The sequence below is a fragment of the Coturnix japonica genome, chromosome 5, assembly GCF_001577835.2.
Source record: "Coturnix japonica isolate 7356 chromosome 5, Coturnix japonica 2.1, whole genome shotgun sequence".
In the NCBI taxonomy this organism is placed as follows: Eukaryota; Metazoa; Chordata; class Aves; order Galliformes; family Phasianidae; genus Coturnix; species Coturnix japonica.
The window spans coordinates 12,928,112-13,183,663 of NC_029520.1; the positions used below are offsets into that span (position 1 = coordinate 12,928,112).

Genomic DNA, 255,552 nt, shown 5'->3' on the forward strand with positions numbered 1-255,552 from the left:
GACAGCTTTATAAGACCACCATTATAGGCAGGTATTTTCTTTTCTGTTCCCACTGGTTAGATCCAGCAGCGCAGTAGTTAATACAACTTGCAGACGGTGCTCAAAACCATCACTTTGCTCCTTCATTAAAAATCCCTCTCTGTTAATGGAATCTCAGTCAAAATGTGGGAGGGATAAAATCTCTGTAAGTTCATGATTGGGAAAGGGGATAAAAAAAAGCAGTACTGGGAAGTCAGAGCTGGCATTTGTGGTGCCAATGAAAGGAAAGCTCACTAAATGTTTCTTTCATGTTTTTAGTTTAATTCTTTTCCTAGTTGAGATCATTTATGTATTTTCTTTCCTAGTTACGCCACGAGTAAAAAGTGACTTTTTTAAACCAAAAAGAGAGGCCTTTTCATGCTACATTTATCTCTGTAGCTCTTTTCTCCCTGATTAGACTTCTTTAAAAAGAGGGAGGAAAATAATGACTGTTTTGAACCACAAATTCAATTCTCAAAACATATCTTCTGCCTTTGTCTTACAGCAAAAAAGAAAACTTTAATAGTTCATTTTACATTCAAGCTTCTTTCCTTTATTTTTAGCAATTCTGTTGCTCAAGTTCAGCCAGACTTGTCCTTATGCTTCTTCCAGCATGACTAGCTGCCATGGCTCTTACTGATATCCAATTGATAAAATTGTTTGTATGTCAGATCAGCATCAAATGCCTCCACCCTGCAGATGTTTTTTGTTGTTTTTCTTTTTTCAGACAATATCTCCCTATTTTAAACTGCACTTAAGTTTGGGTGGATTTCAAATAACCAGTCAGCTTTGCCTACATCCCTTTTCTAACTTATGATATGTCTTGCTTAAGAAAAATGTTTTGTTATTTCATAGCGGAAAGAAAGAAAATCTTTAAAAATACACATTAATGTCGATAAAGTTCACTACACTATAGTAAATCTTAAATTAGACAGCATAAACCACAGTTTTGATCAGGCAATTCTGTAGATCCATGGAAAATGTTATTCTATTCATTTTTCACCAGGGTTGGTTTCAACCTACTACTGAAATTGTGAAAGTGAAATAATTATTCTTGAATCAAGAAGCATAATAATGCTGATTACGAGATCACAGAATGATGTTGGAAAGGACCTCTGGAGGTCTCCTTGTCCAAACTCCTTGGCTCAAGTAGGATCACTTAGGGCTGGTTGCCCTACACAGCTTTCAGATGGCTTTTGAGCATCTCCAAGAAGGGAGACTACAACCTGTCTGTGCAACCTGTGCCAGCGCTCCATCACCCTCATGGAGAAGGAGATCTTCATGTTCTAACTGAACTTCCTGCATTTCCATTTCTAACCATTGTCCAGTCACCGGATGTGAAAATACTATGCAAATGACCTGCAATTATTTAACAGAATGGATGTCAAACTTTTTTAAGCCCTTTAAAGAAACTGAGCTTTAGCGGTGTCACTGCTTCAGCATACAGATTATTTATGACACTTCAGAATATCTGAAGACACATCTATATTTGAAAACATGCTTCTCCATGGCATTTTCAGTTGAAGCCAGACTGCAACATTTTGTTTAGCAGAACAAGGATATATGAGTTTAAATAAGGATTTGAATACATTTTTTTTGAGAAACAGAAGACTGAGGTTCCATTAAGTGTCTTATACACATACTAGTTCATCTGATTGTAATTATTTGCACACTATTCATTTGACAGACCTTACATAAATTAATGTTAAAGCTCTGATTTTATGCTTTTATGGAGCAACATGCAGTTGGTAAAGCATCACACAGCAAAGAACTTTTGAAACAGAAAGCAAAGGATGACACTAGATAAGCTGTCCATTCTTCAATGCTCACCTGGTGTGAGTTTGCAAGACACTTCTGAAGAACTACTTGGATCAAAACTAGGGTTGGCTGCTCTGTTACCTGTTTGTGTTTCAGTTTCTTAAGAAGTAAAAATAAATAAGTCAGTGTTCTCACAGCTTATATTTCCACTGATGTCTTTCAATATGTGTAAGATGGACACAAATATTAACAATCAGGTACTTCTTACTTTCTCTGCTTCCTTAAGTACTCTGCTCCCCAAACAGAATAACCCTTAATTATACTTGTAACCTTGCTAATTAAGTCAAACCACTCATTCACAGCTATGAACACGTTATCAAGAAGAGAGGACTAAGCTCTAATCAAAGCAGAAGTACATGTCAACAGTTGCAGTCTTAAATGAGAGAGACACTGCCTAGATATGTGAAACTTTCTCACCACAGGTACAGTCAACTCACACAGGCATCAGAACTATTTGCCAGAACTGCATCCTTCATCCCTAGAGGTTCTTAACCCTGACTGGATGAAAATGTGAGCAACCTGGTCTGACCAGCTTTCAGCAGGAAGTTGGACTAGAGACCTCCAGAGGTTCCCTCAAACATAAATTATTAAGTGGTCTACTGTAAGCTTTGTTACATTGCATTTGCTGAGTGTGACAGTGATACTCAAGCCTAAAATTCACTAATTTTATTTTGTTGGGTGCTGTGGCTGCTGTCTTGCTTTCTTTTTCCTTTATCTTGTTAAAAAACAGACTGTTTTTATTACTTTATTTTCTAAGTGCCTATTTCCATATACAAACTATACATTCTGAAATTCTTTCACCCTTGCTGCATCTGTGACACAAATAAACTGAATGACAAATCATGGTGAATTGTATTACTATACAAAGGTCTGATTTATATACTTTTTCTCTTTTAATTGTTATGATATCAAAAATATGAATACATGTCTCATGGAAGTTTCCTAAGCATCTAGAAACCCTACCTCACCAAATTCAAATCAAATCTAGACTCAAGAAAATTAACAGGTTGACACAACATCTGTGTTGGAAGAGTCAGACTAAGTTACTGCTACTCCCTAACTACTTGATGAACCAAATCCAAAACAGCCTCATCTGGCATCACACTGTGGCATAATGCAGCACAAATTGGACACACAGTCATGTGATTTGTTTCCATATTTATAGCTTTCCAGTATCCTCCACAGAAATTAGCAACCACTAATCTGATTCCTGGATAAAATGACTAGGCCGGAAAGCAATAGGTGCTTTGACACAATATAGTCTATTCTTGCATTCCTATCGTGTCTGGCATAGAGTCCTATCAGCTGCAAAATCATCATGTAGGGCCCTTTAATTGATGGATGAGACCTTCACATGGAAATGGAATTATACCATTTCCTACAGCTCTTTACCCCTTCCTCTCTCATATGTAAATGTCATACTTCACTCTACATTATCAAGACTCTTGATTTGAAAACTAAAAATTATGTGCAAGAAATAAAAAAAAAATTTAAAAAAGCAGCAACTTGTTGCAGAATTTAAAAAAAAAAAAAAAATTAAAAAAAAAGAAGAAGAAAAGAAACCCACAGTAAAAACTAAAGCTAGAAATTCCAAATCTAAACGAATTGCCAAATGGCCACAAACAATCTGATATACATAGTTTTTTATTCTCTGTATCCATCTATGCATTTTTCCAGATTAGCAAACAATTTATGACCTATATTAGGAAAAAAACTTTAGGAAAAAAAAAAAAAAGAAGATGAATTTGTCTCTTGCAAGAGCATATTGTCAGTACGTTTTTCCTTCTGAAAACTTGTGTTGCATTTAAAATTTCATTAACCATAGCTGTGAGTATGAAAAAATGCAATAATAGGTTACCCAGAAGGAATTTGACTGAAATGTCCAAGCTTGTTTTAATCAATGTATTTATTAAACTTCCGTGCGTGGTATCATCCTATATTGCAAAAGGAGAAAATTCTCATTACTTTGTCAAGGCTATTTACCTGAGTTTGATTTTATGAGGAAACTAAGAATGCTTGGTCTTGAGCTTGAGGCCATCTCAAATAAATTGTACTATGTGGATGTGAAATGCACTGTTACATTTTAATCATTAATGTATTTGTTAAAAATAAAATAAATAAATAAACAAATAAATAAATAAATAGTATTGTAGTGCTTTTGATTATTTTAGCAGAGTTAGTAATTATTGTTTGATATAACCAAATCTACTGTGCTCAATACAATTTGAAAGGAAACTATTACTCCACTGAATAATTATTCTTCTCATTTCAGATCAGGTATGTAGACTACATTGTTACTTGGGAAAAAAAAAAAAAGAGAGAGAGATTATTTCTATTCAAGTTAAATTGAAATGGCAGAATCATGATTTCCTTCAACTTTGAAGACAGTATGATGAAATTCAGACATAAATCATGCAGTTTGTATACCAGAAATGCAAGAATAAATTACAGTTTTCATTTCACTTTTAACAGACACATGCAAACCAAAATACAGTTACCCCACCTCCTGCTCCCCCCTATAGAAAAGCTAAAGCTGTCCTGATAAAAATTCCTCTTCACAACTTTGTAACCCACTGCATCCTTCACAGCCCTCCTTGTGCCTCTCCCTTTCCAAAAAGCAGCATGCGGTTTATGCCTCTTAAAGAAGCAACGGTGGGTTCTTGGTATTTCAGAGCAGGGCTGGTATTTGGATTCAGAAGAGCAGATGACTCCTATAGAGCTCTTCTACACTGCGTAGGGACTGCTTATGAAAATGTCAGAATGCATTTTTAGCATTTCAGCTTCCAGCTTTGTGGTTTTTTTTCTCTCCACATTTCACGTGTATTTGCCAAAAGTACTCTTAAAAGGAAAGATATAAAACAGAAACACGTCAAGCAAATTCATTACTTTCAACATAGGTTCATTCTCCAATTGTTGCCAGTGACAGGGAAAAAAAAAGAAAGAAAAAAAAAAAATAAATCCCAAAACATTATTGAGAGAGTTCTTTGCACAACTGTATAATTCTTGTGCTGTATGTTTGTTAGCTTTTACACATAGTTTTATCTTACAGTTCAATTACAATACTACATACAAGATAGTAAAAAACCTTTTTACTTGTAGGGGTGAATTTCTCCCTTAAGATAAAGCAATCCTTTAAGTGTAGGGAAGGGAGGGTATAATATCACCACTTTTGTTTTTAGTGGTCCTCTTCAGGTTGATCTAAAATGGAGTCATGTAATCCCCTCCCTCTCCCAATAACTAAATCAATTTTGTAACCAAGCTTGTCAAGTGCCAACCTCACCTTGTATTTGCTTCTAATTAAATCTCACATACAGGTACTTTCTGTCAGGAATGGTCTAGATTCATACATGAAGTAGTTGGCACACTAATTTACAGAAAGACATTCTCATGTCTATCACTAAATTGTTACTTCCTATATCAACATTAATACTTCTGATCAGACAAATCCCTATAACTGTGTGAGCTTGCTAACATTGTGCTTTTGTTCTGTAGCTTTAAACCCATCATCAAGATACCTGGTTTACATACCATCACTAGTAAGTCTCACCTACTTTGTATTTTTTCTGCCCAAATATTACTTGCACTTACTACGTCTTGTTTTATAAAAGGAGCAGTCATCACACAGCCAGATCTGTGCTGCTCTTCTTTTTCTAAGCTGCTACCCACTGATTGCCATCACCAAAAGTAGATTTAAAACTCTTTCTATATGGACCTGCTTACAGAACCAAAGCCAATAATTAGAGTGAACAGAAACTAATCTGTGCAATCACACTGAGCTCCCTGAAATCATGCACTGCTTGGATAATCAGGATGGTAATGAAAGTAAATGACCTAGCTAAACTAAGAAACAAAACAAAAACAAAACAAAAAAGAACCACACGAAAAAATGCTTCCTACAAAACAGAAAAATTAAAATAGGTTTTGCTGCATACACACGAGAATTAGCTTACACACTTACATCAGATATAGATTAGTTATTCAAGGCCCTAATTTTGTCAGTTCTCCACAGTGAGAGGCTAATTGCATCAGAAGTTCTCAACCAGAACTTCAACTGGCTCCAGAATGATCAAGTTAAATGGTACACAATAAATATGTACAACATACAACAAGTACAGTAGGTAAAAGGACACTAATTGTTGTTGTCCAAATCAAAAGTTCAGGACTGTTTTTTGCCTTCAAATAACATTTAAGAAATTTTCCAAATACCTACGCAATCTGCATCAAATGATATGACTTGAGAAGGGAAAGACTTGCTAGTACCAATTTAATAAAACCAAGTCTTCTGAATATTCCTGACGCACCCCCTGTATGACAAGGTTACTGCTTAGTCTGTCAAGGCCTTGTGTCAACAGTGGTTTTTAAAAAAGGCAGCCCAGACAGGCCCAAAGCACTCGATAAGCTCCAAGAGCTCAAACAGACCTCAAATACCATAATAAGTTTTCCAACCCAGGATCAGTTACTGTGCACATTTCCCCATTTCACAAAACCTTACTGCAAATCATTTCTTTTTTTCTAAGAAGAAAATTTGCAATTAGCATTTCTTCTAATAGACAAAGTACCTTCCAAAGTCAGAAGGTAATATTCTGCCTCACTCCATCCTCATCAAGCATTCAGTGAAAAGTAAATCAAGTTAATTTGGAAAAAACAATAATTTTTAAAAAGAAAGAAAATATCAGCTTCACCTCTTATTGAGTTTAGTGAGCACTGCCCAGCCCAGATGCTATTTTATATTGCCCTTAACAGTATTTTCTGACAGTCCTAAAGCTATTCTTTTTTCCACAACTATCCTCAAGATAACAGTACAGGGAATGGATCCATGCTCACCCCAGACCCCCACGCTTTTCATCATTCTGTTCAAGGCCCACAGTCCATAACAGCTTTCCACTTGAAAACATAAATAGATAACTAATATTGGTAAGAACTAAACTTAGCACAGTGGGTAAGCATCACCAGGTTCACATAACAGTGTTCAGCATCTATCAAAAGGTTACCGGTATGGATGTGTGTTTATCTTTAACCCTCCTTTAATGAGGATTTCTGAGCTCATTACTAAGTCAGTAACCCTGTGCTTTTTTGTGGAACATAGGACCCAAGTACATTTGTCAAGCTAGATAAAAATACTGTGATTCCATTGTTCTTATCAACTTAAATGGTTCTTCTTCTATGCCACAGCGATGCAAAATCAGCAACTTAGTTCAGAAGTAGTTAACCAGTGCTTTCAGAAATAACAGATTTAAAGCGGGATATAGAACCCATTTCCAATATTTGTAAGGTAAGCAAATAAGAGATTTTTTCTGGGAAGGCCACTGCTTTACAATAAAATGTCACCAAACATAATTTAGCAGAGAATTCTACATTAAGGTATACGTTTGCAAAATTAACCCCCACTCATTCCTTTCCATATATACAAGTACATAGAGACCTCTTTAATGAAATTTAAATGAATCTTCATTCATTTCTTCATTTTATCTTCATTTACATTTATTTTAATTTTGTTTTAGTTTGTTTAATGAAAGAAATGAAGGCATCTTTCGTCTATTCTGTATCTTAGCGTGGGTTCACAAAGAAACAGGACAGAGTTCAGAAAGATAAATACCTGAGCCTTCAAGGAGAAGTGTCAAAGACATCCCACAGGTATATCTCATACAAATAGTATTGAGATCAGAGGGTTTTTTCTGACTCTCCTATTGCCTGAATAATGTCTAATATTATGGCCCTCATATTAAGAATAGAAGACTAAGGGGAAAAAAATCTTGAAAACCTCACAATACAGGAACAGTAACTGGAGCCTCTGGACTCAAAGCGCATCAAGAATTTACCATAGCAATAACCCAGAAGATTAAATTCCTCCTTTGAAGACATTTAATCATGTTTTCAGATATGCCAGGGGAAGCTTTCATAATATAAGAGATGCTATGATTTTTTATTTAAAAAATAATATGTTTCAGCCTTTGTGGCCCAAAGCAAAAATACAAAACTACATACAATGACTATGATTTCCACAATGCTATATAGCATTTTACCATTTAATACACTAACGCTAATGAAACTGGTTTCAAGGATTTGTATTGGCTACAGAAAATATATCTATTTTCCCTCTTGTCAGCTTAACTTTAATAATTAGAAAACAGCAACTGAAAAAGTGCTTGGCATCCGTAGCTCCTACCGGTGTTATCAGAAGTTACAGATGTCCTTCAATCTCAAATTAATTCAAATTAGAAGTTTAGAATATGCTTATTACAGTTTATATATTCACTTCATAGGCGAGAGCTATAATATGTGCAGTGAGTTATGAAATGAGGTATTTTATGCATTAACTAATCTTACATCATTACTACTGATCTTCTGTGGTACACATGCCGGTACCATTCGCACATAAGACAGACCTTTGTCATGTAAGAACAGCCAATACACTTGTGTATCTTAGTCCACTGAAGTAACTTTAATAAGTTTTTCTTAAAGTAACATCTTAACGCACAAGAGAGATCCTCACTTCACACCCGTAAGATTGCTTATTCTCAGTAATAGTCATATGAGCTGACAGAAGATACTATCTTGTAAAGAAACCAAAACCTTGCCCTCAGAAAACTAGCTTCCTCTCGTGTCATAGGCTACCACAGTATGACAAGGTAATTTACTACAGCAAGATACACATTTGGCAGAATGCCACAGCTGTTCTCTACCTTCCTGCTCCTGCCTTCAGCAAAGAGCAAGCTGTGAGATGCTGGGGAGGGAAGGTCAGAAGGTTGTCTCTCAAAGCGAGGTGTAAGAAGAGAAAACAGACCATGTCAGGAGAAAGGGTGGATTATTTTCATCAATTCTAAGGAGGAACACGCATAATTGCTTCTTTCCAAAGTAAATGGGCTTGTTCTGACTAAAGAAACCCATTGTGCTAGTTCTATCAACCTTAAATACTTTTACAAATCTGTGTTCATTCACACTCAGCATAACAAAACATCAACATCAAGCTGTTTCACATTGATCTCATCATGTAACAGTATCAACAGCTAAAGTTTCCTGTATACTGGCTGCATAGCTCCTACATGTCATACTGCATGATACATAGCAAAAATTCTCATTTATACTTTTGTGAAGAGGAAAATGGTTTTGTTCACTGCAGTTAGGAAGTACAAATGAGAGCAAGAGGCTTAAGAAGATAAGTTACAATGTGGAGAATGTATAAAAACTCTTACTCCGCAATGTAACTTGCACAAAATGCCATCTGAAAAGAAGCATTCAGAATTTAGAATACCTAACTTAACTATGCAAACACTTGCAGGAAACAGAAATGAAAACCTTTTTAATGTATTACTGTTTTAAAAGATCCTGGTATGTGACCAGGAGAATCTACACGCCTCTGCTTTATTTGTTTGATAACTGCCTACCTCAAGGGAATTTGAAGGCACTTCACTGTGCCAAGAGCTGAAAAATACTGTAAACTTCACAATCTGTTGACAAAAATGACCTTCATGCAAAATACTAACAGTAATATACAAGCTAAACAACCTGTATATAGTCTGGCCCCAAGTAAAATCATTACATTTTTGCCCAAGGAGCAAGCAGAAAAATTGCAATCTGAAATTATCCTCTTTTTCCTCAGAGGAAAAATACAGTCTATCACGCTTCTTTATTTTGTGCATGTCATCTGACCAGCTGCTGTAACTATGGTGTGAAGTACACAGGCAGCATGGGCTGCCATCAGAATTCTTTCTGTTCTCTACCGTCTTTGTTCCTTTCCTGGATACCTGAGGTGGTGTTAGAGACAGCAGGATAGGAAAATCTCAGGAAAAAAGCAATGATTCTAAAACAAAAAGGCATTTTTATTGTGAAGTAGCACATCCATGATGCACATTTTTCTATCTGCCTCAAGAGAACTTTATAGCCCTACAAGTTATATTACTTTGAACAGTAGTAAAAAAAAAAAAAAAAAAAAAAAAGCCAAGCTAGTTTGCTTTCCCTATTAGTGCTATAATTGCTGGTGATGTTCATGATGTGTGCATAGAGGATCATGTTACCTTCAAACTAATTATAAACAAACTCATTAAAACATACAGTGTAACTCACAACTCACCTACAAGGTGTTTTAGGAATAAGCATCTTACTGGCTCTTGTGCAGTTGAAACGACTACAACCAAATACACCCATTTTCTCCACAAAATGACTTGGACTGCAAACATACAATCATAATGCTCCTTAAGCTTTTCATTTTTTAAGCTAGAGAGAACTTAATATCCTATTATTCTATTAATCTTGAATAAACAAGGTTGATATTATCTGGTACTTATCTAGCATTTCTTTCCATCTTCCCGGGTTTTTTGTTTTGTTTTCTTATTCCTCTTTCCCTTCAGCTTGGTGAGTTTTTCATTTTAGACATTTTCGTTATTTTAACTGTAATGGTTATGAACAGCAGGTAAATGAATGACACACTTCCTTCTAAAATTATAAATAAAGTTCCATGCTAAAATTAGTTGGGTTTCTGGCCACAAAAGTTTTTCAGATTACCACATCTGAAGTTCAAATCCCTAGCCACCTGTTTTCTATTATTATTTCTCACAACAACAACAGCAAAGACTTCTGATGGTTTGAAGTAATTTTAGTTGGAGCTTTCATACAAAAATAAAGAGAATTTAAATCAAGTTTAAGCACAGTAATATTTAATGACCAAATTTGTGACTCAAGCCACATTTTTCTTCCTACATCACACTATAATCTGAAAAAAAAACAACAAAAAAAAAAAAACTAGTTCTCTCATTTTACATATCTTAACATACACTCCAGCTGAACTCATACTATAGAACCTTCAACAACAAAAACTGAATGTTAATCCAAACTCCGTCAGTAGTTTGGAGTTGTCTGTGTTTCTTCATTTGGTAGATCTAAGAAATGGACGTAGGTGGTCAAGCACTCACCAAAAATAAATAAAGAAAAAGAAAAAAGGCTACTTACAGCTCTTATTTAACTTCTACAGCTGTAGATATAAATACTAGCTTTTATATGCATAGATCCATTGAACATACACAAGCAGCAAGCACTGAGGCATTTCGGTCTTTAGAAATGAGATATGCAACCTCCTTTTTAGTAGATTACTTTTACTATCTAAACTTTTAAATTTCCCTTGAAAACTATAGGAGATAGGAACAGAGTATAATTATTTGATTTCAGAGGCCTTTAAATGCTTTCTTTTCACCACAACTTGTGTTGAAATGAAAATATGATTGTCTATAACAAATGTATGAATAGAAAATGTTCACACACAAAGGGGAGCAAAGGGAATCTTGTAGTGAGCAATAAATTCTTGATGTTCCCAAGGGTATTTGTGCAAAAGTGCAGCAGGTAGTAGCAGACCACGATGTTTTCCTGAGATGGCATAGCAACTCCATTAAAACAAACAAACAGGAAAAAAACAGGGCAGCAAATTATGAATTCTTTATTTTGGGCAGAAGAGCATGAGACAGAACTTGCATGAGGAGCACAGGGTTTGATCTCACTTTTCATATTTTTTTTAATTATTATTATTTATAATTGATGCCTTCCTGCCTCAGTGGTGCTAATGTGACAAGACCTACAAGAAGTTCTACCTGCCTGAAGCATTTTCTTTCAAATTTTGTCAGCACTACCACTGAGATCAGAATAAACACAAAAGGAATGACTAAGTTTTCAGAATCATTATAGAGTGAGAGGAAGGACTGATATCAGAATTAGGGTGAACTGACAGCCCACTCACATTTTCAATTAGTTTTCCTAGGAAGGCAGACCTTCATTCTAAAAATCAAAGTAAGAACTGACAATACAAGGAAATATGAAACTTTTTTGAATGAGCCTACTGTCTGACTTTCCCATTGCTTTTATCCTTTATTATTATTTTCCAGAACAGTGCAGAGCCTACTTACCATTTACTGTAACTTCCTGTGACACTCAAGATTATAATTTGAGAACAGATCCAAAGGTCACAGCTGTGCACAAAGTTTCCACATTAATAAATGCAAACAAAAAATCCCATTATGATGACAGAACTACAGGTACTGAACACAGAGACAGTAAATGACGTGAGTGCTGGTTCTTAAATGTTTGCTAAGATTTAGAAGAAGACTGTTCTTACATGAAAGGAGATGATAAAAATAAAAACCACCAAATCCATTTATGAAAATAATCAAATGATGCAGCTGTCTGTAACAACTAAGAAATGTACCTTGTGTCAGAAGACACAAGACTTACAATTTAAAGTACCTCTGTGTGCAGAGGTACCTCTGTGTTTGATACTAGTTTGTAATACAGAAGTACTTGTTTTCTTCACATTACATTCTTAGGAACTGCACTGGTCTTAGAAGGAGAGGGGAGTACAGGAGGGGAAGCTGTGTTTAAAATTTCTGAGATGTTTTAATTCTAAATATCTACCAACTCAAGGAAGTATCTTAAAATGTTGCCTCCTGTCAAGGATTTTTATTTTATCATGTTGTTCCTATTGGCTTTTCATGTCTTCTTGATTCAAGTATGTCTGCATGTGAAACAACTACAGTCAGTTTGAAAGACCAAGCTCAGAGTCACCATGCTATCTGAAAGCTTATCAAACCTCAGTACATTCTATGCACTCTTTGATTCAAGATTATGAGCTGTGATATATTTATCTGAATTCCATTTGGTACTAATGAAATAATAATGACGTAGTGAAAGCCATTCCACACAGTAAAAACAGTTTCAGAGAGGGAAGCTAAAACAGACTAGCATTCCTCTACCTGAGGAACTCATCAGAAGTAAAAAGCTATTACTGATGTGGAGAAAATAAAGCCATAGCAATGCAATTTTGCAAACTCTAATGGTCCAAAATTTAGATGCGAGTACGAAGATCTTTGAAAGATGTCTTTTACAGGGAAGTTTTCTCTGGGAAAACACAGCCTGGATGCTAACAAGTACTTAAGAACTTGCAGCAGTCTTTCCACAGATTTTGTAAGATGAAAGGGTAGGGACAAAACTTTCAGTATTTTTACAGCGTTTGTATGACATCCCTAGCCATGCTGAAGGCCCAGAAAAACTCACATATCAACTGTCTCAAATCTACATGCTTGACTTGAAATTCAGTGTTTCCCAAGGACTGGGTTGATTTCCCTTAAGTGTATACCCAGATAGTTGCAGCAACAAAGTATTAAGGATAAGAATAAATTTCAACTAGAATTATGCAAGTTAAAAAAAAAAAAAAAAAAAGAAGAAGAAAAAAAACCCACAAAATTTCTAGGAACTGCATAGTAATTCTCTATGTCTGGCTATGTGTGCTTCAGGAAAGTCAGGATTTTCACTTTGTGGGCCTATAGAATAATTTGGGTTGTAAGGGGTCTCCAGAGGTTGCATGGGCCTCCATGCAGGTCACAGAAGGGTCAGCTCTGAGACAGACCACAACCTTCAGGTTTTCGCCAATTAGTTTTTGAGAAACTCCAGTGGTACAGACTGCTTTGATTCTATTTGCAGTTTAATCCAGTGCGTGGTTTTCTTCACAAGCAGCCAGAACTGCTCTTATTTCAAATTTATGCCCATTCAATCTCTTCCTTCCATCCTCCATCCTAAATATAAAGCCATAAAGAATTTACATCAGTCTAAAGTCTATCTTGTATTTTAAAGCATGATACACAGTGCACAAACGTGTACACTGAAACATAAGCCTTAAATACAAAATCATTTTCCCTTTTCACATCTGACACTGATCATAGGCCTTGTCATGCAGCTGGTAGACTGTCTGAACTGCTGCTAGAGAGTTACAGTTGTTGCTTAAGTCACCTATTTCATTTCCCCAATAAACCTGGATGATAATGCCAAGAGATGAGTTAGTGTCACATACAAAGCACTTCAAGGGCACCTTACATCATTTAGTGGCTTTCATGATAATAGAAAAAGAGCAGGGTGATATTTTTCATTCAAAGCTTGTGTCATGGAGAAGTGATTATCTAATTTTATTAATAACCCCATGCACATGGTAGTGTTTTTTCCTGGATATCCTGCTTCTGTATGTTTAATAAGGTGATAAATGACCATCCTCCTTGAATTCTGATACATTTGACACTAATGCAAGTTAAGCATCTCAATGAGATCACATTCCCAAAATTGAGATAACTGATATAAAAATGTTTTGTTCCCTCCTTCTTGGCTAATTAAAATTCCAGGTTTTGAGTAGCTGTTACCATGCCCAGAGAGATAAATGGATGATTACACAGAAAACTCTGTATAACACATGCAGGGAATAACTTCAGCAGACAAGAGGGAGGCAGAATTTATAGTTACATTCAAACTGATAACAGTCCTAAAATGAGAGCATTGCTCTGCCTCTGCCCCCAACATACCTTTCTATTTATCCAACTGCAGTCTATAAAAGAAAAGCTAATTTTAAAATCTAATCAAGGAGAAAAAAAGAACAACGTTTCTACAAGAGAGATTTTGGAGAATTATGCACAGAGATTCTATTTGAAGGATGCGTTGTTTATTTATCTTCATTATTGATGTATTTATTTTCAAGAGTACACCATACCTCAGTGAAATATGCTGATAGATATCTCAGGTCCAGAGACCATTCATGTACAAATAGTACCAGTATATAAATATTGGTAAGCAGTACAGGTAGGGATCCAATAACTGGGACTTTAGAGAGAGGCATTTGATAACTATCATCTGCTTTTCAAGAATTCAATCTACATTCAGATGCTAGATTAGATTTTTTTTCAATGTTTTTGTCTAAATAATAAACTGATTATTTGTCATGAAATTCCTTCTTTGGTAGAAGTAGCACAAAAATAGAAGGGAAAGAATCGTTTTCACTTTCAAAACCTTCCATGAGCTAAAAGACACTTCCCAAAATATTCACGGGTTGATTCCAGTCATATTCTTATTCCCCTGAAGATTTCAAAATTTACACTTGCTCACAAATCTTTTTGTGTTCCACCTCTGCACCAACAGCAGAATTTAAGTGGAGACTACATGTTAATTTAATTTAAAAGTCAAAGCATAATTAAAACAAACTCTTTTCCATTTAACATTTGAACAGATAATATGTAAAATAAAGGTGATATTTCTTGTAAAATTCCCAGAAGTTTTGTGGGTTATTTTTTTAATTCTTAAGAAGTCATTCTCTTGCATCATATCACATAGGCCCAGGATTGAAGCCACCCATGTAATCTTTGCCTGAACACAAGATCCTCCAAGGGGGATAAACAAAACAAAAAATAAAACCCAAACAAGACTATTTCAAATGAAGTAGCTGAGAACAAAATAAGTAAATTAGTTTGGGGATTTACCTGTCACCAGTGGAGAATGTTCTTAGAAAAAACAAATCAGAGAAATGAAATGTTATGAAAGCAGACATTCCCTTTCAATAAGCTGTTTTATCAGTCACAGTTTTCAGGATGTTTTGTTAGGCTTACTTGAACTTAATGTATAGGATGGAAACCACTGGAATAACCATCATGGAACACAAAGGTGTGGTGGGGAAGTGTTATTACCAGATAAGAGAGACACCCTAAGAAACATTTGTTGTGGAAGCAAATCTGTTCCTTGAATAGCATTACGGCTCACTGTACACTGTGCCAGAGGTCCTAATGTTTTTCTACACAGGTAGTCACAGAGAAATAGCATCCTATTTTTAGGCAGTTTAAAAAAGGAGCACAGGGGTCATATTGCTCCTACAAAACAGAAATAAAAGACAAATCTCCTCATTGTGATGTTTAGGTTGAAAATGATGACAAGCAATACCATCAGGGAGCAGGCCTGGAAAGTACAAGCAATGAATAAATGGCTCAGAGGCTGGTGTCAAACCAGAAACTTTGTGTTCTTTGACCATGGGCAGTTTACTCAGCCCCTGGCCAGCTGTTCATCCATGAAACCCACCTATCTCAAAGGTGAAATTTCTGAAAAGCAGGAATTCACAACTGATTATTACTATGGAATACTCTGTACACAAACATTTCCACTCTTCAGGTCAGTTGCTATCAAACATTTTGTTCAAGTATTCTGATAGTACTGACTACAAATTAAGCAGATGCTACAGCTCCCTAGGTAGTACTATTTACTGTTTAAATATAACTGAGTATACATTTGAAATCATTACGCCATGGAGTACGGACAGTTGAGAGTGGATTACTCGAGATAAAAATCTAAGACATGATTGAATTAGTGATGCTTATTTTTTGAAATTAAAATTATTTTCAGAGATGCTGAAGGTCACAAATATTCCCCACCCAACACTCCCCCTCCAAAACAAACACACACACACAAGAAACACAAACACTAATGGAGATATCATCCTATATTCTCCTTCCTAACAGCCAACATGGTTCTTAGGAAGAACAGAAATTCAAGAGGATTTCTGGTCATTTTTTTCTCTGCTGCCTTGACTCTGCTGTCTGAATTTCCAGGACACCTGTCAAGTACCCTCTACTACAGTAGACAGTTCTACATTATCCAGTTGTATTTTATTATGTCCTACCACCTGCAATGTATTTGTCATATTCTGGATGTTTCCCAGAAGTGACAGGCCTAGGATGTTCCTTTTTTTTTTTTTTTTTTTTTTTTTTTTTTTTTTTTTTACAGACTGGCTTTATCATTTACTTTGGACTGCTAAAATCATTGAGGCTGCTATTGAATCCTATTTGTTCACTATGTTAGTGCAAAGCTCTGCATTAGAGCATTATCACACAGATGTTTGCATCTCTCAGTAACAACACCATTCAAGAAATGGGTTCCTAGTTAATGAGAAAGTTCAAATTAAGCTTTTCATGTGAGTTGCATTGTTATTAGTAGTGCTTATAAAGTCATTTATGGCAAAGTTCCACAGTAATGAATTTCCAAATGATCTATTATTACAAAGAGAGAAAAATAGAAGTCAGATTACTAGTTCATGGACCCCAAAGCACATAGACATCCAGAACACCCAGCAGGAATATTATACATTATAGTTTGAACTACCACTTCTCCTGAAGCTCAGAATAACACCTTGAGAAAGCCAATCTGAGGACAGTGCCCAGAGTCCTTCCAGGAATACACAGCAACAATCCAAGCAGACTTCTCGCATGAAGCCTCCTAAAATCCAGTATAGCATGGTTGTTTGTGGTTGCTTTCCTCTATCAATTCTGAAGGCAGACTTTTATGCTCTGTTCCTTCTAGGATGACAGTATCACAAACAAAGATGATCTCAAGTTGTAACCCCATAATTCCCAATTCTCCTTTTTCTTATACAGAAACTTGAAAACAAAGGAAGGGGGGAAAAAAAAAAGAAAAAAAAGTGGCAGAACTACAGCTTTTCAGGTTAAGAAAGCATTTTGGCAGGCCAAGAGCTTGCATGCAGAATTACAGCCAAGTCTATATCTAGATGCCGGTTATTAATCTATGCATGCCAATACACTACCCATCACAGTGAGAGAAAAAGCAGGAGAACAAGCTCATAAATTTTTTGCTCAAGTAGGAGCTATAAAATCACCATATTCTCAACTCCCCCCTTCTTCCTGCTTCAATCACCCTGAGCTCCAATGTGGCAAGATTCTGTTTATTCTAAGAACTGTTACCATGTCCTTAATACAACTCCTTAGCATTTACAAGAAAGGCTTCCACATGTCTTTGAAGATATCCCACAAAGTTATTATATATAGGCAGTTAATTGCTCCTTCTGCAAAATGTATATCATTATAACCTTGAAAGCTATAAGAAATAAAACATCCTCAGCAACCCTCATTAGAGCATATCTGTAAGGTTTTTTAAACCCCTCATGGCTACTGAAAATGCATTTCTGTGGATGTTTTCCAGTGAAGCACCCAGTCCGTCCAATATTTTGCACAGATGCCAACTAAGAGCATCCCTCTTTATCAGGCTCTGAACTCTTCTTCTGAAGTTTTTTTGATCTCTCCGTCTCCACTAGAATCACAACTTGATATCTGCTCCAAAACATTTTATCCAGTTAATTCTTGCTTTAAAATATAGTAATAAATTTTAGAGAAAAGAGTGAAAACCAGGTCTACACTCTTCCATGTAAATGCTTTCATCGCTGGGATATGTGTTCAGGCATCCTTCTCTCTCTTGCCTGTGAAATCCCAATCTTCCTTTCTGCACAGAGGTACAGATCTAACGGGATCGTTGAGTCATGTCTTATTTCTGAATAGCAACATGCAAGAACTGCATCTGAAGAAGTACCTTTCTATAAGTTGCAAACCCATCTCTCTGTCACTTAGACAAAAGTTTGGCAGCATTCTCAAAACAAGTTGTGCTGTCCCAGATGGTAAACACAATATTTCTCTTAAATAACTGACTTGAATCATGACACTAAGTTAATTTCTTATTTTATATTGCAACTTGCATCAAACCATTCCAGGAAACAGGAAAAACAATTGATCTATTTGAAAGACTACAAGGACACTATGGAAACATTTCCAATAAATTCTCAGAAATAAATATTTTACATTATGTGAGGAGATCTGTGAGTCAATTCCGCCCCATAGTTAGGGTCTGTGACACTACAAGCATCTCTGAAAAACCCAAGTAAAGGAAATTTTCAAATTAATGAAGCAGCGATAGACTTCTGTTGACTACTATTTGTAGCCCAATCCATCAGTTGTTTCAAGTAATCCTGAAGATACAGTCAAGGCAATGCTGATGAACAAGGTAGAAACAGTTTTTCAATCAGATTTTCCCAGCCACTGAATATAGTGGCAATTTGTGCTGTGAGTGTATTTCTTTTTTCTTAGTAGTCTCTTGATATTACTTCTAACAAGGAAAACATGCTACAGTTGCCATGGATTAAGATCAGAAAAAACATCAGCCCACATAATAAAGGCCTGGAAAAGTAAGTCTTAATGTCAGTGTTGGATTATGACTGTATTAAGAAACACAAACATGTTTAGTTTGGACCAGACCTTGAGAGCAGCATTGGACTCTGTCCCAAACTTACTTTACGTATGCCATAAAAACAAACTGAAAATTCACTTATAAGAACATGTCTATTCAAATCCATAATGTTACTTCTATGCTGTGACACCACTCAACTGGTACCCAAACTGCAAGAAGTAATTTTTGAACTAATTAATACCTTAATACTATTTTTAAATTATGAAAATAATAATGTCACTCCTTTCATGTATGGTTAGAAACAGCTTCCATTGATTCCATTATAGTTTTGCCCAAGAAGAAAACCCTTGTAAAAGTCAGTTTAATGAAGATCCCATCCTGCTCCCTCTGAAGTTATCAGGAAAAGTATTGTCTAAGTAAAACTAGTACAGTGATTTTAAATATTCACCTTCTATTCTTATGAATATTAATATGCCTTTGTGCTATCTAGATCATCAGCGTTATTATCAGCAACAGATCTGTTGCCTACTGTTTTCAAAGACCTCTTTTGATCTTAATGAATACCCAGAAGAATCATTATGTTCACCTATGAAACTTCTGTAACATGGATCCTATATTTTAACAAGTACCCACATCTCTGTAGAAGTGACAGCACGACTTTTGAAACAGGAATCCCATGAGCTACAATACCTTTAAGACATTCCTTAAAATAAATTGCAGTACTGAAGCAGCTCTCAGCCTGGTTTAACCATCTGTGGAAGATTTATTGCCATTAAACATTTAAATTATGCATTTACAGCTCTCATTTGGAGGACAATACAGATCCACTGACATTAACAAAAGGCAAATATATTTTAATTGTTTAAAATATGGACTGTTTAGGTCTGGCATTATAAACTCGATATCAGCTTAAAAGAACTGATTTTCAGAGGCGCTCAGAAATCATTTATTTAGGACAAGCAAGAACAGAAATGCAAAGCAGCAATACAGAGTTACTCATATGATGTGCCCATAAAATGGTTCAAAGAATGGACTGTTATATCTACACCAAAAGAGTTCCTGTATAACAGATCAAACTGGACATTTGCAAAGCATTTCATTGCTCAGTGGCATGCCATAACAGTTTTATTTCACTTCTCCAGGTTGTTGGACAAACATAAAGCGTGTCATAGACTCTTGCACGATCAAAGTCTGTGTTCTTTCTCTGAGAAACCCTGCTGCCTGGAAAGAGGAATTGGCAGAAACACAGTCTACACATATATCTCCACAAGGGCTGTAGACAAATGACTATGCTCTGGGAAGTGTTTAAGCCAACTGTAGAGGATAAGGAATATTACTCAGTATGGCATACAAAATTGCCAGAAGGTGACACAAGAAAGTGAGATGCCGGCAAAAGTTGCCGATAGCACAATGAGGAATGACTGCATTTCACAGGTGGCAATGGCAAAATTATTAAAAAAAAAAAAAAGTCAAACTTCAGTAATTGAAGGATAGTACAGCAGGCTTTCTGAAGAAGAGAGCAAAGCCAGGTCAATAGCACATATGCAGGACTGCCAGTAGTGCCTACGTAATGGTATCAGAAATCTCAAAAGTAGCAAAATTGGATCCAGTGGGGGAAAAAAGTAATACAAGATGGAGGATTTTTCCAGTGAGGACACTGAGGTGGAGAAAAGGAAGTATGTGGACAGCAAAAAGAAGGGCTAAGAAACTGGAAAAGGAATAATTAAGCATAAAAGTAATGCTGCCTTCAGGTGGATGCCTGCACAGAAGCCTTGTTCATGTCAGCCTAAATTAAGACAACAAAACAAACTCTTCTCTTCTGACCTAAACCAGCTTCCATGGCTAGGAAATACAGTAGAAATGGGGATAGTTTCCCTTGCAATGACAGATCCAGCATGCTGGTATCACCATGGCAGTGCTCTTTCCACAACTGGTGTTACCTACCTCTTCATAACACTATCGCCTCTTTAAGAGACTACAGAGAGACTTGTGAATCCTGTCTGATATACTCAGTGGACTGAACACTGCTGTAGTGATTATACTAATGCATAACCCAACTACAGTACAAAAATTTGCTAGAACATGCTGCTTTGATCTAGTACCTGAGTGATCATTCAGATTGAGAGAGGTCTATTGAGCCTATTACCCTGAATGAAACAAATGAGCAAAAACAGTAAGGGCAACAAAATACTTTTACCAAACAAATTTCTATCTTAGAATTCTGTTCAGAAATGTTGGGGTTTATTTGGTGGGGAGGTTTTTTGGTTGTTGTTGGTTTTGTACTGTTTTGTCTGAAATGCAAACCAGAACTTGCAGGCATATACTCATATGAAGAAAAAAAAATGTTCTGCCACAGAGTACAAGTTTCATTACAACCATGATTCAAAGTTTAAAATTTCCTGCACTGTAACTAGAAGAGTTTTGAAGTAAGGAGTTAGAGGATGCAGGACTTAGAAGATTAATAGCATTGCTTAGTTCAGCTTTTGCAAGCTCAAGAAAATGCTCACTTAGTTTAGTTTTTGGAAGCACTTGCTTGGCTTAACTTTTGTTGGCCCAAGGAAGCACTTGATTAGCTTAACTATTAACCATTATCACTTCCCAAAAGGGAACCAGCAGAGAAGGGACCAATGAGAGAACAATGGAAAGGGGAACAAACAAGATAAGGAATTGCAGAGGCATGCAAGGTAAGGGGAATGCTCTAAACTGGGACAAAGGTTGGAAGGACACAGTGATGAAGACTACTGACTTCATCCAGGAATGACCACCAGATGGGGAGGAAGACATTGAGCCTTCATCCAACAACCACCAGAGGAGGCTACAACACATGCGCCAGGAGGAGGGACATTATGTAAATGATTTCTTGGAAAAGGACAGAATATGCAAATGAGTTCTTGGAAATCTGCTGATTATGTATGAGCTTGGCTTTTAAAAATGTAATGCTTCTGTTTGCGGGTGTGCAAGTTAGGAGGAGTGATCCCCCTTGCACCCGGTGTTATGCACAGCACTGGAATAAACATACCTGCTCTATATCTCTTGGGCTATAGAGTTTGATTTCCACAAATCAGTTACACCATCACTTCATAGCCTGAGAATTAAGACCATTAACTGAAGTGTTTGTAACCAGGATGGGGGACTAAGCCAGATCTTTGTAGCTTGATCTGCCAACGGCATAAAGCTGTATTTGAGATGCTCACAATTAATTCAGATTAAAGATTAATATTTTGCCTCATTGGACAAAACACATGACTAAGTACATTCAATATATTCTATGCATCACAGCACTCAGTTGTACTAATGGCTCAGGTTAGAGATCTAACATCCAGTTACACCTAGTATATAAGGCTGCTGGCAGAGGAAAAATGTCAATTTTAACACACTTCAATTTGGATTTTCAGTAAGAGCACCTTCTGCTTCTCACTCTTAGAGGCAGTAACAATCACCAGTGGCTATTTGTGAACATTCATAGTCATTATTTTACATTTCCCTCTGCATTTGAGTGTCCTGTTTTATGGAGCTTGTAAAAATACATGTGTGAACACCTGCATCACAAGCCATGTAACTGCAGAAATGTTAGATACTAACAGGGAAAATACCTCTCATTGACAAAAAAAAACCACCACTCTCACATTGCAGTTCATAAAAGATCATTCTCCATAATGTAGACTGTTATTAGCCAGTAGCCTGCTTTTCAAACAATACGCAATGCAACAATACGGGCAATAGAGATCTGTACTGCAGGCAGTGAAGCACAGTGAAGAAGATTTCTTATATTATTTTTTTCCAAAGGAGAATGCAAACCACTGAGTATGTGAAGAGCTTGTGTGCACTCAACTAATTTAGCCTACCTAAGCAGTGATGTCCAGATGTGCTTTGACATACAGACAGTATTTAAAGGACCACTAGAATAAAAGACACAAAAGCAGCTGTTCCTTCTCTAATCAGTGAATGCAGCCAAATGCAATTGCAGCCTCTACCAAGTATTCTTCAAACAGCTCCAAGATCGGGTGGACCAGAGCTGATCAGGAAGACACAAAAATAGAATTCTACTTCAGTTTCCTACTTTAGTTTCAAGGCTGGCAGGCCAAGCAGGCTTAAGGGACAAGAGGTGGCATTTGGGAAGACTTGGGAAGAAGGAGAACAAAGTTAAGCACGCCCTTAGTTTAACAGAGGAATATACAGAATAACTCATGAAAAAGTTACATACTAAGAGAATGCAAGAATAATAATTGTAGATTTTCTGCAGTCTCTTTTCTTATCACATGTGATTTTCATTTTTTCTCCTTTTTCAAATAACTCAGTACATATAAGCACAGACCAAAGTGATAAAGGCAGAGTATTATTTACTGGTTTTAAATAGGATTTTTTCTGTCCATGTTTAGTTGAAGTGAAATGGTCACAGTACTAGAAGCCTGCCAGCTGCCCTCCAGTTACAAAAAGACAAGTTTCTCACACTCAATGTATTTTCCTGAACCAAACAAAACCACATAAACTGATCAATGAGACAGTCTGCAAGTTTAATCTTTCCAGACAGTACAGCATCAGCTATATCAACTTAAACGCAGTTTTTATAAGAACACTGAAACAGAAAAGCACTAAGATATACCATCCCCATTGCATTTGAGGGGCAGGACTTATTATAAAAACACCATAAGGCAGTGACTGGAGCACTAGCAACAAACACTGGAAACTATCTTCTCACATAGTAAGAAAGAATCGAGATTTGTCCTAGGATATGCTGTAGCATTTTGAACCACCTACTGGGAAATGGCGCATACAGACTGCTTGACGTAAGCTGGCAGTGCTGTAACCCCACTCAGCCTTTTCTAAAATGCTTCACGCAACACTTGCTGTTAAAGCCTGTTTTCCTCATCCTTGATCTCCTACCTCCCAAACACTTATCTCAGGTCCAGGAAATGCAAATAAGCCCAGAGATTTTGAGATCACTTTTGCTCAGTGAAAATGTTGCAGACACTCAGTTTAGTCATCAAGAAGTTCTCTAAGGCAATCTTCATAGAGCTTCCTGTGTTATTTTTAAAGAGAAGCATACTAATGACAGAGGAAGCTGCTATGTATCAGTTTCCCAGAATATGTTATTAAGAAATAAGAAGGATTACTGCAACACGAAGCCACTCTCTTGAAACAAATTGTAACTGGAAGAGAATTTAAGTCCCATTAGAACACAATGGAAGTAAGTTTCGAAGAGATTTCAAAGCAATTTTCTTTCAAATTACTCCATAATTTAGTGTCTTCTTACATTTAAATTCAAAGAACACATTTTATAAATTACAGAATTTACTTTGAAGTAGCTTCAAAATCAAATCTCATTGAGTTCAGGAATGGTCAATTCAGATTAAATTACCACATCAGTAAAGAACCAAACTTAAAAGTATATATTTGCATACATGTAGTACTTTCCTATATTTGGTACCACTCTCTTCATTTTTTGGCAACACCTACACGACCTGGGTGAATGAGAAATGCGCTACTACAAGCTGGAGGTACAGTCTTCAATCTCCAGTGAGGCCAGTGTGATAAAAACTGGAATAGAGACCCTGTGTGAACCTTTGACAATAGATTAAAGAATGACAAGATTGTGTATAAAAGTATCAGAAAAATAACTGAATTCTACGTTCATTCTTTCAAATACAACTAGTGCCTTAGTTGATACCAAGAACTACTGGTTCCCAAAAAAGTATTTCAAGTCATTGTAGGAGTTATGTTCACATAAAAATATATAACAGTAGTATGAGAATTTACCATGTAACTCACCATAGAAATAATAGCCTAACAATTCCCAATTCTGCATTCTACAAACCAGTAGGAGGCAAGGATCATTTAATAACTCTCTGGATCTGTGCACAAAAGGATCTCTTAATAAAGTGATCTGAGCAGAGTCATTACTGTCAGTAGCACCACAAAGACCACTGCTGAAATTCATGAATCTTACAATTTAAATAAGTTATTTCTAAGGGCCTGGCCGTGCTCTCACTCTACTACCTGAAGAAACTCCACTGAGACTGAAGCTAGTTTGCTTAGTGCAGAACTTCAGATTGCCTGCCAGCCTTTCTGAGACTGCTCAGGATAAAGGCCACTTCTGCCTGCAGTTTCAGCCATTGTGGCCCACATAATTCCTCAGTTTTCAGAAACAGTTTTATCAATATCTAAAAACACACAAATACAACACAAGTCAGATGTTCTAGCTACCTGTGTTAATATTAATTGGCTTGGGACCTTCTATACTGGAACCATCTGAAACAGACCAAGTATTACAGTTCAGTTTTGTTCTGATTCTACAATAACTTCAAAACCTAGAACTCAAATAGGAAATAAGCTCTGAATGTCTTATTACATTCATTTGGTTTAACAGCCTAGTTATGATTCACTTTCTTTCTAGTTTGCCTGACTTGATCTGCAGTTTGAGCAGCATCACAGTTGTTTAATTAATATGATGCAAGGAAAATGCAAATACTGTCAAATTTTAACTAGAAATTAAGTTTGCAACACTACTGTCAGCAGACAGGCTTGGATAACATCCTTCAGTTCAATACACTAGGAGAAGTTGACTCATAATTGTGTTTCTTGTAATTATACAGATGTGCATCACTGCGCATGAGAATATCCACAAAAACTTCACAATAGTAAGATCCACTGGAAACTATTTGCAGACCATTTAGGCTATTTAATAATCCTACTCATGCAAAAAACAATACAACTTCAGTAATAAAATCCAATCCTGTAGAGTGTTCTTAACAATTCCAGTTTTACATTTTCATTAGAGCAAGCATAAGCTCTGCCTAGCAAATGAAGGCCACTTCTCGCTTCCTTCAGAGGAGGGCTACTACATCTTAGACATTCTATTAAGTCCTGTTCACTCCTCAGATACCTTGTTGCATCAGGAAAATCTACTTGTTCTGTGTTTTATTATGTGAGATACAGTTTTTGGCAGAACAGTACTACTTGTGTATAAGAAAAAAAATCTTTACTGTAAGTATGCGAGAACACAGGCTGAGGCCTCTTCCTCTGCTAATTAAAAAGCTCCTTTCTGCATCAGTCATTGACCCATGCTCGTTTCCACTTTTTCTCTGTTGATATAATTGCTTGGAAAGTCACTTAACAAACCAGACAATTCAAATACTTCAGTGGAGGGTGTAAAAGGAACTCAACAATTAAATCCTCTCTCTTGAAAGTAAGAGAAATCATGAATAGCATTTACGTGCAATCATTCTCTACATGCATCGTACACCAAGCAATAACTGTTGTTTAAATTCAGAATCTCCAATTTCAGATAATCTGCAAAGAAAAAAAATGCAATATCTACATAATGAACAAAACACGGAAAAGAAAACAAAGAAATCTTGGAGGGAAAACAAAAACAAAAATAAACAAGAAAGGTAGATAGGCTACCACTATCAGTGAAAAGATTTTATGCTGTATGCAAGTTGTTTTTCTAATTAATAAAATCCTCTTTACATGAAGAATGGGATGAATGACAATGAGACTTTTGGATCCATTTGCATAAGAATAATGGCTAATTCTTTTTATGTGATGGGTCAGCTAGAAAAATACTGCAATTTTGTGTAGACTATAACAATAACAACAAAAGCAGATTAAAACTTAAAGATCATCCTCTAGAACACTAAGTAAATAACATTGTAAGAAAATTGATGGGAGAGTTGCAGATTGATAGGAGACAACTGCAAAAAGTTCAATATCTAAGCTGTAAAAAGGTAGCTGGAAATATCAAAATTGACAACTTCCCCAAAAACCGATTCTAGAACTTATGAATCTATGTCTCTTGGTACTTTTGTACGTCTATAAGAATAAAACCATAAGAATACAAACCTAGACCCTAATTCATAGGAACATAGAATGATTTGGGTTGGAAGGGACATTTAAGATCATTTGGTTCCAACCCTGCTGCTACAGGCAAGGAAACCTCCCACTAAACCAGGCTGCTCACAGCCCCATCCAGCCTGGCCTTGAATACCTCCAAGAAAGGGGCATCCACAGCCCCTCTGACAGCCTGTTCCAGTGTCTCCCCACCAGGCTAATTTCCACCAGGCTGCTTTGATAATTTGTGTTTAATGAAAAAAGCCAGAGAAAAAAAGACATAGGTACACAACACAAATAGCATGACACAGATGACATAATAAAGTAACAACAGCAGTGCTAAACATTTCTCCTGAAGAAAATAGAAGAAACACAGCAGATGAAAAAATTGAACTCATTTTACAAAGTTTTGTTCAGTAGCCTCCCTTCAGATACTTTCTTACCAGACTATTCATTTAATTCAACATGCATTACAGGCCTAAGGGGAAAACATCTGTATCTCAGGAAAGATAATAACATTGATACAGTATGGCCATTAGTTTTCACTCTACAGTTCAATTTAAGATAGTGGGGCAGTTGCCTCTTCTCCTCTGCCAACTCCCCTAAGTCATCAACTATTCCTATAAAGATAACTTACAGATAAAAATTCTCAAGGCTTTCAGTGAGATGCTGAACATACCTTAGGAGGTGAAGAAAAGAAGCAAAAATGTCAAAATCAATACTTAAGGGTAAGATCTCTGTCTTAGAAACGCTCTAAAATTCAGTCAGTTGTAACTCCCAAATACAGTTAGCTGTTTTTGTGTTGGTTGTTTTTTTTTGTTTGTTTTGTGTTTTTAAAATAAACTTGGGAAATAGAAGAATTGGTTAAAAGAGAAAAATACATAAGCAAGAACCCATTGCTTTTGGAATTTTATAAAAAGTTATTTAAAACCATAAAAGGGAGAACAAGACTAAACTACAGATGCAAGAACAAAGGAAATGATGACATTTATTGTCAGTTCTAAGCCTGATGTGGCACACTCTTTCTAAAGTACTTAAGATAGAGTGGACTGGCTAATGTGCATCATACACAAAGAAAAAGGCATCATGGTCCCATTATTAATGCAATTTTTAAGGCATCTCTTCATATCTTAGAGGACCTCTAAGCAGAATTAGAAGTGTGATTTGATATTATATTCACTTTGCTGTCTTTTCCTCCTCAGTTGTCCAATGGCCCTTTTTTTCTTTCCAAAACACTGGTGCTTGATTTCTTATCTATACTTAACATTTTACATGGTTGTGATGAAACCACAAATGCAGTTATTTCTATTGCTGTGTTCCCTGCTTTAATTCCAAAAAAAAAAAAAAAAATTCTAATTTTATTCCCATTAACTGCACTAGATTTGAGAGATGAATTAGAGAGGCTAATTCCTTTTCTGCATACAACAAACATGTGTAGAAAGCTGCAATTCAATTTAACCCACACATCTTAATCTTGACCCAGGGAGAGCATTTCTGAATTGACATTTATACCCAGCTTAATTTTAATAGCCTAATCTTTGAAGCTGTTTTAGAAGTGAGAATGCTAACCATACTAGGATTAAAGACACATTTCCACAAATAAATAGGTTTCAAAGATGAGTGTCAAGAACTTTTCTTACTCCCTGTTGCTTCACATTTCCTAGAGACACCACTGTCAGTATCATAAACTGAGTGTAACTATTAACCTCTTCCTACACATAATTCAGGAATTGATCTGCTACTCTAGGTGCCACTGAGTCAGCCTTATTTGAAAAGCACTGATGCAGTTAGCAATGCTGAGCTGCATTTTCTTATGTGAGTTTCCTATTCTGAAAAATAATTTCACGCTGTTATGTTTCATTCTTAAAACGATTCCCACAATGAACTGGAACAGTATGCTAGATCAATATCCTCCAATCTGACTCTTAGCAACAAATTCCCATAGTAGCAGAGAGATACACTGTGCAAGGCTAAGTCCATCTGCTTGGATCAGTACCTGTGGGAGGAAAACTTGTTTGTCAACGAGTAAGAAAATCTAAATGCCACACCAGTATTTGCATACGGATTCTGTGATATGGAGGGGAGAAAAAAAAATCTTGTTTCCATTGCTGTTCAGGGACACTCTTGCTTTTAATTTCTAGAGTAAGAGATAAGATGTAATCTTTATTTATATTGCTTTCCCCCACTTAAGCCCATCTATTTATGAACTTCATTAAGCCCATATTTTAAGCTCTTTTCCTTCCAGGCCTCTGTTGATTTGGTTATCTCAGGTGAAGCAGACATTCCAGAAGCTGTATTAGATAAATATTAATAAGGGTATTTTTCTTCAATACCTAGACGTACTCCACTGTTGCTACTGCTACAGCTAAGTTCCTTCAAGACATACTCCCAAATACAAGAAAATAGCGTAACTTCTTCCAGTTTAAAAACAAATAAACCATACTCTAGGATAAATACCAAATAGCCTTTCTTATTACTGAAGCATAATCCAGGTTAACAAATGAGCAGTAATTAGAGGAACAACTGATCACGTTGGAAAGCACTGCTATAAATGTGCCTAAACTCCAGACCTCTAGCTTCTGAAATTCTCTCAGGCAAGATTCAGACCACATTTAAGGGATGCTATTTCAGCACAGAAGTAAATACCAAGCATCATCTGCGACAACCTCCTCAAAACAACACTATTTTTCTTAATTGTCAGTTCTGCACAACTTTGCCTTAAATATTAGAAATATAAATAAAGGAGGTTTTTATCAAAGGTCTGCTGAATGAACACATGGATGAATGCAGCAAATACAGTGAAAGCAACAAAAACAGCCCCTTAAGAGCATCCCTTCATAAAAATTCATGGAAAGCTCTTCTGTATAGCTGCAATATGCCATTCACATCTCTCCTTCTTCAAGGGGAAAGTACAAAAAGGGAGGAAGATCATGCTTACAGACACCTGCCTTTTGAAAGAAAAATCATGGTGACAGCTATTACAAATTACTATACGATCAAACCCATTAGAAGTTCACATTTCATGGCCTAATACAAATACATAATGGGGATAAGATGGAATAACCACACATCCTGGAAAATAAACAATTGTGGAAACAGATGTAATAATAGAACTAAAATAGGCTTTTAGCTTTACTATAATATACATTAAATGATTCGTGAAAATAGCTCAGGGAATTTCTTCAATTGCACATAAGTGTCTAAATATTCAAAATCTTCACATAGGTGAAAGCCTGCTTCAATCAGACCACATTTCAGCTCCTCAGTGACTGATCCAAATGTAACTTCTAAACATAATTCTAAAAGTTTAAGCTGCTCGGAATACATGAACAATGTAAAAAATATAATTTAAATTTTAAAATATCAGCAGGATTTAAAACTACCTTATAAATAATCTGTTGCTATATCATGTTCTATGCTAAGAATTCAAGCTAGTATGAGGCTCAGTGACTGGAATTCAATTTAGAAGTCAAAGTTTTTCTAAGAAAGCAGAGCATGTAAACTTGCTCTGTGGGAGCTAAAGCAGAACTTCCAAACTCAGTCCTTGTGCTTTACTTTCACACCACACATGAGGACTGTTCCACAAATAATGTCTCCTGTTCTATTGAGCCACTCCACAATATCAGAGGTGGTTGTTGGCAGTATGGTAGTGAATGCTGAACGTTTCCATCAATATCCCATTATGCGTTGTTGCTGTGTGACGGATGGCAGCAGAGGGGCACTCTGACAAAATGGCATCTGACATGAAAGTGCAAATTAAGCAAAGATGTTTCAATGAACTCCTCCATGTGGAAAAAAGAAAAACAACACCCTTTGAGGTTCATCAGCACCTGCAGGACGCTTATGGACGCCAAACAGAAGATGTGAGCACAGTGAGGGAGTTAAAAGTACGCATCACCACAGCAGCAACAGTGGATCATCTCTCTCAGCACACAAATATTTACAAGGGTGGCATGCAGTCCTTTGCTCTTCATTGATGAAAATGCACAGCTAATGGCAGTGACTATGTTGAATAAGAGTGTTTTGTAGCAGAGAATTTGCTCTAACCAGTAGTGTTATTGTGCTCTTTGTAGGTGCTGTAGTTTCTATGGAAATAAATAGGGAGCAGTACTTAAAGAGCTATTTACATGTTTATTATAATTTGGGGTCATAGGGAAAGGGAAGGAAGTTCCTGCATACGGATAATTTTTTGTCCCCTCTGTTCTGACTTTGAGTCCAAGCAATTTGACTTTTAGCTAGCAAAGGCATGAAGATCACAAATCACCTTGGAATGTTAATTTCAAAGCTCGTTTGTGGTCAAGCCAAAGAACTAACAATTTGAGCTGCGTCATTGAAATGTAATTAGAAAAGGACAGCTGCATGCAGTTCTGCTGTGACCCTACGGACCAGTGCAAAATAAAAATCAACAAAACCAGAAGCATCCTTTGACAACTTAATGGAACACAGACAGACAAAACCTGTGTGATATATTTTTGATTACTCCTTCTAATAGAGCATCACATAACAAACTGCACATTAATCGAAGCAATCGCACTTGCATTACCTGAAACTACTTACAGGGAAATATTTACTAGGGTCAAACTTATTCTCTTGTATATTAAATGCATTCAACAGCCTGAAGAAGACGATAAGTGATGGTAAATAGTTCTGAGCATGCTAAGCCAGCCACTTTTGTCTTGGGATAGTAGAACACCTGTGTCTCTCTCATCAGATCATGCAGGAGGATGGAATGCTTTATTTATGTATACTTCACAAGAAAAATAAACAAAACAAAAACCAAATTCATACCTACGTGTGTAGAGGCACTACAGAGTATTAAGAGATGCCAACACTGTGTTGGCATCTTCAGTTCCACATCACAATTCAGAAAGCTCCTACTACTCCAAGCAGCTCTCAAAAAAGAAAAAGAGTATCAGTATCCCAGCATAATCCTTTAGACTATGGAAACATCTCTCCATTGGGTCCATAAAGTAACCCGCCCTGAAGCCACAGGAAGCTATTCTCCTGATTAGAAACTAAAGTGCCACCATGTCAGGGATTAATGAACAGCAATACTGTATGGCAGGCTATGACATTTTTCCTCTAGACAGCAGAAAGAAAACTATCCTTGGATATCCAGTTAACCTCTGAACTTCTTGCTTCTATTTTCTGGGAGGGAGGGGGGGGGGGGGGGGGGGGGGGGGGGGGAGTAGTAATTTTCAGCCATACTGGAATTTTTCTTCTGAAAAGCAGAGCTGACTAAAGTAATATTTTTCCTCTTATTAAATATTACTTTATTCATTATTGAAAATAGAATATGAATAAATGCTAATGAATACAGAATCTAGTCTCTCTCTCTCGTGGATAGAAGCATAGAATTTATGAGAAGAAAATCTGAGTTTTTAAAGCTTTACAGCAAAATTGTTTCCCATCAGTATCCACAGCTGTATATCTAAGCAATGATGTTTTATCAGACTTTTCAGTGAAACTAGTGAGTAATAAAGATTCAGACAATCAAATTTTAAGCAAACACTAAAGAAGAAAATACTAAAGAAGAAAAGGTTAAGTATGTGAGAACACTGCTGAATGTCAGGCCTACCATGCACAGGGGAATTGTTAACAACATATTCATATTAATACATTTTCTTAATACCAAAGGACCTTATCCAATCAGTCCCTATTTAATTATGTTTCATTTAACAAATTCGTCTCCTTATCAGAAATATACAATTAAAAAACTAATTCCACAGATAATTAACATTTTGGTACTATCTTTTCTTAAAAATAAGAACAGACAAAATTCTTAAAGTTATGAGGTTAAACAAATCACTTAGACAATGCGTTAGCATTGAGATAGCACAGATCTAGGCTAAGAGCGACATCCAGTGGACAGACCTATAATGTAACACATTTTGTATTGATATTTGGAAAGATACATCTGTCTCACATTATACATGTCACAGCAAAGGCCCAGGTGTGTGACAATGACAGTTAGCCTTGGATTTTCATGGAGTTGAAAGCTGTGCCACACCTTCATTCACCTTCAGAAACAGAACTACTATCACTGCTTCACCACATTAACTGCTCTAGACTTAAGAATTAAACCTGGCAGCAAGTGGAAGTTTTACACAAATAGAGTAACACACCTCTGGCAGTACATTCATGAAAGTATTCATTGTCACAGGTAACTAATTATCTATGGTTACCCAGCTTCCTAATATCATTTATTTTTACAAGGCAACAGGAACTATAAACATCGAAGCTGCTATGTTTTGATCAAAGAAGCTGAACTGGAAAGACAAAGTGAAAGTGATGAGCTGAAATGTATATGTACAAGACAGAAACAGATGCCTTATATGTGAACAAAGCTGTTTCCTTGATTCATCTCCTTGCATAAACACACTTCTCCCCAGCTGCAAGAACAACAAGAGAGTAGAACCTCAAATCTCAGATGCATTTGCACCAGCAATGCAAACAATTAAAGGGAGACAAACTCCATTATTATATTATTATTATATTATTACTGGTGATAACTCAATTATCACCAGCGTCTTTTCTCCTCCTTTCATTTCTATGCATGAAACAAGAAAGTCACCTGTGACACTATTCTCCCCTCCTCTCTTTAACTCCCAATGGTGCCCACTACAATTGGTCTTACTCCCTCACTCCACTGTCATCTGACTGGACTGGTATGTAAGCTTCCTGCTATTCCAGCTCCACTTTCACTCTTTCTGCTGCCTGCCTTGCTTGATCTTATATTCACCTGAGAAACCTGTGAGAAAGGATTAGGGAGAATTGTATGCTTGCTTTCCAGCAGTTCTTTTAGCTACTGGCTCTTATCAGATATAATCTCTACAAGCTGATAATTAAAGCAATCAAAATCTTTATTAGAAACTCACACAGCATTCGCTACAAACACTGGTAAACGTGGGAGTTTATCCTAGACCCCATTAATTAAGTTATTAATGGGCAGAACTGAAGGGGCTGGTTATAAACAAATCAACTACATAATGGTTGGAACAAGCTTCTTGAAAGACTGTTGTGTGCCTGAAAGAAGTTTCAAGTTCAGACTTCTAATCCCAGTTAGGAACTAAACCCTTATTCAATATAATTAGACCCTGTTCCACAGCTAGTCAAATTTAAATCTAAAATCATGAGCTCTTAAATCATCACTTGCTTCCATCTGTAAGCATATAAAGTGACTGCAGAGGTCCATACCATTTGTTGAAAAAGACAGCCTAGGAGGCTTTTGTTGATTAGAAAAAAGGAGGGGGGCTTTTGTGATAAAAAACAATTACATAACATTCCATCATAAGAAAAAGTGTGCATTTCCCTGAAGCAGGCAGCAAAGTAATTGGTGTTTTAAATGGAAAATGACCTCAGCAAAACTAAGTTTAGTCATAAGTAAGGATTAAAATCAGCACTCCAGACACCAGAAATGTTGAGCAATCTCACATTATAGAGTCTATTTTAAAAATACAGGATAAATCAAGCAAAGTGGAACAATAAAATATCCCCATGTTACAAATAAAAAGCATATAGCTCTTCTAATTGCTGCATTGTTGAAGACAGAGCTAGTTAGCCCACGAACACGACTTGAAATGTGACATATCAGAAAGATCTTCTGAGACAGAAATAGCTATACTAACTGAAAATAATTATAACATCTACAAGGATATTTTGGAAGGGAATCATGGAAGACAACTGAAAAAAAAAACAGAAAGGCATGCCATGATGCAGTGGGTGTGCTATAATTACATGCAGAATTTTACTCAATAGAGGCAAAAAGCAATTATTGATTACTGAATCCTTTGAAAGCAAGTTGCATCTGCGTGGGGTTTTTGTTCAGCCATTAACGACTCGGTGTTGCAGATGGAGCTGCATAGAGAAGCATTTATTCCTTTTGTACTATACCTTTGTTTAATGGGAGACTTCAGCAGAAAACAAATATATCAGTATCAGAATCTAACACGCTTGTGTAGCAGCTCAAGAAATAACTTAAGATCAGAAGCACAAGTCTGCTTTTTTGATTGAATTTGTCAAAAACTCTACTGCTGTCTTATCCAGAAAAGTGGGGAACGAATAGTCCTGCTGCTCACAAACAGAAGCTGTCACAGAAAAGTAAAAGGAGATTAGGAACCAAGCACTGAAAACACTGAGCAGATGACAAACTGCAGACTTCACAAATGCCTGAACTATTTGTGTGTGGCTAAAGTTGCCACAACACAGCAATTACAGTTTAAGTTCCACAAAAGCTCATTAAAAACAGAGTATAGCCATTGGTTTAAAGCAACATGATTGCTTTAAAACCAATACAGACACAAACTCTGCAAAATAAAGAGAGCAAGATGGAACAGCTTGCATTGGCATCATAACGCACAGGACTATAAGCTTCTTTGAGAGCAACAGAATGAGATCAGAAAGGCTAAGGTGTAAAGAGGATCTTCCTGGTCCTTGAATCTACCTGATATAGTAACAAGAGGCAGCTTCTCTCTGGTCCAAATTCTGCAATAAGCCGAGCAAAGAAGATCCACATCGGTACCTTTTTTTCCCCTTTTATAGAGGCAGTGATTTGTCAACACAAACTGACAAAATATGAAGAATAATTACATGTGACTGAAGGCAACTACCTAAAAGCAAATCTTGCTACACAACTTAGAATAAATTGAGATTTAAAAAAAAAAAATACAGAAAATTAAATTTCATACTGCAAAGAACACCACCTAGGGACTAACTAAACAGAAAGACTATGCTATATACTGAATAAGAAAACTGTACTGCAGAGTTGGTAGGAAGAACAAGTGAGGCTCACTAAAGGCAATTCCATTATGTTACCAGCTCACACTGACCATACTGCAAGGAAAAAAACGTGTACAGATTCACTGATCTGAAAAACAGATAAAATGTGCTAAATGCGATGCAACTTTCAAGGCAGGTTTCCCCTACTGTTGAGACAAATTCTTAGTATTAAACTTCTATTGCATTTGTGAATCCTTATTCAAACTTAGCTTCTGTATCTTTGAGAAATAGGCGGTCTAAGTCCAGAGCTCCAAGTTTACACAGATAGGAAAAAGGACCTTGTTAGTACTCACCAGAAATATAGGAGGAAGTGTACCTTGAGCACAGAACCACAGAATGACCCGGGTTGGAAGGGACCTCAAGGATCACGTAGTTCTAACCCCCCTGCCTGGCAGGGCCACCAAACATACACCTTTACTAGATCAGGTTGCCCAGGGCCCCGTCCAACCTGGCCTTGAACACCTCCAAGGACGGGGCATCCACAACCTCCCTGGGCAGCCTGTTCCAGGGCCTAACCACTCTCTTTAGTAAAGAACTTCCCCCTAACATCCAACCTAAATCTTCCCTCTTTCAACTTAAAACCATTTCCCCTAGTCCTGCTATTGTCAGCCCTTTCGAAAGCACCAATCACTTATTTTCCCTGTGAGTCAGGAATGCAGTTTGAAACACTGAATAGCACTATATATAGAAAACTATTGTGTCACAACAGCTTCCAAGGAGATGCAAATCAGAGTTACTTTTTCACAGCAAGAATTCTACTGGAACAATAATTAATACAGAAGCTGCAGCAAGGTGAATCCACCAGAAAAACCTCAATCCATCAATACCAAACAACAAAAAATAAGAGAGGACACAAGCCTTCCAACAATGGAACAGTCTTTCAAATTGAGTGGGAAATATGCTCAATTTGCTGTAAATCGTAGCTTAAACAGAATGCTTCCCATCAAGTAACAACACTGAGTGGCTGCTGTAACAGGCATAAATGGTCTGGAAGTGCCTAGTAATCTAGGAATGTCAATCAATGCATTGTCTCTGAGGCTCTGGAAAACTCCATCTTAGGAGCAGTCATTACAGATTGCTTTTACTGAAGCAAAACTAAAGGAATTCAAACAGCAGTAGCAGCCTTGACCAACTGTGTTTACTTTACAATTAACACAGCATCTTAATGTACACTGTGAGGATCCCATGGGGTTCAAGATGTTTAGGCAGTGGTTTTTTCATTGTTTTTATTAAATGTATCTCAGCAACATTTAGAAGCATCATTAGAGTTCCATTAAAAAAGCAGAGGAAAACATACAAAAATAAATTGTCATGTGCAGAGTTGTTTTAAACAGGGATAAAGGGAGGTAACTCCTGCGAAAAATGTTGTAAAAGCAGCCCTAAATACAGTTAATCTCCAAAAACCTCCTGACCTTCATTTTAAAATGACAGGTATCATTTCTGGCCTAAACATTTGACAGAGCAGAGCTTTCCTTGAAATATTTCAATTCAGCTTAAAATATTCCCAAGCTCTGTGCTTAAAAGCAAATTCATCACCTCACTCAACACAAAATATAATTGGAGAAAGGAATGAGCGCTAAGGGGAAGCAAAGAAACTGATAGCGTAACAATTCAAAGTACCTAAATTGGTACTTAATCACAAGCTAGCAATTCATAGGCTCTAAAAGACAGATTGTTTCTAACCTGAAAGCCAACTCCTAAACCTTTTACATTAGCTAACAATTCACATAGACCAGTGCTTGTGAATTTGTATGACTGCATAAAACTTGTTAGAAAAAAAAAAAAGCTGAACTTCTGATCTAGATCCAAGCATGTATTTGGATCTAAATATCACAGAGAAAGCAACAAGAAGTCTCCAATTTAATCACCATCATCTTAAAAGCTTTTAAGAATCCTACACGTTGAGGAATTAGAATACCTTGTATTACATAAAGCCTTTAAAACAAGAGTACATAAATGCTTTAAGGCTTTGTTTTGCTATTAAAGAAAGCCAGTACTGCAATCCAAAATTTTATGATTCAAACAACTTGAGGCTGACAACTGTAGCAAAACTAAGATATGCTTAAATTTATCCATTGGTTGTATTGACACCACTCTGCATAATAGTGTAAAAATTTGTACTTAAGAATATTGAAAGAGAGTCATTCTCTACATTTAAGCCAACCCAGCCATTGACCACAAGAGATGATATACATTATCTTGCATCTGAAAAAGTACATTTATTAACATGTATGCTGTAATCATGTTTTTATGTTAGAGAGAACCTCATCTGTTTTTACTTAGTTCTAATAGTGCTACACAAAAGCATGTTTAATGACATGCAATCATAAGCTGTCATTAATCCAAATACCATTAAACTGTACTCAATAAGAAACCTTAATTTTTTTATTTTTTGAAACAGACCCTAAACATGCAAAAAACAGTTTCTGAATTGTGAAACACAGTGAGCATGGACCAAGTCTGCAGAAAAGTAAAAGCAGTTGCCACTCTGAGGCAGTACTCTCCCCGTCATTCAACCACCGTGATCATTCTGAAAGGGTATATAATTATTAATATCACTGATTTCCTGTTGATTTCTTTTTTTCCTAAAAACAGCAAATTGAGAAATACAGCCACCCTGGAGGATGCAGAGATCATACTGTCTGCAGGACTGTGACAGGGAGAAATGAGGAACTTAGGTCAGCTTTTTTCCCAAAGAACACAAGCGTATTTCCCAGAGATGAAAGGGCTCAAATGTTGATGATCAAAACATCACACTACTCTGCTGTGAAAGTAGGGGGGGGGGGGGGGGGGGGGGGGGGGGGAAGGGAGGGTGGGGGGGGGGGGGGGGGGGGGGGGGGAGGAGAGGGAAAACTTGAAACATCAGGAGCTTCTAAGAAATAGAAAAATATTCATGTGAAGTGTCAATTTGCATAAGCACCTTACTACAAATGAAACATCATTGTGAGGAAGGAGGTAAGCAAACCACACTCGTCAAATTCTTTCACTTTGTTATATATTGTTATATTTCTTTAGCCCTTCATTGAATCCAAACACTTTCAGTGTGAACAGTGAAGCAAGTCAGTGTGGTGCTTTTTTTGTTGTTGTTGCTTGTGTTTTTAAAATGACAAAGCAGTGCTGCTTTCATGACTCTTCATCCAGTCCCTGAAAATTCTGGGGTATAAAGACTGGGGTAAAAGAAAACTACTAATAAAAAATACAGAGGACATAGAACTCACAGAACATTTTATCCTCAAAAATATTCTTTAGAACTACTAAAAATTTTCTGGTGGTCTTATCAGAATTTTTAATAGATATTATAGCATAAGCATGGACAAGGAGTACATGTACAAATCAGTTTAAACTTGAATGTTTATGTCTTCCAGTACAGACTCAAATGAACCTCACTTATTTCCATTTCAGCTGTTAAACTACAGTAACTACTGTAAAACTTCAAGTTAATTAAATGAGGCTTCATGAAGTTGCCTTTGGATGAGATACACATCACCTAACTCCCACAGCAATCCTAGAAAAAAATACTTAAAGGAAGTACAGAGGAAGAGTAAGAATTAGGACTCTCTTATGTTACATAATACCTGATACCTCAGGTGATCACATACAAATACTAGAAGACCCGAAATTTACTTTGAATATTTATGAGTAAGGTACATTTTCTGCCCCATTTGTTTCCTGCAAGACTCAATAAAGGCTTTTACATGTGAAAATGAACTAGTATAAATCTTTAAGTCACACTTCAGAGCATGAGTAAATGAACAGCCACGTTGCTTCATTTTTGGGAATATTGACTGCACGACTAAGAAATATTTACAGAGTTATTTACAGAGTTTCAGAGGGTAACTATATACCATTTCACAACACTAAATTTGGAAATTCAGGGTTGAACATACTTCCAGAACAGAAAACTGCTCTCAGAAAAAGATCATTCTGCTTTGCCATTGTGACAGACGTTGCCTCCCTTATATTTTGCAAGGAGAAGTTGCAGCAAGCCATGGTCAGTCACCTCCCTACCTGTTTAAAGCTCCTTTGTTGAAATTACTTACAAAAGTGTTTCAGGGCATGCAGGGGAATTTTATGTTTTAGTTAACAAGAGAGCTATCTTGAGCCAGAAATACTACCACAAATTCTAAGGTATGTCACACTCCACGAAAGCTGCAGGCCAAGTTCCATGATCCATCAGGTTATACTCCTCATGGGATACAGCCTGTTCTCCACTGTTAACTCTCTTGCCACAACAGAGTATCATAAAAACAACGAAATAAAAATCAGTCCCTCAAGACAGACTGGGAAAATGAGGACACAATATGGCTTTCATGAGTTAGTACACCGGAAGAGCAAAATACAAGATCTTCAAGTCTGACAGAAATAATACCATCCCCTATAAATTCTACCAGGTCTTTTTCCCCTTTAAGAAAAAAAAAAAAAAAAAAAAAAAAAAGAAAAAAACAGCTCCGTTCTGTATGGAAACTTCCCAAACAGTAATTTCCACTAAACTGAGCTTTGAGTTAAGATTTCTTCTCCTCAGAAATAAATAAATTGAAAATCTGTAGAGGAAATTAAAATATTCATATTAAAACATTAAAAGTATTCAGTTTTGGCTTGCTAACACAACTAAAGACATTCCAGCAATTTCAGTATGCCAGCTTCAACTCACTGCAGCATATTTGTTCTATATTCATTAGTACTATGTTTGACAAACCAGAACAGGAAAATGTTATACTCAGAGGTGCCCAGCCTTTCAACTACCTGTGCCCAGATAACTCCCTCATAAAGAAAGGAAGCTCAGTTTTCAATTAAAAGGAGTCTGAATTCTTCCCTTTTCCTTGACTGAAGAAAAAAAGATATACTTGAAATATTCATAATGTTTTTTTCCCAAACAATAATTCCACCCTTTATCGCTAGAAAAAAATCTTAAGGAAAATTCTATGTTCCACAATGTTTACAAAATGGGGGTTTCTCTCATACATGTAGGTAGATTTAAAAAAAGAAAAAAAATAATCAAAAGCAACTTTAACAGTCAACCTAAGTATGTTCTTTATAGTAAATGTTGGAAGCTCTCATCCAAGTAGTACATGCCACTGTAATGCTCTGTCACACTTCTCAGACTTCAAAGACAACTTTTCAAAGAGAACTTTACCCTCAGAAGTTAACTGGAGAAATGCGTTCAGAATTCACTTTTTTCTTTTGTCCTTTTCCAATATTTAAGAGACTGTTAAACATTCTTGCCCTTCCCTGACAAGTCTGTGCTGTACTTTTCTCATGTAGCAGAACAGCTTCAGAGAACTGACAAAAGCTGTCAGGAGGTTTGTAATATAAATCATGATCGTAGGGGATTTTGCCAAATAAATATAGAAACTCATGCCAAGAGCAAAGAGCGATGCATTTGTTGTTCAGGCACATCACAACCCTCCTGCAGAGGATGTTGAACAACACAGAACAATATGGCATGCCTAATTGGTAAAACATCAGCTCCTCACTGAAGGAGTATACACTTACTGTCACCTTGGTAAGCTGCAATCACTTCATATTGCTATAATAAAAGGAAGTAAAAAATTGCTATGGCATAAATGGAAAAGACATCCACGTACATTATGTGTTTACAAGACAATGGTGAGGCTTCTCCTGGAGTACTGCATCCAGACATGGAGCCCTCAGTGTAGGAGGAACAAGAACCCATTGGAGCACATCCAGAGAAGGGCCACACAAATGAACCAAGGGATGGAATATCTCTCTTACAAGGACAGGCTGATAGCTGGGGCTGTTCAACCTGGAGAAGAGAAGGCTTCAGGGAGACCTGAGAGCAGCCTTTCAATATAGCTAGAGGGACTATAAGAAAGAAGGGAATTACTTAGAGTCTGTAGTGATAGGATAAGAGAAAATGGTTTCAGTCTTAAAAAGAGGAATTTATATTGGATATAAGGAAAGAATCTTTTACAGTGAGAATGGTGAGACACTGTCACAAGTGGAGAAAGATGGTGGATGCCCTGTCCATGGAGACATTCAAGGACAGTATGGAAGGGGCTTTGGGCACCTGACCGAGATGTGGGTGCCCCTGTTCATTGCAAGGGAGTTCTTGTGTTGGAGGAGGCGACCTTTAAAGAGTCCCTTTTAACTCTAAGGACACTAGGATTCTGTTTTGAAATTCCTTTATCAAAATGGAAAGCACAGTTGTGCATTCTTGACCACTCAGAGTCCTGCATTTAACCAATTTACCAACTTGCACACAATATTTGCCATCACTTGAGTCAGCACTGCATAGCACTGCCCTCCCCATGCCCTGCTTTCAGTCAACACAGCATTAATAGCACACTGACAGTTTGGCTGTTGCTGAGCAATAAGCATGTGCTCAGGGCCACCCAGTGGGGAAAAGCCACAGCCTTTAAATCAGTGTGCAGAGGGGACTGCATCACAAGCCCATGCTGGGCCATACATGGTCCACAGGTTGGACATGCCTGGCATAGAGGTAAACCAGAAAAATAGCAATGAAATTTCTCAGAACCTACAGCAAAGCTGATGTTTTTACAGTTTTACTAGCTTACACGGACTAACTGGGTTTCCACTCAAAGCATTTTTGTGCTTGTACCAAATGATCAACTACATAATATAACATGGTCTCTGAATAAAAAGTTATCTGCTGCAGGAAAACTGTTCCACAGAATCTGCTTAATCCTCAAGTACCACTCAAGTTGTGACACATCATGTTTCATGCATTATCAAAATAAAAATGCATATTTTTCTTCAGCATGAAAACAATTGCTTACCATCAGCCATCTGATACCCAACCAGTCTCCAAGCAACAACAGCCACTCAGCTTTCTTCAGTTCTACTGTTAAACACTGTTTTGCTGACAAAGAAGTAAAATTGCTTCTGGCAGGTTTTTGGTGATGCCAGGTAAAGTATTCACAGGTAGGCCAATAGTTACATACAGAAAGAAGAATGGAACTCACCCAACTGGTGAAGAGGATCTCTGGCTATGCAGCACTCCTCAGGAAGCAGCCTACATCCAGAAGATACCCTCCCATCAATGACTGACCCTTATATGAGCCCAGGGGGCCCCATCCCTTCTGCTCATGTGGAATACAGGTGCACACAATCTTCCTATGCTCACTAGGCCAGCACAGTCCTTCAACAGGTACTCAATCACCAGTTCAAGCTGTAACATAATGTAACATAACAGCTCCTCTACAAAAAAAAAAAAAAATACCTATCAATAAGAAATGCTCCTATGGCCATTTAGAGTCAGCTGTACTGGTCATGTCTCATTTCAGCTTCCTGTGTATCACCAGCCTCCTTCCCAGTAGGTACCCTGAGAAACAGAGAAGTCCTTGATCCTTTGTAAGCACTACTCGGCCATTAAACACTGGCATATGTTTAATGCTATCAGCACTAGTTTCATCACAAATCAAAAACATGGCACCATAGTAGCTACTGTGAAGGAAGTTAAGTCTAACTCAAAGGACAGCAATCTAAGTAGAGCTAAAGTTTCTTTCACTAAGCCAGAATTATTGTGTATAAATAGTTCAGTTTATGACAATAGAAATACTACAAAGTAACTGACAAAATTCTGCAGTCTGAAAGCAACTGAGAAATAATATTACTAGCCAGGCTTGGGATTTCACCAGTCACATTCTTTCATCTTAAATTTAGAATGTATAACACAAAGACAAGATTGTAAACACACAGAACAAAAGAATATGAAGTAAACTGATTCTCATTCAAGATTTCATAGAATCATCAAGATTGGACTAGATGATCAAGGTTCCAAATTTCTTCCTAGTTCCCAAAGTTTACAGTTCAGCAGAATTACTCATATTATCCTACCCTTTTAGCATTACCCTCACTTACTATAGATTTTATGTTACAGACATTTCTCTTTTTATAAATACAGTCCTTTTTATAGTCACGTCCTTGTTCTGCTCACAGAGAAGTTGCTTCCAACAGGTTCTTGGCAATACCAGATAAAGCATTCACAGAAAGACGACTAGTCATATACAGAAAGAAGAGTCAAACTCACCCAAATGGTGAAGCAGTTCTCTGGCAATACAGCACTCCTTCCCAGGAAGCAGTCTAGGGACAAGAGAAGTCCTCTCAGCTGTGGCTGGCCCTTATATGAGCCCAGGTGGACTCCATTCTGGGTCCACCACTTCTGCTCATGTGGAGACCACAGGTGCACACAATGTGCCTGTTCTCCCTGGGCTAGTCACACCCCTTCACCAGGTGCTCCATCACCAGCTCAAGCTGTGACCTAACAGTCCCCTTGCAGTTCTCCATTACATTTATATGTATATATATTTAAATGTGTATATATACATGCTTCATATATACATAGCTTTGTACAATCATAACATGCAGAAAATTTAAAATGAACTTTCATGTGGAACACTTGCAGTGAGAGGAAAACAGCTCAACCTATGCGAACCCAGGATCTCACTTGGAATGGAAATAGGTTCTGAGCTGCCGATATCTCTTGATATCAGTCCTGCTGCAGACTTAAGATTATGAGGCTGCAACATTTAGGATGTTTTTATTTTGTTGGTTGGGTTTTGGGAGGGACTTTTCTGAAATAAAGCTGATCACCAGATTTGTGTTCTCAGCAGACTATGCATTTTAATGAAAACATCAAAGGAAACAGCTGATCAGATTTCCCACTTTGCTTTTCAGTAAAGAGCAAACTGCAAGGTTGAATGATATGAAGATGTTAACAAAAATGACAGCAAATATTTCAAAAGGTTATTTGTAAAGGAAAACTCACCAATATGGATGCCTTTGCTGGAAAAAGCTGGGGCAATTTCCACCAGGGAGCAATCTCCAAGAGATGCTGCCTCAGAGGTGGGTCAGATCTTAAATGAGGTCTTGGAGGTGGAGTCAAGCTCCACCCCTTCTGGGAGCACAGCTAAATTACTCTCACCTGTGCTCCCACAGCTGACCCAACACTTGCCTCAGCTGATTAATCAGAGGTTCAGGCTGATTACCAATTTCCCATACAGAAAACCTAAACTTCTTTTTTTTTCCACATACGGTTTTTATGATGAAAGGATGTAGTTTGACCTGAAAATTAAAAGCTAAATAATCATATTTTTATTACACCTTTGAACATTTGGACCAACATTTGCATAGCTGTAGCACTGCACCACAATACACCTTACCACAGAATCACTGTGAAGTGAATAGCAGCAAATAGAGCTATTAATACCACATCCACTTTTACACTTAATTCATGAAATTTTCATTTCAGTCTCCTTTACATCAGTGGGTTAGAAATGCAGGATTAATTGTGATTGTTTTTTCTCCTCCAAATTAAATAAAGCATGCCTCTGGTAAGTGGATCTGATAAGCATGTGAAATATTTACAACACTAACTTCTTATAACTTCTCACAATTGCAGTGAATCAGTATGTGAGAAAGCACCTCTGAAAAGCACAACACAGCAAAAGTAAAAGCAATTCAACAGTAACTGCAGGAGATTCCAAACTAAGAATAATTAAAGCATAAATTAAAAAAGCATATATAAGGATATATTCTATTTAGGTGCTTGGTCTTGAATCAGAGAACAGCACTTAGAAGAGCTGACTCATGACTTAGGGCGCAAGAATGGATTGAACAGCCTTAAGTCACCAGGAAGAGGAAAGCACTGTGTAAGATACACTGAATAAAAAATTTATAGACAGCAGCATCTCTCTAAATGCCTTTCTCAGGTTTGATGGAAGCACTCACTTGAGATCCACAGCCCTGATACTTGCACTAGGAAAGGCACTGGTTCTTTCAGGAGCTGAGTGGCATTTGCTCTACTCTACTGTAGAATGTGCCTTACCAAAAAAGTAAGCTATTGTTCACATAAGACTCTAGCAGTCACCTAAGAAATAAAAAGCTTATGACTGATTTCTTTCTCAGAACAAGGGAGCTCCAATTCCTGTCTACCATTTTCCCACAGAATATACTAACAAACAAGCTGGAAACTATTCTTCCCTATTCAGCTAAAGCTGCATAACCATAAGGAAAATAATTCAAGACATCTTAAGCTACATAAAAGGATCACACGGGAAAGTACAACATCTTGTCTGTGATTTTTTTTTTTTTTATTACTAATAGAAACTTCCTCAAGCCAGAAGAAAAACAAGGCAGTCCTCAGATGGAAGCTTTACATAGAGTACAAAAATATCAGACATTTCTTTGTTATGACCACAGTTATATATGCCTTGATATCAGCTTGTCACATATTTACACAAGGTAGCTAAACCTTCACTAGTCTGTAATGCTCAGCTGATCAAATCTAAGAACATTTCAGTCATATGGGGGAAATTTCAATCATGAAAACAACAATAAACTCCATGTGCCACATAAAAGCATATTCAGAACTATAATTGAAACATACTAACAAGACCAATCCAACCCGCACGAAACTATGAAACTATGAAGACCAAAAGAAAAAACCAAAAACATAGGTATTAAAATGCTTATGCTTCTAGAAGCAAGAACGAGATTCTGGCTTTTACTGTAAAGCATTGAAAAGCCAAGGAAAGACCAAGAGAGATGGGGGGGGAAAGGAGAACAATATTTCTCACACTGTTAAACTTCTGACAGGGATTTTCTGCATGAAGTGCTTAAAGGCCAAATAAGGCCTATAGCATTTAAAAGGAGCATAGACAGGCAGAAAAAAAAACAAGGTACAGTTTTTCCTTACCTTCACTTTTTGCATACAGTGCCACAAGGAAATAGGCATGGTATTTTTCCACAGTTACAGATTAAATGTAATAGTCTAACATACATTTATCAGGGGAAAAAAATGCAGTACTAAACTGACAACCTCAGGTACTAAAACATCTCATTTCTGTTACTACAGCTCCAGATATTAAACCATGGCAGAATACATGGCATAATACATGGCATCATCCACTACGTAACATCACTTTCTATCAGCTACAATGATAAACAGTACTGCAAGTTTAGAGTATAACTTTCTGCAGTATACAAAATAACACTCCATCTGACAATTACGATAATAGGTCTGCATTGAGTCTAGTCAGTTTCCTCACTTATGATGAACCTACCAAGCTACAAATCAGAGAACTTAATGCCTAATAAATATAAAGATACGTAGCCTTTGATATTACACTGGGTACAGACTGCCAAGAGGTAACGTGGCAGGAAGTTGCTATAAAAATCTTCTCTAATTAAGTGTTCTCACATCAGGTCGTTAAATGACTGCCCAAGAAGTAGTAATAATATCTAAGAGAATAAGCAAACAAACTAATGAGACAAATGCTGTAATTGCTTATTGAAAGTTATTTTTAAGCCAGATGTTATTTCAGAAAATCTGTACAAAAAAAGGGTGCGCTGATACTATGAAATTAATGTGAAATATTTAAAATTAAACATGCTTAAACCATTCAAATTGCTTGTCACAATAACATCCTTGATAAATAACCAAATATATTTGAGTCAAGCTCAGTCTTCTGCCTCTGAGGAACAAAAGGCTCATTACCAGTATCATTATCTAAAACTAATTAGTAGTTGGTGATTATAGCCTGCTGGCATTGGGAAGCTGATTAGCATTCCTCAGAAACAAATAGGACTGGGCTGGGGGAGGAGGGTGATATTTGTCTTTTGCTTTAGCCTCAAATAGCATAAAGGGAATAAAATAATTAACTATTTATACCTGTGCATGAGGTAGGTCAGTTTATTTCATTAGTCTATAAAACAGCGATGACGGATGTGCTTCAGGCAGCTTCATTGCTTGACATATCTAGAGTTCCAAGGGTCTGTTTGTTTTGTCTAGTAGGAAGATTAGAGTAGAAATCTTAAAGTGCAATTAAATATATTATTTCAATTATTTAATTAAATAAAGACTGGATTTACTTTTCAAAACAGATTTCAGTGGCATGCTAGAACAACATTTTCATTTTTCTTTGTGAATGTAATTTGTGGCTAAATGCTGTGATGATTAGTATAATTACCTTAAATAGCACTGAGTGAATTTAGGCAAGAGGGATAAACCAGTTGAGGAGTATTCTATGGGAAACAGTTCTTTTTATTTTCCTAATAATAATCACGTAATTTTCATCTTTTTTAACTAGTAATGGATTTATTTAAAAATTCCAAATTGAAGTTTGATCTAAACTTTGGTTCCAGATGAGTTTGCAGTGTGACAGGTGGTGTGAGCCCTTACTTCATAGACCCAGTAATTGTCAGATTTGCAGGTAATCTTTCAAAAAATTAGATACTTGTATCAGAATTTTTCCTTTTCCTATTATTCACCACTGTGTAAAGCGTGCACTGTTATAAAGAGTTTGTTCCCAATGCAAATCTCAACCATAAGAGATTAGATGAACAGGAAGGTGTTAAGCTTTGTTTGTCATCTCCACTGTTTCCTAAATGATGAGAAATATACATTTAAATATATATATTCACATGCATAGATACACATAGGTAAAACCTGCAGAGAAAACAAATCTTCCAACTCTACTGCAAATGAAGTGATTTTTCAAACCTTTTTGTTGCATTGAATATTTGAAAGTACTGAAATTTAATCCCTGCAACAGCTGGGAGAATTGAAGGCTCAATGGCAGGCTGCAGGAAGCGCCCTACTGGCCTCTAGTGGATGCCAGCCTTCAGCACTATCACCAGCGTTCATCCTAACACCGAGATTCTTCAGTTTTTAAATAAACATTTTCCTTTATTTGTAATAAGAAAACATGATACGAATCCCCTGTTTTTATGAACCAGAGAAATAGGATTCATGGAGCCCTACATACTCGTAAGTATGATGTTATCATTACCAAGTGTGCTGTTTCTTGCTTAAAGGCAAAGCACAAGTGGTAAGCCACACTTAAATCTGAAGATGGTTTTTGAAAATTGAGTGCACGCATTCTGATTCTGATCTAGATTAGGAGGACATCATGTGGCAAAATAAAGTATGAACAGACTCTTTGACTTTCCCACACACACAGAAAAAGTAACTCCCAGATGCTGTACCTTACAACCAAAAGTATTAAATACTCTGAACAGACTCAGTATGTAGAAGCAATATCCGATATCTGCTATTAGGACAAAAGAAGATTGATTGAGTAAGATGATTCCAAAACTGTGACAAAGATACAGATAATCATTGCATCCATAGGGAATAGAAACAGAATACCTCCTATGTGGCCACTCTACAATTTTGCAGAGTTAAATTTATAGGGTTAAATCTCAAGCACTCAGATCAAACTTGGTTTGCTGAAGCCCAATCAAAAGCATGACATAAAAGCATCAGTAAGCAACTCAAAAGAAAATGGAAAGGAAGTTCCACCCTATCCCAATAGTTAATATTTTTTTTAACGACTGCTTGATAACTATTCTTAAAACTGCATATTATTTCCCTCTTCAGGGGCAGCTATTAAATCTTTGGAACATCAGCTGAAGACTAAACCTACCCATAGGACTCCAATTAAACCTTAATTTTAAAAATAGAAAAGAATACGCTTCAGTTATAATCCTAGTCATACACCTCAGAATCAACTCAGACTGTTCTGGTATCAGTTCAGGAATTCATCCAGAAATGAAAGAACAGAACAATTTAATAGTGTGGCTAAGAATGGACAAATCCCTACATGTTTAGAATTTATTTACAGATAATCACTGAGGAATATGGAAGTTCGGATTCACAAAAATAAAAAGCTGGAAAATGGAATTCTAAGAATATTGTTCTCTTCCCTGTTTCTGGCCAAAAACCATAGGCTATTTCTTTTTAAGTATTTTCACTGAAAATATATTAATAAATATAAAGATATTAATACCACTTTTCAGTTCATTTTAAAAATAAATTCTCCCCATGAACAGAGAAAAATGTCTAATGTTGACTTTAAACACACAGCTGAGATGTTCTAGAATATTTTTATTTACAAGGCTTCTGTATTCAGTCTCAGCCCTGTAATACTCAGGGAATCCAAGCAACCATGGATCTCCCACATCACTCATTCCATTCTACGTGGAATATGTAATGACAAAACAATAGTGTGTTTACTCCCTTAACTCACCACTGTGAACAAACATATCTTAAAGAAAGGTATATATATTGTAACTAACCAAGAAACTGCACTATCAAGTTTGCAAGCTGGGTAACTACCTACCAAGTAGAGGTTTTATATAGCTGTGAAGACTGGAAAACGAAGGGAATTTGAGTCCTAGAATAGCATTCTAACAAGGGTAACTGGAAATAAACAAAGATCTAAATACTATATTTTCATATGCATATCCCTGCATTTTATCAGCTACAAAAGAAAGCTTACTCGGAGGGATTGCTATTAACAGAGGCCTTCTCTTCTAGCAGTGAGTAGAGCTGGGGCCCTACAAGTCCAGAAACACTGGTTGTAAAGCAATGAGGAATATATCACCCATCACCTTATCTGTACTGAAAAAAAATAGTTTCAAAATCAAGCTTGGATGGTTTTATGAGATATGATGCCTGCAGCAGCAGATTCTACAGTCTAGATAGTTACTTCCACTCTGATTCCTATTCTGCAGGCCAAGACTGGGAAAGCACAGAAAAATTATTGAGAAAGTAACAAGAGGAACTTATACCAAGGCCACACTTGTTCAGTGCCTTAGTTAGAATATAAGTGAAATACAGAATAAAAGGAAAAAAACATAGGTTAGCAAGCTGCTCATGTTAGGAAACTGTGTTTCCTAAAATCATATGAATTTGAAGGGCTGTAGGGTCACTAAGTCCCCCAGTGGCTGTATTCAATAGAAGTCATAACTGAGCCCAAAAAAGTTCTGTCCTGGCCAACAGAATGAATTTGCCCATCTTTCATGCTCACTTAATCTCTCCTAATTAATTTGGTTTTGCTTTATGCTAGGCAAATACACCAACAGACAAAAAAGAAACAAGAAATTGGGGCCCAATAAGAGTACACCAGTGTTGCACAGCAGTTTTCTAATTGATCAACAGATGCTTTCAGATCTATCCATGTGAAGTCACAGGAGTACAGAAACTGTTCCAACAAAGGGGTTAATTAATCTCAGTCAGCAGGACTGAGTGTATTTACCAAAGAATATACTGTTTTTAGAACACTGAAGGAACACTTCCAATGTCTATCTACCAAATGGTCCAGGGAGGTGGTAGAGTCACCGACCATGGGAGCGTTCAAGAAATGTTTGGATGTTATGTTGAGGGATATGATTTAACTAGGAAGTATTGGTGATGGTTGGACTGGATGATCTTCTAGGTCTTTTCCAACCTTGATAATTCTGTGCTTCTGTCCCTGTGAGGGAAAGGGAAATCTCTGCTATGCCAGGCAAGAAGGGAGCTTACACAATAGGATTTCAGTCCCACCTGCTCACATCAATCCCATCTGTAAATTCAGTAGGATAAAATGGAAAAAGGATGCAAATTTCTTCAGCCACTATAATCTAAGAGCAAGGAAAAGGTTTCTATCAGCCAGTATCCAAAATAACCCAAGGTCAGATTTCCTGGAATGCAACCGTAGAGCATACAGCCCTCTGCCATTCTCATATCTCCTGATTCTCTCCAAGCTACTGATTTACATCTCCCACCTGCTGGGTAATCATATGTTATCAGTAAGATGTTTGCACTTTCTCAAGGATTACTGGTTTTAATCTTGGGATTTTTGGTGTCCACAGTCTCAGGTAACTACTACTCTACTACAAAGGCAATCCAAAGGAGTTTCTGCTTGCCTGTGACAGGATACTACTGTCCTCTGCTTGACAAATGCTTTGAAAGGATTCTTTATCTCACCTTGTTGCCTTTCAGCAGTTAGACGAGAAATTTCTTGAGCATCTGGGTTGACTTACATTTGAGGTTTTACACTCAGTCAAAAAGATATTTACCCAACAGATGGAAACATGATACACTAGTCTCTAAATAAGCACGCCTTTGGAAAAATCTTACGCCTGAGTCAACACCAGTAGTTAGCAATTGGTTGCAATGATTCCAAAAGTGTCATCACACATGACTGAGAAAATATCACAATCAGTCTTGCTGTTTTCATAGAAGAAATGTTATATCTGTAACTTAAAAGACATACAATCATCTGAGTAACTGAGAAAAATCAAGTATCTTAGTGGAGTTATTGATACAGGGGATGAGTCAAAATTTGCTTTACATAGTGAAATAATTGAATCCATTTTGTTCAAAAGTTCTCAGGAATACCTGTCAGAGATTTAAAAGTTATTGCCATCCTAACCCAGCTGGATAGAAGAATTACCAAGTTTAAATATGACACAGCAATTTACACTTCATAATGACATAACCATATTTGACAGAAAAGAATGGCTTTTGACTTTAAGCTGTAAAAGCAAAAGAAGTTTAAGCCATTTCTGTGCAAGAGGTAATTGCCAGATAAAATGCAGAACAGCTATAAATTATCAGAAAAAACAAACAAGCCAAGCAGTTTAACATTGGTAACCATTGATAATCTGTTCCAGATCTGGACTTTACAGACAATTTTTATATAAGTAAGAGGTGGTACAGCTCGATTTATACTAACAGGCACAATTATTACCTCAATTTCCTTTATTTCAATCACATACCAGAGCCTCAGATTTACTTATGAGAACTGGAAAGTATTCTGGTCATGTAGATTCAATGTACTATTTCCTAAGGGAAAAAATAGGTCAGCCTAACATTTTGCTTGCACAATTTACCACAAGCCACTGGAAAACAAAGATGTGATATTTTATTCTGAAGAACCCATTGTCAATATTGTTCATAAAGATCTCAGTGATAAGAAGTATTAATATCATAAATTAGATTGTAAAGGGTATATTTAAAGTTATATTTCAAGACAGTTTCACAGAATTGCAAGGGTTGGAAGGGATCTCTGGAGATCAAGACCACTCCCCTGCTAACATAGGTCCCCTACAGCAGATAACGCACATAGGCATCCAGGCCCCAGAAGAATCCACAACCTCTCTGGGCAACCTGTCCCAGCACTCTGTCACACTCACAATAAAAGAATTTATCTTCCTGATGTTCAGATAGAGCATCCCATGTTCCAGATTGTGCCCATTGTCCCTTGTTCTGCCACTATGCTCTGCTGAAAAGAGACTGGCTCCATCACTTGACCCCTACCCTTTAGATATTTATAAGTATAATAAGTCCAGTCTCCTCTAGGCTGAATGGCACCAGGTCTCTCAGCTTTTGCTCTTCAGGGAGATGTTCCAGGCCTCTAATTATCTTCACTGTTTACAGATTATCTGCGCATTATGCATTAACACCATCAGTAAGTAGTTCATACATGTTACCAGAACATTTTGGCTTTCATTATTCAGACTATGTTTCCACAAAACCAGAGGACCACAGAATGTTTCGGGTTGGAAGGGACCTTTAAGGTCATCTAGTTCTAACTCCCTGCTACAGGCAGGGACACCTCCCACTAGACCAGGTTGCTCACAGCCCATCCAGCCTGGCACTAAATGCCTCCAGGGAAACCCTCTCTATCCACAGCCTCTCTGGGAAACCTGTTCCAGTGCCTCACCACCCCCACAGTAAAGATTTTCTATTGTTTAATTTAAATCTACCCTCTACCAGTTTAAAACTATTTTCCCTTGTCCTGTCGCTACATGCATTTATAAGAAGTACAACCCCAGCTTTCCTGTAGACCCCCTTCAGGTGCTAGAAAAACCTATGAGGTCTTCCCAGAGCCATCTCTTCTCCAAGCTGAAAATCCCCAGCTCTCTCAATCTGTTGGCATAGAAGAAATACTCCAGCCCTCTTATCACCTTTGCTTTTACATTGTAAAGCTACATACATAGAAAATAAGTTTCTGCCTACATACCCTCTGCTTTGATTTTGAAACAGTGTTATCACTCATTAGGTTAGTCGTTCATTTTAAACCCAACTGCAAGTGGTTTCCATTATATATATCATGTAAGGTTGAATGATATGAAGATGACAACAAAGATGATAGCAAATATTCAAAAGATTATTCATAAAGAAAAACTCACCAATATGAATGTCTTTGCTAGGAAAAGTCAGGGAAATCTCCACCAGAGAGCAAACTCCAAGAGATGCTGCCTTAGTGGTGGTCTGCCCTTAAATGAGGTCTTAGAGGAGATGGAGTCAAGCTCCACCCCTTCTGGGAGCATGGCCAAATTACTCTCACCTGTGCTCCCACAGCTGACCCAACAATTGGAAACAACTTTATATAATAGGATGCTATTTCCTTTTTCAGGCACAACCTTCCACTTAATAAGAATCCCTCAATTATTTTATTCAAAAAATAAATATTTTGGCTTGTACTGGAGGAATGCATGCAAATCAGTTCTACTGATGTCAGCGAGTTCAAGGTAGAAACTCCAGGTTCCAATGATCCAAATATGACATGTTATATGTAGCAAAAAGGCTGGGTCATGACCAGACCAAATGATTAAGCACCTGCTTAAAAGGAAGGGCCAACCCAAGGTACCTCAGGTGCATGCAATGCCCTTGAGGGACAGTAAGGGGTGAAGCCAGGATCCACTCCTTCCCAGACGTCCTTTAAAGGTTGGTGGTGAAGGTGAGGATATCTTGTTGGAGATTCCTGTATACCTGAGGCCTTCTCAAAGTAAGTAGCTACTTTTCTTTATTTCTGTGTCTGTGATTGTTGCATTTGAGCAAATTCTCATTTGCTGTAGTCTGGGATTTTGCTGCTTTGCTGTTATGTTTTCTGCTGTGTTATAGTGTGCATGCACGGGTGTATGTTGTTTGCGTGTGTGAAGAGGTACATGCTAAATACGTGGCTTACTCTGTTTTTTCTGTTATGTTTAGAATCTGCTTATGTATTTATCCTGAAATTCCAACATATTTTACCTGAAGTTTTATAATTTATGTACTTCTTTCAGAATGTTTTTCTGGCAAGCAGCATCGTGACTTAATAGAAATATTGTATCAAAAATGCAAGTTTTGTAGTTAATCACAAATAAATCATTGAGAGAACTAAGAAATCTAATGATTCAGTAAAATACCCTTCTTTAGTCTAGGTATGGATTCATGACTTAAATTACTTTTGCTATTTTTTGATGTATTGTTAAGGAAAGGAAGGTGGATGAATTACCTCCATTAGAAGGCTTTACTTTCTTTTTTAACGAACCGTAGCTTTTTGTCAAAGTGAAAAATCAATGTTCTTATTCTTTAGTCCTTTATAGGACCTCAGTCCATGTAAAAAGTAGGTAGAAGTGTAGGAGTATAATAACGTAAATTAATTAAAAAACTGTTTTATATGACATCAAAACCAACAGGTTTTTTTAGTTAAGCTAATTTAAAGGACTTTGTATGGCATAAAATTAAATTAAAACAACAAAAAAAAACCAACACAATTAATATGGAAGATGTTATTTTTCCTTATTTGGTAACTTATGTGTTTTCATCTATATCCTCTCAGAAATAGTTACTCTGCAGCAGCTGTCTCGTGTATTAAGAAAAAAAAGCCTGGCTAAATAATTTTTTTAAAAGTAATACAGTAATAGAATATAATACGATGAATTTTATTTACAGTAGATATAGCTTATTAATATGCAGCACCCTGGGATTTAAACTGAACTATTTCTTAAGGAGTATGAGATGTAATAACCTCATTTTGTAGTTACTGAACATCCTAGTGGATTCCTAATGGAAGGACACAAGCCTCTCTTTAAACTGAGAGCTAATAACTGCCTTATGTGTAATATACCTGTGCTATTAGTTTTTTTACATGTCTAAAACAATCCGTCACCATAGCTGGTGTTATCTGTCACCTACTTCTGCAGATCAAGGAGAGGCTAATTGCCTGCCTCTATAAAAGTGGTACACTTGATAGCGCCATTAAAACGCCTGCTAGAGTGCAGTCCTGTAGCCTTACTCTATTTCCTTGACTTTACTTGCTAGATTGCCTCAGTTACTAAATATGGCAAGTGACAGTGAGAGCTGAGAAAAGTAGTAGTTCTGTGTGGGAAACACAAATAATATCAGTGCTGTGACAAGAAAGCGAGAAAAGCGTCTAAAGCCTACTTCCACCTGAAGTACCCTTCCATGGGATCACCCTACACATGTGATCATTTCTATTTTTAAATGTTATATTTTCTAACATGAGTCAGTTACCAATCTATTTCTGATCTGAACAGGAAGGACAGCAGAACAACTTTAATCACATCTGAACCAAAATTAGAACTGCAAATGGATCAGATCAGTTCCTCTATTTATACTAACCACCTTTAAATGTACTATATGAGCCCATCAGAATAAAAAAAAGGTATCCATTAAGCTCCCTGTGAAGCTACTGAGGATCAGAATTAAGTCAAAAGTGTCATTCAGAACACAGCTTAAAGTGAGTATTGGAAGGTGCTTGTGCTGTCCAAAGCATGTATTTAAAAAATTAGCTACATAAGTCAGTCAGTTAACTTAGGTGATTGTCTAATGGGCGATTATAGTAACATGCCTAGTCCAAGTAGGTAAGATTCAGCCTTCTGTTAAGGCTGAACAGGACTATGGGCAGGAGGGCTGAGTATGAGTCAGCAGCGAACTCTTGGAAGGACTGAAGGCCAACCACATGCCAGACTGCATCTGCATGAGCAAAGCCAGCATACTAGAGAAAGCTGCAGTTCCCCTCTGCTCAGCACTTGTGAGGCCACTACAGCCAGTGTTGGTGCTCAGCAGGATAGAGATGCAGACAAATTGGAAGGAGTCCAGAGGCAGGCCATTAGGATGGCTAGGGGACTGGAGCACATTACATGACCTGAAGCTGAGAGAACTGAGGCTTGTTTTAGTTATGAGGAACCCAAACACATCTTTTTTCTTTTTTTTTTTTTTTCTTTTACCACCTACAGAGTAGTTATAGATAACACAAAAATAGCCACTTTCCAAAGGTGCACAGTGAAAGAGTGAAAGACAGCTCTCACTGTGCACAGGGACAAACGTTCTTCACCATGGAGGAGACTAAGCACTGCAGTAAGGCCTTTGAGAGGCTGTGGGAACTCCGTTCATGGAGATTTTTCAGAATTAAACAGTACAAGGTTCTGAATGTCTGAGATTAGCCAAGCCTTTATCGGGGCTATGAAAGAGGTGACCTTCAAACAACCCCTCCAACCTAAATTCTTCTATGATTCTAAGACAGATTCATACATCGTGCATACAGAAATATAATAAACTGCTTAACATGAGATGATTACAAACCAATATAAGCTTTTTTTTAATGGTCATGACAATGAGTGATATCAGAAGCCCTTCTTCAATTTCAGAAGAGATGTTTAGCTGCAGAGATGAAATAGATAGAAAAAAAGAATAAATGCTTAGTAATAACATTCTGATGTTATTGAGGATGTCTCATTATTAGAAGATTGCCAAAAGATTTTGGAAATGCAGCCAAGCACTAAGAAGGCAGATGTGAATTTATAGAAATGTTTGAGCTGTGCTGAAACTATGGAATGAGTGTTTTCTTTACTGTCTGCTGAAGCCCTGCTGCTGGTTTTTCAAATAACTGATCTGCCTTGTGATTCCTTTGGAAAACTTGCAGATAGATGACTATAGTAGTCAATATCTTCATAAAAGTACTGAAGGATCCTGATTTTAAAAAATATGGATTGAGGTGGATAATATACAAATTTGTATGTATTTATATTTATACACATTTGAAGAGCTCAAAAGACTGATGTAATTTTAAGCATCAAAGTTGTCCTTAAAGCTGGTTTCATGTAAGGAAAATACTTCTGTCAAGTGGGGAGGGAACAGTGTCTTTTTCCCAAGTTCCTGTGACTACTAATGACCCAGTTTCCATATCAGTTCAGTACCTATAACATAGGCAGGAGGTCTACCTGTGAAGCTTTTACTTGCACTTAGATAAATTTATAGATATACATGTAAATATGTAATGGAGACAGCCAGAGATACAGCAAAATGCTTAATGTGATGTCTTGTTTAGTTGCCTAGCAATAAAATCTGACTCTAGGAAGCTAACAAATACTGATTAGGGAATAGAACTATTTAAGGTATCTAATCTATCATGCAAAAAGAAACACAAGGTTATTTAAGAAAGGAGAGTGGTAGGTGAGGGGGGGGAGAAAATCAGTTCTATCCAGTGAAATCTATTTAGAAAATGTGTGATGCCAAGAAGCTACAATATCTAAATTATGAAGAAAGCATCAGTCTGTTCACTCCATCGATATTTTTCATTGTCCTCCTTCTTTTAGCACAGTCTATTTTTATCTTGTCTAAAGGATTTGGCTTTTGAATTGCTTTTTAACTTTGTCAAACCCTTCAACAGTAATTAGAAACCAATGGGAGAATTAGATTTATTTTTTTTTAAATGTAGCTGGAGGAACATTATAGCATTTCTCTTCCTGGAAAACACAATATGATAGCACCAGAAAGTCTGGTGGCATATGCTGGTGAAGAGGCAGAAGTCCATGCTTGTACTTTATTTGGTGTGAAGGGCTTTAATATTGCACTGATGCCTTTTAATATGAAGAAGTAGAGCAGGAACATCACAAGCCAAAGACAGGAAGCTTACTTTAAATCCAGCACAGACTGGAAGTACTTCCTTCCAGAGTAGTACTTACACTGATCTTTTGCCCCAGATCCTTGTCATGTTAAACATACAGATCTCCAGAGACTTCCTGTGTGACATACTTGGGGTTTATCTACACAAGGAAATAAAAATAAAGGAAAAAAAAGTAGTCTCAAATCAGAGCAGAGTACCAACTCTGACGTAACTCCTGGTATAAACATTCTTACCATCAAGAAATCAAAAGCAGCTTTTCCCTCTCAAAATAGGGGTTAAGCTGAACAAAACATTCCTAGTAAAATCTGGAGGTTTATTTATGCTCCACAATGCAGTTCTATGCAAGGGAAAAAAACAAAGCAAACTTCAGCATCATAAGTTGCACATGACTTCCACCTAGTCACGTATTTCCTGGTTAAACATTCCCACATTCCCAAGTTTCATGTAGGAGTAATTTTAGATACTATACACAGATGCTTTTCATTTTGGCTTGAAACTATCCTCAGTGTCAACAACGTTTGTACAGAATAGGTCATTACCTCACAATTAACACTATTTTTCCTATAATAAATTCCTTAATTTCTTAGTCTTCCTTCGTTATACAGAATGCATGTAGACTGACTACATACTGATTTGGTTTTGTACTCTAGTTCCCTTAAGTGTAAAATACCCTTAAACAAGATGTGAATTGTTTTATTATATGAAAGGTCTCAAAGCAACAGGATTTTACGTGACTGGCTTTTGTGTGGTCAGTTTTATCACTGCAGTGATAAAAGCTACACAGTTACCTAGAAAGCAAGAGCAGATCAAAATGAAGGGTAAGCAAGTGAGGATCTGGACACGGGAACTGTGGTAAGTAGTGCAGTCAGTATTAATTTACTGGAATACAAACTGTTTGTTTGTTTCAAAACAATACAGTCTAGTCTAGTAGACAGTATTTCTAGTAGAAATTGAAGTATTTATACACCTACCTAAATACCTTTCTCCTCTATGCTAAAAAAGAATTAAAAGAACATACTTGTTCACTTACATCCCTTAGAAAATAATCGTTTTTTGTAGGAATCTGTCAGCAAAGAATAGAAGGACTGGGATGGAAGGCATTGCTCCTGCAAACATCTGCAGTGTTGAGACTGTACTAAAAAAAAAGGTAGTCTCAGCTCAGCTCTCACAAATCCTCAGAACAGTTTGTTAAAGAAATTCATCAAAATTAACAAAGCTTTGTCTCATTAGAAAAAAAAAAAAAAATGTTAAGGCACTAGGGACATGGAGTTGACTGTGTTCCTTTGATTCTTAGAGTATTACATATATACATATTCTAGGATATATACATATATGCATGTATGTATACATATTCTAGGATATCAGCAGTTATCCTGAAGATTTTCCCAGAAGGGACAGATTGACTAAAACCTCCAAGGTGGAAGCAATATCCTTCCCCCAGCTTCTTTGTTTGGGTCAGCATGGTCATCTTTGCATCTATTCTTACATTGTAAATACGAAATCCAACTTTTATTTTTTCTCATCTGCCGTAAGAAATAACAGCTTAAGTTATCAATTTCACCTATGCATGTAGCTGTAATTTGAGCTCTGCTCTTCACTCCATTTTTTTTTTTTTTCCATTTTAATTTTGTCTGAGAAGTCCCAGGAAATGTAAGGCATTTGTTTTGATCTCTTAATTTATTGTGAAAGTAATACTGTATAAAACAACTTCCATGATTCCTTGTCCTTGTTGGCTGAAACTGTGTTAAAAGTTCTGCTGCCAACTGTCTAACTTGTAAGATGTATAGACAGGAACAATTATTTATGAATTTGGTACTTACAATAATCATTGCTTGCAAACCTATCCATGTTGTCAATGCATGAGACAACGTGTCTTACTTGCTGTATTCTAACAATAAAACATTATCCTGTATTTGATATTTTTTAATGTTTCACACTGAACAGGAAAATAATGTACTTCATATTCGTAACCAAGAATGAATGATCCTTTTAACTTAGTTACTGCACTGTGAAGAATGTGGAAGGCGAATGTTTTGGACAGTACAAAAATGCCAACAGTGCAAGCATGACAATTCCTTGTATCTTCTTATTTAAATTATGCACCTGCAAACACCAAATAATCAAAATAATTAAATATCAATTTAATTTGATAGGGGAAAAGAAGTTATACATCATATACGTAACCTAAGCCATATATGTAACCTAAACCATCATTTAGTCTGCATAGTATCAAAGGTTATCAAAGTGAATGCACCATGAATGTGAATTATGGTGTCATAAGCAATTGTTACCACTTCTAATGACGAGGTCTGTGTAGCTCCTCCAAGTGAGTAAGAAAAAAAGGCATCTTGCTACAGGCACATTTTGTGTGCTTATAGGCACTGCTTTGGAGATCTCTGTTCAGTGCCTGTGTAATCATGCTTAAACCTGAGGCCAGGTGTTGTATTCTCTCACTGAAAGTAGAACATATCCATCCTACTTCCTATGTTTGCTCTCCTATTAGTCAGGTAAGCCTTAGGATTATCCTGCCTATGGGGCACAGAGCTGCTCTGGCAAGTTGAGCCGTTAGGACTCTCCTTTTTAAAAAATAGTCGATTTTTAATGGCTGCTTTTTATTAATATTGTAGCAATCTGCCTACAAGTTTTTAGAAACAGTTAAGTACTGCTGTTACCTATTTCAGTGATGCATGCTTGTTAACAAATAGCCACAATGCTATACAGTGGGAATAGCACCATAGGAAGCCACATCATCAATGGACATCAAAAGGAAACCAGCCATGTTTTCAGGACTTTTTTTGCTTGACAGCTTCAGTTGCATTGGTAGTGGTTTCCCTTCAAGAGCTGAATGACAGCAATTCTGAGAGGTGACAGCAGAAATGACTTTTTTTCCTCATAAAAGAAAGAACAGCTTGAAACATCAGCACCAAACCTTTAAAGCCACCTCTAGTGAGAGCTAGGAGTGACATTTTTGACATTAGTTCTATTGCTTTACTCCCCAGTAAAATTTCTAGCTGCAAATGTTCCATTTGAACCCTGATTCTGAGGCCTTACTGAGTGGGTTTTGGTTTTTTTTTCTCGTTAGCTGACTAAACCCTAAGGAAAGCAATAAATGCTTCTTAGCAATGTTTACAGGAGTTAATACACACACACACACATATATATATTACATTAAGTATAATAAATAGACAATATTCTCAATGTGACTTCACATCTGGGAAACACTAATACCACAATTATACTCTGTATTTTTAAAGAAGCCAGAAAACGTTTTTTAGATTCTTTCTGCCTAAGATCAATTTCTATCCAATTCAACAGTTTGAATACAGCTAATAGTTTGATAACTGGATGATCAACCTTTACTGTACTAACCAGGATGCTTCTTCTGTTGAGGTATCCTTGGTCTTGATAAAGGCTTGTAGCTCACAAAGCCCACCTGTACTGCAAAGATTCCTAGAAAGAGCTCCACCATCACAACAGGGGAAGTCACCGGTAAGTTTAATATTTCAATGGTACGAATACCAGCCCTTCAAGCACAGCATCTCCCTCAGAATTTCTGCACATGTAGGTGTTCCTGTCAGCAGGCCTGAATATGTATAACAATTTCTTGTAGAAGATGTTTGCTTTTATTTCCATTGAGAAGAGAACACAACCTTCAGCAAGTAGAGAGTAAAATTTCCTGTCTGACTTTCACATGGGTGCTCAAAATGAGGCTAGACTTGAGATAAGATACAAAGGTGTGGGAGATCTATGCAACTTTGATGAAAGAGGGAAAGGCCTTTGGAAGGAATGTTCATTTCATAGTAGAGCGTGAGTACAAGTAGGTTTTGGTTTTGTTAGATTTGGTTTCGGTTTTTTTTACTGATTTACTACTTTCTCGTTTACCTGTCTTCTGTAGCAGTTTTGCTGTGGTTTAGGCAGGATGAGATTTGTTACTGATAAAATCTGTTTTCTGTTACTTAGCTTTCATTGTCTGTGAGTTATGTTAAGATGGTAAAAAGGCAGAGAGGGGAGCATGCACCCCAGATTTGCTTCCAATCAATTCAAATAGTGTATGACAGCTCAGGCTACCTTTCTTTGCCCTGTGCTGTATGGCCGCTAATAATTCTACCATGGAGTGCAAAGTGGATATTGGTCCCTTTAACTGTAATCTTCCTCAAGAAAATAGCACTTCTGCAAGTAACATTTCATCTTATGTTTATGAAAAATAAAAAAAAAAAAAATGCTAGCCAGAAAAAGGTGAAAAAAGGAAAAAATTAACTCTCCTGCCACATTTGAACACCGTACATAGGCTAAGATTCCTATTTCTGTGGAGCAATGCATCATTTGTTCTCCCTTTCGCAAATGTTGGTAGACAGTGTTATCAAAACAAGTTGGGTTTGTTATTTGTTTGTACATATTTCAATAAAATTGTGAGCTTTGATTGCTGTGAAGTGTAACTTAAGAGTACTGAAAAAGGGAAAGATTCATAAGGTCACAAGGAATGTAGCCATTATTCATCCTAAAAGTAGACAGCTGTACCCATTTGTGTCTGAGAGGAAAAACATCTTGCTGCTGTTCTTGGCTTTCTATGTTGGTATACATAGGAAAAATAATCTGAGTTATCTTTTAAATTTATTTATTATATTGTACTATGTGTCTAATCAGATATTACTGATAAAAAAAGAATTTTGTTTTTAATTTTCTTTAATTATTATAAAGCGTTTTCTAAGTACGTGGATTTGGGACACATGGCTGAAAGTAGCCCTGGTCTAATTTTAATTAATCTATAAATGCATGGTATTTGGACTCAGCTTTCACAGTGCTTTCTTGCTGACTCATCCTCAATCTAGTACTTTTTCTATTTGTCATAGTGCTATCACGATTCTCTGCCTGTTTGGCTAAAATACATGGTGTATTTACAGTGGAGTTGCTGTGAGTGAGATGACAGGCAAACTGGCTGAGAATGTATTAATTACCTGAGAAAATCAGGACAGTGGCAGAGGAAAACTGTGAGGAAATCTAGAAAGGCTTTACTAGGCTAACTGAGGGTGGAAATCCCCACAGGCAGAAAGAATTTTGACATCACTTGTATGTGTTTTGGGTTCTCTTCATGCTTTAGCCCCTTCAAAGAGTAAAAAGCTGAGCTTTTACCAGAGTTTTCCACTGTTACTTCTGATTTGCAAAGGTGTTCGGGTATTAAACTTCAACCACTGACTCCTATCGTTCTTAAGCTTCCTGCCAATGCACTTATGGAACAACAGTATTAAAGATGACATTTTTCTAAAGCAGATGAAAATCGGGGTTAGGATGTTTGAAATGGCTTCGTTTTTAAGCAAGCACACAATCACTCTGCTCTCAGCTAATTCTCTGAAAGCTACTTCATTTAACAAATAAATGATACAATAATGTATACAGTATGGATAAAAATGCTGAATCTAATTCATCCCATCAACTAACACTTTGTCCTTTTGTGCTTGTTCAGGACTTAAGAAGAGTTGCATTTGCTAAAAATACAGTACTAAGAGCCAGTAGAAAGAATAAAAGCTTTGGATTAGCTCAAGAGTGGTGTTTCTTGGGGGGGTATTGATTGATGCTGGGCTGTAGAAGAGCCAGCAGAGTTCCCAAGTGGCCATTCTCTGCCAGTGGAATTCTGGCCTGTATCAGAAATAACGTTGTCAGTAGGAGCAGAGAAGTGATAATTCCTCTGAAATCAGCCCTGGTGAAGTTGCATCTTGAATACTGTGATCAGTTTTGGGCCCTTCACTACAAGAAAGATATTGAGAGCCTGGAGTGTGTCTAGAGAAGGGCAGTGAAGCTGTGGGGGTCTGGAGCACAAACCTTATGAGAATTAGCTGACAGAGCTTCTCCAGATGGTCTGGAGAGGAGGCTCGGGGCTGACCTTATCATTCTCTATAGCTGCTTGAAGGGAGGCTGTGGTAAGTGGGAGTTTGCCTCTTTTCCCATGTAACTAGCAATAGGACAAGAGGGAATGGCCTCAAGTTACATCAGGGGTGATTCAGGTTGGATGTTAGGAAATACTTCTCAGAGAGAGTGGTCAGGCACTGGAATGGGCTGCCCAGGAGGGTGGTGGAGTCACTGACCCTGGAGGTGTTCAAGAAATATTTAGATGTTGTACTGAGGGACATGGTTATTGGGAAGTATTGGTGATAGGAGGATGGTTGTACTGGATGGTCTTGGAGGTCTTTTCCATCCTTGGTGATTCTCTGGTTCTCTTTATGACCTTCTCTGAGATATTTCAGTCCTAGTTAGGCTCAACTCTCACAATTTCTGAACAGTATTGAAACTAGAAATTACCTAGAAACTTAATATCTAGAAAATGGTGTAATACAACCCATCATCTTAGTTCATTGGTCCAGCTATGTGCATTTGAAAGGAGTGGGGATCTGTGGGCATATATGTTAACCTGGATTCACTGTTGATGTGACTTCTGTTCTGGATGCACATCATGTAAATCACAAGCCCAGAAAACTTGCAGGACTTAAATTATTGCACCAAGCCTTTTTTGTTGTTGTTGTTAACCAGAATAACTGCCTAGCAAGAAATTATGGTTATTTCTATTTTCTTGCTCTTAATTTGAAGGAAACAAACAACAACAACAACAAAATCTAACTTATTTTGTATGAAGGAAGTCCAGAAACAATCTCCCAGTTGGAGATTATTGTGAGTGTGTGTTACAGTACGTACACATGCAGATCACCTTTCCCTTCTCTTCAGCTTGCAACCCCTTTTGAGATCGCTCCCCAACCATAGTAAGAAAGCAGTTCCTGCTGTTCCCACAGCTGCATGTGAGACTGTTGCCAGGTGGCAAGGCCATGTTGGCTCAGAACCAAGTTTTCATAATCATCTTTTTTCAGACCTACCAATTTGACTCATAATTGCACAAGAGAGTCTGAACAAATGGGATCATGTTATTTATATACATTTCTGAGGTCTTTATATCTTTTGCTCATTATCATTCATTTCCTAGATTCGTTATAATTATAAAGCTTGCTAATCTAAAATTATCCTATGGTGTTGAAATGACTTGGATTGCCGCAGGAAAGTATTTTCAGTCCACAGAACGAACTGAACATTTTCTTTCTTAATTACTGTTGTATGACATAAAATTGTGTCACATGGGGACAGAAAAGCCTACTGGCTAATAAAAGCTATCTTCAGAGCCAGTTCTGTCTCCTAGTATCTGAGGGTCTTCATGTTTTTGGCCTGATACAAGCCCTGTTCTGATCATGCATGCTTTGGACTCTTTTCTGCCCTCTCATATTCCAATCTAGGTATAAGCAGCAATTTGAATACAAAGGAGGAAAAGCCTCTTTTATGCAGTTCACCAAAATAGGGCAAAATTATATCATTTCAATGAGTATTTGCTTTAAGTGGGCTAAAGAATGAAGAATACCAGTATAAAAGTATTCCATAGGAATACAAAACAACATACTGTAAGTAGATTGGATATAACAAAAAGAAATATGCCAAACAGTGAAAATGCTATTACAATCAAAGGGTTAAATTTTCTTGCACCTATTTAAAGATACAATTCTGTAATTAGATGCTCATAAAGGTATTGAAACTTTTGAACAAGTAGAGAGAGAAAATAAGATTTTGCTGAATTCCAAATGGTTAAACTGGATTTGCAAACATTTGTGAATGATTTCACTGTACTATTTTTCTTCCTCTTGATGACAAAAAATGCATAGTTGCTTTTCCTTTTCTACTTAGGTGGATTTTGAGCCCCAAATAAAAGAATATCTGTCCTTTTAGAAAGCCTACCAGGTTATTAATGCTATCATTTGTCATTAATATACATTATACTAACAGCAATCATTTAACAATTGCCCTTATATGTGAATAGTACCTTAATCTGCAGCAAGATGTGCCGTGTTTCTGCCATTGGAACAGTAAGGTAAACAGCAAGGATTAGCTAACTGTAACCAAAAAAGCCCTACACTACAAGCAACTAAAAATATATACATGTCCTATGGGATTTCCACCCACACACCCCCACACAAAACATGGCACGGCATTTTCTGCAATGAAAAAGGAAACAGAAAATAATTTTGAATAATACCAAATGCTTCATTTTAAAAATAATCCTGTCCATGCTACTGTCTTCATCAGCGGGATGCTTCTATAAATAAGAATAATGCAATGCAGTGGGACACTCTGATGCTCTTCCAACTCCGTCAGTTGAAAGAGTAATTAGTATTCAGCTCCATTAGGCATTTATGATTATGGTGAGTGTTTCATGTAGAAGACTGCCACAAAACCACTTAAGCAGGCGTACTAGAAAGTGATCAAGCAAATACATTTTAAAATCGATACAAGAATTATTACTTCTTAAATCCTGCACAGTTAAACCACAGAATTCACTGAAATATCACATTAGAGGTCTCTAAAAGGTGTCAAAGTTAGAAATTAACATTAACTAGACATAAAAATACTAATAACTATAAAATGTACAACAGTTAAACAAGCTTCTAGATAATTTAAACATTAATTGGCAGGGCTAGGAGAAAGATATTTTTTTTCCTTGCCAATAATGAAAACAGTACATTTTAAAGCTGTCTTACCTTACTATAAATGTGGTGCTAGCTGATATCAGAAGCCGAACGTTGCACGATGCTGTTCAGCACACTTAGTCAGATGATCCTAAAGAATATGAACAAATCTGTCATTTAAAAAGGCTGGAGAATGTAAAACATCTGCAGTTTACATGAGTCATTGAACTAGACCCACTGAGATGGTCGTTGTTTGTGGGATGTTTCCCAAACCATTCTGGAAGTATGTATGCAAATTACAGTGTCTGCACATTAATACAGTTACACTGGCTGAGAATACTCACTCTTCTAAATAGAACTGTGAATGCAAAGCAAGCTGGACTGTTAGGGGCATTGCCTCCCTTTCCTTAGTTGCCTGTATCAATGTTTGCTGATGAAATATTACTGTCTCGGATACCTGAGCATTCTAGGCAGTTTCACTGGCTAACTATAGAAGTGACACCTTGAATATCTTCACAAGTTTCTGATAAATAACCATCATAAGAATCTTGTCAAACTGTAACTATTGGTTGAATTGTTATAAATGTGAATCTTCAGGGCCTAAAGAAGAGAAAGTGTAGAAATGTTGAAAATCTATCTGATTAAAATCCAAAGGACTGGTTCTGAGCAGCAGGAAATCTGGGTGCTGAATTGAGGTATAGGGAGCCAGCATTTCTGAAAGGAACTACAAAGGATTTTTCAAAGGGAAAACAGAGAAGTATTTCAGATAGTCAGTCCTCCACTGTTTAAAGGGGTTAGAAAGCTCTTGCCTCAGTCAGCATTAGCCTCTCTAAAGGTCACCTCTGCAGATGATAAGTTTGATACCAATGAACGCTCTTTAAATAAAAGAGAACAACCGTGAAGCTTTCTGAAGCGCTTTCATACTATCTGCTATCCGTGCTGTATGAAGTATGCTCATAATCAATGCATTTATGCATTTCTCCAAAACACGAGGTAAGCGTTTCTTGTAATACTGCTTCTATGCAATAAAAAACTGTTTGCTACTGAGAGCATTTGTCTTCAGCAGAAATAGAAAAACAAAGTTGTTTAAAAGAAAAATACATGCATGTTTTCTAGATGTTTTCCCAGCTCTACGGTTTCCCAGTTTTCTACAGTTCAGCCATGCTTGAGGCAAACTACAATCAGTGGAAAACTGATTTAAATGTTGGTGCCAGCTGCTTCAGTTCTGGGTCAGGAGCTATACCTGGCTTTAGAAACAGTGGGAGCCACAGACAGAAAAGCTGTTTAGAAACTAAGAAGACAGGAGGTGATTATGTTGCTGACATTAGCATAGAGTAAACTAGTATGTTGTTTTGGTGAATTATTCTGAAGTAATTCTCTATTTGGTTTATATTATGTATGTCTGCACTACTTAATGGGGCACTCTGCATAAAACCCAACCTAGCCAGATCCACAACCAGTACAGCAGCATTAATATAGCGATGAGGTGCGCCCTGTCATCAGGGCCCTGTCTGGAATCTCCACCCAGCAGTGCTGAGCTCTGTAATCTTTGCAGTGCAACCTACTGCACAGGGTAAGTCACGGCAATTCCAGCTTTGCAGTAGGAAGGACAAACTCCCAAAGCTGCCATGCTCCTTTCCTGCATTGTGTGGATCATTGTGGTAGACAAGCAGGCATTCCCTATTCTGAGCTATGTCATATACACAGCAAGGGACATTCCTCTTCCTCTCAGGCAGATGCTGTATCTGTGGCAGCAGATTGTTTCTGCAGCATAGAAGGTTCCTCATAGTGCTTCTCTAAACATCAGCCCTCTCTCCCATAAAACTAGTGGCAGTGATTCTGCAAGTTCAGACTGGCAGGGACCAACCCAGAAACATCATTGTACCCACTGTAAAACAGTTTCTTTGAATTAAAGCAGTGCTGATGTTCAGGATAAGGGCTGAGAAAAACAGTAGCAAGGGGAAAAAAAGAAATGTGTGAAAGTGACTGGTAGGTGAAAGGTGATACCTGACAACTTTAAAATTCCATTTGCTGATGATTTATTTGTTTATTTTAGAGTCAAGGTGATAAACTGAAGGAAAAAAGAAAAGTTAAATTTCTTACTGAGTTCCCATATGAGCAATTAGGCTGTTACATTCTCAGACAAGGATAATGATGGGCATGTCGGTTTATGGAATGTAAGAAGCAGGATAGGTGGATAAAATAGAAAGGATTTCCTAAGCACTTTTTGTCCTCTGTACCACAGTTGATTGCTCTCATCAATTGTGCTAGTGCAGCTGGTCAATGAGGCTGGCACACAGGTGTGAGGGCAAACTGTGATCAGCCAAGCACAGAAACCAGCACAACCTATGGGATAACATATATCCTAATGATTTAAATATTATACAGCAATGAGGCCATATACGTGTGTATATGTATATATATATATAATGTGCATATATATAGGTATAAATATAATATATATCAGTTTTATGAATGCAATGATTATTTGCTGCTATCCTTACAGAGCACGTGGCTGCTTTGTTCAGCTATTACACTAGTAATGATTTTATAGTATGCTTTAAAATAAACAAAAAGGTAGTGCTTTAGAAAAAGGATGTTTTAATCTGTCAATATAAATGTGTGACAAACTTTGTTTTGTTGCTTTGTTGGTTTTCTTTTCCTTTTTTTTGTTATTATTATTATTATCATAAGAAAGAAATTCTGTGAGTTTTAGTTGTGGGGTTCTTCCCTAATGTAGCATTGGGATATATATGCCACAAACACTGCATAAGAACATTCTGTCAGCCAGAGTAGAATTTAATCTTTTCACTTCAGTCTTTAAGATTAACAATAATTTCTATTATACTATTTATTTTGAGAAGTATTTATTTGAATAACATCAGGCCTTGCTGTGTATATAGAATTCAAACAGAATTCTATTTATTTCAATTGGGTTCTGCACAGTTTTTGCAGTCATCTGACTACTGTTAAATGTAGAAAAGTGTAATCACATAAAAGTTCTAGCATGGAAAGTACCACTCACCGTTATGTTCAACCTCACACACCTTCTATGCACAGTAAACTTAGTTTCAGATAGCTTAGTCAAGATTCTGCTTAAGATAATCTGGTAAGTAAACTGTGAATGAGATAGAAAACCTATCTTGAACAAATGTTGTCCTAGATAAGATGAGAAGTCCTGCATGACAGCACCCTTTGGGCCTTGTCTAAGTCTTGGGACATAGTGACACTTGGTGTTGAAAGCAACAGAAACGAGGCTGTGTCTGGGAAACTGGAAGTTCTGAAATACCATTTGTTTGGACATGCTGTCTGTGTGGTTCACGTGTTATTATACGTATCCCTTTCACTCAGTCATCTAAATCATGAGTCACAGCAACTGAAAGCAGGAGGTGTATGCGTGGATGTTTGCAGAGATTTGTTGTGGGGCTCCTGCAGCCCTTCCTTTCTGCCCTTTCCCGCTTAAGATCCTCTAATCGTGGCTGGCAGGCAGCTATTACCTCAGTAACAATGTAGCTCTGATGGTTACAGACTAACCTCTTTCTGGTAAGCTTTTGCAAGTCTCCCCTGAGTCCAGCTTCCACCTACAGCTGAAAGCTGAGCCATCTTTGTTTTGTTTAACCGGGAAGGAGCACGAAAGCCCCACCAACTACGTGCTTAGTACAGTAACTATGTAAAAATGGCTCTTACGTGTGAGACTGCTGGTTGTTCAGAAGCAGGATGCCTTGCTGTGTGTAGGTCAGTGAAAAGCTGGAAGCACACACAGACATGCAGATAGCTTTTAAACTCAGAAAGCTCCATTTGATGTGCACAATCGGGCTTTAGGAGCTCCAACAGCAGCTTTGCCCCTTGGATCTGACCGCAGGCCACAGCTGTCTGCTGATGTTTTACCACAGCCTCACACTAATCTGAAATGTGGTTTGTGCGAAGGGAAACGGGCGCTTATAAAAAGCAAAAAGCTCACGTAGACGTGTATAAAACTACCTTTTCGTGACAGAACTCACGCTCTAGCACTGGGATTTCAGTGATGGGTGCAGCACAGGCACAAACAGCGCAGCAGACAGGCAGCCAAGCTGTCGCCATTAAGCCGGTACGCCACTTGCGTATATTCTCCTTCTCTCTGAGGCGCTACCGCCACTCCCGCTGCGTAACTGCTTTGGCGAATACGGGTGCTGCACTGCGGCGGTGGCACAGTTCAACCAAACTTCCTCCTTCCTCCTCCCACTTGGACGTTAAGCCCTCCCCCTTCCTGCGTCGTGATTGGCCGGGCGGGCGGAGAGCTTCGCCGCGATTGGCTGCGGCTGGCGAGAGGTGGGGTAGGTTGCGTGAAGGTAATAAAGTTAGTGGGGCTGGCTCGGTGCGCGCTAGACGCGGCGGCGAGTCGGCTCTCTATGGAGGTGGCTGCGGGCCGTGCCGGGCGGTTGCTGCTTCTGCTGTGGTGACTCGGAGACTCGCCCTGCCCCGCGCGCTCCCCCCTTCCCCTCCCCAGCCCCGGTCCCCGGCTCCCTTCCCCTCCCTCCCCTTCTCTTGCCTCTTCCCCTGCCCTTGGTAGCCGCCGGGACCCGGGGAAGCGGACAAGGCCTTAGGGAAGGTGAGCGATTCGGGTGTGGCGGGGGAGCGGTTGGGGCCCGGAACGGAGCGGGGACCGCTGCGGCCGCCGCTTAAAATGGCGGCTGGCCGAGTGGCCGCCATTTTCTCGTCGGCTTCTTGTCGCTTTCTTAAGCACAAAATGGCGGACGGAGCCGGTGGCGGCTCTCGCTGCCCGCAGCTCGGGCGCTGAGCGGGGAGGCGCTCGGCAGACGGGTCCGGGAGGGGCAGAAAAACCGAGCGGAACCGTTTTGAGATCGGAACCGTTTTGAGATCCGCAGTGCTGGAGGCCGGGGCGGGCGCTACGTGTTGGTAGCTCGGTGCGGCCGTTGCCGTTGTTCCGGCTGTGCTCCGGTTGCTTTGCGGAGGAGCGGTGCCGGGTGGGGCGGGGGCCGTCGGTCCTCATGGGGCTGGAGGACGGAGCGCGGAGGCAGACGCGTGGCTCGTGCATTTCTTTGCTGTTAATACTTTTTTCCGTTTAATTTTTTTTTCTCCGCTTCTCGTGGGGTTGTGATCGGGCTACGAGGCGCTGTTGCCGGGGGCAGCCGTGCGGGAGGAGCCGGCTGCCGTCCGTTTTGCCGTGTCTGCCGTAGAACAAAGAGCCGGCCGGGCCCCGGCGGCGCCTCAGCCTGGAAGCGGGCGGCGCCCGTTGCGGTGGGGGAAGGGCGGCGTGTCCGGCGCTGGGCTCCATGCGGCACGGCACGGCACGGCAGCGCTCAGTGCCGCCTGGGGGCGCCCTCGCACCGCGCCGCCTCCGCAGCCCTTTTGTTCGCCGGCGGCCATGTTGGCGGCCCGCTCCGCCCGCTGTGCTGTGCGGGCCGTGTGGATTTTGACGCAGGTTACAGCATTTTTGCTACACTGGGTGATTTCGGAGCCCTTACTGCCTCAGTCTGAGATTCCTGGCATTGTTTGCATTGGCTGCGGTGGTGGGACTGGGCTTCCTGAGGTGGGAGGTGTAGTGAGATACAGCAGTTGCTCACAAAAGCACCTAAAATATAAACACTCGATTTGTCTTTCTAGGTTTTGTTTTTCCTCACCCCGTCAATTTAATTTTATTCTTTTGAAGATTCTTCGTTGTCAAGCCGCCAAAGTGGAGAGTGCGATTGCAGAAGGGGGTGCTTCTCGTTTCAGGTACTGGTGCTGGGTTGATTGGCTGAACATTTGGCAGCGTAGCGGGCCTTTGAGAGGGAATTAAATGTTTTCCAAGTTAGCAGTAATTACAGTAGTAATGATGTGTCATTGAAAATGATGGTGTTTTGAATTTAGGCAAACTCCATGATTGTGTTTTAACAGTGCTTCTTCAGGCGGAGGAGGTGGTAGGGGTGCACCTCAGCACTATCCCAAGACTGCCAGCAACAGGTACGTCATCCTATTCTTTGGATTAGCATCTTAGTTGAAGGGTACGGGATATGTGATGGTGAATAGAGCTGGAAATAGTCTACCTTCAGATTTGTACAAGGAGCATTATGGAGTTTGTGCAATGTTAGTGTCCTCCATCTGTGGCAGGGTAGTATAGAATATGTTAGAATTGTGCCTTGAGTCATGCGAAGAGGACAAAGCACTTCATGTGTTTTGCGTTAAAGGTATAGAGGAAGGGTTTTAGTGTTGGGAGTGGTCTTGTTAAGTGAGCATTTTGCTGTGCAGCAGGTACTGTCATGCTGGCAGGATGAGCAATATGCTTCAGGCAAAACTCAACGTGGTAATAGTTTGTGTAAAATAATGCTGGAAAGATGGTTCTTGAAATTGTTTTTCAAAATCCTCCAGCGAGTTCCTGGGGAAAACCCCAGGGCAAAACGCTCAGAAATGGATTCCTTCACGAAGCACTAGACGAGATGACGACTCCGCAAACGACAAAGAACGACATGATGCAATCTTCAGGAAAGTAAGAGGGTAAGTTTGCTGAAAGGTGTTTTGCTGTGTTATATAGCAATATCTTCATTAAATGAGTCTGGAGAAGAGGAAGACGTGCACATTTCTTGCGTTGCTTAGGGGGGTGAGGAGGTTTCTCTTAAGGAATGAGGCATACAGTGAGTGTTTGCTGCTGCAAGCCTAAGAAGCAAGCTTTCTGACCATTAATGCTGATAATTACTTTCCATTCTAAAAGTTACAAAATAAATAAAAACTGGATTTGACTTGAAAACTGTATTTCCACTTTTCTGCTCCAAAGGCTTAACTAGTAATGGTAAACTTAAATCTAAAATTACTCATAGCAAGCTTACAAGATTTGTAATCTGAATTTTTTGTTTGTTCCTCTTTAGCATACTAAATAAGCTTACTCCTGAAAAGTTTGACAAGCTATGCCTTGAGCTCCTCAATGTGGGTGTAGAGTCTAAGCTCATCCTTAAAGGGGTCATACTGCTGGTAAGCTGCTGGTTTCTTTCTGTGGGGTGTGGGGGAGGGAGGTTTTTTGTTTGTTTTTAAGCTCCTGTTTCCTTGCAACATAAGAATAAAGAGTTTGGCTGTTACAACAACATGGTTTATCTAGTGTTAAGTAATGCAGTCATAAAGGAATGCTTCTGTATGGAAGGGATATGCTGGAGAGGGAATAGATTTAATACTCTAACATTAATCTTGAAATGCTAGTTAGCAGTGTTCATTTCTGTCCTCCACCTCCCTACAACTACTTCTTCACATACCACTGCTCAACAAGCCTTACTGTCTGGGAAGAACTGTCACAAGTAGCATTTGGTATGCTAGATGCAATCGTTGAATGCTGCTTAAATCTGAAGTGGGCGTTAGTGATGAGGAAATTCACATTCATTACTTTGGGATAATGGGAGTTTTTTCAGTAGCCTATCTCAGTTTTGTATCAGTATTAAGTATCATATGTTAAACAGTAATAATGGGTTTTATTAAATACAGTGGCAGGGAATAGGTGTTCTAGATCATGTATAATGGTAGTATTGTATAGAAGGTCTTTCATTTCTTAACACATTTGTATTCTACCACGAGCTCTCTTACTGAAAATAACTTTATTTAGATCGTAGACAAAGCCCTTGAAGAGCCCAAGTATAGCTCACTGTATGCTCAACTATGTCTGCGACTGGCAGAAGATGCACCCAACTTTGATGGCCCATCTGCAGAGAGTCATCCAGGACAGAAGCAAAGCACAGTGAGTATTTCTGTCACTGTGGAATGGTCAATTTTGGTAAGACATACAGTTGTGTGTTGAAGTTTTTAACAGCTTTGTTTTTTTCCTTGTAGACATTCAGACGCCTCCTAATATCTAAACTTCAAGATGAATTTGAAAACAGAACCAGAAATGTTGATAGTAAGTTTTGAAACCAATTTAATACGGATTTCACTTATTTTCTATTCCAACAGCCATGTTTAACTGGACTTTTTGTTTTCCAGTCTATGATAAGCATGATGGTCCCCTCCTCCCTGAGGAGGAGGAACAGAGAGCCATTGCCAAGATCAAGATGCTGGGGAACATCAAATTCATTGGAGAACTTGGCAAGCTTGACCTTATTCATGAATCTATCCTTCATAAGTGCATCAAAACAGTGAGTATATAGATTAGGCATGGGCTAAGAACAAATGTGTTTAGTCTAAGCAAAAAAAATTCAGTAGTCATCTTGTTTTAGGAATCTTTGACTGTAAAAATCACAGTGTTTCCTGTTAAGTAGAAACACCATTATTTGAAATAAATACTTGTGTGTCTGGTTAAAAGGGAAAAGAGTTTTGGTTAAAGCTGTGGGAACTGTCTCAAGCTAAAGATGTAGTCTGGCCTGGACAAAAATACCATAGATAGTTCGGAGTATGTATGAAGAGCTTAAACGAGTGATCACTGCTTCAATTAGTAGTTCTTAAGATGAATAATGTGATACATTTCTGCGTGTCCTGCTGCACACTGTTGTTAGAAACTCTTATCTGTGTTACACTGAAGTAACTGTTTTGCTTCTAATACTTCAGCTTTTGGAAAAGAAGAAGAGAGTCCAACTCAAAGATATGGGGGAGGATTTGGAGTGCCTCTGTCAGATAATGAGGACAGTGGGACCTAGATTAGACCATGCGAAAGCCAAGGTAGGTGTGTGTTACTGCTGCAATCTTTAAAAATAGCATAAAATCCATGGCTAAAACTCTCAACCTTCAGCATTCTGTGCCTCTACTCAAAAGAACAAAAGGGAAAATCTGATGTTGCCTGGAGCAAGAGTGCCAAGTATTGCTCATACATAAAAGCTTTTTGATAACGGGAAGGAGGCAATTTTTCAGATGGCTTTAAAGGTCTTCCTAGAAAATGCAATTATTACTGACTAAGTAGTCATATAAGTGCGAATGTTATTTTTCTAAATGCTTCTTCAAAATGTGTTTGTACTGATTTGTAACATGACTTTTGTTCTCTCAGTCCTTAATGGATCAGTACTTTGCCCGAATGCGCTCCTTGATGTCAAGTAAGGAATTGCCAGCAAGGATTCGTTTCCTGCTGCAGGTACGGTATTAAAATGGCCTACTGTTTTTCCCCCTTCCCCCCAAAGCTGACTTTGCTTATGCCTTAATTATTTATGTTTCAAGGATACTGTGGAGTTGAGAGAACACAACTGGGTTCCTCGCAAAGCTTTTCTTGACAATGGACCAAAGACTATCAATCAAATCCGTCAAGATGCGGTAAAAGTAAGTATTTGACATTGTCTTGTACCTCTGCTTCTGATTAAATGCTTAAGGGAATACTTACACTATTTTATGTCACAAAACTCATCCTCTGTATGTAGAAGTTTATTTGGTATTGTGACAGTACGGTGTTGCTGAGGGTTGAAAGCATGTAAACTTGGCCAAAGAACTTGATTATCTCAAGGAGTATTATTATTATTAAATAACCAGGTTATTAATTGCTCTTTTGAAGGATCTGGGAGTTTTTATTCCTGCTCCTATGTCTCAAGTGATGAGAAGCGACTTCTTTCTGGAGGGACCCTTTATGCCACCCAGGATGAAACTTGACAGGGACCCACTCGGAGGGCTTGCTGATATGTTTGGACAAATGCCAGGTATGCTGAAACTTTGAGGCTGATGTGGTGATTGCAGCTGTATTGCGTTGAATACAACAAGATAACAAACTGTCTTCTGTCTTCTAACAATACAGGTAGTGGAATTGGTACTGGTCCAGGAGTTATTCAGGATAGATTTTCACCCACTATGGGACGCCATCGTTCAAACCAACTTTTCAATGGCCATGGGGGTCACCTCATGCCTTCTGCTCAACCCCAGTTTGGAGAACTAGGCAAATCTTTTCTGAAAAATCAGGTAAGGAAAAAATGGCTTGAGCATGTGAAGCAGCTCTCCTACAGATGCATATGTTACGCAGTATAGTATGTTTGTGTTGGAAGGCTTTCTCAGGTTTGATTCTAATCAGAGCTGATTCTCAGTTGTTACAAAAAGCTTTCTAAATAGTTTCTTAAAATGATGGAAAAGATGAGGAATACACTCGTTTTTGTTTTTGATTTTTAACTGCAAGGAAAGGTGCATGTGGCTTTGGTGGGTCAGAATGGTGCATTTTTATTGGAAAGATAGCCCTATTTTTTAGGGATAGGTGCTGCTCTCCCACCACCCCTGCTCCTCCTTTTTCCCTTCCTGACAAATAGAATCTTTGTTCCTTTGGTCCCTCTGGTACTATTACCATATGATGTACGCCACTCCATCATCTGCACTTCTTTCTCTATATCTCCCTTTCTGAAATAGGGGCAAAGCCAGCTCTACCATAACCAGAATCAGGGACTCTTATCCCAGCAACAAGGACAGTCGAAGGATATGCCACCTCGGTTTTCTAAGAAAGGACAGCTTAATGCAGATGAGGTATATTACATGCCTACATTACTTAAAGCCTATACTCAATATTGCCCAGTGATTATAGCAAGACGCGTTATTATGAGGACTTATGCTGGAACTCTTCCTCCTTCTCTTCCTCCTCCTACTTTGCCCCTTCCTCTTTCACCTTCTTCCTCACTTTCCCTAGGGTATCCAGCGTCCTGTGAGCAAGACTGAGATATGAGGGCAATTTCTTGTAATGTTCCTTCCTTCCCTTCCCACACCTCCCCAAGAGCACTACTCTGACATCAGTTCCCATGCATCATATTGATAACAGCACATTTTAATGGAAAGTTTAGAAGATTCTAACACTGAAAAAGATGTAGAAGCCCTGAAGTGCTGGACCAGGCAGTTATTCTTTTTTTTTCCTGACCTAGACCGTAGGCAAAATGTTGAGCACAAAGTAAACTGCATTGTTATTTAGAGTAAAAGACTCATATTCTTATTTCTGAGCAATTGGTGAAGTTTCATCATAGCTGTAAAACCTGTCTGCAAACATGCTAGGTATCTTCTTAGATCTCTTAACATACTGCATCTGAAAGGAGCAATTCCAGATCTTGGTATAGGTGTTAATAAAAACAGTAACTTGCAGCAAGCTGTGATTTACTGAGTCATGCTTTTGGGGGTTGCAAAACCAGTTTGGCTTAATCTGACTGATTACACTGTAGAAACTGAAAGCTTACATGGGATGGGTTGATGCAAGTCCATTTCTGTGTAATTCTTGGTCCAAGTACTTGAAATAGTTTGAGGTTTTTCTGATTATTTACAGATAAGCCTGAGACCTGCTCAGGCTTTTCTAATGAATAAAAACCAAGTGCCAAAGCTTCAGCCCCAGATAACTATGATTCCTCCCAGTGCTCAACCACCACGCACTCAGACGCCACCTTTGGGACAGGTAAATATCAAAGTTACTGTGCGCCGTTGACCAAGTTTTCTTTGACTTTACTGAATTCTTGCATGCATGTAAAACTTGAGCCCATGTCTAATAAGGGAGGGAAAGTTTTTTTTGTAGCACGTGAAGAAGATGAGAAAGCATGTCTGAGGATGTAATTTTAACTTGAACCTGCTTTAGCAAATGCTGGAAGTTGTTAAGTTTCTTTGAAAGAACAACATTGTAGGTAGATGGACTTAAAAGAAGTAACTTTTGGTACTGTCTTTCAGCCTCCTCAACTTGGTCTTAAAACAAATCCACCACTTATACAAGAAAAGCCTGCAAAGACCACCAAGAAGCCACCTCCTTCTAAAGAAGAGCTACTTAAACAAACTGTACGTAAATTATATTGTGACGCTTCTTTAAAAATACTTATAAAAACATATGTTTAACCATCTGGTCTCTTTCTCTAGGAAGCTGTTGTGACTGAGTATCTAAATAATGGCAATGCTAATGATGCTGTCAATGCTGTGAGAGAAATGAGAGCTCCAAAACACTTCATTCCTGAGATGTTGAGCAAAGTAATCAGTCAGTCCCTCGATCGATCAGATGAAGACAAAGAGAAAGCAAGTACTTTGATCAGCTTACTCAAACAGGAGGGAATAGCCACGAGTGACAACTTCATGCAGGTACTGCAGTCTGATAGTCCTTGTGCATGGCTGTTTGTGATGTCTAGCTTGGATACAGATAGTTAGCAAATTTTGTTTTGTCTTGTTGATGTAAGGAGATAGAAGTCATGTACAGATTTGCAAGAGTATGTAGTAGGTAATGAGGAAAGAAATGTAGGTTTGGGATTTTTGGAAGCAGGAAACCTCTAGGCAAATGATTCAGTGGGGGAGGGGAAAAAAAGGCTTTTATTTACCGACAGTATTACTGTATGCAAGAACAAAATCTCAGTGTCTCATGTTGTTACTGCTTTGTAGGCATTCCTGAATGTATTGGACCAGTGCCCCAAACTGGAGGTGGACATCCCATTGGTGAAATCCTACTTAGCACAGTTTGCAGCCCGTGCCATTATTTCAGAACTGGTGAGCATTTCCGAACTGGCTCAACCACTGGAAAGTGGCACCCATTTCCCTCTCTTCCTGCTTTGCCTTCAGCAGTTAGCTAAGTTGCAAGATCGTGAATGGCTAACAGAATTGTTCCAACAAAGCAAAGTGAATATGCAGAAAATGTTACCAGGTAAGAGTCATTGCTTTACTGTTGAGATATTTCTTAGTAGTACATGAGGTGGTTTTTGTGTGGTTTGCACCAGTTAATGTAGTCATTTCAGTGCAGTCAATTGTCAAGATCCTTAGTGAGATCCTTAATGAGGATGTTGTTTCTAATAGCTATCAATGATCACCATCTCTTAAGGTGTCTTCCTTACTTTTCAGAAATTGACCAGAACAAGGACCGCATGCTGGAGATCTTAGAAGGGAAAGGGCTTAGCTTCTTATTCCCACTTCTGAAACTGGAGAAGGAACTGCTAAAGCAAATAAAATCGGATCCATCCCCACAAGCCATCTATAAGTGGATTAAAGATAACATTTCACCCAAGCTTCATGTAGATAAAGGATTTGTGAATATATTGATGACCAGGTGAGGAGATGGTTTCTTGATGTGATTCAGGCACGTGCCTTGTCAAGCCACCCATAAATAATTGACTACAAGGCGACAAAGGCATGTACCTTTGCATAAGGTGGTATATGCCGAGATAGGGATGAAAGTTGTTTTAGCTGGACTTGCTCTCTTCCAGTGCCCAGTATCTGTTTACTTCAGTTGGAAGTGTTTTACTTGGGGATGAGGAATGTAGAACTGATTACTCTGTTAAATGTTTCAGAACCATAACTTGGCATAAGTAGGATTTTGTAGCAGACAGTGTAACACATGCACCTTAACGTGTGCTTAAGTTAGTGAGCAGGCTGAACTTAGTAGTTGCAGAGCATAAAATCGTGCTGTTGTGTCCTGGAGTTCACAGAACTAACCTTTCTGTCTTTGGTCCAGTTTCTTGCAGTATATTTCAAGTGAAGTTAACCCACCTAGTGACGAATCAGATTCTTCATCTGCTCCATCGAAAGAGCAACTAGAGCAGGAGAAACAACTGCTTCTTTCCTTCAAGCCAGTAATGCAGAAGTTCCTCCATGACCATGTTGATCTGCAAGTGAGTGCTTTATATGCGCTCCAGGTGCACTGCTACAACAGTAACTTTCCAAAAGGTACGTGTGTAATCTTACCTAAACCACAACTTGCTTGTGTATAAATTACAGGTTCACTGTGTCTCTTTAGACAGGTACACTTGTTAGGAATTTATAAAGTTAACAGTTTGATCTGTGTGCTTCCTTCCATAGGCATGTTACTGCGCTTCTTTGTTCATTTCTATGATATGGAGATCATTGAAGAAGAAGCCTTTTTGGCATGGAAAGAAGATATTACTCAAGAGTTTCCAGGAAAAGGCAAAGCTTTATTCCAGGTAACCTTAATAACAGCTCTGTCTTGTAATCCCTGCTCTGCTGGGGCATAACTTGGAGAAACATGGGGAGTTATTCACTAGGAAGGACTGAGGGGAAATGAAATGAGTGTAGAGTGTAGTGGAAACACGTAAAATGAGTTTGGGGAAAGCAGTATTTTGCAGATGTGTATATCGGGTAACTTATTCCTGTTGCCTTAAACTGGTTTTATGTAACTGCAGGTAAACCAGTGGCTAACCTGGCTGGAAACTGCTGAAGAAGAAGAATCTGAAGAAGAAGCTGACTAAAGAACCAGCCAAAGCCTTAAATTGTGCAAACATACTGTTGCTATGATGTAACTGCATTTGACCTAACCACTGCGAAAATTCATTCCGCTGTAATGTTTCACAATATTTAAAGCAGATGTATGTCAGTAGGATATCCTCTGCAAAAGGTTTTTGTAGTATGTCTTAATAGTCTACAATAAAAATATTTTAGAGTATCTTTAATGTTTAGGTAACAGTGTATTAGCAGCATGCAATAATTACATCATAAGTTCTCGAGCAGAAGCAGTCTGTTGCAAGGGTCTTCTTTGCTGCCAGTTATCATAGGCTGTTTTTAAGTTAGAAAACTGAATAGCAACACTGAATACTGTAGAAACGCACTTTGCTCAGTGTAATACTTGAGTTGTTGCAATATTTGATTATCCATTTGGTTGTTACGGAGAATCCTTAACTGTAATTGATGGTTGTTGCCGTAATAGTATATTGCCTGTATTTCTACCTCTAGTAATGGGCTTTATGTGCTAGGTTTTAATATCCTTGAGCCTGGGCAAGTGCACAAGTCTTTTTTTTTTTTTAAAGAAACAGTTTACTTGCACAAAAACTGATCAGCTGGACAGATGATTTAATGCCCTTTGGAGGAGGTTTTTGTGGGTGTGAAACATGATGGTGAGAAATTTGAATTGGTCCCTCTATTATAATATTGAAATTAAGTCTACTTAACTTATCAAGACATGTTCATGCCCTGATTTTTATATACTTGTATCTATCAATAAACATTGTGATACTTGACTTGTTTCTGAACGTGTCCCAGCAGAAGGGCTTTGACTGAGAACTAGTTTACTTGCTGAATAGAACATCAGTAGGAGTTTACTTAGACTGGGAACATCTTGGGATTCTTTTTATAAAAGGTCTGTCTCAATTTGTTCATGAATTCTTAGTAAGATCAGAGAGCAGAGCAGACACTGATTTGCCATGTTAGGAGGATAACTGACAAATACCTGTTGAAGGAGTAAGTGTGACGTTGCCTTGTGATTCAGTGAGTAATTTGCCTTTTTCTTCTTAATGCTTGAAACTGACTTTCTTTAAAGTGGCACTGACTAATTCGCTGTTTCTCCAATAATGAAATTAGAAACAACAACAGAGTGTCAGCTTAAAATGTCATCTATTAAATGCTCAAAGTACTTTTACTTCCTAAAACTTTGTTCGTAGTGAAATTTTTTCATCAGTGGTTTTGCTGACTGTCAAAGGTGGTATGTTTGTAGGAGCAGAAGTTTTCTTCTGGTTGGAGGCTTGTTCTTGCCAGTGCTGGAAGTGCTTTAGGCTGAGTGTCTTTCACATGGTAGAAGATGAAAATGTTGCAGAAGAAAAAGATTTGGGATCTTGATGAAGTTTACTTTGAGGGAAGAGTAGTCTGCATTTAAATATGTTAAAGGACTGTGACTAGTCAGATGGGTGTGGTTCTTGCATTGCTGGCCCTTCATTATTCAGGACTGGCTTCCTGACCTGCAGTTGGAAGCAGCACACTTGGGACTTTTTTGAGGCTTTTTTTTCTCATTGGATTTCTAAAGTTGGGTCAGTAACTTGCTTGAGGACAGAGTAAAACACAACACGTAGCCCAGTGTTTCACTACAATGTATTCTGGTAATCCAGATCACATCAGTAAGGAAGGAGTGTTTAAATTGAATTGCTAGCAAATAATTTGACTACCCTTAGCACTTCACCACTTGCTGTCAGTATCTCAGTACAGTGGCACAGCCAGCAGTAACTTAACATTTCCAGCCCAAGTAAGAGAAAGTGAAGGATGACAGCAGCTTGAGGAGGGAGAAGTTGCTGCTTCTGCTGATGTAGCTGCAACTGCTGAGAGTAGTGGTAGATCCATCATAGGGCCTCCAAATGCATTCCTCCAGTTACATCAATTTTCGTAACTTAAAGGCTGTTCTGCAATTCATTGTAGAGGAAACTGCAGTATTCAGCTTTGTTTCTTATCATCAGATAAGCATTCCCAAATGTTCACATCCTACGTAGTGAGGTTCAGCAGTCAAACAGGTAGGACACTGTAAAATCAAGATCTTTTATTATTTCACATTTAACAGTCACTTCAGCTGATCAGTTTGGTGACGTGTTCCCTACCGTGCTGTTTCTTAGTTCAGATGTAGTTTGCTTGAATACCCAGTGCAATTCATTCAGGTGCTGCACAGCTGAACACGAGCTGCCAGTCACAAAAGCACAGCTCTAACTGGTAGTTTTCAACTAAGTGCCGTAGAGGTGAGGCAAAAAATTATAAGAAGAGGTGCAAGTAAAAGAATTGTTAATTAAAAAAGAACCAGACTGCCAACCGTCCTAGCAGTTTTCTGGAGGAGCTTAAACTGGCAGCTGTAGGTTGAGTAGCATGAATAAGCCTTGTATTCTTGCCCAGTCTTCAATCTAATCACTATGGTCATATGTACTTGTGCATGAAGGCTTTGCTGCTTGGCTTTTATTTTTGTTTCTGTAACAAGTTAGATCAGGTAAAATCACTTCTGATACCCTAAATTCTGTTAGCACAGAGTAAGCTGTTAACCCAACTATAAGCATTTGAAAATGTGGAATACACGCATCAGAAAATGCTATTAAATTCTGAAATGATTCCCATCGTAAGACTTGCGCATGCAGTTCGTATGTGCATATCTGGCCTCTTGAAACTGGTATAAAAAAGGCTCTTGACTTTGCAGTGGCTCATTTAATCTTTCTACAAAATGGGAAAAGGAGCATCTTGTTCTTAGTCTGCATACTTCTATAACATGACTGCGCTGTGCAGTCTAGTAAAAGGGATGGGTGTTGAGTTGGTGTGATGTTTGAGTGACATAAGTAGAGCCGTGTTTTAAATGTAAATAGAGCGTACTCCATTTTAAACTAGTAAAGTCACAGTCCAGATTAAACCTATAACTGACTGATGAATGATGGTGTTTGTTTAGTATCGATTTTTGATCATTTAACATAACACATGCAGAAAGATTGGAAAAAGTGCACGTTTGTTTGTTTTGTTTGCACTGTGAAATGGTGAATGAGGTTGCTGTGGTGGCTCAGGAAGCTTCTGTGCCATTTGTCAGTTGCACAGCTCACTTTGTAGCTAAGTCATGAGAAGTGTGGCCATCTAAATGAGTCAGTCTCGTATTAAAGAGCAGAAAGTTTCATCAAGTTGCAGTCTGCCCGGGCAGTCATTTGTATTGGAGTTGGATATTCAAGGAGAGTGTTTAATAGAAGCTTCCAATAGAGAAAACATGACTGAACAGGCATTGCTGGTTGTTTTCCTGCTTTTTTCCTTTTTTAAGTGAGGAAAATGGCAAGCTGAAGCCTGGGGCTGGCAGGGGTGAGGTTGGGCACAGAGCATAATGGTAGCATATGACAAGAGTGTTCAGCAGGCAAATTACTACATGACTGCTACGTGGGTTTGCAGGTTCCTGCAGAGCACTGAGTAAATCCAAACAGTGATCAGGTAATTTCAGCACAGTTTAACAGTTTCTTTAAATTCCGAGGCAGCATCCAGAACATGAGTTTTTGCTCACATTATAATCTAGGCTGGCAGCTGCAGTGACAAAAGCGAAGTTTATGGCTGGTTCAGATTAGTTCATAGCTCCTCTAGACTTGCACAGTCAAAAGTCATCTTCCACACACAGATGTGGTTTCAGTTCAGTGGAGCAAAATCTGCTTGTAGGCAGATCTTAAAAGCTATTTGCTGTATCCTCAAAAGCAAAACAGGACTGCCTGTGTGCAGCTGAGACTTCAGAGCTGCACAGCAGGTAGTTGCAGATATTAAGGTTTAATAGAACCAGCAGTAGTATTTCAATGAGAACAAATCAGAACAGCTTTGAGATGTCAACAGCTTGGCAAGCACTTCCAGAGCTATCAGGAAAGGACATCCAAAAACAAGTTTGTTACTGGATGAAGAAGAGACTCATTGAAAATGTTTCCTGTGTAGTAAGAAAGATGCAAACACGTTGCAGAGTATTCCTCAATCTGTGCATTGCACAGTAAGATTCACTTCTCAGTGAGTACATCAGGCCTTTACCTCTGAAGAACATCAAGTTGGATCGTCCCATTTGTAGGGAAATTCTGTCCTGATGAAGGATTGATTATAGGGATGGATGGTGTGGCTTTTAATGTGGAGTTGTTAAAGTGATACGGACTCATCTGGATTCATTTTATAAAGCCTGTGTCCATGATGGGCTTTAACAGAGTCCATACATCTGGTAGCTGGCGAAATGTTATTTGTAATAGGTTGATTAAGTAGCCATGACAACAGAATTTTATTTGGCATAAATAAATGGTTGGAGTGAGGAAAGAAACTATCTGACAGTGGTTTTTATCTTTAAATACTTCAGACATTAATCTGTTGAGCTTTTGTTTAGGTTAGCAGTGAGAAGCTTAAAATAACTGATGTGTGAAGTATTCTCAGAACTGTTACTATCTAAGAAGCCATGCAAAGTGAGATCGTGGAGGGAGAAGTGATCTTTAATAGAGTGTATAAAGTACGTGGAGGATAAGGAGTTCATGGACTCTTCCTTTCAGTTAAGACAATGTGAAATTTAGGAAATGAAGGTCAAGTTACCAAAAGCATTAGAATTAAAAACAAGGAATGAAAATGCTCACTTCAGCATAGCGGGCTACCAGCCTTTCCTGAGGCATAACTGCAATTGTGCCAGTTGTAATGACCAGAATAGAAGTAAATTACACGGCAGGTAGAGCTGACTGCATTAGAGGCTCTGTTACCCAGGCCAGCACTGCCCTCTGCCTCCATCAGCTTATGAGCTGGTGGTCTATTCAGATACTTGAAAATAACTTTAATTGGCGTAGATCTCTTAACATCTTTTCCACAAATGCTTCTGGAAAGCATTTAACATAATAAGAAGCACCAGCATTAAGGGGGGCCTCTCAGCTCCTTGAGGCTAAGTTGATAAATGTCTGCCTGCTGCTTTCTGATAGGGTGAACTCAGTATGGAAGAATATACACCTGAACACAGTTCAAAATAGGATGGTGAAACCAGCTCCTGTTTGATGGAGTTCTAGAAATAGACACTTGTGGATTTATTAAATATTATAGATAGGAAATAAACTTGGTGATTTTCTCTGCACAAATTAGTACAGGAACTCATTCATCAGCTTTTAAAATTTAGATAGGTGATTTGTGAGAAAAGGATACAGTGCAGAAAGTACAAGAAAAACAAAATTAGCAATAAATGTAGAGAAAATCTTGGCCATGCTGTCTTCCAAGGCCTCTAAAATTAGCGTTTTAAAGTATCTGAAAAGCAAGTTTTAGCTAACTAGTGATCATTACAGACACATTGATTTTTACCTGATTTTTTTCTTCTAAGTCTTGAGGAATTTCTCCCAAATGCTGCATTTGTGTGTCTGTAACTCACATTCTTTCCTCTTTTCCACGTTCACTGAAGTGTTTCTGCCTTTCCAGCCTGGGAGCTCCAGTTGCTCAGCCCCTTGAGTTGCTGCAGTGCTGTGTCTGTGACAGTTCTGTTAAATCCAAAGGATAAATAATTTAAAATTCAGAATAAATAAATAATAACTGCTTCCCCATAAACCATCCTATACGTGTGTTCATCAAGAACATTACATCCATCCATAAAGCTATATACCACGAATGTTTGGACTAGAAATCTTGAGCTGCAGTAGAAACCGGTCAGTTTTTAGTTTTTTTTCCAGTTTTAAATAGGTGGGGAACTATGCTTCAGCATTTCCCTGCAGCCACGAGGGCTGTAAACTTAAGAGTATCCAAGGTTTGTTTTTATGATTCTTGCAGGTGGGGTTTAGAGGAAATGCCAGGTACAACAAGAATGAAGATGAAATGGGCTGAATACAGACAGAAGCTTGGTACGCCAATAAATCCTCAGGGACAACTGTTAATGAAAAGCAATTTATTTGAGTTAGACAGTTGAGACAAGAACCAGTAGATATATACCAGTAGTTGTTAACTAAGAGACTTACTTTATATTTAGAATTTTCCTCCCATGATTTTCTCAGCTGGAATTACAGCTCATGCTTTTCAGGCTCTACACGTCTGGTCTCCTCGTGGTTGACTTTGTCACGGTTATTCTGTGCAACTTTAACTCACTTTGAAAATAATTCTTTTCCACTTGACATCATGGCTGCGATCCCTTAAACTAAAACGACAACAATATTCTTTCTGGAATTAGAATAGGCACATAAATCTATGGTTCTACATGCACTAGGTTGCACCTACTGTAGTTCTTATTCACTTATTATGATATCAGCTTAATAGATGTTATGTTGGGATCTGGTAATTGAAAGCATTTATGACATAAAGTCCCCATCTTCCTGCTTAATTTTTTCTTCCTTTAAATTTAATTTCTCTTACAGAGCTGCCACCTTTTTCATTTGATGTTGCTGCTCCTGGACACAAAGTTCTGCCCATAATTTCCCTGCCTAAGCAACAGATGATTCCAGGAAGTGCAAAGTAGAGTAGATCTACTTTCTGCTGGGCAGTGTGCAGCTTTGGCCTGAGCTGTAAGGGATCCCAAAGATGCGATGAATGTTTATGTTCACAGCAGGGGATCGGGACTAGGTGGCTATTAAGGGTCCCTTTCACCTCAAACAATTCTACGATTCTATGACCCAACCCCAAACAACTCCAATAGCAAAGGAAATTTCTCCTGACAGCTGTCCTAGCTGGTTACCTTCATCAACAGATTCTCAAAGGAACATCTAAACTGAAACATGCCTGCCATGGTTCCAGCAGCTGGGGAAGGAGGTTTACTGAGGTATGACTGGAACTGTCTGTACTCACCCCATCTTAAGTGATTCAGAGCGCTCCAGATGCCACTACCCAAGGGACTGCAGCCTTAGAAGCTTCAGTTACCTACTAGGCAACAGGACAGAGTACCTTCCCTTTTCCTTACCCACCAGAGCTAAATGCAGCACAATAGTCATCCCAAAGCAAGTACATTTTCTGCCATCCAGTTATTTAAAGCTGTTACTTACAATCTGGATTTTGCGCACTTTCAGGGGCTGCTTTCTTGTTTATTTATTCCTTCCTTTTGAACAAATCATCATGGTCTGTTTCCACAAATGAAAGCGTGTGATTATTTGGCAGCCCCAGTGACTGTGCAAATTTAACCACATGCTCTGCTGAAGCTGTCCAGAAGATATTAATTAATGGACTCCATAAAGTATTTGGCAAGAGCAGAACAGCTTCACACCAGTTTACTTCAAAGTGGAATTGAATGGAGGAATGACTGGCTCCAAATCTCTCTTAAATATCAATTAAGATTCAGTCTTAACCATCAAGGTTTAATTTGGTAATAAACTGACAACTTGGACATTCATTTGTTTCCAAGTCATATTCCTGGCCCAGATTTCAACCTCTTTCTAATAGTGAAATTATGTGTTTATAATCTCTTCTAAAATTAAACCATTTAAAAACAGAAGTAGATCATTTGCTGGCCTAATATGAAGGGGGACAAAGAGGCTATTACTAATCCAACAACAATGCCTGCTATTTCATAATCATACAAAATACTCCATGCTCCAAGGACTACACAGATCAGACAAAAAGTATCTGATATGAATTACAGGAGGCTGTAATTACCAATAGTGAGATAACAACTAAAAAGTGGTTTAGAACTTGAATTAATAATAACTTTGACCCAATCTGTATTCTATTTTTTAACATCAGGGGAATTTCTTTGCCACAGCAGCAATTCGATGTGCTTTCACTCATCCAATTAAATATAAGATGGTGGTTACAAACATGAATCTGGCAAAATATTTTACTGTATCCTGTTAGAAATGACAACCACAATAATGGAAGTAACATTTTAAAACAGCTGGAGATCCAAACAAGTCTGGGTTCCAGTTTTTCAGGTAATGTACAACCTAAGTAAGAAATCATTCTGACCCAAAGCAGCTCAAGTTCCATTAATGGCACACAAACCAAAAGGGGTGAAAAAAACCCCAAAACAGAGTGATTATTCATATGTAGCAGTGAGAGAACACACTACACCAAATCCAGCTCCTGTAGCACACCTCTTTGCCCATTATGCTCTTACACTTCTCTTAAGAGTAGCAGCAAAGATGTATGAAAACGTTAAGACTACATGACCACTGGTGGAAGAAAGAAGTAGGATGTTCTGCAAAACCAGAACTGAAAGTACCTGCTGGGATTTGTAGGTAACATAGACCAGGATACAGTAACTGAGCAACTCCAAATTGGCTTTTTTTTTTCCCACAGAAAATTATCTTTATATATATATATATTTGTGTATATATATATATATATATGTATATATGTATATATATATATATTTATTTATATATTTATATATATTTTTTCCCACAGAGAATTATCTTTATATATATGAACTCTGGAGATGTTAGCAACATTTCTCTTATGTATAAGCATACATTGCAGGCAGCTGAAGTGAACCCTGGGTTCTGCTTGGATCACATCACTGAACTGGGCAGATCAGCTTAAATCCATCCTTTAGACTTCATGGCACTTGAGAGAAGTGGTCAGGATATTTTTATTTCATGTGGCCAATTAAGGCTTAACTTTCCATTAAGCTCACAGGAATAATGCTGCTTATGCAAGAAATAGCTCTGCACAACTGCAGCCATTATTCAGGAGTGATGTTCGCATCAGCAAACTGATTTTATGTCTCCAGCTGATATCTTTTGTAACGTATGTTTAAAATGTATGTCTTGCTTGATCTTACTATTACAGTTTTCACTCTCTAGTCTTAGAACAGCTTCTGCTGTACTGAAAAACTAAGCTTTCCCCTCTAGTGTGTACAGACAACAGAAACTGAAACACAGGCAAAGTGAGCATCTCTTCGGGCATTAATTCTGAGAAACTGAGCATAGAGCAGAAGCCAAAGTAAGAGATTCAGGTGAGAAATATAAATAAAAGGGCATTTCCATTAAAGGAAGTAATTAATCTTTCAGAAAGAACCAGTGTAACCTTAGCTGTAGTGCTCCTACCATAAGTCCTGCCTTCCCCAATGCACTCCTTAGCAGCTTGTTTCCAAATATATACCTGCACCTTGCTTCTATGTTGACAGACCGCTCTTGTTTTCAGAGTTAAATTTAGAAGAGAATCTATTAATTTACACAAAGATGCTTTGTTATGGCAGGGGCAGCTACTCCTTCCCACCAAGCACTGAGCCAGAAAGGTTTCTGAAAGACAAAATTGAGTAGGTGGATTAAAAGAAAAACAAAGAAAAACCACAAAAATCTGAACAATCAAATTAAAAATAAAATAAAACAAAGCAGACAAAAAAAGAAAAAGAAAAAAGAAAAACAAAGAGAACCACCCAACAAGTTGGCCAATTAAATTTTAAGTTACTTCTCAATGTTTTCTTTTGCTCTTTTGAAGGGCCTAGTCTATAATCTACAGAATCAACTTAAATCTGGGAAAAAAAAATGGTAAATATCAAACCATCCACTGACCTCTTCTACAATAATCCAAGACAGATTGGGCTCACATTTGATGAGGGCAAAATCCTAAACTTCAGCAGAACTCAAACGACAGCTTATCGTGTAGTCATGTGCTTTGTTAGTGGAAACACAACAGAAACTAGGAGTTAAAGTTACTTCTACAATAATGCAGTATTATACTTGTAATTCCATGTATTTTGTTCTGGAATAAATTGTCACTACAAGAAATGTAATAGCTGCAAGCCTCCCACCTTCTCCAGAAGTCAAGGAATGTTGTCAAGAGAGAGTAACAGATTTTTCCAATTTCAACAAAGAGGAAAAGAAAGTATGAATTAAACTAAAATGCAGTTTCCTTTAATCCTCGCATAAACTCTCTTAAGGGGAATGAGTTTGTTCCATTCCACCTTCTTTTTTTTCCTGTTAAATAGTAAGTGAAGAGCAAAATGCATCCCCATTCTTTTGTCACTCACACGTTGGCCACCTGCTTATCATTTACTTTAAACTTTTTCAAGACATGACTTCTCCTTATAAGACCGACTGTGCAAAAAATGCTTTTCCTCTTCATATACTGTATGTATGGAAACATCTTTTAATGAACGCTTAGTGAACATATTTCTCTTCAAATGGCTGTGAGATCTGAAAACCTTCTTAGCATGTGTGCGTGCACACACACACAGAGAATAAGTTTGCAACATTCACCACCAAATCAAGACCATCAGATCTGTCAAATGGAAGACAATTAATAGCACAGTAGTGCAGGCTATAACAGTGGAGATGTATCTGAATCAGCAGTAACCATGAGTTCTTAGAAACTTAAGTGCTATATGTTTTTTTTCTTCCTATTGCTAAAAGCTGGTATATCTCAGACGCTTGCCATTGCTGCCAGTGCTCCTTTTGTTACTATTTTTCTTTAGTTAACTCTAATTTCTCACACTTTTTGCTTCATTAAGTGAAGCACTGGTTTGGCATCATAGGTATGTACCTCATCTGTCCTCTGCTTCCTTCTGAATCTGAAAGAGGTAAAGACCTGTGCTGTGATCCTCTTGATAGGAGAACACTTCCTCTAAGGGCACCAAGTTTTCCTCAAGCTCATGCTTTCAAAGCTATCTGGCTGCCAGTCTTGTGAGCTCGCCATATCTTCTACCTAAGTGATTCACCAATAATAAGACTGAGTTAAGATTCAGCTTTGCTTCTAAACCAACAAACATGGTAGCTACTCTTTAATTCTGCATTATTACCACTCATTTTAATTTTAATTAAGATCACTTCTAGAAATTTGATTATCAAATTGAGCCAGTAAAAGAAATATCTCAACTGTTTTACGTTCTACTTTATCTGCTATGGTTACCAACAGCCCATAAACACATGGCAAAACATACACAATGAGAACAGTTACTGCTCACAACAGACCAGAAATAGCAGCATGGGAAACTTAACTTTCAGTTAGTGCTTAATGTTAACTATCAGTAGTGACAATCTGGTCTTTCCAAAAGAAAAATAAATAATAAAAATAAAATGGGATACAGTTTATGCTATGCCACCCATTAAAAACAATGGTAATATACTATCGAGATCCACATGCTCATGTGATCTAACATCTGACTTGGTAACCAACGATCAAAGGCAGAAAGAATTTATTTTTTTCCCCCAGAGTGGTGCAAAAGAATGATCTTTCAAAAATGTCAGGCAAAGACAATTATAAAGAGAAATTTTGTTCACTGCAGTTTACAACACACTGTTGTTATGCATGGATGCAGGATACAAAAGAGCTCAACTCCAACAGCTACGTATTTAAGCTGAAACGAACTTGGAGACTACTTCCTCAAAACACATTCCTTTGTCAAACAAAACATTTTCTGCTTATACCTTTTAAGGCTTAAAATAAATCAGTCCAAGCAAATTAGCAGGAACAGTTTATTGCAACACTGTCTCAAGAAATCTATGCATGTATAAATAGAGAAAACAAAACTTTAGCCACACTAGAACCACCTAAACTGAGATTTAACGTTCCACAGTTTTAACATGCATTCCATCCCGGGTATGCTGCCTATAATACAGGGTTTCTGTTCTTCATCTACAGCAGTTCCGACTTAAGAGTACACCGTAAGCCAACTTAGAGAAACATCCATTAGTTGCTAATAGAAAGAATCACAGGAAGGTCTCACGAGAGTTTACTAAAACATTGGATGCTTTTCTCTGGAAGTTTTCAAATACAAAAATTGGATTTTCTCTACAACTGAAATATATTTACATGAACATTTAAAAAGATGTAACTTAAGATCTAATCACTGTCATCCGAACCCCCTTCAGACCCCTCATTATTGGATCCTTCTGGTTCAGATTCATTACCAGATCCTCTGCCAGAACCCTCGTTATCAGATCCTCTCTCAGAATCTCTGTCTGAGTCAGCACTGCGAGAAGCTGGGCGAGATTCATTATCTGAACCACCCGAACGACTTCTTCCTGACTGCACAGACTCATTGTCAGACTGCTCTGAATCTGACCGTCTCCTTTTCCTGGCTGACCTGTCACTGTCAGAATCTTCTTCGGATGGGTGGACACTGGACCTCCTCGGACTGCCTGCCTCACTACCAGATTTGTTTCTGTTATCAGAATCACTATCAGAAACAATGCGTTTGCTGTGCTGCTGTTCCCCATCATCTGAATCGCTGTTGCTATTCCTGGCATGTCTGTACAAGGGAAAAAAAAAAAAAAAGACAACAATCCAATTAGGATACTAGGATCTCAGGAACATGATCTGACTGAAAAAGGCAATGGAATAATTAGTAATGGGAGGTAATGTTTAGAGTACAACAAAACGCTTCTCTTTATCTCACTATTATGAACAATGTCATTTCTCTCATAAGCATGCATTGAAACTTTAGTGTTTCAGTAGTGAGCAACAATTCTTACCCATCATCAGCAATCTTCAGTTTATCCTCATCAGATGAATCATCACTAGATGAAATTATGGCTTTTGATTTGATCTTCCCTTTCATTGAAGGAGGCAGACGTTCTGGTTTGGGCTGAGGGGCAGGAAAAAAAAAAGAGCTGCTCACTCACACGGCTGGTTAGAGCATTTAAAACAAATCTAAAAAGCACAACAGGCGTGCTTCTTTCTAACAGATATTCTAAAGTAATTCCTTCCAAATTTTCCATTTACTATCAACTGTTGTACATTGCTTCAGAAATATCCTGTTCAACACTGAAGCAGCTACAGCAACAGGGAGGAAGGACAAAAGGCAGTTTGGTACAATTACTTTTGTTATAATTTTCAGCATTTACAACTCTGTAGAATGCAGTGGTGCTTAAGACTAAATGCGTGTTTAGAGGAAAAAAAAGAAAATACTCAGCAGTTAACTTACAGCCTTCTTTTTCTCTGCTTTGGGTGGGCGTCGTTTTTTAGGTCTTGGACCATTTTCGTTTTCTTCATCATCACTACCCTCATCAGCTTTCTGGGGTCTTAAACAGAATTATATTTTATATTATGTCAAGTATATAATTGAAAAAAAGACTTAAAAAGTGCAAAAAAAAAAACCAGTCAAAAATACAGCTGATAAATATTATTCATACTTCTGCATAGAAGTTCTGTAATTTAAATTTATTTATTATAATTTAATTTATTTAAAAATATCCATTACAACACTTCCTAACACATACGCTAACCTCTTAACAACTGTTCATTTTTTAAGCTTTTTTAAGTGAATAACTGCAAGAGAATATAATTAACAACCATATCATTTCCTCAAGAAAATCTGACATTATATACCAGTTACCTCCTCCTCTTCTTCTTCTTTCTCTCCCCTTCTTCTTCTTCCCCATCTTGTTCACTACCACTGCCCTTTCTCTTCTTTTTCTTTCTAGACATGGGCAAATCTTCATCGCTGTCATCATTGACAAACTCATCAAATTCCCCTGCTCCTTTTTTGGAACGCTGTAACAGATAATATAAAAACCCCACAATGTAGCCTACTATTTATCTTCAAGTTAAAATCAACAAATCAATAGTAAGTAGCAAGTCAAAAGTGAAGCTCTGCGTGAAAATACTTTTCACGACATGAAAACGCAGCCCGTCTTGTGACAACTTTCTCTTAATGATATCAGGTTAGAGTGCATGAAACTAGTTCAAAATTTACACTTAGTAAACTCTGGTTATTTTAAACATCAAGAAGAACAGATTTTAGTAATGCCACCTTGGTCAGAACTTAAGCATTAGCTTTCAGTTTCTACACTGGAGTATTAAATCTGCACCACTTCATGCAAAAGTGGTTAAGTGGCTTGAAATTAAAACTCTACATGTTTGATGTTACCCTGAGATAACATTTATTAAAGGGAAAGAGAAAGAGGAAGTTAAAGAAATTCTGTTCTACCCTGCCTCCTCCACCACCACGTTTTTTCTCCTTTGATCCTTCTACTTCACCAGTGAACATCAAAATATTCTTTGTCTTCTCCACATATTGAGCTCTTTGTTCCAAAAGTTTCTTCTGTTCTTCTTTTTCTCTTAGGCGCTTCTCTTCCTGAAGCAGAGAGAAAAATTACCATTACTGTTGTATTTGTACTATTACATTAACAGGTATTCAAGGTATCTGTTGACAAGAAACTGCAGCACTGATTTTTACAAATCTGTTACAGCACGAGGTCCATGTGTCAAAAAGGTTTTGTACAACATCTATACTAGAGCAGGCAAAAGACCTTTTTCATTTTAGTTTTCTCAAGGGCTCCCTCATCCAGCCCATCAGTGCAGAATTTTGATGGCAAAGCTTTTAAAAGGCAATACCTGGATTACACTATAAAAATAAAACTGTATTTGTAAGGCTATGGGGAAGAATATCACCTGGTAACTAAAATTTTATTTTTTTTTTTTGCTAGCACTAGTAAGTGCTAATGACTAAGAAGACTCTGCTTGTTACTTTACTCAGTAATACCCAGTAACATCACAGAGCAACAAACATCTATCCTTAAATTTAACAGAACATAACAGATCAAGACCTGTTCTTTAAGTAGTTTTTGACGAAGCAGCTCCTTCTCTTGTTCTTGCTTTGCACGCAGCTCCCTCTCTTCTTCATCCTGTTTACGTGCCCGAGCCACGTGATACTGGGCTTGACTCAGTAAGTCAGAGCATTGCCTAGAACATGCAATGGTTTCAAGTAAAGGAAGGTGGCAGACATACCACAAGGAGAAACAGTTTTATAAAGGGTATGCATCAGAATGCTGTATTTGTGACAAAAGTAAGATATCTGAACTAGTACAACAGAAGACCAGGAGAGATTACAGAGTTAACAAAGGCACCTACTAGTAAGCAAATATACCTGTAAATTGCAATATGTTATATGCAACTTCAGAACTTACTGCTTCTCATTTTAACAGACTTAAGTACAAACATTTCCCTGAACAAAATTCAAAGCAAATTAGACATGCACAGCATAAGTATTTCATGTCTCAGTAGCTGACCCGCTATACTCACCACAAGCTATCCTAAATCTCCACAAAGGCAAGTTTGTTGAGATAATCTTTAAAGTCAAAATAGGCAGAACTAGAGATCTTTAAATAAACTATCACATTCCCCTTGATGGAAAACCTGCCATTAATACAGCAGAAATTTTACAGGTTTTAGCTGATGGCAGAAGACATATTTAGAGTTGCGGATTGCACGGAAATATTAGAAAATTAAGAAAGGAAAACAACCAACACAGTAACAGGGAGCTACCCTGTATTTGGATTTCTGCTGTTGTATAAAATAAGACAGCTGAAATCCAATTGAAAACCAGTTTTACTCTGGAAAACAAACATACAAAAACCAAGACAAAAGCATTCCCCTTAGTTCCTGAAAGCATTCGTTCCTTACCTGGCTTCTGTTGCAGCAAGTGCCAAATCAAATCTCATCTTATCACCCACTTTACTCAAGTAACTGAAGTACCTAGAGGAAAAAAACAACAAAGAGCAAAAGTGGTATTGGTTACACACTTACTGCAATCCTGCCTTAAGAGTAAACATTAGCTCCCAATCTGAAATCCTATGAAACTCAACAGAAGAGGACATTCACCAATTTTTTGCCTTTTTGTACGCATCCACTTTTAATACAACAGTATGCAAGTACATTCAGAGTTCCCAAATATAAGACACTAGAAGTACTCCAAAGGCGAACAATAATCCAGAAAGAACTAGTAGTCATTAACTATTAGACTTGATTTTGAGATCTACATCCAAAGATTTACAAGATGCTTTGAAAGAAGTCCTCAAAAAAGCATTAAATTCGTAGAATAATTCACAATGCTTTTTCAATTATGTTCTTCCATGAACAAGTCCCTCCTAATCATATTACAAAACTCACTAAAAAAAAACTCACATATTTGCCACCTGGTCAATTAAAACTAGTTCTGGAGCAAAGCCTGAACACCTACTATTTTCTGGCCCAATAGTTAAGTTTCTACCTAGTTCCTCCCTAGCTAGTTTCTGCTAGGAACTCTAGAATGCAATACAAAGTTTTGTTGGATATGACTGCTCATCTAATCAGAATTTGTGATCTACACTGCACATTTACTGCAAGGGAACTGAAATATAGTACAAAGATGAGAAATAAATCATCTTTACCTGTGGGCTAGCTCCAGCTCTTTCACAGCATTAAGTACCTCCTTCAGATTGCTTTTCTCATCTTTCAGGACAGAGGTAGCTAGTCTTTGTAGCACTAAAGCCACATTAAACATGAGGACTGTATCACTTGGTGCAACATGCCTGGCCTGTAAATAAAAAGCCTGTTTTTATGACATGCTACAGTGTGATACAGAAGTATACAAATAAGGTAAACAGAGGTATAAAGAGAATAAACATCACTGTTTCAACTCATGAGTACTGAATTTAAACAGACCTAAACATGTACCTGTTCACACTCATTTTGTTCTGGGACCTATGATATTTTCTGCATACCTTTAACAAAGTCTGCTTACATTCCTGTAATTTCCCACATTTGAAGAGTGCTCGGGCCAGATATAACAATACTTCAGTGTTCTGATGCTTATAGAACTTTCTGAGGCAGTTTTCATACTGAAATAGAAAAGAGGTGTCAATGGTTAATTATTTTTTGTTAGTTAACTCCAGCAGGTTTGTATTCCTAGGAGGTATTACTGTTAATGTGCCTTTTGTTGCGCAGATTTTCTTTTTAAATCAGTATATTCTGCTACATGAAGAGATGCTCTGTTCACTAATTAGAGAATCCTTCCTGCTATTCCATAGCAACAACTCAATTTTTCTGAGAACCAGAGCAGTCTGGGAGACTCTATAGATGTTTAAATATAGAATACTTTGCAAGTACCATCTACAAAGGCCAACAAACGAATTTTAAGAGCACTCTCAGTTATTGCCTCTTATTTATACTCAAAAATTGAAAATGTAATTAATTGAAATGTAGCAATTTCATACAGATGATGCAATTAGTTACAAAATAAAACCACACGTTTAAGATTTTCTGCCCACCTAGCTGCTTATTTCTGGTTACATTATATCTTCTTTCAAACAAAAAAAGCACTCTTGTTAATTTACACTTTACAGCCTCAGAGTAAAGCTTCAAGCAATCATGAATCTCATGCTTTTCATTAAGAAGTAACTTTTGTTTGCCATGTTACTAAGAAATCTTTCATAATTTCTAAACCACCAAAATAACAAGAAATACAAAGCAACCTTTACTTCCAGCTCAGCTACAGATAATACCTTGTACCGTAATGCAGAAATTAGAACTCATGGGTTGCGTGGTGCTGAGTGTCCAATTTCACTCACTTTAAGAGTCAAAGATTTTGTGTTCGGCATAAGTCTGCCTTGGATTTAAATGCTTTACAGTAGAGAACTCACTACAACATCTGATGTTGCACCAAGCTGTGCTGCTGTATTAAACTCATCTCCCTTGGAGTCCAGTATTATCTACTGCAGACTACAGCTTGCACCAACTGTATAGCAGAATCCAGAGAATAATAAAACATCACAGTGAATATACACATCCCTACTAAGCAGCTTCACCTAAATGTATCAGCAAATAAGTACAATATTTTCTGACAAATCAAAAGGTATGTTTCCCCACTGCACTGCTAAAATTCAGTGTTTCATTAAGCTTTCTGCATGTAAGAGCAGAGATGGTCCTGAAGGCAGACTCTACTCTAACACAACAGACCCCAACAGACCATGTAACTAAATCCTTCTAACACTAGTTTACTGGAGAAGAGAAAATACTGAAAGATGAAAGGCCCAATATCTCCTCCTTGTAACTATCATAGAATCCTTAGAGTAGGAAGGGACCTCTGAAGGCCATCCAGTCCAACCCCTCTGTAATGAACAGAGACACCACAGCCACACCTGGCTACCCAGGGCCTTATCCAGCCTGGCACTGAAAGTCTCTGCGAATGGAGCGTCAACCACATCCATCTGCAACCCGCTCCAGTGCCTCACTGTAAAAGATTTCTTCAAGCTCAAAAATTTAGGTTAGATATGATGAAACCATTTCCCTTTGTTCTATCAACACAGACTCTGCTAAAGAGGTCCATCACAAAAAAGCTTTAGGATAGCTCTGAATTAAGTATTTTTGAGACTCAGTGTTGAATAAAACTTAATGGAACAAGTTTTTCTGAGCTTCTGTCTTGACCAATATATTTTTGAAGTTTGTTTGAACACTTTCTGATTAACTTAAGTTGTGTGGGTTGATACTTGGAAGTTAGTTTGCTTGAGTGGGTTGAACTAGATGACCTCAAGAGAGCTCTCAACATAAATTACCCAGTGGTTGCAAGTGCAGCAAGAGAAAACATGGCAGCTAGTTTTCCAAACATCTCCAACTGTACTTGCAAACAACTGCGTAAATAAGACTAGGAAGCGTTGGTATTAAAAAAATCCCAGCAGCAAACTGTATTTACCTATTTCAGTAACATCTGAAAGTAAATCTCATACATTAACTACACCAACTGAAACCTCTGTGACAAAAAAGAGTTCCCAGACTAAAACTCAAACCCAACTGTATTTTAACTCCACTACCTTAAAAAAAAAAGTATTTGGCAGTTTAAATTTATACTTGACAGCAAACAGTATTGCAAGAAATAAACTTATGAATTGTTAAAATATTATTCATAAAGTTAGCAGCTGTCAATGACAGCTAAGAACCATCCAGAAGTCATCTAACCCACACATTATGTAGTTCAATTTAGAGATGTTACCATCTGCACAGCACTGATGTACTGTTTCTGTTCTACATAGATATGTGCCAAATTCAGCCACACATCACTGATATCTGCTGTTGCCTCTCTCACTTGGGCAAAAACATCACGAGCTTCACGGAAATATCCTTTATGCGCCAAGACAGCTCCTAAGGGGAAAGTAATATGTACAGTGTAAGCTTCCAAGTTCATGTACTATGTTCTCCTGCCAAAGAAAATAAAATATTGCCTGAATCAAGTTTCTCAATAAAAACTGACATAGCTGTCATATGAAAGCTATTCTTTCACGTGCTCCACTAAATAATGTGCAGTCTCTGCAAAAACAATTCTACATGTATTAAAGTATAAAACATAAAAATGCTATAAACCACATTTTAAGAAAAACAAGTCTAGCATTCACCTATGCCATTAGCAGCATACAAGTTCTTTGGATCATTTCTGAGTACTTGCTTGTAGATTGCTAACGCACGGTCCTGATGACGTTTTTCCTGTGGAGAGAAGTATCAAAGTTGTTCACTCATTGGTATAATCAAGTATTAAAAAACCTACCTAGTATTTTTATGGACTGTAATATGCCCAAGAGGCAAAAACAAAAGCACACTGAGTAGCTAACAAAAATTAAATAAGTAAAATCACACACACGGAACAGATGGATGCCCCTTACCTTTTCTCTGTCCCTCGTGGGCTGATGTAGAGTCTGCAACCAGACATTGCCAAGAGCCAGCATGGAGTAAGTATCATTCTGTGTGGAAGGCTGCTTCAATATTCTTTCAAATTTTTTCTGTCCTGGACCCCACTCTTGTTTAGCCAAATGAAGGTTACCAATCAGAGACCAAGCATCTGGATGGTCCTGAGAAAAAGTTTATTGTCAATTGCAAAGGCACTAACTTCCCATACAGGGTTACTTCACCAGTTATAAAATGCTATTCTTGTTAAATAAAATACCATATTAAAAATAAAAAAAAAAATAGTTTGAAGAGCAGGTTATAGCAGTTCTCACTCTTTTCCTTAGTTTATGTCAACAAATATAGAACCACAACAGAAAGAAAACAAAATTGAAAGAATAAGCTAGAGTTAAGTGTTTTCAATTAGAGCAGTTCAAGGGTTACAAACCTGATTTATCTGAAGTGCTTCCTTAAACCAATCAGAAGCCTCATAAAAGTTCCCTTTATCCCTAGCCATAGCACCCAAGCGCAAGTAGCCTAAAAATAAAGAAAACAACAACAATCAATTAAGAAACAGGTTTAAGTGATCTCAAATATGAAGAACACTAGTCACACATATACTTCAAAAGCAATCTTTAAGACACTTCTCATGTTCTATTCAAGATGAGATGCACAATGTAAAGATGGACTTCCACACACAAGGATGATGCAGAAACTGCAAATTTCTAACAGTGAAATTTAAATTACTTTATGTGTTTTCACATAAGACTGTGGAATTAAAATATCAAATGTTTCTTACAATCAACATAATTAGGATGCTCTCTTAAAATGTTTTTATACAGCTTTTCCGCTTCGTGAAATTCACACATCGCCTCATACAGTCTGGCAAGGTTATAGGATGTTGTCACAGAGATAGCATTGTAATAATGCTCATCATGTTCAGCTTCTGCTTTTGCACGATCCAGTGATGCCAAAAAATATTTCTAAAGTATAAAAAGAGAAAAAGAACAAAACAGTCCAGAACGTTCTTAGAGGAAAACTTCTGGTTGATCATAAAATTCAATTCAAACTTTCAATAATTACATACCTTTGCTTCCCCTAAGTTTCCCAGCCTGAAGTGCAGAGCACCCACATTATTCAAAATCTCTGGAGGGACATCAGCCTGTACTTTCTCTTGCAGAATGCGTGTGGCTGTACCGTAAGCTGACAGCGCACCCTATGCAAATAAAAAGCAGATGCAAGGAAGAGAAGAATGAGTTTTGCATGCTCTTATAAAAAGCATGTATGTCATTTAATCAGTGTTTATCATCAATTACCTGTATGTCAGTCTGTTCTAGGATCTGGGCTAGCTCAATCCATGCCTCTACATCATCAGGATATTGTTCTGTGACCTTCTTTAGATGTCCCTGAAAAAAAGCAGAAAATAATCACACTTTTTTGTGGACACAGAAAATGTTCGAACTCAACTAAACAGCAAAGTTATTTGCTAGTTTTCTTCTTTACTACTTTCTTCTTCTTTGCAGAATTACAGAATCAGGGGTTGGAAGGGACCTCCAGAGACCATCAAGTCCAACCCCCCTGCCAAAGCAGGTTCCCTACACCAGCTCACAGAATTAGGTGTCCAGGCAGGTCTTGAATATCTCCAGAGAAGGAAACTCCACAACCCCCCTGGGCAAATGCAATGTAATACAGGTTTAAAAGTTTTAGAGATGTGGAAAATACTAAGTGTCACACCAATATAAGAAGCTAGAAAGTGATGGCTAATAGTCTGTGCACACCCTTAACCAACATTACATTAATAAAAATTTTTATTTAAGAAAACAGCAAAACCACATTAACACTGTTTTTTCATGATGAGTGTTTTCTGGAAATCCCAGCTAACTTTACATCTTCAGGAAATCATTACTAAACTTGAGAAGCATTCTGCCTTTTAATAGTAAGCAGGTAAATGTGAAGCTAGGGCTCCTCCGAATTTCTCTAGTTGTTTTATCCAGAGACTAGTTGGTAGCCCCAGTTCTGTTCAGAAGTTGTAGCTCTCCACAGGTAAGATGATCTCACATGACAGCAAATATTGTATATTCAGAGTCAATTAACTGATTTTCAAGTCTTGAAAATCAGACTTGAAAAAAAAGAGTCTGTACCCTAAGTTACACTCTTGTATTAAAAGCATAATGCTGGCAGGAGCACAACTCACCTTTGCAATATCCCGTTTCTCCTGGTCTTCTGAAGCTGCATAAAGAGATCCAAGGATTTTCATGGTCTCATAATTGTTAGGATATGCTTTCAAAACTTTTTCGAAGCATTGCGATGCATTCTCCTTGTCCCCTCTATAAATGTACATTTGACCCAATCCAAAAAAGGGAAGTACAAAAGAAGATGAGGCGAACTGAGTGGCTTGGTAGTAATATTGGAAAGCTTGATCATAATCTTCCTAAACAAAAATTAAAGAAAGAGCAGGTAGTGCTTTCACATGTAAGCTTTTCCTGAACATTTTAAAGAAGAATTTTAGGTGTAAAACTTAAAGAGAGGCTTTTAAAAAGTTGTCCTACCTGTACATGAAAAGACCTAGCCAGCTGGTAACAACTCTCTGCCTGCATTGCTTCAACTTCAGTATTATGAAAAGCATGAAGAGCCAAGTGTTGTACTTTCCCGTAATCCTAAATAAATGAATTTGAAAGACTTCATTTTATTTAGTCAAGTCATGTATTGTTTACACAAGAATACACAGCAAATAAAGGAAAGCTTTAGCCATATCATTTACTAAATAACAACAAATTCAGTTTTAGAGGTTCCTGTTCTCTCTTTAATCCTTATCTTTTGCATATTTTAAAACCCAGAAGTGAGAAGGAAAGACGAACAAAAAATAAAAAAAAAAACGGAAATCCCTTCAGGAGATGTAAGTGAGCTTAATTTAAGAATTGAATGTACTATTTTTGACCTCCCTTAGAAAAGCTTATCAAAAATTAAGTTAAAAACTTAATGCATATTCATCTATATATTATCATCTATATTCTGTACCACCTAGTCTCATGAAATGAGATCAAATCCAACACCGGAATCCCTTCTGCTCAGAGGTTATTAAGTATTTGACTGTAATATTTCACACACCACTAACTTACCTTCTTGAAGAAGAAGTGATTAGCCAAGTGATTCAGCACCATTGGATTACTGGGATCAATTGTGTAAGCCCTAGAGAGGAGCTGGACACCATTCTTGATGGAATCAGCCTAAATAAAACATTCAGAAGTATCAGCAGCATCTCAATAGCTTGATCTTATAAAGATTCTAAAAACTACTCGTTGGTTCACACTGCCACGGGACCTCTAACACAGTTGTGTGATAGGCTATCAGAAAAAATAGAAATTAAGCTGCCAGCAGCATAAAGATCAGAAACAAAAAATGAAACCACCAGATATGGCGTGGAAGAGGAAAAAAAGAAACAAGCAAACAACAACAATAAAGAAAAACAAAGTGTTACTTTCTAGGGAAAAACAAACAAAAAAAAAATCATGTAGCCTTAGTGTCCTTTGGCATTTCAGTTGCACATCTCTGATAGCCTTCCTTCTACTCTTCAATATCTCTAGATCTTGCTTGGTTTCAGTCTCAACCCTTTGAATGATTCATTAAGCAAAGAAGTGAAAATATTGTCATGTTCAAATTCTGAACAAGAACTTCCAATACTGAAATAAGAACTACTGAAATGAAGATCTAATTTAAAAAATGGCAGAAGTTTGACTTAGTGATATTACTCTAAAAACATACTTTTTTATACAGAGACCTAACTGTTTAAATAAAGCTTTCCATGAGCGCACGTTTGACTTGATGACAAGTTCAAGTTCAAAACTGATACAGTAAATGCCTTTTTTTTGGGATGTTGCTGAGATACATATCACAAGCATAAGATCTTAAATCTGTAGGTATTTAAGAATAAAATAAAATTTATCTAGTAATAATAATCTAGTAATAAACGTATGTCTCAATCTCATAAAAATTGAAGTCCAACAGGCAGATAAACAAATTTCATGGCAGTATCTGCCCAGTATTATCACAAAAATATAGACTGGCTATGGAGATATGGAATCATTCTTGCTTAACTTTCAAAGGCTAAAAAGGCTTTATAATCATATTAAGCCTGATTTTTCCAGTAATTTGGATCTCATGTTGTTTCAAATAAACTCAGCAGATGGGCAGAGGTCTCAAAGGTCCAAGGCATTGTCAGGAAATAAAACCAGAGAGACAACAAACTCCAGTGTGAACACAGTGCCACCTCAACCCTCATTTGACCTTATAACATCTGCAAGGATGGAGAAACATTGCCAATACCTAAACATGGGAGAAATCAATTACAAAAAAATTAATTTAAAAATTGTACCTTGAAATCATTGTCAACTCTAATGTTACGCTAACATTGCAGTACAAGTTGTGGAAATAGAGGTAAAGAACATATGATACATTCCTTACAAAAAAAATAACGTATTTGAGTGGGTCAGTTTCTAATCACAGCTTTGCAAAGTTTAAGGGAACTTAAGTCAAAAGGTTTAATAAATTTCCAGGGAATAAAGCATTTAAAATAGCAGATTTCATCAGTGTCTTGCCCACAGAATTATTTGTTATGATCTGATCTTAGAATGTTTTTTGGTCGTCCCTGGAGCTTCATGGGGAAAAAAAAAAAAGCTCTCAGAGTCACATTTACTCAAATTATTCATGGAAGTCTACAATAATTTTTTCCCATGACTTTGTAAACTAAGTCATTTTCAGATATTCTGTACTAAAAAAAGTTCTTTCCTAGACAGCTGTGTGCTCTCCAGAAAGCAATACTGGAACAATATTAAATTTTAGCAACAAAAAATTAGGCAAGAGAGGCTGGTAATTTATTTGCTTATTTATTTATTTCAAGCCTTAAAGGTCCCATCTTCCACTGATAACTTTCTTAGCATAGATTGGCCATCTCAGATCTTACAATCTCAAGTTTTATGACAGTATGGTTTTCTACTGATACAACATCTAGAGAGGTATGGCTGCTACTTCGATTTCACCAGCCTAGTTAAGATTTGTTCTTGTTGATTCCTTGGTATATTACGCAGTGTATGTTCCAAGTTAACTTGAGCACAACTTGCACAGTTGTATGAAAGGTTATTTTCCATAAAGCCTTGGAAGCCTGGGACAAATCTCCTAGGACCACATCTTTTACCATGATTTTCCTGCTAGCAGATGCTCTTTCAGAAAAAAAAATCCTGATGCTCTGGATATGTCATCTCAAACGAGGTCTCCAAGTATTTGGGAACTTTCAGATCATCTTGAGAACAAACTCACGTTCTCGTACATTTGAAACTTCATTAAGTAAGGCTGGCTATCAGATATGTAACTATTGCTCATTAAAGATCTTTAAAAGCATCACTTCCTTATTAGATGTGTGTTCAAACATCTCATCTGGGACTTTCTGTGCTTTGAGAAGCACCTCTATAAGCAACACAATTGACTTTTTAACTAAAAGAAACTTATTAGTGCGTACTACAAGTACAAACCTGTAATATCATTCAACATAACACAGGCTGAAATTATTTAATCACACGTTTTAGTACCTCACTGAAAACCTGGAGTGCCCCTCAAATGATAAAAACTTTCCCATTTCAAGTGAGTAGGGCTTATAGTTAAGTCAGACCCACCTCTTTATTATTGAGTTCCAGGACAGCCAGTCCAACCAAAGCTCCCACGCATTTTGAATTTAGCTCCAGAGCTCTGCTGAATGCCAAGCGAGCTTTTTCCAACTTGTTCAGTTTCACAAAGCAATGACCCATACCTAACCGAACCTCAGCTGCAGAACAAGGTGACACCATTCAGAATCCCAAAATTGCAACAACTTTTATTTTTTTTAAACATACTGAGCAGAAATACTTTTTTAAAACCTGAACAGCCTTCTAATGATCTGTTGTTTTAAAGGACAGCCTCCCTCAGCAGGTAGCAAAGTTAACTTTTCTAGGTTTCTTCATAAGATTTCTCCAGATTGGCATACATCTCCAAAATACTCAAAAAATAATCAAATATAATATTACTTCTATGGAAATGAAACAAAAAATAAGAAAGACGTGGAAAAATTGTCAGATGAAAAGGCTGCAAGTGTCTTGGGCAAGTTAAAGTTCACCTGAGACTAGAAGGCCTTCACAAAACAATTTAATTAATGAGTGTGCTGGGCATTACACCTCAAACAACTGGTTCACTGCTAGCAAGATGCTGTTTTATCATCCTCTAATGATCTGTACAGACAAGCTAACATAGAGGATTTACACTGTCCTGCTCTTTCAGGACTACAAATACAGAGACATTTACATACAGTGAGAATAAAACATATTAGTTTCAAAGCATGGCTTACATTTCTAGACTTATTTCAGCAGCAGTGATTCTTACACTAAGCCAGACTACAGAATGCACATCAGCTTTGAGGAAACCTTTCTCAGATAAATTTTGAAAAAGCACATCAGAACCCTCAGAAGATTTCAGAGCATTTATGATCCTAATGTAAATATCCTTTACTACCATTTCTAAGGCACATGCATCGCTTTTACAGCTTTTCCAGATTTCTGCATTAAGAAAACTATACAACACAATAAAAATTCTTATCATAGAGGAGGAGTAGAATTCTACATTTCATTTTGTTTCATTATTAATGCTAATGCACTGATATAATTCCCTTAATCCTTATTTAGGAGCTTGTAGTCTTGAACAGTACTTTCTTCCCTGTTCCACACAATTTTAATACACAACTTCTCATTCTCTAACAGCTGCAGAAGGTAATAAGTGGGGAAAAAATATAAGCATCTTCCTGAAAAAGATTTCCTTCTCTAACAATTAAGTTGCACACAGGTCAACAAATATCTCAACTCTGCAAAGAGGATAAAGGTTTTTTTTGGTGCTAGCTTTGGGATGGATCTTTTGGACCACTATAGAACACAAATAAGCCCAGATATACTTGAATTAGGAAGATCTGAGTCAGATGCCTCCACTACCAAATGGTCTCTGTCTTACCTGGACAGCCTGGATTGGTACGCAGTGCTTTCTTGTAGTACGCAAGGGCTCCTCTATAATCCTTCTTGTTGAAAGAAATGCATGCTTTACCTGTTAAAACATATCTATCAGTTACAAAGAAATGAGAAACAAAACCAAAGCTGTTGTAAATCACCAAACAAGTATCATTTACTGAACTTATGTTGTACCAGTGTTCAAAAGCTACCAGTAAAAAACTAACAGAAAATTCAGACAGCCGCAGCTGTTTTGGTATCTTTGATGATGTCAAATATAAAATGACAATGGAATACATTCAGTTTACACTTTCCTGGCTTCCCACTTAAACTTAATTCTTTCCTAGTGCAGAATAAAGACATTTACTAAGAATAAATTAATTAGAGAATAAAGAAAAATAAATATCTATAATGTACTTCTGGTCAAAAGCTCATATTTCTTCATTCCCTTCTTTCTCTCTCTGCTTACATACATATCACTTTCCTAAGCACATAACTCAATCCAAAACTCAAGTAGAGAAGTCAGGGGTTTTGTTTTGTTTTTTTACACAAACATCCATAAACTCATACCAAGAAGGGCTGGAATATTATTTGGAGACTGGTTAAGCACAAAATGGAACTGAGCATCAGCCTGGTCCATCTTATCACCTTCGAGCAGACAAAAACAGGCTCTTCCCAGCAAGTGATTCTAGATAAAGAAGACAAAATATTTGCAACATTTATCTTCATAAAGTACGAAGATAAGACTATGGGAGAGATTATCTGGCTGTGCAATAGCACTTTTTCAATGATTAATTTATTTCTCTTGCATCAGGATAAGCAAAATCAAAAAGTGTGTTTAAACAGATGATAAACGTCTCAAAGTTCACATAATCAAGCAAAAGAATAACAACCAACCTTGCCTTCCCAAACCCCAGAAGTTGATGTATATAGTTCTATTAGGTGTCCCCAGCTAGAGGTAACTAATTATTCCTGGCAGCACCACACACTCATTTCAGATATTTTCAAGTTTTATGCCAGAGTTAAAAGCATTTTTTACTTTCCCTTTAGTGAATCAACATTTGCTTTCTTTAGAAAATCTTTTCGAATTCACGCAGAAAATATGCTGAAATTCAACTAAAAAGAATCATTAACAATTTTACAAACATGGTTTTTACAGATTCTTTTTACCTGATCATACATGATGATTTTGTCAGCCATAGTATATAATAAGGTAGCTTGTGTAATGAGCTCCTTCTTGTTATCCTTGTTCTTCTCCTTTCGAGCCTGCTGTACATAATATGCTGCCAGAGTATCCAGACATGTCATTTGATCTTTTTCATGATCTCTATAGTCCAAGTTCCCATCTATGCGTGCAGCTTCCAACAGCTTTACAAAGTCTTCTGTTTTTCCTTGTTTGTAATATTCCAGCTGTAAAACATACATGATTTTCATGGACAGTTCCATAAGCCACATGACTAAATCAATAAATCAAAGACATTCTGATGTTAGCAATATTTTTTCTATCATCATCTCAAGTTTTTCAGAAGTCTTACAACTATTTATAATAAATGAGCAGCTCTGAACTTTTGTACTTTCGCATACTTCCTTGTGCTTTCATCAGCATAAATAACACGCTCCATTTTTTTTTAACGAAGTACATAATCAAAGACGCAACATGATAAAAATATGGAAACAACAACCAAAAAAGCAACTCAGGAGAGTGGGGATCAAGCAGCTTTGTTCCATAAGAAAAGACAAAGTTAAAAATGTTAACACATCAGTTCAGAAGTACCTGCTTTGAACCTGCTACCAAACAGTCAAATTAAGTTCCAGTTTAATTCAGTTATCCCTAGTCATAAAAGTAAGTGGAATTCTTTGATTATTTGAATACACAGTTGAGCATATACTCACCGCCAAGGCAATCCATATGTGCAGTTGTGTATGCTCCTGTTTCAGTATACTTATAACTTCATCACCCTCAGGTAATTGATCGAAGTCAAGCTCAATAACCTACAACCAAACAGTGCAGATCTTTTACTCATAAAGTTTTAACAGTGTTATTTATCATTGAGCTCAAAGCAAGCTGGATGTTTCAGCACACAAAACAAACAATTCTGTTCAAACAAAGTAGTGGAGAAAGAAGTAATGATGTTTTTTATACTGGAAAGTACTAAATCGCTGGCCTCTCACAAACACCTGAGAAATGAGCCTCGTGTTCGGGATAGCGGTCAGAGACGAGTTACTAATTTAACTTTTTTCCACCATTCATGTCAGGCTCTGGAAGTTCACACTTCAGCTAACAATCAACTAACCAACTTGCCTTCATGTACACCCCTGCAAGAGTTGCTCTGCTCTTAAACCACATCCTATAGGTAAAAGAAAGATCTATGACACAGTTAAAATGATCCAAGGAATGGGCTATCACGGAATCCATTTCTAAGACACATCTAAGAATGCTACAGTTTTCCTCTATGCCCAAATAAATGAGGAAGTTATTGAAGTGGCAAACATGACAGAGAATATATTTCTGATCACTAATAACTACAGTCATAATGAGCAAAAGACAGAATCATAGAGTCATCTGAGTTAGCAAGAACCATTAAGGTCATCAAGTCCAGTTGCCCTGCAATGAACACAGACACCTGCAGCTAGAGGAGGTTGATGTCAAGAACATCTCACCATGAGATCATTATTTAATAAGCATAACTTCACCAAGTGGGTCTATCCTTCTGATATTAAAAAACGAACAAAAAGGAACAAATAGTCTCACAGTGGAATGTCCATTTAAGGTCTAACACCATTTAAGAGCCTGACCTCTCAGCTATTACCTTGTAGTGTGTGATACTAACCATCCACATCACTACTCAGCTTCACAGTGTGAAAGCCGTGCAGCTGTTATAACCAGCTCTGTCCTATTATCTACACAGGGACTCCCATCCCCAAGACTGAGTTAGAGCCACTCAGTTTATAAGGCCTTCAACTGTAATAGGATTTGATTATAAAATGGTATATTACAGAAGTCCTTAGTGATTAATCCAATCTGCATGAGCCTATGAGACTATGAGAAACTTCAGGACTCAAGTCATTCTTAATCACAACTTGAAAAGCACTGAGCTGGCACACACAGCTATCAGAGAACAACAACTCCTCTCACATATAATGCACAGAGAACACAGCAGTATATATGTCTGTTTGCCCCAGAACTGATCTCTGCCTTATCCTAGGGCCTACAAACAGGCTATGACATACATAAACACTACAGCAGTTGCAGTGAAACTTGTTGAAGTAGGTCCAAGCAGCTTGTGCATAATAAACGAACACTGTGGGAGAGCAAACGGCTCCTCCTGCCTCCTCACAGCCACACGAAGGACACCGGGCAGAGACACCGGGCAGAGCACCCGGACGCTCCCAGCGGCTGCACCCTCTGAGGGCCACAGCGAGCCGCACCGAGCCCTCCCGCCCCAGGAGCAGGCCGCGCCTCCGCCTCCCGGCCCCGACTCACCTCATCGGTGTCCCGCAGCGGGATCTCAATGGAGCCCCGCGACATGATGGCGATGGCAACGCCGCCAACCGCCGAGTTCCACCGAACCGCCGACCTCCACCGCGCTACGGCAGCGACACGCGCACTTCCCCTACACAAGGGATGACCCGGACGTGCTCGTACAGCCTCGCCCTCGAGGAGCGAGAAGCCAATCGCAGCCAAGCGCCAGCATCGAGGGGAGGCGGGAAGGCGCGGAGCAATGTGGCGCTGTTGCTGAGGCAACTACGGCCACGCCGGCCCCCCTCAGAGAGCGGCGGCTCCAGAGCTGAGTGACCGCTCCATGGCTGGGTCCATTGCTCTTAATGAACGCTTTCAATCAGAATTTATTAATGCACGAGTTATTCTGAACTAAATTCCCCGCTCCGATGAAGTTTAATTGTCTTTCCTCCCACTTACACCAGCACTTGGTTCTTTTATCCGTACATAAGCTTTCACATCCGGTGACAGATTGGAAGTAAGCAGAAATTAATAGAAACGGTGAAAGTGTGTGCTTAAAAATAAGTGATTTTTCCCATTAAAAATATGTCTGTGATGCGTTCAGTAGACAGCAGACAGAATTTAAGAACTTTGTTACCACACGTAATTTTAAACATTCTTCAGGAACAGAAAAGGGATTTAACTAAGCTTAAGGGATGCAGAAATGCTGAGCCGCAGCTTGAAGCAGTGATGGAGCACCTGGTGGGAAGGCAGGGCCAACCCAGGGGAGCTCAGCTGAATGCAATGCACCTGAGTGAACAGAAAGGATGGAGCAGGATCCACCCCTTCCAGGCTTCATTTAAGGGTTGGCAGTGCAGGCAAGGAGACGTTGCTGGAGATCCCTGTGTACCTCAGGTGTTCTTCAGGTAAGTGGCTTTTCTTCGTTTCTGAGCTCACAGCTGTTGTATTTCAGCAAGTCCTCTATTGCTGCAGCCTGGGGTTTTGCTACTCTTTTACTGATGGGTTCTGTCGTGTTACAGGGTTGCACTAAGATTTTGCTACTCTATTACTGCTACATTCTGTTGTATTGCAGTGTTGCACTAAGCTATTTAAATAGTAAAATAAAAAAGCCTTTGCCTTGCTGAGCAAATTACCATTTGTGTTTGAGATGTGCAAGCCAATGAGTGAATTTAGAACAGTTGGGTGGCCAGGGCAAGTTTCTTTTATTTGTGAAGCCTCTTTACTTGTGGTTGTAAGATTAATTCTACTGTTGTGTGTGTGTGTCTTTGGTGTTTTTTACTAAAGATGGGAATTGTTTTCAAAAATCTTCAGAGTGTGAATTAGTTGTAGTAATGTGAACAGTTGTTTCAATAGTCACTTAGTGACCTTTCTATTCTAAGCTATGGAAAAAAGTAAGAAATTATAGTACATTGTGTTTTGTAAAGCCTAGTGCTGTGTTGGGGGCACTGAAGGCCAGTTTCTCCTGGAGTGAAGCCAGGAGTGGAGCATAGTGTTGGCCAGGGCTTTGTTAGTTGGTGTGAACCCCAAAGTAACTGGTGTTAGCTAAGGCTCCTGGTGAGTCAGGTCTGAGATGAAGACCATTAGTAGGGCAGTCATAAACAGTAACTGATGTGTATCATAGCCTGTTAGTAGGCCCTAGGCTAAGGCAGACATCAGTTCTTGGGCAAAGATCCAGATCAACTGTGTCTATAGAAATGTAGCTCTGATGGGCTAAGGACCAGCATTGCAGTAGAATAAATTGGGGAAGGAGAGTATGGTCTGGACTGAGCTTAAGTAAAGCTCCTGCACCTATAGGCAAGGAGTGTGGCAGGATATAAACTTTAATGGACCTGATAAGCCTCATTAATGCGTTTTTGGTGCCACTGTTGTACATCTATGTTGAAGAAATGGTTAATGGATTCAGTGAAATGTTGTTTTATGTCGTGCTGAATATAATATCTCTTACAACCTCTACAAAGGCAACTATAGTTTGCAGGCGATGACATTTTCTTTATGGGGAATGTCCAGTGTCTGAAAAAAAGAATAGTAAAAATGCAATTCTACAATGTTATTTTTCTTATGAGTAGAGACCTAAAATCTTCTATATGTAAAACTGCTACTGATTAATTCGTGTAGGAATGGTATCATCACTGCCACCTTCTGGCAAGAGAAATTATTGCTTTCAGTCACCCCTCAACAGGGATCTCAGCTTCTTTCAGGAAGCTGTGATTGATAAATGCCCAGTTGTTTAATGACAAATTTAAGTTGAGTTATAAACACCTCATTAACAAAGAGGGATCTACCTAAGACTCTACTCTTTGAGGGCGACATTCAGGAATGAATGAGTAGCACTACACTACAGATTTCAAATGTATGTTATCAATTAATTGGATGCTTGTGGATTATTTGAAAGACTATAGAGCTATGAGCTGAAATCTAAATTAAGTGCTGCCTTTTTCTACTGCAGTTTGCCCACTAGAAAGAGTTTTAGTATCTTTTTAAGATCTTCAGTAGATTTATAGTTAGAGGTGGGTTTTTTCTATGTGACTTATTCACTTATGATAAACTTCAGGAGCTTTGGCGCTGTGGATGTTGTATCTCTTTTAGAATACTCAGTTTTACACAAAATTCCACATGAGCCAGCAGGAGTTGAGCTTTCAGTTTGCTTTTTTTTTTCTTAAAAAATGAAGACAGACTTTATAATTTGCCATAGTTTCTCCTAGAAGGATTCCAGGGGTCTGATATGTTGTAATGTTCTTTGAATTGAAGTTACTAACACAAAATAACCTAACATTTTAACAGATGAATTAGTTGCTTGCCCAGTATGAGGCATCAAGATCCAGCGACTCTGTCAACTACTTTTTTTAACGTGTACTTTTTATAAAAATACTTCTTGAATGAGGGAGGAAAATGTACTCAGTAATTTTGAGACTTTTTTTCCTGTAATTAAGCCTCTTCTAATTCAAGGAAATTCAATTTTTGTACTGAAAGCCAAAGGTTAAAAAATGTAGATACAGAAATGTACTCTACCACTCTCAGTGCACTTAATATTATGAGAGCGGTGTGGATACTACTTATCATTTAAAGTATTATTTTCTCCTTGCTTTCTGTCTCAATTTTCATTCTGAAATCTGTGCGTGCACTCTAAAAACAACTTTCGGGTTTTTTTTAAACAGTAAGTTTAAGGAAAGGAAAACACATTACACAAGCAAGTATCTGAGTGTAGAAGTCAGTTCCAAAAATAACAATGAACACTTGTGGTGAAATGCTCAGGAAGGACGAAGCCTGAGAATCAGCCTGAAGATGAAGAAAACTTCTGGGAATATGTCAACAAATCGTACTCTGTTTCCTGGAGCTGCCTGGTTGTTTTTAATGTACTTTTCATTGACCAGTTCTATTACATAGACTTCTATACACAGAGATTAATTAAGAAAAATAGCTTATTTGTCATCTCCAACACCCATCGTTTCTTCTCTGTTGCTGTACTTCTGTCTCCTTTCTTTCTTTCCTAGGGAATCTTTTTCAGCTTTCATTTTCAAACACTTAGTGATGATCTTTAAACTGATTGCTACCCTTACTTTTTGTAGACAGATCTTTACCCTGACAAATGAGATCTGAAAATCTGTTCAGTGTCCTGTAAATACATATACACCCCATCTAGTTAATTTTTTTATATTTTTTTAATTTTTCTTTTGTTTTTCAGTCTAATATCAATCTCTTGCAGCACACAGAACTCCTTTGGCATCTGAAAGCCTGTTTCTAATGATACTGAAAACATCAAGAGCGAAATCCCAGTTCTGCAGGGGAGGAGAGCTGTCTGTCATGGATGTTGTAGAAACTTGGTATGATTTGTACTTTTAACTCACTTCCTTACAAGATAGAAGTTGTGACAATTGCCAGACTGTCCCTTATTTTAAAGGTGCTGAGTTCAAGGTACTGTGAGCAGTGACAAGCCTTTACTATTTCAAAACCCTTTGAAGTTCCTGCTTGTACATATGTTCAGAATATCTAAATTATTAGATGTAAATAGGAGAGCCGATGTTGGTAGTTTTAGTCCTGTACTGATTTTTGAAACCTGTATTTTTAGTTTAATTGAATAAATATTTAAAGTCCTTAAAGTTTATTCTATAACCTTTTAAGGTTACTTTAATAATGAAGAATGCTAGAATAGAAATATTTGGATTTTGAAGTAAAGTATATGTACATACAATTATAGGTTCTTTCCTTGGCATATGTTGTGTATTTAGTTTTTTTTTTAACATAGAAAATATTAAGTATGTTTTTAAATATTAGACTCCTAATTTTATGGACTTCCCTCTGCCAGTGACAGAAACACTCCTAAGAGACATATCTACTACCTACAGGCTAAGCAATAAGTATTTCTAATTACAATGTATTTGTCAAAACGTTGGCACCTCACTGAGGTTTTTTTTTACCTTCTGTTCATACTGATGTATTTTCATATAGATACACTTGCCTGACCCACACATTTCTGTACTATTTCATTAATGTTTCTTTCTCACCTCTTAAGTAAGAGCTGACAGTTTCTGCTGGACACAGTAAGAACTTCAGGACATGGGCAAAAACAACAACAACAACAAAAAAAAAGAAATATTAAAAGCAAAAGATACATTTTTATTCCTCTCTCCTTACTTCAAAAATTCAAACTATTCCCTAGCTATGAAGTAGGTATATTTCTATATTTTGTCCATCCCAAGATGGGAAGAATTACTTTTAAGAACTTGGCCTTTATACCAATAACTATATAATGACTTAATGCTCATCTCTGTATTAATTATGAGAGGGGAAGAAATCCTTATGTTTAAGTCATTTTATGTTGTGGATGAGAAAATCAGAAATCAGATTACTTTAAAATTCCATTATAATGCACTATGTGTGGCAAGCTCTTAATTTACTTATGAAATGTCTGTTTTGTGTTTCTGTCTTGCACTGATTGTGTTTATTTTCACGTTTTTCTTGGAAGGCCGGGGACATTTTATTCAGTTATTTGAGAAGTAACGTGGATGGTTGCCACCCTTGTAGAAGATTGTTTTCATACCTCACATCAACATGTAATTCAAGATTACAATTAACATGGTGTGTGCATGTGGAGCCATAGATTTTTAACTTGGCATGTGCTTAACTACATTCTTGCTTGGAGGGGACCAGTAACTCTTACCTACCAGAGGCAAGTTTTGCATTGAGATGCAGCCTGTCATCTTTGTGCATTGCTAAGTGTATTTGTTTGCACAAATCTTAAAGAGTAAGTGGGTAATGATGCATAGGTAGCAATTAACATCCATGTAATAAGTAATTTAATTGAACAAATACCTTTGAAATGTAACTTCATAGAAGCAGGTCACAGCATCTAGAGCAAAATCCAGTGCGCAGTTGTTTGTTTTCCAGGCATTCATTTCCCCTTTTTTCAAGGTGCCTTTTCAAGCTGGCACTTACTGATATGTCAGGGAAATATTGGACTTAATATTCTCAATTTGTGCTAATGGAGTCTAGGATAGAGTTCACAGGAGTAGCAAGCTACCAGGCTAGAAGTACCTTGTTGCAACCTGCCTAGAAACTGTTTTTGCATGTTAATGGAATGGTATCTATCATCCTCAAAGTGAGTAAGGCTGACTAGTGTGAGGCACGAAGATGGCCTTTCAGAAAGCTGTGTATGGATGTCTGCCTAGAGTTGACAGCTGATTTCACTTGCCGAAGGGCAGTAGTGGTGACTTCTAATGTATCTTAGCCCTCTGCTGAAATTGCTCTCTGTGATGCAGCATGTTTATAAATAACTGTTTCCATCTGCAAGCTCAGCCTGGGATGCAAAGTTGTGTTCTTTCCAGCGTGTGCATCATTGCTACTAATAAAGCTGCTGGTGGAACCTAGTCAAGAATTCTGTTTATTCAGGAGCCTGTAATGAAACTCCCAGAACCATGTTGCCTCTGCAAGGATGAGTAAAAGTTTATTTATATAGTTCAAGTGACTGTGTATGTATACAGATCAGGTATTTAAATGAAGATGCCACTTTGACAATTTACTCCTTTTCATCATTATTTTCCTGGTAAAGGGTTTATCTCATTAGTATTTCAGCTTATAGATGGTGGCTCATGAAGTGCTGGAAATGCACAGCTGGTAATGAAAACAATTTTGACTAATTAATAATTAAATATTATTCTAGTGCAAATCCTTCATAGTAATCAAGTGTAACACTGTACTCAATTAGTTAGGTGACTACTGTAGGTGCAATTGGTAGATGTAGTGTGAATGAAGTCTGAAAGATCAGGTATGTGTATCACCTTGGTTCTGACTTCCAGACTTTGATATCTCTGATATTAAAAAAGAAACGAAACGAACAAATCCCCTTTCTTGATCAATGGCAAGGCTTGCTATTTACTTATATTTATATATATATATATATATATATATATATATATATATATTTAATATAAGCTATTAATTTAGTTGTGACATTTAGTGCAGAGGCTGTAGATGGGGACTAACATTCTGATATTAATATGGTTTAAATTTAAACTTGCTTCTTAAGAAGGTCAACCTTTGCTGCTGAAACTTTCCTGGAATTTTAACCTGAATTTCACTTCTTAGCATTTAATGCCCTTATATCCTGTTCAGAAGTACTTAGTAAAAAAAAAAAATAAATAAATAAATATCTTTTTACATTCCTTTAAAGTAATATATATTTTTTCATGTGCAAATAGATGGAGTTGTCAACCTGGCTCTTTATAAAGCTGCTACTTCTCACAAGACTTTTATGCACCATCATAGGGAACCTGGATTATTTGAATTCACATACAGGTAAATGTCTCCTCTGCATAGATTACTCATACTAGATTTTTAACCCTAATTTAGAAATACTGATATTGCTTTTTCTCAGAATAGGTTATTCATAGCTATTATTACTTGTTGAACTAACTGTTCTCCCTAGTTAATGTGATCTCTTTTTGGCCACTGAGAGAGAGTAGGAATGCAAGGGAAAAACAATCAAACTTGAGCACAAATTTAGCAGTGGTGTATCTAAAGTAAAAAAGAACATTCCTGCAGTGTGCTGCAAAGTTAGGGCACCAGTGTGATCTGTTTAGGAACTTTTTATGTAGACCAGGAAAAAAAAAAATGTGAAGGGAAAGCCTTGGGTTCTTCACAGAGCTTTCTATCAAATGTAGAAATTCAATTCTCATACAGCTAAAACTTTAAAAACAGCTAGCAAAGATGCTGTCAAGGGTTTGGATAAAATCTCCTTGCAGTTGTTTTTAGTGTTGTTGTGATTTTCTTTGAATCTATCTTTCCAATGATAGTAATTGCAAAACAAACAAAAAACTTATAGGATTTTTAGTTTTCAAAGTTCTCTTCCCTATCCCTTGTACCACTTTGTTCACATGAATCATAGCTGCTAATTCTTATGATCACTCTGACCTTCTAGGTTTGGGAGATTTCTCCATTTTTTTATTTTTTTTTTTTTAATCTTTCATATGATCTGTATGGACTATTGATGAAATTCTTTATATGCTTTGAATGGGATTGTTCCAGAACACTGAAGATTGCTCTAAATAAAGCACCTCGGTAATCTTAGCTCTCTTCACCCTTATCTCCTTCTTTGCCCTTACATATGTTATATGCCTGTGTATACAAATAAATCCCATGCTAACCTGGTAAGGGCCCTTATCCCTTTTTGTCCTTTACTGTAAGTCTGGAGATTCAGCCTGCCATGATGACTGGAATATTAGAGAATGTGAGCATTCTTCAACTAAATTTCCTTCCTTCACATGCAGGAGATATACTAGAACTCACATTACAGCCTCACATTTTTTGTGTGCAAATCAGGCAGGATGGATATCAGCAGAGGGCGGTATTGAGTTATAAATGGAAGTACTCTATATTTATTAAAAAAAAAAAAAAAAAAGTACTCCCCTACCTTTTCTTTTCCTCCACAGAATCTCAGAATAATTTACGATGGAAGGTACCTTTGGAGATTGTTTGGTTCATCCTTACCTTGGGGAGCTGTACTCAAATCTAGATACCACTTAAGGGGTTGTGGTGACATCTCTACAGATTTATAGAATAATTAACTGCATGCATTGAGATAAGTTTCCCCTCGAAACTACCATTACAACCAGTTGTTAGACTGGATGCAAAACTTGCCTAGTGCTGAAGTGTACTTACTTTGTCTGAAAAAAACCACAAGTGTGGAGGAACCTGTTTGGTTTAGAACTAGTGATAAACATTCTTCTGGGAATGCAAGATCTTGGGGTGAATGGAGGAATTACAGGCAAATAACATTCAATTGTTTTTGTTAATTGTAAGTATTGTGTTACAGATGCTTAAGAAAATCTGGAGTTAAGACCGCTTATGTTAAGAGACAGTTGCCCTGCTTTTGACTTTCCAACTGCAGCAGAAGCCATTCATAAATTAGCCAAAAAACAGGGGTTTTTTTTGCTTCTGCAATATCTTTGAGATATTTCCTTTAATTACATAAGATCTTCTGTTCTTGTGGCTTTGGATTTTCTTCACTATTAAGTGATCTTCTGTGGTCCAGTTTTTCTTGGTTATGGTGATAGTTACTTTAAGAGTATGAGAGGCCCAGCTTCAACTCTGTAATGCTGTTTGCAGCATTACAGTTTTCTGTGTGTTTCAGAAGATTAAAATTTGGATTACTTTTCGTTATGAACAATCAGATAGTTCCTTCTTTTTATAAGTACTGAAAGGCTACTGATCTGTAATTGTGATTTTAGTTTAGGTGGAATCAAACTTTCCGAACTGTATGAATTAATAATCTCTTTATTACAAGGAAGTGACTTAGGCTACTGTTAAGAGGTCAGTATTCTCATACAGTAGCTGTTGAACTAGTGTCCTTTTTGTTTGTGAAATTCTTTGTAAAATTAAGAAACCAGCAATATATAATCACACTTAGCTTTGTTACTTTGTGCTAAATTCCATCTAGCTGCTTTCAATTTGCTTTATACGTTTGGTAAAGTAGCACAGCACTCATTTATAGGGTGCTGAGAAATAAATGTGGTTCATGTTAGTTATGACTTCTATTTCTGTGAAGGAACTTTGGGGGGAAAAACAGCTATTCTCAGATAGTTAACTACCCCTTTAACATAAGCAGCAGGGTTCAGCTAAATCTACAGTTTATATTCCTGGCAACTATTCCAATAAATGAGTTTAAACTAGCTCAAGCAAATGCAACCCGTTAGCTGCAAGCATTTTGACTGTTGCTGTGTGTTTATCCTTGCAAGAGAAAATACCTGACCACATGGGATTTGATGCAGGCTAGAGTGCTGCTGGGCACCTTAAGTGAATGCAGGCTAGGCCAGGACTGCTCCATTATCACTACTCAGCAAGGCCTGGGTATGGTATGTATTTCAGTTGTGATCAGAACATTGGCAGGGATTCTGTGTTGGTTTAGATGTGCAGGCCTGACAGCTGCATAATGACACAGCTTGGGTGGGCCCAGTTAAAATATCAGAGCTGTTTTCCCATATCTACGGTGAGACTGCTCCTTGTGCCACTGTTAAACTTAACTAATTACTGAAAAAGCTTTCGATGGATCCAAACAGTCAATATATCTGTTGCTAACTAAGGAGTATTTGTTTGGATGTTCAAGTTCAATGCGTAAGTATAACATAAAATGAAGAAAGGTACTCAAATTAATTTTAATAAACTAACTTTGATTTTAAGAGAAAAACAAACTGGAATTATCTTTGATTTTTAAATGTTGGAAGTCTAGACAATGTTTTAAGATTTTTTTCCCAATTTCAATAATAAAGGTTTTATCTTAAACACACAGGTAGGAAATATGGCTGTAAAACACAGGTAGTCACAAACATCTGTGATGGTGGAATGAGAGTTGAGTTTGATTGGAAGATGATGGTGTGGAGGTAAGAAATAAAGTAATTATACAGTGAATTTTTATGGTGTTTGATGAGAAAGATGTGGGTCTGTGCAAAGCAGAGAAGGAAAAATTAGTTTAGAAAAGCTGTTGGTTATAAAAGCTGTCTATTTCAAGTAATGACTGAGTCTATAATACCTGAGCTTTAAGCAACACAGAATTCACAGCTTCGTTATCTCATCATTGTTAATGTGGAAAAGTTTTCTCTCTCTTGCAGTAAACGTAGTTCCAAAGAGAGAACAGACAATGATGAAGGATTGAATTAAACAACATGGAAATTAGGAATGGCCAGTTCTTAAATTGTTGCCCTTAAACTCCCTAGTGCAGTGGTGAACACCACAGTGAACAATAGCACAGTAAGGACTCCTGCTGACGGTAGTGAGTATTTTTGGTAGAAAAGAATACAAGGTCATTTGTTGCACCACCTGGTAACAGAAAAAGGCTTGAGATACATGAAATTATGTGGGAAAACAGGCAAATCTTAGACTGCAATAGAAGCATACCTCTAGTGCTTTTAGAGTGGGTGTTAAATCTACAAGAAAAATAAATCATGATTGTAGTTATGACTTTCTGAGATAGATGATTGTAGTTATGACTTTCTGAGATAGCTATTCTAGTCGACTATACTCCAACACATAATACCACAGATTCTTTCCATAACATCTTGTATTTTGATATACCCCTTCTTCTATCCAGGCCCTATCATGGCTACAAAGAAGTTTTGTCTGTGTATTAAGAATCTATTGTATGCACTCTTCCAAAAAAGAACTGGATGTTAATTTTAAGCCACAAGATTTACTTCAACTTAGTAACAAATCATACAGACTGCTTTGTGCTCTATTCTGCATCTTGCTATAAAGCTTAGTTGTGACTCTTTTGGTGTACCTATTATTCCTGAGGATTGCACTGTTGCTCAGTTTATATTCTGTTACTATTCTTATGGGTTGAGTGAAGAGAAAAGGTTATTGCTATTTTTTTTCTTTGTGCTGTTGGTCTCCAGCTTGTGACAGTTCTCTGTGAAGTTACCCACGTGTTTCTTGACCAGTTTTCAAGGAAGACTTAAGCTCTTTATTACACAGAGAAAGCTGACTTCCAAGGTGCTGGTCTTACACTGGCAACTTAAATTTTGTTCCAAAACCTTAAAAGTACGATCAATGGGATTTACTGACAAGGATGTTCAAACACTTTTTTTATTGTGTAACAAGGTGTAGTGAATTTATAATCCTTACTTGCCCTGGATTTATTGTGAGTCTTAAAAATAAAAGAATAAATGTGGGGAGGTTTCTTTTAAATGCCTAGACAAGCATTTATAAACATGTTTCTTGCATTTCTGGAATTGGGTGCAAATGTATTTAGTATGTCTTCCCAAATTTCTATATCTAATTATCTACTACTAAAAAGAGTGTGGGCCAGCAGGTTGAGGGAGATGGTTCTTCCCTTCTACTCTGCCCTGATAAGGTGAAATTTAGAATTAGAATAAAATACCATATAGAGTAGTATATGGTTCCTGGCTCTCCAGCCCAAAAAGATGGGAATCTCCTAGAAGAAGTCCAGTGGAGGGTGACAAAGATGATTAAGGGTCTGGAGTATCTCATGTATGAGAAAGGGCTGGGAAACATGGGGCTATTCAGCCTGGGGAAAAGAAATCTGGGAGGGGATCTGATAAATGTTTATAAATACATAAAGGGAAGTGGGAGGCAGATGGATGAGGCCAGGTTCTTCACAGTGGTGTATAGCAATAGGTCAATGGCCTGAAACTTAATCATAGGAAGTTCTGCACTACCATTAAAAAGAACTTCTTTTTTAACTGTTAGCTTATCTGTGGGTGCTTGTGTTTGAGTCCTGCAGATATAAAGGGCTCACTAGAGCATAAAATTATTAAGCTTGTAACTGGCCAGATACTTGCTTATCATTCAGTCACTGTGAATGTGTTGCTCTTAATCCAGAAAGTTTAATGTAACACCTATAGTTTTATATAACTCCTATTTAGGACAGGAATGTAGCAGCTGACTTTGGGTATTACTCTCTGTTCCTCCCCCAGCACTTTTGGACATCTTTTCCTTATGTCATCCTGAAGGAATAGATGGACCTGGTACGTTAAATAGGTCTTAGCTGTTATCCTCCAGAGAATTATCAGTTGTTGCACACATCGGTATGCTAGATGGGTAGAAAGGTGGAGCAAGTATGGATTAAATTCTAGTAGAGAGGCTTCTAGAGCAATAGAATTGTTAATTTGCATTTGTTGAAGGTCTCATTGAAGGCAAATCAGAAAAAACTGTGAATGCTAGTTGAAAAATGGCATCTTAGGGACTGCAGGCCCATTCTTCCTATTATGACTTCCCTCTGAAAGAACCGTTCCAGGTTGCTACTGTCTCATCCTATGCCTGTGGAACATAACTTTTTTTTTTTTTAAACTAATCTGTGTGTTTCCTTCTCATTGTCTGTGTTTATTCATTTCATGCCCTTTTTGTCATTTGCAGCCACATCCTTGACCTCCTGTTCTGAAAGATAAGTCCTGGTCTTTCAAGCTTCTGAAATGCCTGTAAAGAAAGTGAAATGAGTTAGTTTTAAAAAGAAAAATATTCCAAATTTTCTTTTCATGTATATCATATAAGAAAGTGAGCAGTAACTGAAGCACATATAAATCCAAAATACTATAAAATCCAAAGTACTATAAGGATTTAACTAGACACTATAAGGCACTGTTTAACTAGATATACCTTTTGGGGGTCGGGGGGGGAGGAAGTGTCATCATAACTAAGGCAGGGTAAGAACACGATAATCAAAAGCTGCCCTCAATAGCTAATAATAATTACAAAAAGTACAGTGCTGGTCTTGACTGTTAAGAGTAATAGATTTAGTAGCAACGTTCCTTAGTAAATTTGTGAAAATTAGGATCAAAATACTTGAAAAGGAGTGCAGGCATTCTTTCTGATAGTAAGCGTTTTTTTTTTTTTCAACCCCTCTTGTTTCAGTGAACTGTGACTATAACTGTGAGTAGGACAGGAATTTTGACAAGCTGGGAGCTGAATAAAGCTGCATGTGACTAAAATCAGTAGCAAATTCCTTTTGACATGGATAGGTTGGATGTGACTGTGGAAGTGTGCATGTTGTCACAACAGTAAAGCTTCCTTTCCTTTCCCCTGCCAAGTCTCAGTGGCTTTATTTCTATAGCAAAGCAAAGCCTTCACTTACTTCTTAACACTTGTGGGTTTTTTATTTTGTATTTTAGCTGCAGTAGGCCTGCATTTGGTATGTTTATATGTAAGCTTTTATATATTCCTGGCATGAATGTGTGTTCATTTTATTCAAAATATTCATACTAAGTATGTGAGTGCAGTGAGTAATTTTAACTTCCCTTGCTCCCTGTTGTTCATTCTTTTTATTCTCTTAATTTTGTAGGATGTGTAAAACAGTGTTTAATTAGTGAGAGCTGATTATTTTTAAGTTGGTGTCAAAAGTGAAATTTTATTTCACTTTGTTAAGATGTAGTTGTCCTTTTCTGTCTTTACTATCTTAGCATATAAAATAATTAAAAAGATGTTTTTGATTAGAGTCACTTGTTAGGACAACTGTGTAGTGTCTGAATTTCAACAGAAATAGCTTTCCATTCTTATCTGTTTTGCTGCTATTTAAGTTAAAGGAAAACTACGGAAGCTTATCCTTCGGTCACTCTCAGGAGGAAAATACATATTTAGACCTTTATGTTTATTTTTTTTTTAAATAACATCAGTAAATGATGGAAGGAGAGAAAGTGAGAGGCAGCAAGCAACTTCAAGAATAAATTTAGGAGTTACTGAAATGTTACTTATCAAAAGTAATTTCAAATCTGTAAGAAGACTTTTTTTTTTGTAATGTTGTATATACAGGAATGTCTCAGTGGTAATATTTTTTTCTCTTAGCATAAATAGAGTCTTGGTTCTTCTGAAATATATAATGTAAGGACATGCAAAGTTTAAGTTACTCTGAATCTTGTTCTTTTCCCAGGTGGTAAATGCTATGACAATTCCCCCTTGGGAATGATTTCTTCAAATATAATCATGTGAAATGGTTGTCATAGATTTTTGCGTGTTACTTGTAGTAGTTGTTTGTCCCAAAAACCTTAATTAATAAGAAAAACAAAAAACTACTTTAAGTTAATTCATAGCTTGTAAAGTTTTCTCTCAGGAAGGAAGGAGGTTTTTTTCTATTTAAATTTTGTAAGCAGAAGTTAACTAGTACCCTTCTAAACTAGTTTTGTTTGTTGTATAGTTTACATTGCTGTCATGACTTTAATAAACAACTGCTTTTAAAGGACATCCTTCCAGGGTCATGCTATCACCCACTCTCAGGCATATATTTATTCTCAGTGTTTTGAATGAAAAAAAATTTTAAAAAAATTACATATCTGAGTCCTCGAAAAGCTGCTTTTGTCTCTTATGCCACTTGCTGGGCCTGTACCCATGTTGCTATCAGTCTTTCCCAGCTCTATCTGACCTTGTGAGCCTTCTGAAGTAAGTGCATATTTAAGGTTTTTAAGAATGAAATGGAATCATTGTATGTGAGTTGATTGTCTGGTTTAGTTCTTGCGTTATGCCTGAAGAGAAGGCCCAGTAATCATGTCTTTAGTCTTTCAAAATATCCAAGCCTGTTTGTTTGTAAATCCCTAAGCTTTCAGGGACCTGGACAGGCTGGAGAAGTGGGCCCATGAAAACCTAATGAGGTTAGATAAGGCCAAGTGCAGGGTGCTGCACTTGGGTGTGGGCAATCCCAGCTATTTATACAAACTGGGGAAGATCTCCTTGAGAGCAGCCCTGTGGAGAAGGACTTTGGGTGTCCTGGTAGACGAGAAGCTGAACATGAGCTGGCAGTGTGTGCTTGGCTTGGAAGGGCAACTCTGTTCTGGGCTGCACTAAAAAAGGGGTGGCCTTTCCTATAATTAAATTTTTGCAACCTGATAACAAAATGCAGGGATCATTTTTTACTTTGTGCATTAATGTTACTTTGAGGTCTGTAAAGACTTCAAGAGTCTTTAAGAGTGCTGTAAGCTGTGACCACAATCATTAGTTTCTTGTTGCAGAGTCACTTCTCATTTCTGTTTCAGAGGAACTGACTGCTGAAGTCTCCAAATGTCAAGAAAAGGCCTTAACTGTTCCTTTTATGCCATCTAAAAGTAGTGAACTGAGAAGGTCTGTGCTATTGAACTCACATTTCATAGTTTGATTTAGTAGTTATTTGGTTTCCAAAATGGCATTAGATGTGCAGTTGGAGAGTTGTGGAAGCCAAGGCTTTTATTAATAGTAGGATGTTAATGCTTCAAGTAGTTTTACTGTCACAGTGAACTTATGCCATTTTTCCTTTATACATCAAAATACTAAACTCATTAATAAGTGTAGTGAAATCCACCAAACTGTGCATGTGTTTAACATGTATGATGTATACCAAACAGTAAAGCTTTTTTTTTTTTTTTTAATCTCAGAAACATAGTACTGTGAAAGAGACAGTTAAAAGGACAACTGAAATTAAACACTCTGTTATAGCTCAGAGACATAACAACTTACTTAGCTGGGTGGAGCAGATTTTGGAACATCACTTCCCAAATGAGTAAGTCTGGCCTATCAAGTGGGATGGTAAAGAGGTGGATGCTAGATGTAGACATTTTAATTACCTGGATTTGTTCCATTGAAATGTGGTTGCCAGGATATTGTTGCCTGAGTTATATAGAAGGCAAATGCAGATGCTATATTCTCGCTGGTACGGAGAATAAGGATGACAACATTTTTGGAAAGTTTTGCTGTTTGAGCTCTTCTCATGTTGTTCTGGATAGGAAAAAATATTTTTTTGATGGTTGTATCTTCTGCATTTGATTTGTTGCATTATCTCTATGCGTGAGGAATCCATCTTAGATGGAAGAAAGAAACTCTGACAAGGTAAGAGATAAAAACTTGGGATGGATATTTTCTTTTAGGCTCAATGCTGATTTTATACTTACATTAATCAGTTTATTTAGATTATTAATTGAACATACTGCTCCATCAGATGTGACACTTCATATAAAGACTAGTGCACAGGGGTTGAATGAAAGTAGGATAATTCCTTCTGCTTCAGACTACTTGTCTTGCAAGAATTTATAAAAGATGTAGCCCCTGTTCATGTCACACTAACTTAAATCATGGGTACCTAGGTAGCAGAAATAAGCTACCCCACATACTAGCTGAGCAATGGTAGCACAAATATAATTGTTATTGTAATCCACAAGCTGTGCTCATTATCCTTCTCAAAGCTGACTTAACTATATTTGTCTTAGGACACTTAGAATTGTACAGAACAGTTGTTTCAAGTCAATAATTTTGAATTCAGTGAGGGCTGGTAGAAGTGGAATAAAATTATTCCCACAGGACAAACACCAGCATCCTGCTGTTGATAAGAAGTCTACTAGCTATAAAGATCTCTAGTTAGCTTCTTCCCTTTCTTAATTTTACATATATAATTTATTTAAATGTAGAGTTTAGCAATCCTGTTTTTATTAAGTATGTAACTTGTCTGTCTTTAGAACTATGTTTGTTTACCTTCATTCTCCTGTGCATACGTGAACACCCTTTGGTCTCCAAACCTTGTTCTTGTTCTTTGCAAGAGCTGAAGTCTTTTAATAGTAAAAAGCATTGCCATAAAGTTCCTACGAATGGCCTGAGAGATTACATATTAGTGTGAGGCTTTTATGATTGTCAAGTTAAAGCTGAAGAAAATTTTATGCAATGCTTTCCTCTTCAGCTACACCATTTCTTTGTTTAAAGTTACTTCTATACTTCCATAGATATTTTTACATAAATGCCTTTGGTCTTGGATATTTTATTCCTGTAATGGTGTACAAAGTCCTTTACTTACTTTTCTTTTTAAGCATGTCTGACTGTATAATATAATCATGCAAATTGATGTCTGTAGCTACTTAAAGATTTTAATGACAAGTATTTAAAAAAAACAAAACAAGCAAAACAAAAAAACAACCAAGCAGATAAATCAAGAAAGTGTCATTGTATTGGTAAAGGAATTTTAAAATTACTGCAATGCAAAAGCTTTCAGTTTGCAGCAGACCAACAATCTGGCATAGCTGGTTCTGGAATGAAAGAGCATCACGCGCATTCTGAGGATGCAGGCAGGAATTAGGCTTATTTTGGGTATTTATGTTAACGAATTAATGAAGACAAAATATTTTTCTTGGACAGTTTGGGCAAATTCCCTTATATCACACAGTTGAAAGCTACTTCGTGCAAGTAAAACAAGTAAAACTGTTTAAAAGTAGTGCATGCTTTAGTGGAGGAACAGGGATGAAACCTGGCAAGTACATTATTTTCCTTGAGGAAATAACTTCTGTTGGTTTTTGTTTTCTTAAAATTGCTATTGCTTCAGTAGACAAATATAATCTCATGGTTCTTTCCCCCTCAATTGTTAAGTCAAGTGAGATAACTTCTAACATTTGCAATAGCTTGAAGCAACAGCTTGGAGACGGGTTTATTATATTCAAATCTCAGGCTGCCTGGAGTGCTGTAAATCTATAGTTACATAATTTGGCTTTCTCAGTGTCATACAACTCAGCACTTGTGCTGTGGATTTGGACGCTTCACTGCTGATACCTATCCCTGTTTTATTTCTCTGCCTGCAGCTGCCTTTTATTCTCCAGCTCTTCCCACAAAGAACATCTAATTGGATTACCTTGTACGGTAGCCAGACTTCAGAGGGAAGAGAAGCCAGAACTGCTTAGCAGCTCCCAGTCAGGGATAGGGGGAGAAGTCATAAACTTAGATCAACAAGCTGCTTTTGAGAATGATGCAGGCACCTAAGGAAAGTGTATCTCTTTCCACAAGGCAGACAGCACCTCAAACACTTTGCAAAGCCATGTGATTAACACAAGTGAAACAGCAGGTTTCTGGAAAAGAGGAATACTGATAATAAGGTTTTTCTAACTGAAGCAATCTGCTGCAAGCACAATTAAGCTGTCAGTAAAGAGAGAATAATGATGAAGCAATGCTGAACAGATTTCTTCTGCCCCCTGGTAAAAGCTGTGCAGTTTTTGTCCTTGGAAAGATATTGATCTGTTGAAGCCAGTGCTATCCTCATCACTGTGGGATGGATTGGAGGATGTTTTTATTTTTGCTGCTTTTGCCTTCCCTTGAATATCGTGCTTTGTTAAGGGGACTTGAGCTCATGTTTGTGTTAGAACACCCTTCAAAGTGGAATAAAGGGGGCTTCATCTGCCAAGTTGCTGTCAGTTATCATTTTTCTGGCAAAAGCCCACATCTTCTTCAGAACATCTGTGGGGTATCTGGTAGAAAGTAGAATGGTTTTCAACATGTCCCATTTCACTGCTTCTGTATCATAAAAACAGGGAGTCTGTGTCTGATCTGTTTCAGCACCACTGGAGGAATAAGATAGGAAGAGATCAAAAAGTCCCGTTCTTGAAAGAGTTCTGTTTCACCCCTTACTGTTAATACCTTCTACTTTGAAATGAATTATTGTAGCATAGTACCAACACAATCCCAGATATACTACCCATCTTTAACTCATTTAGATAAGTACACTCATCAACGCAGTTAAAATATTTATTTCATTGTAAATGTCATGTTTTTGAGTCAAATGTATTTGTGATTATTTTCTTACTAAAGTGACAACATCAGAATGTAAGACAGGAGTGTAGTTTTACAGTCAAACTCTCAATTCCAGTGCTATCATTGCTTGTCGAAGTTACTTTGTTCCTAAGTATCCACTATTATTTGCATGTCCTCTTTCTACAGTTGGGTAGCTCTAAGTTAAGTTGTTGTTTTGGTTTTGACTTGGTTTTCAGTGTTTTGGTTTGGTTGTTTTGGTTACATATTAGTAGTTGGAAGGAAGATGTAAGACAGCTGTGGGTAGAGATTGTAAGTTATTAAAAAAGTGCTATCAAACAAAATGCCAAAAATCATTTTATTAGTTCTTCAAATACAACACTGAAGGTTTTTTTAACTTACTGAAGCATAGCATGATGTAACTCAGCTTATACATTTATTAATGAAAGTATGTCAGTGCTTGAAAGTCCAGCATACTGTGACAGTTTTAATTAAAGCTTATGAATTTTTTGTGTTGATTTATTTTACACAAGACTCCTGTTAAAGGCTTAGAATTTACTGTGAATTAACAAAAATGTGGAGGTTTTAGGTGACATGAGGAGATAAAGGTCCCCTCTAGATCAGAGGGTGGAAGGGGCTAGTAAGAAGCAGACAAAAGAAATATTAGTCTCATACTGGTATGTCTTTGCAGCAAACATTTTAATTTCCTTTTCCTTGGATTAAATTATCATATCAAGTCCAAGCTTCTTCCTTAATTCAGTATTTATTCTGTAGTGTGACTTTAATATTTTCGATCTAGATTAGAATCCAGTGTATTAGTTATTTTCATGTGCATCTTGGAGTATAATAGTATATTCTTATGTGCACGTTTATGTGGAAAGAGAAGCCTGTCATCCTGTGCAATCTTTTCTTCTCCCTCATAATACTTCATTTCTGCTGAACTTTTCACAGACAAATTGAGATGGATCTTACAGTGAACATTAACCTTTTCAGGTTTTCTCTAATTACTCCCAGGCCTTTTCTTGATCGATAATTATTCAGTGGCTCTGATTGTGTCAGTATTCTAGAATGTCTCCTGTGATTGGAAAAGCTCACTGTTTGAAATATATACATATCAAATATATGAGTGGAACTGTTTTCTTCGTTTGGATCATTTTTCAAAAACTTTTTCCATAGGATGAAAGATGGTTGCTTAAGAATGTAGGAAATACAACATATGTGTACATGCTAAGGTTTCAGTTATTTTAAGTGGGAAAAGAAGTTGAACCTCAGAGAACAATCCATGTTAAGGCTAGGGAAACATAATTTACTTGACTGCAAAGACAAAATTCTGATACTCCTTTGTCTTTTATTTTTCCTGCAAACTATTAAAACATTGTGATATGGGACTTACTAGGAACCTCATTTCTAAAACAGGTGCCTTTAAAAGGAGGAGGGGAAGGGGGAAGGAAGACTAAACTGTGTGAAATAAAAATATAGAGGCTTCTATGATAGCTCTGTTTTTGTCCAGGAAGACTTGGCCAATTGTTTGATGCTTTGGATCATTTTTTATTATCTGGCAATAAATGGTAGCAACCAAATAGACATATTGTTTTTTGGACTCTGTTTCTCATATATAGATAATTAGTTGACTATTTGAAGGCTGAGAAAAATGTTAGCTTTTTATTTAAAAAGACTATATGGCTTAATTGGTAGGATTTTTGCAAGCTCTTGAGTATTTCTCCCCATTTCAAATATCTTCCCACATATCTGAGACTAGTTTATGTGATTATCTGTATGACCTCGAAGAAAACTTTACTCTCTTTCCTGTCAGTATAAAAGTTTCCTGCAAAATGTCTGGGCTATAAGACATCTCCTTATTGTGTTCTGAAGGCTCTTTCACCCACAAATCTGTGGGTGAATAACCTGCAAAAGCAGATGCTAGATACAAGAATATGGAAACTGTTTCAGGAACTGAATATTGATGGAAGCTGCATTTTCCTCATCAGTACCTTCTAGACCTTCTGTGTGTCTCTTCTGCACATACACAATAGTCTGAGCAGCAGGAGTCATGTTTGTGTGGTGCAAATAGATGGGCAAAAAAATGAGAGCTATGACTCAGTCGCTCTAGGTTTATCCCATAGTAAGCTGCTGGCTTCAGGAGGTTTCTGGGAGTTTGAATATATTTTGAGATTTGTTACTCAACAGATTTTGGCTAAATTTGATCAGTGGTAGTATAGGATGCCAGAAAAATGATCAATTAAAGTAGTTAGTGTCCTTTCCTAGCAATAAGTAACTTGTTCTCGCTACTGTGTATGCTGAATTAAATATGCAACGTTTGTTGCAGCCAAATGAAGCATTTTACACATGCAGCTTAGAAACTCTGAAAAAATTAAGCTGAAAAATGATAAATTACAGATCCTAGCAAGAGACTGCTGGATTTTCAAAGAAATAAGTGAGAGACTATGAGCATGTTGGGCAAGATCTTACATTTGTGAGTATTAAAATAGTAATCCAGGAATATGAGAGATGAGTTAATGTGTGCGGAGGGGGCAGTGAGTAATGCAAATGACATCAAAACCTGAAATATTGTTTTTGAAATGCCTATTTGCTCTCACCACCTTGTAAGTGTTTGAAGCTGTTGAAATGAATGAAACTGTTAAAAGTTTCTCAGAGCATGTTTTCCTATGTTGTTTTTTAGGAGCAAAGAATGACTTGAGTGTAGAATACTGTACTTCCTGATACAAGTTCAAGACTCATACGACATAAAATTGATTGCTTAGTCTTTTTATTTCCCTTTATTTCCCAGTTAGAATGGTAGTGATATGTTGGAATCAGCTCATTTTTGAACATTTGTACTACAAGGCTCCTCACATTTCCATCCATCACTCCTATATGGAACATGTTTTCCAGGACAACTGAATCTTTTTTTTCTGATCTGTTTTCTACCTTGATGCTTTTATTCATTTCTATTTAATAATGGCTAATAACTTAGTATCATAATGTACTCTATTGTCCTAGAGCAGCCAAGTATGTTCCTTCTGAAACCCACTATATAGTCACTTCATAAGTGTTCTGTTCTGTGACATTTCCCCTTCACAGCTCTTATGTCCCCAGTTGAACTGTGTAAGTTTTTTTGGAGAGGATTTGGTTTGCTTATAATTAATGACTTAAAACTCAGTAACTTGGGGGGGGGGGGGGAATAATTAAGATTTTTCTTTTATTTATTTATTTAACTAAAGGGCTGGAATAAGATCTGTATCTGTTTCTGAGCTGGGAGCTGTCAACATTCATGTCATTTTCCTGCAGATATCCAAATGTATTTTAGTAAATGCTTTGCCTTCTTGTCCTTGTCTTCCTGCCCCATTTGTAGCTAGAATCTCTCATGGGATGTAGGCAACTTCAGTGAATTTCAATAGGAATTATACTTTGCAACTGGAGAGCAGAGCCCATGCTTGGACTGAAGCCAGCGTTCTTTAAAGTTCACATGCCTTGTACTGACTCACTAATTCAGGCTCCTTCTGAACAAGGAGAAAACTGGAAAGAAAAAAAAAGCCCCTAAATAGTAGTAGTGGTTTCATTTAAAGATGGGGGGAAAAAGAAATTGCTGCCAACAACATCAAAAAAGAACTCATCAGAAATGAGTAAGTAGAGCCATATATGCTGTAAATCTTAATGTTAATGGGATGCTTGCACTGCATTGTACTTTAGAGTACTTAGACCAGGATAGGAAAGCCTTTTATTCTCTAATTCCTTGAGGAAAGAAAAAGGTTTTCTGAAGAGTTACTTTAATTTTAAACTCTCATTCTAATGTTAGACAGCCTGTTGGATCTCTGAGTTAAAAATTGCTTCAGCTTTACTTACTAGAGCCAGATGTAACATTGACCTTAAATGGTAAAAGCTCCCGAGACTGAAAGAGAGGCTGGCCTGAGGGGAAAAAGGGGAATAACTGAAGTTTTAGGTAAGTAATCTCTGTAACCAAGAATAAGCTCTTTTTCAGCTGTGGAATAGAAAAGAACTGTATTTTCTCCTTAAAGGTACAGTACCTTGCTGTTACGATATTGAGTGGTTTGTTTGTTCTATCTTTCTGCTTCTTCCCCTCCCAAGTTTTCCCCCCACCCCCTCCCGTCAAATTCTGTCCCTTTTATAGATCTTAATTGCTTAAAAAGTGAATGATAATCATCCAGTTCTTCTTGTGTACTTTTCGGGAATATAAAAGAATGAAAAAGGAAAAGCCGTGTTAATTATACTGAGGTTTGATTAACAAAGGTATGTGATCAGTAAGTAATTCAAGGGAACTTGTTTACAGATAATGTTATCTGTATTGTGCTAATCATTAGAGTGTATTAGCAGTAGTACACGTTACAAGGAAGCAGATATTTAACAGTTGGTTTTGTTTTTGTTTTTTTTTTTACTTTCTTAGTTTATTATATGATTTTTCTTCTCACGTGCTTATTTTAAACAGTGCCAAAGTTGTTCTTTTTGATGGATTACCTACTGGTGTCTGGAACCTGTCTTTTAAAAGGACATTTCCGGAGCCATTCCTTTATACTTGGTGTTTGGTTTTAATCCCATTAGAGGTAAATTAATACTATAGAGTTGTGTAATTGCTGTGCTGCACGGGGTTGACAGGGAAATCAAACAAGAACATGCTTACTTTAATATGAGAAGTACCAGTATTTATTAGTTCTGGTGTTTTAGTCTTCAGCTTTATCTGTGCTGTTTAGTAGTCGCTCTGCAGTGTAGTGTTATTTTTCTCAGTTAATTAAAATATATGTTTTTTTGTGGGTTTTTTTTGTTTTATTTTTTTGTCTCACTGATATGTTTGTAAGGCTTCTTTTCAATAGATAACACCATGTAAGAATTATCTTGGTACATGGAAGTGCTTGTTGAACCTCCAGACAGGTTTCTGTAATTAACATACTAGCAACAACTCATGTTAGTGTGTAGATTTTCAAATCGCATGTAGCGTGGTTCCATCTGGTGAAAGATCCTCTGCAATCAGCAGAATTGCCTTTTGTGGAGTGATTATGCTATGAAATTGGTTCATGTAATGCAGAAACTGGGAAATTTTAAGTTTTGAAAAATAGTGTTTCCTCTGCAAGTAGTAACAGTTACTGCACTTAAACTCAGTATGACAGTTGGTTAGAACTAGCAGTGGAAATTTAGAAAGTCTGGTATGTTAAATGCTTAATAACTAGGAAGTCTTCATTCTTTAAATATTCCTGTGTTTTCAAGGCTCCAAAAATCCCTGTTCTGTTTTGTTAGTCTCACATGAGTTTAACTGGTGATGATTTAGGCACTTCTCAAAACTCAGTTTAAATAGAATAAGGAAGGTGCATAAATTTTTAATAAATTGTTTTTTTAAACTCTGTATACAGACTAGAATAACTAATGTGTCTAAGCCCTAAGTATGAACTAAGTGTATATTTCTTATACAATACTTTGTAGCGTTTCAGCAACTTATGTTTATGTGTAATTTGATACAAATAGCATGGTTTCTTCATTTGTGCATAGCAAAAACTGTGTTTACATAAGCACTGTGCTAGAGGTCCTAGGATTATCCTTGTATTTAACTTTCATAAAGCCATGTGCTTTGTGTCCATCTGGATTACGCTACAAGTTGGCTGTAGACATAAAACCTGCATGTCTACTTTCCTTCCATCTTTTTATACATCTGAATCAGTTTTAATAGTGGTATCATCCTCAACTATATTTCTAGCCATGACAAAAGCAGCCAAAATTAAGAATTCATCAACTGAAAGATGAAGAACATCTTTACTCTGAGAGCACTTTAAGAAGGTGTGCATTGGGAGTCTACTTCTCCAGGGATATTCAAAACATTCCTGGACACATTCCTATGTAACCTACTATAGGGAACCTGCTTTAGCAGGGCACTGATCTGGATATTCTCCAGAATTCCTTTCCAAGCCCTACACTTCTGTGATTCTGTGAGAGGAGGATGGGAAAACTGATGGTAAAGATTGGAACTATTTGCTCTCTCTGTCAGCTTTTAATTCTAGTTTGGTAACAAATCAAGTTTTGAAAAGTTAGGTAAGAGCGATTGTGGCAACTGAGATTTAAGGGGTTGGTACTGCGAAGGGACAACTGTAAGCTTCTTACTTTGAGAATCATGCATGTATGTTTGTCATACATTATGGAGTTATCTTGCCTTATCTAGTTGATCTCAGTGAATTGTAGAATTCTTGCTTGTGGACACAAGTAGTGGTAGGTTAAGGAGAATGAGATCTGTGACTGTTGTGAAGAAAAAAAACTTGAATTAATCACCGAGTTTCTCTCCCTGGAAGGTGAGTCCTTAAAGCTCTAAAAAACAGATGATTTGATATTTAGAGCAAATGGCCTATAGTATAGTCCGGTTTTGTTGGTGTTTTTGAGCTGTGTCAGCATCCTCTGTAATTTATCTTTTTCAGTATGTGGATGACAGGCTTTTTCTTTGTTTTTCTTTATTTCAGTGGGTTTATTCTTTAACTTCACAAACTGGAAAATCATTTGAGATATTTAATTTCAAATAAAAAATAACTAAATATGTGAAGCATCTGAAAGATTTGATAACAAACTGAAAAAACACCCATAACTAATAGCTGAAATAAAAACTACCCTGCTAGAAGTGTTGCCTACCTTTAAATATGAAACACCTCAAGTCTTTAGAGTAAGTCAACAGGGGCATCCAATCATTTAAGGGTTTGGATGGGTAAGGCTTGTAGAAAATGGTTTTTTTATGGTTATGCAGGCTGCTTGGAGAAAGGGTGGAAAAGAAGAGGGGGAGAAAAACACAGACATGACAGGCAATATCTGTCAAGTATGTATGTAACCCTGAAAGTTTCTTTCCCTGACTACTTGTAAAGCATCTTCTGTTGTGTCCTGTCACTACACAAAACAACGTTTTAGAAAGATGTCCTTTCCCCTGATATGTATGCAAATATATTTGTTATGGTAACTGTCCAAACAGAGACACTAATAGAGTGGAGAGTGTTGTGCTTGTTCCTGCAATTTCTGAAAAGAACAGAGCTGTTGAAAAGTTAGACTTTATTAATATAAATCAATTTAAGTAAGAATTGTACTGTGTCCCTATCTTCTGTGCTGCTGGGTCAAGGACAGCAATTTATCTGGGCCAGGGGCTTCATTTCAGAGTAAAAATATTAGTGTTTATTTAATTCTGCAGAATGTTTTATTATGCTGAAGCTGTATGTGGGGAATTTGGATCTGAGCCACTGCTTTTGGAATCTTCAGCAAAGTTTCCCGTGACTTCAGTGGTGTAGAGATCATGTTCCTAATGAAGACCACAAAGGTAAACCATATAGTAGTAGGAAATGAGAGTCTGGAATCTAGAGGAATTTGAATAGGTGCAGTGAGTCTGTTTTCACCTGTCTTGCTTTGAACTCAGAGAGATGAACCAGCAAATGGTAGGATCTGTGGAACGGCATATAGTTCTGAAATTTTGGGGAAAAAAAATATTCAGGATCTGATTTTTGTATGTTTTTGTGGTTCCTTTGAAACATCTCTGAAGTGACCTTTTTCAGAAAGGTCTGTGAACACATGCATGTAATAAAACATAATAAAGCAAATATATGGATTAAAATTTGCTGTTTAATCTTGCTTTGTTCTGCTGAACTGTGCCCTAGCTGCTGAACAGTGAAATTAGAAATGTAGTGTCTCTCCATAAGTGAAAGGAGAACTTGTGGAGAGGAAAGGAAATCAACCCCCCTGCTATGAAACTAGAAGGTCATTATGATCTTTTTCAACCCAGGCCATTATATGGTTCTATGATTTAACAATGCATAAATATTTACATGCTTTATTATTTCAATACCTGAATTTCCTGTGTTTTTCTTTTACATAGTGAATGAATGTGGCTGGCCTCTCCAGGGCTGTGAAAATAGCTCAGTGTTATTAATGGCTTAGTTGCAGTGGAGAACGGTGTTTGCCTTAGGAGGAAGTGCTGATGTTCTGTATATATGACATCTCAGGCTGGAAAATTTTGAGAGCAGATCTAAATATTTCTAGTTCTCAATGCAAGTGTAGTTGTGCCTATCATCTTAACATCCCCAAGGTTTGCAGCAGTTAAACTTATCATTCTTCTTTGATATATAATCATTAGGATTGCTCTAAAAGCTGGTTTTGTTAAGTGCAATAGTCATTGGAGCAGGCTGTAGAAAAACAAGGGGATGTGTCAAAATTCCCATGTATTTTAGTTATTTTAAAGCAAGGATGGGAGTCTTTAAAACTGCTGTGTTTACTGAGACAAGTGAAATTATCTGAAGCTGGGAGAAGGAGTTTATGGGTATATTCTAAAGTCTCTGTACGCAAGACTGAGTTTTCTGTACTTGCTGCCCTTTTGGGGCTTGCTACAAGTTTCTCCTGCATAAAACACAGGATGCAAATGTCCTTTCCAAAATACATATACTGCATGCTAAAGGAGGAGCCTCCCTGGACTGTTAACAACTTTGTACCCTTATAAGAAACTTCAGCTCTTCACATTTCCTGCTGGATTTTATTTATTTATTTATTGTCCTTTTTTTGTCCTACATTTCCTGTTTAACAGATGTCAAATGTTTTTGTTGGTGAGATAGCAAGTATCAACAATCCCACTCTATACAAAGCTGACCTATAACCATAACAAAAAGGTGAATAATAATGCCTAAAAGTTCCTTAGGAGATCTGTACTGTTGCTGCCTGGTATTTCTGTCTAGGAAAGTGTTAAGAAATTAGAGTAAATTAAAACAAGCAGCCTTTTTCAATAATCACTTGTAAAAATGATACAGAAATGAACTTCCACCCCCAGTACAAATACCACCCCACAAACACTATACCAGAGAAAAGGAGCTGTTTTTCTTCTTTTTTTAACTCTGAAAATTGTGAATTGTACTTAAATTGCATGGCAGGTCAAACTTGGTTCTCATAAATCACTGTTTCTGCATTTGGAATGTGTAGAGCCTTGTCTGTGTACATGTTGTGTGTTAGTGGTATGTCTCAGCAGATTTTGATACCTCCCAAGAAGATTTTTCCACTTAATATTAAGAGAGTTTTGCTTTTTCTGTTGCTTAACAGGTAAAGATCATAAAGTTTTTAATCTAACCTTATTTTCAGATGATACAGTGACATGACTTTTTGGAATGCTATTACATTCACAACATGCTTTAAGCTAATCTGTCAAATTCAATTAATACAATACTTGATGTTGGAAGGTTTTTTCCTCCTCTTGATGGTAGATACTGTATAATCATCTCGTGTACTTATCTTGTGAGAATCTGCTTAGAAAATATAACAACATGCCACTTTGACATCCTAGAAAGCGCTATAAAAAGTCTGTTGCTATGTTTAAAAGTCTGCGTTCAGTTGCTATAGCAATAAAATTCTCAAAAATGATGTACAAATTGCCACAGTTCATTACCTGCCCTTTCTGGGACAGGGAGATTATTGGACTGAGAATATGACAAAGCTCTCCAGTGTGTAAGAGGAGAGAGTTTTCATAAAGTCCCGGGTGGGATGTGCTGCCACCTGTAAGCAAAATGTGGCCTAAATATAAAAAGCAAATATCTGTGCTGAAACAGATAACTCAGTTCCTACTTGATTCAGCTTCCTCTTTGTGACTTCTGTGATGGAGCTCAGTATTTTGAGCGACTTCACAATTCTCTGCAAGACAAGTTGCTGAAAGTGTTTTTTTCTCTCTAAATTCTTCCAGTCTCTTTATCTATGAGTGTGAAAACCAACATACACAGTGCAGCGGACTGTATAGGCTTTGTCTTTGTAACATTAAAGCTGTCTATCTGAAATGCCCTTGATCCTGAAGCTGCTCTGGCAACTCTGTTATCAAAAAGAAAATAGATGAAATAATAGCTGATGGAATTCTTAGCATCTTGCAGGAGCTTGAAGCCTTGAACATCCTGTTGCTCTTTGAAGAGATCAGGAAATTCCGTTTCCTATAGTAACATAGACACTGGCATCTCTAAGCTCAGAGTGGAATTGCATTCTTACTTCAGATACTTCCTACCTGTTGTTCTCTTCTGTGAGCAGTGTGCTGTATGGGAGGAGGGTGAAGAATCTGGGAGGAAAAAATGGGGCTATGTTAGAAAGCAATGCAACAGTTCTGTTCTCTTTATTTCTAGTTGTTTAAAGAATCTTCAAGGTTCACTTGAGGTTAACTCAAACTATGCAGCATTTTTTTCCTGCACTTTAGTTTGTGTGTTGCCAGTAATGCACAACAGTCACATTCATTTCAAGAGTTTTCCTTAGCACATGCTTTGAATTTGAGAGCTCTAATTTTGAGCATGTATGAGTCGTAGAAATGTCTATTTCTATTTCTGTGCTTCATTTACAGTAATGTAAATTTTACTGTTTTTATATTATTATATGGAGAACCTATTTTAGTAGGGTCTGTGCAGGAGGAGAAGAGGAGGAAATGTGTGAAACTTTAGCTTTTATATTTTTCAAAACTGGTAAATACTTGACATGCAGAAAACTGATTTTCAACAGAGCTGCAACCAATGCCTATAGAATCATTACTCTAGTTGGGATAGCAGGTTCCTAGGCAACCTGTTCTAGCTGTGGATGTCTCTGTTCATTGCAGGGAAGTTGGACTAAATGGCCATCAGAGGGCCCTTCTGACTCTAAGGATTCTGTGATCCTAAGAACATCAGTTTGTTGTATACTTCAAAGCCGTTCTGTATATACAGAGCATTTAAGGTCGTCTACCTCTAATTTGCTTCTGCTCTGAAAACACAAACTTCACTATGCCTTCCATGCCAGGTTCAGCAGTTCAACTGCTCACCAGCTTCAGAAAATACTGCAGGAAGAGGCAGAGTACAACGGACAATATGGCTATATAAGCTTCTTTCTAAGAAAAAAAGAATTGAAGTGAAAAGCCTGATGGCTATGTGCTAGAGACATATTTCTCTTTATGTATTGGCCACTAGCCTTTATAAGTGTTAGCTATGCATTTATTCTTTCCATAATCTATTTTAGGTTTTGTTTTCCTTGGAATAAAGATTGTGCTTGCTGTTATTCTGGTTTTCAGCCAGTTATTCTTCCCCCTTCTTCCCTGCCCTTTCTTCATTCTCTCCCAGTAGCCTTTGAACTCATCTAAATTGTTGAGTTTGGCCAGAGAGGATCTTGAAAGTATTAAGTTCCTACAGATTTAGTGCAAATAACTATTGTGGTAAGAGGAGAGGCCTGGAGTATTGCTGTTGAAGGGGAAGGGCTCTGCTGTGAAATTGTCGCTGATTCTATTTGATTTGCTAGCTGGTGTTGTGGCATATATGAAGCTCAAAAGTAGGCACAGCAAGTACAGTCTCTCATTCTCCCAGACTGGCAGGAGGACAGACAAACGAGTAGGATTATTTTTGGTGAGTGAGAGAAGATACAAAATCACTGAAATAACAAAACCTGTTTTTTGGCTGTTTGAGTTCAGCTATTTGAAAAACTTGTTTCTGCATTTGGAGAGGTATAAGTTACTGTCCACTTGTGCACTGATATCTAAACTATTTTGGAAAACTGTTACAAATAAAAATGAAGTACAGGTCATGAAAGCCTGTGCTGTTGACTCTCCTATGATTTTCACACCCACTTCTAATAGTTGGTGGCAGTTTGATTTTCAATCTTCTTCCTAAAGCAGTGCAGAGCACTTTTAGGTTGTAGAACAGACACCTGTTTTGCATATTATTCCATCAAGGTTGCAGGGCCCAAAGGGAAAAGTGCTTAAGTTTCTGCAGTCATTGGGAACAGCCTATAGGCTACTTGTTCTGTTCTTCAGTCAGGCTCATGGGAATGTTGTTGGTGAAAAGGATCTTCCCATGGCAAATAAATGTCAGTTTTCTGGGTAGATGCAGTCGTTTTAATTAGACTTTCCTTATGTAACAGATGTTTTGAAGCACAGCCAAGAAGAAAGTATTATCCAGAGAGAGCAGCCTTCATCTGCTTTCTGGCCATTTGGAAAAGGCATTTGAGTAAAAATCAGATGCATGGAAACTTTCAGGGAACAGAAGCAATTTCTCTGCTGATTATGACCTTTTACTTTGTTTATATTTAAGGTCAGCATGCAAGCTCTGAGGCTGAAGAAACTCATGGAGTTCTACACCATTGGCACTGCTCCTTTGTACCTGCTCCCTTATGTGCCCTTCTAAGCACCCTGTCATAGGTTTAGCATTTCCTTTATAACACACTCAAAGTACTAGTCTCTTTCCCTGAAGACTACCCAGTGTGTAAATATTGTTTCTGTTGGTTAGATAATGTGCATGTCATTCTCTTTTTTCCTCCTCCTTTCATGGGTTAAGTAACATCAGGTAAACCAGCAGCAGTAAACAGATGCTCAAAAAATAAAGGGGAGATAGAGATCCTGTTTAAAAAACAAAAACAAACCACCACCACCAACAACATAAAACCACACAACAACAAAACCCCAAAAAGGAAAACACAGCAACAAGCCCTTCCATTCTGGCTTTATTCAGCTTACTGTAGAAATGCTATGGCCCATTATGTTGAAGTAAACTTAAGTAAAAAATGACCAAGATCTTATTCCTTCTTCAGTGAAGAGTTTACATACTTTATTCTTGTTAGTGACTGATAAATTGTTCTGTGATTAATTGAAAGAAATTAACCTGTGGTAACATCCTGTTTTCTTTCTTTGCTTTATCATCTGTTTGGGCATAGTTTATTTTGCTTAAAAATAAGCAAACAAAGCCTTTAGTCTAGATAATACTAAATTTGTTTCTGTTTTAAGCAGGAAGCTTTGTGTTACAACTTTCTAACCACCATCTTGTTGAGTTTTTGGTATCCTTCTCCATCTATGCTACTGGGTGCTATTTTGATCATGACAATTCCTGAACGTAAAATCAACTTAAGTAATATCTACTTTTCCTGTTGCATTATTTATTTGAAACAGTTGCTGTAATTTCTCATATGTGGTTGCTTTCAGAGAACTCAATAGGAGTCTTGTGTAAATAAGAGATGCATGACAGCTCCTTGATATTCTGATACTTTTAAAAAGTATTCCACAGCAATTTTTTTTTTGTTAAATAGTATGTTGTGCATTCAGAAGTTCTTGAAGTTGAGTGCTGCTCCATAAAGCAACTTTAAATAAGTTGATAATTTAAGAAAGGGTATCAGTTACAGATTGCTGTACATGGAACACAAAGAAAACATGTAACACCAGGTTCCTGTCTTTGTTCACTCTTTTATGGAGGCAGATGTTAGCTTAGTGTCTGTGAAAAATGTTCATAATTTTCTGTCAAGATCTGAAACTTGATGAACTGGAAAACAAAAAAACATTGCTGGATTTGCCTAATGAGCAAAAGAAACTATGTTTTAGTTTATAACCATGAAACATAATTCCCCTTGAGTTCAGTGTTCCTTGCAGATGAATGTTCAGGGATGAAATTTACTTTGTTAAATTCAACATGGAACTATGCATTCAGGACAACTAAAAAGTATGCTAACTTTGGAGTATCTTAAAACAGATTTACTTCAGAAGTGCAGAAGACTGAATGTTAGATAACAAAATGAATTTAACGTCTCAATGATTAGAACCTGTTCCGAAGCTGCATTATGGGTTACCTGTGTTTGATAAACTGTATTGGTGAATTTTACTTAACTACTTTGTGGAGTCGTCATTTCTCCTTTGCAGTCATGAATCAATTCTTAACCTTCTTCAAATAAACTTTTACTAACATAGATACATTCCTAGTATTTTGAATGCTTTAAGATTGCTAAAACATTTGCAAAATATAGTGAAGGATATACAAGAACATATACAGTCAATAATTGGATCTTTCAAATGGTTTAGAGTTGAGCTACTGCATCCCAAGCCTTTTTAAACAAACAGTTCTAATATTCTGTTACATTTCTGTTATGAAATAATTATTTAAATTGGTGAAATTTCTAATATAAAGATTGATAATATACCACACCCATTTAAAGCACCCTTAGTGTGTCTTCAATATATAAACCTTCTTAAGGATTGTTACCATCTCAGCTGTGCAGCTTCATAAGAGACAATGCAACAAATCAATTCTACGTGCCTTTATTTAACTAGATAATTTATGTAGCTTACTTATGCTTGATTTTGGCTTGGTGTTGTTACAAATGAAGACCAAGTATGAACTTGGTGATAACTGAAATGCCATTGCTGCACCTTGCTGCAAAAATGAAGAAAATGTAACTTGATTCTAGGAGCACGTTTCTGTGGCTGTGCAGTATATTGTTTGATTAAGGTACTAGTTGCAACTAAAAGTGTGTTTTTACGTAAAAATTTCTTTTTCCTTCAACTTAGTTCAAAAGCATGCTTACATGCATTTAGAATTTAAGTGTTTTTTTGTTTGTTTCACATGTCAGAAAAATAAAACATGGTACCATTCCCTAAGGGTGGCAAAGGAATTGTTTTAGGAAGTACTGTAGTTCTCCTGTTTGTTTTCTCTAGATCCTGCTGTTGTTTCCTGAGTTAACTGACTAATGAGTAGTTTGGAGGGGGAGAAAAAAAAAAAAAAGATAGAATTTCCTTTAAGTGAAACACAAAAATGGCATGCTTAGTTTTTAAGTTTATCCTCTTCTTAATAAAATGAGAAATAAAAATTTTATCTGCAAGAGGGTTAAAAACAGAAAACACTTGGAGCAAATGCTTAGAGAATGAATTTAGTGGTTTGCCACTAACTAAGAAACATTAACAACAAAAAAGTTTGTGTTGGAAAAAAGATTTTTACATGGCTTAGAAACATATTCAGCACAATTTAACACAATCTTAATTTTAAAGATCTAAGTGTAATCATTATTAATTTTATTTTAGATTTAAAAAAAACCATAGATGAAAGTGTTATATCTTGTTTGATCTAGCTTGTCAAGCATTGCTTGAATCATAGTCAATTGCATATTATGTAGAGAAAATAAAGCAAAGATTTGAAAATGTTTAGTGAAGCCTATTACCCTGAATTGCTTATTTAAAAGCTAGTCATTTTAGTTCCATCTTTCTCATTTCTTATAATACATGAGCCAAAACTGTTGGGAAGATGGTTTCCTAATGATCTTAGCCTGGGATGTAGATAGTAGAGAAGACTAGTAAAGAGAACTAAGATTTTAGAAGTTGATTATCTCTTCTTTCCTTGAAGAAACTGCCGTCATAATGATAGAATGAACAGGTTATGTTTTCTTCCTAATTTGTGGTGGATAGTTGTGGGTATCATTTAAATAAGGTTACTGGACCCAGTAATTTTAAACCAAAGAAAATACGTAAAATATGATGTTTGAATCACTGAAACATTGAAATTAAAATAGCTATGTGATAAAGATGATGAAAAGCATTTCATAACCATTGATTCCTGTGCCAAAGACAAGAATTGGAATTAAATACTTCAAATAAGGAAAGGCATGCCTGTATATGTGACCATGGAAACAATTGCGCATGGCAGATTAAATTTACTTATATTTTACTTATACTAGATCTATTACTTTATTTATTGCAAAATTAGAACATTGTGCTTTAATTAAAGAAAAAAAAAAAAAAAAAGGAATTCCAAAAGCCAAAAAAAAAAAAACATGTCAAAATTCTATAATAGATGCAAATTAGTTTTGTGGCCATCTTCTTTCCTTAGACATTCCCTTGCAATTTCCATTTTGAGAGTTCATGTGCAAAAAAAGGTCAACAAGCCTGATCCTAGATCACTTATTTGTATTATGTTAGGTTTTCTGCTCCTCTGTGGGACAGATTCTCACTGCCTAGAAATTCGAAGTTTGTCTGCCATAGAGGTAAATTAGGCTAAAGAAGTGACAAGATTGCAGCTCCTTGGTAGTTTGTAATCAATAGATGTAATTTTTAATATTTTTTCCAAATCTTTCATATTGTCTAAATCCAGAGTAGCTCATGTGATGTCAGTGGGTAAGGATTTTGCCTTTTTTTGTTTTAGCATTGAATTACTCTAAGCCCCATAATATATGAATATCTTGCTAATGTTAAGCAACAATTCACAAAGAATGGTGCTTGCTGTAACTATCTTTTGGGTGAAGGTGATAGGTATTCAGAGACTGTGAATTGAGTGTTGCAGGCATTTAAAAAAGAGAACAGTTCCCTTCTTATATTCATGTTTCTTTGACTGCACTCCCAAGATTTGATGTTACTGATCGCTGATTACTTAGTGTGTCTTGCAGGCTTTACAATAGGAGGACAAGGTGTGAGCCCTTTTCATTGGTAGAAAACAAAGTAGGCTGCTTACCAAGTTTGACAGTCAAAAGCTAAATACAGTTTGGCTGCTCTGACCTTGGGCATAGATTCTTAGTTGTCTATGTACAGTTAGCCTATGATGTGTAGCACAGAAATAGTGCATGAAAAGCTTTAACGTGTATTATCTATTTGTAATTAAAGCAATCACATTGTTGAATTTCTCTTATAGATCTGGCTTACTAAGAATGCCAGGAAAATACTACTTACTATAAAATAACTTTTGGAGCTGTAAAATCATGTGACTGTTTCTCTTTTTTTCCAAAGTCTGAATATCCTAGGAGGGGAAAACCCTCCATTATATGTCAGACCAACCATATATTTAAGTTTATTTTACATTTCTGTTCCTACTGAAACCTAATTCATACTGGCAAGCAAATAATAATTAAAGAAACTGTGTTGTGTTGGACTGGTCCATACATTCTTCAGGAGAAAAACACTGGGAGCTACAAGAACAACTTAAAATATTGCCCCAACTTGTACAGATGATCTGAGATTGTTTTCATGTTTTTTTTTCTGACTCAGCCAGATGTGAGACATTGGGAGCAGAAGTGTAAGGAGCACTGTGCAAGTGACTATATCTGATAGGTAAGGTAGTGTCAAAGTGAAAAATAGACATACTCTGGCAGATAATAATGAGGAGGAAAGACAACTGTAAAAATACCTCGTGTAAAGGCTGTGAGGGGTGTATAAACTTTCTTACCAGTCTGTTTCTTGATCCCTTGGGAAGAGAAGGATGAGAAGAGTCTACTGATTCTCCCCTGTATTTTCTATTAAATAGTATTGCAGTCAAATGGAATTTTCTTTATATGAGTGTAAAAATAAGAACATAGTTTACTGTGTGAGCACATGTGTATGTATCCATGCTTAATTTGAAAAGTGCTGGAATTGTCTTTTCTCCTGGACAGTTCAATATTTCTGGTATGGTTAATCTTACTATTTTTCTAATAAAACTGAAAACACATTCAGTGACATGCCACCCAGATAGCTTCCTAAAAACATTTGAAGTTTTTTCATATTTAAGAACATAAAATACGACAAAACAGGGAGATGCCTGGCATTCTTCTGACTGAGGTGTGTTTATTTCTTCGAGAAGGTTACTTTGGAATCTAGCAAAATACTATCCTATGGCAACAGGATTTTAGTCTTGGCAGTACTTTTAGCATGTACATGTAATGGAAGAAAGTCTTTTCTTCCTTCTTTCTGCTTTAATATCTATCCATTCCTTCCGTAATGCTAATTACTCATAATTGGTATAAAGATAGTTATCCTCTGTTGTTCTCTTTGTTCACATTGCTTTCATTTAAGAACTAAATCCACTTCACTGGCAATCATTAGAACTGGATGTCAAGGTCACAGAAATTATTTGCCTAGTTCAAGACAGGAACTAATCATCTATGTGTTAGAGCTTCCTTGGCCAGAGACTTTATAACTAACACTTATAATTTCTTTTAAATTTCATTTCTGTTTCTACCCAGAAATGTCTCTTTTTCAAATTAGAGAGGTCCCTCCTTTTTCAGATTGAAGTGCTGCTTTTTTTTTTTTTTGCTTTTTTCTTTTTTTTTTTATTTTTGTAGAAATTTGCGATTTCTGACCATTCTTGAATCTGTGTACCCTTTGTATTCTTTTTCATTATTTTTGAGATGTGACTAGAACTGCTGAAGAGCTGGGCATGGAATGCTTATACTCTATCTTGTTCTCAATTCTTTCCTACTAATTCTTAGCATTTTTTGCATTTTTGGCTTCTGCTGAATGCTATTCTCAGCGAAGTATCCAAAATGACTCAGAGCTTTTTCCTGATGGGTAAAACATAATGATGAGTTCTGGTTTAGCTAAGTATATTTAAGGTTATTTTTCCAATATGTGTTAATTTACACTTTTCAGCAGTGCATTTTATCTGCCACTTTATCGTTTAGTTCCTCATATCTTGTAGCTCACCTTGGCTGGCTGTAGGTCTGATTTCATCTTGCCTTCCATCAACTGTTTTTATATACATGCCCTCTTTTCCAGATCCTTCATGTTAAAAATCCTTTGTGTAAAGTGTGAGGGGGTGCGTAAACTTATCATTCTGTTTCTTAATCCTCTGGGAAGAGAAGGATGAGAAGATCGTACAGGTCCTCACCTGTATTTTCTATTAAATAATACTGTGGTCAAGTAGAATTTCCTTTGTATGACAGTAAAAGTCATGACAATACTGAACATGGCAGCCCCCATGGAAGTGTAATCTCTGCAGCAGAAACACAGACCCATAACTTCTACCCTTATAGTCTTCCTTAATCTGTAGGACAATTTTCCCTCTTGTTCTGGTATTGAATTTTAGCATAGCTAATAAAGCACAAAGAAAGACAGTCTCTTTTAGATTTAGCTCAGTGTCAAAATGTGAACATTTCTTATCCCCCACATTATCACCTTGAGACTCTGCCAGAAGTTACCAAACTTCTAAAAGCTACAATAGAATGGGAGATGTCGTACAACCCCAGTTGTTAAGAGTTTGAACTAAACTGTTGTTTGAAAACTGGGATGGCTGAGTGGCAAGCATATGCCCTATCCACTTACTGTTTCTGTGGAGAGCACGGTCTGGATGAGACACACAGAACAACTGGAGTGCGATGTTATATTTCAGTGGCAAATCTTGGCACAGGATATGCTCTGCTCTCTTTTAAAGTCTCTTCCATAAATAACTCTGCTCCTTTTATCAATTCCTCACCTCCCCCTCTTTTCATTTTATGTAATGAAGCCAAAGTCTTAAAAATGTAAGCCCAAAGTTCTGTAACTCTTCCTACAGAAGTAATTCTCTGGTTTAAGTGCACCTTTTCAGTAGAGACTTCTTGTGCCCAACACTGATAAAAATGTAATAAACATGTGAGGTTTATTTAGATGTTGATGAGATTATGTGTAAAGCTGTTTTTGGATCAGCTCCTGGATGTAATCAGTGAAGGAATGGTGTTGACTGAACAATTTTAGCACGGAAATGTTTTGACAAATCAGACATTAATAATTTGCTGCATTTGGTTTATGCTATTCCAGAAAAGCAGAGCTGTTATTTGTCTCAAAACTTTGTTCTAAACTGTCTAACTACCCATAAAATACATCTTTTTGGTACAGTGCATGCCAGTCAATCCATAAAAATTCCTTTCTTATTCTGATAGCTTTGATCTTTATTATTAGCTTTCTTGCATTTATTTTTGGAGAGCAATCTTAGGAAACCTCAAGAATAAGGTTAGGTTAGCAAATCATCTGTTATTAAAGGCTTAATACTTTTATATTCGGTAACTTTCAAAGGAATACATAGTTGTATTTTTCTTACCATACTTTCTAGTATAAACAAGCCAATCAAGATATTTTCCAAATTAGTGCAAATTATAAAGCTCCTGATTCTAGAACTTAAGACAATAACCAAAATGAACCTCATTTTCTTTCGTATGAATGACTTGTAAGATCTGCAGAGATGGATTTAAATGTAAGAGGAATTATAATATATTAATTAATAATTAATTAATAATTATTAGGAATTAATAATCCATTCATTTATATATGGTTTTGGAGTGTGACTTTGTGGTTAAACATTTGAAACACTGACTTCTCTGTAGTCCGTATTTAATGCACTTTGGTTTCCTCAAAATGAGTAAATCAGGAGTGGGATGTTACATTCTTCTTTGCATCCTTAGGGTTAATATCCTGAAAGTTAAGCAGAATAGAAAGTTTGAGATGCTAATGGTGTGGACAGCCTCTGCAAGCTCTTTCTTCCTGAGGACACCTGCAGAATAAAGCCTTTAATATGTTGGGGTTTTTTTTACATTAAAGTGTTAAACTGATCCTGGGATTCTATAGATAAGGACTAGGTATGATGAACTAAGAGGAAAGTCAGGTTTGGAATCTATTGTTTGTGTATTAGCAGCAATCTTCACTCATGGTGGATTCTGATGATAACTTAGAGAAGGGCTTTGAAAACACAGGAAATGAGGGCTTGCTTTCCTTTCTCATAAACAACTGTTTGCACTTATTTTTCTCACTATCCTTACAGCAAGTCAGGAAATCCATGTTCTTTCTGAACTGATAACCAGCATGCTTGTTCTTTTTTTTCCCTGTACTAAAATAGTGTTTAGGTGATGAAGGGTTTTTTCTTCCTTTTTTTTTTTTTTTTTTTTCTCTGCAGCTATCTCATTTGCATGTCAAATAATGATGAAACAAGTGTAATGATTTTTTCTGTAATTTTGGCTATGGCTGATAATCTGTACCAACTGAGAAGTGCACTTTGACTAGACCAGAGAGATTAATATGGTGTGTAAGAGCAGGAGAGAATTAGAACAATTTGCTTCTCAAGCCAAAAATAAGACCAGAATTGAGCTGAGAAAGCCTTGCAAGTACTACCTGAGATGAGGCCTCCTTCCAGGTTATTTTCAAAGTGGGGACAGTATACAGAAGCTTTCTTCTTCAAGTAGTCAGTTGAAGTACCTGTGTAGATAGTTGTCATAATACCAGCATGATGCATCTCTCTGTTTAAAGCTGGTATTCAACAGGCTTCCATCTTCTTACTTAAAAGACATTTCTGCACTGGGAGTTTGTTCAGATTCCTGATCTGAATCGGTGCATGTTCTAAAGAACAGAAAGTCATAATGTGAGTTGCTTGAAGATGATTTCATTTCACAAAGCTTACCAAATTTTATTTATAGGTGAGGTTTATATTGGTGCTGTGGCTGCAGCATGAAATGTTATCATAAAGAATGCAGATTAATATTTTAGCTTATAAGACATAAGAACAGGTTTACCGTGAGCATCTCTAATGGAATGGTTTCTGTGTTAACACAGCATCTCTGAATATGAAAAGTGCACATAATTTGTTTTACCTCAGTCTCAATGACCACATCATCATGTTTGAAGGAGTACGTACACAGCACTGAAGTTAATTAATTCTGACTTCATGTAGTAAGTAAGCAGAATAGTCCTCTCCACAGTACACATCTTGAAAATCAAAGTCAAAATAAATAATTAATTTAAAAAAAAATTAAGAACTGCACAGAGTGAAAATGTTGCTATATAACTATATCTGGAAGGTACTTTTCAGTTTAATATGTTCCCAGAATCATGCTTTCAGTAGCAATAACACAAGCCACAGAAAACTGTAGCCGATTGAGAACTATAGACAGAAGGCTTTCTACAAAGAATGTTTGCAAAACCTTGTATTGTGAGTGTATACATCCTTTGAATAAGGACAGGGCTTTTGGCTGCAGTTTTGCATTGATTTGGATAACATTAAAATTTGGATAACTCTTTGGATAACATCAAAATCAACAATCATCCATTGTCTAACTAATGGTGATAATTTTATTTATTTGCTTTTTGTGTGGTTGTTTTTTGTTCACTATGGTTTGTTTCTGAACCTAAGTACTGATACAGAAAATTAGTATAGCTGCTAGCTTTCAAACTGTTGCTATTCCTTACAAGTGCACCTAAAAGTTTGCATTAGAAAATTTCAATGTTATTGTTTATTCAGATTTCCAGATCATTTGTTAGCAGGACAGAAAGGGTATATTTATTGATTACTGTGTTTCTTCACAGACAGCTAAACACACAGAGTTAGTGTATAATCTATGGATGACTGCTCTATACATATCAAAGTTGTCAGTATTTGATGATCTATAGCATTTCTGTCTCCAATTTGAAACGCTCAAATATGAGAATACTGCTGGATGACTGGAGAAGGTGACTGAAACATGGGATTCAAATTATGTTTTTAGTAGTTAATATTCTACCTGGTGCTAAAAGTGAAGTTACTTGAGACTCTGTCCTGACTGTTAGATGTGGAAGAAGTGTGGGAATACATTCTCACCCAATTTGATTTTCCTCATCTGGCTTTGAGCCCCCAGAATACTGATAAACTTGAATAAATCAAGGAAGGGACAGTGAAGTAGAAAGTACACATTCTGTGAGGGGTATCTTCAGGAACCACCTGTTACTGCTCAGCCTGAAGATGAGGCTACTCAGGGGGATCTAGTAGCAGTCTTGCAATATGAAAGATGTTACTGAGAAGGACTCAGAAATTTTACAGAGTACCTAGTAAGATGATGAGAAACAATGGTAATGAAGTACAAATGAAATTCTGACTGCATATATAAGGAGAGAGAGGTACTGTGGAGGTAAGTGAACACTGGATCAAGCCTGAGAAATTCTGCAGTTTGTCCTTAGAAAACGTTCACATCCAGCTGGGCAGAATGCAAAGCAACTTAGTCCAGTTGCTTCAGTGTCTATGCTGCTTTGAGAAGAATGTTTGTCCAGGTGAACTTCCAATTTGAATTCATTGATTCTGGGAATTATTCATCCAGTATGACAATCATTCAGTAACATATAGGAGTGATCAAGTAACAGTCAACTCTCAAATATCTGTGCATATCACTGAAGTCACTGTGTTTTTTATTATGATTTATTATTTTTAGAATTAAAAACTTCTTATGCTGCTTTATCATTTATCTATGCAAGATGAAGAGCTTAGTGTATTCATCTTGCTCAAAAACAGAAGACTGCAATTGCACTTTAGGATACCAGATAAATCTATTGCTGCTTTGTTCAAAGTATACTGTCCAGGATTATACTTTTTAATTATGGAAGGAAGAGTTCTCAGTTTCTTCATTTGGAAAATGTTTTGCTTGCTAGCAATAAGAATCCTGAGTCACTAGGCAATGGTGTTCTGCCCTAATTGCCTTCAGCTTTCTTTTTTTTTTTTTTTTTTNTTCCTGTTTTTTTTTTTTTTTTCTTGGTTTGCATCTGAATATACCTGAAGTATATGTGGTATTAAGTGATAAAATTGTACTGTAGTCCAAAATTGCCTTCAGTTTTTTTTTTTTTTTTTTTTTTTTCTGAGTTAGGCCTTTGGTAGTAACTTTTTCCAAATTATATAAAGTAGATATCCAGCTGCCCTGGAATAGTTTGTAAAATGGTTATATGTAAAAATTGAATTTGAAAATACTATTTCACATAATTTTTAAAGGGTGAAGGGGAGGGGGAGGGTGGAGGAAGAAAGGAAGAAAGGCAGCAAAGAACATGAAGTTCATTCTTTCCTGAACTTGCCTTCCCTTCCCCAAAAAAATTTGTTCTCTTTTTACATTAACTAAGGATGTTGTCAAATGCCAGTTAAAGAGAATCTTGGCTCAAGTTCCCAACTCAGCCTACATAACTGATGAAAATAAATATGTAACTAGGATGTGATGTATAATACATGTGGTCCAGACACTGGAGCTGTTTCTAGGTTTCTCCAAATATATGAGAAGGAACAGGAAAAAAAAAAACAAAAACAAATGACTGTTATTGACTACATGATGCTCATTTAGGTCAAAGTATGTTTGTCTGTGTTATTATCTACAGATATTATTGAAATTGTCATGAGCAATTTCTGTTGGGCACTTAATCAGTGTATGGTTCTTGCATCAGAGAGCTTTTTTCAGGACCATAAGACAAAGGCCGATGCTTCTTCCTGAACTAGTATGTTTTTGCAGATAGAAAGTTATCTAGGAGGAAAAGAGTAACACCTTTTTACTCACATTTAGCTTTCAGCTCTCTTGGATTTTCTTTTTCTTTTTTTTTTTCCTTTATGTTTGCTGTCTTGGTCATAAGATCAGCGGTTGTTTTTCCTCCAGATATTTCCTAGCTCTACATTCTTTGTGAAATCATGCTAACTGATATTTCTTTTAATGTATAAGACAAAAGCCTAAAGCTGAGACCAAAATGGAGCTTAAGTATAGAATCCCAGAAAACACTGTATGTTACTCTGTTGGAGTTGCCAAGTTTCTTTATACTCTTTATTAAAAGTTTTAGGTACATGATGAAACCAAATGAATTGTTATAGAAGTCAGTTTTATTTATAGTGTACCAGAATCACCTCTCATCACCTATTTATTTATTTATTATTTTTATACTTAGCAGAGATTTGAATCGTAACCAGACATACACAGGGATATGCCTTTGGATGCTCTCAATCAGATTTGTAGGAACATGCGTCAAAAGAACATTTTATTCTCCTCTGATGTAGATTTTCATTTATCCTTTTACTTTTAGTTTGCAACCTGAAATTGTTTTAATTGCCTAGTCATATTAAGTTATTTGGGATTTAATCTCCATATTTCTCAAAATGAAAATAGAAGCTTTCATGTAGCAGTTGCATACCCTTTGCATGCCCCAGAGGTAGTGTTCTGTGTCTTTAAATAGAAACATTTTCTCTGTCTTCCAGGTTTTACCCCGCATAATTTTATGGATAGTAATGTGTACAGAACTTAAGAATGTAAACAGGTCAGGTTCAGTTGTGGTTAAAGTTATACAGAAATTCTGAAGCACCAATGCAAAATACTGAAGAAATTAAGACATCCTGAATGTGTTTTTATATTGTTGTTCTTGTTCTTCAAATGCTGGCATTGCTTATTTATACCAGTGAACTGTTTGTGTGTGTTAAATGCTTTGTACTTGTGAAGGTTATGGCACAAACACATGAAAAATACACTAGTTTGCTCACATTTGGTTTGAATATTAAAATTCTAGGATTTCTTAGGTAATTCAAAATTGCAAAACATAATTCAAAGTACTCTACAAATTTCATATATTTTTACAGCTGTATAAAAGGAATGCAGAAAGGTACCTTTCTAATATTGTACTGTTTTGCAACTACTGTAAAGGCCAACAAAGAAAAACACTGCAAAAACACTGCATAGTTGTGCAGCTCAGCTGCATTCATGAGTATGTAACTTCCATTGTTGACAAATCAGTGTTCCTTGACTTGAACAGAGGCAGTATGAGGTCAAAAAATATTAATATAATGCTTTCTTAATTGTTTATTTCAGAGAATTTGAGGTCAGTTGCTATGCTGTCAGTGGAGATGGAGTAAAGCACCTTTAAGCTTTTGCTAACACTGTACTCAGCTGTGACTCAGAGAGGGTAAGTTAACTGATTGTACTTAGTTTTATCTGCTATGGTAAAATGAGTTACAGAGGGAACACACTGAAAGCCAAGGGCCTCTAAATACTTTTCCCTTTTATGGAATAGAGCTCCCGGATCACCATTTCCTGGAGATTGTACTCCAAGCCTACACAGTGGTAAAAGTAAGTTCTCTGCATTCACTGATCTATATCTGACAACAGATTTGAGCTTGGGATCATTTTTTTCCCTGACTATTTTAAGCAGGAAGTTTACAGTAACAGACAAACGTTAAGAAGCACTCCATCCTCCATGGCTTTTTTTCCTTTTGTTTCATTCTCTACACTGTCTGATGAAAAGCATAAGTGCTTGGTTTGTTTGTTTGTTTTAATTCATTTTATAGGTGCAAAAGGCTCATGCAGGTTAACATTCTAGAGGTTCACCCACATCTGTTCTTCTTGTAATATGTGAGTGAAGAATGTCTACAAGTTTCTAATTTTGAATTTTTAAAGATTGTTTTTAAGCTTTTGCAATTTCTAGAGTTGTTTGGGGAATGGTTCTGGTATAAAATAATACATTAATCTCTTGACAGACTTTGAGAAGACAGATCTAGGCCAGACAAAGCTTATTCAATACTTAATTGCAAGACTCTCATTTCTTTTATTGTCTTAGAGACTAGGATGTTAACATGTTCACTTGGAACATTTCTAAGGTGTGGATGTATTTTGTTACCTATTCTTTAAATATCTTAAGGGGGAATAATTCTGTGTGGGTTTTACTGCAGAGATTAATGCATGATTTTCTTTTTGAGTGACGTATATTTATGCTTGAGGAAAGGATATGAATTTTGCAAAGTTAATGGTAGTATGATTCCAAAGACTGGCACAGAACCATGCTTAGTATCAGGGTATTTACACTCTTTCTACTACTCAGAACTGAGTAAGTTTTTAAGCTGTTTTTTAGGTGGATATACTGGTGATATACTGCTGCAGATTCTAAGGCTATATTCCTTTCTAATACTCTAATGAAAAGGAAAATGTATCTTTCTGATAAATAAATTTTACAAGGACATTTCTTTCTTTCCTAACTATATCTCTGAGGTACAGATAAGCTCCTCAAGTTCTTGTTCAGGTGTTCTGATGAACTGCTTTTCTGTGTTTTGACTCTCACTGGCATTTACTAATTTTCACTGCCTGACAAAATAGGCATGTCTATCAGTAGTGATGGAAGAGCACTGCTTCAATACTATCTAATTTCCAGCATTTCTAAACCTTTTCCCACTACTGTCAGAAGACAGCTGTTGATGCAGAAAATGACAAAACTCTTGGCATGAAGACTGCTTTATTTCTTATACCCAGTTGCAATGTTTTGTGCTGTTTAAGAGTAACAGCATTTACAAAGGATTTAGCCTACTGTTTTTATGAACACTGCCGAAGTTAATAAGCTTTTGGACTGAAAAATAATTGGTTAGGGATTAGAATTCAGATAGTTTATAAATTAAACTTTATGTTTGTATATGTTACTGAAATAGCAAATGTAGTAGCTCTTGCTTTGGCTCACCAGTGGTCTGCAGCAGTAACATCAAGGAATGCAGATATCATGCTTATTTCAAGAAACCTCGGACTATGAATAAACGGATGTACTCTTTTGCTTATACACATCTCAGAACTGTTGTGTTCTTTGTTTTTGTTTGTTTTCTGGAGAGGTATTAGGAAAAACAAAGAAGGTCAGAAGAAGATATATTCCTACTAATCAACACTACTTAGAGACTTGGAGATTTTTCCTGTGTTTAAATAGCTTTGTAAAGAAGTCTGGTTCTTCTTCAAATAATAGAACAATAGAGAAGTAAGTAGTGTAGTAAAAGTGTAGTAGCTGCTTCTGTAGGCTAAAGTTTTCACACACTTTGTAGGTTTTCCTAGTTCTGTGAAAGGTGAGGTGAGGAATTAGTAAGTACTGAGGCTGCTTTGGTATTTCTTATGACTGTTTTTCTCTCTTGTTGATGTTTTTGCATTTTGGACAATTTTAATTGCCAGCCTCAATAAACCAGCATGTTCTTCAGTAATCTTCCCTTCCCTGAGATGGATGAGAAAACTAGAAAATTTATCATAGGTTGTCAAATTGCATGAACTTATATGAGATTATCTCACCATTATGATTTTTTTTTTACTCTATCCTAATCTCCAGAGCAGTAAAAGAATAATGATGAATTTAGTTACTCAGGTCTGGGAGAAGATAATAATTTTTGGACACAGAACCTCTACTTGATGTGTGTACTCAACTTCTTGGCCCACTCTTTAAGTTGTTGCTACATTAGAGTACAATAGAGTACATTAGAGAGCATAACACAGTACTATATACAGCTGCAAATTAACTGTTAAGGGAATATGGTTTACTTGTCTAGTCAGTCACTGTGTACATTGTCTTTGTTAACCACCTAATCTGTTGTCTGTAGGCGCCATCAAGGAGTCAAATGATTTATTTGTGAGAGCTGTTCCTTAATTGTCCGGTAGGTGTCAGAGTAAGTCTTGTAATACTTCTACTGTAGCTGTAACGATTAGTACCTATCATTTCCCTGCTTACAATGTGAAGGCAGCAGCTCAAGTTGATACTAGCAACAATAATTTTCTCAGCTAGTAGGCATTCCCCATTCAAGCATTACTACTATTTTGCTTTGAAAGTGTCTTGCACATTGTTGTTGTCTATACAGCACGTGTTTATAGTGTTTGCCCAACTCACCTAGGCCTTTGAAGTGCCTCAGCATGTGCCCAAAGAAAGAGTGTCGTGGTTTGACTCACCAATTTTCCTCCTAAAGGTTTTCCTTTCTTTGCAATCTAAGATCATATTCTGTAGTATTAGGACTTTCTTGGTTACTAAAAGGAATGCTAGTTATCCAGGTTACTGTTTTCTTCTTGGAGGATCTATAGAGAGGGCAGTTTAATTACAGCCAACACAATTACAGGAGGCAAAAATAAAAAAAGAAAATCTGTGACATGAAGGGGAGTGGGAATAGCAACAAGAAAGGGAGCATTTACACAATTATACTTGACCTTGAAACTTTAATAAAGCACAAGTTTATATTTTTAATTTTAAACTTTAATACTGTTTGTTATTGTAAAGTGATCTCTATGTTAGAGCATAGTTTTTGAAAATGAATTTGATATGTATTTTTGGCATCTAACACATCTAGTGGATCACAAGGCCTTGCAGCAGTTATACCTTCAAGCTAACTTGGAACAGTCTCATTCTCAGCAGTGTATGGTTGTGCTAGTCCACACTGCAGATCAACGTGCTCCATTCTGCCCACCATGCCAACCCTACCTGAAGAAAGTGAACAATCAAAAGAGGCACAACACAACAGTTCTTCTCCAGCCAAAGTAAGCACTCTTAGAATTTTTTTTCTGATACTTATTTTGGGCTTGAAACTGTTTTTGTAAATTCAGGAGTCTGCAAAATAACATATTGTCCTTAGCTATACATTGGTGTACTCTGATAAACTGACAAGGCTATGAATGATCTTTCAGCTGACTTTCTTAAAGTTTTTCAAGTATTTTTTAGATTAAGGAATGAAAACTTATGTTTTTCCATAAAAAATTTAACTTCTGAGAAAACAGAATTACAGAATCACAGAATCACAGAATTACCCGGGTTGGAAGGGACCTCAAGGATCATGCAGTTCCAACCCCCCTGCCTAGCAGGGCCACCAAACATACACCTTAGATTTATTCAAAACAACTTAGATTTATTCCTTACAGTAGTCTGGAAATACCTGGTGTCACTCTTACAGATTTATAGGAGGTGCTTTCCAATTAGTGTGTGTGCAAAAGATGGAAACCTGCTTTTTGGTTTGTACTCTTTTGCTTTATTTGTGATAGTAATAGCTGTCTGTGTTCAGAAACTATACTGAATGTGTGCAAGAGCCACCCGTATACATTCAGCGCCTCAATTGTGTATTTGTTTTATTTGCAGATAAAATGAAAAAATCATTAAGTAATGACAGTTTTTGCTTTTTGAATAATTTATACTACCAATAAAAAGTAGTTTTATGTTCTAACAATTTGGTTTTGTTATTGGTTTTTTAATAAGTTATTAGCTTAGCTGAATTAAAGGATTACAAAATAATAGGTTATTCTTTTTCATGCAAACTGGTGTACAGGAGGACAGAATTTATAATTTGGCATATATTCAGTTAGAGTATATCATTGTCCTTGGAGCTGAGGACATTGTATTCTATATTTTGGGTGAAAACATCCGCTACTTCAGCATCATTGGAAAATATTGTCAGCAGCAAGCCCTACATTGATTTGTCATACATTCCATTTAAATAGCACACTGTGCTGAGTGTTAGTTTCCTGGCTTAAGATAAACAGCCTAAATGGATGCAAGTTTATCAGACTGTTAGCTGAGATCATATATTAGATAAAGAAGATAGTTTGTGAGTTTGTTCTGCTGTGGGTTTTTTTTCCCCTTTGTTTTTAATGCCCTCACACCCCCTGTGAAAAGTTTTGAAAGCCACCCTCAAAGAGTAAAAAAAGAAAAGTAGCTAGCAGACATCAATTACTATTCTAGGGCTGGCTTGTGAAATGTCAGAAATGAAGCACTCCAACCAACTATTCTTCCGAAATAAAATACTGGTGTTTTAAAAGTAGGTCTGAAATGAACTGAAGCAATGAAATAGCTCATGAGTCAGATAATTGAAAGAAACATTTTGTTTCAGATCCTTTATGCTTAAAAATTACAATTTAACAGGTGAAGGATTTTAATCAACGCATTGCTTATTAGCCTACTAGAATTATTAGGCGTTGGATCTAGCCAGTGTTCTGACAGTTTGATCTTGTTCATACCTATTATCACTCTTGGGTCTTCCTGCAGAGTGGGTTCTACAGCATAACTGTGTAATTGGTGAGATACCTCAATGTTGCATAATAGAACTTGCAAACAACAAGAGGGCATCAGAAAGAAATATCAGCTGGGAGACTGGTTTCCAGGGTACTCCCTTCACTGCCATTGAACAAAACTTTCCAAGACTGAAATCTCCTCTTATTTTAACTGCTGTCTAGTGTCTAACAATGTCCTTATTCTTTACCAGGAGATGTTCTTCTACCTTTTCCTTATGTACAAATTCATATCTATTAACAAAACAGTTTGGAGAAAAAGAAAATGAACTTTATATTACATGTAGCTTATTGTGTACTTCAGGTACCTTTTACATGATGGAAATGTAGGGTTGTATATTCAAATTCATTTTGAAAAACCTAGCCTGGTTTTCCATTTCAGTTTTTCTTACATAAGCTGCCAATTCTAAACAACATTTCTCAGAATATTCATTAGCTCTGGGTTTTCTGATGGGAAGCTCCCATTAATGCCATTTTGAGAACAGTTAGCTCTATTCAGAGCACTTAAACCCTTTGTTTGGAACGTGTCTGAATTATGAGTGTGCAGTTGAACTCTTAGTTTTGTGTTAATCTGGAAGTACTGGATATTTAGATGTGTTTGATACAGAATAAGTTCTTCCAGTGAAGTTCATAAGACATTTAAATGTCATGTTTAGTCACTTCTGTATTTTTATTTAATTTGTAATTTCACATAAGATTAGTATGTTTTTGTTGATATCCCTAATATCTGATGTAGTGTTAGAAAATATAAGTAAAATAAATCCTTACCAATTAGGTTAAAGATTTATGATGTCTCATTTTCTACACTACTCTTCTAAGGTTGGCTGTGAGCTATTCTCTTCACTTCTCCCTAAATAAAGAATAATTTTGTCTTTTTCCAGCTCTCTGTATCCTGAACACTCTGTATTTGTCTACTCAGGTTGCTGAGAAAAAAGACACTGCACATGTTCATAATGTCTTTGTTACAATGTAAACATTCTGTCATTCAAGTTTCTGCATTCGATACTTTTTCTTCCTGTTCAAATTCGCGCGCCTCTTTATCAAATCACTGTGTACTGCTTGTTTTACTTTGTTCTGAAGATGTCGTGTACCTGTTTTGCCTTTTCTCCTGTTGTCTTTTTCAACTGAATGTTGTTACAACTTGAGATGTATTGCCTTACTTGCAAAATTTTCACCTCAATGTTTCACTTAAATATATAAAATTAAGTTGGTTTAGAACTCCATCTCTCTCAAAAGACCACTTAGAGATGCATTATTCTTCTAAGGAGTTTCACGTGGTTGTCTGTTGCAGGCCAAATAAATTCTGAAATTCAGCCAAGGTCTTTCATTGTTTTACAAGGATGAGACAATTTGGTAGAGGACTTTTTTTCTGATATTTTAAAAAATTTAGGTGGTATCCAGGAAAGCTTTGTCATCTGACTTTTCTGGCACAGCAGCCCTTTAGCAGAGATGCATTTTTTCCATTACTGTTCAAATCCATCCAAATTTGGCTGGATTTTAAAACTTATAAAAACATGTTCTGTTAGGGAGGTTTTGGTAGGGCTTAACACCATTATTTCTGCAGAAACTGTCTACCCTGAGCATCTTTGAGCCTCTTGGGTCTTCTGTTATGGCCAAAATTGCACTTATCATGGAGTTGAAACTAGATGATCATTATGGTCCTTTTCAACCCAGGCCATTCTATGATTCTATGATAATGTCTTTCTCTATGCACATAATTTTATTTCAGTTTTTACTGTTGCCACTTGCTTGGTGTAACAAACCTTAGGAGTAACATAACTTCTCCATAAAACATTAGATGACTGAAACAAAATTATAACTTGATGACCTTGGAATCAAATAATCAAAATGTTTGAAATCTCTATGCTCTAAAACATTGATGTCTTAAGCTAAATTATCATGAGTAATTATTCAAATGCACAAATTATTTTTATAACAGCTCTTTATTTTCTGTATTGACAAGTATTACTAAAATAATTATTTTTTATTCAAAATTAATCATGCTTTTGTCAGCCTATAATAGTTAAATATTCCTAAAGAAGTAAGCACAATTGAGAGCAAATGGCGTTGTTTGTAGCAGTTGAACATAAGTGGCTTTGTGCCAGGGTTAGTAAACATGCTCTTCTTCAAGATTCATAAATGTCACACAATCATGGAATGTTGGATTAAAAGTGATCTTTAAAAAGTCCTATAGTTCTGACTTCCCTGAAGTGAGCAGGGACATAAATGCTAACTGCCGATCTAAGTCAAAATTTCTTATGGAACTTTGGGATGTTGTTTCAAGGAAAATTTTGAATAAAAATGACAAAATAAAATAGCATTTTTGTTTTACATATTACTGCCTGGCAGAAGCAATTGGAACTGTTTTTAGCAGTGTAGATAAAGGTTTGTAGCTCAAATATGTCTTACCAAATAAAAGCTAATTCTCAGTTTGGTCATTTGTAAGTTAAATAGAGAAATCCACATTATTTTCCCCACAGAGTGATATTCAGTATTTTGAATTTCTGCTTAACTTTATTTTTATCTTTCTTACAAATCATCCAGGACACTTGTGCTGAAGGAACTACAAGCAGTACACCTTCTATTGTTCTTCCAGAGAATGCTGGTATGCCTGATGTAGAAATTGATAAAAATCTGGTTAACAGGTACTGCATAATGTGTTACCAATCTATGCATAATTTGTACAGTAATTCTGGAAGTGGTTTCTAAGAATTTGCTTTGAAATGTGTGTCATATTAAAATATTATGGACATGTCCTTGTACATAGGTTGTTCCAAAAGTAATGCCTCCTATTTCTTCCCGTGGAAAATGCAACAGATACAGAGAACAGAATAACACTATTTGTTAAAGCAAATTCTCAGCTTCAAAATACTGATTTTCAGCATAGGCACCACCATAAGCTGTGCATTTTTACCACCAATTCTCTGCTCATGAAAATCTGAACCACAGGGGTGACCTGCTGTCACCACTGTTGAAATGCATCTCCCACCACCACACTATGCTCATATCCACAGTTTGGTTGTCACAAGCATTCAGCAAACATTGATGACTGTCAATGAGTGCCACTTTTTCCATGTGGGCAAATTCAGTGACACACTTTTGCTTCATCCACACTTCCATGACAGATGCCTTTTTGTCAGACTGCCCCCTCTGCTGCCATCTGTTACATGGAAACAAAATGTAATAGAATATATTGGTGGGCAGGTTCAAGTTCTAATGCCATACCACCAATATCCACCTGACCTTTTGAGCCAATGCAGTAAATTAGGAGACATTATTTTAGGAGCAGCCCTTGTTGTAAATAAATTATATTGTCTTTCCTTTTGGATTCAGGGAATTCTGGTGCTGGAAATACAGTTGTTATAAAAGAACAGTTTTTTATGTCACTAATTCTGCAAACCTAAATTGGTGTCCATTAAAATTAGTGATTATTTTCTAATCTTTCTGAATAATTTAAACAAAAATCTAAATTAAAGTTATGCATGCGTGAACTGACTGCTACAACTTTTGAAATCTATCCTTCTGACAGAAAGTAGAGTATGGCCCAGTGAAGAAAAAATTGCTTAGTCCTTCTGTAGACATAAAATAGTGTGTGTGTGTGTGCACTACAGCTGTATATCTACTACTAGGATGGCTGACAGTTTAACTCCTCATATTCAATTCTTGGCAAAAGTACACATAATGTTCTTATGTCTAAATTTAAAATGTTCACCTGGACACAGTCTATCAGTAACTGATGTAATGAAGTTGGACTGGGTGATCTTGAGGGTCTTTTCCAACCTTGGTGATTCTATGATTCTAAGTTCCTCACCTTCCCTACATGGGAAAGTTTTATTAAATTGAAAGCCTTTCCTTTAATAGCTAAATCCCTAATTCCAGATTACTGCTTATATATATACATATATATAAGTAGTGCTGTCCTTATTCATGTAAATATTTCCATTGAAGCACTAAGAGCTTTGGAAATAGATAGGACTACGCTCCTGAGCTATTGCGATAAAATGGTATCCAAGAAAATTCAAGCGGATAACATTTCTAAGATAGTTGAAAGAATAGTGTAACAATTAAATACAGTGAGTTCTGAAGCAGATGTTTGGGCCTATTCAGGTAGACAGCAAAAATAGCACCTTGAATTAAAGCATACATGAAAGTAAGTTGCTGAATGGAATCATGTTATTTTCACTCTACTAATAAAGCATACTTAGTGTCTTGGAAATTTATTAACCTGGTCTTAAATTAAATGAAGAACTAATCAGAAAGTATTGATCAATATATGTGCTATAATTTGCTTCTATCTTTAAAATATGCTTCCCTGAACTTGAAGATGGTTTAAAAGTTAGAACTGCAATGCAACTATTTTTTTTAAAAAAAAAGCTTTATCTGCTCAATCATCACTTAATTTTATGAGATGTTCCCCTGGTTCTGTGTAACTGCGGTAGCCTAGGAAATAATTTTAAAGCATAAAACTTATTTTAGGAAACTAACAACTCATGAAGACTAAAAATAACTTTCTGCAACATACTGTATTTAGATGAGTTTTATGCAATAATAGAAAAACAGCATTTTTTTTAAATGTGAAAGGCAGTAAAAACTCATGTGTCGCCTTCAAATTCCATAAGACTTTTACCTCCTCCTTTTTAATATGGAACAGAATTCAATCATTAAACTCAAGATTTTTTGGGAAGAGTTAAAGCAAAATGGAAACACTTTTAGCTTATATTTCATGCTTTCTTAATGCCATTCCAATATATTTTTTAAAATGTATTACTTAATTAATGTTTTCTCTTTCAATGTTAATTTTTTAGAGGTAGTAGAAAAAAAAGTAGAGCTTTTTTTTTTTTTTTTTTTGTGACACATTCCCATATTTTTTCATTCATTTTTCTCTGTAGACCTCGTAGTCCTCATAGAAGACATTCTAACCGTGCCACTAGGAATTCAACAAGTTCATTGACTTCTATTGGTAAGAAATGATTATTCATTTGAGCTAGGATGTTTCTCTGAAAATGTGACATGCAGTAAAAACATATGTCAAAAGAGTCAGACTCTATTACCTCTTTTTTTCTTCCTGTGCATGCTTATTTGTAATGCATAGTAATCAAGAGTTTATGGTCATAAGTGACTTGCATGTGAACAGAGAAATATGTCTATGGTTAGTTATACAAAATTGTTTGATTAGTATTTCTAGAAGGCCAGAGATGCACAAGCTTAAAATCCCTGCTATGTTCAAAATACTGTTCAGTAATATTGATTTTGGTTACTTTTAAAACACTGGAAGTTTTGCTTTCAAGGGGGCACTTAAGTCTCACATTGTCCAGTTGGGCTATCATATCACAACAAACTTTAAATGAAAACAAGCAGGCTGTCCTAAAGAAGATATTCTTCTTTCCCAAGAAGAGTTCATGCAAGCATTTTTTCCAATGTTTTACTAGCATTAACTTCTCAGAGAAGCAGTGAGAAGGTGTGCACTGTTCATAACATCATATTCTTAGATCTTAGAATTTTGCATGTGTTTTTGCTAGTTTAGCTTTATTGTTGCTTCTGCATTTGTGGAAATACCTTATCTATATGAAATACAATCATTTTAATTCTGAACTCTGTACTTTTTTCTATAGAAAAAAATAATGGAATCACCTATGTGATAAAACTAGTGCTAGTGTACATAAATCTATGCCAGATTCATGGGACCTTAGCCTTTAAAAACTGGAAACTCAAAACTCATAGAGAAAATGAGTCTACAGCAGAAATGCCATGACTACTAGTTAAGATGGATCTAAAGCCAGTTCTGCTGGGACAGACTAGAATCAGAACGTTATCAATGCTTTTGATGACTTGACTTAAAATTGAGAATATAAAAGAATTTGAAGATGAGTGGGCATGAACTTTTATTTAACAGAAATCAAAGCTTAAAGATATTTTTCATACTGGCTACTCCAAAGTGCAGCTTGGATACATGAGGTACTGTTCTAATTCTGCAATTTTCAACCCAGACAACAATGGACATGTGATTGATCTGGTAAATGATCAGCTACCAGATGTCAACATATCGGAAGAAGACAAAAAGAAGAACCTTGAATTACTAGAAGAAGCAAAGAAAGTGAGTGAAAGATTTCTAATGCGCAGAGGCAGAAAGTCAAGAAGCAGCCTCCCTGAGTCACCCACAGGTAGGTATAGATTTTGAGGATACAGTTTTAGATTGTACCTTGGAAATCTGCAAAAGCACAAATAAACATCTACTGTAATGCATACGCGGCTACTGTATGCATACGTTTTGTTAATTTGTAGGCCAGAATCCCTCAGCTTCTCTTCATTTTTCAGTGCAAAATAGAAAAGATCAATCTCAATATTTAGATTTAACAGTGGAAGACAGTGTTTCTAGGTGCCTGAACTGTACACTGCAGTGTAAAAAAGGAGGAATGAATGGAGGAAGAGTTTCAGTCAGAATCTTAAACAAACATACAAACAAAAAATCAGAAATTTGTCAAGATTTTCTGCCTCAAGTTCCTACTGTAGATAAAATCAAACTTTGACAAAATGTTCATACTGCGGAAAACCATACCACCCAGATATAACCACACTTTTATTCTGGATATAGTCATTAACTAAGCTAAGTGAATCAGATCTTCGTTAAAAAAGAAATAAAATAAATTATTCTGTTCTGGAGTGTCATTAGAAATAGTTTGTCTTGTATGAAGTGTTTGAGGGCTAGGACAAAATGTCATTTTGTCAATAAACAGGATTATAAATTACCTCTGAAATGCCAATATCAAAACAAATCAGGTTGGCACTTTCTGTAAGGAGATAAAATTTATACATTTTTAAATTAAAATTTCCTTTCCTTTTTTTTTTCTAAATTCCTTATGAGTCCTTCTCTTGTGTGCATTTCTCTGCCAGACTCTAATGAAACTGAGGGAAATGAAACTTCAGTATATAAAAAAACGTATTAGCTTGTGCTGAGCACATGAGATAAAGTCCACTCTAAGATCCTAATAGTCAAGTATAACTTCGAATTTAAAGTGGCTGGACAGGCTTTGGAGAAATGTGGCTATTTGATAAATGCAAGACTAATGTTTTAATATTTCCTGAATTTTGAAACTTCAGAAACCATAAGCTTAGAGAGTAAAATTACTTTTTTTTTTTTTCTTTGTTTTAATGAAGCGGTTTCGCCTACCCTTAGCCCAAAAGTTTCACCAGTAACATCTCGGAGCAACTCTCTCACTCTTCCTGTTCCATCAGGTAAAAAAGAAAATGTTTATAATTTCCTCTGGAGAATAAATTAATCTATAGATTAAAGCATCTACTTGTGAATATGACAAGGCTCATTAAGGCTTATATATTTACTTATATATCTTTTGCTATTATACTTTACTCCTGTAGTGCTATTTCCAGGCTACAGATTATTTTTACACTTTTTAATAATAGAATTTTGTTATGTCTTGAAGATCTTTCACTTCTTATACTTCAGGGTTTATTTTTCTTTTTAAATAGTACTTTATTACATTTTGTTCTTAGCATGCTAAATGTAAGTTTGTGTGTATGGATTTGCTAATGTGTAGTATTCCAATTTTTGAGCAAAATCATCAGGATTTAATCATACTTTAATTATGTGTGTCTTCCTAGCATCCGATGTATGTACAGCCACTAGTGTTGAGTCAGTATCTTCAGTTCAGGTAAGAAAGAACGGAGTATTCTACACGGTAACCAGATTATTAAAGTACTGCATCTGTCCTATTTATCCCTGAGGAGAGTGAGTGTTTTCAATACATTCTTCTATGCTAACGTGAGATTACTTGCATGTTTTTCAACCAATTCAGGAATTAATAAATGTTAATTCTGAAGTCTTAAATCCAAGATGTAATAAGCACTGAAGGATCATACAGAATTGTTAAGTATATTATATGGACAAAATGTAATATAATCCTAATCTATGGAAAAAACTAATTCCTAAAATTACTTCATAAATTAATGGGACGATGTAAAATATAAACATATTAAAATTATATATTAAAGGTAATCCCTTAATGTCTGTAGCCAACATTTGCAGCACAGATGTGAAAGTGAATCTTGTAAGGCAGTTTTTTTCTTTACCTTTTTTTGCTAGAATAACAGAACTTTTAAAGAAGATGACAGGCAAACTGCAGAGGTAAGTGTTTCATATGGTGTTCCACTAAACCTTGTTTTTTTCCAAGCACGTATACAAGTTATTTTTGTGACTAAATAAATTAAGAACTGTTTGCTAAATGAACAGAAAAGCAATACTCAAATAAGGAAAAAAAGCGTACTTAACTAAGTAACTGCAAAGCACCAGCAAGTGTACTGGAGGGAAACAGGCTACAGCTGTGCTCTGCATCCTACCATTCACACACTTTTATTCTTGCTATATCTTAATTCAAATCAATATGCTGAGTAACTTTAGTTCTAAAGTTACAATAGTCACTTCAGCTACTTCAGTGTATGCTTATATTTCAGATGGATGAACATTTCTAGACCTATTTAGTTGAGTGGAAGAGGTTACCATGCTTAGTATTGGATACTGCTGATAGGATGTTACAACTTCAGGTTGCTATTTGTTGAGCAGTTTATGTGAGTGCTTTCTAATTTGCTTCAGGTAGCATCACATGGCACTGTGAAAGGATTTTGTCATGACTGGATTAGGCAATGCTTTAAATACATAACAGAGTTTTGGAGCAGTAACTACAAAGGAGAAGAGTAGCAATGCACTCAGGCCAGACCCCCCAAATGGAGTGTGTTTGTTGCCTTAAATTACTGACACAAAATCTGCAAAAGTTCAGATTCTGTACTAAAGTAGAGAAGGAATAAGCAGTTGTTCTTCTGTCAGTTCTAATGGAGACTGCAACCAAATTATAACCTGCAGTGATATATGTAGAGTAAGATTATATATAGTTTGCATGCACATATTCTATACATCTGCCTCAGTTGTCTCTGCATCTTACTGTATTACAGTGAGAGTAGGATGACTAACACACCTAACCATATTTCCATAGTCCTTAAACCTTTAATAGCCTTATATTTGGCTGGTAGGACTTTTGCTGTTAATGCTGCATGATAATGAAGTTCTGTGCACAAAGTAAAATGGTGCAAACTATTTAACATTTTTAAAAGAAAATCAGATTTGTTTCTCTGTTTTATTTGTGTCCCTCTACTTTCAGAATGTTTCCAAAGGATTAATGGATCGGAGGCTGAATGATCAAAGAAAGATTTCTCAAGGAAGGTTGGTTCCTCGTTCTGCTGGTTTTGAAAACCCCAAAGAAAAACTCTCTGAACAAAAAGAAAACTTTGATCCACGTAAGCATGTAGATACTTTACCTAAGTGCTCCTCTTCAGGTAGTGATGGTGGCAGAATGTCTCTTAATACTTGCTTGAATGTCTGTGAAAATGAACTCGGAAAATCCTTCCTCAAGAAAGCAAAAGAAAATGATGTTCCTTTAAGAACCTATCTATCAGGACCAGGAATAGGAAATATAGACTCAAAGCTAAAAAGTCCTGTTCCAGAAATGAGGGATCACAAAGTTTCTTTTAAACCAGAATTTAAACTGTGTGGGCTGCGTCCTCCTCTACTAAGAGCTGTATCATGGGATAGTTTAGAGCCTGGACAGAAAGATAAAACACCTGTAAAGATACCATCTGAGGAAGATAAAGGCTTTGTTGTTGGTAATAAATCCAATAATCAAATGAAAGCATTCAAAGACCTCCAAATCCAAGTTCAACCTGTTCGGATGCAGAAATTGACAAAACTCAGAGAGGTGAGTCCTGATTGTATCCTGCTTTAAACTGATTTTTGTATCTTACTGAACTTTCAAATCACTTAGCCTTGTTTTTATCATTTCAAGAAATGTACACTAATATAATAGGTAACAGTTTTAGCATCAACGTAATATTGTATTATTTGTCTTTTGCAACTTCAGTAAACTATAATCTATAGCTAAATGCCATGGAATTACTTTGTTTCCTAGTTCACTTGCAATATGCATCAGCTGTGCAGTTGTCTCTTCAATATGCATTTGTGCTCTTGCACATGCATGTTTTTGCCCTCAGAAATAATTACAATACTAGTGTCAAGCAAACTAATTGCTTTCATTATGACAAAAAGTTCCTCTATTTTGCGCAGTTTACATGAACTATAAACAGGAAGCAGTTGATTAACAATCATGTCATTTGTAAAACATACTTACAAGTAAAATGATCTCTTCTGGAGAAGAAGAATTTTAGTTCTGAAAAATGTTTCCTTCCTGAGGATATAATAACGTGCTCTTTAAAAGACTCACTTAGGCTGTTTCACTTCCTTTCTTTCACTGCACTATGCTTTTTCTGCTTCTTCAGAATTTTCCTCAGGACCAGACTCTAACAAAATACTAACAGGCTGATTTCTGTGAAAGGAGTGAGACCTGTGTATAAGCTGAATGTTTAACTTAAGTTTAGAAATGGATACTATAATTTTCTTTATGGGTTTAAAACCTCTTGCAACTTAAACTATTTGTAAGTGATTTTTGTTTTAAAAATTGCTTCTACTTCATTCAGTTGGGTGTTTTTTGAATTCAGTTTACCTGTTGGCAGTCTCCCTTTTAAGGGCAGTAGTCATATCATTCAGGAATACTGAACTTTGCAATAATATTATATTAAAAATACCTCATGCGACAGGAAGTTGGTTTGGTATGATTTTTGCTACTTGAATACCCTTAGAGCAAGTCCTATAGTATCCAGAGCTTTAGACCTGAACCTTAAGAATTAGCCATTACATTGGAGGGGAAAAAAAAAAAAGTGACATGGAAAAAATAAACCACCAACGTAAAGTGACCAACTTGTATACACATGCTGTAAACAAAACAGGACATTTCCCTTCCTCCCCTTTAAAAGTTGTAGTTCCTTTCCTTAAGACCATCATAATAATGGTAAGGAAGGCCTCAAATTGTGCACTTTGGTCATTGTATTGCTTGGGAATGTCTGCTTGGTTATTCATCTCTTCCTGTTTATGTAACACATATATACTTTCTACATATGTACTAGAAACGTTTGTTATAAAGACACTTGAGCCAAATGGTTTTGAGTATCTTACTGGCTGTTAAACACAATTAGTAGTTATAACAAAAAAATTAATACAACATGAAATGTAATTCCAGTTATGAAGGATTTGAGCTCTGACTCTAATGAGAATTATCTTATAAATGAAAGAAGACATTTATGAATTTTAGATAAGTTTGAGAATATGAAAGTAGAAAATTAGGTAATAATAGAAAGAATATTGATGAAGTTTAATCCTTTAGTGTACATTCTTTTTACCTGCAGGGAATAGAGACAGAGTACAGTAGCAACAAAGCTCTGATGTAAGCAAATCCTACTGAATAAAGTGTCAATTTAATGTATCTTATATTCTGATTTTCTCTTTTTTTTTATGGATACTTGCTTAGTACTATGGCTATATCCAACAGTGCTTTTTACATGCTCATTGATTAAAACTCCATTCTTCAACTAGAGCAGGGGGAAACGTTGCAAATTTTTATTCACGTGACCAGGAACTTTGTAAAATAATGCATGCATGAAACTTGAAGTATGCAATATCAGTATTCTAATAACTGTAACTTTATATAAATATTTATGTTTATTTAATAAAGTGAACGTTATATTTAGCATTTACATGTCAGAGCTTTTTACATTGAGATTTTTAATTAAGTTACTTGGAGATGTTATTGTTTTTCTTGACAGGAGCATATTTTGATGAGGAACCAAAATTTAGTTGGACTTAAACTTCCTGAACTTAGTGAAGCAGCTGAACAGGAAAAAGGTGCTGTATCATAAAAGTTCAAAGGGATGTGTATTTGTCATACACTGATTTTTATAATTAATCAGTACAGAAAATTATGTTTCTTATTCTTCAATTACAAAAGTAATTTCAATGGAGCAGTAATGGTGGAGGATAGTAAGTGAAGATTGAGAGTCGAGTAACATACCCTTAGCCCTGTATAGTACATTTCTGGGAAGCAGGAATAGATGGATGCAGTGTGAAAGGTGCTATTCTTTGTACACTCTGAGACTGTTTCATAAGACCTTAAAGGTTCTGCTGAATTGGCTGAGATATTACATTTCGTGTTACCTCTGGAAACAGTTTTATCTTCATTCTGAATGAAGCAAAATGAAAAGACACTTAGTTGGTAGCATTATTCCTATCACTCTGTTAGTATATTTCCCAGAAATTGTTTTGTGCACTTTGTCTGAAAGTGTGAAATAGGTGATGTTTTACCAGTCTTTTAAACACTTAGATCTGAAACTTCTGGAGAAAACATTATGAAAATCTACCCATTATTTGATCCAGCTTGCCAACAAAAATCTCAACCAAGTATCACTAATATTTTTAAGTCTAGTACATCTCTAAGTGATAGCTAGCACATTAAGGGTCAAACTTTTCTCCTGGCTATTGAGAAGACAAATCCTTAGCTCATTTGTTAGATAGACTTTTACTTTCTTACACTGTCATAAAAGCCACTTTGTTCTTCTTAACTGGAGTTGTAATTTTGCATCAATAATAGGAACTAGCCAGCTACTTCAGTATTACTGTTGTGAATTGAATATATTGGCTCCAACAAATTTTGTAGTTGATGCCAAGTTATTGTGATTGTCTTAGAGATGATGTTGCCTCAATAGATGTTTGGAAAACTGGACTATATTAGTTTGGAGACATTTTGGTGTTGGGCCATGTTTTTTTGAGGTCATACACAATGGTTCTTAAATAATGAGATTTTTAAATATGAAAGAAGAGCACAGAACTAAAATGCAGCTAAAAAGAATCCAGCTTTCACAACTGTGTTTTTCCACAATTAAAAAAAATCTGAACTATTCATCATTGTTTTGAAAGTCGAAAAATCTGTTATGCTAAATGAACAGGAAGGCTAAGGTATCTTCCTAGTTCTTGGATTAAAACTGGGGAAACTGACTTTCCTGCGGGAGAGTCCTCCTTTAAATTTTGTCAAGGTAAGAGGGGAACAATAAAGCAATTATAAACAAAATTAAATAAAATTAAAATTAAGTGATATAACTTATAAAAAATAGTATTTGAACCATATCTTAGTCCTTATGAAAGTGAAAATTTGCTTCTTTCATGATCTGTTTCAATGCAAATGCAGTGTGAACAATGTGTTAACGATACTTACATGCTGTAGTGACTATCCACCATAAAAGTGAACAAAATCTGTAGTAGTATAGTAGTATCTGTTGTATAGTATAGTAGTTAAGTATAGGAGTAATCATTTTGTGAGGTGGCTTTTAAAGCCTAGGAAATGACAGTACTATATTATGAAATATAAGCTAAACTACTCAAGACATGATGGAGCTGTCCTGGTAAGGCCCACATGCAAAATGTCAGATATTCTGGTAATGAATTTGGATTCTATTTGAATTTTAGAGAAAAATACAAGAAAAATTTTTCAGTGCATTTGAGACTGTCAGAGGACCAATTACTTCAATTTTTCTGTTAAGAATGACATTTGCAGTGGTTACCCTTATTGCACATGCTCAGAAAGAAGACAGAAGAAATGAGTGATGCATCACTGTATGTAATCAAAGAAGGAATGTACTGTGTTAATAGATGGACAACCTTCTCTTATCGCCCTGCTTTTTTAATGAGTAGAGATAGAGAAGAATCTTCACTAACTTTAAAAAGAAAAAAGGGGAAAAAAAAGTCATGGTTAGGTTTAAAAAGTTCTATTTGACTGTGAGATGCAGACTTGATAACTTCTCAAATAACATCTAAACAGATTTTTATCTGAAAATGTCTTTAGGTCCTTCACCTCTCCCCTCCCCCACTGAAGAGGAAGAGACAAAGAATAGCTCTGATGTTATGCCTGGCATTCCTGACATATTGCTGCGAAAGCTGCGTGTGCACAAGTCTCTTCCAGGAAGGTAAAAGCTCTTTGACAGTAGCAATAAATCATTTAAGGCAAGGCATAATAACAGCTCTCAGTGAACTCCCTTTCTGGGGTTCCGTTTATTGGGGATTCATGTATGTAGAGAATCTGCTGCAACTTACAATGTGCAACACAGATTTTCTGAATAGTTTGGGGAGCACACCAACTTTCAATGATTGACTAATTCTCAAATTAGTTTTTAAGTTCTATATTAAAAAGTAGAAAACATAACTTACATACTACAAGCATGCAAAATACAAGCATACGAAATTTCTACTGATCTGTCCACTCCTGTTTTTTGGAATTGCTGCTGTAGATATTAAATCATGTTGGAAGTGTTAGTATCTCTTCAAGCCGAAAGTTTTTTCGGTAGAAAAATTTGGACGTGGTAAAATCTGTAGTTTTTCTGCGAGTGATCATTTTTCTGTGAAAAGAATATTGTTATTCTGCATACTTAGTAACTTAGTTGAACTTGCAAAGTTCCATTTCCTTGTGTACAGGTAGGCAGTTATCAGCCGATTGCTTAACATCTGCTATGGCTCAAGGGTTTCCTTCCTTATTTATATTAGAAGCAAGAAGTCTGCTGGAGCATGACAGGACCCACTTGTTCCAATGATGAAAACATTTCTTGGCAAAACTGTTTGAGAGGGCTTTAAAGTAGGATCAGTATGGGAGTCAAATGCCACTAGGAACATGGTTGTTAAACCAAGGGATGGTACAGTACTGTGTGAGAGTGGCAAGGCTAATAGGAGCATCAGTGCTAATGGGAGCTTTGGTCCTTTCTCATAGCTATGATATCATTGGTACTATTGAGACTTGGTGGAACGAGTCCTATAGTTGAAGTGTTGGGATGGGCTATTAGTTGTTCAGAAGGGACTGGCAGGGCAGTCAGGGTGGGCGTGCTGTGCATAAGGGAGACATTAGCCTGTACAGCCTTTGTCACTGGGGCAGAGAGACGGGCTGAGGATTAAAGAGACAGATAGCAGTGCAGATGTTGTGGGTGTCTACTACACACTGCACACCCAGGACACTGGCATGAGCTATTCAATAGGCAATTAGGGAAAACCTCAGGATTAGTTACCTTTGTCCTTATGGGAAATTTTGAATTCTGAGACATAATCTGGAGTATCGTCCTGCCACAATAAGTCTGGGAAATTGCAAAACCATGTTGAAAATAACTTACTGAGTGAGCCATTTAGGAAAGGTGCTGTCCTTGATCTGTTTGAGAGTAGGGAAGGCCTTGTGGGTGACTGTCTTGATTGTGGTGATCATGAATTAGTTGAGCTCAAAGCTTTTAGTGTAAAGAAAAAAAAATGGGTGGTTGTTGCCCCAAGCCCTGAATGCCATCTGTGATTATTATAATCACAAGATTTCAGCTGTTAACACAAATAAAATATGTAAAGATAATTATTACAAGTGTAGTCTATTTGTTGACCTGCAACTCTAAAAGGATATTTTCTGGCTCGCTCTTCTATTTGAAATTTATAACAACATAGTACAGATATTCATAACAGTATTTGTAAACTGCTAGAAACTTTGGTTTCTTTCTGCTAATACTCATGTGATACTTAAAAGGAGCAAACCAACAAATATATAATACTGGTTTGAAAAAAAGGAATGGTACGATATTTAAGGGAAAGACATTCATTGTTATTTCCAATTAAAAAACTCAATTGTTTTGCTTTTATTTCTAGCTCCCCTCCACTTACTGAAAAAGAAGTTGAGGTAAGCCTGTTACTGATAAATTTAGACGGCAAAGTGAGCATTACTATATGTTCATATAAGCTTCTGAATATCACAAGCTCTAATTAAAGAAAAATATTATGAATTTACTTAACATTTTTCAGTTATGCAAATTGCATTTTGCCTTAATAAATCTATTCTGTATTTAAATTATTTATAATCTTGGATATGCTTCTGAATTATTTGCACCTTTTACTTCATGTTACTCAGTTTCAAGCAACAACCTTTATAAGCAGGGTTTGAGAGAATGTTAAACACTAGATCTTTTGCTTTTGGTGGTAGATGTTTATCCCTTAGGTAAAACAATGCTAATGGTGAGCTCATCCCTGGACTTCCTCTGAACAGACTGTCTGTTTAAAAACCTTGGGGACCCTTGGAGGAAGTCCAGTTAGAAAACAGATTCATTGTGATTCTAATGCTTCTGGTAGGCTACTTCCGTCATTTTGTCTCTGCACTACTGATCTCCCAGAGAAACATTCATGAAAACATTCACATTATTAGAGGAAGTAATGCAAACGGATATTTGAAACAATTTTTAAATGATACTTTCAATTTTCATTTTCAGTCTTTAATATCTTAATATATTTAATATTCTAAGCATGGAAGCTTGTTAAATATATACTGTATTCATAACTTGTTACTGCAGACTACATTACAGTGGCACTGATTTTAAAATGTCTTCTTTTAAATCCAAACAGAATGTATTTGTACAACTTTCCTTGGCCTTTAGAAATGATAGTTATACCTTGGAATCAAGAATTCACCAAGCAGAGAGAGAGAGAAATCTTACTGAAGAGAATGCTGAGAAGGAACTGGAAAACTTTAAAACAGCCATTACGGTAAGAAAACAGCAATATTTTCCTGAACTACACTTGTACAGATGCAAGTGCACACATCTTTGGAATGTATATCTGTGCTTGCTTACACTTATCCTAAATTCTACCCCAAAACTTCATTTTCTACTGCTTGAGCTCATTATGTAACTCCCTACAGAGGAGAGAGCGTTTCCTGCCAGAGTGGGCCACTGTTGCTGAAAACGTGTAGAGGATGTTGCTCTACGTCTAACAGTTTTCAGTTATAAATCCTATGAATCTGAGGTTCAGTTCTTAGAATAAGCCTCTGACAGAGTTGAGAGTATATAGAACTGCATTTTGAGCACTGATCCATGCTCTCCTGGACAAGACCTTTTCTATCAGTGAATTTGCAGTATCTAGTTAGGTGAGATACTGAAATGATTTTAATCCTGAATTTAGAAGTTTGTAACCTAAGGTCAGTGAACTGCATATAGTAGAACACTGCACAGGTCAGGGAACAGTGAGGGTTATGTAAGGAATACATGTGGTCTTAGGAAAAGGTTATAGACCTGAACACTTTCCCATTCTATCTGCCTTTCATGTTCCTTTGTCAGCAGTAATTTTCAGTTCTTCTCACCAGCTTTCTTTGGATTTTCTAACTGAAATGACAAATATATCTCTGAGCTGTGTCAACTTATGTGCTGCACACAGTTCTGTGCCAAACAAAACCAAATAAAATTAAAAAAAAAATAACAGGTGCATAGATACCATGCTGCTAACTGAAATAGCACCTTCCAAGAAGGTGCTGCTATAGATCTGAGAAACTGCTAATAAAATATAAAATTCTTTTTTATCTAATTATTTATTAAGAACATTATGTGAGAAAGGGTGCAATTAACAAAAACTATGATATTTTCATCTTTTTATGTGGTATTTCAAATCTGCACATACAGATTGCTACTGGGGAAAAAGTGTGGAAAATGTTTTGCAGATCTTGTCTCTGTTTAAAGAGCAAGCAGAAACAGCCTGTAAAATCTCAGGTTTTTAATAATTATAATATTTTACATACCTACTGTTTCTTTCCGACTAGTGTAAAAGGGCTTTTTCAGCTGCAAACATCTACTCTGTTACATTTGACGTGCCAAATTATCCCTAATTAGACACCAGCAACCATGTTGCCAGTATTGGACAGCTGCAATCAGCTTTCACAGAGTCAGATTGGTTAAGGTCAGCAAAGGCCTCTGGTCCAACCACCTGCTTCAGTATGGACACGCAAAGCTGTTGCTCAGTGTCCAAGTGGTTTTTAATAATCTCCAAGCAGGCAAACGATGTCTCTGGGAAACCTAGGCCAGTGCAACATTTAAATTGCATGCAATATTCATCTCTATTATTGTCTTACTTTTGGAATTCTTGAGACCTTAACATCAGATTAATTTTCTGATTTAATTTGACTGAAATATCTTGGAACTGGTGGAACATAAAATGCCTTCTTAACACCTTGAGCTAAGCAAATAAACATGTTATGTGTTTCAGGAGTCATTTGTTTGCTACATGTGAAATAAGCTCGGTATTTGTAAGTTTGTTTGTTGGTAGAAAGTCTTGATTCATAACTGATTTCAAACGAAAAAGAATTGCAAGTGTGCTCAGCCCTTCTTAATATCTTGAAAAGCATGCCTACAATATGCAGTAATGTACCATTCCGTGTCACGGTTTCAGCATTTACTTGGTAGTTGAGTGCTGTTCCTCTAAGGGTGAATTCATCAATACACTGTTCTGCCTGGGTGCGTCTTATACTTGTTCTATTACTCAGGCTAACTGATCTGAACTAAGTGTTGGAAGACGTAATAGTAAGGCTTATATATTTTCTCTTCAGTCTTCAGCTCACTTATGGCATCACTATGAACACAGAGAAGCTTACCAGAAACTGCTGGAGGATATTGCTGTTCTGCGGCGTTTAGCTGCTAGACTATCTAGTCGTGCTGAAATGGTTGGAGCCGTTCGCCAGGTAAGAACATCACAATCACAGAATGGCCCAGGTTGGAAGGGACCTCAAGGATCATGAAGCTCCAACCTCATTACCCCCCCCCCCACCCACTACAGGCATCCTGGTGTCTAGCAAATATATCCTGGCTTCACATTATTTCTTGGTTGCTGTTTTGATTTTTAGTTGTTGGGGTTTGTTTTGTTTTGTTTTTACCAGCCATAGCTGTAGATTATCTCTTTGAATTTTGTCATTTTGAGAGATTAAAGACATTTATTAGAATGTCAAAGATGACGTTCCTTTTAGTCTGAAACAAAATTCAAACAGAATTGCATATGAAGTTATGTAACATCTATATAATGGGCATATATATTACTCAGAACTATAGCTGCATCACAAGAAACATTTAAAATTAGGGCAGTGTTTTTGAGTCAAAAAAGCTCATCTAGATTGTCAACCTGCCCTTGCAATAGGTGAAGACAGACAACTCAGAACAGCAAGTATAAATGAGAATACTGCAACATATTCTCAGGCTCAAGACTGTTACCTTTGCCAAATGAAGTAACTAGGCTGAGGCCAGCGACCAAGAACTTGGAGAATAATTGCACATATACCACATAACCAATAATGTTAACAATTATATAAAATTATAATTATTTATATATTGTAGATGCAAAGACAGTGTATAAATTGACCTAATATGAGAAAATAATCATAATTTTCTTTGGGTGTATATGAATGCATTCATGTTTGTGTTCTAATTGATTTAGGAATTCTTAATCTTCAAGATATCAATATTTTTAATGAACACCTATTCCCTGACAGGGAGCACACACACTGAAGCAATATGTTTGAAAAATGTAGATGTAACTCAGTAATCCTCCTTTCTTCCTCAGGAGAAGCGTATGTCAAAGGCAACGGAAGTAATGATGCAGTATGTGGAAAATCTGAAAAGAACTTATGAAAAAGATCATGCTGAACTAATGGAGTTTAAGAAACTTGCTAATCAGAATTCTAGCAGAAACTATGGTGCATCTGGTAAAAACAAACAAAAAAATCCTATAGTGCTTGTCTTTCCTGTGTACAGAGAGGTATCTAGTGCTATTAATGATAAGAGGTGAAACATGACATGTGTTCTACAGAAATAGACTTTAAATATATATACTTATAACACCTAAATTATTATACCACATTTAATGTTATAGCACAGTAATTTAAAATCACTGTCACTTACTGTATTCTGATTAGACCTGATGAAATCTGTAGTGAACTCTTACATGCATTGCTTGCACAGTATTAATGCAACTGCTTTTGAAATGACAGTTGGTAGGAAAGCCTAATTTCTTAAAAATACATTTCTTTTGCCACCTTTTCTTTCTTAGCTTTCTGGGCAGAAATTCAAATATGAGTATTTTCTTTTAAAAAAAACTTTTATAAAGAGGTAATTATTGGGCTTTTTTTATGATGTCAGTATGAATAGTAATGGGATTTTTTGTGTGTATGTTGTTTTTTGTTACTTCATATTTCTGCTATAGATGTAAATGAGGCCAGAACTGTATGACAGATAAATAGGCAGTCATAATAGACACTGTGCAAATATAGTATGTCTGAGTTTAAAATGCTGACAAGGGCTATATTATTTATAGATACTTCTGTATTCTAAGATTGTTCCTTATGTACTGTTTTTAAGCAGAAGATGGAGTACCTCGTTCGTCTAGATCCATGTCTCTTACTGTTGGAAAGGTATTTTTGCAATATCTACGTACATTCAAATTTAATAGTCTGTATTCAAATATTACCATACTTCCACAGAGTTTACCACAGTAAATTCTCAATATTGTTCATCTAATCTAGTGCAGATGTATCCTTGCTTTTTTAATTTTAGATGCCTGATTAGGAATGACTTTATGCTTCTATGTGATAACAGTAATGCTTGCTGTGAATCATAAAGAGACGTATTTATTTATGAGTAGTAATATTTCAGGCCAACTACCTGTGCTGTACGTAATGACATAGGTCCAATGGTTAGTTCAGTGAGAATTCTGAACTTTGGAACAAAGCTTTCTATTTAATGAGGGAGTCCAGGAGTATACCATTTTCACTGTCTTAAGAATTACAGCTGTGTTTAGAAGACAGATGTAAATAGTAATTTGAAGTAGTTTTCAGTTACCATCAAAATATCTCGTTTGGCTTGAATAAGTACTGAAATAGGGAGATTGACTCAGATTGTTACGTACCTTAACATTGTTTTACACATACATATATATTTTTAATTGTTTAGTACTTCCAAGAGTTCTGGAGTCCAAGTTTACTTAGAATATCCTAAATTAACCGGTAATTTGGGGGACCTGAGTCCCAGTTTGACTGCTCTGAAATCTGGTGATGAGAGGCATTATTGAGTCTAGTTTTTCCATTCATATTTTTACTCTTCTCTTGGCTGTAGTCCTTTAGGTTTTGTTTATTCCTATCACTTCTAGGTGCTGAGTAAGAAGAATTCACTCTCCTGTAAAGTTTTTCAGGATCACATTATGTGGACCTCTGTCATTAATTAATAGGTTTAGTTGGTTTTGTCTAGGACCAGGATCATGGAGTAGTTGATCCCGAGCGTATATTCAGTAAACCTGTATTTAACTCCTTTTCTGTAAAGTTGTATAGAGCAGAATCTTAAAACAGTATGTATATACACTAAGATGAAGCACGTACATGCTATAGGTACTTGGTTGGGTTTTTTACTGCTTGGGATGCATAGATTTCACCAATTGTCTATCATACAGTAAGGTATTTGGCTTCTTAACTAATGACAGCAAAAGCTTAAATTATCTTAAATGTATTTGAGTTATGAGTTGTATAGTGCTAGCATATGTATATTGATTTCACTGGCTTTTGGAAATGTAAGCAAAGCCTCATAGCCACTAATGAGAATTGAAAACACCAGTTCAGAACATCCCTCTTATGTCACTTCACCTATTGAACTTTCAGAGTGGAGGGGAAAGTGAGCAGCATCCTTGTGCAAAGCCTCATCCTTCTCCAAGCAGTTGCCATACCACAGTACTATATGAAGTTCTGGGGAAGACCACAGCCCTAGCAGTAGCATAATTTTGCTGTCAACTTTTTCTTCCCCCCAGGGTTTGGTGCGGGCACTAAGTTACATTTTTGCTGCACATATTAACTTGCAGAACTTTTCTTCAACCTATTTTATTGTATGATAGATAAAATGTTCTTTACTACAGAATATGCCTCGGAGGCGAGTCAGCGTTGCTGTTGTTCCTAAATTTAACTCCTTAAACATTCCTGGTCAGTCACCAGCAGCTTCACCTATCCCTTCAATGCCATCCCTGGTAAGTAAAACTCATAATTTAAAGACAGAATTTTTTGTTTAAAATACTTTTGCATAGACCAAGCCATGGTTATTAAAAATGTAAGCTTTTTCATTGGTTAAATTTGACTCCCTCCTAATGAGAAGATGGAGAAAAGCAATCCTCCTGTGGTAAGGGACTATTTTATTGTTTAGTGATCAATTGATGAAGAATTAGACAGGATACTATCTGGAGGTGGGGGGGAAGCACTGTCGAGATTCAATATCATTAGTTTCTAAGTCTATTGTTTATTGTGGTTAAAAGGAGTAATTTGTGGGCTCTTTGATAAAGATACTCTGCTAGTGGATGAGGGAAGGAAACCTAAGTAGCATACTGATTTTGTTGGTTTACTGAAGATCTGTTTTAAGTTTATTCATGGATGTAGCATTTATTGTTGTTTTTCAACTTACAGTCTGAATCACCTAGCAATGGAAAAAGCAATCTAACATCTAATCCTGTTCTGCCTGCTGTTTTAGAGAAGTGAGTTTTCACTACCTATTGAATGCTAGTATGAAATGAAAATGTTGCTGGTATACAACGTCAGTGTTTCGTGACAGAAAATATACCAATGCATAAGGTATTGGAATAGTGTCACAATATTGACCCAAACTGATTCAAGACCTGTTAACTGTATTTTAGTCTATCACCATTATACTGGTTTGGTTTTTTTTGTGTGTGTGTCCAAAGAATATACAAGCAGGACCTGAGAACTAGGTTTTGCTTGCTGCAATCCATCAGCCACTGCAATTCAGTAAATATAAAATGCTGCAGAAGATTGTACAATTGAGTATACCTACCTTTGGAACTCAGCAAAACTAAGTATCACATGTAATGCAAGTGGATATTTTTATATATATATATTTATTACAAAGCATTCATGCTGTACTTTGGATTGGCCATGAGCAACTTTTGGTATGTATATTCTTAAGCTTAACTATTCTAGTAATTGAAGCTTGTGCCTTGTCTGTGTGTTGCAAGCTGATAAGAATCACACATTGTAATGTCATGATATTTAGGATCATGTAGGTTACAAAATTTGTGTTTAAAATATATGAAATTAAAAAGTATAATTTATCCCAATACTAGATAATTAGAATTCTGTATATGTCAAAACAATAGCTGAGTGTTTTTTCTTTTTTTTTTCTCTATTTTTTAGTGCAAAGTGAATTGAACACTTAGATAAAGTAAAGCATTCGGTTTGAGATTTTATTTTTAACAACTGTATGGCCTGAGAAGAAGTTTGTATTTTAAAACAGAACTTGAATAGAGATATGAAAGAGGGGATTGTTTTTTCAGGCCAGTACCTCAACATCTACATTTTTCTAAAACCTATAAATTGCAAGATTTTTAAAATTGAAATATGTGCCCTTTTGACAGCTGTGTTACTACCATTAGTGCAGATGCACTGTCATCATGTAGTTATATAGGTTGTTCCATGGGTTTAATTAGTTCCAGTTTGGCATCAAAATAGTAGTTACGTGAACAAGGAAGGCAGAGAATTTCAGTGCTAGAAAGACACTGGTTGTCACACAATTCATCAGAATTCTGCAAGATTTGGACCATCTTTTGAAACTGCACAGAAATTCTTAAATTAAAAAATCTCTAAGCCCAAATGAAAATAAGGATCTGTGTCAATATGAAAAATTAAAAATAATTATATTAAAATCCATTGCTCTCAGATGCCATCAATCAACATTAATGTATCTGTCAAATAGCCAGATTCCAGAAACTGGAATGAGATCTGCTGCTGAGCTTATTAAACCTCATCTTTGCTAAATTTGCTCAGTCCTATCTGAATCACATAAACTTTCTGACCCAGACATAAAGAAATGAGGGCAGATGAGCATAAAGAGAGCAATATTCAATAGTTTATCTTTAGGCTAAACACAGTTTTTACTTAGCAAAAATTTTATTGACAGAAGGTGTGTGTACGTTTATATTTTTTTTTACTTGTGTGTGAGGTGAGTATAAACTTCAGTTTACTATAAAGTCAGTAAAGTACTTAAGAGGCATATAAGAAAAATGCTTTATTAAAATAATATTTGCAATTATTTCTACTCTTTTTTCCTCTGCTGTAGCGGAGACAATTTTTAGAAAGTCAAAAGAGGAAATATATGTTTGATTTTTTTAATTTTTTTTAAAGGAAAAATAAATGCCATAGATACACCATGAAACAAATATGATTTTTTTTACAGGAAATAAAAATAATAATTACTAGTTTTAAGTTATTTTTGAAACTAAAATTTTGCCAAGTATTTACTACTTCTTTTGCAAAACATTTCTTCAACATACATTAAAGTGGAAAATTGCAGATTTCCCTTCAAAGATAGGTTTGGGATAATTGTTAATGGATCAGGAATCATACAAACTGATCTTTTTCTTACTTGGTGGTAGACTCCAAAAACAAAGATTTCAGCAGCTTTGGTTTTTGCATTCATTTTCTCTTTTGTCTTAGCAGTGGAAAGACAAATGGAGAGCCTGACTGTGAAACCTCTACTTCTGCACTGACACAGAGTGGGCTGGAAGAGATCAGTCCTGAAACTAAAGCCAAGATAGAAGAGGAAGCATATAACAAAGGGTGGGAATACTTTATGAGAATTAAATTTTAAATATGTGCCACTGGATGTATTTTTGTAGTGTAATTCTAAATGAAAAATGAGCGATGTTATTGATATGACTGTCCCAACTGAAGCAATATGGGAAACAAAGTGAGTTAACATAACTTTTGACTTCATCATGGTTTTTCACTTTCATATTTTATTTATATTAGCCTGTCTGGGAGAGAGCCAATTATAATCAGAGATTCTGACTTGGATTGATGTTCATATGTTGATAGCATTCACCTTCATGATGGGACATCCCAAAACAATTTTCTAAAATTCATATTCTGAAAGGTGTTCATGGAAGCGATTAACATGATGTCAAATTTTCCATGGAAGTCATATTTGTGTGGCAGAATAGAATATCTAGTAGGTGTTTAAAACAAGTAAGAAGAACAGTTAACAAAAAATACAAAGCAACGTCTTTACAGTAGACAGGCATTCTACTCTGCAGTGGATTATAATAATTTTTTCCTAGTGTAATCATCTATTAAGTGAGGATGGCTATGTGGTATAGTCATAGCTCATCTTTTGTCCTGTTCCAGTTCTGCAAAAACAAAGTTATTTGTGTTTTATCATATGTAGCAAAATATAAAGCCAGTTTATCATCACATAGGAATGTGCTTATACAGTATACTAGATTAAGAAAAATCATTTTTTTTAAAGCTATCAGGAAGGCTTGAAAAAAAACAAGGAACTTCAGGACCTGAAGGAAGAAGATGAGGAGACGCCAAAAGAAAATCATGATGAACATGAAGAAAATGAAAATGACAGTGAGATAAAAAGCCTGAAAAGCAGGTGAGGCACTGGTATTAATATGACCATATGGCAGGAGATGCTCTGTATTTGTGGTACCAATCAAGTGTGCTTTATGATATTATTTTAGCATGTTTTCTTCCAGTCTAGGGAAGGATATTTGCACTAACTAGTTTCACAGAATTATTTATTCCACATAAGTGCAATTGCAAAATTCAAAATTTTTATTTTTAATATTTTGGTTAAACTTTTTTGTTCATGTTTGCATGTCAAAATGCTTCATCTTGATGGGGACATGTTTTGAGGTAAAAAATATTCCTCAGATGTTCTTTAGGTGATAAATGAATCACTCTGTAGCACACTATCTCAAGAAACTTGTATTTCATGAATCTGATGCCTTTCTTTGTGCATGTGTCATTTCCAAAATGTCTTAATCGGTCTATCTACACCAGAGTGCATTCAGTAGGTGTGTTCACAAGGGGAATGTAGGTTAACACAAACTCTTCAACTATGCTGGACTCCCTCTGACTTGGACAGGCTGATGCTCACTCCCTCTAGAACCTCTATAAACACTGCAGAACAGCACTATGATGGAAAGCTTTCAGCAGAGGGAGGGACACACTTATTACATTCATAAGTACCCAGTGCTCTTTGAATACAGCCTGGATTTTGTATACTCTGCTTTATGATACCTGAAGCATTTGTGCTTAACTGAAAATCTTTTCTACATTCTCAGCTTTTTTTTTTTTTTTTTCTTCCTTTTTACTTTGGAGTTGATTGAGTTTTCTATATGGTTCTATCAACCTTGTTTAATATGTTTGTCTTTGGAAGAAAAGTAACACACAATAGATCTATGAAACTCCTCACATTTACAAGCTTAAGGTAAATGATTTGCAAATTATTAACATATAATGGTGTCCTTTTCATTTTACAGCAGACTTGAAGTCATCATTAATTATTTATATATACTGTACCCCAAACTCTGTAAACACTGGAATGTGGTATGGCTTGTAGTGGCTGCGATAATCATTTTTGCTGTGGTGTTGGGAGTCTACCATTCATACAGCTCCTGTGATGAAGTATCAGAGAAACCTGAAGGGAAAGCCAGCTGTTCTGCTGCCCATCAATATTCCTGGTGGAACTCAGGACTTCAACATGAGCAACGCACTGAATAACAAAGCAGCACCATGTACTTATGGTACCTGAGAGAGCACAGTATTAGAACACTGTTGTTAAAGGTAGTGCTTAGTCATCTTTACAGTTGTCACCTGTTACATCTGTTACACAAGTGAGTTACTCCGCCCCATCAATCTTGGGGATACATTGTGAACATAGCTTGCCAAAATAATAATCGGATAAATAATTCTTTTTATCCTCTTAATGTAAATGACTGATTCAAATAATAGGGTTTTGGCAGTAAGCAGCAACCAGCAGGCAATTAAGAGAAAGATTTGCACAAGATGTTAACATTTCTCCTATGATTTCAAAGGCTATGACTAAAACTATATTTGCAGCTAGTGTTTCACTTTGCATTTCCTGAATTCATTGTGTTGTTGTTGTTGATGTATTCATGACATTTGTGTCCTTGAATTTTAAAAGAGTAATTATTATTTCTTTGTTGTTCATGAGTTTTGTGTAGAAATGTAAGGCCAATGGAAGGTTAAAATTATTTTGTCAGACAAAATGTCTTGTGGATTCCTTAGTTTCATAAAGGGAATTATCTGTATGCAAGTACAGTCATATGCGTCTTTTATGATGTACTTTAAAAATAGGACCATCTCTATTTTTTGAATGGGATATACAACAAAACCTAAAATGAGGTCTAGGTGGCACTGTTGCTATCATCCAATAGATTCAGGATCTTCTGATGTTAGTGGGAGCTTGTCTTCTTCTGGTGTAAAGTCTGAAGCTCAAGCTATCAAAGAAAAAGGATTTCTAACAGTCAGAAATTTAGTTTGCATTTTTATTGCTAATTACAAATGTCCTGCTGGTGAATTTTGTTGGTTGCATCTCTAGCTAAATCTTTCTTACATGAAAATTACATGGAGGAGTGAGGAGGAAAAAAAAAAGTTAGATCACTGCTAGCTTTGGGGGAAATCCATCTATATGCAGTTGGGAGGTTTTTATTGCATATATGCTACTTGTTTTTTGGACAAATATGGAGTGTTTAAGGAAGTTCTAAAAGGATAATGGGGAAGTGTCATTTGGTCTAAAATTGTAATTGCTAAATAAGACAGAAGAGAGTTTCTTGCTAATTACTTGCTGTATAGTTGATTCAGTTAAAATACCTGACAATGAAGAATCACTGTGACATTTCCCATACTTCTACTATTTAAAGAAACTTACAGGTGGCTCTTTCAATATCCATTTATTAGAACCAGCTTCTTCAACTTAAAAGTATTTAGAAGTAACATTGATATCATAACATCATAATGCAATAAAAGGCAAATAGTCCTGAAGGTTCAGAATCCACTATGTCAAAAATTGTGATACATACTTTGTTATGTGAATACAGACATTTTGGAGCATACTGAGGGAAAATAGATGTCTGTAATTGAATTAATTTGTTCTTATTCACCTTTGCACTGATGTTGATCCAACACCTTATTTTAGTACTTGTAGAAAGTTACTGATCTCAGTAAGACTCTTCAGCTGCTTAATGTTGAGCATGTGCTAAGGTTTTGTAGGCCAGAGTGTGGACAGAGTCTTCATCCTCTTTTGGAACTCAGCACAATGAATTTTCATGGACTTGGTCCACAAGGCAAAGTAGTTGTATTAATTAGAGCTGAGCTACTTGCAATGTTTGAGGCAAATATAATTTAGCCAAAAAGGTGTTTCGGGGAGTGGATTGAGAGAAGCAAGGGATTTCTGTAAGGATTAAATGACAAGGATGAAGTTGATGAAAATGTGTATAGTCTTAATTAATACACCTACTGTGAGAAAACTGTCCACTAAAAACAATGAAGCACAGTGACTAACAGCACATTAAATACTTTTGCTTATGTTTTTCAGTTAATTAGTGAAGACACATGTTTGGATAGAAAGCTAGGTTGTGGACAAAACCTATTCTAAATATAACTGCTTTCCATTGAATATTAGTTTTCTTTATCTGTTTAAAAAAAGAAAAAGAAAACACAGACACACACACACAATCTCTTCTGAGTTCAGAGATCACAACAAGAAGTAGATCTACTATTTATGCCTTTAACACTGAAATAGATTTCTTGAGGTGCAATATTTATTTTTTGCTTAAACAAGACACGTTTATTGTTTCTCCTGCACAGCACAAATGTTTCTAGTCAAAGGAATTTTAAAAGGGCACTATTTTTGTGTATCATATTTAAATCTGTAACGTTGTAAGATTTTGCACCAGTGTGCTGGTATTGTACTGTATAGTATCACATACTTGAGTTTTGAAATAAAAGTACAGTTTCAAAGTCCTCACTGTTGCTACTTTAAAGATTTATCTTTCACATGCACTCTGTTATTAATTAATATTAATGAAAATGTTCTTCTGAAATGCCATTGCCTTTTCTATGCTGCATAGTGTAGTGTCACATTATACATACCAAAGATCTTGTTCTTAGTCTTTCAGTTATTCAGAAAAATGATGTAGAAGAGCAAGCAACTCCCTTTTCTACAGAGATGTTTGTTTGTAAGCAGGGTCAACCTCATCATATCCTAAAAATAACAGAGAGGATGCTGAAATATCCTGGAGAGAGTTTAACTCCTGCTGCAGAGAGTGGCTGTTTGTCTTTGAGGAGATAGAGGACTGCAACCAAAGGAGACTAAGTGAAAGGTTAGGATTCTTTATTGGAGTTGTGTTCTTGTTGTCTTGGAAAGTCTGGGAAACAAGGGCTTTGTGGATAGCTGAACTGCCAGATCAGTGGGAAGGTCTCAAGAGCACAAATTTCACTGCTGAATTTCTAGTGGTCTGCTTCAGGGAGATAAAAATTGGAACAAAGATAATCATGAAAGAAATTGTTGCTACCAAGTAAAGAGACCCTGATTGTATTTGCCACATATACATCTTTTTCCACTTAATTTGTTTCTGTTCCTATTTTTCACGCCTCAGGTATCCTTTAGAAATGATTGCGGAGAATAGCTAAGACTGTTCTCCACAGACCAAAAGTTTTCTGTATAACAGTCTTCATCATCTTTTGAAACATTTCTAAACATGTTGGCGTGAGATGATGGGGTGTTCCTTAGAGCTTACTGTATTTTTTTCAAATGCTTATTTAAAATATTCAGCAAGAAACTGTTTTGGTTTTTTGTTTTGTTTTGCACATGAGTTAAGATAAAGACACATAAACAATTTACAAAACTTTCCTAATGTTACAGTCCAGATAACTGATCTTCCTCATAATTTTGGAACAACTAAGATGTTAAAAGAAAGAAACTGATTAAAAAAAAATTATTCAGTCTCATTTTATCATTCTATTTTTTTTCTTCATTTCATAATTTGTATATTGCTCTTAAAAATCATGTTGAAGGAGCTTATATTTTTGTTTACTTTAACCAAGTTATGTCTTTTTTTTTTTTTTCCAGCTAAAAATCCAATTAAACATCAATAACATGGACAGAGTTTGACAAAGGAACTTTGCCACAGTGAGAACAATAGGCACAAGGCAGTGAACTGAAAAGACAATTAGCATGCAGTTTTAAAATACCTCTCTTCAGAAATCCAACTTTTGAAGTCAGTTTTCATAGCAGGAAATATTTAGCAGTTCAAGGCTATGGAAATGGTAAGGTTGTGTCTAATATTATTTTACAGTCACATACCACTAATCCATGAGAGCAGCAGAATAACTAGTAGTTTCTCCCACATCATGAATGCAAGTGAATCCACTTAGAGCTTTGTTTAAAGTCTGATTGCAGTACTGCAGATTGCCATTATTACGTGTAGATGCATGTAAATATTGTAAAGCAGTGATATAAATAGAAATTAATTGGTCTTAAGATCTCAAAGATTTACCCACATTCAGTTCTAAATCACTGCTGAAACACAACTAGATTTTCATTTGTTAGTATGGAGACATAATTTCATTAGCCACTGCAGCCATCTGCCACTTTACCCTATAGATTCTATGTTGTAATCTACATAACCATGGTATGTGCTGCTGTAAGAGGTGGGACCAATGCCATCTGCTAAGGCTTCTTGAAAGTTTTCAAAGTTACTGCTGGTAGGATTATGTGTGGTTTGAATCAGAATGTTTATATTTGTTTATTCAAAGCTTACAAAAAACAGCAGTGAAGGGATCAGCTCCCATCACTGTCAGTGTGCAATCTAAATAGAAATCCCGTTTATGGTAGCATATCTCCAAATCTGTTCAAAAGCAAGTATCAAATTACATATTATGGTACCTATTTTTGCACTGGAACTGGAAGGCAAAGGATGAAGGTAAAAGCACTACATCAAGGCAAATAGAACAGTGAAGAATGGATGCCCTTCTAAATCAAAATAAAAACACCAATTTTGTTCTTCTGCATGACTGCCTGCCTTGCTGTGATTTAATTGACTGTTATTTTTATTTACCAGATGAACAGACAATACGAGTATTGTGTTGTCAATCAGTAAAACAGGAGAAAACAGCAAAAGAAAAAAATAATTCAGAGTATTTACTGACTTAGCAGTTTAACAGTCTTATCTCCCTTCCTCAGCTGTGTTTTCTGAGTCAGCAGTAGTTAAATTTTCCAGCAAGCCCTACATGAAAGAAAGTGTAAAGGGTGATTGCAGATTTCCAGTCAGTGACCTCGCCTTTGAGTGAGACAGTCAACAAGTTTGCGCTTTCTACGAAGCAGTGCAGTGACAGCTGAAGCTGCTTTCCAAAAGTCATCTGAAAGGCAATCTCAGACGTGGTCTGACATTATCCAGTACCTTAATTCTTCTCAGCACAGAAGACAAACCACCTCAAATTTCTCAATTTTCTGAGTTCGTGACAATGACAACTTATTTTGGAGTTACCTCAGCAGTGTTATCAGTCTGGGTTATGACATTCATGGCTCAAACTTACTTTATAACAGGTATGTAAAATTTCACTTTTTAAAGCATCGTAGTTGAATGGAAAAGTAGTTGGAAAAAAAAAAAGATTTGCAAGCAAAATGTGGGGAAAGAGGGTATGTGTAAATAGGTTTGCTAGCATAGGAAACAACAAGCTTTTTATACAACAGTGCAATGAAAAATAGCATAGGGAGTCTTTCATTGTTAGTCTAATTATTTGATAAGCCTGGTTGATGTGTGAATGCTACAGAATTGCTTGCTCCAAAATTATGATAATCCATTGATAATTAAGTTTAGAGCTATTGAAATGCAACTGTTATTTATAATAGACCGTTTAATATACCATAGCAAATATTTTTGTGCAATCCTCAGAGAGCAAAATCTGTATGAATTCAGTTCTTAGTTTCTGTGATAAAATGCTATCATTAACACAGTTGTTCGCTCTGATTTGGCAATATCTTGAAAATCTCTTTGTTTGCAAAACTGAAGGAAACTTGCACAAGGATCTTGTCGCTGATCTCCAGGATGGGAACATCTGTCTCTGGTTAATATAATGCAAATTTCCTATTTTATATGAATTATCTTTTTGAAAAATTAGTGTAGGAAATTGCCAAATTCAACTGTATCCTACAGTTCTTAGATAACCCACTTCCCTCAAATGTTATTATATGTCCCTGCTTGTAGAATCTGTCATACAATACCCCTTTCTTCTGTATTTCTTCTGTAAGTTAGTGAAACTTGGAGGCAACTTTAGACAACTTTCTAAGGGAAATAGTTGACTGTGCTAGCAGTGACATCTGAGCATAAAAGATAGTAAGGGAAGACTGGGAATAAATCGTAGAGAAGGAATGGGAGCTTAAAAATGGGATGTGCATCCAGCAGCTGAGAAAGAGGGGAAATGTAAAAGTTCTCAAGAAGATGGAGAGCTCCTTGCTAGTAAAAGGAAATCAAGGAAACTTAATGCTGGAGTACCTGTCTGTTACCAAGAATGACCAAGATGAAGACATACTAGAGGACATTCATGAACACACACTGACTGGACAGGAAGATATTTGACACCATGAATCATCATCTTGCTGGGATTCCTTGAACAGAATTGAGGTCCTTGGTACCTAACACACACCTCTTCACTGAGCAACAGTGAATCTCTGGGTCTTAGAGCTCTGAATTCTCATGAATTTGGCCAGGATTGGATGATGGCCTTTGATTTGGCTACAGGGACTGCTCAAATGAAATGTTCACTGATTCATCAGCTGTCTGACTGGGTCTGTGCTATACCAAGAAGTGATTGTGGGAGGCCACAACTCTGCATATGCTGAAAGAAAGCCATCAAGTTCAGTGATTGCTCTGTGCGATTTTTAAATCTCATTAAACTAAACAAAGACAGAAGAGATGCATCTTTTACCAGAACACATTTCCAGAATGCAGAACTCAGTGGAAGCAAGAGTGGAAAGCCTGCCTTTGTTTTTGCTTGCCACACAAGTCTAGATACTTTCTTAACCCCTTCTCATAGTGCTAGTTCTGTCATTCCATTCAAAAAATTCAATTGAACCTCAGTTGCTAAGAAATAGTAATGATGGATAAGCTGCTGTTATTTCATTTTTTCCTTGACTGTAGACTGCCTATTGACTAATGCACTGATTTTTATGAAGTTTTCACTTCAGTATATGTACCTGGTGGACATACAGAGCCTGTAAGGAATGTCCAGCAAGGAAGTAAAACCTGTGGGAGCTGGTTATCTGGAGTGTTTGCAATGAAATCTTGAAATTGTTGAAAGCTTAAACGAATACCAAGGAAAAAAAACAAACAAACAAACAAAAAAAACAAGTGTGTCCAGAGTACCCAGTCAATCTAGTTGCATTTTATTGTTTTTTCTGTTGATTTTATTTTGGTAAGGTATGGAAATTTTCTTCCTTAGAGATGTGTAGCTATTTTGAAATTACTATTCACAGGGTATTCCTTTTCATTTAATATGGCAATTACTTTATGCAACTCAGGAAAAAATTTATATAGTTTATATAATATATATGTTTTATATTTATTTATTTATTTATTCTGGCATATGCTTTTGGGAAATATCTGGGCAGCAGAGCACATTTTTCCCTATTAACTGTGTAGAATCCTAAGGTCTGTCCTACATCCTTAACTCGGGCTAAAAAAGTAGGGCAGGTGTAATCAGACCTAAACAGTGTCTTCCCTGAGGTAGTTTCCATGGATAACATGCCAGATGTAGCTTTCTAAAAACGCTGGATAAACTGCCTGTTGTTTGTGAATTTTAGAAAAGTGTCATAAATCCACCTATCTTCTCTCTTCCTACCACCTGCTTCCTGCCTCGTACTCAGCAAATTCAATAGTTGACAGTACTTGGAAGAAAATAAAAAAAGTAATCATGCCAAACAACATAAAAAGTAATGCCTACCATTTATTTCCACGGAAACTACAACACATACAAATAGTACAGTAACACTATTTGATAGAGAAAATTCTCAGGTACAAAACACCCTTTTTCAATGTAGTTGCCAACATCAGTTGTGCATTTTTACCAGTGATGAACAAGAGCCTGCATGTTGTGCTCATCAAAATCTGCACCAGCAGATGTGACCTGCTGTTGCCACTGCTGAAATGCACCACCCATCCCATCACTGTGCTTACATGCACTGTTTGTCCCCCATTAACGTTCAGCAAGCACTGATGAATGTCAGTGGGTGCATCTTTTTTCTCATGGCAGAATTTGGTGACACACCCATTGCTTCATCCACACTTCCATGTCAAACACCGTTTTGTCAGACTGCCCCTCTGCTGCCATCTGTCACATGGCAACAGCATGTAACAGAATACTAGTGCAAAGGTTCAGCTTCTACTTCTGTACAACCAACATCTGTCTCTGATGTTGTGGGCAACATGGTAAAATGAGGCATTTCTTTCAGAGCAGTCCTCATAGGAAAGATAAGTTTAAGAGAACTGAGAAACTATTATAAAATCTTTCTATTAAGAAGAGTGCTTTGACAGAATCCAGTCCAGTGCTTTAGTGCAAGTGTGTTACTTTTATCTTTTTCATTTTTTAAAAAAAGGAAAAAAAAACTACCCTGAAACTGATCAGGTAACAACTGAAATGCCAACTGTACTTACATTTAATTTAATGACTGTCAAAACTTATTAAATTCTAGACTACTATGTTGAGGCAGTGTTTTATTGTAAAGTAGTTATTTTTAAAGGAATCAGTTTTTTGCCATCCTCAAGTTAGAAATTTTGAAGGCAATTTGATTGAACGTGATCTTCAACATGATCTTAAATTTTACATGAAGGTTAATTGTTAGTATTAATGTATAATATTAACTTTGAATATCTATGTCTAAACTACAGGTTCCACGCTTTCACCTTGCAGGATCATGGGTGTAGGACTTTATCTTGATGAAAAAGTAAATTTTTCAGAAGCAAGTAATGTGTGCAATCGACTGAACCTACAACTGGCAACTAAAGAACAGGTTGAGAAGGCTTTGAAACATGACTTTGAAACATGCAGGTATACAATAGCCATTAGTTTCTCTTTACTTTCAATAAACCCCTTTACCTAATAGGAAGCTGGGGACAAATCTACTATTAATAAGACTTATGCTTTTATTGTAGTTTTGGATGGATAAAAGATGGATTGGTTGTCATTCCTCGTATAACATCCAACCAGAAATGTGGTCAGGGCAAAGTTGGACTAGTGAAATGGAATGCTAATCGAGCTTCTAAATTTACAGTTTACTGCTTCAATTCTTCAGGTATGTAAGTATGACAACTACATTTCTTGTGTTTGCGTTTGATTTCTCTTTTGCATTAAAAATATCATAACAAGTAAGTAAGTTCTTATCATTTGATGACTCTTTCACCCAATCTTAAATGTTGTCAAGCTTTATTTAGTTCTGCAAGGTTAAAGGAAAAAAACAAAAAACACACTTCCATGCAACACAGAAATTCCATTCCATTAATGCAAAATAGTAAGTTGGTGTTGCTATGGAAGATCTTATTAGAAAGGTTGCTTTTGCCATGTCAACACAACATATTTGGTGGGTTTTGACTGTTTAGGCGTGGTGATTTGAAAGATGGTAAACTGAACCTGCAACCAGGGTGCCTGTGTGCAGGTGCACATTTTTTGTCAAAGACAAAATTCTTTTTTTGGAAAAAAGGAAATGTATCGATTGAATTAAATGGAGGGTCATTTAAGGGACCATAAAATCAACACTATTTCCAATCTATGATGTGTAAAACAAAACAGCTTCTTTTGTAGGACGTAATTTGAATCATCCTGTTTGAGAAAAGATCTGTTCTTCCTCTCCTGCTTCACTATCTGCTCCTAGATCAAATATACAGAAGTAGAACTCGGGTCTTGGTGTAAATTAGATCTTCGCTGCAGAACAGACCAGTATTTTTCTTAATTACTTCTACTTCATCTACTGAAAATAATTATTTAACTGGAGGTATTTTGTTCTTGCTAGTGTTCCATATTCATGATTATTATGTAACTATCCCAGTAAATCACTGACTGTGTATATGGTCAAATTATTTCTAATTGGTGCCTTAAACTTCCCAGTGAGTTTTAAGTAAAACTCTGCTCTACCCTCATGGAATACGGCGTCTGGCCTGGGGCCCTCAGTACAAGAAATACATGGAGCTGTTGGAGTGGGTACAGGGACAACCATGAAGATGATCGGAGCGCTGGAGCAGCTCTCCTATGAAGAAAGGTTGGGGGCCTCTCCCTAAAGAGAACTCATTGCAGCTTTTCAGATTTTTAAGGGGGCTTGTAAACAAGATGGAGCAATAGAAAAAGGAGGAACAGTTTTAAACAAAGAATCTGTCTGCTGATAAGAAAGCAATGTAGAGAGAAAGCATAATCAAAAATAGTCTTATCATCTGAACTGCCAATTTAAAAAATAATTCAATTGGACTAACACAGTTGTTCTCTGCAGTTCACAGCGATTATTGATGAGTGTGTAGGTGATTTTAGTACTCAGGCAACATGCTTTAAAAAAAGCTGATCCTACTGATACTATCTCTTCTGATCCTATGCAATATGGTACTTCACTGAATGGAATACATGTCATTTCACACCAGAAATCTTGGGTAGGCAAGTAATATTAAGGAGGTAGCAAGTAATTCCAAAAAGAAAGTTGACTTAGTAGTTAGAAAATATATATATACATACTTAAAATTTACATTGTGATGATTCTGCATTTCTCCATCTTAATAGCCAAAATGCCACCTGTTCTTAGCTAAAACATTTGCAGCGTTAACACCAAAAATCATTTGAAAACAGTAGTGGAGAAAGAGTAAAAAGCCTCTGTTATTTTGCTTTTTATTCTGCTAATGTAACTGCGTCATCAGACTTCTCATGGGGATTCATTTGGAGAACAGTACATACGCCATTTCCTCTGTTATTTATGTTGTAATCTGCTTGCTTGGCGAAATCTTTATAGCTTTTCAGAATATGGACCATCTATTTCACCTAGAAAAGGTGAATTTTCACAAGAGCCCGTTCAGTTGTCAGATTTTGCATCTGTGGAAGTCCACCTGCACCCACATTTTTATATAGACAACATTTGTGTCATTTAAATGACTTAATCTCAGTATGGCAGGTGTTTATTTTCTGTAGACACCAGTAGAATTGACTCATTTTTCATCTTGCTCTGTTGCCTGATTTACCTGAAAGTTTCATGGGCTACTTTTCTCCTAGAAAATCAAATTACTGTCAGAAGTGTCAACTGTGCATGTGTATATTTTGAACACATAAATAATAGCATTTATTTTGCAGCATGTTATATAATGAGAGTACTTTGAAGCTTGGATCTGTAGTTAAGCTTTCTGCTCTGCAGGAGGCCAGGTTATTTTTAATATGGATTATTACTGTAAATACTCTTCAGAAGGAATCATCATTGGTACGCAGTTATAAAATGAGCATCACACTGAAAGTGTGTGACTATATCAGTATTGGTTAAAAGTGCACAATAATGGTTTTAGTTACCTGTTTGAAATAAAAGCTTGCCTGATTGGAATAATGCTTTTCTGAATAAGCAAATTATCTCCAGCAGAGAATAACTGGACAACAATTTCTATAAATGTGTATGACTCTTACGTATTTCCTTTCCCTACTATAGATGTTCAAATTAATTCATGTAAACCAGATCCAACTACAACCATAATACCATCATCAAGTGTACCATCAGACTTAACTGCATATTCAAGTTCAGATGTGACTGGGAACACCACAGCAGTGCCCACTGCAACTGAACCAGAACAAACCCAGAAGAACGTGAAATTTCGGATAATATGTATAACGGAAACCATATTACCAACAGAGGGGACTACTACAACAGTGCCAGAGGAATACCACACTTACCGTCCTGCATTTAGGAATGATGGTGTTGTCTTTGGAGGTAAGGGCAGTGTTCCTTAACCAGAACAGCTCATTAGTTTGATAGTTAGTAGTAAAACTGCTTACCGCTGGTTTTGTTTGCTGCTCCAGCATTCCTTTTTATATAGCTGTATCTTGAAGTCGAATAAAATGTGGCAAAGGTAAAGCTTATAAAAAGGAGATTTTTTAAACGTAATTCTTAAGATCTTAAGATTTTATTCTTTTTAGTAATGCTTATGTGTGAAATTGTGGAAATTCATATTGTTTAATGCGAGTTGTATTCTTCTGTGAGTCTATGTGTACATACATACCTCTTACACTAGGCTGGTTTTAGAAGAATCTAGATTAACATTCATAAAACTTCAGGAAGTCATAATTAAAGATATATAAAAATTTTATGCTTACCTCCCTTTTATTTCAAGGTATCCCCACTGCACTCCTTGTACTGGCAGTCATCTTCTTCATAATTTCAGTTCTTCTAGCAGTCTGCTACATCAAAAAGTAAGGTTTTTCTATCTTTTCTCTTAGAGTGAGTTAACTCCTAACGTACAGGCAGTGAGGATTTCATACATATAGCTGAAGAGCAGAGCTGTAATGATAATGACATAACTGTAACATAAAAAAATGAATCTTCAGATCCATTGTTCTGCAGATAATTTTGTTGTTGTCACTATTCCCCTTTTTAGACAAGAAATCAGACCAATATTACCTTTTTTTGATTAATCAGTCATGCCTAGTGTGGAGCGTTGCTGTCTACCAAAACAGCAATATGTTTATTGCTGTGTAATTGTTTACATGAAGGCCTATTTATGCAGCCTTCTTTTGTTTATTTCAATGTCAGACTCTAGGGAATAACATTTATCCTTCAGAAAAAATTACCCATTTACCTCCTTTGAGCCATTTACAGAGATCTTCAACACAAAGGATCATTAGAGATAAAAAAAGCTGTGCACATTTCTAACATTCTTGCCCAGCTTGCATTATCATTGTGTGCCACAAAGCCTGAACATACAGAGTCTGTATGAAGCAAAAACAGCAGAAAAAAACTTCTTTAAAAGGCACATTGCTTTTAAAAGTACAGTGACCCCACTTGCTGCTATTCTCTGTGGGACTTTTGCCTTGAATATAGTAGAGAAAGCAAATGCTAGATATTTGGTAGTACCACTCAACAAATAAAATACTAAACTTATGCCAGTGTTTCTGCTTTAATATCCTTTCTTTTTATTTAAAGGTACAAGAAATCCTTTCCATTTTCAAACAAGAATCAGAAAAAAGAAGTGATTGAAACTATGCCTCTCAAAGATTCTGCATCAAATGACAAAGCACTTGAAAAGGAAACAAAGAATAATGGAAAAAAGGTAGAAGAGGCCAAAGCCAAGCCTGAAACCACAGTAAAATGTCTAGAAGCGGAAGTTTAAGGTCAGCAGAAGTTTAAGAGAAGAAACGTACAGTTCTTTTTAGAAATATACAAAACAAAGCACATAACTTAGCAATGCTTTTAAATGCGGGTGACTGTAAATACTCATGAGTTTTTTTCTCATCTGAACATATGAAAACTTTTTAATAATTACATCTTCAGCTATAAATGCCCTTGCAAAATAATACATCTTACTTGCTTGAAATAAATGAAACATCCATATTACAGTTCACTTCTTAATAAAGAAGTTGCTGTTAATGACATGCTGCATGTGACTATTCGCGTGAAATTCAGATCGATATGTAATGAAAAATTCTTTTCTATCTGTATGATCTCTGCTAACTTAATGTCCAAAATAAAACAATACAATCTTCATCATGTAGGTTAATTTATTTCCATTAAGTAGTTACACAGTTTGTAAAATGTCTTTTTACAAACATAATAAGTCTGTTTACAAGTAAAAAATCAAGATTGGCTCACTGTCATTCCAATACCAAAAGAAGGGTACAAAGATGCTGATCTTCATCAGCATTTTTGAACAACTTTCTTAGGTATCTTCATCATATAATTTACTGATTTATTAAAACTCGTGTCATTCTTTTGCATCAGATATTTGACAGGGGGAAAGAACCTTGAACTGTATCACAACAGTTATATTTAAGGTCTTTATGTGTATTTAAGCGCAGGCTTCTAAACAAAGGCCTCAAGTGGTGTAAGGCATTTAGAGTACTTCATAAAACAAGAGAGTTGGTAGAAATGTTTGTCTAGACCATTTATTCTCATGAAAACTGTCTTATAGGAGAAAAATTTTGTATAACCTCAACATTACAGCAGTAATTAGTTGATATGAATGGAATAAATAAAAAAAAAAACACCAGCAATTTACCAAATATTTTACTGAATATGCAGTTATAGATAACTTACTTTTATATTTGAAATAATCATGGCAAACAAAAAGGTGTGGTGTTTTTGTTTTTGTTTTTTTTTATCAAGTAACTTGAAAAAATCTTAAATAGAATAGCTATAGAACTGCTCATATACACATACATGCTGTTTTCTACAGCGTAGCATGTCCGGCTATGACCTTTCATGTTTTTGATTCACAGAAATCTAACATTTGCCCAGTTCTTCTATATTCCACTAGACAAAGTGTTGTAGGGTATTGATAACAGCCTACTGAGAGGAGCCACCTGTTGTTTGTGTTTTGTTTTTAATAGCATAGAGACGTTTTATGGCTCCAGGAGTCTGGAGAAGTCCTTCTGCAGAAGGACTGTGACAACACATAGCTGCACAAACTGCTCATTTAAAATACTCATGCACAGAAATTCAGCAGAGAAAATTTGCAACGGAGAACAGAGGAAGCACTGGATACAGCCCCCTTGTTCAGTTAAGTAGTTCTCCTTGCCCAGTGCTGCAGGAATGCAATGCATTTCTGCCTGCACACATAATGAAAGCACGCTATGCCATGTAAGCAGTGAATAGCGAGCAGGAACAATGCCATAAGGAAAAACCACAGCCATCACTTGTCAGGAGGATGTCACAGGAGTATATGGGCTTAAGCACACAGGCAATGCTAGTGTGTAAAAGACAATTCTGGACGTTTCTGTGACATATTACAGTTCTCCTTTAAAAACTGGAAAAGACAGCTGCTAGAGATTACAAATTACCTGCCTCTTTTCCTCATCAGCAAGTGGTAATTATTGATTTTTGCTGTTATCACTTTTATTTTAAGTCTACTTTGGCAGTAGAATAAGACATTGTGATACTATGTAAGCATGTCTTTAACCTTCAAAACTCGGACAGCACTCATCCTACCCACACAGTGATGCCTGGCCATGTGCAAAAAGGGCTGGTTCATCACCCAGACTCTGGTTTACAGCCCCCTGGAGCACTCACTCACAGAAAGCCTTTACTCAACTCCCATCACACAGAATCACAGAATGACCCGGGTTGGAAGGGACCTCAAGGATCATGTAGTTCCAACCCCCCTGCCTGGCAGGGCCACCAAACATACACCTTTACTAGATCAGGTTGCCCAGGGCCCCGTCCAACCTGGTCTTGAACACCTCCAAGGACGGGGCATCCACAACCTCCCTGGGCAGCCTGTTCCAGGGCCTCACCACTCTCCTAGTGAAGAACTTCCAGCTGTCAGGCAGCCCGAACCCTCAGCGGGTACTACCAGAAACCGAGCACAAGTTCTTCCCGATTGTCTATGTCTTGCTTTATAACTGCTGTCAGCTCGCAGAGCCGCGCTGTGTTCCCATACAGGTGACTCCTGGCGCTCCATCCGCTGGCCCGTCCCTCTTCCCGCACGCAGCACAGCTGCTCGCTGACCTCCACCCGCAGGAAGCAGGAGCTGCCGCGGCGTGGGAAGCGCCGAACTCAAGTGGGCAGGAAGGGGAAGCACCGCTCCTCTTTGAATTACAGACAGAACGGCACTTCTGGAATCACCGGGATGCAGGTGACCTCTAGGGGCTGTTCTACCACTTCTGTCCTTAAGTGCCTTATTACGGCGCCCGGCCTCGCGCCCCCTTCCGCCCACCGGCGTCACGGCGGAGCGCCGGGTGCCGCTGCGCCTGCGCTGAGTGTCGGTCCGCGGGGTGCGGCCCCGCCGGGTGCCGTGGGAGGCAGCGACAGGATGCGGGGCTGCGGTGAGAACAGCGGCCGCGTCCCGAGGAACGGGGGAAGGGGCGGGACCGGGAACCGGCGGGGTGGGCGCCGAGAGCGGCCGGGCCCTGCCGCCTTTGGAGAGAGCGGATGGAGGCGGCTCCGCCTCCTGGCCTGGCCCGAGCGCGGCCGTTTCCCTGAGGGGCGCCGTGTGAGGCTGTGGGCTCAGGGTGCTGGTCTGTCCCCTTGTAATGCCGCTCCTGTGGGCTCTGCAGCGCGGCCCTCACCGCGTTACTGGGTTCGTGAGGTTGGTGTTACTGTGCGGGCAGTTGGCACTGTAGGCCTCTGACCGTAGCAGTTCTCTGAGGACGTGAAAGTAGAGCACCAAACCCCGCAAACAGAATGAAGTGGTTGCGTTCCCCCCTTCAGAGACGATAAACAAAGAGAAATCGTAATGTTAGCCCCACTTAACGCTAACGAGCAGCAGGAACAGATGAAGTCTTACAGAACCAAAAGGTGTAGGGAACCTTGTGAAAAATGCTGGCTCTGTTTCTGATTTGGTTGTGTTAGCCTGGAATAGTCTAGTTAGCTGGTGGTTAAACTCCTACACAAAAAGGTGAGCAGCCATAGAGCACTCAGATGTCACCCTCTGCAATCTTTTTAGCAGATACTCTGCAAGTGAATGAGAACTTTCCATGGAACTGAGCTGAAGAACTTCACTATGGGTCAACAGATTTCAAGCCAGACACAAACTGTAATGAACAAGTTGCCAGAAAAAGTAGCAAAGCATGCTGCTTTGGTTCAAGAAAGTGGTTTTCTAACCTATGAAGAGTTTCTAGGAAGAGTAGCTGAACTTAATGATGTGTAAGTGTTAATTTGTGTTCTTTTTTCCATGTTTTACAAAAAAACCTCCATACATTGCATTCCTCTAAGCCAGAACTAGCCAGATGGTTTTCAGGTATTTATTTTGGATCTTAAAGTTTTTATAAAGGTTGTAGTTGCATTTAGACCAAGTCATTTCTCCTCCTTAAAGTCGCTTTTCTTCCAGCTGGTGTTGCTCCGCTCTTAGAAGATCCCAAGAGGTAAACATGTAACATATCCTTTAGTTCAAGCCACCTATCGCCCTTGTGCCCCTGTTCTCCACCAACTAAAGATGCCATACTGCTTCCTTTCTTCCCATCATTTGTAGTAGAAAGCAGCATTATGAGCCCTGTAAATGAGCTGAGCTGAAGAAATATGTACTGAAAGGGGTTTTGTAGCTTGTGGGTGTTTTGTAGAATTTACTGTTCAGTGTAATGTGAGTTTGTATTCAGTTTAGAAATAGTTTTATACAGTGTCGTGCTTTTCCAAATGACTTTTGTACCTTGAAGAACAGATAGCTGTTTTCTAGGTAGATCAATCTGGAGGAATGTTTCCTTATGTTTCATAAGAAAATTTAAGTATATTTCAGTGTAATTAACTCCAAAATACTGTTCTTATTTGAGATTTTATTTCTTGGCAGTGTTTACTTCAGCCTGAAAGTACCATAAAGTGCTGTAGTTTGTTCTGATTCTTGTGGGATAGACCACTGTGACTGTGTTCCTTAAAAAATAAGACAGGGGCACCTGAATTTCACTACTTCCTTATTAATATATGATAGCAAAGTCTGCCTTGTCTGCATGTGATGGTAATTGCATACTTGTTTTACGTAAATGATAAGGAAGTAGGGTTTTTTTAAGATTGGAAAAGACTGTGATTGCTATAATAAACTTTTAAAGTATATTTGAATTACAAGGATGCTTGTGTTTTGTGAGATTTACTGTACAGTTTAAAGCAAGATGAATGATGTGCTTCATGTTGAATGACATGTTAAAGTGGTTACTACTCTTAAATTTCACATCTCTGGGCATTAATAATAAAATGACTTCAGTGACAGAAAAAGCAGGTAGGTAAGGAGTAGATGATACTATAGTAACTGAGTTTGCTGATCTTTGCAGATAGAGCACATGACATTAGACCGATGTTTCTTTATTTCAGTACCGCAAAATTAGCTTCTGGACAAGAGAAACATCTGTTATTTGAAGTGCAGCCTGGTTCTGATTCTTCTGCTTTCTGGAAGGTGATCGTTCGGATCATCTGTACTAAAGTAAGATTACTGACAGTTTTATTTTGGTTGTAGGGGTTGTATGAAGGTGTTTGAGGACTGGTAAAATCCAATACCTGTTATATTTCTTTTGATATACTTGAGACAGGCAATGTATTCAAGGATATTATTTGTGACAGATAGAGTCTAAGATCTACATTTCCATGAAAATCAGGTTAACAAAAACATTTTCATGACTAAGTTTAAAGGAGTGTTACCTTTCTATGGTGCACTTACAGCCTGATAATTACAAATCTAATGAGTTGTGAAATGAGTCCAGTGGTGATGGATTAGGTGATCTTTAAGGATTATCTTCTAACTCAAACCAGTCCATGTCCAGTACTATTTGATACATGGAAATCAAATAGTACAACAGACTACAAATTTGGGTCCATAATGGGTGAAGTTAGCCAGCAACTTCAAACAATATTGGTTTAGTTAGCATAACTGTATATATCTCCACTCCTTACAAAACTGAATTATAGTTTATAGTGTTTATTTTTATATATTTAACTATTAGTTTGAAGACTATGACAAAACTTATTAAGGTTGCTCTTTCTAATAAGGAGATTTTTCCCCTCTGTATCCTATCAGGTAACATCCATAGACAATCCAGAAGCCACTGAGCACTGTTAACATGCAGTTAGAGCCAAGCCAACTCTCAAACTTTGTTTGAAACTTAGAGTCTGCAAGTTTGTTTGCTTTTAATTTTCATTAAGGCAGCCACCATTGCAGACTGTTTTAAGCTGAAATGTGAAATGGCTGATAATTCTGTTGGTGCTCTAAGGTTAACATGTTTTTTAGGCATTAGGTCACCTTACACCTTAATCCATTTGAGCAGTGAACATAAGTGTTTTCTCCTAGACATGTAGTCCTAAGTGTGATGTTTTTTATGAGAATAAAACAGAGAAGAGCTGTGTTTACAGATGTTAATTCTTATCAAAGTAGACTTCAGTTTAGGTGGCTACTGTCCTTAGAACTGCAATGCATAAAAAATTTTGAGCAGTTTCCATTTAAAGTCTGATATATAACTGTGAACGATTCTTGTTTCTTAAGATAAATAAAACAAGCGGCATTGTGGAAGCTTCGAGAATCTTGAACTTGTATCAGTTTGTTCAGCTTTATAAAGACATCACCAGTCAAGCAGCAGGGGTTCTTGCGCAAAGTGGTACTTCTGAAGAAGCTGCTGAGAGTTTGACGTCTGTGTCATCATCCCAGGCCAGCTTATGGATGGGAAGGTACGTTGATATATTTCTGACCACAGTTGCAGCATAAATATCATGAAAGTTGTGTGTAAAATCTGATGTAGAAACCTCAGTGATCAAGACAGAGTGTTTTGCAGGTGCAGGCTGTCTCACCAACATTAGTAGCACATCTACCAAGAGAACTGCAGTGTACTCTGTTGAAATTCTTCTGGTGCTGCTGTACCTCAGCTTTCAGAATAATCATTTTAGTGGTCAGTTTTAATAATAAGCATGGTATACGCTGAACCTCCTGAATAAGGGAACAGAAGGAAATGGAATCAGCTGTGGCTACAAATCTAAAGGTTTTGACAGTGTTTGTTTAAACAGATTTTGTTATTGTTCCACTTAAACTTTCTCTTCCTCTTCTACATTTTGGCATGTGAAAGTTCCCATCTGTTGCCACTAGAAACTCATCAATTGTAGTAATAATTTAACTTGCAAGACTGGAAAAATGTGAACTGTCTCACACATGTTGACATCCTGCTTTGTTAGCTAGAGGAAGAGTAAAAGACTGGGGTCAACACCTGCAATAAGTTCAGTTCAAACTGAATTGAACAGCAAGAAGCTTCTCACCCTTTCCCTACGTGGAACTGTAGCAACTGCAGTGCCTTACTTTTAACTTTCTGAGTTGGTTCAGCGTTCTAACTCATTCCTAAGGAAGGTGGAGTTGCTGACACTCCTTAGAGTGTTACGTGCCAGCTGTTAGATTGAGAGTCAGCGTTGTTCTTATTAAATACGTAGAGCCCACTGTTGTTTTTTCTTCAGTCAGGGGACTGCAGAATGTGCTCTTTTTGTTTGATTTCCTGTTTCTCTTGTTTGGGAACATGTAATATTTAATTATTAGCTATTCTGAGGTAATAAAATGCTAAAATAAGGTAGGGAATTTTGGGCATGTTGAGGAAAGTGTATTTTTTGCTCTTTCTCAAATATGAATGGTTTTGGTTTATGTGTATATCTAGAAATAGCTTTTCACTTAAAGCAAACCGTAACAACAACCCAGACGGTTATGTAAAACAAATTCTGTTTTAATTAAGTCATTGAATAGATAGAAGGTTTCCTGGGTTAGTTTCATTTTCAGACTTTAAGATGGAGATGTTTGCAACCTTCATTTTTTTGAGATAGTAATACTGAAAAATTGAACATGCTTTTCTAATACGATAACAGCATGCTGGAATTTAGTGAGCTGGTGTTTTCCAATTGTATTTTATCCAAGCTTTTCAAGTCTTTCAGAAAAATACAGGCTATAACACCAAATATGTTACACCTAGGATGTCTGTTTGTCTATGATATCCTCCAGTTTGCCTAAACTCTGCTAATCCTCAGGCGTTCTTCAGCACTACAAGAACTGGATGTCACTAACCAAATATAGCAATTATTATCTGTTTCATTATTCTTCTTATCTGAACTTCTTCCCCTGGAATAATACCTCATTTCTGCGGAACATCTACTTCCTATTCCAAAATATCCTTAACTGCTTTTTTCTGCCTTCTGATAATGGGGAGACAAGCATTTCCTTACTTTGTCACTCTTACATGTTTCGCCCGGAAACTAACGCCTCATATTTATTTCCTTAGAAACTACAAAGAGCACAATAACACTTTTTGACAGAGCAAATTCTCAGCTACAAAACAATTTTCTACACAGTCACCAGCATTAGCAGATTTGCACTGAAAAGCAGATTGAGATTCTTTTACTATTGTGGCTTGACAGCTGTGCATGGCCATCTGGGACTTGGCTTGTCTTTTACGTCACTGTCACCACTCCTGAAACACAATACCCACCACATCGCTGTGCTCACATCCACTGTTTGGTCCCCATAGATGTTTAGCAGCGCTGATGAATGTCAGTGGGTGTCATCTTTTCCATCTGGAGGAATTCAGTGGCACACCTTTGCTTCATCTTCACTTCTGTGTCAAACACCATTTTGTCTGAGTGCCCCTTTGCTGCCATCTGTCAAACATGATTGTAAATGCATTAATATTTACGTGTCCAGGTCAGTGGAAGCTGAGGATCTGGTGTACCTTCTCACACTTGAGAAGTCTTGTTGGTGCAAATGTTTAAGGTACTAGTGTTATGAACTTGAGATACAGGTATCTGTTACTTGAAAAAGTTGCAGATGGATAAAATGTAAATGTCTGTCTCAGTTTGGGATTTAAGTTTTGTACTCCCCTCTGTCCCAAGAACACCTGGAAGCTTAACTGGAAAACCAGCTTGGGTGAGAATCTTAATCTGAATGAACAACCGTGGGGAGTGTATTGCAAGCTAAAACTAATGTTTTCTATCCAATGAATAGTTTTTCTCTTGGCATTTTGATGGCATGTGAAATTAGCAAGCATGCATTATAGTGATGAGTTCTGTTAAGATTCATACTTTTGTCTCATTTTCTAGGATATAAGCCAGTCAGACAAAGCTGGTTCTGAAATACTTCAGCTTCACAGTCTGTGAAAGGAAGGCAGATTCGTGTCCTGTCCTGCCTTTAGTGTAAACAGTGTTTCTGTTCTTTGGCTCAGTCCTGTGCTTTGTCATAGCTACAACTTACAGTTCCTTTGTTGGAATGGAAAGTAATTTGCGTAACCCTTTGTAACACCAAAAGATGACCAAAAAAATAAATGGCATATTCTAACTTAGTCTAGTTCAGTTGCTACTGTTTACTAGTAGCTCAAGGCTACGTCTGCTGACGTGGGCTGGGATGACATAACTGCTCCATCCAAAGAATTACATCATCATTGAGGATAAGTACAGGCATTTCAGCCTGTCCGTCAGTAATTTTGATGAGGAATGTAGCGACTAGTATTGTTACTGGGGCACAAACACAAAACTTACCTGTTGTCTGATAGAAAACACTGCCTTCTCTTCTGCAGGATTAAGCAGCCAACAGATGAAGATGAATGTTGCATTTGCATGGATGGACGTGTTGATTTGATCTTGCCGTGCGCTCACAGTTTCTGCCAGAAGTGCATTGATAAATGGTAATAAATATTAAAGGTTACTTATCATTTAATAGTGTGCATTGTCTATCAGACTTGTTTCATTCTGGTCTGATAGATTCCTTAGTTGGCGAACAATTTAAAAATTAATTACAGATCATTGTAATTTTGCTTGGAAAGCAAAGGAAACGTGCTGATACTGGCCTGTTCTGCTTCACAACGTCTCAAAAAGCTGCTTTTTGGAGAAAAATCAGTAGTTAGCATGCAAATGTGAAGGCAGGTTGGGCTGTCTTGTTAATGGGGAAGAATTCCTATCAAAGGGATGTTGTCCCGTATGTTCTGCTTTTATTTGAAGCAGCTGCACAATTTGCTGACTTAAATGTATCAGAGATTCTCTAGGAAAATGTTTCTTCTTAATAGCAACACCTTGAAATTTATGTGTAACATCTTTTACAACACATGCTGAGCTTCATTCTTCAACCAAACAGCTTTTCAGCTTCTACATATGTCTGACACATCAGTCAGGAAACAGAATATGCTTTCTGTAGGAGAGCAGCTCTCTCCACTGGCCACACAGAAGACCTACAGGGGTTTTGTAGTGTTCTGGCAGTTTAGCATTAAATATGGGGGTTTTTTGTTAGGCATTTTTGATGAGTTAGCGCAAATGATATTACATTTAAGTCATATAACACGCAGGAGTTTTGTTTAGTGGCTTTCTAAGAGGCTTATCAAGTAAGTTACTTTTGTAATACCATGCTTGCATAAGGAAAAACAGCAAAAATGAGTGGATCTGTGAGAGGTCATTCATCTGTCTTTTCTAGGAAAATGCTTTAATATCTATCAGCATTGCAAAGCTTAGCTTAACTATCTTGATTAAGAGTAGTTTATATTCTACTGTGGCTGATGCATCAGCTGAACTAAGTTCCAGTTATACCATTCCTTTCTAGTGTGCAGTCTCTGAAGTTTGTCTCTTTTTAACTTGGACGTGTAACAGAGTCCACCGGCTTAGAGGCATAATTGCTTCGGACACCTGAGTTAGTGGGGGGAGGTGATGGGTCTCTGAACTTCAGTGGGCTGACTACCCAGGAAAAGGGTTCTTCTTTCTATCTGTAGAGAAAACTTATGGGGACTGGTTTCTGAAGCACCTCAGCTGAATATGTAAAGATAGGAAGAGTCTGGAATTTAGTCCATAGTTTTCAATTTAAACCTTCTGGCAGGTGACTAGATATATGCTGTTTAATCTGAGCACACTTGTTCCTGAGTAACTGAAGAACAAATAAATTTATTACTCAAAAACTAGAGCTGCATTTAGATTTCTTGGCTGGTCTCCCTCATAAGAAAGATTTGAAACAAAAAAAGGATTCCAGAGGTCTCATCCAATCAACGTGATGGTTGAAGTTCTCACTGGGTTGGTTGGCTCTGTATGAGATTTGTTGGTGGTGTTCATTTAAGTGGGGGCTTTTTTTTTTTGGCCAGAAAGAGATCACAAATGAAAAACGCTCATTTCTCTGGCTTTCTGACAGGAGTGATCGTCACAGGAGCTGTCCTGTCTGCCGTCGCCAAGTAACTGGGGCAGGTGATTCTTGGGTGGTTTCAGATGCGCCTACAGAGGATGATATCGCAACTTACATCCTTAACATGGTAGATGAGGTGGGCCAGCCTCTGAGGCCCTGACACTGACCAACAAGCTGACAAGAGTAGAAGCACTTGAAGCTTTTGTTGTCACCAACGCCTGGTTTTACCTCTTGTCATTCATCCATAGTCTCTCTCTTAAGTCTTCTTGGCTGCTGTGAATCTGTGTTACACTTGTAAGACACATGGTATGTGAGCCAGTATATGTGTGTGCAGTCTTAACGTGTACTTTCAGTGAAACCTTTAAACATTTACAGAGGTTATTTTAACAATAACTTTGGATCTTAACATTCTGACTACTAGATGAAGCTATTTTACAATAGTGCAGCTCCAGCTGCTAACTGCTGTTTGAACATCACAGTGTACTGCTGCAAGAGGTGTGCACCATCCAGATGGATTGACCTCAGCAGACTTATCCGTAACAGCGGTCCGTTTTAGATTCATGACAAACATGAATGAAGATGAGTTAGGCTAGTTATTACTTGTTTGAAATTTTACTGCTGAAACTTGAAAGGACTACCTGTTCTTCAGTTTGCCAATTACTGCATCGTTTAGTGTTTACAGATAATGATTTCAGTTCAATCTGCTACAAGTTTTAGTATTAATAATTTAAATCTGTTTGGGAGGCCGTAGACATCTTTGTAAATGTACATTTTCCTCTATTCTAACTAAATAATCTCTGTTTCAATTTGATGTTTAGCATGGTCTCATTAGCTTGAAACCATTAAACAGTTTCACAGACAATCCTAAAAAAGTAAATCTCTTCCTATAGTTTTTGATCGGGAACAGCCAGAATTATTGTTAAGCATCCGGCGTATCTGAAGGAGTGTCTTTATTCACATTAGCAGTTCAGTTGTAGTTTAGCCTGGTGCTGTGGTTTTATTTGCTTCCTGGGTGGTTTCAAAGCAGTGAAGTGAGAAATACTAAGGAAGGCAAGGTGATAATCTAACGTGCTGTGCTGTATCTCTACAAGTGCAGTATGCTTTTATGTAGCAGAGAGAAACTTCTGCTTGGATAACAGTTGTTACATTACTTGACTTCATCGAGTTAGACACGTGAAAAGGGACATTGAAGCAGAGCACAGCAGTGTATTTGTCTAGCAGAGGTGAGTCTTGGAAGAGCTGAGTTGAGGTAGTCTAAAACAAGTAGTCTAGTTATTATTATTATTCAGAAGCCTTTTGGCTTCCTTAACATTGTGGAAACCGACTGCTATTGTAGAGAATGAATATATATATTTTTGATATTAACAGAGACTACTCTTTTTATCTTGAGGCTGTTGAGTGAGAAATATTCCAGTGTATCATTTTAGGGCATATCGGCATCAATGTTGCTTACTTTAAGACTGGATCTTTAATTGCAATACTTGTTTAAATTTGATAATGCTATAAGACTTAGGCCTTTTGTCAGGGAATTGTTCTCACCTAAAAGGCTCGTGCACACATGGATATGCATGTTTAGGTTATTTGTTTTAATTGGCTGCTACAGAATGACTTAATCACATCAGCGACCAAATCTTGGGAATTTCTCTATTTTATTTCTTGCTAACAGCAGATGGCACTCATTTGAGCTTGCCTTGTGACACAGTTGTCAAATTTATGACATTAAGACAGATAAGCAAAGTACTCTTATTGTATCATCTAAAAGCCAAGATAGCAAAATGTGTAAATCTTTGTTTAATTGTTTGAAAATTAATTTATGAATGTATATAGTTGAGAGCTATTTTTCTTTTTTCCCTTTGTTAATCTTTTGATGTCAGTGAGATATTCAGATGTACGGACTGCTTGGTTGGGCTGGAAACCAGTAATGGTCAGGGATTTTCCACTCAAATACTTGCAAATATTCTTCATCACACACCGGTTTGGTTCCACTTTGCTTTCTGAGCTTGTATTAATCCGTATTCAGAACACTGGAGTTTCTAAGGTGTTTTTTATATTTCTGGAACAGAAAAAGCATCTAAATATGCTTCAAGCTAACTTTATTTTTCAAGTCTTTTGAAAATTGTACTTCTGAGCTTTTATAAGTTGACTTTCTGCTGAGAACTTACATGAACTTACTAGTAAAATGTAATTTTGTAATTAACGCAAACAAATTGTAGCACAATGACACTTGCAAATACGATATAAAACAATGCAAAAATTAATTAAATAGTGAAAAGTAAACTTTGTATTCTGTACAGCTTTTTTTAATTAAGTTGCGTATAAGTCAAGTGGTTGTGATGTAGGTAATGTGTGCCTTGTAAAATGTACTGTATGTTATATGGGACAGTAGATACCGTAACACTGAAAACCCAGTAATTTGGTCCAGGCGGTGTTTCCTAGTCTGAACTATTACGTTTGGCAAACAGTTTCAGGAAGGGAATCCCAGCAGAGGGGGCATGGCAGTGGGTTCCAGGAGCTAGACCTTCACATGGGGATCACTGTGAATAACTTTTGGTGGGGGGGCATTAAAACTGATCTCTTGTACTAAAGTGGAGATTTCTTACAGACTTAAAGTGAAATTGTAATTTAAGCATTGCAGATTGTATTAATAGCTAAGGACATTTTGGTATACTAAAATTTATGTGTGAATTGTGCAATAAAGTTACTTTGAAAGAAATACGGTAGTCTTTCAAGCTTGAGGAGCCTCTCAGCCTTAATGCCACAGTTGTCTGTATAAGGATAATCTCAATGCAGTTCCATTGTGCAGATGGTATGGTTAAATGTCTCTGTGAGTCTGAAGCTCTTGAACTTAGAAGTGTGGTATTAGGAAGGCAGCTTAAATGTATCTCAGCATAAAGACACGCTCTGATTTTTCTTTTTCTCAATACAGTTTTTTTTCTCTAAATAAATAAACTGGAGCATTCTGCAGTGATGGACACAAGGAACTCTGTGTCTCAAAAGGACAACGCTGTGCACTATTGGGGGGAGAGGATTTTTTGTTAGTTTTTTAGGGCAGGTCATTTCCTTTTTATACAAGTTATTCCATTGTGTTTCTGATATTTTAAAACTTAAAAATGCCATTGATGGAAAATTGTGCTGTATTTTCCCTGCTTGTTGTTTGTTTTGTTTTTCTGCAAGAGTTGAAGTGTCATTAATGGAATTGTCTCCTCTGCCTAGTTACTAGGTTTGTCATCCTTGGAAGGCAGATGAGAAATCCACTAACAGATGAGGAAATTGAAAGTGTCAGAACTTACTACGTGACAGAGGCATCAAGAGGTAGGTGTGCTTGAGGAATTAACAAGCATTTCTGTTTACTGTGCTTTAAGATGAGACACCAAATCAGTATAAGATCCAGTGGCATATTTAATTTGTATATATTTCTTTCTGAAGATCATTCTGTACAGGATTTTATACTCATCATCATTTTGGAAACAGCAGGCAGGCTCTGCGATGTCTGTGCTGTAGGTATGAAACTCTTTGTGTCCCACTGAATCCTGGCACAGAAACCTCCACAGTGTGTCTTAGAAATGTTAGATGTACTTGGGAACTGTCTGGCCTCAACTCTTGATACTGCACATACGTTCAATTCTAAGTCCTCTAAATACACATCTCTTTTTTAAATCATCATCTCTTCAAATGTTTGGTTTCTTAAGCCTCCAGTTTATCATATAGCAACTTACTTTCAAGACTGATTTCTTTCCTGTTCCTCTAAAACTAACCTGGATGGTACAGCATTCTTTTCCAGCGACACCAGTCTACCATCACCACATACACATTTTGCGTATACATTTTGCTGTAAACTGCCCTTATTCCAATGAAGGTTACATCTGTAACTGATGAAGCAAGTTCTTTATTTCTGCCTTATCTGACATGCCCATACAGCCATTAATTAATAGGTGAATGCTTACTTTTACTCACCATTGTGACCTAGCTGTTGGGGTTAAAATATTGAACTCCGGGCATAAGCTTCACAGGCCCAAAGGCCTTTTTTATATGTATAGGTGTCTGGTTGAGAATGTAGATGGAACTTGGCCCATTGTGGGTCTGGTAGAGTGAAGAATACTATTGAATAGATAATTAAATGAGCACTGTCCTTTGGTTCAAAGCATTTATCATTATATTTAGACATTCAGAGTACTTCAGGGAATGAGGCTCAGGTTAGCTGGGAACTTCCCCTTCTGGAATTGGGCTGTATGTGGAACAAGGTGCTTCCATAGTAACGTGGTTCCAACATGACTTACTAGACCTTAAAAAAAAAAGATTTTTCCTGTGGGAGGTACTTGTTAGCCGTGATTAATGCAGCAGTAATGTTCTTTGCTTGCTATTACGTAGATTGCTGTCAAAGATGCCTAAGATTGGTATTTAGTGCTTTGAGTCATATGAGGGACAAACACACCTTCTTTAGTTACACATCTTCCTAAATAGCTGCTCTTGTGCTTCATGCATGCCAGCCTGTGTGAAATTAAGGGTCTGTACAGAGAGAAACATTATATCTTTATTTTCTACTAAAGAAAGTAGTCCATGTTAAACGCTTCTCCTCAAAAGTCATCTTTGCTGCAGCAAAATGTTTCTGTTAATATCAACTGTTTCAATTTGTCACTGATTATAGGCTTCTTAGGTTAGTGCTACATTTCTTGAGATGAAGTTGTTCTGTGTACTGCTTGAGGTGTTTCAATTGTGGTGTCAGAAGTGCTTTCCTGTTCCCAAATTAGTGTTTTGTCTGCAAGTATAACATCAAGAGGAGGCTCCAATATCAGCAAGAGTTGCAGCAGGCCCTGCTCAAGTTTCTGCTTGGGATGAGTTGTTAATGAAGGTACAGGGTGGGCAGTCCTACACTACAGTTTCACTGCAGGACTTAGTGTCAGGTATTCACATGGTGTGAAGCAGCACAGTTGGGTTTCATTAACACCAAGTCACTTGAAGTTTGTTAAACTTTTTCCTCGCATTATTTAATAATGCTTATTTTGTCTATCTCCAGTGTTTCTTCAGTTCTTATGCTATATTAATGCCTAATTTTAGTTTAATCTTCTGTAATGCTAACAGTTATTGCAGTTTTTTAGCTTTCTTTAAACACAGAGACTTTAGAGCAGCTGCAGTTTTATTGAGAGGCATCCACACACAAAAATCGTATTACATTCTTTATAATTTATTTGTGTAATATTTTATGCTTCTACAAGAGCCAAAGATAAACATTATTTAATCCAGGCACAGAAGGAAAAAGCATCTTTTTACAGACACCCCTCTCCACCTTTTTTCAGGCTGATGTGTTAACTAGGCAACTAGAATAGAAAGATTTAGCCACAAGTGAAGAACAGTGCCATACATGAGAAGGTAAGACAGGTCTGGTGTGAGGAACAATCTGTGTTACCCAGTAGCAGAGTAAGCGCCTTAAGTTTGCTACAGTACTGTAGGAGAATGGAAGAGCATCGCTAGAAATGGCTCAAATTGATATGTTTGAAACATCTAGAAGCATAATTAACCATTTCAGGTGAATGAGTAAAACGTTCTGAACTACTCGGGTTTAAGGAAGTCTTGAATAACATTTGAATATTGACACTGGTGCAGTGATGAGGAAATACGATACTCTGCCATTCTGAAGCATTCCTCCCAGCCACCACTGAATCACCACCTTCAGTGATGCTCTTCCAATCCCCTTCTTTTTCTATGTAAGCAAAACAAACTGTATAACCCAGTCAGATCTTAACATGGTCTGGGAATATAAGAACAGCGATTTGCCCAATCTTGCACTTGAGTAAACATGCACAATGTTTAATTCAGATGACAGTAACACTTCCAACACTGGATCTGTCCTTACGTGCATATTTTAAGACTGCAAGGTTGTTTGAAACAGCCATTAGAACAAAATTGCAACTTAAAAAAGCTCAGTTCCGGGACTGACCCTGAGAATCAGTAACATTTGCATAATTAAAAGACGAGCAAAAAAGAGATGTAGCAATGGAAGCTTGGAAGGATATGGCTCTGTTTCCCTAAATATAACGCTTAGCTCAATGTGTTGTTAAAAGCAGCAACAAGGGATGCACTGCAAAGAGAATTTTTGCTAATGGTCACTTGTCTGGTAGTGTTGTTAAAACCCAGATTACTCTCTTCTAATAACAAAGATTTAAATTGTTCCATTTTGCTAATTTTGGTTTTGCTTTATTGTTTGTTTTTGGGGTGTTGGTTTTTTTCAGTTTTGTTTTTTGAGAGAGCTACCAACATGTTAGAACTTGATGTTCTTAAGGTAAAGGAAGGTGAAAAGGTATTAAACATACCAAAGTTTGTTATACTGTCAAAAAAAACTAGGAAATATAAATGACAAACAAGAGATGCACTAATGGCAATCCACAGGTGAAACAGCCCAAGTAAAGCAATGGTTATGAGATCAAAAATACTTAAAAGTAAAATTCTCAAAAGAACATTACTTACTCAGACTGGATAGAGGTAAATTACACTGTTTGTAGAAACTTATTAGGAAGCTGCACTAATGAAGAGAACACTTCTCCATTTTATGTAATCAAAAGGTTGGAACCACTCTTTCCAAGCCATTGGAAGAAAATTACTCTCCTGATAATGCATCATGTGAACTTCTAAAATCTCTAACAGTGAGGCTAATAGGTGTTGTTGCCTGTGACCCTAGAACAACTTTATGTTACAGCTGAGCAGTATAGCACTGGTTCACAGGATTTCTAGCTGCACTAGGAATGTCAAAAATGGCACTAGTTGAACACTGCGGACATAAAGCTAGATGGCTGAAGAGCTGACAGCAGGTCTCACACCATATCTCTGCAACCTTGTTTAGGATCAGAATTCCTCCCCTAGCCTTGTGAGCACTGCAGTTTCCTGGATGGCCAGCAGTCTGTTCCTGTGCTCCAGGGCTCCCTGTAGAAGCTGTACTTCCAGGCTATTTCCTAAGGTCTTTTTTCAGGTTAATTTCTTATGGGGCTCTTTCATGGCTGCACAGCTGTAGGTGATAATAGGGAATTCGTCCTTCATGCAGCCACCATTCAGGACAGCAGGTATGTCAGAAATAATTGTCCCTGCAGGTACTGCTTTCTGCTCCTACCTGATCTAGTAAATGTGGAAGTTTGGTGGCCCTGCCAGGCAGGGGGGTTGGAACTTCATGATCCTTGAGGTCCCTTCCAACCTGGGTCATTCTGTGTGATTCTGTGATCCTACAGCCTAAAGAGAGTGTTTGTCTTCAGTTAATACATACGTTTATGCCATTACTGGGGTGTTCGGTACTGGTGATATCACCAGTGCTCCTTTCTTCTGCATTTACAAGGGGAAGTGAGACCTGGTCAACTTCTGAAAAGATGGATGTAGGTATCCAGGACAGGAGCCTGACCTATGAAACCTAAGTGGCATGAAATTTAATTGGCTAGCATTTGTTATTTGTTTTTTTATACTTTAATTCTGCATTTATTCTGTTCTGAGACTCGTAACCTCTCTGCAGTTGGCTCACCATCCTATCTTAGGCCTTCATGTAGGCCTTCAGGTTAATGCCTTCCATTTTGGACTTAGAAGCATTGGTGCTCTCTGCTTGTCTATAAGCTTTCAAGTTGTCTTTTTTTTTTTTTTTTTTCCATGAAGCTACCTACAGGTTCTACAATATGAAGATACACTCATATGATTTTTATTACTTTTACTCCTTTCTGAGTGAAGTAATAGTTTGTCTTAAGAAGGGTATTCAGATTTGGGGGGAAAAAAAAGAAAAAGTACAGTGAAAAATACTACAGTAGCTCTATTTTACTATCTGCTCCATCATAAATAAAAAGCTTTAACATAAAATGAGTAAAAATTACCTATTTCAAGTGGGCTAGCTTCTGTATAAATAGACAGTTTGTGACTTCTCACTCATCTCTGTCATTGACTAAAATACAAAGTAACTCTAATTTGTAAAAAGCCATCAGAAGTAGGACCAGATCCCAGGTCTGCAGTTCCTACCGCTGATTCATAAGAACACTTCCTTTGTTAAAGTACAAAATTTCTCTTTACATGCAACCAGAATTATCTGCGTAAGTTTCCAAATAATTATGAATTAAATATGCGTACCAACATACTCTGATTCAAAAGCAATAAAAAACATGTTCTTCACCAACAGTGCAGAGCTTTCATAATGTAATTACACTTGTTATTACAGTGTACAATAGCGATGATTTTGACACTGTGTTTTCTACATATTAAAATTAAAAACCTTTAGTCTGCTGTTATTTGCAGCCATCCTACAACAGGAAGTAAATAAACAGTCATTAAATGTGACTACTATATTCTGAGTTTTCTTGTTTTCCAGTTTAACTGCTGAAATGTTAAGGTAAAAATCAGGTCAGGACACCTTTCAGAATGTGAGGGCAGCCTCAAAATTGCACACCCTGTACCAGCTGCTAGTGAATAAAGGGTTAAACATCCAAGTGGTAAATGCCAAGATTGCTGTGAGACTGGCAGGACAAATACAGGTGTGTATTCTTTCAGTTTCTGCAGTATCCTAAAATGCATCTTACAGATGCATTATGAATAATCTCTATATAGTTTTGCAAGCTACAGTGTAGGGCACATTAAAGACAATATGAAACAAATAACACATGATTCTGAGTTTCGCATATAATATTTACAGCGGTCTTACAAAGCCTACTGTTTGTAGAAACTGGCATTTTTGCAATGACAATAATGCAGCAAAGATAACAGCAAATGCTGTTTACCTCTCATAGATACTCTATTTTTCTCCATAATGTTCAGTTATTTCTTTGTAGCATCAGCAACAGATGATTTGATGCTAATTAGCATCTCATTCTGCTTGGGAGTGAAACGCTGTGGTTTGAGTTTGTAACTACTTGGACAGTGTAGAAATCTCATCTGTTCTCATAGCATCAAACAGGAAACTCAGTTCATTGCACAGTGTCTCGTACCTGAAGGCCATCCGGATCTGTGCAACATTTGTCTTACGAATGTCATTTCCCTCTGGCCCTTCTTTACAGTAGTTAACCCCTAAGAATTTCTGTTTTTCCTGTGAACAGGATTAAACATAAAGGAAGAATTCAGTTCAGATGCTTTTCATTTATGATATAACTGAATACACAGTTGAATTAGTCTATTGCAAATGAACAGAGCAACTTTAGCCAGCTGGCCATTGACCTTTACATCAGGGTCTTAATTGCCTCTGGAGATTGTAAGGTCAATATAAATCCTTGTGCTATCATTCCCTCTTCACTACTACATCTTTCAAAGGAGAGGTCAAAAAAGAGACTTAGGTTTCTTTTGTTAGTTAGAAGTTTACTTGAGGAAAGTTGTCTCTAGAGAATACTGCAAGAAACAAAACAATGTACATGAAAAGCCCCTTTGTGTTTCTTGAATGTTTGAAAGGGAGTCAGAAGAGAGGGTGCTCTACAACAGATCTTAGCATGCTGTGCAAGTGTACGAAAAGAAATCATGAATTATGACTACACATCTAAATGTAACACTTTTTGTAGTAATTAGTTCTTGCTGATTAAAAGCATGTCTTGCTTAATGACAGGCAGATTGTTTTACTTATTGCAAGACATAAAATTACTGGCAGAGGGAAACCTTCCAGAGGATTAAAGATTTGGTAGTGGAGGGATAAATGAGTATAAAAAGGTACCTAGTCTCTGCACAAGTGAGGAATTCCAAATTAAAGCTAACAAGGAAAATACTTTTCTAATGTGAGGCATAGCAGGTCTTTTGCAAGTGTTCAGGGAACAGAGAGAGACCTCCTTTCCAATATCCAGACTGCTGGCTTCTCTCTTTCTACTCGCCCTAACATTCACCACAAAGGAAAGCTTTTCAGCCCCACTTACCTTATCAGACAATCCACTCTGTAACACACTGTTTCTTGCTATTTCACATAAGTCACAGGTACTTAGTTTCCACACCTGGGCTGCAATAGCATATTCCTCCATGAGTGCTTCCTGTATCACCAAAATATGTTTAGTGTCAAGCTATATATAAGTAAGGTGTAAATGTGGACATGTACTCGTTACTAATTAAGGAATTTATACATGCTGTTTAGATAGCTGTGAAAACTTAGAGGCTTAAGAGTTAACATTGCTGTTACTAATGAAAAGGACTGTTTGCTTCTAGTTTCTGAAGGGTGCCATAAATAATTGATAGATACTGGGTATCCAGTTATCTCAGCCTAGGAGATTGCCGCCTGTGTTCTATATCCTCAGAGGCATTTATTACACAATTACAAATGAGATCTCAGGGTTTATAGACACCTTGGAAAACCCTGTCTTATATCTTAAATGGACACATTACGTAGACAGACAGCAGGGCAATTTCTCACTTCTGACCTCCCCTACAAGAAGGCTGTTGGGTCTGACTCTAGAGGGCTGTCACAGCTGAGGATGTCCATGCTACGTGTAATTCAGGTGCCGTTCCATGGAGAAAGCCCCCACCAGAGCTCTCTTGTCTTTTCTAGCTAAAGCACATCACGGACAAGCCTGGGCAAAGCACAGCAGAGCTTGGCTCATCCTCAGAACTCAGGCATCTGAGCAAGGGATGGGCTTCTGTGCATGTCTAATGTCAGTGCTGGTCACAAAATCAAGGCGCTGTTGCAAGCAGTGGTCAGGTATTTCTGTCCTGCCAGGCTACACCAGGGCAGGAGTCAATTTCAGTTCACTGAGCAAACAGCTCAGTGGTATTTTTGTAATGTGATTCCTCACATTTATTAGTAAGGAAATGACTTTCCTGGAGGAAGATCTGGAGGACTGTTTGTTTATGAAGGCTGAAACCTCCCTCCAGTTTCATCCTTTGCTCTATACTACAACAGCCAACACTGGAGAGGCAGGAGTACAAAAGAAACATGATTAGGAAATCCGACATTTCCCAATGAAACCTCATAGTGAGTCGCAGACTGAGAATGAGGAAGAATAATGAATGCAGTGACTAAAGGACACAAAACTTTACATCCTAAGCAACTGTATAAAACAGATTTCAGGTCATCCTGGGCCTACGCAGTCCTGTTGCCAATTTCAAAAGACAAGTGAGTTTTGTAATTCTTACCTTTGTGTAATGAAATTGCATAGGATCATCTGTAGAGAGAGAGACGTGAAGTCCCTTGTGTAGAAATTCCCGTAGTGGATTTTTTGAGTACTCCAGGAATAGGCTGTTATTACTAAGCGGAGACATGGCAATGGGTATTTGTGCAAGATAATAAAGATACTGCAGGACAGGACTCTGCAAAATAAAACACGATCAGCAGTCCGTGTTACCATGGGATAGTGGGAAGAAGAAAAAAAGATTTCCCTTGGAGAGAGGGGAATAACATGACAGAGGGAGGATGAAGACCAAAACAAGTTACACTGATGCTGAATTTTTTCAGGTTTAAAAGTCTAAATTGTAAATTGTTAATGATCTTTGCAGAAATAATTTACATTCTTAGGAAATATCTGCAGTCTGGTCTTTAGAAATGTGCCGACTTTACTGTAGTTTCATAACTGTATATGACTAGTAAGAGTGCTGCATTTCACAGTAGCAGTGCATCTCCACCTGCCCCAAAAGCTGGAAGTCACAGGTGATAACAGACATGTCAGAACAGCTAAGCAATTTCTTATTTTCAAAACTGCAGCCCAATCTGAAGAGCTTAATTTAAATTATGCACAGTCACCTCATCTTTACTCATTACTCTCATTACTCTCTTTGGCCTAACCAACCAACTGCCCGCTATGCCATGCTATCCCACCAGGCTAAGCGAGGGTAAGACAATACTCTGGGTCAGGTACTGCCTTATTTACTTAATGTCTGTCTCATTTCGGGAATCAGTGGTTCAGAGCATGACATCACACATGACTTCAGGCAAAGCTTGGGAGAACTTTTTGGTGATCCAATTTCTCTAGATACAAGAAATCACAAACTTAAACTTCTCCGTGCACAGGGCTGCCAATTGGAAAATTTAAAGAAACAGGAAGCTCTCCCGAGCTCACTCCTCTCTAATCAAAGTGAAGAGTTCTTGTGCCATGCTAAGAAAGGCAACGTGAGGCTGTCTAGATAAAAGTAATTTGGTGACTGCTATAAGCAGACAGTGATCGCTTTAGATGAGCACGCAAGCAGTACCTTCTTTAAGAGCAGTCCATGAGAAATGTTGTCTGCTGTTAGAAAGGCTGACACAAGATGTGTGATAGACCCAGCTTCTCCACAGTGAGGTCGAAACAGGAAAGTACACATGCCTCTTTCCCTGGGGAAATGAAAAGCAAGTTCCACTTAAACAAAATTTATTGTACTTCACCTGATATGCAGATAATTATCATTAATATAAGAATTTAAACAAAGTAAAACTATAAACTACAGTATATCACGATATCTCATCGTGCCTAGATACCAGCCTAACAAGTCACTGTCTTATACAGCAGGTTTCTCTACCTGAACCTCTTCCATCACCTGATGTATTCATGTGTTTCTTCTTTACTATCCCAGTTACATCTCTCTTAGCCACGTGTTAACTATCAGGTGAACACCTATGAACTGACTGCAGTCCAGGGACTGCTGGATTATAAAGCAAATTGAGGAGGTATGCTCACTAATGTTTCACCTAAAAGGATCAGAGGTTGTAATCCATCCTTGCTGATGTTGTTCACATTAGCAAAAGAGGAAACCAGTCCTCCAGGATCAGCTGGGATGGCTCAAATACGTAGCACGTTCAACAGGGTGAACAGTTCTGCTGACATCAGTTATATAGGGTGGTTGAGGAAAAAATGCTTCAGGTAGCAATGGGAGGGAAAAATAACAATTGTTTGGAGAACTTGAATATGGCAAATTTCTGACAATTTCTGCACCTCATTTGAGGAAATGCAGAACTTGTTATAAATAAAAATGAACCAAATCCTTGCAAAGTAAGGGAAGTGTCAACTAAGTGAACATAACTTCCTGTGCCTCGATTTGAGTCAGTTCTGAGATCACTCAGCAAGTCAGCTGTAAGGTCAGGAACATGAGCTCAGGTTGAATTTCAGGCTTCACTGATGCCAAAATTTGTTTCACAGTCATGATTTCATATTCAGTATGATACACCTCCACATCACTTGCCTAGACATTGGTGTCAGAAGTGGTAAAATTAAATGAGTCAGCAAGCATCTTAAAGATGATGGCTTCCTTTGTCTACCTGTGGTAACAGAAGCAGCCCTTAAACCTGCAGTCAACATTATCAGAATAAATCACATTTGGACTCTTGAACTCTTTAGAACCCCTCAAGGTAACCCTGGTTTGCAAAGGTGTACAAGCCAGTTGCAAATTTGCATCCAGACCAAGATTACTAATTGATTTTCCTTCCTGGAAATTCATAACAAAGAAAAATGACTACTTACTTCCTAAGGTTGTTGAGCAACATGATGTTGACATACATGTAATACAAATAATAGCTATATGGGGGATTCTTCTCACTGGTCCAGAGGTCAGGGTTAAGGCTTTTGTCAGAGAACATATGGCCACTATGTTTGGATTCATCATCAACGCTGTCAAAGCCAGTCACCTGGTGGGAGAAGATTCACAGGAATTGGTGTTGTCAAGAAGTCAAGTCTGATGTTTCTGCACAAAGCAGAGAGTCCTCTGTATTTCCCTCATCATCCTAGCTACAAGTCCTCCTGTTCTGCCCTCCTACCATATCATGCAGTGGGAATAGTGTTTTCTCTGTGGCATCGCCCAAAGAGCAACACTTGCATCATAAACTTGTCTTAGGATGAATCAGGGTATGCAGAAGTTCAGGCTCACAACAAGTGTGAACATGGTACGTTCCTCCTGTTCTGCAGGAAAATGAGCAAAGAGCAAAAAAAAAAAAAAACACCAAAAAAGTCCCGCCACTGAGGCTGCAGTGTTCTGAAGTGCTCCAGTGTTAACAGAAAAGAACAGTTTGGTGGAGGGAGGGAGCAGAGAGAAAGAAATTCCTAAGGAATCTTCTGCAACACAGAAGAATTTCTGAAGGGCAAAAATCCTTTAGGAAGGCCTTTCAAATTCACATAGATGCACATTATAATTCTTCATGCTCATCTGCTCTGTTATTTGAAAAGCAGCAGAAGGCCAGAAGCTCCCAAGAAATCTTAAGTTCTGGTCTGGGGTGCGTTCAGAAATGTCTCTCTTAATGAAGTCCCAGCACCTGACTCCCCACATCTCTGCTGAACCCCATCAGGATCTACGGCTGTTGCCCTTCAGTTATTTCATTTGTGGAGGTCAGTCCTAAATACGAGCTGAAGGTACATACATAGGTTAGGATACATCCCAGGTTAGGATGTGCCCTGTGTACAAAAGCATGCAAACGCTTTAGTCATTCTGGGAGGACAAATGTTGAGTTGTTTTATAACAGCAATAGGTGTGCTGTCAAGGAGAAAGGTTCTTTTTGCTGTCTGGCAACAGCTGTGTTGAGTAGCACAGGACCTTAGACAGTAAATGCAAGCATACTTACATATTTGAGGAAAAGGTGTAATTCTTTGTGGTCTTTGGGATTGATTGTTGCTTCAAACAAAGGCACAAAGATGTTCTCCAACATCTTTCCAAAACTAGGCAGAATATTCTTTGACCTAAATATGTCACTAAAGGGAGAAAAATACACACAGTTGTGACTATTTTTGCATTGGCTTCTATTTTTCCTCAGGTTTCATATTTCCTTTTATTTCTGTTTACAAGCTAATGCTTCAGTTCTGCCAGGACTGAGAAATATATAGTTTATGGCAGGGCAGGAACTGTCTCTGTGCTCTGTTCCCTGCGCTGCCTTAAGCTCTGCTTTATCCAGGCTCTGCTGAAGCTTCTGAGTGCTCCAAAAATAGAGACAGTATGCAGTGGTAGGTGCCACCTCAATAAGAATGGCATCTTCTCTTACAGCAATCCAAGTACTGCAGGAGGAGACAAAGAATCACCCCTCACCAGGGTCTATTTTCCAAAGATGTAACAACTCTAAATGAAAGTAAAACATTTTGTTTTAGTGAGGCTTTCACAAGAGAGGCAGTACTTCAGTATGTCATTAAGTGCATGACTTTATGCATAGGAAATTGCTATGAACAAAATTTTCCCACTAATGTGAAATACACTCAGAGATTTATGCAAACATGACAGCTCTTTCTCTACTCATATTCCAGCTGTGCATTTTCAAAACATAAAGTTCAGCCATTAAGCCTGGCAAAATTATCAGGGAAGACTATATTGGCTATAATATACAGTGTTGGAAACATAAGCCTTTTTATAAAGGACCTAAAGTCCCAAAGGGTGCTTAAAAACTATTAAATACTGCTATTGGTTACAGCTTGCAAATTCTTACAGCCCAGGTTGGGTTTCTACATTCACTGTCATTTAGACACTGATCTGAAGGAAGCTGGATGATGAGGATTTTGCAGAGCATTTTCTACTTCCTTGCGGAACTCGAGACTTGAGCTGCATTTTACCTTGCCTTTGAATGCAGCTCAATTTCATCCAGTTGTGATTTTTTGGTTTTCATATCTTCAAATTTCAAAGAACTTCACAGCTGAATAAAAAGCACATTTAAACTCCATCTCCTCCTCCACCCCCAGACTGGCAGAACTGCTGCAGTGGTCAACAATAAATTTCCCAGGCTGCTGCTTATAAATAGATTTACGGGACAGCTTATCTGAAATCAGAAATAGCTGATCTAATGTCAGAAATTAAAACCAGATAATTTGGATGATTTCAAACTCTCACGCTTACTGCGAGCTTCTGATTACTTACTAGATTCTGGGAACCTGAATTATCCAGCGCATGTTAGGGGAATAGACTTTATGTTTAATGAACCATTTTGCCAAGTTCAGCCATTCATCTGGAGACCGTCCATAGATGGATAATCGGGGTTCTGTATACTGGTACTTACTTTCTTCTAGTTCACGGGCTACCTCCTATTGAACAATACATATATTTGTTTTAGCACGGATACAGAAAATTGTTATCAGCCAGTTGTATATTTACCATCATATTTTCTTCACACCAGGCAAAACTCTATGCTGTTATATCTATATTACTCTATCCCTTAAAGATAGGGAATTAATTGCTCATCTGTGGGTTTTTTTATTATTACTTCGGGAGGGGTTGGGGGGGGCAGGGAGTAGGAGGGAATACTTAAATATTCTGCCAGAATGCTATTTAATAACTAACTGTACCACTTCCTGTTAGAGGACAATATTCTTGTGCTATTAATACTAATACCTTAAGACCTATGTTTAAAATTGACAAATCAGAACGAAATTGCTTTATACTGCAGTAAACAACCGTATAAAATATGCAGAACAATGGAGAATCTGACCCAGAATACATGTCAGTAACTAATTCTAAGGCTGTTGATTCTAGACAGTCGCTTTTGTCCATCTATAAGCAGTTGATATCTGGTTCAGGAATGCTAATACAACTAACTCTTGTTAGGAATTTATGTCAAGGCACTTTCCTAGGTCCTCCTTCCCTAACAACTAATGCCAGGCAACTACATCCTCACAAAACATTAAGCCAGTGATGTAAGCCTTGGCTGCTTTCCCTTAGCTTGAAAGCACACGCTCTGCTTTGAAGTTATGCACAGGTTAGAGCGCATACAGTTGCTCTGGAAGCAGCAGTGGCTGACTTGGCAAAGGTCTTTTTCTGATCCACTGCTAGAACAAATGCAATACTTGGGCATCACTTAACCACAGTTCTGACCATAGGTACAATTATAGCATCAGAAATCTTCTAGAAAACTTCATTTCTGTGCAGCTGGGAAAACCAGATAATGATTTACCTTGACCATACGAGCAAAATATTCACCACCAATGTAGTTCTCGGTTTTCAAATACAAGTCCCTCAGCTCACTGGCACCAACTGGGTTGTACTTGGAATTGAATTTGTCAAATCGATGAAATGTTTGACGACCCTACAGGAGGAAAAAAAAAAAACAAACAACCCTGTAATAATTACAGAAATTAAATATACAGAGAGTTTGTACATAAAATTGCCTCGCAGTTAAATGCACAAGGAAGCAGCAGCCTGTGCTAAGTCACTTCAAATGTGTGAAGTAATGCACAAGTTCAAATTGTGAAAAAACTGTAGAAACCAGCATTTCACGTGTAGAAATCATAGATTTGTCTTACTTACTGCATGGACATCTAAAGAGTCTACAGTAAGGTCATATGGATCCATGTGAAGGCTTTCAAAGACTTGCTTTAAGGTCATCTTCTTGCCTTTTTTCTCTGCAACAATCCTGTCTGGCTCCGTTTGATACGTGTGCTTAATGAACCTCAGTAAGTGTTTCTGGTTCATGCAAGCAGCAGCATGGATATGAGTATCAACCTGAAATCAAAAGAAAATTAATTGTACTCCTTGTCCGTGCACATGAACAAACTTTGCTAATTTGTTGGTGTCAGAGGTAACGATGAGTCCTCTACACTTCCTTTGGGGGCCCTGATCCTTAGGGCTGATTCACTGATCGCTGAATCAGTGGTGCCCGACTAGTTACAGCTGTCATTGTCAGTGTTCTCTGAGACTGAAAGCACTAGCAAGTCTCAGCCACTTCCAAAATCATAAGTCGTGTTGGTATTTCATCCACATGTAACGTCTCAGATCACTTCAAGTATAACAGAACGTAATATATATAACATGCACAAGAGATTCAGTACTATTTTTTCCAAGTTTAACCATACTATGGCGACTTATAATTCTGACAGATTTTTCTTTTCCTTCATATCTGTTTACACACTGAGGGTAGTGCAGGCTTCACAGAAGGGCCAAAAGCACTCTTTCAGGTCCTTTTTTTTCCCTGGAATTCTTATGTTAGAAAAATGAAATAGCTTTCACAGATGTCTGTTTCTTTTGTGTAAAAGCTTGCACTGCAGTTTTGTATTTTGTGTCTTCCTCTCGTGCCTGTTACAGACCATCAAGTAAAGAATCAAAAGCGTCACCTAAATGGTAGATAATGGTAGATCTTGCAAGCTGAACTGATGTTTCATGTTACCATCAGTGCCTGGTTTAAAAAATAAGTTTGCAAAATTCACAGAAAAGCTGCTGGCAGCCAAAATAGTGATCCAACTAAATTTAAGGGTGACAAAGTGATGATTGGAGGTTTTGGGGGACAGACCATTCCAGTCACCCAAACCTGGCTGAAACTGGGGGTTGGGCATCTCCCACCTCAGGAATATAAGGGGTCTACGGCCCCATATATTAGGAATTGATATCCTGTGGGGTCTGGCTCTCCATACAACAGTGGGAGAGTTCCGATTGCGGCAGAGATGCATTAGTATCCGGGCAATCCAGACAATATTGAGAGGTCACCAGCCCCTACAGTCACCAGGAAATGATGAAGCCAACACACTGGCCCGAATTCAATGGATTGAAAGTTCACCGTCTGAGAACACTGCCTGTTGGTTACACCAGAAACTACAGCATGCTGGACAAAAGATAATGTGGGCAGCTGCTAAAGCATGGGGGCTGCCTGTACAACTATCTGACATCACCCAGGCATGTTGAGATTGCGACGCTTGCTCGAAGATGAAACTGAGATCGTTGCCCGAACAACAGCCCACACTTCTAGAGGGCACAGTCCTCTCCAACGATGGCAGGTTGATTACATCGGGCCCCTCCCTCAGTCTGAGGGGGCGAGATATGCCCTGACCTGCGTTGACACTGTAAGTGGACTGCTGCAAGCCTATCCTGTACCAAAGGCAAATCAAGCATACACAATTAAGGCACTTACTAAACTGATGTCTGCCTATGGGACACCTCAAGTTATCAAGAGCGACCAAGGGACTCATTTTACTGGTGCAATAATACAGTGCTGGGCAGAAGAAAACAACATTGAATGGCGATTCCACCTGCCATATAACCCAACAGGGGCAGGCCTTATTGAACGTTATAATGGTATCCTTAAGGCTGCCCTGAAAACAGACTCTCAGTCCCTGCAGGGGTGGACAAAAAGATTATATGAAACCGTGCGGGACCTGAATGAAAGACCTCGGGATGGCAGACCCAGTGCCCTGAAAATGTTACAAACTATATGGGCCTCCCTGCTTAGGATCCAAATTACAGGCACCGATAATAAGGTAAAACCGCAGGTTGGTACTGAAAATAATCTTCTGCTCCCTGCCCCTGAGAATTTAGAACCGGGAATCCATAAGATAAATTGGCCTTGGAAGGTGCAGGTAGGACCCAAATGGTGTGGCCTACTTGCACCTTGGGGGAGATTATTGGAGGTGGGAGGTTCAGTCACCCCCTCGGTGATAGGTACATGGCCTACTGACATCGTGGTCAATACTCCGATCTTTATTGCCAAAGGGATGCCCATCATGTCCCTATGGCAGATCAAGATGCCTCCTTTGGTGCCAGATATAGTTATACAACCACAGATATCTGGCCAAAGGGTATGGTATCGGAGGCCGGGACATAATCCAGTACAAGCAGAAGTATTGACCCAAGATAAGAATACGGCCTGTATCTTGCCCTGGAGGGCGGATCTTCCCCTCCTAGTACCCTTGAAACATCTATATTACTCCCCCTGAGTCTTTGAGCTTCTAGGACCAACGGAAGATGATCCATATGGGACTGATGAAACACAGATAGACTCGTACCTCATGATTGCTTGTCTCCAGTAACATCTATCAAGCACTGGCCCATGGAAGATCATAAACACCATCCAATCATCATCATTTGAATAATATCAACATCTAATGCGACGGGAGATTGTATCAGCGTCGTGATTGGGTCTCTGTAATAAGGGGAACTCACCTAATCATTGGTTCACGTTGTGAAGGGGTGGAGTGTATGGGAAACTGTTAATCACAGCATGAACCTCTGATTAAAGCATCTGAGGCAAGTATCGGGTCAGATGTGGGAGCACAGGTGAAGGTAAAAGCTGTGATCCTGGAAGGGGTGGAGCTTGACTCCACGTCTCCTAGATTTCATTTAAGGGCTGACCACCACCAAGGCAGCATTTCTTTCTGGAGGTCACTCTGTGGAGTTCTGCTGGCAAGACTCAACCTTTTCCATCTTGTCTGAAGGCCTCAGAGTTGATGAGTTTTTCCCATAGATAACATCTGATTATTTATTTACAACTGTTCTTGTGTTATTCTAATTATATTATTCTTGCATTATTCCAACTGTACACCTGTTCACTATAACTTTTAGCTTATATGTTGAAACCATGACCATGACCAAAGTCAGAAAGTAGTTATTGAAAACAAACAAAAAAGCAATCCACAAATGAATCAAGGTTCAGGCAAGTTATGATATAGATTGTCTGTTCGCTCAGCGGGCTTTTAATTGTTTGTCTAAAAGGTGGGCATCTGTTAATCATGCCGTGTAGATTCATTTCATTCAGTTTGCTGAGAGATGCACCACACAAGGGCTAACACTCAGTTCTGAGTTGGTGTGCTGTGGAGCTAAACTCACTGCTTCATTTTACCCTCAGTGCAGGTGACTCAAGAGTTCTGTGGCAAGTCAGTGTGGCTGCACTTTGCTATGCATCAGCTGCACAGTGTGGGAGGGCCTTGCTAATAGCCAAATGCAGAGCTTTCTATAAAGTTAGCCTACTCCTGCACAGCCAGTTGTCTACCTCCCCTGGAGAGCTAAGTGGAGCCAGCCACTGTCCTACCAACTGTGGACTCCTGTCTGGGTACAGAAACATTTGTTTGGTTATTAAAGGGTAATTTTCCAGTTCTAGCTTGATCAGTGGAAAACATCTCTCTGGTTGCAATCTGATCAAATCCAGATGTACACATGCACTTCACTTACTTGAACTGAACTTTATCTTGGGATTTATGAACTTGATGAGCTCAATGGAAGAGAATTCTCATTAAACCAGGAAAAAAAAGGGGGGGTGAGGGGTGGCACACTAGCAAGGGTCAAGGGAATATAACAGTGCATTCAGACTGTCAGCAAATAATGCTGCTAAGCTCCCTAAATACTGTGATATCTGTTCAGTGATTGACCTTGCTACTATATCCATGTTTTAGTTTTGGCACTTTTCATTAGATACTTTAGCTTTGTTATATATGCAAAAAGATCGCACCAGCATTTCCACATTAGTGCCTGAGGGATGTGATAGACAAGTTCAGCTTTTTTGGGAGGTAAATATTATTTCTTGCTTTCTTTATGGGTATGTGTTGTATAGGACTGACTAAAAGAGAGAGATCCTGAAAGTATTGGCCCTAGCAGTGTCTTTCACACTGTAAGATCTGTTACTTGATCCTGTTACTGTTGAAGAAGCACTTCCAAAGTGCTTCCATAAAGCTACACGTCCAAAGAATCAACTCTGGTTAGCAAGACATTAGCAAACGAGTTTATTTATTTTGGAGTTTATAGAAACTCTGCCTACATTGCAGTTTACTTGCCATAGAAAGTGCTTTGTAATGGCTTAAGGGTTTAGGCAAGATTAACTCTGCAGCAAGAGTTCTATAGGCAGTAATTAGCAGGACAGGTCTCTGCCACAGGAGAACAAGTCTGTTCCTCTTTTCTTGAATTAGGATATTGCCAAAGAGGAAGCGGTATACATTTCGTGCTTTTGAACAACATTAATTCATTTGTAAACTGCCTTACTCACTAGTAGGTAATTGCAAAGCAATTATATGCCCGGAGACATTGAGCAATTTTTATTTTTTTTAAACTGAACTGAGCAAGTGCAGTCCTGTTAAGTACAGCTTTGGTGTGACTGTCTAGGCAGTTATCTGATCATCTGATCCACACTTGTCCATCATACTCAGTCACAATGATTTTTATTATTAACACCTCAATCAGCAAGACAAGTGTGTTATCTGAGTGTGGTACAGATAGGTATCTTGGCCAGGGTTATACAAGAAACCTGCTGTCAAGAATCTTGGCTTCTTGAGAACTGTTTGAATGAATTAGCGAGCTAATAAATCTTCCCATCCATATGATTAACAGGTAAAAGCGCAAAATTCATTCATATTTATCTAACAACCCATCTGCTTTGAGCTCTGTGAGGGACAAACAGGTTTGCTTTGCAGTGTTTGATAGTTATTGTTACAACAGTAACAAACATTCAGCAGCCAGAATGCTACTGGGAAAGGCCAAGCTGACTTCTTGTTGCACTAGGAAATCAAAACATAGCAAGATAGAAGTGTAACCCAAACTGCACAGTTACAAACCAAGCACAACATCTTTGCACAAAGACACAATACAAAATAGACCTGAAACAATTAAAAACCCCAGCAAAAATTACTGCTTTTGAAGAAATCTCAATTATGGAAATGTTTTCTCTAGTAGCTTCCTTTTGAAACAAAGAAAGGGAAGCAAACTAAGCAGCATAACAATGCTGTGCTCTTGAGGGTATGAATTTCCCTTGGTTGTGTGTCAAGAAATGAAACTATCTCCTTGATTCCTCTACCTGTCTGTTAATTACATCCCTGTGCATCTCAGGTGCAGTTCAGAAGGGAACAAAATCAGCTTTTCTTTTTTGCACTTACTGATTAAACCAGTTCAGCTTGCAAGATCTTTTTGTTGTTGAATGGGTATTTAGACACATCTGTATTTTCAATTCTAAGAGAAATTTCTATTCAAGATAGAAGCAGTTGTTCCACCTGCAGTCTATTATCATTTCTGTGCATGAAAGCATCAAAATGCACTTGAGCCATCTGTAAGTGAATTGATCCAACTGAGTTAAGACTCCATGTGAATGTTTTTATTCACAATCCACATGAGCATAGTTTGATCAACAGTTTCACTCCTAAGAACGATCCACATACAATTAAGCCCCTGTGATGCTGAAAAAGTAAACCAGAGTTTAGCATAACTGATTTAACCCACTTCCATTCAGGCAGTAAAAATACCATCATTCAATCCAGTGGCACACACACACACAACTCTGTGCATCTCTTCTATGGCTCACGCACCTACCTTTCTCACATTATAGAAGTCTCGATGGGGATTGCTCTTCACTTCTTTCAACTCAGACATTTCCTTTAACATAGCATGCAAACTAAATTTACCCTCTAAAAAGTTCAGCCGGCTGTGGCAGTATGTCCTTCTGCAAAAGAAAACACAAAAGCTACTGGGACTTGGAACTACTTTGTATATCGAGATCAGAAGGAACTGGGAAGTTTTTGAGTAAAAACACATCATATTTTTCTGTGAAATCTAAGACAAATTATTGTTTCTTTTCCTAGTGGTTAACAAATACTTCAGTTAATATCCAGTGTTGTTTCAGAGCAAAGTTGTTAGGGAAGCCTCTAATGAAACAGAACCAGGTGCTGAGCACCAGAGCTGGCTGTGGATGTCCCTGCTCACTGTAGGGAGTTGGACTAGATGGCCTTTAGGAGTCCCTTCCAATTCCAACAATTCTGTAACTATTTAACCGTGCTGTTATGTACTTTAAGTTGTCCAATTAGCAGGGTCTTGAAACTAGATGTTCATAAATGTCCCTTTCAACCCAAACCATTATCTGGTTCTATGATTCTATATCCAGTAGAGCAGGTCACCTTGTATATAACAGAAACACCTTGTATGCACATCACTATCGCAATTAAAGGCTTTTATTTCCAAGTTTCTTTTTGCTTTTCGGTGTGAATACAAGAAGCCAAGTAAAATCTAATATCGTTTCATTTCTGGTGCTTTAGAAACACATCTGTTGTGTAGTTATATTGCTTCTTCCTTTTTTCCCCCAAATACTTTCAAGTGCTCTTCTGAAAAAATAACTGCTTTTTTATTCCTGCTTGCCTACTCCTCCTACTCTTCCAGCTTCTCTTTCATCTCCTGTTACGTTTTTCATTCTCTAACAAATGCTGTATTTTTTTTCTCTTCACCATCTGTCAACTCTTATCAAATCTACAGCATTTTGATAGTGCTATTAATGTAATAACCTTCTTTTCTCTGCTTCATTGTTGGCAGTCTCTCCCCAGCAGAATACAAATCCCATAATGAGTCTGAAAGTCCAATTCATAGCATTTTTGGGTTATACTATTGTTCAAAAAACTGGAAATCTGAGGAGCAAGGGATGAGATTCACTACTTTAAGCACAGCAAAGGTTAAAGAACAATCAGTTCTTGATCTCCAAGCAGGTCCACGTTGGACAGACGAAAAGGACAACAAACAAGGAAATTATATAGACTATGAAAAGCTTATGCAACAGGATTACTGAAAAGACTTCTTCCTTTTCTTTTGTATATATTTATCTGAGAGAGTGAATCAGCCTGCAACCACTTAGTTGCAAGAAGCAAAAGGAGCAAAAGATTGTTCCTGCATTCACAGTGCTGCTGACCTTTCTAACACCTTCTACCAAAGTTGTCCTTTCTTTTGGCTTCCTCATAAATAGTATAAACAAATGCTGCAGAAATAAGAGTTTTCAGTAAGTCTGTTTTGAGTTTTTCCTCCTTGCCCTTTAGTTTTCCTTCCCTCTTGGAATACAGTACACTGTATTTAGAAATGCATTTACCTATTGCAGACTGTAAAGAATTATGCTCAAGCTAGCTTTGATCTAGAGCAGGATAATAATGGCAAGAGCACAGGCTTTTCCTCTTTACTAAGTGCCTGAGGAATGGAACAGTTCTGTTCAGATCAGCTGCTTTGCCAGCAGAAGGCAGGCAGGTTACTCTGCGTGTGTCAGACAAAACCTGCAATGGGGGAAAAAGTTTCAATGTGGCCAAGTGTCGGGTCCTGCGTTTTGGTTACAACAAGCCCAGGCAACCCTGCAGGCCTGGGGAGGTGTGACTGAAAAGCTGCCTGATGGAAAGGGACCTTGGTGTACTGATGGACTACTCAGCAGTGTGTCCAGGTGGTCACTTATTAGAAGGCCAATGGCATCCTGGCTTTTATCAGGAATGGTGTGAGCAGGACTAGGGAAGTCATCCTGCCCCTGTACTGAGCTCTGGTGAGGCCTCACTTTGGTACTGTGTTCAGTTTTGGGCACTTCAAATATAGAAAGGACACTGAGGTGCTGGAGCAGGTCCAAAGAAGGGCAACAAGGCTTGTGAAGGGCTTGGGGAATATGCCCTACAAGGAGCGACTGAAGGAACTGGGGCTGTTTAGATGGGGAAAGAGGAGTCTGAGGGGAGACATTATTGCTCTCTGCCAATATCTGAAAGGTACTCACAGCAAGAGCAGGGTTGGTCTGCTCTCACCGGTGACAGGATGGGGGAAATGGCCTCAAGTTCAGCCAGGGGAGGTTTAGGTTGGATAGCAGGAAAGCCTTTACAGAAAGGGTGGTTAAGTAGTGGAATAGGATCCCCAGGAAGGTGGTTGAGTCACCATCCCTAAATGTGTTTAAAACTGTTTGGATGTGGTGCTCACAGACATGATTTAGCAGAGGGTTGTTAGAGTTAGGGTAGTATGATTAGGCTGGGTTGGACTTGATGATCATTAAGGTCTTTTCTGACCTGAGCAAATCTATGATTGTATGACAGAAATTAAAAGTATTATACTGAAGGGAACCAGCAGCCCAAAGGGGCAGAGAAGAAAGAAAACAGAAAACGTACGTTGGACCATCTGCAATTAGAGCAAGAACGTGGCTCAAGTCAAGGGTATAGGTCTCCAGGTCAGGGTAGGGCAGGCTCCGAGGCTCATTGACTTCCATCATTTCTTTGTTATCATAAACATATGGAATGCCACCTCTTATCTTGACAACATAATTCAAGTTGTCTGGAGCATCATCAAGATTGTAAGGATCTTCATTTTCTTCTGGGGGTGAATGAAAATCTGGAAATACATTTACATGATATTTACAAGTAACTTACACAAAAGGCTGAATAGTTGGAAAAAGGACTTTCTGCTTTTATGTTCCATTTTTAGCAGATCTCAATACGTGCATTAAGATCATATTTTTGGTCAGTACAGAAGGTCTGTTGTTACAGCACAGTTCTGTTCTGACTGGCTCATATTGAATTGCTGTCTCTAAGCTAGTGAAGTGATAACCTTTATTCAAATGTTTTATTTCTATTATTAGAGTTCTCTAAACCAATACAGAAATAGATTTAATAGTATTCTTTATTAATATAGGGTGATATAAGTTTCAAATTAAATTTCCAGAAGTGTTTCTGTGGGGACAGTTGAAAGTGTAGTTGAGAATTTTGACCAGTCTAACAGCTGTTGACTTCACACCCACATACATTGTTTGTTTTGTTTGTTTGTTTTTACATTCTGACTCACCATAGTAATTTTGGAAGTTTATATTTAAGTGCACAGTAATTCAGCTGTTCTCATATTGAAACGTTAGCCAGAGAAGAACAGACTGCCCTTCTCTTAACCCAGTGATATAGACTAGTGCATACACAGCTTGGTTACCTTCTCTTTCTCACAATCATTAATGAATATACTCCACTCAGTGGAAAGCCAGAAATAATTTAAGAGTGAGAGGACTTCTCACTCCGATCGTGGCTTTTTTGTTATTTCAAACAGAATGCCTTACTTTTATGTACAATAGGTTTTGCACGGGACCAAAAAAAAGGAAAACAAGAGACAGTACAACACAACTGTAGTTTTCTCCTTGGCCTTCTGATTATGAAGAATCAGGAAGCAGTCAGGATTTTCTCAGTACAGTTTTGTAATCCCTTATAAGTAAAATAAATCTCAGCTATGTATTTATGTCAACTCAACCATATCCCTGGGTTCAATCCTTTTACCTGTTCAAAAGGATCAAGACCAAAAAGTAATTATCCACTTTTATCCACCCAGAGCACATGAATGCCTGTTATAAACTGACACTGTACAAATATATTCCTAACTATCCAGCTCTAACTTGTGCAAATTAAGATACTGTGAGAAGGGTTTTATTAGTAATATTCTAAGTTTGAAATCATAACTGTAAAGAACTTTTTAACCTAATAATAGCTTGGAAATACTTCCCCATGGCAGCTGTTCCAGGATAGCTTTCCTGTCTTGAATATACAGTATACTGTCCTTAACATTCTTTCTGTATGATACATGTTTGAAAGTATTTTTATTCCCTCTTCTTCCAACCACTGAATTACAGGGTAATTGATTTAAAATGATTTAAAATAGCACTTCATGGCTGAGAATACATTACCAGTAGCATGGATGTGCCTACAGTGGCAAATATGTAAGGGCCAAGGGTTGCTCCACACAGGCTAACCCAAAAATGCACACTGATTAAGTTAGTACAAGTAAAGCTTTCCTGACTCACCCCACCAAAGTGACGAATATTATTTGTGACTTAAATAGTGGTGCATATGTCCAACCTAATAGGCCCTATAAAGAGATCAGAGTTTATTAACCCAGGCAGAATGCCCCATAAATGTGACGATACAGCTTCCAAACCTGACCTGGCAAGTGTGCCACATATGTGAAATTACTGACTCAGGGCTTGCTAACTGGCCTGTCTGTATCATGCTTTAATTTACAACATGGATGAGCTCATCATCCATTTTATTTGAGTATGTCAAGATCCAAAGGAATGGCTTTTCACGTATCTTCTTTTCTGGAGGAGCACACGTGCACTACATACCATCTCCTTTACTGGAAAAAAGTCAGCGACTGTCCAGTAAGGTTTTAGCAGTTTCAAGCTTGCAGATTAAATACAGGTTTTATAACTCAAGTCCACCAGTTATTCTCCACCACTAACAGAATAAATTCCAAAGGCAAAGATATTCATTAGCAATCGTCACAAGAATGCAACTCACCTTTGATTACAGCAGTACGTGGGTTTAATTCTCTATTCTTTGAAAAAAACAAAGATACTCACGTGGACACACTTCATCTTCAACCTTCCACTTTTCCTGTTGCATGCTGCACAAATACTGGGATGTCGTTCTTGGGAAGCGATGGTAGGCAAGTCGGGAATACTTTTCTCGAATGAGAAGAGCTTTCACCAGGCTCTTGGCAGCTTGCTCATAATCATCAACTGTAACCTGGAAAAAAAAATAAAAAAAAAATAGCTAGATAAATACTGACCAATAAAATAGTGGTTTTGGTCACAAACTAGACCCATGCCAGTAGCAAGGAGACAGGATTTCCAGCAACACTGATGTATGTGGCCTGATCTTACCTGTTTCAGGAAGCCACTGACAGAGGCAGAATCCAAAGACAAAATGCAAAACATATGTGGTAGGAGAGAAATTCTGTGCGTGCATTGTCCACATATTCAATGCCTGATTTTTGCTTGTATCTTTTTACCAATTCAGCTTTTACGGAAAAAAGTATAAGCAATCTGAAACAACAACGCCTTCCAGTGTTCTACAAAACAATCAGCTCACAGAGCGTTTTACAGCTTGTTCAGAGAACCTTGATGGTGCTGTCATTTTACAATGGAAATACTTTAGTCAGTTGTGGTTTGCGATTCTTTGCCTGAGTTACAGTAGAGGAAAAAAAAAAAAAACAAAAACCAGTTTCTTACCCCTGCACAGTAGTCACCACTAATTGAAACTCTCTGAAACTCCGGTACGTCGTATGGCAGCTGGACTGGCAGGAAAGCACTTTGAAGAACTGGTGTTGTGGGAGACAGAGTAGGAATGGCTGATGGTGCTTTCCATTCCTGAGATGGAATTTGTAATGACAAAGACTGAGATCGAATCATCTTGAAACTTTTCTTCCTAGGAATTTGTGATATAAAGCGTTAAATGAGCCACAGTATAAAGCAGTAAATACTTTGGAGAATAGATGACAGGAGAGAAAACATCTCCTAAAAACATTTACAAGATGAAATTTCTTATACCATGAGGAAAATGTTGGTCACAAAATATTTATGCTTTTGACATTTTGAGCTATATTTTCTATGTACAGTTGTGGTACAAATACAATATGCCATAGTTAATTTACTTAGAAAATCACTGAGATTTGTTTTGTTTCACTTCTTACAAATTCAGTATCAGCAAGTCACTGCGCAGAAAGGAAGCAAGGCTGCTTTACTTACAGTAAAAACAGAATTCGATTCATGAGAGAAAGAAACTAAGTCAGTGTGACATTGGATAAGTTGTTATAAGTTATCATGCTATTACACCAAGTTTTTATTCATCCCAAAACACTGAGGATTTAAAATCTCATCTATTTGTCCAACAACAGTATGCACCAACATTTCAGATATACAGTTAAACGTTAAAGAAAAAAAAAAGGATACAGTTATTCCATGGGCAGTGTTTGAAGACTCTCAAGCAGAAGAAGTCTAACATTGCTTACTAGTGTAATAACATAGAATGGCTTCGATATGCAAGTCCATTCCTCCTCTTGAGGCGGTAAATGCATAACCCCCACAGATTCAAAAGCTTTTGTTCTCTCTCAGCAACAGATATATACCTTAGACAACAAAGCTGAAGAAGAATGCTGCTACATTTTTCAGTGAAGTAACTTGGTCTGTATTATTTCTGAAGATTTAATTAATTTTCCATTCCCAGTTTAAATACTCATATAACAAATAGATAAGATAAACTGTCTGTGATATCACTTTCTTTTTCTGTGTGGTTAGCTCTGTGACATTCCATATACACTGGTGGTATGAACACCACCCTATGACCAAATTCCATCCTCACAAGTACTTGCAGCCATCTCTGAAATCTGTATTAAATTCTTGAAAGGTAACATTGATTCAACTGCAACTGAAAGCAACACAATCTTTCCTCACGTAACTGTCTAAGTACACTTCAGACCAGTAGGACAGGGACAAACACTTGTTCTGTTCCCACACACAAGCTACACATTTCCCGCAGTTAGGTCTGTACAGAACTTTAGGCACAGAAACAGAGTTTGATGAAACCTATTTCAGTAAAGCAATTTCCACATATTAAAAGTGAAATTTATTATTTCAGGAAATAAAATATACCAGAGAGGTGTCTGAATATCATCTAGATTTGGGAAACCCACTTGCACAACTCAAAACCTAGAGTCTAAGCCCACACTGTCTGTGTATCATACCTTAATTCAACTAAACTAGCTCTTCTCCCTTCTCTTCCAGAAGGATGATGCCAAGTGCTGCCCAACTGATGGTCTGGAGCTAACAGGGTACGTTTTTTGCTATCAGTTTCAAAGCCCTCCTTGTTTGCGTGCTGTCTGATGAGCCTGTACACACCCAAGCCATTTGGTGTCAGACTGCTGCTGAGCTCATGCGACTCTTAACAAATAAGTCCAACCAGTCCACTAAAGACTGAGACACGGGGACAGCCTGACGCCAGGTAAGGCTCACTCTCTCTCAGAAGAAGATCATAAACCAAATCAAGCTTGGTTTACCCATTAATCTAATCAAGCCATTGGTATGTTGAACAAGGAAAATAAAGCTAGCAAACTCGGAATAGACACATTTATGCCTGATAAGGGCTAGGTTTTATCTCTGGGAGTTAAGGACACCTATGAATAACCTCATTATGCCACTCTTGGTTTTCAGTTTCTCCCTTGATGTTTAATACTTTACTCTCATCTGTTTGTACAGAGGCACAAAGAAATATCATACCACTGTCGCTGCCTGTTGGATACAGTTTTCCGTTTTTCTGAATGAAACTTTTGTGTTTGAGGAAAATGTTTTGTGGGTTGTTTTGTGTTTTTTTGTTCACTTCCACACAGCTAAGCTGTTTGTCAAGCTCTTATGAGCACCATCTATGTTGTTGCTGGAAACACAGCGGAGGAGATGACCCCACCAGTCCAAGCTCCCTGGGACCCATCCCCACACCACCTGCATAGCACAGGATATCACACAGGTGCCCCGGTCCCTTTTCACCTTTCTCCTGAGGTAACAACAGACAGAACGTTGTTTGCCAGATATTTCAAAATCAACTCCAACTCATTTAAAAGCCGTTTCCCTCTAAGAAAGCTACTGAACAAACCTTTTTGCTGTTTCCACAGACTGTTGTTCTGCCAGTTCCTTCTGAAGTTCCCTTTCCTTGGCCTCTTTCTGCCCAATAGGGCAGTCTTCAGGCACAGTGAATAGTGACAAGGCATCTTTGCTGTCTTCTTCTCGGAGGACTTTAGCAAATACCTTCTCTGCTAGAAGTCGCACTTGCTCATCAACTTCAGATATGTTCAGTTTGGGGAACTGTCTGGGCATCTCCACTAATAAGGAAGACAAAGTGATATTTTTAAATAACTTACAAGTAGAAAGAAGTGCGAGAAACTTATTCCAATTGAAATTAAAGGCTTGCAGCAAAAAAATAACAGTCATCAGATTGGCTGGGTTGGAAGGGATCTTACAGACCATCTAGTTGCAGCCCTCGGCTGCAAGCTGGTTGCCCCCCGTTAGACTGGGCTGCCCAGGGCTGCATCCAGCCCTGCCTTGAGTAGCTCCAGGAATGGGGCACCCACAGCTTTTTTCTTAATCCCTAACCTAAACCTACTCTCTTTTAGATTAGAATTCCTACTCCTTCTCCTGTCACTTCTCTCCCTGATAGAGTTCCTCCTTCTACCTTTGTAGAGCCACTGGAAGTATTGGAAAGCCACTAATAGATCTCCTGGAAGCCTTCTCTTCTTAAGTTGGGTCCAAAACTGGCACTATAAAATCCTTTTTGGTCACAAAAACACAGACGTGTTTTATAAGGAGGTATTCATTTAACTGACAAGACACATGCTAAATACCCATAGAGGAATGGCTGTCATTAACCACTCAAAGTACAACTCAGCAGACCCACTGCAGCATTTCCAAAGGCATGCCACGAGTTTCATCTGTTGATACATGATCCTTTTGACATGTGATCCTGTTGTTTTCAGCCTTAAAGATTCCAGTTAATGTCCACCTGTTCTGACAGTTGCCTTGAAAACACTTTCCCTTTTAATTCAAAAACAAACACGGTGTTAAGAGGTGCTGAGAGAAGCGCTGGACTATAACTCAGCAGTTTAGTGATCACCTACATTATTTTCTACTCCAGTTTTTTATTTTTTTTTAAAACAAACTTTGAGCCCAGTGGGAAAACTTCAGACCTGAAGGAACTGTGGATCTGACTCAATACATTCTTTCTTCTTGCCATGTATTTGTTTGGCAATTAGTATTGAGACTTCCTAAATTACATACTGCTATTTGTATTTTATATAGCTATATATTGCTACTGAGCAAGAATTTTTGCTCAGCTGAATAATTTGATGACAATGCACCAAAATGTCCTGAAACATCCAAACTCAAATTCAGTTTCTCAGCTTCAAACCTCAAAAAAAAGTCATAGGAGTCTTTCCACTGGCCTCAACAAGCACAGCTGTCAGCAGCACTGACTGACATCCAGCTACCAGCAACGGAGACCTTCTGGCCCTCTTCAGCCAAAGTACAACCAATACTCATTGAGTAATTCAAGCACAGTGAGCATGCTAAGGATCTGAGTAAAGACTGGAAAGTGTCTGCTGTGAAATCAGCAATTGCTGTATTTTCAGTACTAGCTGGGACAGGAAAAATCCCATTCCTGAGGGTTTATCATTGGCTGAGCAGCTATATCCCAGCATAAATTAACTTCTTGAAAAACTGTCACCAGAAACAAAAATGCAGTATGAAGTGCATTGCGAGAGGAACCCTCTCTTAGGTCACGACAGTAACATGAGCACAGTCTGCTGTGGAGGCCAGTGCTGGGTTTTGTTGGGTTTGTGTTTTCCTTTCTTACGAAAGCCAGTCTGCTGAGCTTCGTTCAAGCAAAGGAGAGTCCAAGGCACAGAGTGCTCAGGAAGGAGATGTCAACCACATTACTGCCGGGTCATGGCATGGTTTGGCCATAGAAGGTGTTTAACAGACCCAGAACAGTTGTGTGGTACCTCACACAAACCACACAATCCCAGATGGGAACAAATTAAGGCTCCTACATCAGCGTCCCACTGCCACCGCGCAGTTCTTTGCCCAAGCTGAGCATCAGGGGGTGGCACCTTGTTGTGCCCATGCTGTGCGATGGGTGCGGATGGCACCGAGCGAGCAGCAGCGCTGTGCTGCCCTACAGCCCTCCCTCAGACAGGCAACACGGGCTGCTCCTCAGCTCACTGTCTGTAGAAGAGGAAGCTATTTCCCCTAAAACGCGCTGCATCAAACACTATGGAATAGTTATTTAAAATGCAGTTACTGATGAGAAGCTTAATGGACAAGGATCCGTACCGAACTCACGCTATTAGCACAGCGCCGAGCCCCGGCCTCCCGCCCGGCGGAGCAGCCCCGCACCACGAGCCCCCCGCGCGGCCAAGGTCACCGGCCCGGCCCGGCGCTCCGCCCCGCGGCACTTACCCAGCTCGGCGGGGAGCTCCATGCCAGGCCCGGCTCCGGCGCCAGCCGGGGGGGCTCGCTCGGGAGCCGGCGGCGACGGGGAGTGGAGGGAGGAGCCGCTCCCGCCCGACGCTGCAGCCGCAGCCACCGCTCCCCAATGTCGCATTTGTCCGCCCGCTCCCGCAGTACCACCTGCCCGCCCCGCCCCGGCACTATGTGACAGCCGCACCCCGGACCCCGCGGCACCCCGCCAGGCCGCCCCGCCGCCTTCTGGATGGCAGCATCGCGGGGCGGCTCCGCAGCAGGTGGGGCCGCGGGCGGAAGGAGCGCGCCCAGCAGCGCAGCGGGGGTAAAAAGGAAGGCAGGCGCCGTGCCAGGCCTCAGGAGCCGCCCTGCGCCCGGCCGGGCACCGAGGGGCGCGGGGAGCCGGTAACGGCCGCCTTCGTGGGCGGGAGGCGGCGCGACCCGACCGTACCTCAGCGAGGAGCTCGCGGCGAGCGCGGCACGGCTCCGTCAGCGGCACGAAGGTGGTCGCACCTCGGGCAGCGTCCGGCGGACCCGAGCACACGGGAGGGGCCGGGCCGATCCCTGGCCGCCGTGTCGCCACCTCGGACAGAGGAGGAAAATTTCCGCGCCGCCGCTTCCCTCGTCTGGCTTCAAAGCAGAAGTCACGCCGTCACATGGCTCCAAAGCCGGGGGAGGGAGCTCCCGGGGCGGCCCGCCTCGGCTCACCTCACCTCAGATCTCCTCCGCCGTGCCCCGTGCCGGCCGCCTCCAAAAGCGCTTCTTTCCTACCGCCTCCAAAAGCGCTTCCACGGGGAAAAGTTGGCGTGGAGAGAAGGCGGCCAACCTTCTTCCATAAGGTTCTCCTTCTCCGTACGGAGCCTTCTCCTCCATAAGTACGTTTACAGCCCGCATACACACATCAGAAACGTTTCCACAGCGCCCGTCCTTCAGGGCACAGGCGGGGTTCAAGTGCCGTGTACATTATAAGGCAATTAAAAAATAGGCTTAATGAGCCCAAGACAAATAACCGAGGGTCAGAAAAAGCACGAGTCGGTAGGAACAAGGGCTTTAACGTGTAAAATAATTTGTCCCTGTTTCGTGTGATAATAAGTCCCAGAGCTGAATGGTGCAGGGATGTTTATGATACATTTGGATACATGATGGATTACAGCGTATGGGCATTTAAATAAAGAAGTATCTCTCCAGCGCAGGGAAGCAGTGGCAATGAAGGGACTGGGGAATGAGATTCCCAGGGTGAGGTGCCCAGTGGGGGAAGTCAGGTGCCCCAACACACCTCAGGGATCAGGCAGTTCTGTGGCTGCTCCCAGCCTGGCACACGGAAATGCCCTGTCTGTGAACCTCACCCTCCTGAGGTATTCCATCACCTCACACAGCTGGGGAAAAAATGGAAGGGAAATGAGTGTGCAAAGCTTGAGCTGCAAACACCACGTCCTGTGAGCCTTACACCAGCATCAGCAGGTGTCAGAAGGATTGCACCCACCTGTCAACAGGCTTGCAAAAGAAACAAACAAACAAAACAGGCTATGAGGCTACAAATAACGCCCACGTATGAAACATGGAGGTATCAGTCCTGTGCAGTTGCAAGCGAGTCGGCCATCCAAAAGGATGGGACAGATTTCAAGTTAATGATACTGGAAACTGTTGTCTCTTGAAAGAAGGCTTATGCTGCGTGTGAATGTTTTTCCAGCAATAACTGGACATCTTCATTAGCTGCTGCCAGGCTACAGCCAGACCAGCCATCTGCCGCCCAGGAAACTACATACTGTAAGTTTCTGTGCCTCTGACTCATGGTTGTCCTGCCCATGTGATATATGAATAACAGACACCTGTTGTTGGTCATTCTGTACACCCCTTGACTGCTGGTGTGTTGGTCCTGTTTCCTTCCTCCTGTTGCCCTCCTCTCCCAGTCATTTGCCTTAATTTGCCCAGACTGAACTGCTCCCCATCTCAGGGCAGTCTGACCGTCCCTAGGGACACTCTAATCGTAATGGTGCCCTCCCTGCCTGCTGGCCTTAGATATCTCGTGGCTTCTTGGATTCCTCTTCTCTGCTTGGCAAGTGGGTCCTGCCTGCACTCTTGATTTTGTTTCTGCTCTAAGGGATATGAGAGCTTTGATAATTCCCTCTTGTGCTATTGCTAGTTTTCTACCAGCCACAGTAAGAGAACAGTGCATTCAAAGATAAACAACTTTCTACAGTTGTTGGGTGTTGTTTTTTTTTTGTTTTTTCATGGAAACTGGCAGCTCAGTGTGCCCTATGGTAAGAAAACACTGCAGTATTGGTTCATTTTATGATGACCAGAGACTTTACATTGAAGGGAGACCTTAAAAATGACTTAGCAAAGAAAACCATGTTCAGGACATATATTTGACTACCAGGTCCAGCTGCTGTCCTGTCCTATCCCTGCTCTTGTAATGGACAATTCACACTTATAATCAGAAATTGGAATTAACGCTAAGGTGACAACTGTGAAGTAGTGCATTTTCAACAGCGGGAGCTCTTGGGCACTTCCATTAGCTCCTGCAGCACATAAAGCATGAGATTTTGCATGTAGAATACCCAGCAGTGTCATTTAACACCTTATTAAGCACTTAGAATCTGACCCATAAAGGAGTCTGTCAGTCCAATTTGTGGGTTGTTTATACTTCTATGCAACACATTAAAGCAGTGTAAGTCTGCGGAGTAATTTTAAGTGTTCTGATATAAAATGGTATAAATGATAAGATATAAAATGATATAAAATGTTAGTGCTTTTCTGGAAGCACCTGGATTTTTGGTTCACTTCTTTCAGATGTGGTTCCCTCAGGTAAGTTTTGCACTGTGTATAAATACTTAGTATTATTTTTACAGTTTAAATCTTACCACAGAGGTTACCTCCTCCAGAGGTTACTACAACTGATTGTGCTTCTTTGTATTATTCATTACATTCTGTATTTCATTGATCTGCTTTAAGCCCTGCTTTAGGGCTAATTCTGTTAGTAGTGGAAAGTCATGGTTATTGTAATGTATGTGGTATTCAGACTGCTCCTTCACAGTCTGACACTGGAACAAAAAGATGTTCAGCAGAAATTATAAAGATCTGCTTGCATGTCAACCCATACTGAGGAAAGGGCAGAAAGAAAGCACTAATTAGGTATTTGTAATATTAATATTTACTTTTAGAAGCAGGCAAATGTCTGGGAGATGATTGCAGTTGGGGTGTGCAGTCATTAGCAAGTGGTCTCTCATTCTCACTTGAAATTGTTTCAGTTGTAAACATACTGCTTTCATGGCACCACTGCCTTAAAAGCAAATGGATTTGGAATCCTTTTTTGTTTTCCTAGTAGATTCGTATTATCGACTGTGGTATTCATAATAACAGAACAACCAATGCATCAAATGCTTTATTCTAAAATGGGCCCAATTAGTGGCATTTAGAGGTTGGCTTGAGAGCAGCCCTGAGGAGAAGGATTTGGGGGTGTCAGCTGATGAGAGATGTAACATGAGCTGGCAGTGTGCGCTTGCTGCCCTGAAGGCCACCTGTATCCTGGGTTGCATCAAGTGAAATGTGACCAGCAGGGAATGGAGGTGATTCTGGCCCTCCACTCTGCTCTTGTGAGACCCCCATCTGGAGGGGTCCTGGAACAGGCTGCCCAGGGAGGTTGTGGATGCCCCGTCCTTGGAGGTGTTCAAGACCAGGTTGGACGGGGCCCTGGGCAACCTGATCTAGTAAAGGTGTATGTTTGGTGGCCCTGCCAGGCAGGGGGGTTGGAACTACATGATCCTTGAGGTCCCTTCCAACCCGGGTCATTCTGTGATTCTGTGATTCTGCGTGAGTACTCTGTCCAGTTCTGGGGACCCCAACACAAGAAGGACACGGAGCTGTTGGAGCAGGTCTAGAGTAGGGCCACAAAGGTGATCAGAGGGCTGAAGCCTCCTATGGGCACAGTCTGAAAGAGCTGGGGCTTTTCAGCCTGGAGAAGAGAGGGCTCCAGGGGGACCTTACAGCTGCCTTCCAGTGCCTGAAGGGGGCCTACAGGAAAGCTGGTGAGGGTCTTTATATCATAGAATCACACAGTCATGGAATGGCCTGGGTCAAAAAGGGCCACAATGATCATCCAGTTTCAACCCCCTGCTGTGTGCAGGGTCACCAACCACCAGACCAGGCTGCCCAGAGCCACATCCAGTTCTTGTGGACAGTGATCCTAATAACTTCAGTCTGAAATAACATCACATAAGTTTTCCATAAATGGAATGTACCGTGACATTTTATTGCACAAGAGGGTTTTATGAGGAAGGTGGGGCACTTGAGTGTATTTATATTGTGAGCTGGAATCACAAGCTACACCAGCAAATTGTTTGCTGGCATTCTGCTAACTTCCATGCTTTGTCAAAGCAGCCATGTCAAAATGCCTGCTTGGGACTTCTTCTTACTGAGCTTGGACTTTGTGGGTACTTACCCATGGTGGAAGACCACTTTGCTTTGAGGTTATGCATAAATCGTCTGAAATGTTACATCTGTTCTAAGAAAGAGATATCACTATATTACGAGATAAACCTGTATGTGGAGCTGAAAGGTCCTTAATCTGATTTATAAAGAGGAGGATTTTCTGGAAGTTGCTTTTCACATCTGTTACATAATGTCCAAATGAAATCCTTTTTAACTACCGCTCATGTACGGAGCCATTTTACACGGCTCTGTTTCAGGAGGATTTTTATTTGCTCAGTATGCACATGAAATATTTAGCAAGCAACACTCTAATAAATTAGACTCTGCTGGTGCAAGATAAATAATGAAACACTGAAATTTTGGCCCACAGATGGGACCTCTGGTGTGTTTTGGAACTCCCCTAAAATGTGGAATATTCTGTATTATTTGGTTTCCTCAAAAAATCAGTAGTGAAGCCCAGACTGTATGTTTAATATTGGTTTTCATATTATGTTTGCAGTGCAAATGCACATCGTTTCGTTAACTGACAGTAAGTTCTGTATTGGCATTGCTTTTACGTTGGGTTTTTTGTGATGATCTCTGACTAGCGCTGGCATCTGGATTATTTGGCCTTCAAGTCCAAAGCTTCTTCCCAACTGACAGGTATCTGTGTGTTGCAGATGGAGCGTGGAACTGTGCCCAAAGACTGGGAAATGGGAGATATGGTTTAGGCATAAACCTACATGGACTTCATATAACTTCATGTGTGCCTGGGGTTGCACATCAGTCTGCTGCAGTCTTCAGCATCCCCAGACCATCCTCACTCACATAGCTAGGGCTGCACCCAATCATATATGCAAAATTGCTGTGGCAAGCCCTGTGTTCTTTCCGTAAAGCTCCTCTAAAACAGTAGCTACAGGCAGCTTGTGGCATTTTCCATCCTTTTTGTTCCTGTCCTTCTGTAAATGTGCTTAATGTGCTTTGCCAGGGGCACTGCAAGCCTGCTGCTACCCTAGAGCAGGAGGTTCCATCCTAACCGCATCTCTCGGCCACATGTGGGTGCTGGCGCAGCGCTGACTGCTCGGGCTGTGGCACCACCTGCTGCTGCCTGAGGTTGCTGCTCTCCTTGCAGCTGCTGACCTTGCTGCTGTTATGTAAACAGCAGTTATGCAAGGAATGCAGATTTCATCTTATATAACTGCTCACTCCCATTCCGCATTATTTAGATTGTTAGTTCATAGAAAGTAGAAGAAGGGGAAGAGTGGTGTTTGTGTTATTAGGGATGTTTATCTCTGGTTCCAAAATGATGAGTTTGCCTGTTTGTTGTCGTGGTGTTTCTAACTTAATTTCACAGAACTCCAATCTCTTCCTATACCTGGAGGAAATTCCTTTATGTTTTGGTGTTCACAGTGTCCTGCAGTGGTGAACTTGTTCTACACATCATTGTGCCCTGTGAGCCAGGGGAACGTGAGCCAGCTTTGATCCAAATATCATATGACCAGATATAGCTCAGCTCTTTGAACTATTAGCTCTTGCTAAGACTACAGGCCGTGTAAGCTCATGTCTGCCACTGGTACACTGCAAAGATGTCTGCTAACTGACACACAGACAGGTCAAAGCAGTGCATTATTGAGCCAAAGGAATGGGTCATGGATTGCGGCACTCAGGCATACAGTGTTACCACAGAAGGGCAAAGAGTCTCTCAGGACGGTCCCTGTATGTAATAAAGCTGTTTGCTACATTATGCTGCTGAAAAGGAGTCATTTCCACAGAGAGCAGCTCAAGCATAGAGAAATCTTTCTGAGATTCATGTAGCTAATAGAGACTGGAGCAGACGAAAAAAAGTATGAAATGAAAGATGCCCTGATTGATTAATCAAGTGTTTGAATATACAATATTCAGACTTATACCCGTCCTCTCCTGCATGATCCAGTGGGCATAAGCAGGGAGTACGGGATCCAGACAAAACTGGAGGAAAAAAAGAGCTGTTAAACTCATTGTCTGGCTTCCTTAATTAACTGCTTTCTGAACCTGGACTACCTTCCATTTTACAAATAAATATCAGAAGGAACTAGAACTTCATAAATACCAGAGAAAAAGAGAACATCACATTGATGTTTCTTCAACATTGATAATTCAGTTAAATTCAGTCTTTCTTCAAAACTCAGATTGGAGTGTTATTTCATATAAACGAAACATAGATTTTGAACTATTAAATATATGCTACTCCAGGACCATTAGAAAACATTAACTTCTTGCAAGCAAACGTATTTATGTAATAGTTGAGTGCTGACTTTGGGTATTTAGGGAAGGAGCAAGAGTAAACTTCATCCATTGTATCTCTTTGCACAAATAAATGCTCTAACAGTACGTAAGGCACCAAACCTGGTCATATCAGATCTATCTACTGCTAATTGTCAAAACAATATGCAAGGAGTACTCCAATGCCAATTTTAGTTAACAGTTTTCCTTCTTGATAATATGGACCCACTTTTACCCCAAACTAAAGTTGATTTGGGTCTCCTGTTCTGAAGAGATGTTATCTGCCTAGCAGTTAGCTCAGCCATCACTTGGAAAGAATGGAATCCCGAATCCCGACTTAAAGCCTCAGGGCAGTTTTTCAGCATTTTTCAGCAGCGTGGCAAATAAGGGTTTTTTTACCTGCCTTAGGGATGTGCAGGTGCCTGAGGGATGCCTTGAGTTGCTCATAACCAGCTCAAGGTGAAAAGACACCACGCAGCCTTCCTGTAAAAGTTCTGTAAAATGCAAGAGAGAAACTGAAAATGCTCCTTGTGGTACAGTTCCAATTTGATCACAGGCAATGAAGCCAATATTCTTTATTTTTTCTTTGTTTATCTTAATAGCTTGTAGTCCATAATGGCTGTAAATGGAGCACGTCTTTATGAGTTGTATCTACTTCTCAGAATTGGTGTGAGCTGGGAAATACTGCATTAAAAAGCCAAGAGCGCCACCTCGTGTTGTAAATTACTAATGCTGTGTTGCGTGCGATTCGGACTTCTGTGGGCAAAAGACCACAGTTGGCAAAGGAAAATGACTCAATATTTCACACCAATCTCTGACATTTTTTGTTTCTTACAAGCTTTACAATTATTGGTACTTGAATTAACAGTGTTAAAATTGTGGAGATTTCCATTGCTTCACTAGAGACACTGTACAAAGACTAGGCAAAAAGCTTTCTCCGATGCTGGGCCTCAACCATTTCTATATTATTATTTTTAGTTCTACATTCTGATTTTTTTCTTGGTGTTTACAATCCTTATACACCTGTGCACCTTCATTGCCATCTGTTTAGGGTGTGTGTGCTTAACCAGTTGTTTTCAGTAGTGTACTGCCTTCTGTGAACTCTCTTTTTGGCAGCGTGACAGACCCAACGTCATGCAGTGCTCTCAGCTTAGTCACAAAGCTGGGAAGAATCCACATCACACATTTCTTACTTTTCTCATCAAAAGGCTGCAACAAGCTTTAAAGGCTGTTTCTTCCCTTCCCTGTATCCAGAATGAGTATGTGAGCATCCAACAGGAAAAAATACTGATTTTTCTCTTCAATTCTCAGTATGAGCTCTTATGCATTTTCTGAGCATTTGTCACCTGGAGCTGTTTTCCTTACTGTAAATTCACACTGTAATTTAATGCTTCTGTGGGTAACCTCTAGTGAAAATGAAAGAGGATTTTTATAGTTACAGGCTATGTAGCTGTAATATAACCTAAGCAGGTGATTGCACATCAGCTAATGGCTACACAGCAAACAGGCTAAACAGCATTTCACTGTCCTGGGGTCAGAGAAGAGCTGGGGCCAGGACTGAGCCAACCAAACAGCTTCTGCTGCCAGAAGTATAGGACAGAGGGCAAACGTGATCAAACTGGGAGCAGCCACTGATATTTCCAAGACCACCTCCTCCTTGATCCATGACAGAAGTAATTCTGCCACATATTCCACTGTCTCTCAGTAGAAGTTGGCAATCTGGCTCTTTAACATATTACAAAGGCCCAAAAAGTGCTTAAGTGTTGTCTGTTGTGTTGCCATTAGCTGTCTACCACTTGGATGGGCTTATTTTGCCTGTGCCTAGATCTAGTCCTTAGTTAACTCATTTTAACCTCAGTCAACCCAGAGAAGATGTGTTTCGCTTAAACCATGCTGCATAAATGGGAGTTGTTCTCACAGTGCAAGCTCTGGAGTTTCCTTAAAATGGCTCCTGTGTCAGTCAAGCAACAATTTCCATGCAGTCTGCTATTCACACTCAGTACCACACCTCATCTGCGTATAATCTTGCACCTGTCACTCATTTGCCCATAGCCCAGTTTTCTTATCAGTAAACTAAATTCATTATGTAATTATCTTTTCAGAGATAAAGAGACTAAACCACTGTTTGTAAACTACACTGACATGTCGTCTTGCAAAGTGCTGCAGAAAGGCTAAGAGCTGTTTATCATTTCACTACCCTCACACTTTTGTAATGATGCTGCTTAGTATCATTGGCAGATTCTAGTGACACATTTCTTCATCTTGTACATATTTGTTCAGGATGTTCTCTGAGAATTTGTTCCAACAAATTCAAAAGTAGTTGACTTTATGTGCCTGACGGCTCTCACAAAGTGAATGCTAAACAAAACGAAGTCAGTTGGACTAATTGAGCAGGGATTCGTAGAAGTAGAGCCTGACATCAAGAAGTAAAAGTCTACCAGTGCTCTGAATGATACCATTCACAGTATTCCTTTTTTTTTTTTCTTTTTTTTTTCCTTTTTGTTTCTGTCCAAGTCTGATGTATTACTACAAATTTCCAAGGCAGCATGTTGTGATTTATTTGATTTCTAATGTTCAACATTAAATCTTGCATATGTGTCATTCAAAGGTAGGACAAATCACAGGGGTTTGGGAACTTATCTAGCTGTAGCTGCTTTAAAGGTAATTCTCTAAATCTAAGCTGGTGTTCCAGCCTTCTATGTAGTCCATAAGAAGCAAACAAACACTGCCAAAATTGGTTTGGATCTCCAGACAGGTGCCCAGAAATGCTGGAGTGAGTAATGCTCAGGTGTTGAATCCCCTGTGACTGACAGTGACTATTGAAATCACTGGCTTGCCAATCTCAGACTCCAGCAGAGTTGAATTAGTTATTTTGGAAGGTACTTCTGGATGGCAATCTTAGACAGGAGGGGCTACGTAGTTAGAACGCCGCCCTTCAGAGGGAACCACTTAACAGCTGTGCTCCTTTTTAGTGATCACCCGCTGTGCTCCAGAAGGGAAACTGAATGAGCCTCCTGCTTGTTTAACTTTGATGTGTTTGTTACTGCTGTTCTTCTATCCGCTAGATCGTTAAAGTTTTTAAAAACATGTAGGGTTTTTCAGTGATTACATTGCCAACAGTCAAAATTAAGGTTCTGATAACATCACAGTGCATTACTGCTGTATGACCAAATCCCTTTAAAGGGACTATCATATTATCACTATGACCTCCAAAAAATGTTAGTCCTGTTTAATCATTAGAACAAAGAGCCGGAGGCCGGAGAGGTCATAATACAACAATTAAGTACAGAGAAGAGACAGTAATGTGGTTCATGGAAAACAGAGACAAGAAAAGACCTAACTAAGTCTATGGAGTCTTTTCGTTTTCCTAGCTGATATGCTGTACAAGTCCATGATACATCCAGTGTCTCCAAAATGTAAGCTTACATTAAAGTAGACCACGTGCCAGGACATCCTGTTTACAAAAGCTCTTGCCTACACAAGGAAATTGACTGATAGAACTCATGCAGCTATTTCTGTGCTATTCTAAAAGCTGCAAGGAGTTTTTTAGGAGCAACTGTTGTGGAATAGTTTATGCTACAGTGGTTACACCCATCGCATTCCCCAGAGAGAGGAAGATCCATTATAATATTCTAAACATGAACTCATTGTATGCTTCTGCAGCATTTTCTCCATGACTCTACAGACAGCTTGAAATAATATTCTCAGTCATGTTACTTTTCTGTCTTTGAACAATTAAAACCTAGTGACATGACATGGCATGACTTAGAACGCTTAGCAAACCTTTTTGATTGGAGGCAATTGGAGTTAAACATGAGAAAAAATAGAAATTATTACAGGGATAAGAACTCTGAGGAAAGGGAAGAAAAAACAGAGATGAGGGGAACAGCAGCACAAGGAAAACTGGAAGGAAGCAAATGGAAGTGCAAATAACAGGGGCATTCAAGATGGGAATTTTACCCCGTCTGAGAAACAGTCACAATAGTAAGCCTGAGACTGTTACCACAGTACAAAAGGACAGGTTATTCCCTTGATCTTAGTTCCAGTTCCCACTGATAGCACTGAGTATCTTGCTGTAGATTAAGTGTATCATATAGTCCTAAATTTAGACAAGCAGTCATTAAGTCTGGAATTTGGCCTTCCCTGCAGAACGACTTTGCACATCCCTTGTGTAGGTCTCAGTGCTAGGACAATGTTTCCTCCATTGCAAACCCAGGTCAGCCCTGCCAGGCTTTTCACTATTTTCTTTGTTCACTCACAGTATGTCATAGCTCAGGTCTGTGACATTTCAACCCGAGTATCTTTAAAAATAACTGTTTTGTTTTGTCTTGTTTTGAACAGTGCAAAGCAACTTGCTGATTGTTTCCATAACTATGGCCGATGCTTCTGTTATTCTAGAAGAAGTCAGTACTGTGGTAGCTTGAAGGAAAACTGTTGTTTGCACACTTAGAATTGTCATGAGCTGGAGAGCCAGTGAAATGACAGGGATTCATAGTGTACAAGGGTCAGTAAGGACACAACAGGGAAGCAAAGCTGCATCTATGAGATGACCCCTGAGAGAGTGTCTGGGATGGCAGGCCTCTGCTCTGTCAGCTTCCCACGTAGCTCATAGATGGGTTTTGCACATACTAGCAGGATCAGGAGCTAAGTGATTTCACAGAAGCATTGCTTGTTTTATTTTCATAATTTGGAAGCTGATAAAAGATTACGTCAAGCAAAAATATAATTCATTGTAGTGATGGTAATCAACGAGATGTTGTCTATGTGATGAAAACTTTTAATCTTTGGTGCATTTTTAATGCTGGCATATTAATATGTATACATTTTCTCTACCAAAGCCTATGTATCTGACCTCAGAAATAAAGGGGAATCCTTTGTTTTATATCTTATAGTTTGACTAAGCAATCAATTTTAAGGAAGTTAGATGAACCTTTTATTCCAAATGTTTCAGCAGGGGAACAAGACTCATTATGTAAATGAGTAGATGAAATGGAAAAGGCTCAAGGAAGTTAAGGTACTTGGGAAAGAAATGGAAGGATTTTATAGAGAATGAGACTGAAATCATAGGACGAGATCTGAGTTAGCTGCAGAGTCAGCAGGGATCTGACAAAGTGAGCTGGACAGGAGACACTCCATGGCTACAGGTCTAAGAGAAGTGTTTTAGATAACTCCAGATGATATAACAGCTGCTTGTAAAAGTGATTTAAGGTAGTGAAGAAGCTCTTTATAGTAAATGTACATTGTAATTCTCAGGTTATCCAAATTAAGAGCAGTCATGTTTTTAAAATGCATGCGATGTGTGCTATAGTGAGTAAGCTTCTCAGGCACTTCAGAAGCTGGAAAATGTAATAACAACTACAGTTCCGCAGAAAGTGCCTCAGGGTTGTGAAAAGCAGAAGCAGATCAGCTGTATCTGGAAAAGGGGAGCGGAGAACACCTGTGTCCAGGAAGTGTGTGTACCAGGGTGTAAGAGGCCATGCTTTTTACATTACTGTCTCAAAGTTTGCTGAAATGGACGATGGCCGAGACACGTGCTTTTCAAGGATATCAAACAACATATTTTCACCTTCCATATCAGATGTAATTTTACTCACAACCAAAATCTACAGGCAACGAAATCTACGCTGAGGGAGGAGGAGGTGATTCCTTATCTCCTCAGAGAGGCAAACACTTAACAAAACCAACAACTGCTCAAAACACTCCTTTACACAAAAGACCAAATGACTCAATCAACACTTCCAAAGAAAGTGTAAACACCTCAATCGGTCCTGGCTATCCTGTCAAGCCACAACGAAAAACTTCAACCTTCAAGCAACAATAGTTAGAAATAACTTCTAAGTTTCTCAAAAGTAATAAACTTCTTGGAGAAGCACACACCACTTCAAGAGGCGCACACACAAAACTTTAAAACCAAAGGTACGTCACAAGATACTTAAAATCACCACAATGCAAAATAGTCTTCCCGGGGAGGCACACACGTATGAAACAAAAGCAAACAGTCAAAATTAATTCATTCGTCCCCGAGAGGTAGACACGTAAGAGAGAAAGTTTCAGAATGCGGAGCGGTCTTCCTGGAGAGGTGCTCACATCAAATGAAGTTATCAAAACAATCGCTCCTTGCAACTCCAGGAGAAACAGACAGACAAGTTTTAGAGAAACTAGAAGGACAACACTCTCACGACGGGTATCCTGCCGACTACGCCAATAAAAATGTCTCGCTCCAATTTAGGAGTGAGGCAAAGGTTCTTTTGATATGTTATGCCCGGCGTGAGATTAAGAAGAAGAGCATTCAAATGTTGATCCGACCAGTTTATTGGAAATAATAGACAATTGAGGGGATGGGGAAGGGAGAGTGACGAATGCCAAAATTAGGGTGATGGGGAAGGGAAAGTAGGCAATAGAAAAAGGTAGAAAAGAGCAAGAATTACGTTAAAGCGGGGAATAGTCACCTCCTGGATGCAGCAGCGTCCCGTAGCACGTTGTTAACGTTGGTCCGGGGCAAAATAAGCGTAGGGGAGAGCAGCAACGGAGTAGCAGGCTGCAAGCAGCAGATCGGTGAATCGCAGAGAAGATGGTCAGAGTACCGTGGTCTCTAGAAGCAGAGTCTCGGGCAGCGAGGTCCCTCGGAGCAGAGTCTCGAGCAGCAATCCCAGAAAAGAGAATAGGCAGCAGTAGGACAACGGTGGAGGGATCTGAGGTCAGATACCTAGATGCCCACACAACCGTGGTTTGTCCGTGCCCTTTTTATCCTTCTTTCCAGTCTTCCAGAGATTTCGGGACGGCTCGGGTCAGAGTCTTGTGATTTCCACAGAGATGTCAATCTTCCTTGAGATGAGCCAACACGAGAGAAAGACCACTTAAGGGCCATCAGTCCTCAGGGATGGCCATCTTCCTTGAGATAGGCCAACACAAAAAGACCACTTAAAGGCCATTGATCAGTATCTTATCTCCCTTTCGTAGCTCCCGGACTTGTCCATCTCCTAAACAAAGGGATTTCTCGAACCTTGGTTCCTGTGTGTCTCAGTCCTGGAACCTTGGCCAGGACTTGCCTGAACTTGTCCATTTCAGCAAACTTTGAGACAGTAATGTAAAAAGCATGGCCTCTTACACAGGGGAAGTGATAGAAGAGGTAGTGCTGCAGCTTACTGAGTAAACCTCAGTGCTAGTGACACACTGGAATGAAACACAACATCTATTGGCACAGTTTGGACAAATCTACCATGAAGTCAGTATAGTTAATGTAAAACTGGATGTTTCAGGTAGGTCCAATTTCAAATTTGATCAAATATACATAACTGTTGAGATGTGGTAGAATAAAATCATTTTGGTATCTTTGAAGTTTAAGAAAAACGACATTATTTGAAATTAATGGAGTTTGTGTAAGTTATCTGAAGAACGATCAAGACTGTAGGTCCCAGGAAACAGGACTATCATTAGCAAAGAGAATATGTTGGGCAGCACTCCAGAGCAACCAATGAGAGACCTGGTGTTACTGGTAGCTTTCATCAGTGACCTGAAAGAAGAAACATTGGGTCAGATTTCATGTGGTTTGGCAGTAATGTGTTAAAGTCATTGCTGAAAATGTGAAAAAGATGCTGTTTGAAGTCTAGAGGAAACAGGCTTGCGGTTGGGTTCTTATGGCACAGCTAGACAGTACGGGTGAGTTCTTCTGTCTCCTTGTCTCTGCCCTTGGGCTAATCCTGCTCATGGCCTTGTCCTTTTCACCTGCCTTGCTGTATAATAAGCTTATTCATATCAATATGAATACCTAGGGAAGGATATTCCCTTTTCCGGAGGAGGTACATTAACTGTTTTTCCTCTAGTAGGGAGGGTTCACTTATCTCTTTGCAGAGTGAGACAAGCAACAAACGTGGTCCAAGGGAAGCAGTAAGAATGTGTGGACAGGCATAAGAGGAGGGGAAGGAGACACAGCCAACTGCTTTGGGGCGTTCAGTGGGGTATCACAGCACAGGTATCTCATGTAACTGCAAATGCTAACCACAC

At 37.7% G+C, this 255,552-nt stretch overlaps 6 protein-coding genes, 1 long non-coding RNA gene and 1 other non-coding gene across 46 annotated transcripts; 5 read left to right on the top strand and 3 right to left on the bottom strand.

Annotated features, from left to right (window-relative positions):
- Positions 1-71,418: 71,418 nt before the first annotated feature.
- Positions 71,419-81,567, top strand: EIF4G2 (eukaryotic translation initiation factor 4 gamma 2). Of its 2 annotated transcripts, XM_015863980.2 has the most exons (22): positions 71,419-71,615; positions 71,844-71,908; positions 72,071-72,136; positions 72,542-72,667; positions 73,036-73,138; positions 73,758-73,889; positions 73,982-74,048; positions 74,132-74,283; positions 74,693-74,803; positions 75,126-75,209; positions 75,293-75,391; positions 75,621-75,762; positions 75,858-76,018; positions 76,454-76,567; positions 77,349-77,474; positions 77,741-77,845; positions 77,924-78,139; positions 78,434-78,692; positions 78,887-79,091; positions 79,497-79,708; positions 79,841-79,962; positions 80,182-81,567. In XM_015863980.2, exons 1-22 carry the CDS (start codon positions 71,559-71,561, stop codon positions 80,245-80,247), a joined length of 2,790 nt encoding a protein of 929 aa, XP_015719466.1. In that variant the 5' UTR covers positions 71,419-71,558; the 3' UTR covers positions 80,248-81,567. The 2 variants fall into 2 exon arrangements, with proteins under 2 accessions (XP_015719466.1, XP_015719465.1); XM_015863979.2 differs by lacking the exon at positions 76,454-76,567 and having other exon boundaries at positions 71,544-71,615.
- On the top strand, positions 76,609-76,769 carry LOC116653567. Its single transcript, XR_004307666.1, has one exon. It is a non-coding gene; the product is annotated as a small nucleolar RNA SNORD97 (small nucleolar RNA).
- Positions 80,799-88,503, bottom strand: LOC116653494. Its single transcript, XR_004307455.1, has 2 exons — positions 86,200-88,503; positions 80,799-85,728 (listed from the first exon to the last, which is right to left on the bottom strand). It is a non-coding gene; the product is annotated as an uncharacterized LOC116653494 (long non-coding RNA).
- A 3,064-nt stretch (positions 88,504-91,567) lies between these two features.
- CTR9 (CTR9 homolog, Paf1/RNA polymerase II complex component) lies at positions 91,568-110,179 on the bottom strand. Its single transcript, XM_015863978.2, has 25 exons — positions 110,021-110,179; positions 108,430-108,528; positions 107,707-107,946; positions 107,107-107,224; positions 106,544-106,633; positions 105,187-105,335; positions 102,640-102,747; positions 102,070-102,177; positions 101,715-101,951; positions 100,837-100,926; positions 100,608-100,736; positions 100,320-100,503; positions 99,969-100,057; positions 99,520-99,705; positions 99,256-99,343; positions 98,856-99,004; positions 96,592-96,708; positions 96,259-96,404; positions 95,513-95,584; positions 94,657-94,792; positions 94,038-94,184; positions 93,444-93,601; positions 93,033-93,129; positions 92,581-92,693; positions 91,568-92,357 (listed from the first exon to the last, which is right to left on the bottom strand). Exons 1-25 carry the CDS (start codon positions 110,063-110,065, stop codon positions 91,949-91,951), a joined length of 3,504 nt encoding a protein of 1,167 aa, XP_015719464.1. The 5' UTR covers positions 110,066-110,179; the 3' UTR covers positions 91,568-91,948.
- Positions 110,180-110,794: 615 nt separating this feature from the next.
- Positions 110,795-187,029, top strand: MRVI1 (murine retrovirus integration site 1 homolog). Of its 29 annotated transcripts, XM_032445018.1 has the most exons (27): positions 110,795-110,901; positions 113,700-113,817; positions 114,960-115,072; positions 116,692-116,788; positions 153,482-153,575; positions 153,684-153,739; positions 156,007-156,060; positions 156,742-156,928; positions 160,991-161,091; positions 163,336-163,406; positions 164,434-164,607; positions 165,602-165,679; positions 166,064-166,113; positions 166,545-166,586; positions 167,614-168,207; positions 170,165-170,243; positions 172,234-172,354; positions 174,054-174,084; positions 174,801-174,941; positions 176,770-176,901; positions 177,774-177,915; positions 178,568-178,620; positions 180,108-180,215; positions 180,646-180,713; positions 182,689-182,811; positions 183,500-183,631; positions 184,524-187,029. In XM_032445018.1, exons 8-27 carry the CDS (start codon positions 156,860-156,862, stop codon positions 184,762-184,764), a joined length of 2,550 nt encoding a protein of 849 aa, XP_032300909.1. In that variant the 5' UTR covers positions 110,795-110,901; positions 113,700-113,817; positions 114,960-115,072; positions 116,692-116,788; positions 153,482-153,575; positions 153,684-153,739; positions 156,007-156,060; positions 156,742-156,859; the 3' UTR covers positions 184,765-187,029. The 29 variants fall into 29 exon arrangements, 28 of the variants coding, with proteins under 28 accessions (XP_032300909.1, XP_015719512.1, XP_015719495.1 ...); XM_015864026.2 differs by lacking the exons at positions 114,960-115,072; positions 116,692-116,788 and adding an exon at positions 135,621-135,746 and having other exon boundaries at positions 156,007-156,072; XM_015864009.2 differs by lacking the exons at positions 114,960-115,072; positions 116,692-116,788 and adding an exon at positions 135,621-135,746.
- Positions 187,030-187,156: 127 nt separating this feature from the next.
- On the top strand, positions 187,157-197,777 carry LYVE1 (lymphatic vessel endothelial hyaluronan receptor 1). 2 transcript variants are annotated; one of them, XM_015864038.1, is made up of 8 exons: positions 187,157-187,388; positions 188,138-188,334; positions 189,251-189,613; positions 192,954-193,113; positions 193,218-193,357; positions 195,728-196,006; positions 196,407-196,485; positions 197,216-197,776. In XM_015864038.1, exons 3-8 carry the CDS (start codon positions 189,532-189,534, stop codon positions 197,400-197,402), a joined length of 927 nt encoding a protein of 308 aa, XP_015719524.1. In that variant the 5' UTR covers positions 187,157-187,388; positions 188,138-188,334; positions 189,251-189,531; the 3' UTR covers positions 197,403-197,776. The 2 variants fall into 2 exon arrangements, with proteins under 2 accessions (XP_015719524.1, XP_015719525.1); XM_015864039.1 differs by lacking the exons at positions 187,157-187,388; positions 188,138-188,334 and having other exon boundaries at positions 188,358-189,613; positions 197,216-197,777.
- Positions 197,778-199,747: 1,970 nt separating this feature from the next.
- RNF141 (ring finger protein 141) lies at positions 199,748-238,212 on the top strand. 9 transcript variants are annotated; one of them, XM_015863995.2, is made up of 8 exons: positions 199,748-199,862; positions 200,676-200,872; positions 202,025-202,133; positions 203,187-203,368; positions 206,236-206,343; positions 207,825-207,877; positions 211,029-211,127; positions 211,242-211,475. In XM_015863995.2, the coding sequence occupies exons 2-8, from the start codon at positions 200,691-200,693 to the stop codon at positions 211,340-211,342; spliced, it is 834 nt and encodes a 277-aa protein (XP_015719481.1). In that variant the 5' UTR covers positions 199,748-199,862; positions 200,676-200,690; the 3' UTR covers positions 211,343-211,475. The 9 variants fall into 9 exon arrangements, 7 of the variants coding, with proteins under 7 accessions (XP_015719481.1, XP_015719480.1, XP_015719483.1 ...); XM_015863994.2 differs by having other exon boundaries at positions 199,761-199,862; positions 200,673-200,872; XM_015863997.2 differs by lacking the exons at positions 199,748-199,862; positions 211,242-211,475 and adding exons at positions 199,944-200,052; positions 237,655-238,212 and having other exon boundaries at positions 200,673-200,872.
- Positions 212,977-241,248, bottom strand: AMPD3 (adenosine monophosphate deaminase 3). Its single transcript, XM_015864001.2, has 15 exons — positions 240,874-241,248; positions 238,517-238,742; positions 236,104-236,299; positions 235,453-235,618; positions 233,231-233,450; positions 230,658-230,787; positions 224,910-225,104; positions 224,557-224,688; positions 223,527-223,690; positions 222,253-222,379; positions 221,162-221,325; positions 219,918-220,038; positions 218,868-219,041; positions 217,661-217,771; positions 212,977-216,852 (listed from the first exon to the last, which is right to left on the bottom strand). The coding sequence occupies exons 1-15, from the start codon at positions 241,016-241,018 to the stop codon at positions 216,676-216,678; spliced, it is 2,448 nt and encodes an 815-aa protein (XP_015719487.1). The 5' UTR covers positions 241,019-241,248; the 3' UTR covers positions 212,977-216,675.
- Positions 241,249-255,552: the final 14,304 nt, after the last annotated feature.

Excerpts from the sequence above, each read along its gene's own strand:
- EIF4G2 (XM_015863980.2), top strand. The coding sequence starts at position 71,559 with ATGTTGGCGGCCCGCTCCGCCCGCTGTGCTGTGCGGGCCGTGTGGATT. Across the intron at positions 71,616-71,843 it reads CCGTGTGGATTTTGACGCAG|ATTCTTCGTTGTCAAGCCGC; the intron begins GTTACAGCATTT and ends ATTCTTTTGAAG. Across the intron at positions 75,392-75,620 it reads TCCGTCAAGATGCGGTAAAA|GATCTGGGAGTTTTTATTCC; the intron begins GTAAGTATTTGA and ends GCTCTTTTGAAG.
- CTR9 (XM_015863978.2), bottom strand. The coding sequence starts at position 110,065 with ATGTCGCGGGGCTCCATTGAGATCCCGCTGCGGGACACCGATGAG. Across the intron at positions 107,225-107,706 it reads AAATCATCATGTATGATCAG|AATCACTTGCTGGGAAGAGC; the intron begins GTAAAAAGAATC and ends TTCTTTATCTAG. Across the intron at positions 92,358-92,580 it reads CTGAAGATTGCTGATGATGG|ACATGCCAGGAATAGCAACA; the intron begins GTAAGAATTGTT and ends TCCCTTGTACAG.
- MRVI1 (XM_032445018.1), top strand. The coding sequence starts at position 156,860 with ATGCCAACCCTACCTGAAGAAAGTGAACAATCAAAAGAGGCACAACAC. Across the intron at positions 156,929-160,990 it reads ACAGTTCTTCTCCAGCCAAA|GACACTTGTGCTGAAGGAAC; the intron begins GTAAGCACTCTT and ends CAAATCATCCAG. Across the intron at positions 182,812-183,499 it reads GAGGAAGCATATAACAAAGG|CTATCAGGAAGGCTTGAAAA; the intron begins GTGGGAATACTT and ends TTTTTTTTAAAG.
- LYVE1 (XM_015864038.1), top strand. The coding sequence starts at position 189,532 with ATGACAACTTATTTTGGAGTTACCTCAGCAGTGTTATCAGTCTGGGTT. Across the intron at positions 189,614-192,953 it reads TCAAACTTACTTTATAACAG|GTTCCACGCTTTCACCTTGC; the intron begins GTATGTAAAATT and ends TCTAAACTACAG. Across the intron at positions 193,114-193,217 it reads CATGACTTTGAAACATGCAG|TTTTGGATGGATAAAAGATG; the intron begins GTATACAATAGC and ends CTTTTATTGTAG.
- RNF141 (XM_015863995.2), top strand. The coding sequence starts at position 200,691 with ATGAGAACTTTCCATGGAACTGAGCTGAAGAACTTCACTATGGGTCAA. Across the intron at positions 207,878-211,028 it reads TCGCCAAGTAACTGGGGCAG|TTACTAGGTTTGTCATCCTT; the intron begins GTGATTCTTGGG and ends TCCTCTGCCTAG. Across the intron at positions 211,128-211,241 it reads CGTGACAGAGGCATCAAGAG|ATCATTCTGTACAGGATTTT; the intron begins GTAGGTGTGCTT and ends TTCTTTCTGAAG.
- AMPD3 (XM_015864001.2), bottom strand. The coding sequence starts at position 241,018 with ATGCGACATTGGGGAGCGGTGGCTGCGGCTGCAGCGTCGGGCGGGAGC. Across the intron at positions 224,689-224,909 it reads ACTCTTTAGATGTCCATGCA|GGTCGTCAAACATTTCATCG; the intron begins GTAAGTAAGACA and ends TTCCTCCTGTAG. Across the intron at positions 222,380-223,526 it reads ATTCAGGTTCCCAGAATCTA|TGACATATTTAGGTCAAAGA; the intron begins GTAAGTAATCAG and ends TTCTCCCTTTAG.